The sequence below is a fragment of the Thalassophryne amazonica genome, chromosome 5 (genome assembly GCF_902500255.1).
Source record: "Thalassophryne amazonica chromosome 5, fThaAma1.1, whole genome shotgun sequence".
Taxonomy (NCBI): domain Eukaryota; kingdom Metazoa; phylum Chordata; class Actinopteri; order Batrachoidiformes; family Batrachoididae; genus Thalassophryne; species Thalassophryne amazonica.
Genome location: NC_047107.1, coordinates 34,331,630 through 34,619,987, shown reverse-complemented (window position 1 = coordinate 34,619,987; position 288,358 = coordinate 34,331,630). Strand labels below are relative to the sequence as shown.

The following is a 288,358-nucleotide window of genomic DNA, read 5'->3' as shown; positions in this document are numbered from 1 at the left end:
TTGGGAGGAGAACTGGTACACGCTGTCGTATACGCCGGTCCAGAGCATCCCAAACATGCTCAATGGGTGACATGTCCGGTGAGTATGCCGGCCATGCAAGAACTGGGACATTTTCAGCTTCCAAGAATTGTGTACAGATCCTTGCAACATGGGGCCGTGCATTACCCTGCTGCAACATTAGGTGATGTTCTTGGATATATGGCACAACAATGGGCCTCAGGATCTCGTCACGGTATCTCTGTGCATTCAAAATGCCATCAATAAAATGCACCTCTGTTCTTCATCCATAACAGATGCCTGCCCATACCATAACCCCTCCGCCACCATGGGCCACTCGATCCACAACACTGACATCAAAAACCGCTCACCACACGATGCACACACACGCTTGTCTACCATCTGCCCTGGACAGTGTGAACCGGGATTCAATCTATGAAGAGAACACCTCTCAACGTGTCACACACCAGCAATGTGAGCATTTGCCCACTCAAGTCGGTTACGACGACGAACTGGAGTCAGGTCGAGACCCCGATGAGGATGTCGAGCATGCAGATGAGCTTCCCTGAGACGTTTTTCTGACAGTTTGTGCAGAAATTCTTTGTTATGCAACCGATTTTTCAGCAGCTGTCCGAGTGGCGGGTCTCAGACGATCTGGAGGTGAACATGCTGGATGTGGAGGTCCTGGGCTGGTGTGGTTACACGTGGTCTGCGGTTGTGAGGCTGGTTGGATGTACTGCCAAATTCTCTGGAACGCCTTTGGAGATGGCTTATGGTAGAGAAATGAACATTCAATACACGAGCAACAGCTCTGGTTGACATTCCTGCTGCCAATTACACGCTCCCTCAAATCTTGCGACATCTGGGCATTGTGCTGTGTGATAAAACTGCACCTTTCAGAGTGGCCTTTTATTGTGGGCAGTCTAAGGCACACCTGTGCACTAATCAGGGTGTCTAATCAGCATCTTGATATGGCACACCTGTGAGGTGGGATGGATTATCTCAGCAAAGGAGAAGTGCTCACTATCACAGATTTAGACTGGTTTGTGAACAATATTTGAGGGAAATGGTGATTGTGTATGTGGAAAAAGTTTTAGATCTTTGAGTTCATCTCATACAAAATGGGAGCAAAACCAAAAGTGTTGCGTTTCTATTTTTGTTGAGTGTATATATCACCACCACCCACCATCATCATTACCTGTGATCCTCAGGCCTCTTTGGAACATTTCATAGACCGTTCCGATCTCCTCGTCTTTAAAACTCTGTCGCAAGTTATCTTTTACAACAGCAGACTGCCTGCAGCTGGGATCTCCCTGTGACCAAAACCACACACAGCTTCAACACAGCGTGCACATGTGGCAAATGTGTGACGACACTCTCAATAGACTCACATCCACAGTAAGAGATTGCTCCAGGAGATCACACGGTGGACGCATGGGTTGAGGACGGGTCATCAGCCAGTATGTTGTGAAGGAGGCCAAAGCTCCAAAACCCAGGGAGGGAGAAGGAGGAGAGCCGGAAGGACGGTAGGAGACTCCAGACGTCCTCTACTTCAGGTGCTTGGAGTTGTAAGCTGGAGCCAAGTGAGCGTAGCCACTCATGAAAATGCATCACTGACAGGGGAAAAAGTGAAATAATTTAGAACAAAGACAAAGTGCAGAAGTCCCAGAAAACAAAGAAACCAGATAGACAGGAGACGGAGACAAGAAGAAGAGGAGTGTCTCTCCCTTATTTAGCAGGAGTAGGGGAAAAACTACAGAGGATCTTCAGACAGCACAAAATCCCAGTTACTTTAAACCGGTTAACACCTTGAGACAGAATTAGTTCACCCTAAGGACAGGATCCCTAGTTACAAACAGAACAATGCAGTGTATTCTATCAGATGTCAGGAAAAACTGTAATGAACACTACATAGGTGAAGTAAGCAACCTTTACACAAAAGGCTATACCAGCACTGCAGAGAGGGCGCCAGTGGACCTCAGTCTGCAGTTCATCTCCACCTTAAAGACACTAACCACACGTTTGAGGACAAGGAAGTTAAAATCTTAGCCAGAGAGAAGAAATCGTTTGAGAGAGGGGTCAAGGAGGCATTCTATGTGAAACAGCTGAAACCAGCCTAGGGGTGTCTGAGACACGCTTTGTCCCCCTGTTTACAATGGGGTACTCAGGTCAAAGCAGTTTCAGTCTTTTGTTCATGGTAATGAGTCATTCACATCATCAGGAGAGATGTCAAGGGAGCCATCAGGAGAGGCTTCCGTCCCATCATTAGGAGGGACAGCTGCCCTGTCATTAGGAGGGTGCTAACAGTGCACAATACGTGCTAATTAGAGCTATTGTTTAGTCACTAGCCTATAGCAGTCGGCCTCTCGGTAGGAGGGGTCTGGTTAGGTTTAAAAAACTCCAGCTTTTGTTGGCTTCTGTTTATTCTTCTCTACAAGAGTCAAGACAGAAGTCAGACAACCAGAGCAAGAATTTTAGCTGAGGAAGCTTCTGCGATTTGAAGCGAAACGTCCTCGCGTCAAGCAACACAGTCCAGTCGAAGATTCAAGCTTCTCTACTATGGAAACCACCTGGACAACTGAGAGCCTACACAGAATCATTTAGAACACAAACCTATGACTATGAATGAGTTTTAAATGAAACATCATGCAGGAATCGTCACGGTGAACATGAAATGGTGCCAATCACTCTGTAACACTGAGTGGGTGGTGCTCCAACACCCTGAGTGGCTATGACAGAACCCAGTATTATTAACAATGTACAACCCAATTCTATTGACGTTGGGACATTGTGTAAAATGTAAATAAAAACAGAATACAATGATTTGCAAATCCTCTTCAACCTATATTCAAATGAATACACCACAAAGACAAGATATTTAATATTCAAACTGATAAATTTTATTGTTTTTGTGCAAATATTTGCTCATTTTGAAATGGATGCCTGCAACACGTTTAAAAAAACTGGGACAGTGGTATATTTACCACTGTGTTACATCACCTTTCCTTCTAACAACACTCAATAAGCATTTGGGAACTGAAGACACTAATTGTTGAAGCTTTGTAGGTGGAATTCTTTCACATTCTTGCTTAATGTATGACTTCAGATGTTCAACAGTCCGGGGTCTCCGTTGTTGTATTTCACGCATCATAATGTGCCACACATTTTCAATGGACGACAGGTCTGGACTGCAGGCAGGCCAGTCTAGTACCCAGACCACAGCACACTTTTCCACTTTGCATCTGTCCATTTTAAATGAGCTTGGGTCCAGAGAAGGCGGCAGCGTTTCTGGATGTTGATGTATGGCTTTTGCTTTGCATGGTAGAGTTTTAACTTGCACTTGTAGATGTAGCGATGAAGTGTGTTAACTGACAATGGTTTTCTGAAGTGTTCCTGAGCCCATGCGGTAAGGTCATTTACACAATGTCAGTTTTTAATGCAGTGCCGCCTGAGGGATCGAAGGTCACGGGCATTCAATGTTGGTTTTTGGCCTTGCCGCTTACATGTAGAAAGTTCTCCAGATTCTCTGAGTCCTCTAATTATATTATGGACTGTAAATGATGGAATCCCTAAATTCCTTGCAACTGAATGTTGAGAAACATTGTTCTTAAACTGGTAGACTATTTTTTCATGCAGTTCTTCACAAAGTGGTGATCCTCGTCCCATCTTTGCATTCTGAGCGGCTGAGCTTTTTGGGGATGCTCCTTTTATACCCAATTATGACACTCACCCTGTTTCTAATTAGGTGTTCTTTGAGCATTCATCAACTTTCCCAGTCTTTTCTTGCCCCGTCCCAACTTTTTTGAAAACATGTTGCAGGCATCCATTTCAAAATTGAGCAAATATTTGCACAAAAACAACAAATTTTGTCAGTTTGAACAGTAAATCTTGTCTTTGTTGTGTATTCAATTGAATATAGGTTGAAGAGGATTTGCAAATCGTATTCTGTTTTTATTACAAGACACCCCAACTTCACTGAAATTGGGATTGGACTGCATCTATATTATAATAGCCAAGTGGCCTCTGTGTGCGTGCGGCTTCGATCACGGACAACTGGGGAGAGCTGACATTTGCTGTTTGGTATGTTTATGTATTTTGGGTCAAGAATGTATGCTGTGAAAACAGAAAGTTGATAGGACTAATATTTTTGGAGAAATTAGCGATATTAGCAGCAGCACGGTGGCTTAGCACTGTTGCCTCACAACGAGAAGGTTGTGGGTTTGATTCCCACCTGTGGCCTTTCTGTGTGGAGCTTGCGTGCTCTCCCATGTTTGGTGGGTTCTCTACGGGTGCTATAGCTTCCCCCCACACCCAAAGACACGCATGTTAGGTGAATTGGAAACTTTAAATTGTCTGTAGGTGTGCGTGTGGGTGTGCATGCATTTGTTTGTCTATATGTGGCCCTTCAACAGACTGGTGTCCTGTCCAGGGTGTACCCTGCCTTACGCTCTATGACTGCTCGGATAGGGTCCCCCCCCCCCGCAACCTTTACACAGAGTAGCAATATTAGCTAACAACAGTGAACAATGGATGTTGTGCTGCAATGTACTGTGGGAATTTGAGAATTTGGGGTTTAAAATGTTATTATGGTTCATTTTAGTTTAACAGTGTTTTTTGGTGGTTCAATTGGTTTAGTCAGTTTTTACTGTTTACTGTTACTGTTTTTACATGTCCTCCGTAGTCTGTCTCAATGTGCCGAAAAAAGTGCTAATGTCCACGTCTTCAGCAATTCCTGTGCTAGTCAGAGGACGTCCCGATAAAACACAGCGTCCAGTTTGGAAATGAACGGCACATTCCACTGTTACAGGAGTTTTGTCATGGAAAGAAGAGCGGAGGAATTCCGCGCGTCGCGGTGGAGCCGCATGGCGCAAAGCAACGTCGTGATGAAGCCTCACAGGACATGTTCTGGCATGTCCAGGCTCATCCACAATTTCTCGGTTAGTCACACGACTGAAAACCCACCGACAGCCGTCTGAAAGCCATCACGGAGGTGGTTTTGTCCCGTGCCATGAACGGCACAGTGGCAGATCGTCCGCTTTTCTTTCCATGAAAAAAACTCCTTTAACAGTGGAATGTGCCAAAAAAGTGCTGATGGCCACGCCTTTTTCCTTTTTTTGTGGAAGTCAGATGACGTCCCGGATCAACAAAGCCTTCACGTTGGAAATGATCTGGTTCAGCCTGTCGATCGGTGCTGGGAGCGCGGCTCAGCAGTTGTGGGCCGTCCTTAAAGCGGCAGTAACACTCCTTAATCTGTGTAATCCCCACAAAATCGTCCCTGAAAGCCATATTAATTTTCCGAACGGCGTCCACCTGGAGGTCTCTCACAGTTTCTGGAAAAAAAATTGATGCAGCAAAGCTCCAATTCGTTTAGACATTTATTCGCAATAAAAAAACGACGAGAGGGGTGGACCAGTGCTCACACAAAGCCTGCTCACAGACGAATGACGCAACCGACAGGCGTGAAAAAACTCATGCATGCGCACAAAGGTTCAAGCTTGGCTGATGCAATCACACGTGATTCAAATCCATATGGTTTTTGCAAAAAATAAAAAGGTCAGATACTTTTTGGACAGACCTCGTATGCATGGCAGCATTCCAAGAAAAACGCTTGCTACAAATTTGGAGGTGGTTCCATCATGCTGTGTGGCTGTGAGGCCAGTGCAGGTACTGGGAATCTTGTTCAAGTTGAGGGTCACATGGACTCCAGTCAATATCAGCAGATTCCTGAGAACAATGTTCATGAATCAGTGACAAAGTTGAAGTTGCACTGGGGCTGGATCTTTCAACAAGACAACAACACTGCTCAAAATGTACTAAGGCATTCATGCAGAGAAACAAGTACAACGTTCCAGAATGACCATCTCAGTCCCCAGACCTGAATATTATTGAAAATCTGTGGTGTAATTTTAAGCAGGCTGTCCATGCTCAGAAACCAACAAACCTGTGTTGTTTTGTCAATAAGAATGGGCCAAAATATCTTCAATCAGAATCTAGACTCTCATTGGAAGCTATAGGAAGTGTTTAGAGGCTGTTACGTCTGCAAAAGGAGGAACTGCTAAATACTGATGTATTTTTCTGTTGGGGTGCCCAAATTTATGCACATGCCTAATTTTTTTTAAAGAGTTATTGTATACTTTCTGTAAATCCTATAAACTTCATTTCACTTCTCAAATATCACTGTGGTTGTCTGCTATATGATATATTTAACTCAAATTGCTGATCCAAACAACCAATGATTTATAAAGGAAAATCATGGAAATCATCAGGGGTGCCCAAACTTTTACATACAACTGTAGACATTGTGCCTCTTGCGTCAGTGGCCTCTGATCACTCATTAAGTTTACAGTTTCGCTGTCGTGTTTAGTGGAACAAGAACCTTATTTATCGTTGCAGTGGCACATCAACTCTTCAACTACGATTGAACTCGGAGCTCGACTGCCTGGTATCTTAGCATCACTTTTGGAAAATGACCATTCTAGGCAGTCATGTGGACAGCTAAAATTCAGCGCTCAAAACTACACTCGGCATGATCGCTCAGCCTATATTAAAACCACCCCCCCCCCCCCAAAAAAAAACACAGTCACCTTGGTTCAATGATTACTTGCGTAGCCTCAAACATACTTGGCAAGAGGTCTAGATGGAAAATAGCATAGTTCAAACCAGACGTTTTCAACCTCATGTGGCATGATGCTCTCTTAGACTATAAGCATGCATTACTGGCTACAAAGCGGACCTATTGCTCTGATTTGATCAACAAAAAACAAGCATAATTCAGTTCTTGTTTGACAAGGTGGCAACACTTATTCATGGACAACCACTTGTCAGTCGCTGTCCTTTTACAGCCCAAGATTTTTTTGATTAGAAAATAGATGACATTAGGTTATATATCCCAGCATGCCTTAACCCAGCCACTACACCCTGCTATTGAGGTGGGTGCCATTACTGAGGTATTCATAAGGTTACAGAATTTGACAGCATCTCACTAGGCATGCTAATGAAACTTCTAACGTCTGCTAAAACCACAACCTGCTTATTCGACCCTACACAAACAAAACTGTTTAACGACCTGTGGCCCACTCTTGGGCCGACTGTGCTGTAAACTTTGGAACTTTGGGATCTGTTCCGAAATTTTTCAAATCTGCAGTGATTAAACCATCACTTAAGAAATCTATCTTGACCTGAGTGTACTGAAAAATGATAGGCCAATACCAAATGTATCATTTTGTTCAAAAATTCTGCAAAAAGTGGTTTCACGGCAGCTCGTGGACCACCTTACTGAGAATAATCTTTTTGAGCCACTGCAGTCTGCATTTAGGACGTGTTATTCCACAGAGACAGCACTCACTAAGGTGGTAAATGATCTTCTCCTTGTAATGGATTCTGGCACCACTATGGTTCTGGTACTATTAGACCTTAGTGCTGCGTTTGATGTGGTGGATCACCACATTCTACTGGATAGGTTGGTGAATCATTTTGGGGTTACTGGGAATGCCCTTGCATGGTTGACATCATACTTAACCAGTCGTTCTCTGTGTCTTGTACAACAACACTACCTCCAACTTCAGTGACATAAAATTTGTGGTCCACAGGGGTCCGTCTTAGGCCCCCTGCTTTTCTCCCTTTATATAGCACCCCTTGGGCCCATATTGCGGTGTTTTGGGATTACCTTTCATTGCTATGCTAATGATACTCAGTTATACATGCCAAAAACTACTAGTAATCTCATACAGATAAAATCCTTAAAGGATTGCCTTGCATCAGTGAAAAGCTGGATGTCTAGCAATTTCCTTCTTTTGAACCCAGACAATACTGCAATGATCAACATCAATTTGATCAGCTAACTCTTCGCTGAGACCCGTGTGTCATACATCACACTGACAAAGTGAGGAACCCTGGGGTAATTCTAATTCCTACATTGTCCTTTGACCTACACATTAAGGATATTGCAAGGACTGCTTTCTTCCACCTGCGAAATATAGCAGGTGCTATCCTGTCTATGGCTGATGCAGAGACCCTGATCCATGCATTTGTTTCTTCTAGACTGGACTACTGCAATGTTCTATTTTCTAGTTTACCGCAGTCCAGCATTAGGGGTCTCCAATTCATTCAAAACACTACTACCAGACTCTTGACAGGAAGAAGAAAAGTCTGGCCACATTACACACATTTTGGCATCACTTCACTGGCTTCTTGTCTGTTAGATACGATTTTAAGGTTCTGCTATTAACCTATAAAATTTTTCACAGACTAGCACCTCCCTATTCAGCTGATCTTGTCAAGCCCCACGCACCGACCCAAGCTCTGTGTTCTCAGGACACAGCTACTTTGTGTCCCTAGGCTGAATAAAAAGTCTGCAAGCCACAGAGTTTTCTCTTATGGTGCACTTGTTTTGTGGAATGATCCCTCTGCATCAATAAAACAGTCAGATTCTGTAGAGATTTTCAAGTCCAGACTTAAGAGGCACTTATTCTCTCTTTCGTATGGCTAGCATACTGGCATAATACGGTACTATGCTTCCGACCCTTTTAAATTAGTAAAGAGAGTGGGCTGCGGCCTTAACTTTATCTAAAGTCTGGGTCTTTTAGTGAAGCTATGGGCTAGTGGCCAGTGATGACCTTAGTATTTCTTCTGTTTTTCTTGTTGCTTAATGCTGACAAATTATACTGTATTTGTTGTCTTTCTGATGCCTGATTGTGTTTGTTCTCCGCTTGATGTGCAGCTACATCCAGAGATGGGAGTGGTGTCTACTTCTGCAACCCTCCCATGCTGTGCACCGGCGAAATTTCCTGTATATTCATTCGGAAGCAGCTCTCCACCAGCACTGTTTACGGTGCGGGTGGGGAGCTGTTGACCCTGACTGGGGATGTTGTCGGGCGGTGGAAGGAGTACTTCGAGGATCTCCTCAATCCCATCGTCACGTCTTCCGAAGAGGAAGCAGAGACTGGGGACTCGGAGGCGGACTCATCCATTACCCAGGCCAAAGTCACGAGGTGGTTAGAAAGCTCCTCGGTGGCAAGGCTCCTGGGGTGGATGAAATCCGTCCTGAGTACCTTATGTCTCTGGATGTTGTGGGGCTGTCTTGGCTGACACACCTCTGCAACATCGCGTGGCGATCGGGGACAGTGCCTCTGGATTGGCAGACCGGGGTGGTGGTCCCTCTGTTTAAGAAGGGGGACCAGAGGGTGTGTTCCAACTATAGGGGGATCACACTCCTCAGCCTCCCCGGAAAGGTCTATTCCAGAGTACTGGAGAGGAGAATTCGACCGATGGTCAAACCTCGGATTCAGGAGGAGCAGTGTGGCTTTCGTCCTGGTCGTGGCACACTGGACCAGCTCTACACGCTCCATTGGGTCCTCGAGGGTTCATGGGAGTTTGCCCAACCAGTCCACATGTGTTTTGTGGATCTGGAGAAGGCATTCGTCCGTGTCCCTCGGCGCACCTTGTGGGGAGTGCTCCGGGAGTACGGGGTCCGGGGTCCTTTGCTAAGGGCTATCCGGTCCCTGTACGACCGCAGCAGGAGCTTGGTTCACATTGCCGGTAGTAAGTCAAACCTGTTTCCAGTGCATGTTGGCCTCCGCCAGGGCTGCCCTTTGTCACCGGTTCTGTTCATTATTTTTATGGACAGAATTTCTAGGCGCAGCCAGGGTGTAGAGGGGGTCTGGTCTGGGAACCACAGAATCTCGTCTCTGCTGTTTGCGGACGATGTGGTTCTGTTGGCTTCGCCAAATCAGGACCTTCAGCGTGCACTGGGGCGGTTTGCAGCCGAGTGTGAAGCGTCCGGGATGAAAATCAGCACCTCCAAATCCGAGGCCATGGTTCTCGACCGGAAAAAGGTGCTTTGCCCTCTTCAGGTCGGTGGAGTGTCCTTGCCTCAAGTGGAGGAGTTTAAGTATCTCGGGGTCTTGTTCACGAGTGAGGGACGGATGGAGCGTGAGATCGATAGACGGATCGGTGCAGCATCTGCAGTGATGCGGTCGCTGTATCGGACTGTCGTGGTGAAGAGAGAGCTGAGTAGGGGGCAAAGCTCTTGATTTACCGATCGATCTACGTTCCGATCCTCACCTATGGTCATGAGATTTGGCTCATGACCGAAAGAACGAGATCGCGAGTACAAGCGGCCGAGATGAGTTTCCTCCGCAGGGTGGCTGGGCACTCCCTTAGAGATAGGGTGAGGAGCTCGGTCACTCGGGAGGAGCTCGGAGTCGAGCCGCTGCTCCTCCACGTCGAAAGGAGTCAGTTGAGGTGGCTCGGGCATCTTTTCCGGATGCCCCTTGGACGCCTCGCTGGAGAGGTGTTCCGGGCACGTCCCACTGGGAGGTAGGCCCCGGGGAAGACCCAGGAACTACATCTCTCGGCTGGCTTGGGAACGCCTTGGGGTTCCCCCGGAGGAGCTGGAGGAGGTGTGTGTGGATCGGGAGGTCTGGGCGGCTTTGCTTGAGCTGCTGCCCCCGCGACCCGACCCCGGATAAAGCGGAAGAAAATGGATGGATGGATTCATTTTGTAATTTTTTTTTGTCTATGTCAGTAGCATGGACCAAGCAGAGGGTTGCCCCTTTGAGTCTGGTCTGCTTGAGATTTCTTCCTCAAATCATCAGAGGGAGTTTTTCTTTACCACTGTCATCTGTGTACTTGCTCTGGGGGTTGGTAAGGTTAGACCTTACTTGTGTGAAGCGTCTTGAGGCAGCTTTGTTGTGATTTGGTGCTATATAAATCAAATAAATTGAATTGAAATTGAACGAATGGCACAAGAAAGTGAAAACACTTATTTCCAATGTAGCCCATTTAAAAATCAAATGACAAAATAGAATAAAATACTGATGATAATAATAATAATAATAATAATAATGTGTGTATATGATAACAAAAACCTAAATAATTTATAACTACGTTAAGACAGTAAATTAACATTAAAAAAAGGGTTGAGTTCTTCTCCTAAAAACTGTTGAGGTCTAAGGTTCTACAAACACTCTGGACCAACATGCCATTCCAACTCATTACAGAAACTTTGCATAATTTATTACCACCCTTGAAAAATGTCAGCGACTTATTTTATAAACACTACCCAATCAAGAGCCCGTGGATCCACACGAGCAACACGCTAGTATTTACTTAATTGCCAGAGATGAAACCTGCAGAATATATGTACGAGGTCTGTTAGAAAAGTAACGGACCTTTTTATTTTTTTGCAATAACCTTATGGATTTGAATCACATGTGATTGCATCAGCCAAGCTTGAACCTTCGTGCGCATGCGTGTTTTTTCATGCCTGTCGGTTACGTCATTCGCCTGTGAGCACGCCTTGTGGGAGGAGTGGTCCAGCCCCCTCGCACGTCGGGACGGAGGCGCAGGGCACAGAACAAAAACAACGCCGTGATGAAGCCTCACAGGACATGTTGTGGCATGTCCAGCTCGTCCATAATTTCTCGGATAGTCACACGACTGAAAAGCCACCGAAAGCCGTCTGAATTTTCTGAATGGTGCAAGAGCTGGGCATGTTAGGGCTTGTCCTGTGAGACCAACACGGAGGTGCTTTCGTCCCGCACCATGAGTGGCTCCCTGGCGAATTTCTCCGCTCCTCTTTCCATTACAAAAACTCCTGTAACAGTGGAATGTGCCGAAAAAGTGCTATGTCCAACTGTCTTGCCATTTCTCTGGTAGTCAGACGACGTCCCGGATCAACAAAGCGTTCACTTTGGAAATGATCTGGTCGTCTGAGCCTGTCGATCGCCGCTTGGTGCGCCATCTGCCGCTGTGGGCCGTCTTTAATCCAGTTGTAATTGTCCTTAACCTTTGTGATCCCCATAAGATCTTCACCGAAAGCCATCTGAATTTTCCAAATGGTTTCCACTTGGCTGTCTCTCACACTTTCTGAAAACATTTTGATGAAGCAAAGCGGCAGTCGATCAGCCAATTTCCTGACAACGAAAATCCGACGAGGGGGCTGGACCACTCCTCCCACAAGGCGTGCTCACAGGGGAATGACGCAACCGACAGGAGTGAAAAAAACTCACGCATGCGCACGAAGGTTCAAGCTTGGCTGATGCAATCACATGATTCAAATCCATATAGTTTTTGCAAAAAATAAAAAGGTCCGTTACTTTTCTAACAGACCTCGTATTGGTAATCCAAACATGCCCACCAAAATTTATTAAAGCTCTCATTTATGGCTCTATTGTCTCTCTATGTTTTATGTACTGAAACACATTGTTAATACTAATTGGGCTTTGTTATAGCTACTCAGGGTGTTGGAGCACCACACACTCAGTACTACCACAGTGGGCATGCACAGAAATGCCCTGTACCAGTCACCACTTCAAAAAAGAAATAATAATAAAAAAATCTTAGGCACTGGCTAGAGGTACAGGAGACAGAATCTCTCTGATTGGCTGATTGTCAAGATGTGACGACCTCCACACGATCCAATTAATTAGCCCTAAACTAAGGGATCTGAAACTCTTCCCATCACCTATACCAACATTTGATGTACAGTACTTCTGCACTTCTCATACTCTACCTGTAGAATTCATGCTTTCAAATATGGTGCCAATGTCAAGATGGGGAATTTTCTGTCACTTTATGATAAACTGTATAAGCACCAAAATTAAAAACAAAAACAAATGCTTTTTTTGCCCACAAACATATGTATTTTTGTGTGGATCCAGATAACAGTGTAAATCCAGTGACAAACCAGATTTTGACAGTCCATAGCACACAGTCTCAAGCACATAGCACAAAGGCATGTCAACAGCATATAATCTCTGCACAAAATATGGCACAGGGTTAACACTAAAGTGTCTAAAAGTGCACTGACACAAGAATGCCTGTGACTCACGCACTAGGATGAACTGTGTCGTGCTGGAGAGTAAACTCGTCTTCAACTGGTGCAGACAGGACACAAGAGGGGCGCCCGTGCGTTCTATTGCGCATAGAGAATTTTGAAACGTTAAAAAAAAAATCTTTCACGCACAAATGTCGTGCTACGTGGCGTGATCTAATCGCCAACACGACGTGCAGCTGATCAAGTGGAGTAAAGAAGTGAACAGAGTGAGTGGTGACGTCAGTGGATCGCATCAGAGTGCAGCTCATCTGAACGATTATAACAAGAAGTTAAATCTGTTATAAACATACTTTAACAGCTGCACACAAGAAGGAAAGAACACAACTGTTTTATCAAGCCATGACAATGTAAACATGACAAATAATTACCTTTTATACACCGCAAAATGCTTTCTGCGGGTAGTTAGGTGTGCGCGTGAACGGCTTCAGCTGCAGCCTCCTCTGTGATTCAGGATGCAATTCGAGCAGTTTTCAACGGCCAATTTACAGAAAAAAATGATTAATCTGCCACAAAATAATTATTTTATTTACAAAGCACACAGCGCAGAACACATGGCAGCCGTGAGTCACAGGCATGCTCGTGTCAGTGCACCTCAAGACTGCAAACAGATCATTTATGGGAACAGCTACCAAAGGTCCCTGAGGTTTTCATTTTTACATTAGTAATGTAGTAAGTTCTATGCAGTCCATGAGGCAATGCTCATCCCTTGATACTGCAGCATGAAGTGGATGAGAGTCTATGACTTCCTCAAACAGGACTCCAGTCCATTGCAGGTTACTTTCCCAGTGATGGCTGGTACCCATTTACAACTCACTGGACTGAGACAATGCAAATAAAGTGTGATATCAAGGGATATACAGTCACACACACACACACACACACACACACACACACACACACACACACACACACACACACACACACACACACACACACACACACAGTGTGACTACCAGGAATCAAACCCAGGTCCACATATTGGTAGTCCATCTCCTGTCTCATTGAGCTGGCTGCTCCACTCTTTCCATTGGAACTTACTTTTATTTTGTTGAATGATTTATTTCAGTTTAGTGTCATTGGGCCTCATGTATCAAAGTTGCGCACTTGTGGCGTAAATTTATGGTGTAAACTTGAAATATACCAAAGTTGCCGTGACATGTATCAAGCAGTGCGCACCTGCCCATTTCTGGCGTACGCCTGACGTGACCTTGATAAATGCGGCGGGTGGAAACGATCGTAATTATAATAAACACGCCCATAAATATTCAGACTCCGCTTCAGACACACCCTCATTTTACGACATGGAAGCCAGGAAGACGGCAAAGAAAAAGAACTCCACCAATCATGACGCGTGCCAATAGAGTGTCAAAAGTGGCCGTCGCATCAATTGTTTTGTAGTATGATCAATAAAGTGTTACAGTGTTCCCTCGTTTATCGCTGGAGTTACGCTCTAAAAAATAGCCCGTAATACGTGAAACCGCGACGTAGTCAGCCTCATTTTTTACAATTATTATAGACGTTTCAAAGCTGTAAAACCCCTGTAAACACACTTTATACACCTTCACAATCAGGCATGAACAATCTCTCACTTTTCTCTTGTGTGTAAACACTCTCAAAGTCCAAACAGTAGGAAAAACTGTTTCCAGGCCCAAACATTTGTTTGAGAAACAAAAATAGAACATATTCTTATAAATAATTATGATGGCATTTAGAACTAATGAATTTAATTTTAACGATCAACGAACGAGGTCGAACACATAAATTATTAATAGTGACTCGCAGGTATGTCACAGATTGGGCCTCTTCGTCGTGCAGCGCCGCCACGCCTTTTTCCACCACACCTCGCTGCAGCAGGTGTGTATTTCCGAGTGACAAACACAGTTATGAGTAGTTGTTGGTGCTCTTTTCTCTTCTGGGCGAGAAGATTTTTATAAACAGATACGCAGAACACAGAACACTGTAAAAAAAGGCATGCAAAATTGTACTACATACCCAGTGAGACTCCGAGGCCACGAAAAGTGAACGGCGTTATAGCGAGGGACAACTGTATTCTCTTTTCACATGTCAATAATTCTTGACATGTGGATATTTGCTTGCTCAATTAATAAGACACGCCTAATCTGTCAGATTTTTAAATGTACCTCTTTATTTATTGTATTGTGACAAACAAATGGAGGCGACAAAACCTGGTTGCAGCACGGGCAAATTAAGGGAATGACAAAACTACAGTTGTTTTTATCAATTTCATTGTCTAAAACGATCACACCACATGAAGTTAAGCTCAGCGCTGCTCTGGCTCCAGGCTCGAAGTCTGGAGAAAAAGGCGAGCAGCACTTTCTTTGCAGTCAGCGTTGTAGCCACGGATCTGTAGTCACGGTGGCGCATTCCTCCGCTCCTCTTTCCATGACAAAAACTCCTGTAACAGTGGAATGTGCCGAAAAAGTCTTGATGTCCACGTCTTCTGCCATTTCTGTGGTAGTCAGACGACGTCCCGGATGAACACAGCGTTCAGTTTGGAAATGATCTGGTCATTTGAGCCTGTCGATCGCCGCTCGTAACGCGGCGCGCTCTCAGCCGCTGTGGGCGGTCTTTAAACCGGCTGTAACACTCCTCAATCTGTGTAATCCCCATAAAATCGTCCCTGAAAGCCATCTGAATTTAGCGAATGGTGTCCACCTGGCTGTCTCTCACAGTTTCTGGAAAAATTTGATGCAGCAAAGCTCCAAATCATTCAGACATTTCCCTGACAATGAAAATCCGACGAGGGGGGTGGACCAGTGCTCACTCAAAGCCTGCTCACAGGCGAATGACGCAACCGACAGGCGTGAAAAAACTCACGTATGCGCACAAAGGTTCAAGCTTGGCTGATGCAATCACACGTGATTCAAATCCATATAGTTTTTGAAAAAAACTTTTTGGACAGACCTCGTATATCACCAACATGAACAAAATTGGCCTCCTCTGAAAAGAATATATAATTTTGGTACTGGCAGGTTAAAATAAAGCAACAGGACACCATGAGACAATTTCTGTTGCAAGATCATAATGACTAAACAGTTTCTGACCCTCGACCCGCATGCCAGGAAACTATTTTAGTCTGCTGTGTGTCTATATATATATATATATATATATATAGACACACAGACTAGTGCGTTGCCTGTGGGGATCCACGGGCTCTAAATTGGGTAGTGTTTATAAAATAGGTAGCTGACATTTTTCAAGGGTGGTAATAAATTAAGCAATACGTTGGACTGGCATGTCAAGAGCTGCTCTATCAACTGGAAGACCTGGGAAGAACAAGTGAGGGAAGGAGGCAGCTGGCAAGCAATGATACACATGAAATTGAAAGTCTTCCAAAAATGCAGATTAACAACACAGGAGAAGAGGAGGAAGAAGAACCTGATCCGCAGAAGCTTCCCACAGCAACCATGTTCAGCATCTGTCAGAAACAGTGTGCATCAAGACTGGGTCTGTTCAGTCATCTCCACGTCCACCATCTCATTCAGGAATCGATCACAAGACAATCTTCTTTGTCATAGAGGGATTGCCATGATGATGACAAAAGCTATCCAGTTGTTAAGTGTGATGTAATGCATCATGTGATTTTCAACTTCCGGCTCCAAACAAAAAAGGCGCGCTGTTATTAACACTGAGAACTGCACTGAGACGCTGTGATCAGGCTGCACTTAAACTGTTGCACACGGACAACAGCATTAACATCGCAAAATAAAACTCTTTGTATATTGTGCCTAAAACTTTCCTGGATATATTAACTGGGTTTTTAGACATTGCCAGAAGCTCAGGTCGTTTCTCCGTGATTTTCAATGGGAGCTGCTGTAAGCTGCAATCACTTCCTGTTCATGTCGTTCGGGGGGAAAGTGAAGTTTGCACTTTAACGTCGTTTATTGTCCTTTACAACACTGTTTGTCCTCTTTGTTCCAGAGTAATATATACGAGTATAAGATGTCTGAAATTCGGTTTGCGTTTATTAAATTCCACGCAGGTTAAACGTAGCAGACACAGATCATTGGTAATATTTGTTTTAGCAAGTTTTGAGGGTCTCATGGATGCAGTCTCTTATTAACGTGATGAAAAGCATAAAAAAAAAAAAAAATTACATTTTACAAGTACAGTGGAATCTTGATTTACGAGTTTAATTTTTTCCGTGACCAAGCTCGTAAGTAATATGCTCATATTTCAAACAAATTTCCCCCATTGAAAATAACTAAAATAATTTTAATCCATTCCAGCCTTGTAAAACATCCCCAAATCACTCTAAATTATGAAAAAAAATGTCATATTAATAAACAGACATGTATATTTTACCTGTGCATAATAAAATATATAAAGTAAAAGAAAAAAGTTTTATTAAGTGTTCTTACCTTAGAAACAGACGAATGCGGTTAGCAGAGGCGGAGTCTTAGAAGGGAGGGACGCAGGTTTGCGCACACTGTAAACATGAACTAAACTTAACCCTCTGGGGCCGACGCTGTCGTATATGACGGCTAAGACCAAGCTTTACTAAATTATAAATAACTTTTTAATGATATGAGATAGAAACTTACTTTTTTTTTTGCTGAAAAGTTAACTCCGTGGACTTTCGAACCACCCATCGGCCATCTTTGTACTCCTCATAGAAGATGTCAGGCCCAGCGCCAGAAAAAAAATATTAAGGGGGCGATGAGTTTATCACAGGTTGGCGGGGTCGCCCCCCCCAAAAAAAGTGCGCACCGGAGGGGACGTGCCTCTGAGTGTGCGTAATGAATTGGGTGCGCTCCTGGAACGCTCGTGTATTTAGGCTACACCATTGTAAGAGACTGACTGAGTAAGAGTAAAGAGTGATGACAGTATTTTTTTAATTATTAATTGAACGTATAGACCCTCGGTCAAGTGATCTCCTGCATACCACAAAACCAAACCAACAACTGATCTGAGAAACGACACGAGACAGTAGATTAACCCCACATACAGCGCTACATCACAAGCGCAAACACAGCGCAACTGGGCATGACAGTCACACAACAGGTTAAAGATAAACCTTCCATGTAGATATGTTTACAACAATACATAACTTTAATATCTGTCATTGCAGGCGACTGGCCGTGAACGGAGGGACTAAGAAAATGCATACCGCACGACAACAGCATGTTATTTGCATTATTATCACTTTTTACTGAGATACACAACATGTAACGCGTACATAAAAAGTTGGCTCACTTAACTTTTGTTGTGTCGGCTAGCTGGCGCGCGCTGCTCTCCAATTTAGCCAGTGCGTCCTCATCAACCTGGCTGCTTTAGCTGCTGTTCATTGTCGTACTATCCATGAGAAAATCATCCGGAATATCCATACTGGGACTAAAACACACTTCTCGCATTTTCATCTTTTCCTCTGCGGACAGTTCTTGGGCTGCACGCACTATGACGTGATTTGTTTATGTGTTATGTTACGCATAGCGGGCGGGTATAGCCAGGTACCGTCAACGTAAATCTACGATACCGGCCCAGCAATGCCCCGGTAAAGTGATAATAATATTGACTAACTAATATTTTGCTATATTTTCCAGTATTTCTTTTTCTTTCTTTTTTATTTTTCACATCTGAGGGGGTGGGGCTGATGACGTGAGGGGGCGTCGCCCCCAAACGCCCCCTCGTGGTGCCGGGTCCGAAAGATGTGTGATGACGTGCGCAATGTGAGTGTCCAATCGGAATTGGATCACCGTCACATGGTTTTCCAAAATCCAATCGTATGGCAGATTTACCTCATGTGAAAAGCCAAAGATCGTTTTCAGGAGTAATGTGTTACTAGATTGCTCGTGTGAATAGCCCCCTTGGTGCCCCAATGAGTACATACTATTGGTCTACATGCACCCTGCGCCATTACGCACAGCAATCAGTGAAGCGGACGGAGAGCCTCCGATGACAATCTCAAGTGCTCAAACAAAGAGTGTGTAACTATCAGGATTGCTCCACTAGTTTGCATGTGAATGTTACTGGATAATTCTGTTGCTTTCTCAGCATAAAGCACTGTTTACCATATCAATGGAGCAAGGGGGAGAGCCACTCCTCCGACTGTAAGGAGCCAAAGTGGGCCAAAGTGTGAATGAAAGTTGCTTTAGGAGCAGCACAAAACACTCCAAAACACAGTAGAAGTTTGTGATGTAACCTTTGTGTAATAGCAGACAGAAATTGCTTTGAGATAAAGACAACAAAACGCACAGACCATTTTGTATATATTGTTCAAAATGTGCATGTGTTTATTGTTTGAACCTTTTTTGTTGTACAGTCTTTCACACAAGACCTCAAATTACCTTTATAAAGTGTCAAAACAGTTGTTTATTATAGTTTGCTGTGTGTTTTGAAAAAATGTGTGAAAAATTATTTTTCGCTTTATTTTTTCTTTGCCTATTTTTGATTGTAAACCTTTATTACACTTATAAAACACAACAAATGCATATATATAATGAAAGCACAGGTTGTCCTGAAAAAATAGAGACATAAAACTTGATTGTGGGATGCAGGGAGAGCTGTTAACAGCAATAACAAAACATTTATGCCAAGCAAGTGAACTGTCCAAAAAAAATGCCCTCGGACCCCAGAGGGTTAAACTGTAGATCCTTAAAAGGATCATACAGACGTAACTTTAATTGTAAACTTGCAGGTCTTTGGTTCTGTAAACAGATTTATCACGTGATGTGTTACTTCACAGCTTAACAACCAGACAGAGGGATCATCTGCAAAGTTCTGCCCCAATTTGATTATTTTATTAACAAGCAAGATACCAAAGCGATAAATATTGGTTTTTGCCTACAGGTAGTAATTTCAGGTGTGAGCAAAAAATGCAGACGTACATGGACATGCATTTTAAATAATGTACTGAATGCCTCATGGAGAAGGGTTGTGCAGCCACGGACATTCATTGATGAATGAGTGTCGTCTATGGTGATGCCTTAGTGAATGTCAGTGCAGGCAGGAGGCGGGGAAGGAGTTTGAAGGCCAACAATTCAGCCACGATGAGTCTGCATGCCCAGGCCCATAGTGCGTAACCATGTAACAGCCACAGATGCACAGCATTAATTAAGGGTAGATGAACTCCAATACGGACACTTTGCAAAACCTGCAGTCACACTTGAAACAGCTTTGTCCGGGAAAAGGAGGAATTCTTCAGCATGACAATGCTTGTACAATGCATACATGCACGCACGCACAAGTCAACCAACCCAGGATGCACTTCAGTGGCTCAAATATTACCACATCATCCTATAATCTGGATCTCACCCTTTTCCTTTTTTCTCCAGGCTGAAACAATGCCTAGTAAGGGCCCTGTCACGCCATGAGGATTTAGCCAGGGTATGGAGAGGAATGAAAAGTGTGCCAAATAAGTTATGCAGCTGTCACACCTTGACAATTTAGCGAGTGTACAGTAGTGTTCAGAATAACAGTAGTGCTATGTGACTAAAACGATTAATCCAGGTTTTGAATATATTTCTTATTGTTACATGGGAAATAAGGTACCAGTAGATTCAGTACATTCTCATAAATCAAACAAGACCAAGCATAGAAAAGGGGTGTTCACAATAATAGTAGCATCTGCTGTTGACGGTACAAACTCGAAACTATTATGTTCAAACTGCTTTTTTAGCAATCCTGTGAATCACTAAACTAGCATTTAGTTGTATAACCACAGTTTTTCATGATTTCTTCACATCTGCGAGGCATTCATTTTGTTGGTTTGGAACCAAGATTGTGCTCGTTTACTAGTGTGCTTGGGGTAATTGTCTTTTTGAAACACCCATTTCCTACTGTTCTATGCTGCGATGTGACACTGAAATTTCCCCATTGAGGGATGAATAAAGGTTTTTCTTATCTTATCTTATTTCAAGGGCATGTTCTCTTCAGCTTAAGGCAACATGACCTCTTCAAGTATTTTGACATATCCAAACTGATCCATGATACCTGGTATGCGATATATAGGCCCAACACCATAGTAGGAGAAACATGCCCATATCATGATGCTTGCACCACCATGCTTCGCTGTCTTCACTGTGAACTGTGGCTTGAACTCAGAGTTTGGGGGTCGTCTCACAAACTGTCTGTGGCCCTTGGACCCAAAAAGAACAATTTTACTCTCATCAGTCCACAAAATATTCCTCCATTTCTCTTTAGGCCAGCTGATGTGTTCTTGGGCAAATTGTAACCTCTTCTTTTATTTAACAGAGGGACTTTGTGGGGGATTCTTGCAAATAAATTAGTTACACACAGGCATCTTCTGTCATAGAACTTACAGGTAACTCGAGACTGTCTTTCATCATCATGGAGCTGACCAATGGGTGAGCCTTTGCTATTCTGGTTATTCTTCTATCCATTTTGATGGTTGTTTACCGTTTTCTTCCACGCGTCTGTTTTTTCTGTCCATTTTAAAGCATTGGAGATCATTGTAGATGAACAGCCTATAATTTTTTGCACCTGCGTATACGTTTCCCCTCTCCAATCAACTTTTTAATCAAACTATGCTGTTCTTCTGAACAATGTCTTGAACGTCCCATTTTCCTCAGGCTTTCAAAGAGAAAAGCACGTTCAACAGGTGCTGGCTTCGTCCTTAAATAGGGGACACCTGATTCACACCTGTTTGTTCCACAAAACCGAACTCACTGACTGAATGCCACACTACTATTATTGTGAACACCCCCTTTTCTACTTTTTTTTTTTTTTTTTTTTTACTAATGGCCCAATTTCATAGCCTTAAGAGTGTGCATATCATGAACGCTTGGTCTTGTTGGATTTGTGAGAATCTACTGAATCTACTGGTACCTTGTTTCCCATGTAACAATAAGAAATATACTCAAAACCTGGATTAATCTTTTTAGTCACATAACACTACTATTATTCTGAACACTACTGTATGCTGACAGCCCTGTTTCCACCCACCGATTCGGGTTGGTACTGCCCGGTATACTACGGGTTGGAACATTTACGTCTGGCTTGGTTTGCATTTCCACCACCACCAGAACCCTTTTTTTTCTACCAAGCAGAACACGTAAATATTGGCAAGCATGACATTTAGCATGTGTACGCTGTCATGTGGCCTCTCTGCTCCCCACAAAGGCCAAAAAGAGTAATTTAACATTGTTTAAATTTTATTATTTCTGCCAAGGATGTAATAAAATCATCTGCATTTATTTGTCTCTGCCTGTCTGACTTTTAACAGGATTATGTCAAAACTACTGCACAGACAGATATGGGGCCATAGAAGACTCCACTGAATTTTGAAGGTAATCCGGATCAGGATAATGGATCAGGATTTCACTTTATTTAGGCTTTGAAGGATTATGTCACTCAACAAAAATATAAACGCAACACTTTTGGTTTTGCTCCCATTTTGTATGAGATGAACTCAAAGATCTAAAACTTTTTCCACATACACAATATCACCATTTCCCTCAAATATTGTTCACAAACCAGTCTAAATCTGTGATAGTGAGCACTTCTCCTTTGCTGAGATAATCCATCCCACCTCACAGGTGTGCCATACCAAGATGCTGATTAGACACCATGATTAGTGCACAGGTGTGCCTTAGACTGCCCACTATAAAAGGCCACTCTGAAAGGTGCAGTTTTATCACACAGCACAATGCCACAGATGTCGCAAGATTTGAGGGAGCGTGCAATTGGCATGCTGACAGCAGGAATGTCAACCAGAGCTGTTGCTCGTGTATTGAATGTTCATGTCTCTACCATAAGCCGTCTCCAAAGGCGTTTCAGAGAATTTGGCAGTACATCCAACCAGCCTCACAACCGCAGACCACGTGTAACCACACCAGCCCAGGACCTCCACATCCAGCATGTTCACCTCCAAGATCGTCTGAGACCAGCCACTTGGACAGCTGCTGGAACAATCGGTTTGCATAACCAAAGAATTTCTGCACAAACTGTCAGAAACCGTCTCAGGGAAGCTCATCTGCATGCTCGTCGTCCTCATCGGGGTCTCGACCTGACTCCAGTTCGTCGTCGTAACCGACTTGAGTGGGCAAATGCTCACATTCGCTGGCGTTTGGCACGTTGGAGAGGTGTTCTCTTCACGGATGATGCGAAGGAGATGTGTTGCACTGCATGAGGCAAATGGTGGTCACACCAGATACTGACTGGTATCCCGCCCACCAATAAAGCAAAACTGCACCTTTCAGAGTGGCCTTTTATTGTGGGCAGTCTAAGGCACACCTGTGCACTAATCATGGTGTCTAATCAGCATCTTGGTATGGCACACCTGTGAGGTGGGATGGATTATCTCAGCAAAGGAGAAGTGCTCACTATCACAGATTTAGACTGGTTTGTGAACAATATTTGAGGGAAATGGTGATACTGTGTATGTGGAAAAGGTTTTAGATCTTTGAGTTCATCTCATACAAAATGGGAGCAAAACCAGAAGTGTTGCGTTTATATTTTTGTTGAGTATACTTCACGGTTTCTCACAAAATTTGCACCACAGATAGACATTGGGACATGGAAGACTCTACTGAATTGTGGAGGTGTTCTGGATCTGGAATGGTGGATGTCAGAAAACTCAGATTGCTCTTTGTTTGTTTGTTTGTTTGTTTTTTTTGTCTTGGTAGATTGTGGGATTTATATGCAATGCGTGCAGAATGCTCAAGAATTGATTGTCTGTGGTAATTGCTGACTTGAATGAATCAGGCGCTGTGACTCTTTCAGCTTTTAAAATAAGTTAATTTTGTTGTTGTGGGACAAAGCACCGCGTCCTCTGGTTCAGGCTGAGAAACGAACAAAACACAGAGGTACTTCTTTTAAAATGGTACGTTTCTGATTGATTGATTGATTTTTATTCATATGAAATGTAAACGTGTAGAGTAATACAGTATAAAAATGTATTATATAAACATGGGTACATAAATATACTGGGTAACACAAAAAAGCATAAACGCTTGTTTCCATTGCGGCCCAATGATGTTCTCCGGCCATGACAAGAAATTTAAGTATTTTCAGATGTCGTTTTCCAAAATCAGGACACTCTATGTTGATAAGTTTTCATCAGGCTGTGATGATGAATCCAACTGAAACAAACAGGTAAGATTAAGACTTTATATTATATGCATGAATGGTTTTAATATCTGTAACAGTCTGAACTGTTCACATGAGGACTACACCTTTCAGTTTTTTAGACAATCAACAGACAGCATCAATGGACGTATTTCGACTTATGAATAACTTATCTACAACTTATGACCTGGCATACATCGAAAATACTGTGCATACCTAAAATTTTTCGATGTACTCTCCATATATCAGTATTAGACATGGGCCGATAACCGGTTTCACAGTATACCACGGTATGAAAAAGCCACTATCAAAACCACTAAAATTTTCTGTTATACCATCCATCCATCCATCCATCCATCCATTTTCTTCCGCTTTATCCGGAGTAGGGATCAAATTTATTAATTTATATAGTGCCAAATCATGGCAAGTCACCTCAAAGCGCTTCACAAACATAATTTAAAAGGCAGAATAAAATGAATTAAGATTAAAAACACAAAAATTTAAAACATAAATAAGTAAAAGAAATAAAAGAAATAAAGGGAATAAAAGAAGACACACAATAAAATACTAATGATAAAACAGGGGGGAAAAGTGTGTCTTCAATCTAATCTTAAAAGTCCACCCAGAATCCGACTGTCGGATCTGTGCAGGCAGATCATTCCACAGAGCTGGGGCGCAGTGAGAAATGGCTCTGTAACCTGCTGACTTTTTATTCACCCTAGGGACGCACAATAGACCTGCACCCTGTGAACGCAGTCCATGACCAATTTTATAGGCCAATAATAACACTTTAAAATCTGATCTCAAAGAGAACGGAAGCCAGTGAAGGGACGCCAGAACCGGCGTAATGTGGTCAAACCTTCATCTTCGTGTCAGAAGTCTGGCAGTATCATTTTGAACCAGTTGAAGACCCCTGATGCAGGACTGTGGTAAACAGAGCATTACAATAATCCAATCTGGAAGAAATAAAATCATGAATCAGAGTTTCAGCATCAGCCATAGACAGGATGGGACGAATCTTCGCTATATTTCTGAGATGAAAGAAAGCAGTCCTCGTGATGTCCCTATATGGAGGTCAAAGGACAAGATAGGATCAAAAATTACCCCAAGGTTCCTCACTTTGTCAGTATGATGTATAACACACGAACCTAGGCTAAGGGCTTGCTGGACCAAGAACCATCATTTCAGTCTTATCAGTACACAAAGGAAGGAGAGCTGTGGATTTAAGCCAGGTCACACATAATCCAAGCATATCCAGGCGATGATCCACAATTAAGTCATTAACCAGCAATGACTTCAGAGACACTGATCTGATGTTAATGAGACACAAGCTAAGGATCTCGGTGGGATCAGCAGGTTTTAGTGAAGTCATGCGGAGATTCAGCTCCTCAGCAGCCAGTGATGCAGCGTGTTTCAGCGGCCGAAGGAGCTCAGGTGAAACAGTGCGTCTGCAAGTCAGTAGCCGACAGCACTGGAGTAAAAACTCCACAGCCTGGCAAGAGGCAGCAACAGGAAGCTGCAGCAAGGACAGGCACAGATTTAGCGGAGCCAGTCCGATCATCAGAGAGGACGGTCCAGGAACAACAGGACAAATTCAGCAGCCTCTTGTGCGCAGCGCGCGCCCCCATGCCCATGAATATCGTCCATCCCAGAGGAGGTGAAGATCAGACCCTCTAGTGAAGGCTGCCAGTTAGGACTTAAATTTCACCAACGCACCACTCCGCTTTCCGCGCCTTCTGAAGTGTCTCCTCCAGAGAGGAGCACAAGAAAAACGGAGCAGGTGCAGTGGACCTCTGCGAACACAGGCGGCACAGCCCTCCCAGCCCAGACCCAGACGATAGTAACGGCTCATAAAGAGCATTAATCTCCAAGAGAGACCAAAGCAGAGATGTCCCAGCAAAACACACAAAGCAAAAAAAACAAAAAAACAGCTACAAACAACAAAAAAAAACTGATGAGCAGGATAGACAGGGCTCATGGCATGCCAAACACACAGGTGCCATCTTGCTCCTCCCCTCAAGCGTGCACAGTATGAGCGGGTTATGAGAATTCTTGACAGGCAGAGCGGAGGCAGCCACTGCCGCCCTTCCCCCTGATGCGCACCTCTGTCTCTGTTTACAAACAGGCAGCTAATGTTAGCTAGTTCTGCATCATGGCTGAAAGAGGCGAAGCCTGCACTGAACCTTTCCCTCCGTCTAAAAGGACCAAGTCAGCTGTATGGGATTACTTTGGCTACCATAAAAAGGCAGACTTCAACGAACTGAAGGAAGGAGGTCGCCCAACATGCAAACCACGCTGGCGGACAATGGCAGCACACCAAATTTGGTTGCGCATATATGAGAACATCACCCATTGTTATATGCTAAATGGACTGCATTTATATAGCGCTTTTCCATCTGCATCACACGCTCAAAGCACTTTACAAATAATCCCTCACATTCACCCCGATGTGAGGGTGCTGCCATACAAGGTACTCACTACACACCGGGAGCAATAGGGGATGAAAGACCTTGCCCAAGGGCCCTTAGTGATTTTCCAGTCAGGATGAGCTTTGAACCGAGGATCTTCTGGTCTCAAGCCCAACGCCTGAACCACTAAACCATCACCTCCCCAACTAATCAACTCGTATTTTACACTATGTTCTACTTGACAGCTACTCTCCTAACTTTGCTCCGTGTGATTCTGACAGAGGCAGGCAGCTACAGGTGCATGTAAAGTTTACACAACCCACACAGAGTTCACAAAAGACTGAACAGCTCTCATCTTCAGTCACTCAAATGATTAAACAGAATGTATTTCTCCATGACATTGTCAGAGCAATTACACGTGGTCATGGGCTGTCAATATTTTACAGTTTTTCTTTTAGCTCAGGCATTAACCCTTAACCAATTTTATTTAAAAAAAAACTTTAGGTAAATAACATTAAGTTGGCTTTTTATTAAAAATAGTTAATAAAAAGTCTACTTATTACACATTTAGTTTATCTAATTAGTACTCGACACTAGACATGGGCCAGTTTCATGGTATACCACAGTGTTGTGAAAGTGTAGGTACACGGACCCACAACAGGGGGCGCAATGAACGGACAATGGAGAAAGGTGAATAACAAGTTTTACTGTTGTGAAACAAGCACAACCGATACAACAATCAATAATTTGGGGTTTAAGCCGAAATCTGCTGGTGTCGTGTGGGCAGGCTCGAAGGTAGGAGACGTCCGTCCTAGTCGAACCGGAACCACCCAGATCTCCTCTGCCACCGAACCCCAGAAGTACTGGAACCGCCAAGTCCCGAATTCCCAGGTGGCCACTGCCTCCGCTCGTCGGATCCGGTACTGCTGGCGGGAGAGAGCAACAAACACACAGGTGTGGATGCGACAGCACCCAGTAAACGGAGAGGGGAGAAGCCGCCTCCACCTCTTGTCACAATAAAGCAGGAAGGTGAGTACTTATCCAAGTAATTAGCTTTCAGTAGTCAGCTGTCCTGAAAAGGTTTAACAAGTTTTATCAGATTATACAGAATATGCTTGCAGAGAAGGTTACCTCAATCTTAAGGCGATATCTCGGCACTGAGGTGGAGACGCCGTCCTGCTGATATACCTCCGTGCTGAGTGGAACAGCTGTGTCCAGTGATGGGTGACAGCTGTCACCCTGGCTGCTCCCGTAAGGCGGCAGCGCCCTCTGGTGCCTGGAGCCCGCACTCCAGGCAGGGCGCCCTCTGGTGGTGGTGGGCCAGCAGTACCTCCTCTTCAGCGGCCCACACAACACCACAGTATGAAAAAGCCACGGTATCAAAACCATTAAAATTTTCCATTATAACGTCCCTACGGTATGAGCGAGTTATGAGAATTCTTGACAGGCAGAGCAGAGGCGGCCGCTGCTGCCCTTCCCACTGGCGTGCACCTCTGCCTCCGTTTAAAACAGGCAGCTAATGTTAGCGAGCTCTGCATTATGGCTGAAGGACACGAAGCCTGCGCTGAACTTTTTCCTCCATCTAAAAGAACCAAGTCGGCTTTTTTGTTTTATTTTCTGCAGAATAGCCCTTCAAGCCAAAAATGGTGGCAATAAAGCACCGTAACTATGGCCTGCGTCAGACGCGGAGCGATTCAAGATACCCGCAAAGGATTACATAGAAGGAGTAAACTTTATCCCATCTTTGAAACCACTGGAGAAGTACAAGCGGTGGACTCGAGTCGTGCTTGTGGTCAACCAAATGTCTCCCACAAACATGTCAAGAAGGACAAATACATCTATTGCAAGCACTTTGTTGGTGAAGCTTGGCCAAGTATTGAGCATCCGGACTTCCGGACCTTATTCCAGCCACGTTTCTCCCTAAGCAAGTAAGTCATGTTTCCCACGGGGCAGATACTACATGTCTAAAAGAGAGACTATCATTTTGGTATTTTCTCGTAAGTTATCAGTGGTATCGTGTTCACAGCGGCAGACATCGCGTCAATCAGTGTGCCTGAATCATGCGCGCTTCATATGCAAATAGCTGTAATGTTGTTAAAGCACATTTTAAAGTGGATATGACACTTAAACACAGTCTTATTACATGTAACAAAGGTTATATAATTCGGTCAACCTAAATGTTTTAGGAAAGTGTACGCGGTTCTCCCGTTATATATAACATTTGAACGTCCCGCCACTGAAAAATATGCACACCCAGTGACCAGCTTCCCGCTGAGCACCAAGGCTAAAATACGTCACTGGCTGTAGACCGTATCGGCTTGTGCACCTGGCGGCCGTTGTTTACACTTTGTTTAGCAGCAGAAACTTTGATTAAATACAGCTCTCAGGGACTTGTTTGTCGATATTCCTGACCAGTGTGTCGCAGCATATTGCACAAACACAAGGGCGAAAGGTTTTAGCCTTTTCAAGTCCAGGCAGATTGATCGAAAGCCACAGTGTTGTGTGACGCACAAAATGTCAGGCTGTCGCTCGCTCCGCTCGCACACACGCATTTGCTCCCGACAGCAGACACTTTCCTCTACCGTCTCCATGTTCTCACCGCTCACAGGAACCCATAAAATGTCAACCCCAAATAATATGTTCACAATAATCTTGAAATGGTCAAGGAACTTATGTAGTAAACACAGCCCCGGCACGTAAACACATCACGTGACCGCTGAAGGAGCGCTGCAAGCGCGCTTTCCAATAAACACACTTTTGAGAAGCTGTACAAACTTTATTTTTCAGTGATAATGAATAAAAACACTTTCAACTTACTATACTATATGTATATTTTGCTATTTATACCACTTTTTCCCTAATTTTTGAAGTGTCATCTCCACTTTAAAGCTATACATAATACTATGAAACCGCGGTATTTTTGCCCATGGTTATCATACCGTCCAAATCTCACACCGGCCCATGCCTACTCAACACTAATTGTATGTGCACAATTCAATTTGAAGACAGTTCAATAGAAAAATCTAATTTTGTCACACATAGTATTGCTTTTTTATTTTAATGCTACACTTTATTTTTATGCTACAACAACTAAGATAAGCATGTATTACATATGTCTTGCAAATGTAGCTAAAATTCACATTTATGTTGTAATTTTTTTTTTAGGATGGATGCCCTGCTGCTGCCAGGGCTACTGCCATCCTAAAAAAAAACTCACAACTGACAAATCATTTGAGAAACAAATGGCCTATGCACCAACAAAGCTTGTTAAAAACCTGGACACTGCTGTGGCATACTACATCGCTAAAGACACGATGCCCTTTCAAGCTGTAGAGAAACCGGGATTTATAAAACTGATGAAGACAGCTGTGCCACAATATAAAGTGCCATCAAGGAAAACCTTCTCAAAGAAGGAAATCCCCAAGATGTACTCGGAGGTCAAGGCTCACGTGCAGAAACAAGTGGCTAAAGGGGTGTGGGTTTCTGCAACAACTGATTTGTGGACAAGCAATGGTGGTAGTGGAGAACCATACATAAGCTTCACTGTGCATTTCCTCTCTCCTGAGTGGGAACTAAAGTCCTTCTGTCTAGAAACTTTGTTTTTCCCAGAGGACCACACAGCTGAACACATCGTGGAGTTTTTTGAAAACATGTTGCAGGAGTGGAACATCACAACTGACAGACTGTCGACCATCACAACAGACAATGCAGCTAATATGAAAAGAGCATTTCATGACCAACCCAATGTGTGGCTTGGATGTTTTGGCCACAATCTAAATTTAGCTATAGTCAAAGTATTAAAAATTCCCAAAGTTGGCTCAGCTGTACAAGTGTGCAGGCATCTTGTACACGGTTTCTCTCGTAGCTAGGAAAAAAAAACAAGAACTGAAGAAGCAGCAAGCAATCCAGAAATTGCCCAAAAAAAAAATCACTTATCCATGATGTTGTGACAAGATGAGGGTCCACTTTCAAAATGGTCAAGAGATTTCTAGAACAGCAACAAGCATGCTGTGCAGTTCTTGCAGCAGACAGGACCTTATGGCATTTAATGCCAAAAGACAGTGATGAACTTTGGAGAGGGTCTGCCAACTCCTGGGGCCTCTCAATGACTTCATAGATTTACTTGGCTCTGAAACAAAGACCTCTCTCTCTCATCTTTAAAGCCTGTTATGGAACACATCACCAGCCTACTGAATGTGAATGATGAAGATGATGCCCAAACAAAACAAATGAAAATGGTAATGAAAGATGATCTGCAGCAACGTTACTCTTGTGAGAGAGTCGAGAAGGTAACTGACATTTCTTGCTCCGCTGATCCCCGTTTCAAGAACAACTTTCGTCAAAACAAGGATGATGTAATTTGGTCTGCTGAAGATGAGGCTATGAAACTGGCAGGTCCCACAACCGCTCTGGCTCAGGGAACCAGCTCTTCCACCACCTCTGCCGCCACAGGGATGAAAGACAGATCTCTATCTACCTTGCTGAAAGAAAAGTCACATCAGCAAAGCATCCAAGTGTCAACAGCAACGCCAATGATGTGTCTCCACGAGAAAGCGTGAAAATGGAGATTAAGCCGTATTTATCATACACTCCAATACCCTCTGATGTGGACCCGCTGGTATGGTGGAAGACACATATGGAAGACCTGCCCCTCGTGAGCAATGTAGCAAGAAAATATCTCTCCATCCCAGCCACCAGATTGCCCTCAGAGGGGGTGTTCAGTTCCAGTGGACACATCCTCTCACCTCACCGCTCAAAGCTTGATCCTGGGAAAGTGAACATGCTCACATTCCTGCATCATAACTTGTGCTTGAGAGAAAATAAATAGTTAGCTAAATGAGAAAGTCTCTAAAAATGTTGAAAATGTATTTTAAGCCCCTGCCTGCATTTAGCTTAATTTTAATTTGTGAGTTACCGAGTAGCAGGGTCAGGCAGCTCAAGTTAAAGAACTGGTTTTAGTTTGTTTGTTGTTATGATGAATGGCTGAGTTGTAGCTTTACCCTCAGTTGAGGGGACATATGACAGATTAAACTACCCATTTCATAAATTTCAATTTCTTTTCAATTTCTTTTCATTTATATAGCACCAAATCACAACAGAGTTACCTCAAGGTGCTTCACACAAGTAAGGTCTAACCTTACTAACCCCCAGAGCAACAGTGGTAATTAAAAACTCCCTCTGAGGAAGAAACCTCAAGCAGACCAGACTCAAAGGGGTGACCCTCTGCTTGGGTCATGCTACAAACATAAATTACAGAACAAATACATAGTTAATACAAGTACACTCAATATTCAGACTCTGAACAACTTTTACTTTATAGGCACTATACCTTTTTCTGTGTCCTCAAAGTGGAATAAAATGAGTTTTTTCTATCATCAGTATATTTTAAAATCTGACATTTCACATTTGTGATAAAAAGTTGTTTAAAATGTTTTTATCAATTGCAAAATAGCAGTTCTTGTTTATTATATTATTGTGACAGTGTTGCTCTCAGAGTTGTGGAACAAGTTTTAATCTCATCTCTCTGAATGATTTGGATGTTAGAAATGTCTCAGGGGTGTTAGCAATGAATTAAAGTTAAGCAAATAATTAGAGTTTTAAAAAAAATCACTTCCAGATTGTACTTGGAGGAGCGTGTGTGACAAAGAATGCAGTTGTTTGATCATTTATTTTAAATATATGTTCTATATATTGTTTAAAAATAAAGACATTTCAATTAAAAAAGTTTTTTCTTTTGCCTTTTAATCGCTTATCAATAACATTCATTTTGGTGAAGTTGCATGTCAAAAAGAAATGTTGAAAAAAATGTAAAAAATTAGGTCATTCTGTACAGGAGCGTGACAGTGGAGGGCGTCATTCTTTGTCTTTGAATTCATCTGTAAATACTATAAACATATATACTGGAAAAGGTAGAAAACCTGTAGTTATTTTACTTAGACTTTTTAGCAATTTGGACTTGGGCGGGACCTGGTTAAATTGGGAAATCCCTAGATGGGTTGTGTTTACAATGCAACAAGATCAAACAGTTAAAACATTTTTTTTATAGACTTGTTGCACCAACCGGGCTGCTGTGGAAGAATTCTGCTATTGCAGTGTTTGGCCACACAAGGAGAGAGGCAGCAGTGTGCCACAAGAGGCACCTAGCCTTCTGAAAACCTTCAGAAGAAGAATCAGTGCATGCGCTCTGCTCATCTTTAGTTAGTTTTGGACACTACTGTGACTGGATTTAATAGAAAAAGTTACCAGCTTTTTCGTTTTATTTTCCACGGAATAGGCCTTCAAACCAAAAACGGTGGCAACAAAGCACCGTAGCTATGGTCTGTGTCGGACTCTGAGCGATTCAAGATACCCGCAAAGGATTACATGGAAGGAGTAAACTTTAAAATCTTTGAAACCACTGAGAAGTACAAGCGGTGGACTCGAGTCGTGCTTGTGGTCGACCAAATTTCTCCCACAAACATGTCAAGAAGGACAAATACATCTATTCCAAGCGCTCTGTTGGTGAAGCTTGGCCAAGTATTGAGCATCCGGACTTCCGGACGTTTTTCCAGCCACGTTTCTCCCTAAGCAAGTAAGTCATGTTTCCCACGGGGCAGATGCTACATGTCTAAAAGAGAGACTATCGTTTTGGTATTCTCTCTAAAAGTTATCAGTGGTATCATACTTGTAGCGGTAGACATTGTGTCAATTACTGCGCCTGAATCCATAATGTTGTTAAAGCACATTTTAAAGCTATACATAATACCGTAAAACCGCTGTATCTTTGGCCACGGTTATCATACCATCCAAATCTCATACCAGCCCATGCCTAATCAGTATGCTCTTAATGTATACAAAATTTACCCATAACGTATTAGCCGTACACCAGCCAGAGACGTGCAGTCAGGGTAGACAGGTGAGGCACAAAAAAAAAAAAAAGTAAAGTGAAAAAAATTAATTAAATGGTTATATTTATCCAGTGATTTATACAATAAAGTTATTTTCCTTTTAACTTCGCCAGTTTTAGATTTTTTTTATTCAAAATCACTGAATTTTCACATTTGCCGTTCAAATACTGAGACGTGCGGTGAGGCAGCAGCCTGCTGTGCCTCACCTTGGGTTACGTAATCACTGCGACTGCTGGCATGCTGTGCAGAGAGACTGTAGTCCCATGTGACTAAAAAGATTAATCCAGGTTTTGAGTATATTTCTTATTGTTACATGGGAAACAAGGTACCAGTAGATTCAGTAGATTCTCATAAATCCAACAAGACCAAGCATTCATGATATGCACACTCTTAAGGCTATGACATTGGGCTATTAGTAAAAAAAGCAGAAAAGGGGGTGTTCACAATAATAGTAGTGTGGCATTCGGTCAGTGAGTTTGTCAATTTTGTGAAACAAACAGGTGTGAATCAGGTGTCCCCTATTAAGGATGAAGCCAGCACCTGTTGAACATGCTTTTCTCTTTGAAAGCCTGAGGAAAACGGGACGTTCAAGACATTGTTCAGAAGAACAACGTAGCTTGATTAAAAAGTTGATTGGAGAGGGGAAAACTTATACGCAGGTGCAAAAAATTATAGGCTGTTCAGCTACAATGATCTCCAATGCTTTAAAATGGACAAAAAAAAACAGAGACGCGTGGAAGAAAATGGAAAACCACCATCAAAATGGATAGAAGAATAACCAGAATGGCAAAGTTTCTGTGTAGGCTCTCAGTTGTCCAGGTGGTTTCCATAGTAGAGGAGCTTGAATCTTCAACTGGACTGGGTTGCTTGATGCGAGGACATTTCGCTTCAAATCGCAGAAGCTTCCTCAGCTAAAATTCTTGCTCTGGTAGTCTGACATCTGTCTTGACTCTTGTAGAGAAGAATAAACAGAAGCCACAAAAGCCGGAGTTTTAAACCTAACCAGACCCCTCCTACCGAGAGGCAGACTGGTATAGGCTAGTGACTAAACAATAGCTCTAATTAGCACCTATTGTGCTCTAGTTATTACCCTCCTAATGACAGGACAGCTGTCCCTCCTAATGATGGGACGTACCCTCTCCTGGTGGCTCCCTTGATGACTCTCCTGATGACGTGAATGACTCATTACCATGAACAAAAGAATGAAACTGCTTTGACCTGAGTACCCCATTGTAAACAGGGGACAAAACGTGTCTCAGACCCCGTCCTCGGTTAAGGCTGGGTTTCAACTGTTTCACATAGAATGCCTCCTTGACCCCTCTCTCAAACCATTTCTTCTCTCTGGCTAAGATTTTAACTTCCTTGTCCTCAAACGTGTGGTTAGTGTCTTTAAGGTGGAGATGAACTGCAGACTGAAGTCCACTGGCGCCCTCTCTGCGGTGCTGGTATAGCCTTTTGTGTAAAGGTTGCTTACTCTCACCTATGTAGTGTTCGTTACAGTTTTCCTGACATCTGATAGAATACACTACATTGCTCTGTTTGTAACTAGGGATCCTGTCCTTAGGGTGAACTAATTTCTGTCTCAAGGTGTTAACCAGTTTAAAGTAAACTGGGATTTTGTGCTGTCTGAAGATCCTCTGTAGTTTTTCCCCTACTCCTGCTAAATAAGGGAGAGACACTCTTCTTCTTGTCTCCGTCTCGTGTCTATCTGGTCTATTTGTTCTCTGGGACTTCTGCACTTTGTCCAGGGTCCATCGTGGGTACCCACATACTGTGAGGGCTTTCCGGACAAGTTGTTGAGCTTGTGTTCAAGGGGGTGGTTTGAGCCAAAGAGCAGATGTTGGTCAGTGTGAGTGGGTTTTCTGTAAACCCCTGTTTGGAGCTGCCTGTTCTCTCCAATCGTAACATCACAGTCCAAGAAGGCTAAATGGTTGTTTCTGGCATCCTCACGTGTGAACTTGATATTGGAGTCCACCGAGTTGATGTGTTCTGTAAAGTCCTCAACTTCCTGTTGCTTGATTTTAACCCATGTGTCATCGACATATCTGAACCAGTGACTGGGAGGGATGCCCGTGAAAGACGTCAAGGCTGTCTTCACCACCCGCTCCATGTACAGATTGTTCACAATGGGGGATACCGGAGACCCCCCATGGTTGTGCGATGGGGTCTCCATTGTAACAAACTGGAAGGGATGGACTATCTGCATGTCAGAGGGTATACGTAGGATTTTCCAAATTCGAGGAATAAGTGAATCCACTTGTAAACCTACACAAAGCCACAGGATTGGCACAGCAACAAAACTGAAGAAAAGGCACAAGCTGTGCAGAAAGGTGTGTGTGTGTGTGTGTGTGTGTGTGTGTGTGTGTGTGTGTGTGTGTGTGTGTGTGTGTGTGTGTGTGTGTGTGTGTGTGTGTGTGTGTGTGTGTGTGTGTGTGTGTTTGGGGGGGGGGGGGGGGGGGTTAGAGAGAGACACCAGGAAGTAATAATGATTTAATTAAAAGAAATGGACAGCGAGGTTACTCTCAGTCACACTGAGTCTCAATGTTTTCGTCCAGTGGGAACAGTGGCGAGTGGGTAGGGAAGGGGTGCAGGAGGAAGAGTGAGGCTGAGGAGGAGAGAGGCCGGACATCCCTCCCCCATGAGGCCAAGCCAAGGAATCCACTTTGCTCAATAAATCTTTCACTCGACTCCCTGAATGCCCCTCAACCTCTCACCCACATTCTCTCCCCTGTATCCAATAGGAGGGTTACATCACCCTCCTCGCCCCTCTGTGCACGACACCGGGCAAAGTGGTGCCACATTTCTTCACAGAAAATAAATTGTTCAGGTTCTGCTGTACACCTGCTGGTGATGACCCTCAGATGCAAAACATAAGGTCTTTATGAAAACTATAATCCAGAGACTTCCTGTCCTCTTTTGTTCCCTACCCCTCTCACTGCCATTCATAACAGACAGGGACTGCTGTACTGTCCATCTTTTATTCCACACCACACGAGACAAAAAGATTACAAAACACCATCGAGGCTAATACATAAAGAATAAAAACCCTTTACACTGTAACTGGGTCAAGTAGGTCACAGATAAGAAACAGAAGCACTTCTAACGTCAAACTCAAATCTTCATTTTTGTCAACGCAATTCAATTTGTTATTTACACAGCGCCAAATCACAACAAAGCTGCCTCAAGGCACTTCACACTAGAAAGGTTTAACCTTACCAAGCCATACAGCAAGCACATAGGCAACAGTGGTAAGATAAAACTCCCTCTGATGATGTTCAGGAAGTAACCTCAAGCAGACCAGACTCAGAGGGGTGACCCACTGCTTAGGTCTTTTGAAAAGGTTTTCACAAAGTTTTTACAAAAATGAAGAAAGAGGAAACAAAACTAGAATAGCATCAAAGTAAAGTGCATTATTGAGATGACCACGCAGTCATTGGCAGAGGGTCGTCCACCACCCTGGGATGCGGAACCAACATCCATCCATCATGTCACATTCCAAAAACAGACTGCAGTGTGCTGCATCAGCTTCAGTCAAGGCATCTCGTGGTCAATCCAGCACCCTGTGGTGCACACCCGTCAGACTTGCACAATGTCATCAGTGCCTCGGACAGAGACCAAAAAAAAAAAAAAAAAAAAAAAAAAAAAAAAAAAGAGCAGAATCGGTCGACCAAAAATAACTATACTTAAGGTACAAGTTCACTAGTGGTAAATTGACGAGGAAACAGAGAGAATACTAAGATGAATTAGATACAGTGAGGCTGAGACCTGTTCCATTGCTCATAATAAGAGTTAAAGGGATAGGAAGCATAATTCCATACTATGGTAGTATGCTAGCCATACGTAAGGGAGAACATAAGTGTCTTCAGTCTGGACTTGAATGTCTCTACCGAATCTGATTTTATCTCCGCAGTGAGATCATTCCAGAAAACAAGGGCACAATAAGAAAAGGCTCTGTGGTTTGCAGACTTTTTATTAACCCTAGGGACACAAAGTAGTCCTGTGCCCTAAGAATGCAGAGCCCGGGCCGGTACGTAAGGTGTAATTAGGTCAGCTAAATGACCTTGAACACCCCTGAAAATTAAAGACAGTTTAAAATATGTTCAGAAATCAGGCCAACAGAGCCGCCACCTGGCCAGAAAAATAGACAAATATCCATTAATTCAGGGCTGGCCCTCCCCCTTTTTTAATGAAAACTGATTAAACTCCCACCCTAAAATAAGTCAATTTTATCATCCCAACAAATAGTAACAAGAGTCATCAGTCCTCACAAATCAGTAGCACAAAGTGTAGGGGAATTACCCAAGTACACCCTTATGCTAATTATGAATGAAATTTGTTAACTGAGTCTTGAGATATCGCATTAACAAGGGTGGCAATGACAATATTTTGAATATCCCCGTGACCTTGAAAGTGACCCCAACGCCACCGTAATCAGCTAGTGTCAAGGATCACCCAAGTATGCCCTTACATACAGAGCCGGCCCAAGGCATACGCCAACTATGCGGTCGCATAGGGCCTCCACGCCACCAGGGGGCCCTGAGAGCACCGAGACGTTGTGATAAAAAAGTAAATATATACATGAAATTAAAATAATATTGAATAATTTAAACAAAATTGTATTACACCCAAAAAAAATAAATTCATTTTGACAAAATACCAATACTAGGTTAATTGATGCCTCCTGTTGGCTGCTGCCACCGTTGGGCAAATTTAGATGCACCGCTTGGGTCAGGTGGTCAATGGACTAATCGTTAGGAAAGAAGTGAGTGTAAGTCATGTCTCAGAAAAGAAATTATCCCTCTGGAGCGGAGAAAAGAAAAAAGAAGTTGGAAGACGAGAAAAAACAACAAGACAAAGGTAGGTTTGCATGTCCAATATTACAATGTTTGTTGTCATTATTTGGGAAATGCGCCGTTCGTTTAGTGTAAAGTGCTTTAGGTGTCTTAAAGTCAGAGGCGATTGCTCTAAGACTGCATGGGAAGCTCAGCTTCCCCTAAAACGTCAAAAAATAAGTGATCAAATATATACTGTTGTGTGTACATGTCACTGACTAAATATGCGCTAAACGCGCTCAACTTTTGTTCAGAATCAGCTTCTTATCACTGGTAACGACGCGGCTTTCCTCTCACTCAAACCCGCAGCTTCACAGTGCTTTAAACAGTGTAGCGACACACAGCATGCAGCGAAACGAGACGAGTCATTGGATAAATGCTGGGCTTTGTCCCGCCCATCGGACACTCAGCGTGTCTGGGGGTCTATGGGGCAGTGGGCTGACCTCGGCTGGCCCGGACGCTCAGCTTCTGCATGATGATTGGATGATCTGTCTGAGGCTGAATCCCTTTTTGATTGACAGCGAAATGAACAAATCAGCGATCTTTTGGTGTAAACATCCGTGGGAGCATTTTCATTCTGTTCTGAGTTGAACCGGAGACTTTGCTAATCCTCGTAGTGGCATTTTCTTTGTTAAAAATGACTACCGACAAATCGAGCTTCTATTTCTGGTGTTTTTTTTTTGTTTGTTTTTTGTAGCTGCTTGTGTTTGGAGACTGACTTCTATCACTCTTTCTGACTTCTATCTCAGTTTCTGTCCCTACCGAGCAGCGGGTGCTGCTGAGCTGCTGAGGACCTGCATGTCTTTAAATGTGGGAGGAAACTGGTGCACCTGTTGGAAACCCATGCGAACATGCAAACTCCACACAGAACGGCCACAGGTGGGAACTGATCCCATAACATTGCTGTGAGGCAACAGTGCTAACCACTAAGCCTGCATTATAATCACATAGGCACGCACGCAGTCATGTTTTTAATATAAAGATGAAACCATCCCCTGCTTGAATGGTGTGCGAGTCCAGAATGTAATTGGCAACATCCATAGTGTTGTTAGCCAATATTCATAGTTTCTCCAAAAATGTTAGTTCTATCAACATTCCGCTTTGGAGGTGTTCATCCTTAACCCAAAATACATAAGCAAATACCAAACTGCAAATGTCTGCTCTTCCCAGTTTGCCCGTTAGCGAAGTTGTGTGAACAGTGTTTTTTTGTTGTTTTTTTTTAAACACAGACAAAGAGATGGTGGCACTACAGTTTTCACTCATGACAACGACCAGATGACACTTAACTAAGCTGACTACACCAACTGAACAAAAAACAATAAACCAACAACACTAGCAACACTATTAAAATAACATGAACCCCAATAACAACATTTACAACCCCAAAACCCCGAACTCCCATGGTACATTGTAGCACAATGTCCATTGTTCACTGCTGTTGGCTACTATTGCAAATTTTTCCAAAAATATTAGTCCTATCAACTTTCCAGCGTGCATACTTGAAACAAAATACATAAGCATAGAAATGGCAAATGTCAGCTCCCCCCAGCTTCTGCGTGATTGAAGCCATACAAACGGATGCACATGCGCAAACAGAAGCCACTTGGTTATTATAATATAGATTGGGCAACTGGTTTTTGGAATATCGCACTAATAAGGCTGGTAACGGCAATATCTTGAATATGCTGCTGTGGCCCTAAAATTGAGTCCAAGGTCACTGTAATCGAGGAGTGAGGGGGATCATCCAAGTACACCCTTATGCCAACTATAAATGAAATTGATCAACTGGTTATTAAGATATCGCACTAACGTGAAAATGACCGGACGTACGGACGGATGGACATGTTGACCACTATATCACTCCGTATTTCATATTGGGGGATTAAAAGCAAAATTTATTTATTTTCACAACATTTTTTGTGTAAATTCCCCATTTTACCTGAGATGATATCATCAGTGTGCACTCGCAGGAATCGCATGACAATGACATCAATTTCAATTCGCAGGAAAGAGTTGTACAGAAGGCGGAACAGATCTGGCACCATCGAGCACTAAATGGGTGAGCTATTTCTGAGAGAAAAAAAACACGCAAAAACTAGTTTCCTGAAGTATTATATAATAAGTGATTGAAATGCCTCACAGGATAGGTTTAATTCACAAAACCCTTTAGGTTTTAACATAACCTTTACACAAATCCCTTCAGCTGCTCCCTTGTTTGCATTCCGGGTCGCCACAGCAAATTCGAGACTGAGCTGCATGTTGAATTTCCACAAGTTTTACACCAGATGTGCTTCCAGGCCCATGGATAAATGTGGCAGGGGCGGGGTTTGAATCGGGCTGCTTCCGCAATGAAACCAAGTGCACTAACCTTTTGGCCACCACCCCTATACAGCAGCATTAATCTTCACTCACTCGCTGCTGTGGCGACTGTGTCTGTTGTGTTGGAATACGAGGTCTGTCCAAAAAGTAACGGACCTTTTTATTTTTTTCAAAAACCATACGGATTTGAATCATGTGTGATTGCATCAGCCAAGCTTGAACCTTCATGCGCATGCGTGAGTTTTTTCACGCCTGTCGGTTGCGTCATTTGCCTGTGAGCAGGCTTTGCGTGAGCACTGGTCCACCCCCCTCGTCGGATTTTTATTGCGAATAAATGTCGGAACGATTTGGAGCTTTGCTGCATCAATTTTTTTCCAGAAACTGTGAGAGACCTCCAGATGGACACCATTCGGAAAATTAATATGGCTTTCAGGGACGATTTTATGGGGATTACACAGATTAAGGAGTGCTCCAGACGGTTTAAAGACCGCCACGGCTGCTGAGAGTGCGCCGCGCTCCGAGCGCCGATCAACAGGCTCAAACCCCGCTGAAACAACCAGATCATTTCCAGCGTGAAGGCTTTGTTGATCCGGGAAGTCGTCTGACTTTCACAAAAAGGCAGGAGACGTGGACATCAGCACTTTTTCGGCACATTCTACTGTTACAGGAGTTTTTTTTCATGGAAAAAGAAGCGGAGGATTGGGCCACCGTGCCGCTCATGGCGCGGGACAAAACCACCTCCGTGTTGGTCTCACAGGACGGCTTTCAGGTGGCTTTCAGATGGCTTCTGGTTGCTTTTCAGTCGTGTGAATATCCAAGAAATTGAGCATGAGCTGGACATGCCCCAACATGTCCTGTGAGGCTTCATCACGGCGTTGCTTTGCGCCATGCGGCTCCGCCGCGACGCGCAGAATTCCTCTGCTCCTCTTTCCATGACAAAAACTCCTGTAACAGTGGAATGTGCCGTTCATTTCTAAACTGGACGCTGTCTTGATCCGGTATGTCGTCTGACTAGCACAGGAATTGCGGAAGACGTGGACATCAGCACTTTTTCGGCACACTGACACAGACGTGGGGAGGAATTCCGTGCGTCAGGACGGACCCGCATGGCGCAAAGCAACGCCGTGATGAAGCCTCACAGGACATGTTGGGGTATGTCCAGCTCATGCTCAATTTCTCGGATATTCACACGACTGAAAAGCAACTGGAAGCTGTCTGAAAGCCGTCCTGTGAGACCAACACGGAGGTGGTTTTGTCCCGCGCCATGAGCGGCATGGTGGGGCAATCCTCCGCTTCTTTATCCGCGAAAAAAACTCCTGTAACAGTAGAATGTGCCGAAAAAGTGCTGATGTCCACGCCTTCTGCCTTTTTGTGAAAGTCAGACGACATCCCGGATCAACAAAGCCTTCACGTTGGAAATGATCTGGTTGTTTCAGCGGGGTTTGAGCTTGTCGATCTGCGCTCGGAGCGCGGCGTGCTCTCAGCAGCTGTGGGCGGTCTTTAAACCGGCTGGAGCACTCCTTAATCTGTGTAATCCCCATAAAATCGTCCGTGAAAGCCATATTAATTTTCCGAATGGTGTCCACCTAGAGGTCTCTCACAGTTTCTGGAAAAAAATTGATGCAGCAAAGCTCCAAATCGTTCAGACATTTATTTGCAATAAAAATCCGAAGGGGGGGTGGACCACTGCTCACCCAAAGCCTGCTCACAGGCAAATGATGCAACCGACAGGCGTGAAAAAACCCACGCATGCGCACGAAGGTTCAAGCTTGGCTGATGCAATCACACGTGATTCAAATCCATATGGTTTTTGCAAAAAATAAAAAGGTCCGATACTTTTCAGACAGACCTCGTTCGTATCTTATTAAAAAAAAAAACCCAGAACAATATAGCTTGCGCATTGAAACATCCTAGCGGATCACCTAAGATGTCTCTGCTGCAGCATTCAAGGTGAGTGAAATTCTCATCGCATTTAATGTTGAATGCTAACGGTGTTAGCACTTTTAGCAGCTGTCGGTAGCTTCATCCGTTAGGTCCACTTAATGTATTATTATCGGCCTTTCACACTGAATACTTCAGGCCAATCCGTCAATGCTTCCCAATCCATTGGATGCGTTCCAACGCGTCTGACGTCATGCGTCGGATGCGTCAGGGGGCGACGATTACTACGTCACACTCTGGCTGTTTCCACAACCTGAAAAAAGTTCAGCGATCGCCATCTTGAATCTGCATCACCTGAACCACAAAAAAGCTTTAAAAAAACAGCAGTAGTACGACTCTCCCGTCACCCTGCTGGGAAAAGGTTTTTTCAGCAACTTTTCGAAGTGACACCGACAGAGGGAGGACTGACGACTTGCTGAGATTTCGATCGATCCACGACAGCGGGCCGACCCGCACGGAGAAGCCGGCCTTCAGGCATCATTCCTGGGCAGACCGAGGCAGGCAGCCGGGGGGATGGAGCAAACCCACTCAGTCCGAAATCTCCCACTTTTAGGATATATGCGAAGTCCCAGTTTTCCCAAAGGAGGTTAGTTCTGCAGCTTTATCAAGGTGAGAATAAAATAAAACAGGACATTTCTGCACTGCTGTGAAGGATTATTGATTGGCTAACATTAGCTTAGCTTTTTAGCACAGTTGATCTGAGTGAACGCTTTAATTTGTAAATGGTTCAGTCTTTCTTATTTTTACCAAATAAAGCTATAGCTTTTTTTTGGCAACAACAAAGGCTCAACTTTAAATAACTTTTTTTACTGGCATTTTTTTTCCATCGTTTTTTTCTGTTTGTTTGTTTGTTTGTTTCTGTTTAGTGTTTCTTTATATTTAAAGAAGTATTTTAATTTGTCCCAATCAGGAACATTTGCTGCGCAGACAACCAAACTTCCATTGATGAGCTGAACACCAGGAAGTCCAGTTGAAAGAAAACATCTCTGCTCTTCAAAATAGGACAAAAGTGTCTTCAGCAACACCACCAGAGTTCAAAGCTGCAGAAGAGACCTTCATCTGGTCCAGAGAATCCAGCATAACATCACCTCCTTCTAAATAAAAGGCTCTTTCAAGAGCAACTATTTTATTATTTTTTTAAAAAGCTGTTTCATTTTATATTTTAACAAGAAATGAACGGATCATTAAAAATGTCCACGAATCAAAGTCAAAAGACATTTGCACAAGTTGAAGCTCTCCACTCAAATTCATATTTTAGAAATGAGACTGTCCTGATAACAGCATTAAAGGCAATTACATATTTTGGCGAAATTACAAGTTGAAATGACTATAAAAAAAATTCATCATGAGGTTTATACACAGAAATCCTACTTTACAATCACACTGCAGTCATTGTTAAATTATTTACTGTTGCATTTATAATAAACATTTGTATTTATTTACAGTGTCTGTTTTACTGGTTGAAGTGAGATATAAATAATCTACCAGATTTTTAAAAATGTACAAATTTCCATGTTATTTTGTCTAAAAATAAATGTCCGAGGTTCCTTATGTTAAACAAGAAATTATTGAATTTGAAATAACAGGTGGTTTTAATTTACAGATGAAAGGTTTCTAAAGAACCATTTATTGATTTATTTAGCTATTTTAATTAAAAGTGTTCTAAACTTTTTAACAGTAATCAGAAATTCTGAGGTAACAAACAAACAAAAAAAAACATTTCCAAGGATTTTTCTTCAGAAAATTGCTCCATAAACGAGCAGTCCTGTGACACGTATGTTTTGTATAGATCAGTGGTTTCTGCACCGATCTGTTTTGTACAGATCTGTGGTTTCTGCCACTAGTCTTACGTGTTTTGGCCCGATGCATCGTTCCTATTGGACAGCGCTAAGGTATGTCACAGCTCAAAGCGTCGAAAGTTGGATTGGATTGAACTTTGACCGCGTCAGCCTGTCGACAAGCGGCAATGCGCGCTCCCATCAGAAGCGTCGGTTTAGCTCGGCTTTTAACGCGACGCTTCTGACTAGGGATGGGTATCGAGAACCGGTTCCTTTCGGGTATCGTTAAGAAATGATTCGATCCACCGACATCAATAACCTCTTTACTTAACGATTCCCTTATCGGTCCTTCAGAGTGGCCGTTGTTTTTAGGGGTGTTTGTCAGGAAAATTATAATTTATCTACAGTGATTACAGACCCTGCAGTGAGTCTGTAATCAACTTTTCTGCAGCGCGGCTTTGCTTTGAACCTTGAACCAATCAAAGCAGTGATTCGCAGATCAAAGCAGTGCTTCGATCATTGCATCATTGATTAATTTTTTATTTCGCTTTCCCCCCGCTAAAACCCTAAAGAGCATATGTGAGTGAGTATTATTGTATTATTACTATTACTATTAGTATTATTACTGTGAGTATTATTTACCTTTACCTTTTTTATGTTAAACCGACCTGTTATGGTCTTCTGAAATAGTTGATAGATGTATTTTATAATTAAAAATGGGACCGATGCTAACACGTTAGCATGTCTATGGCATTTTCAATGTTAAACAGTTGCAGCTGTCAAGCGTTTGTTGTCGTAAAAGAGTCAAATGTATTACAAATTGTAATATTTTTTAAATTTATTTTTGTTTATATTAATAATAATAGCAAGCACAACAATAATAGTAATAATTAATCTAAGGATTATATACAATTTTAGAGAAAGAGACAAAAAGAACGTTAATAAAAACACAACAGAAATTATAAAACCAACTAACAATGAACATAAATAAATAAATAAATAATTGTTTCCTGTGAACACCTAGTGACTCTCACACCTCCATTTCATCCCTGTCTTAGTTTAATGACAGTTTGTTTCAGTCAAACCATATTTTCAGTGTGTTAATTTCTTCAGTGATTTCCTCCAGAACTATCTGCCAAGCTAGAAAACTGCTGCGTCCTAGGAAGAGCAGAATACTACTGGAATGAATTTGAATAAGGAAAGTTTTTTTTTTACTCACCTAAACGGATGCTGCACTCACTGCAGTTTATTGTCTGGAATAGTCCCAGATTGCATTTCAGAGCTTCTAGAATTTAAACATTTTCATGCACATGGTGTTGGGGGGTAATTTTGGGTTTCAGCTTTTTTTGTTTTTCACCACTTTCATCCCTGAATATGTCAATCGTGAGTCACTTTTGTGCGGATTAAAGTTACTAACTGGGACTCCTGTCTTGTTGCAAAAAAGAAACGAGAATCGTCCTCCATTCTGTTCACACAGCTCCAAACGCTGCGCGGCTCTCTGCCGAGTCAAGTTAGAATGATAGAATCCAGTTGGAATTAATAACTTCAAAGCGAAACACCGTTTTGTTTATTTTTATTTATGTCCAGAGATCAATGATACAGTGACCAATTTCATATTTATTTACTTTAAGACTCAATGAAATACACAGAAAACCTGTAAAGCCTACTTTTCGTACTAAATTCACAAGAGGTATCGATAAGGGAATCGATAAGAAATCGCATCAATAAGCAGAATGGATAATGGCATCGATATCAATAAAATCTTATCAATACCCATCCCTACTCCAGACGCATCTAAAAAGCAACACGTCTCATTGAAAATAATGCTTTTTAGACCAATTTTTGACGCATTTGACGCTTCCGACGTGTTCAGTGTGAAAGGCCCATTACTGAGAAAATAAGTAGCTCATAACTTTTAATATCCACACCAAAGTAAAGTATTACTGCACAGTCCCCCAAAATATATTTTAATAAAACACCCGAACCAAGGCTAGCCTGTTAGCTGGTGGTTCGGACTTGAAGAGCGGGGCACGTTGAGCTTTCTTTCGTCATTAATGAGGTCATCACAAATAAGTGCAGGAGGTGCTATCAACACGATGACACCCAGACAGGAACTGCTGATCGACGGTTTTGGGTCTCTATAGAAAACCTATGGGTGACATCATGCATTAGTATACAAATAATGAATGTTTATGAGTTCAATGGTATGAATATTTCATGAGGAGAAGATGGAATGTTCCATTCAACAAGGCACTAACAATTAAATATTCGTCCATTGAAAGAATGTAAAAACAGTCATTATTTGTTTTATATAACGGCTAAAACAGATCCTTGTCATTTGATATTTTAGTAATTTATAAACAACAGAAAAGGGACTTACATTTTGGTGTTCCACTGGTGCTTAACAGTCCAACACAAACTTTAAATTGGAGTGCAAAATAGCAATGATGTAGTCCATGATGCCATGCAGTGACTTTGTGTACTTCCCAAAAAAAAAAAAAAAAAAAAGACTGTGTACTTCCTCAGTCCAGCGAAAAATCACATCACAAATTTGTCCAGCTTTTCATCCTAACAGCTCTTCATGCCTCCAGATGGCTTACAGCATAGTGGATTTGTTTTGTGTGTGTGTGTGTGTGTGTGTGTGTGTGTGTGTGTGTGTGTGTGTGTGTGTGTGTGTGTGTGTGTGTGTGTGTGTTAGAAGAATTAGCAACATCAGTTAGCTACTTCAAATCGTCGTCCGCCAGCAAAACAAACTATGTTTAGATAAGCGCCACCCCGGTAGTATGAGTGCATGCGGTGGTCGAGGCATGCAATAGCACATTTCATAAAGCACCAAAATTGCACACTAAAAAAAGAACTATTGCTCGGTCAATGAAACACAACGGCAAATGGTATGACTAATCAATGTCACATGACATACAACCCACCAATCAAATGACAAGGATTCACTCAGCCTTTATATATGATCATGCATACAAATTTGATAAGGAATCCATAAGTTATAGTTTCCTCACTCTAAACTCCATCGCCACATTGCCATCAGTCTGCATGTGCACGTCCATCCTTTTGTTGGTTATGAATCAGAGTTCTACATGAATGTTCCAGTTTGGTGGAGGTTGCTTGGCCACAGGTTGTCTTGTTTCAAGACCAACATGCCCATGGGTGCACAATGGAGAGCAAGTGCACTTGTAACTGAAAGAGCTTAACCGGGTAGAAGATGAGGACCTGTGAAACTGGGCACAGTTCTGCTTTTGTCTGTTGTGCCACCAGTCAAAGCTTCCAGAAAGGGTGGGGTCAACTAACTGTGAAAATAGATCTAAACTCATTTACATGTCTAATTTGACCTGAATTACATATTACTTTAAGACTATAATTTACAACAGTACTTTGTGGTCATACATTCATCAGTGATCGTGGTTTTAGGATAAATAGATGATTTGACAAACATACATGGCATGGAAGAGATTATTAAAACCAAAACAAAAAAGAAGCTGCAGGGCTGCACACAGCAGGTTTACAACCGAACAGCAGAACTCTAAGAGAAAGCCTGAGGCAGCCTGTGCATGTTTGTACCTGTTTCCCCCACTGACAAGCAGAATCAGATAACAGAACAACAACCGGTGTCACTGTGGATTATGCAGAATAAACAAGCGATCTGACACACACAGCCTCGCCCTGCTGATCAGTTACACTCTTGGTCAAATTCTGCTTGTTTCGAGGTGCAAACATCCTTTCTGACCACCACATCAAGACGTAGCAATTGATCAGGATATTTGAAATATTAGCTGACATAAATCAGGGAATTTGCCCGAGTTACTGACCTTGACTTGGTGGGTGATCCTGTGATCTTTATGAAATCAATGAGTGAGCTGCGTAAAGTAAGATCTTTCGGCTGCTCCCTCATTTTTCACTCGGGGTCACCACAACAGATCCAAGGTAAATCTGCAAGTTGATCTGGCACAAGTTTTATGCTGGATGCCCTTCCTGACGCAACTCCACATTACATAGAGAAATGTGTAGGGCTGTGAAATGAAAATTGTGAAATCTGAGGAAAATTTGTGTGTGTGGGGGGGGGGGGGGGGTACAGCTCCCCAGGAGCTGGGGAATTAAATTTTATCTAATGATACTTTTTCAGCATCTCCTGGAAGAATAAATCTCAAAATTAGTGGATACTTAAATGATCCTATAGTCAACCTTTTATTTGACCTGTCAATGATGATGATGAAATAACAGAATATGACATGGAAGTAGGACCTGGATTGATTTTCCTTTTAATTGTAAACCAAATTATGCATTAACTCAGAACAATTAAACCACATGAAATTTATGAAGACTGAAAAGACTGTTACAACATTTCAAAAACCACAGCTAAAGCTTGTAGAATATTTGGAAAATGATGGTAAAATATCAATAACATACCTTATAGTAAAAAGTCACTTATATTCTTGTGTAAATTCATGCAGCCTAAATCCATTCAAAGCCACAATGTCATTTTTACAATGAAACAAAGTCTAGATTAGTGAAAAAAGTCACAATCTTGTCTAAAATCCTGTTTGAACAGCAGAATGTTTATTTTCCAGGGAGAGAAAAATTCTTACCGTGTTTCCTGAAAGGGCACAGTTCACGTTTCCCCTTTCTTTTATCTTTCAGGTGTGTTGATGAAGCCACCGACAATTCCACAGATTCTTGTCCTTATAAGACTTATTCAAACCGCCTTTCTCACCATCTTCTCTCTGTGCGACGTCGGTCCATGACACAGACATGCTGCACAAATCTTTTAAAAACTTGAAAGCTCTAAAATTTTGGGATGTCCATATGCTAAGTTTTAGCCACACAGCGTCACCGCAGCAACCAACCAGTCCTGCTTTATGACAACTGTCGTAACAGCTACGCTTTGAGTGGCATTTTTCCTCCGTGGATCCGAGGAAACTGATTTGTATCTGTAATACACAGATCAGTGTTCGCGGACTTATAAAACATACATGATGTCGGAAAAAAGAGAACGCTTTGCGATAAGCATTTTAAAAATTCAGTGATGATCACGATTAAAGAGTACATCACTAACACCCCACCCCCCCTCCCCATGATGAAATCCACGGAGTTTTCACAGCCCTGAATGTGGGAACCGGGAACCATCCGCACTGCAACCAAACACACTAACCACTTGGCCAGATGAGTCAAAATGTCCTGGTTGGTTAATTGATTAAGATCAAGATCTAAGCTTTAAGAGACTTAATGGAATCTGCTGTAATATATAATGGGTGAAAATGCTAAAACTTCAGAAATTCACTTATCTGAGGTTAACAGGCGTAGGAGATGAACTTATAGAGAGTCATGAATTAGCAGCACAGAGGTGTTTGGCAATACCAATATCTTTGCCAGAGAACGAGGGTCCACATCGTCAAGGTCCTACTACTTCCAGTCTTCAGACTGGAAATCTTTGGTACTAGGTCTCTTTAGAGTACACTTGGGTACCGCTGCGATGTTCGTCAAGTAAGTAGTTACTTAATGGTGACATGTACAACTTGCATTAGTGGTCGACCAATTAATTGGGCTGATAATCAGGCTGTAAAACTCAAACATGGCAGCAAAAGCTGTTTCCTTGTTTCTGTGACTGGATGCGCCAGTGAAGTGAGTGTGCACTAATTTACATGAATTTGCATAATTAAATAGGGACGTGGAAAGGGAGGAGCTTGGTGCGTGTGCACTCAATTCCATGTTGACTGGGATGTACAAACAGTGTGTGCTTGGATCCATGCGTATGCACACTTTGATACACCTGAATTTTTATGTGCTTACGCCAGATTCTGGGTTTTCTGGGTCATGTTTCAGTAGGAAATCCACGCAAGTCTTTCTACATGAGGCCCATGCAGAGCATAGAGAACTGGAGACCTATATCTCTGCTTTGTACAGACTGAACTGTTCTCCTAGGTGCTAGCCAACAGACTGAGGGAGGCTGATGGAACAGCTCATCGAACGAAGACCAGGCCTACTGTGTACCAAGCAGATTGATCACTGATAACATCAGCCTTATTCATGATTATTTGAATGTCTCATTCACTGGCAATGGGTACTGATCTCATTTTCATAGATCAGGAAAAGGCTTGTGACCAGGTTGTGCACCATTACGGCAAACTCTTGCTGCCTTTCGTTTCAGCCCTAGTTTAACAGACAAGGTCCAGGTTCCCTGGTTTGGTTTTGATAGCGGACTCAAGATCAATGGTGGCCTCAGTTTTCCTTTTAAAAACACAAATGGGAGTAAAGGCTGCACTTTATCTGACATGTTGCACTCCTTGGCCTTTGAACCATTTTCACACAAGATACGACGTGTTTTGTATCGATACCGTTTTTAGTTCAACACCAGAGTGATATTGATGTTTTTAACAGCACTGTAAAAGACTGATTTAATCTCCTCAGCAAACATTAACTGGGACAAAAGTGAATTAGTTTTAGGTGGGGGTTGGGGGGTTAAGCACTGAAGTAAAGTTACCTTCGTGCAAATATTGGAACTTTTTTGGGGCGGAAATGGGTCTTTGCGAATGTGCAAGAAAAACCTGTCAGCAAACTAAAGAAAGAGAGTCATCCTAACATGTTGTCTAGAGGAGAAACTGTAGCTTAAAAAAAATCATCTTGTTTCTTCCACATTGTGGCATCACCTGAGTTGTGCTGACCCCCCTCACCACCTCTTGGCAAATACTCAGGCAGTGTTGTTGGATTTTGGATCACCCAGAGCATCCTGTGCCTACCCAGAGAGGCAGGCGGTCAGACGCTGGTCCACCTGGGTAAAAGACGTGCTGCTTTCCGGCTTCAATTCCTTCAGAGATTCCTGACCGGACCAACAAATCTATCCTGGAGATCGCTGGCCAGTATGACTTTACAGAGGCTGGAGGTTCAGGACTGAGCTACTCTTTCTTTTCACTGGATTTGAAAGGTTTTAACCGCACTAGTCTGGCTGTTTCTTGCTGTGGAGCCTTTTAGCGAAAGAGACTCAAACCTGATAATTCCCTCTAATGGCTGTGCAGACAGCTTGCGGTTTTTAACCCTTATGTGGATGCGTGCACTGGTCAATTCATCACCAGGTGCCTTGTGAAGGATACAGTCACCACACCGGGTTGTTGGTGGAGCTGGTTTGGCCAGACTTTGAGGGTCAAATGGTCCTGGCATTGCTGCTTGGAATTAAATCAGGTCATGTGGCTGATCAGAAGACTGGCATATGGAAAAGGGTGCTGACCAAAAACCAGCGGATTCTCCTGCTGGCCTACTCTGAGGGTCTCTCCTTTTCTCACCCTCAACCAGTCAACTGACCTGACAGACTGCCCCAGGCTGCTCTTAACACTGAATATTTCCTCATTTATTGGATTAGTTTTGTTACTCCTATCTGGCAGTAAACTAAATATCTTTGAGTTGTGAACAAAACACCACATTTGTAGTATCAGCATCACCTTGGGCTCTGGAAAACTTCCAAATTTTTCTAAATTTTTTATGGACCTAACAACAAACAACCCATCAGCTGCTCCCTTGTTTTCACTCAGGGTCGCCACAGCAGATCCAAGGTGGATCTGCATGTTGATTTGGCACAAGTGTTACACCGGATGCCCTTCTTGACACAACTCCACATTGCATGGAGTGTGTGTGTATATACACAAGATCTATTAGAAAAGAAACCAACCTTTTTATTTTTTCAAAAACTATATGGATTTGAATCACATGCGATTACGTCAGACAAGCTAGAAACCCTCGTGCGCATGCGTGAGTTTTTTCACGCCTGTCGGTTGCGTCATTCGCCTGTGGGCAGGCTTTGAGTGAGCACTGGTCCACCCCTCCCGTCGGAATTCCTTTGACTGAGAACTTCCTGAGAGACTGGCGCTTTGCTTATCAAAGTTTTTTCAGAAACTGTAAGGCACATCCAAGTGGACACCATTCGAGAAATTCAGATGGTTTTCGGTGAAAATTTTAACGGCTGATGAGAGATTATGGAGTGTTACTATCGCTTTAAGGACAGCCCACAGCGCCGGATGGCGCACCACACCCCGAGCAGCCGTCGTCAGCCTGCTTCGAGCTGAAAACTTCCAAATTTAAGCCTCTGTTGACCCAGGACGTCGTGAGAGAGCAGAGAAGTTTCAGAAGAGGTCGGGATCAGCAGTTTATCCGGACATTCCACTGTTAAAGGAGATTTTGTAATGAAAGACGTGTGAACGGATTTGCGCGTCGGCACGCAACCGCTCATCGCACGGCGCCACAGAAAAACACCTCCGTGTTGATAACCATTCATAAGATTCAGGCAGTTTTCGATGGCTTTCAGTCGAGTGAGTATCCGAGAAATTGTTTAACAGCTGGGCATGTTCAAACTTGTCCTGTGAGACTTCCAACGGAAGTGGTTCCTGTTAAGAATTGGTAAGAAATAATTCAATCCACTGACATCAATAGACTTTTTGCTTCACGTTTCCCTTATCGGTCCTTCTGTTCACATTACGCTGAAGCAGCAGTTGTTTTTGAGGGTATTTATCAGGAAAATGATCATTTCTGTACGTCGATTGCAGATCTGATACTTCTGCAGTATGCTTCACTGAGTTACCCATTCTACACACAGGTAATAGAGAAGAATTGTAGCCACGTCATTGTATATTTCATGTCACTTCAGTTAAAGGTGTAGTAAGTTGCTTTGCATTGTGTGTATGTTTTCATTATGAATTTTCAGAGAGCAATTTGTGACATTCATGAGACTCAAGTGAATGATGATAAAAATGTGATATCATGTCACGCAGCTACATTTTAATTGATAAAATGCACACCTCAACTCACACGCAAGTGCATGCGCTGACCCATTTGGATTGTAATTAAAGTGCACTCTAGCCAGCCACTACTACATAGTAAGTAAAGTGTGATGCTTGCTGCCTGGCCTGAGTACCACATGGACTGTGAAAATAAGGGCTGCAGTGAGTGGGTCGTAATCTAATATATAAGGTTGACCGTGTGTGTGTGTGTGTGTGTGTGTGTGTGTGTTGGCGCACTTATGCTTTCATCCTAAGGACCTCAGTGACCTCCCCGTTGGTGCCCCAGTTACCATAGCAAGTTTGGTTTCAATTGCTTAATTACTGTGGCTGTGTATATAGCAAAATAAATTCCACAACACTACTTTATCTGGGTCAGGCTCAAAACATCTCAATCGGCCCTTGCACCCCTTTGTCCCCCCTGTTCTCAACATCAAAAGCAGATTCAGTGGCTGCAGAGCTTTTTCCAATCATGCTCAACTTCTCTTGAATAATCTGTCCTTTGATGCAAAAGTTTGATTCTGTTGAATTCTTTTATTTTATGATGATCTTTTTTCCTCCATCTTTATAAAGACCTTTGAGGTGTTTTTAAAAAGATTTTAAAAAAGGGGCACTTTATATTACTTTACAGTGCATCACTGGTGATAAAAGCAAAACACACAGGAGGTGACATAAGGAGGGGAAGGCTCAGGCAGAGAAATGGTACAGCCAGCATCAATGCTGCACACACGCCACAGGTCTGCTGAAGTGATTCAATGGCAGGGGTGGGAGCAGCAAGAGGGTATTAAAAAGAAAAGAAGAGCGCAAGTGTTCTTCAGCTGTGATTCCTAAATGGAGCATGAAAAACATAAACTCTCACTCACTTGGCCATAATGATATTTTTATTGCTTTAGGGATGCACAGGCCTGCTGTTGTGTTGCTGCTTCACAATCACACCAAGATTCATGGAGACAAAATTTGTGCAACACTGAAGGTGTCACATTGTCAAGAAATGGCATACAAATAATGAATGTTTTAACATTCTTTCAATGGTACAAATATTTCATGAGGTGAAAGCTGGAACATACCATTGAAAGTGAAAGTGCTGAAAAACAAAAAAAACTGTAACCCAAAATTACCCCCCAACACCACAGGCACAAAAATGTTTGAATTCTAGAAGCTCTGAAATGCAATCTGGGACTATTCCAGACAATAAACTGCAGTGAGTGCAGCATCTATTTTGGTGAGAAAAAACCCTGTAAATTTTCATCCCCCAAATTAACACCTGCATCAAATCAGATCTGCTCATTGACATTGACCCTATGCCATGACATTGACCCTATGTGTCTTTTTGCAAGGAATGTTTTTGCAGTTTTTGCTCTATGGCAAGATGCATTATCATCTTGAAAAATGATTTCATCATCCCCAAACATCCTTTCAATTGTCCAAAATATCAACATAAACTTGTGCATTTATTGATGATGGTGTGTTCACTCCTTTTTAGATGCAGACTAACGAGCAGATCTGATATGATGCAGGTGTTAGTTTTGGGGATGAAAATTTACAGGGTGAGTCCATAATTTTTTCCTCAGAATTGAGTGATTCCATATTTTTTTCCTCTGCTTGGTCTAAAAAAGTAACCGTTACTGACTGCCACAATCTTTTTTTCTTGATTTCTTATAGTGTTTCTTAAAGCCAGAAAGTTGCCATTTGAAATGACTTTAGTTTTGTGTCATGTCTGTGATCTGCTTTTTTTCTACAAAATTAAACAACTGAATGAACATCCTCCGAGGCCGGTGATTCCATAATTTTTGCCAGGGGTTGTATTCTGCCCTTACGAGGATGCAGCAGTTTGAGTTTGGCAGATAGTTCTGGAGGAAATCACTGAAGAAATTAACACATTGAAAATATGATTTGACCGAAACAAACTGTCAAACTTAAATAAAACAGGGATGAAGTGGAGGTGTAAGAGTCACTAGGTGTTCACAGGAAGCAGTTATTTATACTGAACAAAAATATAAACGCAACACTTTTGGTTTTGCTCCCATTTTGTATGAGATGAACTCAAAGATCTAAAACTTTTTCCACATACACAATATCACCATTTCCCTCAAATATTGTTCACAAACCAGTCTAAATCTGTGATAGTGAGCACTTCTCCTTTGCTGAGATAATCCATCCCACCTCACAGGTGTGCCGTATCAAGATGCTGATTAGACACCATGATTAGTGCACAGGTGTGCCTTAGACTGCCCACAATAAAAGGCCACTCTGAAAGGTGCAGTTTTGTTTGATTGGGGGGGGATACCAGTCAGTATCTGGTGTGACCACCATTTGCCTCATGCAGTGCAACACATCTCCTTCGCATCATCCGTGAAGAGAACACCTCTCCAACGTGCCAAACACCAGCGAATGTGAGCATTTGCCCACTCAAGTCGGTTACGACGACGAACTGGAGTCAGGTCGAGACCCTGATGAGGACGACGAGCATGCAGATGAGCTTCCCTGAGACGGTTTCTGACAGTTTGTGTAGAAATTCTTTGGTTATGCAAACCGATTGTTTCAGCAGCTGTCTGAGTGGCTGGTCTCAGACGATCTTGGAGGTGAACATGCTGGATGTGGAGGTCCTGGGCTGGTGTGGTTACACGTGGTCTGTGGTTGTGAGGCTGGTTGGATGTACTGCCAAATTCTCTGAAACGCCTTTGGAGACGGCTTATGGCAGAGAAATGAACATTCAATACACAAGCAACAGCTCTGGTTGACATTCCTGCTGTCAGCATGCCAATTGCACGCTCCCTCAAATCTTGCAACATCTGTGGCATTGTGCTGTGTGATAAAACTGCACCTTTCAGAGTGGCCTTTTATTGTGGGCAGTCTAAGGCACACCTGTGCACTAATCATGGTGTCTAATCAGCATCTTGATATGGCACACCTGTGAGGTGGGATGGATTATCTCAGCAAAGGAGAAGTGCTCACTATCACAGATTTAGACTGGTTTGTGAACAATATTTGAGGGAAATGGTGATATTGTGTATGTGGAAAAAGTTTTAGATCTTTGAGTTCATCTCATACAAAATGGGAGCAAAACCAAAAGTGTTGCGTTTATATTTTTGTTGAGTATATTTCTATATTCATTTATTTATTTTCATTGTTAGTTGGTTTTACCTTTTCTGTTGTGTTTTGTTTCATCAGGTTCTTTTTGTCTCTTTCTCTAAAATGGTATTGTAGCATTATTAGTTATTACGAGTTATTATTACTATTACTGTTGTTGTTGTTGTTGCTATTATTAATATATGGATAAAAATAAATTTTAAAAAATTACAATTTGACTCTTGACAGCAAATGCTGAGTCAATTATTACACAGAAAACAAATGCAAACAAACGTGCTGAGATGTGAGCAGCTTAATGCTAACTTTAACACTGAAAATGCTATGGACATGCTAACACATTAGTATTGGTCCCGTTTTTAAGTTATAAAATACATCTATCTGTTTCAGAAGACCATAACAGATTGGTTTAACATAAAAAAGGTAAATATTACTCACAGACATTTGCTCTTTAGGGTTTTAGCAGGGAAAAATTAATATAAAGCGAAATAAAACAATGAACCAACGAAGCAGCATATCGAAGTACTGCTTCGATCTGCGAATCACAGCTTCAATTGGTTCAAGGTTTAAAGCAAAGCTGCGCTGCAGAAACGTTGATTATACACCTGCTGCAGGGTCTGTAATCAATGTAGAGAAATTATCATTGACAAACTGTTGTGAAAGTGTAGGAACACGGACCCACAACAGGGGGCGCAAATGAACGGACAATGGAGGAGTCAAATAACACTGTTTTTACTGTTGTGAAATAGGCACAACAAACACAACCGATTACAATATTGAGATTGAGTCCAATTACAGCGGTGTCGTGTGGGCAGGCTCGACGATAGGAGACGTCTGTCCAAGTCGAACCGGAACCAACCCGATTTCCTCTGCCACCGAACCCCGGGAATACTGGAGCCGCCAAGTCCCGAACTCCCAGGTGGCCACTGCCTCCGCTCGTCGGATCCGGTACTGCTGGCGAGGAACAGAAACAGTCAGGTGGGGGTGCGGCTGCACCCAGCAACACGGAGGGTGGAGACACCACCTCCACCTCTCGTCAAAAAACAATATGGAAATGTAGGAAGGTGAGTACTTATCCAAATATGTCCAGTCCAGTAGTCAGCTGTCCTACAAACAAGCAACAAGTATTACGGCTTCAGTTAATAGCACGTTTGGCTGAGATCGTTACCTCTTTGATAGAGCGATATCTCGGCAATGAGGTGGAGATGCCGTCCAGCTGATATACCCCTCCGCTGATGGATGTCAGCTGTTTTGGTTAATGGGTGACAGCTGTCACCTTGGCTGCTCCTGTGAGGCGGCAGCGCCCTCTGGTGCCTGGAGCCCGCACTCCAGGCAGGGCGCCCTCTGGTGGTGGTGGGCCAGCAGTACCTCCTCTTCAGCGGCCCACACAACAGGACCCCCCCCTCAACGGGCGCCTCCTGGCGCCCGACCAGGCTTGTCCGGGTGGCGGCGGTAGAAATCGGCCAGGAGGGCCGGGTCCAGGATGAAGCTCCTCTTCACCCAGGAGCGTTCTTCAGGGCCGTACCCCTCCCAGTCCACCAGGTATTGAAAACCCCGGCCCATCCGTCGAACATCCAGAAGCCGGCGCACAGTCCAGGCCGGCTCGCCATCGATGATCCGGGCAGGAGGTGGTGCCGAGCCCGGAGTACATAGGGGTGAGGTGTGATGTGGTTTGATTCTTGAGACATGGAACACGGGATGGATCCGCAGTGAGGCCGGAAGCTGAAGCCTCACTGCGGCGGGATTGATGACTTTGAGGATTCTGTACGGTCCTATGTATCGGTCCTTTAGTTTCGGGGAGGGTACTTGCAGTGGGATGTCCTTGGTGGACAACCACACTTCCTGCCCGGGACGATACGTAGGAGCCGGGGTCCGCCGCCGGTCTGCATGGGTCTTCGCCCTCATCCGGGTCTTCAACAAAGCAGAACGGGCGGCACGCCACACCCGACGGCACTTCCGCAGGTGGGCCTGGACCGAGGGCACACCGACCTCTCCCTCAACCACCGGAAACAATGGGGGCTGATACCCCAAACACACCTCAAAAGGGGAGAGGCCGGTGGCTGATGACACTTGACTGTTGTGGACGTACTCGATCCAGGCCAGATGAGTACTCCAGGCCGCCGGGTGCGCGGCTGTCACACAACGTAGGGTCTGCTCCATCTCCTGATTGGCCCGTTCTGCTTGCCCGTTGGTTTGGGGGTGATACCCGGACAAGAGACTGACCGTGGCCCCCAGTTCCCGGCAGAAGCTCCTCCAGACGTGCGAGGAGAACTGGGGACCGCGATCGGAGACGATGTCTGATGGTATCCCATGCAGCCGGACGACGTGGTGGACCAGGAGGTCCGCTGTCTCCTGGGCCGTTGGGAGCTTCGGGAGGGCCACGAAGTGGGCCGCCTTGGAGAATCGGTCCACTATCGTGAGGATGACGGTGTTTCCCTGGGACGGCGGGAGGCCCATGACGAAATCCAGGCCGATGTGAGACCAGGGGCCATGAGGTACGGGCAGGGGCTGTAGCAATCCCGATGTTTTGCGGTGGTCGGCTTTGCCCCTGGCGCAGGTGGTACAGGCCTGGATATAATCCCGGACGTCGGTCTCCAGGGACGCCCACCAGAAGCGTTGCCGGATGACTGCCACGGTTCTTTTCACCCCAGGATGACAGGAGAATTTAGAACCGTGACAGAAGTCCAGGACTGCAGCCCTTGCCTCTGGTGGGACGTAGAGTTTATTCTTCGGCCCGGTTCCAGGGTCCGGGTCTCATGCCAGGGCCTCCCGGACGGTCTTCTCCACGTCCCAGGTGAGGGTGGCCACGATAGTGGACTCCGGGATGATGGGATCCGGGGGATCCGACGACTCCGTTCTGACTTCGTCTTCATGTACCCGGGACAAAGCATCCGATCTCTGATTTTTGGTCCCGGGACGGTAGGTTATCCGGAAGTCAAAACGGCCGAACAACAGTGACCAGCGGGCTTGCCTGGGATTCAGCCGCTTGGCGGTCCTGATATACTCCAGGTTCCGGTGGTCAGTGAAAACCGTGAATGGCACGGACGTTCCCTCCAACAGATGTCTCCACTCCTCAAGAGCCTCTTTCACCGCAAGTTGTTCTCGATTGCCGACGTCATAGTTCCGTTCGGCCGGGGTCAACCTGCGGGAAAAATAGGCACACGGGTGAAGGACCTTATCGGTCTTCCCGCTCTGGGACAGCACGGCTCCTATCCCTGAGTCCGAGGCGTCCACTTCAACCACTAACTGGCGACTAGGATCGGGCTGCACCAGAACGGGTGCAGACGAGAAGCGCCGTTTCAACTCCTTGAACGCGGCATCGCAACGATCCGACCAGGTGAAGGGAACTTTTGGCGAGGTCAGGGCTGTCAGGGGGCTAACTACCTGACTATAGCCCTTAATGAACCTCCTGTAGAAATTAGCAAAACCTAGGAACTGTTGCAACTTCCTACGGCTTGTGGGTTGGGGCCAGTCTCTCACCGCCGCAACCTTGGCCGGATCAGGAGCGACGGAGTTGGAGGAGATGATGAACCCCAGGAAGGACAAAGACGTGCGGTGGAACTCACACTTCTCGCCCTTCACAAACAGCCGGTTCTCCAACAACCGCTGCAGGACCTGACGTACATGCTTGACATGGGTCTCAGGATCCGGAGAAAAGATGAGTATATCGTCTAGGTATACAAAGACGAACCGGTGCAGGAAATCCCGTAAGACATCATTAACCAACGCTTGGAAAGTCGCGGGAGCGTTTGTGAGACCGAACGGCATGACCAGGTACTCAAAGTGACCTAAGGGGGTGTTGAATGCCGTCTTCCACTCGTCTCCCTTCCGGATCCGAACCAGGTGATACGCGTTTCTGAGATCGAGCTTGGTGAAAATTTGGGCTCCATGCAGGGGTGTGAACACCGAATCCAACAGGGGCAACGGGTATCGATTGCAAACCGTGATATCGTTCAGTCCCCTGTAATCGATGCATGGACGAAGTCCGCCGTCTTTTTTACCCACAAAAAAGAAACCTGCACCCATCGGGGAGGTGGAATTCCGGATCAACCCGGCGGCTAACGAGTCCCGGATGTAGGTCTCCATTGATTCGCGCTCAGGCCCTGAGAGGTTGTACAGCCTACTGGACGGGAACTCACTGCCCGGAACCAAATCAATGGCACAATCATACGGACGGTGGGGGGGAAGAGTGAGCGCCAGATCCTTGCTGAACACGTCGACAAGGTCGTGGTACACCACCGGCACCGTCCCCAGATTGGGCGGGACTCTGACCTCCTCCTTAGCCTGGGAGCCGGGAGGAACCGAGGAACCTAGACACACCCGATGGCAGGTTTCGCTCCACTGAACCACTACCCCGGACGGCCAATCAATCCGGGGACTGTGCTTCAACATCCAGGGAAATCCTAAAACCACACGGGAGGTGGCAGGAGTCACAAAAAACTCGATCTCCTCCCGGTGATTCCCTGACACCACCAGAGTTACAGGGGGTGTCTTGTGTGTGATTGGAGGGAGTAGGGAGCCATCTAGTGCTCGAACCTGCACAGGTGAGGTAAGCGCCACCAGAGGGAGCCCTATCTCCCTGGCCCATCTGCTGTCCAACAGATTCCCCTCAGAGCCCATGTCCACCAGTGCTGGGGCCTTCAGGGTTGATTCCTCATAAAGGATCGTAACTGGGAATCATGTAGCAATGTGGGTGTGTCCCACGTGAATGTCTCGGCCCACCCCTAGCCCAGTCTCTAGGGGCGGGCGTTGGTGTTTAACCGCTCGGGGCAGTCTCTCACATGATGCTCTATCGAGCCACAAACAAAACATACTCCGCGGGCCCGCCTCCTCTGTGCATCTGGTGCCCTAAATGTTGCCCTGCTCGTGTCCATAGCTTCGTCAGCAGGGGGAGCTGTAGCCACACGGAGCGCGGGGGCCGTGGAGCGTGGGGAAGGCGGAGCGCGGTCGGAACCAGAAGGGAGAGGGACGGCGCGTGCCCGGCCACGCCCTTCGTCTCGTTCCCGACGACGTTCTTCTAACCGGTTGTCTAGCCGTATGACAAGATCGATGAGCCCATCTAAATCCCGCGGTTCGTCCTTAGCCACCAGGTGCTCCTTAAGAACCAAAGACAGTCCGTTTACAAAGGCGGCGCGGAGAGCAGTGCTATTCCAGCCGGACCTCGCAGCCGCGATGCGGAAGTCGACTGCATAGGCAGCTGCGCTCCGACGCCCCTGTCTCATTGACAGTAGCACGGCTGAAGCGGTTTCTCCTCTATTAGGGTGATCGAACACGGTTCTGAACTCCCTCACAAACCCATCATATGTCAGAAGGAGCCGTGAATTCTGCTCCCAGAGCGCTGTAGCCCAAGCGCGTGCCTCGCTGCGAAGCAGGTTTATTACATAAGCTACTTTGCTAGCATCTGTCGCGTACATGACGGGACGCTGTGCGAAGACGAGCGAACACTGCATAAGAAAATCTGCGCACGTCTCCACACAGCCTCCGTACGGCTCTGGGGGGCTTATGTAAGCTTCAGGGGAAGGTGGGAGGGGTCGTTGAACGACCAGTGGAACGTCACTATTACGCACAGGGTCGACGGGAGGGAGAGCCGCAGCGGCGCCCGGAGGGCGCGCTTCCACCTGCGCGGCGAGAGCCTCCACCCTGCGGTTCAGGAGGACGTTCTGCTCGGTCATCAAATCCAACCGAGTCGTGAAAGCGGTGAGGATCCGCTGCAACTCACCGATCACCCCTCCTGAGGACGCCTGTGCGCCCTGTTCTTCCATTGGCCCTTCAACAGCCGGTTGACGCCCCTCGGGATCCATGACACTGGCCGAGATATCCTGTTGTGAAAGTGTAGGAACACGGACCCACAACAGGGGGCGCAAATGAACGGACAATGGAGGAGTCAAATAACACTGTTTTTACTGTTGTGAAATAGGCACAACAAACACAACCGATTACAATATTGAGATTGAGTCCAATTACAGCGGTGTCGTGTGGGCAGGCTCGACGATAGGAGACGTCTGTCCAAGTCGAACCGGAACCAACCCGATTTCCTCTGCCACCGAACCCCGGGAATACTGGAGCCGCCAAGTCCCGAACTCCCAGGTGGCCACTGCCTCCGCTCGTCGGATCCGGTACTGCTGGCGAGGAACAGAAACAGTCAGGTGTGGGTGCGGCTGCACCCAGCAACATGGAGGGTGGAGACACCACCTCCACCTCTCGTCAAAAAACAATATGGAAATGTAGGAAGGTGAGTACTTATCCAAATATGTCCAGTCCAGTAGTCAGCTGTCCTACAAACAAGCAACAAGTATTACGGCTTCAGTTAATAGCACGTTTGGCTGAGATCGTTACCTCTTTGATAGAGCGATATCTCGGCAATGAGGTGGAGATGCCGTCCAGCTGATATACCCCTCCGCTGATGGATGTCAGCTGTTTTGGTTAATGGGTGACAGCTGTCACCTTGGCTGCTCCTGTGAGGCGGCAGCGCCCTCTGGTGCCTGGAGCCCAGAGTGCAATGGTACCAAATGTATGGAGCCAAATTTGCACTCTAAATGGAACCAAATTGCACTCTAAATGCATTGCAACACAAATGGGACGAATAATCCAAGTCATGTGACATACAAAGCACCAATCAAATGGCAAGGATCCACTCAACTGTTACATAAACACAAACATCACAGTGCAATATATAATATAAGAGGCCATGGATGCCAAAATTTATTCTGACACACTCACGTACAGACTGCATGTCAGAGGATAATATAAAATAAATATGGACATGTACGTTTGAGAGAGAGAAAATATGTTATTAACTATATAGTAAGTTAGTTAGTTAAGTATATAAACAGCAGGGCTCTTTGCTTCTCAAAACTCGATACACTGGACATCCGTTACACGATAGAAATCATAATAGATACATTTATGTGCTTAATATTGCTTGTGTAAATTTTATTTAAATACCTTCAGAAATTATAGTGTGTGATGTTTGTGCGTAAACCACCTTTAATACATTAGTCATACTGCTTAATGTGTGTTGTATTATTATTTTCTTTTGCAAATGTTCATCTTTTCTTTCCCTTTACCCCAAATTAACATCACAACCGACATGTTTGTTTGGTAAGATTACTAAACCCAAGAGCCTTCATCATTTTCATACTTATGGCTTCCCTCACCACAATGACCCTTTTCCATTATACAGGTCTGAGCGTGACATCAGAAGGTGTCCGACACAAGAATCAAAGCAGCCATTTTTAAATACTCACAACAGCGATACAGCTACTGTGCTTTTGTTTCATGTGAGTTTTTTTACTCACACAAAACCACACCGTGATCTGTCGACAAGTTGCAGAAATTTCTGTGTTTGGTGGTGGAGGACAGAATCCACAGAGAGCTGGATGGAGCCACCCGAAATGAGAAAATATTTCAGGAGATCTCCCAGTTTTTAGCTGCTCACGGGTACCACTGGACATTCCAGCAATGCAGAGAAAAGCTGAAAAAGCATAAAAGTGATCAAGGATCACAACGGCTGGAGTGGGTAGGACAGTAAGGGTTGGAAATGGTTCAACCAGATGGACGCCTTTTACAGACATTGACTGGCAAGCAATGGGAGGCAGGGTGACCTTGACTGGGCCACGTTTGAGGTGATGATGGAGGGTAGTAAGTGCTTTTGTGACTTTATAGTCCGTAGTCTGCTTGAAAGCACTGTTTAACATTACTTATCCCATTGGTGGGAAACACACTTAAAAAAAAAACAACAAAAAAAAACATTTAGAGTCTAAACTTATGTTAAAGTAACACTGTCTCATGTATACACACACAGTGAGCTAGCTAGTCAGCGTTGCCAACTAGCAAGCTAGCCAACTCAGCTCTTAGCCAACTCAGAGCTCTGCTTGAAAGTATTCTTTTCTGACCAAAAAAGAAAAAAAAAAAAAAAAACACACCTAAAGTCAGCATGTCAACAGTGAATGTGTACTGTGTATCCAGAAAGCATTCACAGCACTTCACTTTTTCCACATTCTGTTATGTTACAGTCTTATTCCAAAATGGAATAAATTATTTTTTTTTAATCTCATGATTCTACTCACAACATAAAATGTTTTTTTTTTCTGAATTTATTAAAAAAAAAAAAAAATCACCTGTACGAAAGTATTCACACCCTTTGCTCAATACTTTGTTGATGCACCTTTGGCAGCAATTACAGCCTCAGGTCTTCTTGAATATGATGCCACAAGCTTGGTGCACCTATCTTTGGACAGTTTTGTCCATTCCTCTTTGCAGCACCTCTCAAGCTCCATCAGGTTGGATGTGGAGCGCCAGTGCATAAAGACATAACACTAATGGAAATGCTTAAAGTGTGATTCTACTGTGTGAACAAGTACATTTTGCACTGTCAGCTCATTTAAGCCTGAACAAATCAAAGCATGAAAACATGTACTACTGGTGTTGGATGTCACCACATCCACCGCACCATGGATCTTAGAAGGAGCAGATTTGAAAGATAAGTAGTCCATGTTAAACTCTTGCTCAAATAAGTTGATTACTAAAGGGGTTACATAGTGAAATAAAAAAAAAAGTGAAATAAGACTGAAAAATACTCCACCACAATTACAATCAAGTTGGGATGTTGTGTTAAATGTAAATAAAAACAAAATACAATGATTTGCAAGTCCTCTTCAACCTATATTCAATTGAATACACCACAAAGACAAGATATTTAATGTTCAAACTGATAGACTTTTTTGTTTTTATGCCTTTCCTTCTAACATGACTGCCGGGGGCTGGAGCCTATCCCGGCAGTCATAGGGCATGAGGCGGGGTACACCCTGGACAGGATGCCAGTCTGCCACAGGGCAAGCCTACATCAACGGAACACATAAGACTCACCCTGGTAACAGAAGGGGGGGTCACCTATTTTCCCGGAGTGACATTAGAAATATTAATGAATGTCTGAAATGGCACTCAATGTCTCAAAGGTTGCCGACCCCTGGTGTAGAGTATATCTTTATTCTAAAGTTAGAGGCTATATTGAACAAGTCACCAGGACCAAATGGGTGGATGGCAAAATGATACAAAGAATTCAAACAAGAGCTAACACCTTGTACTATACTTCTTACTCTTAACTGGGTTTTAAAAGAAGAAGAAAAGAAAACAAACAAACAAAGAAGAAGAAAACAAACACCCAAATGTCTGCCAACTGGAAGGAAGCAATAATCTCTGCTGCTCCAAAAGTAGGTAAGGATACAATGGAATGTGGATCAATTCAGCCAATGTGTGCCCTTTGTGGACTATAGATCGTTTACTTCCATCATGTATAGACGATTAGAAAAATTCAATAATTTTCTAAACCTGCTTATTTCAATTAAGGGTCATGAGGAGGCTGGTGTCTATCCTAGCAATCACTGGACAAAAATTTAAAAAATTCATACCTATAAGAAAAATTTTACATACAGATGTCTGAATGTTATTTTTTAAATTTGATGTCATTCAAACATTCCCTTTTAATAGATCAAGGTTCACATACTTTTTAAATTGCCACTATATCTCGCAAAATAATATTCCCACCAAGTTTGAAGGAAATCCGTCCAGCCGTTTTTGACTTATCTTGCCCACAGACATACACGCACCAGTAAAAGCACCCTGCTATCACTGCCTTGCTGATGCACAGGATAAAGACCACTTCACTTAACTTCAGCTTTAGTGTTTCTCAGTACCTCATGTTACACCATACACAAAAGCTATGCTAATCCCATAGATATGTTACAAAGACATCTGAGGAAGGGACAGGTTCTACAAAGTGAGGTAACCATTTCAAACATTCATTACAAACACACCTTTTAGGGCTGCAAGATATATCGTTTGAGCAATGCCACTGCAATGTGCATGTGTTCATTTTGCAGGACTAAGCAACAAGATGTCAAAGATGTTGAATTTACTCAAATAAAGGATCCTGGAAATATGAGTGCGTGTCATCCACCTTCTCCCTCGCTGTGCTGCATGTGTCAATCACGTTCTCAGCTGAAGAAACAAAAGAAAAAAGCAGGTGGCTCCCTCGCAACTTGTCTTGTTTTCAGTGGCCAAAAACGGTAATTTCAATTTTCAATTTTTTTAAATTTACCTCATTTATATAGTGCCAAATCAGAACAGAGTTGCCTCAAGGCGCTTCACATAAGTAAGGTCTAACCTACTAACCCCCAGAGCAGCAGTGGTAAGGAAATTATCCCTCTGAGGAAGAAACCTCAAGCAGACCAGACTCAAAGGGGTGACCCTCTGCTTGGGCCATGCTACAGACATAAATTACAGAACAATTCACAAAACAAATATACAGGAAATGCTGTTGGTGCACAGGATAGGAGGGTTTTCAGCACAAACGCCACACCCATCTCTGGATGGTGCTGCACCTTAGAGAGAAAAAACAGAATCAGGCATCAGAAAGACACAAAATACTGTATACTTAGCCAGTACTAAACAACAACAAAAAAAACAGGATACTAAGGTGATGGCTGGCCACTAGCCCTAAGCTTCACTAAAAGACCCAGAATTTAGGTAAAGTTGAGGCCACGGCATGCTCCGTTTCCAAATAAAATGAATTAAAAGACTAAAAAGCGCAGAACTATACTATGCCAGTATGCTAGCCATACAAAAAGGAAAATAAGTGCGTCTTAAGTCTGGATTTGAAAGCCTCCACAGAATCGGACTGTTATTGACGTGGGGAGATCATTTCACAAAACAGGGGCACGATAAGAGAAAGACCTGCAGACTTCTTATTCACCTTAGGGACACAAAGTAGTCCTGCACCCTGAGAACGCAAAGCCCGAGCCGGTACATAAGGTTTAATTTTGTCAGCTAGGTAGGGAGGTGCCAGTCTTTAGGCCAGTCTTTCATGGCCTAATATCTGTGGTGAAAATTTGGTGAGAATCCGTGAAGTAGTTTTGACGTAATCCTGTTAACAGTAATCCTTCAAAGTGTAACTTTCTCCAGAATTCGGATCTGGATCAACTCCAAAATTTAATAGGTTCTTCCATGGCCTAATATATATCTCTCATGAAAATTTCATCAAAATCCGCGCAGTAGTTTTGGCATAATCCCGCTAACAGACAGACAAATAAACGCAGGTGATCTTATTACGTCCAATAAGACAAAGACAATACGTTAAGTTATTTTTCTTCTTGTTGGTGGCTTTCTTCACCTCAGGCTGAGAAAGTCACCAAGAGCACCACACAGAGGGACTTCTTTAAAAATGCTGTTTAGTCACAAGCAATTTCCACAATAAGGAATTAATATTTCCAAACAGCATCTTCCAAAACAAGAGCGGCTTCTGTGAATAACAGTTTTCCACGGGCTTTGTTGATGAATCCGGCTGAAAGTACGAAACAGATCAGATTAAAAGACTTTATTTACTCCGTCTGCTACTCTGAAATGAAGAGGTGGGACAAAGTCAGTATCAAGTCACTCTCAAGTCATGAATTAGCAAGTCCCAAGTCAAGTCTCAAGTCATAATAACCACGAATTGTTTGCACACTAACTTAAGACTTGACTTGGGACTTGCAGATTGATGACTTGAGAATGACTTCATCCCACCTGTGTTGAAATGTACTTGTCTTCTGCTGCTACAATGATTAGCTCTTTACACCAGTTATGTGCATGCACCCATCTTCTCTGTCCTTTGAGAAAGCGTTATAGTGTCACATACAGACCTGGAATATGTACTACAGATTTTTCAGGCATTTTTAGTGGAATTGTATGGATGCAGATATTTCTGGAAACTAACATATATTGCAATACATACTGCTATGGGCAAAAAAAGAGGGAAAAAAAAATCACGTCAATTTTTTTTCCAATATTGTGCAGCCTTAGGGATGGGTACCAAATTCTGTACTTTTTTGGTACCAACCGAATTCCGTCAGTACTACTGAGTATCTGTTCACGTAAAATCAAACGGTACCATGTTTCGGTACTTAAACGCAACATTATGCTTGAGAAAGTGGAAAAGTGCACAATTTTACATGCTGAACATGAAAGCAGCACAGACAGTGTAATGACGTCAGAAGTGGCAGCCGCTAGTTCATAAACGCGCTCAAAAGTATGGCTCCCCTTTTCTAAATACAATGCAGATTATGCTCGCTGCAATATTTGTGACGCAAAATGCAAAGCCAGTCGCGGAAATACATCTGAGGAAGCACCTGGTTAAGCCCAAAATATGACAACAATATCATGACACATAAATTCATCACAGAACCTACTGTGGACAAACTGTATGTGCATGAATTACCGACCAATTCCCATTTAAGTCAAAATGGGAGCCTTGCTACTGTCAGGACATGAAGTTTGTAAATTGTGTAAAAACAAAAAATTATAATTTTCCCTGGGAGGAAACTAATTTGTGCATTTTAAAGAAAAACACTGCTTAGGTGTAGTTAAGAGTTTCCATGTTCAAAAAATTTGTGAAACAATTGCCTCGTTACAAGACAATTTCATGTTGTTTTGACATACTTGTTAAAGTTTATAGTTTCAGAAATAAATCTGTTAAACTGTAATATTTTGAGATTTTACTTCAAACACAACGCATAAAAGTACCAAAAATTGGTACAGTTGCATACTGGTATCGATTCCCAGGTACCGGGTATCGGTACTGTATTGGTTCAAATGTAAAAGGTACCCATCCCTATGCAGCCCTAAAATCTTTAGGAAATGCCACAGTTTGAGATAATTGGAACTTAAATGCTTAAACACAAACAAATGAAATACCGAGAGCACCATTTTTTGTGATCACCCTGCCACCTATTCATTGGCCGCATATTTTTTCATAGTGGAATACTAAAATTTGGACTGTTTAAGGCTATGATGTTTAAGACTTCCAAATCATCAATCTCCTTCAGGAGCTGTGATAGCAATGTGAGTGTCATCTATAGTGCCAATGGCTATTGGAAACCCTAAAATATACAGACAAAGACAAAATTATTAGCCCCCTATGAAATTTAATGTTTTCTTAAAATGTTTCTCTCACCTTTTTCAGATAATTCGCTGGCACAGGCTGAGTGATGCCTGCTCTGCCGGTCATCCAATATAGTCAAAAGAAATACTTTCTGGCAAATTCATAATGCTTATATCATCCAATCGTACTTCATACCAAATAAAATAACGGTTGCTTAAACTGGTAACACGTATGGAGTGGTTATCTGACTCGGCGGTCGTTATCTAGGACTCAGGGCATTTCCTTGATGTGATAAATGCAGCAACATGTGGCATTAATGTGTGCTCCTTAGGGATGGGTATTGATAAGATTTTAGCGATATCAATGCCATTATCCATTCTGCTTATCAATCCGATTCCTTATAGATTCCCTTATCAATACCTCTTGTGAATTTTGTGTGTAATAAAAGCAGGCTTTACAGGTTTTCTATGTCAACAACATTTTATTGAGTCTTAAAGTCAATAACTATGAAATTGGTCAATGGATCCTTAAACTCTGGACATAAATAAAATCTGTAGTTTTTGTCAAAAGCATTTCCTTTGAGATATTAATAGCACAAATTTAACTCCACAGCCTCTGAGCTGAGCTTAGCCGGTTGTGTAGCACATCAGGATGTAATTCATAAAACACGGACGACATCTCATTTTGGGAGATAAAAAAATGTTTTGGTTTGTTGTCTGTATTACAATGTTTGGAAAGAGGTGTCATTTGATTTAAAATGGCAATTCGCTTTGAAGTTATTAATTCTGACCGTACTATAGTAGAGAAGCTTGAATCTTCCACTGGACTGGGTTGCAAGTCAAACCACCAGAGCAAGAATTTTAGCTGAGGAAGCTTCTGCGATTTGAAGCGAAACGTCCTAGCGTCAAGCAACCCAGTCCAGTCGAAGATTCAAGCTTCTCTACTATGGAAACCACCTAGACAACTGAGAGCCTACACAGAAACACTTCTGACCGTACTCTATTTTTCTAACTTGACTCAGCAGAGAGCGGCACAGAGTTTGGTGCAGTCAAACAGAACAGAGGACGATTATCGTGTCTTGCCTGCAGAAAGACGAGAGTCCCAGTTAGTGACTTTAATCCACACAAAAGTGACTCACGATTGACATCTTTAAATGGCTTTGAGAGGAGTTAAGAAACGGACTTGCTGCTTCTGAAAAGCAGTGAAGCAGAGAACCAAGGAAGCAGTGCTCCGACCCGCAAGCTTCAAGCAGAGTCGCTGCAGAAGCGGTTTATTGCACACCGCGGGTCTGCAATCAATGTAGAGAAATGACAGTTTTCCAGATAAACACCCTCAAAATCAACAGCCGCTCTGAAGGACCGATAAGAGAATCGCTAAGCAAAAAGGTTATTGATGTCGGTGGATCGAATCTTTTCTTAACGATTCTTGATACCCAACCCTAGTGCTCCTACACCTGACCTGTCGTGACTGAAACCTGCAAATCTGTGGAATTCTTCTTTGAGGAGTCTCTTGGGTCTATGACTTGGGAACGGCACAAAAATACACACTAAATGTTACAATGCAGGAGTCACATTTCTGACAGCCTGACAGAAGGGTTGCCTTGGATAGAGTTGAGCTCAACAGTTTACATACCCTGACAGAATTTTAGTTTTTTTGGCCATTTTTCACTCACGGTTAATGGTTGGGTGGAGCCATTTATTGTCAAACAGGTTTACTCTTTTTAAATCATAATGACAACAGAAACTACCCAAATTACCCTGATCAAAAGGTTACATACCTCTGTTCTTAATAACATGTATTGCCCCTTTAACATCACTGACAGCTTGGAGTCTTTTGTGGTGGGTGTGGACGAGGCTCTCTGATGGTAAAGCTGCCACTGAATGTGTTTCGGACTTTATTTACATTAATTACAAAGAAATACAAACAGTATGGCACTTTATGGTAAATCTGCATGAAATAGACAGTTCTCAAAACTGAGTGACTGTGCAAGAAGGAGAAGAGTGAGGAAAGCCACCAAGACAATCCAGGAGAAGTTATAGACTTACATGGCTGTGACTGGAGAAATTGTGCACAGTGCAAGCTTTGCATTTTGCATCACTACTCTTAGCTTCATAGTGGAGTAGAGCAGAGAAGGATTTTCTTTCACCAAAACAGCTCAAATCCAGGCTTACATCTCAGATGTACCTTCTGGCAATTTGTAGCTAAACTTTCAGGTCTTTTTAAGAAAATCCTCCTCTATACCACTTCATCATGAGGATGGATAACTGGTGATACAAAATGCAAAGCTTGCACTGTGCATAATTTCTCCCATCACAGCCACGTAAGCCTATAACTTCTTCTGGGTTGTCTTGGTGGCTTTCCTCACTCTTCTACTTCTTGCACAGTCACTCAGTTTTTGAGAACTGTCTACTCCATGCAGATTTACCATAGAGTGCCATATTGTTAGTATTTCTTTGTAATTGATGTAAACAAAGTCTGAAACATATTCAGTGGCAGCTTTACCATTTGAGAGCCTTGTCCAAAACTACCACAAAAGAATCCAAGCTGTCACTGATGTTAAAGGGGGCAACACACAGTATTAAGAACAGGGGTATGTAAACTTTTGATCAGGGTTATTTGGGTAGTTTGTGTTGTCATTATGATTTAAAAAGAGTAAACCTGGTTGTATGACAATAAATGACTTCACCCAACCACTAACCATGAGTTAAAAAAAGTTTTTGTGTTATTGTTCATATTCTCTGAAAAATGTCCAAAAAAAACCTAAAAGGGTATGTAAACCTTTGAGCTCAACTGTATATACATATATACACATATATACACATATATACATATATATATACATATACATATACATATACACATATATATACATATACATATACATATATATATATACATATATATATACATATATATACATATATATACATATATATATACATATATATATACATATATATATATATACATATATACACACACACACACACACACACACACACACACACACACACACACACGAGGGCTGTCAATAAAGTATAGGTCCTTTTATTTTTTCAAAACTATATGGATTTCATTCATGTTTTTACGTCAGACATGCTTGAACCCTCGTGCGCATGCGTGAGTTTTTCCACGCCTGTCGGTGACGTCATTCGCCTGTGAGCACTGTGAGAGATTTTGAGGTGATACTGTCGCTTTAAGGACTTCCCACGGTGCGAGACGTCGAGCAGCACTCCCAGGTGCCGTCGTCAGCCTGTTTCAAGCTGAAAACCTCCACATTTCAGGCTCTATTGATCCAGGACGTCATGAGAGAACAGAGAAGTTTCAGAAGAAGTCGGTTTCAGCATTTTATCTGGATATTCCACTGTTAAAGGAGATTTTTTTTAATGAAAGGCGTGCGGACGGATTGAGCGTCGGCTCGCAGCCACCACAACGCTCCACCACAGGAAAAACATCTCTGTTGGAAGCCTTAAGGACAAGTTGGAACATGTCCAGCTGTTAAACAATTTCTCATATACTCACTCCACTGAAAGCCATCAAAAGCCGCCTGGATTTTACAAATGGTTATCAACACGGAGGTGTTTTTCGCGCCGGCTGCGTCCCGACGCGCGGACCCATCCGCACGTCTTTCATTAAAAAAAATCTCCTTTAACAATGGAATATCCGGATAAAATGCTGAAACCGACTTCTTCTGAAACTTCTCTGTTCTCTCACAACGTCCTGGATCAATAGAGCCTGAAATGTGGATGTTATCAGCTTGAAACAGGCTGACGACGGCGCCTGGGAGCGCTGCGCGACGTCCCGCACCGTGGGAAGTCCTTAAAGCGACAGTATCACCTCAAAATCTCTCATCAGCCGTTAAAATTTTCACTGAAAACCAGCTTAATTTTTCGAACCGTGTCCACTTCGATGTGTCTCACAGGTTTAGAAAAAATTTTGATCAAACAAAGCGCCAGTCTCTCAGCAACTTCTCAGACAAAGGAATTCCGACCAGGGGCTGGACGACTCCTATATATATATACACACACACACACACACACACACACACAACATCAGCGATGTTGTTTGGGAAAACTGCTGCTGGCAAAAAAAACAAGTGTACCACAGATATGAGGGCTGAACATATTATTAAGATAAATAAGGGACCGCTTAGAAAAATGGAAATGCTCTAACAGATATGACAACTCGTGGCCAAGCCTTCCCTGCTGGGAATAACTGAAGCACTCGTGTATAACTCAGTTATCATCCAGAAAAGGACGGACACACAGAGTGCAATGCTATGTGGCCTAAAGGTTCATAAGGTTGGAAAACCCAGTATAAGATTATACGTATAAGTTTGGAGTGGGTGGGGGTTGGACACAGATGTTATCGATATTATTCAACAATGATATAATGCACAGAGCCCACAATGTTTGACATGGCTCTGTTGTGAAAATCCTGACAGTCCAAAAGTTCATAAGGTGAAGAACCATGGTTTGTGATTATGCATATCAATTCTGGAATAAATTGGATAAAGCGTTTGGCAAAGGTACAGTGATGAAAACAAAATGTGATGGACAGACACACCCATGGAAAGCAGTTTGATATCATTTTCTGCTTGATCTTTGTGTTTCTACATCAACTGGCTCTTCAAGAAAAGGACATCTTTCAGTCAGCAGGTTACAGCTGAAACAGGAGGAGAAACTCAGTGTTTCTTAAAGAAAACCTGATACCAACCAGGTTGGCTTCACAGAGTATGTGACCATAGTAACCAACTCCGACATTCCAGGAAGCTGGATTTTGAAACCAGACACACAATGTTTCCTTCAACTCTGAGTCAACTAACAGAGTTTCGATTAAACCTGTTCTCTGAAACATGGTCCTGGTCTGCTTTAGGTTCATTCCTTTAAAATTTGGGAGTATTTTGTAACCACTGTTGCCAATATGCTTGCTCACAGAGTTGGAATGGTCCAGACCTAGGGGTTAAAGTGGGATTTAATAAGTAGAGCCCGACCGATATATCGGCCGGCCGATATAAGCCCTTTTCAAAGTACTCACTATTGGCCAAAAAATTTGCCGATAGAACGCCGATAATTTCTCAAACAGAACAGCTACTGAAATAATGTTTGTGTCTGCAATGTAAAATGTCCTTGCACCGTTTGTCCAGTACATGGAGCTCTGACTCCATTCAACTGAGAGCTGCTTACACCCCTGCTTAAATGTGTTCATCACCGCCCCCGTAGTTCGCCGTCACACTGCACTGATCGGCTGACAAAAGCATACAAGTAAGTTTATAAAGATGTTGTTTGTAATAACTTTGCGATTACATTCACCCCACATTTCTCCCGTTTCAGTTCAACTCAGTTTGATTAACTCAGTTTATGTAGTAATGTGTCAAATGTGCTTCATTGCGGCGGTCACGCTTTTTATTAAGCTTATTTCTAGCATGAAAAACTTTTGTTTACTGCTAAGAGGTTGAAACATTCAGATTCACTGGTCGTCCTGGAGGGTTCTGGGAATTACTGCTGTTCGCCATTAACCCTCTGGGGCAGATGCTGTCGTATACGATGGTTGGGACCAAGCTTTACTAAATTGTAAATAACTTTTTAATGATATGAGATTCAAAGAAGATGTGTGATGACATGCGCAATGTGAGTGTCCAATTGGAATTGGTTCTCCGTCACATGGTTTTCAAAATCCAATCGTAGGACAGATTTACCTCACGTGATATGGCAAAGATCGTTTTCAGGAGTGATGTCTTACTAGTTGGCCCATTTGAATAGCGCCTTAACTGCTCCAATTACATTTTTGTATTTTTTGAACTTGAAAATTCTTCTCTGTTATAAAGTTAATCAATATGAGGACAAAGCTTCAGCTTTTAGCTCATACCTTTTTAAGGGTCCAAAAAAGAACATTTTATTCTTTTAAAAAAAGGATAATGATATCGGCTGATTTATCAATTATCTGCATTTTTTTCATCCAAATATAGTTATCGGCAGCTGCCTCAAAAAATCCATATCAGTCGGGCTCTATTAATAAGTGGGACAACCCTAAAATCCAGTGCAACAGTGAAGTGGGGGGAAAATGACACACCTCAAAATAACTCCTGTATTGATTTATACTGCAAGCTCTGATGGATTTGTTTTATTTGTGTACAGGCTGTGAGATCAGCTGACCTACAACAGAACAAGAGAAGTCTACAGCAGTTAATTAAGTTCTAGCTGATCTGGGGTTATTCTATAAGGCCTACAATAGTACTTGCTGGAGAAGCCATAAGAAATCAATTTATTTGTTATAGCCACATATTCAAATTAAGGGGAGCTTGGAGCTGATCCCAGCAGTCATAGCATGAGATGCAGGGTACAACCTGGACAAGTTGCCAGATTAACGCAGGGACAAAATGAGTTTCAGTCATAATACTGTAGTATTATACAACAAATGATTTGACCCGTAGATATCAGGGAATGATGATGAGCTGCTGTGCCGACCCCTAAAGCCTGGTTCACACGGCAGGATCTTAAAATTATCTTAGGTTCCCAAAACCTGAGAGACCACACACGTGAAGATAAAAAATCATGGATCTAACAGGTTTGGTCGTACAGTGTGTGATGTGCAGCCACACCATAAGAACAACACCACCATACACAAACAGATGTCACACACGAACATTCACAGCTCAGACAGGAAATCTCGCAAAATCTCTCGAGATTAAACGTGACTTCAGAGTAAATAAATGGAGGTACTTTGTGGACTATTTAAAACAGAGGGGAAAAACGATAGAAAAAGGCGTTCTTTAAAGGAAAGGAGACAGCACGACCACTGGACTTTCTGGTAAATCAGAACAGCTGTTTTGATTTTATTTTCCCCTCCGTGCGTCCGTCACCTCGCTTTCTGATTGGTTGCACGTCACATTCAGCAGGCTGTGTGCTCGTTTGTGGTTGGAGGACACAACACACACTGCGATATCGGGCCAAAAAAATCCAACATGTTGAATATCTGCGATTTGCGATCGGAGCACTCCTGGCGCCCTTCCGAGCAGATCAGAGCGCTCTGAACACACCACACACGGCAGGAATATCTGATAAGATTATCTTTAGCATCATCACGATTGTCGGCTCTGATATCGGCCTAATTATCCTGCTGTGTGAACCAGGCCTAACAGAGCAGCTAGAAGAAGACATTATGCCACATTCATGACATATCATAAAGTTGGACATTATGAGCTCCAAATTGGTATGAACTGATATGAATGTGTGGTCAGGTTGGATTTTTTTTTTGGGGGGGGGGGGGGGCCTTTTATTGTGGGCAGTTTAAGGCACACCTGTGCACTAATCATGGTGTCTAATCAGCATCTTGATATGGCACACCTGTGAGGTGGGATGGATTATCTCAGCAAAGGAGAAGTGCTCACTATCACAGATTTCGACTGGTTTGTGAACAATATTTGAGGGAAATGGTGATATTGTGTATGTGGAAAAAGTTTTAGATCTTTGAGTTCATCTCATACAAAATGGGAGCAAAACCAAAAGTGTTGCATTTATATTTTTGTTGAGTGTAAAACTAGTTTTATGTTGCGATGTTAATGGTGTTGTCTTTGCGCAGCGGTTAAAGTGCAGCGTGATCAGAGCGTCTCACTGTAGTTCTCAATGTTACTGAGATCTCGCAGCGCGGCGAACTGTCCGAGGTTTTGCGGGATTTGAAACATCAATAGGGCGAATAACATCCAACTGCCACCATCACCTTACTAGTTAGCGTTAATAAAGCTCAATAAGCCAGCAAAAAAGACGCTGCAAACACGAATGGAACGCCACTTCCTCTCCAAGCCTTCATGGTCACACTCTTGCAAACTTGGATAAGCTTGCGTGGCTTTCTCGTAGACACATGTAAGTAAGTTCCATCAGCTCCTCCCTTGTTTTCACTACAGCAAATCTCATGTTGATTTGGCACAAGTTTTATGCCAGATGCCCTTCCTCACCCTGCATTACATAGAGAAATAGGCAGGGGTGGGGTTTGAACCAAGAACCTTTCCTGCCCAACCGAAACCAAGCGCATTAACAATTTGGCTACTACACCTGTCCTTGGAGACGCATGTAAAAAAATAAATAAAATAAAAATAAAATAAATAGTAAATAAAATGTGGAGGTCAAGCATTGTAAACAATGGGACCAAAAAGTTGTCTGACTGAGAAAAAAAAAACAATTGTCAACAAAGCAATGCATTCTGGGTTGATTTTTCCTGTATGCGATCAGGAGAATTCAATATGCACACTGTGCAAAATGAAGGTCAAGCATTTCATAAATACCACAACTACTCTGACGCATTTAGCACGTTATCACCCAGAGTCGAAAGGAGTCGAACAGCCACAAGCGGCAACACCAGGAGGTAACGAGCACACACTGCAACACTTTAACAAACAACACAGATCCATCACCTGTTCCATTTTAAAAGACCTGTGCCCCTACAATGTCGTTGAAAACGAAAACCTTTATTCAAAAGTGAGTCCGTTCAGCTGCTCCGTTGTTATCACTCGGGGTCGCCACAGCAAATCCGACGAGGATCTGCATGTTCAATTGGCAGAGGTTTTACACTGGATGCCCTTCCTGACTCAACTCCACAATACATGGAGAAATGTGGCAGCGGTGGGGTTTGGACCAGGAACCTTCTGCACTGAAATGAAGTGCACTAACCACTTGGCCCCCACCCCTACCCTGCCTTTTTCAAATATCAAACTACAGACACACTTTGCTTTCATGGCCTCATTTCTCAAACCCACTTTCTAAGGCAGTGGTGTCCAAAGACATTCCAGAAAGGGCCAAGAGGGTGCTGGCTTTCTTTGCAGTCACTGACAGGTGCAGGGTTCTTCCCAGACATTTTTAGTATAGCGATGCTGATGGTAATTATCATGGGAAGTAGGTCCTCCAGAGGAGGAAGCACTAGCATGTTGACCATTTCAAGTACAAATGGAGGCCATTTCCTGCAACGTCAGCCTTTAGTCTTCTCTAAATATACAGCTTAAGAGACATAAGAAAATCTCCAACACCAAGTTCTTCTTATGACATAATGTTATTTATTTCATAATACATATCAATCTGCACTCTAAATATACCAAATAGCTCTGGAAGTAACTTAATTAGACCGTGATATTTTTACCTTTTACATACATATTTCTAAAATATTGAATAACTGGGTACTTAAGCTCACAATAACACCCAAATCATGAGCTCACAACAACATTTATTGAAACTTAAACAGTTACATGTACATTAAATTCATAGATTTGATTAAAGAATGCTCAGGCAGTCACGTCAATTCCTCTTTTATTCATCTTGGCCCAGTTGTTGCAAGCTGAGTCAAAGCTGAATGTTTGTGCCTCATTTTCTTCAGTAGAAATCATAATGGACCACAATGGAAATAACTGTTTTCACTTACTTGTGTCATCCATGTATTTTTAATGTATTTATACTTACAACTAAATAAAATCAATCAAGCAAGCTCTGGGGGTCGGTAAGGTTAGACCTTACTTGTGTGAAGGGTCTCGAGGCAACTTTGCCGTCATTTGGCGCTATATAAATTAGTCAATCAATCAATCCATCAAGGAGGTTGTTAAAGATTTTGTATATATGTTATCACTGTTAAACGTTTGTACATTTGTCTTCTTTCTCATGAGAACGGTGTTGTGCTGTTTTGCACTTCACCCTGAGAATGTATATGTTATTCAACCTTGTTTAGCTTTGTCTTCTTTCTCATGAGAACGGTGTTGTGCTGTTTTGCACTTCACCCTGAGAACGTACGTGTTATTCAACCTTGTTTTAGCTTTGTCTTCTTTCTCATGAGAACGGAGATGTGCTGTTTTGCACCTGTCTTAATGCAATCCTGAGAATTCAATTTTGTTTTAGCACTCTGGGGTCAATCTGAACTGGGAATGAAGGACTGGATGTACTTATTGTTATAACATAACTTTGTTTTCGTAGCCGCTAACGACTGGGAGTAAAAGAACTGAAGGTTGAATTTTGACTGATTGTGATGCTTAGTGTTCCAGGCAGATGCAAAACAGCTGATAACTGCAACAGACGAACGAGATGTGCTGACCTGAAGTGTTCTTCCTTACAGCTGCACTTGACGTATGCGTTTATGTTATGGGAAGAAACTTGTCTTGCGTCATTACCCCCACCCTTAGGACAAGTTTCTTGTTTATGTGATGAGGGCGTCTCTTAATAAAAAGAGCGGAAAAGCAGGCCAGACTTTAGTGTAGCCTTGGTGTACAGCCTGGCCGCACTCCGCGCGTAATATTTGACTTTCTGTCTCACTGGTGTTTCTTGACTCTGTTTGTCTTGTTAAAGGTTTTAAAAATGTTTGGAGGAGAAAATACCCAACATTGACTGGGGGCTCGTCCGGGATCTCAACAATACCGGAGGTGTCCAGCGGAGGTCGTCAAGTCCAGACGTAAATCCTTGGCCAAGGTCCGATCGATTGATCGTGTCTGCAATTGTCGGCCACCGTTGGCATCGTCTGGTTGACGAGATTTTCCCGAAGAAGACAGACAGGAAGTCGAGTCAGTGAGTAAAATTTCTTTGTAAACAGTACTGAGTGAGTGGTGATCAGATCACATAAACAGTTAAATTCCGCAAGCGATGATACAGAATCGTCTGTTAATGAAACACAGTTAAACTCTGTAAGGAGGGCGGACTCCTCTACGGTTGCGAGGGACGCAAGTAGTTAAATTCCGGAAGGAGGATACGGACTCCTCTGTTTTAATACGTAAAGGAAATCCCGGGTAGAAATATGTGCACTGTAAAAAGTAGTTAAATTTGGCAGGGACGGCGGAGTCCCCTAATGCAGGACAGTAGTTAAATTTCACGGGAGGGCGAGCTCCCCTGACATAAGAATGCGCGTACGATTATTAGGAGTGTTTCTATGTGTAAATAGTGTTTTGCGCAAGTGTAAATAACTGTGTGAAAACTGTGTGTGTGTAATACTTTGGACAACGTTAGTGACAACCGTGCGTGTGGAAGCAGAGGCAAGTGATTCCGCTTCCTACGGGGAGGTGAAAGGAATCAACCACACGACGGCAAATTAATTGTCACGTCCAAAGAAAGTGTGAAAACTTCAGATTTAGAACACCCTAGGTGTGCCCCCGTCTGAAGTCCAAATTATAACAAGGGATAATAAAAATGGGGGGTAAGACGTCTAAAAATAAGGAAAATTTATCAACTGACGACTGGAAATTTATGGAGGCAAAAAATCCAAAAGCAACAAAGAAATTGGAGACCTGGATAAATAAACATGACTTTGACGGACGACTGAACCTGATCAGTATACAGAAGCTGAAGAAGGAGTTAGAACGGGAACATAAAGGTGATGAGAAAAAGATGCAGAAAGTAGGGGCAGATTTAGTGGCATTTTGGGAGGAAGAAGCAGAGAACAGACAGAAGGGAGCAGAGAAGCGACGATTAGAGAAAGCAAGAAAAAAGAAAGCTGTAGGTAAGGCAGAAGAAGATGTGATAATTCAGCACAGAGAACCAGAACAGCCTCAACAACCACCGCCGGCTGGACCGTCGGTGGCAAAGAGACCTTTATCTCCTCTACCAGAGGATGACGATGTATCGCCACCACAGTATGATTTGGCAGTAAAACCTAAGGTAAAAAGAGAAAAACCAGAAAAACCACAAACACGCAGTCAAGCAAAAGTGCCTACAGCCCCTCCCATGGTGGAACATAGTGATCAGGGAGGTGCCTATCCTATGATAGAAGTACCAAATCCTCGTGCAGAAACAGCAGGACAGCTACCAACCATGCTCGTTTATCGGACATGGAATGCTGATGATATCAAAGCAGCAGTCGACATGATACCATCGCCACGTGTCGACATTGAGGGATTTATGCAGGATATAGAAAACATTAGAACATCTTACCACCTTAATGGACCTGAAGTCCAACAGGTGTGGATGAAAGCATGTGGCCCTAAATGGAGTCAGGTACGTGGAGACTGGAATCCTGCAGATCAACAAGGCGTACCACTGACACATGATGATCTAGTCTTGAAAACAAGAGTGGAAGCTATGATTACACGTGCAAAAGGAGTGTTAGGACCAAAGATAAACTATACTGAAATTACCAGGACAACTCAGAAAGAAGGAGAGCCATGGACAGAGTTTAGGTGCAGATTTGAGAATGTGTTTAGGGTCCATAGTGGCATATTGCCAGAAACACCTGTGTATGAACAACAATTGAAAAACGCTCTGATCCAACATTCCAATAAGGATATAAAAGCTTGGATACAGAAACATTGGATTGGATTGCCTACAGGCACATTGGAAGACACACATACACACTGCTGTCATGCAGAAGAAGTCTTAAAGCAGAAAAAGACAAGAAACAGCGACAAAGGAGTGTATGTAGCACATGGAGATGATGAAATATATTACCAGCAGGGTAACTTAAGACAGCAGAAGCAGTGCAAACGCCCCAAAAAGCCATGGCAAAATAGACAAGGTGGACAGCCACAACGTCAAGGACCATGGCAACCACAACAGCAGCCCAGACAGGGAGGGCCACCACGTGGTCCCCTGATTTGTTGGAACTGTGGAAGAGAGGGACATATGTATAGAAATTGTCCGAATCCACCTACTGAGGGAGCAGCAGGAGGAATTCCACAACGGAATAATCCTCCGCAGCCACAGTATCCACAATGACTAGAATCCATAATCCATGATTCCACATCAGATAGGCAGTCTGATTGTGATATGGATCTGTGTGCCTTGCTGGGAAATCCGGTACCAAAACCAGAAGTGACTTTGTTGGTAAATGGACGACCAGTGACATTCCTTTGTGATACAGGAGCATGTAGAACCACATGTAATGCAACAAAATCTTTAGGGTTCGCTCTGCAAATGGACAACCATCAGACGTCCCTATCACCAAACCCATAACGTTGACAGATCCATTTGGCCTGACGTGTACTATGTCAGTGTTGAGCATACCACAATGTCCAGTTAACCTCCTAGGACGAGACGGATTGACTGCATTGGGCTTGTCCATAATTGTGAAACAAGGGAAATTAGTTGTTGAACGCACAGGAGGCGTTAACATGGTAAGAGAAGAAAGCGCTGACCCCACATTCCATTATTACTATACATTTGACATCTCAGAAGAAGATGCTGCAGGATGGGGTAAAGATGTCGTCTTGCAAGCGACAGCCCTACTAAAACATCCTGAACAACAGATGTCACCACCTGACCTGCATGTCACAATGTGGCATAAAGATCCTCCAGGTCCGGATGGTGACTATGAAACTAAATTGAAAAATGTTTCACCTGTGAAACTGACAATGACCGATTTGATTCATGATGGCAACTCAACAGCTGTCATAACAGTAACAGGCGCCTCTGAAGATGTATCAAAATTGAGATTCACAGGTATGCCATTACATATGTCACTTTGTAAGCCATATTTGACAGAATGGCAAGAATTGGGACTGACAGTCATAACAGCTTTGTCAGCCTCTGATTGGAGCAGAGTTGGACCACGAACGGAGTTCAGTCCATCAACTAAATTGTATAAAGTGCCAGTTAATGTCTCATTGGTGCTGACAGCTGGAACACACATTGATGTGTCCACTTCACAATCCTGAGTGTTTCAGTTGAGTCCTGAAGAAGATGATCTTCTCTCTTCTGTACCATCAGGATTGTGGACAACAGGTCCTTCAGACGTAGGACTGATAAAAAATGCACAACCTGTAGTTATAAGACCAAAAACAGAATACAGACCATGTGTAAGACAGTATCCATTGAAACCTGATGCAATTGAAGGAATCAGGCCAGTAATAGAGGATTTGTTAACAGCAGGAGTAATAGTGCCATGTCCAGATTCACCATGTAACACACCCATATTTCCTGTGAAAAAGGCTCCGCCCTCAGTGGGGTGGAGAATGATTCAAGATCTGCAGGCAGTAAATGCTGCTGTGATTAAAAGAGCACCATGTGTCCCAGATCCACATACCTTGTTAAATTCGCTGAGACCAAATTCTAATAGTTTCTCAGTAATTGACATAAGTAATGCATTTTTCTCTGTGCCAGTACACCCAGATAGTCAATTCTGGTTTGCTTTTACCTTTAAAGGACAACGATATACATTCACCAGATTACCGCAGGGTTACGCAGAGAGTCCAACTATTTATTCTCAAGTCATGTCAGCATGTTTAGCCAATTTCGTTCCACCGGCAGATAGCCAACTATTAGTGTATGTCGATGACATTCTGATTGCCTCTGACACACGGGACAACTGCATAACTGACACAGTAGCATTATTATGTTTCTTATTTGACAATGGCCACAGAGTGAGTAGAAACAAAGTTCAGTTGTGTAGGGATAAAGTAAAATATTTAGGACATGAGTTATCAGCCACAGGGCGCACGATCCTGTCTGATAGGAAGGAAGCAATTTTGCACGCTCCAAAACCACAAACCAAAAAGCAGATGATGTCATTTCTTGGATTGACAAATTACTGCAGGGCATGGATTCCTTGCTATGCAGAGTTGACTAGTCCACTTTCTGATTTGATGTACAAAGATGATATTTCAATGTCAACCGTGTTGGAATGGAACAAAGATGCTGAGGAAGCCTTTGTAAAAGTAAAACAAACATTAGTGTCATCCACAGTTTTGGCACTACCAGATTATAGTAAACCATTTACTCAAACAGTTGATTGTAAGAATAAGTTCATGACTAGTGTTTTGGTTCAAGTGTATGGCTCAAAATTGAGGCCAGTTGCCTACTACTCATCTAAATTGGATGCAGTAGCAAGTGCTTTACCACCATGCGTACAGGCTGTTGTTGCAGCCTCTATGGCTGTTCAAAGTAGCAGTAATGTTGTTCTATTCCATCAGCTGACATTGAAAGTTCCACATGCAGTCTCTGCACTTTTGTTGCAGACAAACATGAGCCTTTTGTCCCCAGCAAGACATCTTTCGTGCATGTCCTTGCTATTATCACAACCACACCTTACGATAGAGCGATGTACAACATTGAATCCCTCCACATTGATACCTTTACCTGAGGATGGTGAGCCGCACAATTGTCTTGATGTAGCAACAGTTTGTACAAAAGCACGCCCAGACCTCCGGGACACACCCATCCCAAACAGTACAATCGTGTATGTGGATGGTTCTTCCACCAAAAATGCTTATGGACAAACGCAATCTGGATATGCTGTCGTCACAAATTCAGAAGTATTAGATTCTGCTTCATTGCCATCGTCATTTTCAGCACAAGCAGCTGAATTAGTTGCTTTAACTGCAGCTTGCTATCTGTTTCAAGGTACGGCCGTATCAATTTATACAGACAGCCAGTACGCTTTCAGCACAGTGCATGTGTTTGCAAAACTGTGGGAGGAGCGTGGAATGGTGACATCATCTGGAAAGCCAGTGACTCATGCCACTCTCCTAACTGCCCTACTGCAAGCTGTGAAGTTGCCTCAACAAATTGCTATATGCAAATGTGCGGCTCACACTAAAGGCTCTGACAGTGTTTCAAAAGGAAATGATTTTGCTGACAGAGTAGCAAAAGAGGCAGCAGCAGCTTCTTCTATTTTTGTTATACAGGAAACAACTCCAGATTTGTATATAGGTCGTACACTGCTTGCTGACATGCAACAGCAGGCAACAGACAGAGAAAAACAAATGTGGATGGCTAAAGGCGCTACGTATGCAAATGACTTGTACGTATGACCACAAAAGAAACCCATATTGCCAAAAAATATGTTTAAATGGGCAGCTATTATGAGCCATGGCGTGACGCATGTCTCATCAGGGGGTATGATATCGCAATTGCAATCTATTTTTTGTCTTTATGGGTTCGATGCATATGCAAAACAGCATTGTAGAGCATGCATGATATGTGCAAAACACAACTCACAAGGCAATTTGAGACCCCAAAGAGGTAAATTTCCAACACCACAATATCCCTTTCAAGTGATTCATATGGATTATATACAGCTGAGTAAACATGAAGGGAAGGAATTTTGTTTAGTCATAATTGATGCCTTCTCAAAATGGGTAGAATTGTTCCCTACAAAACATGCAGATTCACTTACAGTGGCTAAAGCATTATGCAAAGACATCATCCCACGATTTGGAATACCAGAAACAGTCTATTCAGATAACGGAGCGCATTTTGTTAATGCAATAGTGCAATACGTAGGAGAAGCACTACAGGTTAATCTCAAAAATCATTGTGCTTATCATCCACAAAGCGCCGGATTAGTGGAAAGGATGAATGGAACAGTAAAAACAGACTTAGAAAGACAATGGAGGAAACAGGCAGACCATGGACACATTGTGTAGATTTGGTAAAAATGTATATAAACATAACTAGTACCATGGGGTTGACACCGTATGAAACATTGTTTGGCAGAAAATATCGATTGCCATATTATGGACAAATTTGGGATGTACCTGAGGAAGCCAATTTGGCGGATTACATGAGAAAAATGTTAGAAGGACAACGAGGGAGAGTTCCAAACACTGATGATCCCATTTCTCCACAGGAGGACCCTAAAGTGGTACCTGGAGACTGGGTGTTGATAAGAAGCATCAAGAGAAAACACTGGCATTCACCTAAATGGGAAGGGCCCTATCAAGTACTACTCACAACACCCACAGCTTTGAAAATTGGGGAAAGAAGTACATGGATTCATTTAACTCACTGTAAGAAAGTCATTTCTGCAGACACAGACAAACAGTAAGAACAGTAGGACAAGACTAGTAATAGTGTGTGAGCTTGGTGTTAAGATCCAGGTTAGACACGAAAGCTAGCAGAAGACATTAAGAAGCCACTGTTCTGAACATAGGTGTACTGTAGTGTGCAGAAATGGCGAAAGAAAAGATAAAAAGAAAGGGGGTTTCTGGACCCCACGGACAGTCCTTGTTATGCTACTTTTCTTTTTTGAATTGGGATTATTATTAAAAGCCATGAGCACGGGACATGATAATAAGGATCACATCCGTAGATTGCAGAGACCAAAAAGAAGTAACAAAGACCCCAGTCCGATAATCAATGCCACAGTACATAGCTGTGATGGGAATAATGCATACCGATTTGGTGTACAGGCCTGCATTCCTAGAAATACTTCTGTGATCATCTCTGTACCATATAGTGCTCTTACCCATGGAATGCCGGATGGTGACAGAGGGACTAATTACGGAAATAGTTTCTCATGGTATATGACCAACGATCAACAAGATAGGAGATGGGAAACGTTGGTAGCCGATGAATGGAGTAGATGGACACCAAGATGGGCACAAACCGAGTGGGCTAAGTACCAGAGTCAAAGTCTCAAAATGTATCAAACAGATGATAAGCTGTCTATAGTGGTGAATACCACAGAAAAAGGAACCATATTCCCACCTGATATAGAGGGAGACTGTTGGTTGTTCCTCCTTTGGGTATACAAACAAGGGAAAGATCCGTATTTCCATTTCTTCCTCTGTGAAACAGATAGAGTACAGCAACCAATATTGACCGACTTAAGTACGTCAAAGGGGGTGTCCATACAAGCAAAGGGGGTGTCCGTACAAGGCACAAAAGACATGAAGGCAGATGACTGGTTCCTAGTAACTACAGGAATTAGTGGACAAAATAACAATTGGCTTTTAATGGCAGAACAAGCAGGACTAGCAGCAAAGAAGGACTGTGTTGTGTGTATGGGACCCAGACCTATATTACAGGTAATACCGGCAGCATTACCCAAAGACTGTCTACTGACTGCTATGACACAGACATACATTGCGGCAAACAACAAATGTTTTAAGTGGGACAAGATCTATCCAGTGACCAAATTGACTAAGATCAAACCTTTATTCTCAACCAAAGTTGGGCATGCTAACCATACATGTGTACACTTGACAGGGACAAGTAAGACTTTGGGTAGCTTAAACCACACCGCCTGGTGTAAGAATGTGGTCCATAGTACTCCCACATTCAAACCTGTCGGGAGGAGTGACGTATGGTGGTGGTGTGGGGATAACAGAATCTTTGACAGACTGCCACGGAATGTGTCAGGTTATTGTGCCTTAATATCATTATTGTTACCAGTTGAAGCCATACCCATGACCCCTGAAGACGTTACGACATATGCAGCCTCTCTTATTCCTGAAGATTGGCAGAAAGGCATAGCCAGACATAGAGTGAAAAGAGATTGGAAAGGAGTGGGAAATCCAACATATATTGACGCAATAGGAGTCCCCAGGGGAGTGCCTGACGAGTATAAACTGGTTAATCAAATAGCAGCTGGATTCGAATCTTCCATCTGTTGGTGGTGCTCAATTAATAAAAACGTGGACAGAATAAACTACATCCACTACAATGTACAGAAATTAGGAAATTGGACTGAGGAAGGATTTAAGGCTGTCCATTCACAGTTAGAAGCCACGTCCCTTATGGCCTTCCAGAATCGTATTGCTCTGGATATGTTGTTGGCAGAGAAAGGAGGTGTTTGTGCCATGTTCGGAGAACAATGCTGCACATTCATTCCCAACAACACGGCTGCAGACGGCAGTCTCACTCAAGCCATTGACGGGCTGAGGACGTTGAACAGGAAGATGAAAGAGCACAGTGGAGTAAACACCGAAGGCTGGGATTGGTGGCTGGAAGGGATGGGAAAATGGAGGTCTTTGATTTCTTCACTATTAGTGTCTATAGCAGTATTTGCTGCAATTCTAACATTGTGTGGATGTTGTTGTATTCCATGTCTCCGAGGCCTTGTAAATAGAATGATAACCACAGCAATAAGTCCAGGACCAGGAGGGGGTCCAGCATCATATCCACTTCTGGGGACAGATGACGACAAGGAGGACGATGGCTCTCCTGACCTGTACCCAGACCAATGGAAGTATGATGACCCAGACACCGATGATGGTGACAATGATGACATCACCTCTGGGGTGTAAGCCTATAGAGAAAACATACCATGATGAACCTCTTAGTGAAAATCTCAAAAAGAAGTGCTAAGCTGAGTGATGCCTACTGTATGTTTAACAGGCGATAAACAGGAGGGGAATGTTAAAGATTTTGTATATATGTTATCACTGTTAAACGTTTGTACATTTGTCTTCTTTCTCATGAGAACGGTGTTGTGCTGTTTTGCACTTCACCCTGAGAATGTATGTGTTATTCAACCTTGTTTAGCTTTGTCTTCTTTCTCATGAGAACGGTGTTGTGCTGTTTTGCACTTCACCCTGAGAACGTACGTGTTATTCAACCTTGTTTTAGCTTTGTCTTCTTTCTCATGAGAACGGAGATGTGCTGTTTTGCACCTGTCTTAATGCAATCCTGAGAATTCAATTTTGTTTTAGCACTCTGGGGTCAATCTGAACTGGGAATGAAGGACTGGATGTACTTATTGTTATAACATAACTTTGTTTTCGTAGCCGCTAACGACTGGGAGTAAAAGAACTGAAGGTTGAATTTTGACTGATTGTGATGCTTAGTGTTCCAGGCAGATGCAAAACAGCTGATAACTGCAACAGACGAACGAGATGTGCTGACCTGAAGTGTTCTTCCTTACAGCTGCACTTGACGTATGCGTTTATGTTATGGGAAGAAACTTGTCTTGCGTCATTACCCCCACCCTTAGGACAAGTTTCTTGTTTATGTGATGAGGGCGTCTCTTAATAAAAAGAGCGGAAAAGCAGGCCAGACTTTAGTGTAGCCTTGGTGTACAGCCTGGCCGCACTCCGCGCGTAATATTTGACTTTCTGTCTCACTGGTGTTTCTTGACTCTGTTTGTCTTGTTAAAGGTTTTAAAAATGTTTGGAGGAGAAAATACCCAACAGAGGTTGTCCAGATTGTAATGTTATTGTTGTGTGATGGTCATGGCAACAGTGGCACCTTGTCAGGGTTAATGAATGTGTGCGTTTGACACACGCTTTCACATGGTCGGAGATTTAGCAAATTTCAACAGAAATAGAAAGTTTTCACTTGTAAAATGAGCTACCAGTACCAGGATGATTTTGTTGATTAAGAGTTCGCAAACGACGTGTCGTCATGATCACGTTACTGTTGTTTCCTCGTAGATAGAGAGTTTGTGTTTGTTAGTAATTTTCTGTGGCAACCAGGCTTCAAACAGTAGACATCCTGAAACAAGCGAGCAGCTGAACATTCACAACCAGGCCGGAAGAGCAGCTGGCTCGAGCAGACAGAGGGCATCTCACCAGTCGGACCTGCGGCCCAGAGGAGAGACACGCAGCTGGTAACAGATGTTAACAGACATGGCAGAGGCAAAAAACGACAGCATTTGGAGGTAAGCGCTTAATCAGTGAAATCCCACCAAAACAACGCACAAAGGATATTATTGTTGTTTTTCTTTTACACAAGGGAACGTAACTTCAGCTTGCCGGAGAGCTGCAGCCCGGAGGACAGACGCCACAGTCAGTAACAGCGGCAGCATTTGGAGGAACGATGTTTAATCAAAGTCCCACAACAACACACAGAAGATATACATACATGGGTGATTCTTAGACTACGGGGACTTATTATGTCCTTTGATCATATTATATGAAAAACAGAAAAAAGGGGAAATTTCACACTTTTATAGTTATCTTTACAATGAAAGTGTGTTAAGAAATTTGTTCTAGTAGTCTATGATGACTTTTTCACCTTTTTTCAGTATCATTATATGCAAATATTGCCGTTTTGCGCTTGTCCCACACCCAGACTTTTGATCTTCAATGATAAAAATGAATGGTAAAGAAACGTTTTTTCTAATGTATATCTCTGAAGAAAATATCAGTAAAATAATCAAAACATAATTGGGGTATTCAATGTCACACAACTGTTGTGATTTTTTTTAAACAAAATGTAGTTGTCCCACACTATTGCCGTAATTTCCATCACAACACTGTAATGTCCCTAAACAGTTTGTATGAAAGATTGTTTGGGTAGTTTCCATGGAGATAAACAGTGATATCAGAGCACATGTATATAGCGCCAAATCACAACAAACAGTTCCCCAAGGCGCTTTATATTATAAGGCAATGGTGTGGTGGAAATTACATTTATAAGGCCAATAGTGCCCGTAGTTAAAGAATCACCCACATGTTTGTTTTATTTTGTTTTTTCTTTACGTGAGGGACCGTAACTTCAGTTTATGGCCCTTTCTGGAATGTCTTTGGACAACACTGTTCTAAGCACACTGCAGCACTTGAATAGACCCTGAAATTAGCAGCTTTATGTGCTGAATTGATTTAGAATTGAGTATTGACTTATGAATCCAAAATTGAATCATATTGTGACCCCACGAATCAGAATCAATTATGGACAGAGGGTGGTGACCAAGTGGTTAGGGCAGCACAGTGGATTAGTGGTTAGTATTGTTGCCTCACAGCAAATAGGTCATGAGATCGATTCCCACCTGTGGCCCGTCGAGTTTGCATGTTGTCCCCGTGTTTGCGTGGGTTTCCTCCCACATTTGAAGACATGCAGGTGAAGTGAATTGGAAACTTTATACCTGTCCAGGTCCCTTGTGGAAGATTCGGTTCAAACCCCACCCCTGCCGCATTCTTCCATGTAATATGAAGTTGCATGTGGTGCAAAACCTGTAGCAAATCAACACGCAGAGATCTACCTTGGATCGATGAGGGAGCAGCCGCAACTTTTTGTGTGCACACAAAAAGTTATTCTTTGTGCATATCGCAAACGTGGAACTTTTGAAGCAATAATGTTTTCGTAAAGATGATTCAACTGTTCAGGCATGACCACACAGAGCAGGATGAAGTAGGAAAAGCAGCGAGCTGAAACACGGTCCAAGCCGCAGCACGGTGACACTTCTCAAGGACAAACATCAACAACTTAGATGGAAGCTGCATGAAAACTGCACAGTACTGCATTAAGCAGATTTAAAGAGCCCCAGACAGCAACACCTCGACAAAGTGAATCGGTGCAAACTTCAAGTTACTGCAACACGTTCGGGGTGTTTGAAAGTTTGCAACATCAGGTCCATTCCCACAGTGAGCACGTGAGTACAAAACGTTACTAAGAAAAGACTGCAGACTGCAAACGAGTCTGAACGCCTGAAAATAAACCAATGAGGAAACAAAAAGAGATTTACCTGAACACAGAGGCCTTCTAAAGCTTCTTCAGACTGCGCCCCTTCTTTCCTTCAGACCCATGAAGTTTCTGCACGTGTCAAGATCAACACAACACAACGCTCTGAGGAAACCTTCAAAATAAAACGCTGCCTGGTGGAAGCGTCGCATCCTTTTTGCGTCCTGTTTGACCATGAGAACACTGTGAATTAATTTGAGTGTTCATAATTTATAATAATAATTATTATTAATAAATTAAAGTATAACTATTGTTATAATGTATAAAGAGTTTCATTATATGTGTGTGTGTATATATATATATATATATATAGAGAGAGAGAGAGAGAGAGAGAGAGAGAGATCGATATACATTTTTATTGGTATAGATATAGCTATATCTTTCTATCGATCGATCGATCGATCGATAGATAGATAGATAGATGTGTGTGTGTGTGTGTGTGTGTGTGTGTGTGTGTGTGTGTGTGTGTGTGTGTGTGTGTGTGTGTGTGTGTGTGTGTGTGTGTGGAGAGAGAGAGAGAAAGGACCAAAGTGTCACATATGAAAATTCTTAAATACAAAACAAAAAACTTACAACAGAAAATATATGGCATTTTTCTTTATATATGACATCATTTTGATAAATTACATTATTTGATCAAAAACGATTTAACAATTTTCTGCCAAATCAGTCTCTCTTTTTACTTGTTCTTAAAGAATTTTATAATGTCTAAAACAGATGTAGAAAGTAACATTTTAAAATGACAAATATGAATATGGGTATTCAGAGTGTTTACATTTAAAGAAATGCTTAAAGATAGAAGAAAAACATGTCAAAAAAATTGTAATCACATTCCATTGTAATGTGATATTTAGGGTTCTAATATGGTTTTGTGGGTGTAAAATTCTGAATTCTTTGTTAAGGATTGGGGCTGTTTATAAGCTGCATTGTGGTGTTACATATATGTTAGAATCTGTTTGCCATTTAAAAAGGATTGATCAGTTCAGCTATCTTTGTTGTTAATTGAAAAATTCTAAAACACAAACAGATATATTTTTAATTCAGTGTGATATTTGTGGCTGGAGCTTCTTTTACTCCTACTGCATATCAGTGTTCTTTGTCATAAACCAGTGGTTACATTTCATAACATTTCTAATTGTTTGTTTGAAACCTGATACATGAGTCCAACTCATACAAGGCATTCACATATGTACTTTTTTGAAGCAACTGCTAACTTTTAAGTTTTCAGGCAATCTGTTAAATAACTAGTGTCAAATCACCTGAAATGCACATAATAATTTAATGTTCTTAGAGTTTGAAGGATGTGTATGAATAACCTGCTGCACCAACTGAGCCACAAACACAGACAACTGAGACAGACTCAGCTATAGACACTGGAATCACACACACACACACACACACACACACACACACACACACACACACACACACACACACACACACACACACACTAGTATGGGTTATCTACATTTGTGTGAGGAACACAGACTGTTTTGTGGTAATGATGCAGGCGGTAAAGCATGATGTCCTAAAATTAGGATGTTGGTCAATCCTCATATTCCTGCATGTCAGAGTGTCCTTGATGAAGACAATCATCCTTGACAAGCTCAAATCCAAATCCCATTATGGATCCTTGTCTGGCTGAAAGAACCTTGGTCAATATTGATCACATTTAACATTTTAATTTAGTTCAAGGACTATTATGAATTACTGGAAGAGACATGATAATTACCCGAGACCACAATATAGCCATTGGCTATTGCAAAGACTTTGTGTCCGTCCATTTATCCGCCCGTCCATCTGTCTGTGCTCAGCATAAGTCCGGTCCTATTACTGCCAGGCCCCTCAAATTTACAACGAACAGTCTTGGGACACAGACCTTGGACAAGTTCAAAGATGGCTAACCTTGACCTATTTTAAGAGGTCAAAAGTTCACATTCTGTTTCCTATTTTTATGCTTATACAGCTGAGGGTATTTTAACATTGTGCTTTTTTAAAATTCATTCAGTTCTGAGAGAGAGAGATTATTTACTTAAATTATGGAACTGTTGATGCTAGTTTTAAGTTAATTTTACTTAATGGGTTTGAAGAAATCAGTTACATCAAGATGTTTGAGTTGGACTAAATAATCAGGGTTGACAGTGTAGGTTGGTTGGTACTTAGGTAGGTGATTACCTCAGATATATTGTAATTATTTTTTATTCATGTCAAATAAAGTTGGAAATTTTTTGTTGAATAAATGTAATATTTTCAGGCATAATGCATCATTCATAAAAGTGCATCAACTAGTCCATCAACTCGTGTAAAATACAACCCCAATTCCAATGAAGTTGGGACGTTGAGTAAAATGTAAATAAAAACAGAATACAATGATTTGCAAATCCTCTTCAACCTATATTCAATTGAATACGCCACAAAGACAAGATATTTAAATGTTCAAACTGATAAACTTTGTTGTTTTGTGCAAATATTTGCTCATTTTTAAAAGGATGCCTGCAACACATTTCAAAAAAGTTGGGACAGGGCAACAAAAGCCTGGAAAGTTGATGAATGCTCAAAGAACACCTAATTGGAAACAGGTGAGTGTCGTGATTGGGTATAAAAGGAGCATCCCCAAAAGGCTCAGTCGTTCACAAGCAAAGATGGGGTGAGGATCACCACTTTGTGAACAATTACATAAAAAAAATAGTCCAACAGTTTAAGAACAATGTTTCTCAATGTTCAGTTGCAAGGAATTTATGGATTCCATCATCTACAGTCCATAATATAATCAGAAGATTCAGTGAATCTGGAGAACTTTCTACATGTAAGCAGCAAGGCCGAAATCCAACATTGTATGCCCGTGACCTTTGATCCCTCAGGAGACACTGCATTAAAAACCAACATCATTGTGTCAAGGATCTTACTGCGTGGGCTCAGAAACACTTCAGAAAACCATTGTCAGTTAACACAGTTCATCGCTATATCTACAAGTGCAAGTTAAAACTCTACCATGCAAAGCGAAAGCCATACATCAACAACATCCAGAAACGCTGCCGCCTTCTCTGGGCCCGAGCTCATTTGAAATGTACAGATGCAAAGTGGAAAAGTGTGCTGTGGTCTAATGAGTTCACATTTCAAATTGTTTTTGGAAATCATGGACGTTGTGTCTTCCGGACAAAAGAGGAAAAAGACCATCCAGATTCAGCACAATGTTCAAAAGCCAGCATCTGTGATGGTATGGGGTGTGTTAGTGCCCATGGCATGGACAACTTACACATCTGTGATGGCACCATCAATGCTGCAAGGTACATCCAGGTTTTGGAACAACACATGCTGCCATACAAGTAATATTGTTTTCAGGGACGTCCCTGCTTATTTCAGCAAGACAATGCCAAGCCACATTCTGCACGTGTTACAACAGTGTGGCTTCATAGTAAAAGAGTGTGGGTACTAGACTGGCCTGCCTGCAGTCCCGACCTGTCACCCATTGAAAATGTGTGGCGCATTATGAAGCGCAAAATTCCACGACAGAGACCCCAAACTGTTGAACAATTGAAGTCGTACATCAAGCAAGAATGGGAAAGAATTCCACCTACAAAGCTTCAACAATTAGTGTCCTCAGTTCCCAAACGCTTATTGAGTGTTGTTAGAAGGAAAGGTGATGTAACACAGTGGTAAACATACCACTGTCCCAGCTTTATAAAAACGTGTTGTAGGCATCTATTTCAAAATGAGCAAATATTTGCACAAAACAATAAAATTTATCAGTTTGAACATTAAATATCTTGTCTTTGTGGTGTATTCAATTGAATATAGGTTGAAGAGGATTTGCAAATCATTGTATTCTGTTTTTATTTACATTTTCACAACATCCCAATTTCATTGGAATTGGGGTTGTATTAACTTTGACCAGGTTTGGACATACAGCTAAAAATTAAATAAAAAGCCCTCAAACAACACATAGTGGAACAGATAACATCAGTTTTACTGCAAAAATATGGAAATGCTGATACAAGTACCATTTGTCATGATAATTCCTGAGTAACCAAATCTGGCCGATTGGCCACTCAGTTTTCCAAGATGGCTGCCAAAAAGACCTCCTGAAAATTACTTTTTGCATAGAAATGCTCTGCTCCAATCATAATGTATTTGTTATACAGCATCACTGAAATCCAAGATGGCGTCTAATTTCAAGATGGTTGCCAAATCAAACCCAAAATCATTTTCTCTCACAAAAATGTTACTACTTATTTGATTGTGTAATCTTGGTGTCAAATTATAGGTTTTCGGGCATGGCAGATTTAATTTTCACTTTCCGACAGCAATATATATTATATTCCAATTCTAAGGTGGAACTATGCCAGTATACAAAGGTATATCTAAATATCTAAAAAGGAAGAGTAAAATAGGAGAGTAGAAAAGAGTAGAGTAGAGCCACTTAGGTGCCTGGTCTTGAGAACCAGGGATGGTTCTCAAGACCAGGATGATGGATGATGATATGACACGCTTAGTGGCATAAATGGTCATTTGACCATTTTGACTGCAAATACTAAGAACAATTTCAAAACGTGTGCTGGGTGGAAACCATTAATATTAAATATAAACTTCATCAGGGGTGTCCAACCGCCAGCCCATGGACCGGTACCAGGCTGCACAGAAAGAATAAATCTTTTTAAAAGTTATTTTAATTTTCTTGACATTCTTCTGCAGGGTATTTTACTTTGGAAAATTTTTCAGTTCTGTCTGTGTTTCTATCCCGCATTTGGCACAGTCACAGTTTTTCTCAGTCAGTCAAGTTTTTCTGGTCAGAGCGCTTGCTTCCCATGCTGGAAATTGTGAGTTTGCAACCGAGTGGAGAAACAGAAGAATGGGACACATATGCAATGCAGAGGTTAAACTTACAATTACTTTATCCTCCATTTGAACACAAGATATTTCATGTTTTGTCTGGTCAACTTCATTTCCTGTTTTTAATATACATCCAACACATTCCATAACACGTTGGGACGCTAAAGCATTTATCACTTTGTCATGTTGCTATTCCTTCTCATAACACTAAAAAGGCATTTTGGCATTGAAGACACCAAGTGATTTAAAAGAAAATACTAAGAGGCCTACCTAAGTTACGGGTTCATCACAACAGGTGATTCACTTGGTCCAATCCTGCTCAACAACAAAGCCATGAAACCTTCAAAACTGCTTCACCACATAGAGAAGAAGTACCCTGTATTAAAAGACAAGCCTCTGGAGGTTTCTTTTTTTTTTTTTTAAACAAAGCAGGGTTTTCTGCAGTGAAGACAAACAAAACGAGATTACAGAGTAAACTGCACTTAAGAAACACAATTCTGGTGTCACTGTCTACCATCACACCTAGATAGGACTTTTTAGCTGTAGGGAAACAAGATCATTGCTCACACGTATTCTGCATTATTGTGAATTGTATTACATTATACACAGTATGTTACAATGTAATAATAAAAAGAAATAAAGTGCATAATATTTAAAACAAACATTTACAGAATAAAAAGTAAAAACATAATGGGGAAAATATCTTATTGTCCATGTAACTGTTTATCAGCACTGTTGCCTCACAGCAAGAAGGTTGTAGGATCACGTCCCACCTGGTCCTTTCTGTGTGGAGTTTGCATGTTCTCCCCTTGCTCATGCGGGTTCCCTCCGGGTGCTCCGTTTGCCTCCCACATCCAAAGGTGTGAATGTGGCGTCCAGTCCAGGGTGTACCCCACCTCACGCCCTGTGACTGCTGGGTACGCTCCGGAACCATTTGCTCACACTGATTTTTCACTTTGTGAATGTCGCTTAGCAGAGGCACTTTGCTTTGCTGGAGTCTAGACTTTGTCTCTTACCAGGTCTGATCTTTCTGGAGGTCGAGGAAAGCTTTTCGCTTTTGGTTGAGGAGTCGTTTGAGGACATGGTCATTCTCGTCAAATCAGTCTGGATGCTTTCTCTTCTGGTATCTGAGTGTTTCTTGCCAGGTTATTGTTCTGGCCTCACACTTATATGTTGTGGGGAGGTGATGGTCTAGTGGTTAAGTGTTGGGCTTGAGACCAGATGATCCTCAGTTCAAACCCCAGCCTGACTGGAATATCGCTAAGAACCCTTGGGCGAGGTCCTTAATCCCCAAGTTGCTCCTTGTGTGTAGTGAGCGCCTTGTATGGCAGCACGCTGACATCGGTGTTTGAATGTGTCTGTGTGAATGGGTGAATGTGAGGCATCATTGTAAAGCACGTTGAGCTTCTTTTTCAAATGGAAAAGTGGTACATAAACGCAGTCCATTTTACAATGACTGTCTTGAGCTCTTCCCAGTGTTTAGGAGCAGGGACGGAGTACTTCGTGGATAGTTCTTTCATTACGCGCTGTTGGTCCTCTGTTTTTGTTTCTGGGTCTTTAAGCTCGGCGCTGTTAAACTTTTTGATAGTCTTGCAGTGTCCAGGCCTACTCTAAGGGCAGATATTCAGGTGGATCCTGAAGCATATCAGACAATGATTTGTCCAACAGTCACCTGCACCAGCCGTTGCCTTGGTGGACAGGACATCTTTCTGGTCGCACTTTCTGAGGAGCTGAGGAGGTGTCAATGCTTTGAGCGAGAGTGTTGCCAGGACACTTTGAACTTTTCCTTTTGCCTGAAGATGGTGTTGGTGATGATGAGATCATGTTTGATGTATTTCGTAAGAAGCAGGGTACCGTTGACATTGCACTTGCACACTCCGTTTCTCCTGTTGGTTGTCTTCCAGAGCTGGTGGTCCTTTTTGACCTTGGCATTGAAATCACAGAGGAGGATGATCTTGTCAGATGCTGGAATCACCAACAGAATGGTGTCCAGCTTGGCAGAGGTTTCCTTCTCTTCATGGTCAGTGTCAAGTGTTGGGGCATAAGCACTGATTATGGTGGCACAGCGTTCACTCGCAAGTTGGGGAAAGAGTATCATCAGTCGTTCATTGACACTCACCGGGAGTTCAGTCTGCTGTAGAAGGGGAGAGAGTTTTTTAAATTTCAAAACCAACATTGTAGATTCATTGTTTGTCCTCAGGAAGCCCTTTACAGAAGAAAGTGCAGCCCCCTTGCTCCTCCCATAGCTGTCCTTCTCCTGCTCTTTTTTTCACTCAAGGCGACAATGTTGAGGTTGAGTTTCTGGAGTTTGCGAGAGATGAGAGCTGTTCACCTTTCTGGTTGGCCTGAGCTTTTGTTGTCCATCAGGTTTTGTATGTTCCATGTACCAAATTTCATTATTTGTGTTTTTGTTTTTCTACCACACAGCTGGTGACCCTATGGATGGGGTAATCTAGGCGGGTTAAGGTGAAGCAGACTATGTTTAGGTCACCTTTCCTAGCCCTCTCCCTGTTCAGGGTGAGGGCTCCCTGTTCAGATCCTAAATAGAGCTTCTCAGTTACAAATGCAGCTGCCAAAATAACCTTCCTGCTTCTTCCAAGGGTCTGATGACTGAATCACACATCTGCTGCTTCAGAGCAAAGAGCTTCCAGATTCTCAATCCTGCCCCGTCACTCTTCGCCAATCACCAAAAGACTTGTTGGTGTGCAGCACAGAGTAGAAAAATCTACATCCACGGTCCATGTAGAGATGCCTGTGCTTTAGTTTGTTTAACATGGGAGTGTCATTGCATGGCGACAAACACATGGTCCCTGACAGATCTTTATCCTGGTCTGACGGGTAGGAAATCCCAGATGATCGGAGTCTGAGTACCTGCTTGAGCCTTCATCCACCTTCACAGCAGTTGGGTTACAAGCCATCACCTCCTCCGCCTGATCTACCTCTGAGGACTTGTTTCACCAGAGCCCTGTGTTCAGGGTTCCTGTTGGGCCTTCATGGCTACCGTAGCGGCTAGGGGCACACATGTTCCCCACTGTATTTCAGCCCAACAGGCAATCCGCTAATTTATTCATTACCCAGGTGTCATAACACAGACGAGTGATTGGATTTTGACCTCCTTCACCAGTGTAACGTGTCCCTTCAGGTGTTCTTTCAGCTTTGGGAAAATGCAAAAAGTCAGATGGTGGGCGATGCGAGCTCAGCTGTACGGCACGTGTGGAAAGATTTGAGCCGCTGAAATGTGATCTGTGTTTGTTAACTTGTGTGTTGACAAGCATTGCCATGCTGAGGAATTGCATCTTTTCCCATATGAATCCGCTTCAAGCGTGCATGCAGCTTTTGTAAAGTATCCACATATCGGTTGGAAATCACAGTATGACCACTTTTCAAAAATTCTGTGAGTACTACGCCATGATGCTGTGCATCTGTGGCTGTTATGGGGTGCCTGCTATGGGCCTGGTTCACACAGACTCATCGTGGTTGGATTTTCACCCTTTAAACTCCTTGTCCACCTCCTGACTGTATGGATTCAAAAGCGTGTCCATGTATGTCACCATATTTTACTGACTACTGTGTGCATGTGTTACATCAAAGTTGATTCTGTGCATCCCTGAAATTGCAGGCAAAACCCATTTGGTGTATGGATAGTCAATAAGTAATTCACGTACCAGTTTCACATTTATATCTTACTTGTTACTGAAATAATTGCGTTGGGGCAGAACTTTGTTTTTTGGGGACCATGTTTTCCTTCACCTTGACCTTTGACCAAACTACTCCAAAATCTAATGATCAATCATCTGTTGAGATGAACAAAAAACTGTTTTTTGGACCATGTTTTTTTGGACTAAACTACTCAAAAATAAATCACCTCTAGATATGAGGATTGACGGAGAAGGTTTGAGCATGACCCAGAAAAAAATAGGGCGTGGTTCTCCATCCTGAGAAACCAGCATTTGTCAAGAATGTGTGAAATTTTGACTCACTGGGTGCTATGTTGAGAAAGGTTTCTCAGAATGCAAAAGATGGAGAATCAAGCCCTACTTTTTCCTGTGTCAGGGTCAAAACTTCAGTCACCCCTATCCAATCCTATCCATCTATCTATCCAAGTAATACTGCCACCAACTTTGAAGGAAATCTGTCCAGCCATTTGTGATTTATCTTGTCCACAGGGTAATCAAACAAACCAACCATCACATAGCCTACTTGTCTGAGGTAAAGGGATCATTTTAGGCCAACACATTCATATTTATATTCCTGAAGATATATTTCATTACTCTCAGATGGAGCAGGACAGAGTGCAGGAGCACGTACAAATTATTCATGAAGCATAATCCTTTACAAGGGTTTTTTTTATTCAGAAATCATCCCAATTTGTGCACAGCATTACTGAGTTGTGCTCAGTATAATAGGCAGTCTCACTGTTGTCCAAAAGAGACTGTAGCTGAAAGACAGGGCAAAAACATAATCAGTCCATTAATGAGGCAAAGCAACATTTATTGTCTGCAATATAACAAAGCTGATCATTGCAACAACAATGATCACAGGACAAAAAAAAATATGACAAATGAAGCTTGGGTCTTACTTTGGGAATGCTCGGTGGCTTTAATGTGCTTTTACAGAGGCCGTCCCAGTTGAATCCTTCAAACCATCTGAAGAAAAACAAAGCATCAGCCTATAAAAGCATGTTTGCAGTGGACGTCTCTTCCAGCGGAATACACACACTTACTTGTGCTTCTGAATTTCCTTGGCTCCCTTTGTCTGACTGCCGAGCCTCTCAGAGGGATTGTTCCTGTATGATGAAGAGCATATAAAGAGATCACATCAACAAATAAGCTATGAATTCATAATCAGACTGTGGGATTCACGTGGCTGCGTGCATGCACACATCGTGCTCTAATCTATTAGCATTTGTCTGTACGCATCACCTGTGTTTTGTCACGCTCCAAAAAGCATTTGTCATTTTCAAAATAACCACATAGTTATCATGAAGTATCATTCACGCTTACTACACCTGCACAGTTTCTTGATGAGACTGGAGGCGCTTTTGCTGATGGATTTCGGCACGTCGATCTGATCGATGCCACGTATGGTTGCAGTGAGAATATTCATCTGGTCGTGACCGCTGAATGGGAGGCTGCAGAGACAAACGAGAACCAGCCTAATCATATCTGCTAATGCAGTGACTGCATACATAAGCAGGAGACAGACGTATTAAGACTGAGAAACTTACCCACCACTCAGGAGCTCAAAGACAAAAATGCCCAGTGACCAGAAATCTACTGCCGTACTGTGGCCTCTGTTCAGGATGATTTCGGGGGCCATGTAGCCTGGTGTGCCACAGAAGGTCCAGGTTTTATGACCCAATTCAACTTTTTTGACACATCTTGATATCATCTACAAAAGGCAGACATCGGGATATTTAACTTGGGTAAGCTTGGACACAAACCATTGGGTCCATAAGTATTTGGATAGTGATGGTTGTTGTAATTTCTCCTCTGTACACCACTATATTGGAGTTGAAATCAAATAATTAAAATGCGCTTTTAGTGTAGACTGTCAACTTTCATTCAAGCAGTTAAGCATTAACATCACACTAACCGTTTAGTAATGTCAGCAATGTTTACACACAGCCCTTCCGTTTTGAAAGCCCACACATAAATTGGATAAAGTAAATAAGAGAATTATTTTTAATACAAATGATTACTTTTACAGCCAGTTTAAAAAAGAAATCAGTGGATGGGTACATGAACATTTAGAAGTCAGTGAATAGTATGTCTTGAACCTCATTTATGTCAATCAAAACCTGAGTGACCATGCAAGCTAGAGGCTAATGAGGGAAGCCACCAAGACTTCCAGACAAAACTGAAAGAATTATAGGCTTCTGTGTATATGTGATGTGATTTTATCTGTTGCATCATCAGTTCTACCCAGCTTCACAACGGAGTGGAAAAGAGAAGGATGTTCTTAAAAAGAAAAGAGGAAATTTGAGCGACTGTTTCCCAGAAGGCACATACAGTGAGGAAAATAAGTATTTGAACACCCTGCTGTTTTGCAAGTTTTCCCACTTAGAAATCATGGAGGGGTCTGAAATTTTCATCTTAGGTGCATGTCCACTGTGAGAGACATAATCTAAAAAAATTCCAGAAATCACAATGTATGATTTTTTTTAAATAATTTATTTGTATGTTACTGCTGCAAATAAGTATTTGATCCCCTACCAACCAGCAAGAATTCTGGGTCACACAGACCTGTTAATTTTTCTTTAAGAAGCCCTCTTATTCTGCACTCTTTACCTGTATTAATTGCACCTGTTTGAACTTGTTACCTGTATAAAAGACACCTGTTCACACACTCAGTCAATTACACTCCAACCTGTCGACCATAGCCAAGACCAAAGAGCTGTCTAAGGACACCAGGGACAAAACTGTAGACCTGCACAAGGCTGGGATGGACTACAGGACAACAGGCAAGCAGCTTGGTAGAAGACAACAACTGTTATGATTATTTATTAGAAAGTGGAAGAAACACAAGATGACTGTCAATCTCCCTCGGTCTGGGATTCCATGCAAGATCTCACTTTGTGGGGTAAGGATGATTCTGAGAAAGATCAGAACTACACAGGAGGACCTGGTCAATGACCTGAAGAGAGCTGGGACCACAGTCACAAAGATTACATTAGTAACACATGATGCTGTCATGGTTTAAAATCCTGCAGGGCAGCAAGGTCCCCCTGCTCAAGCTAGCACATGTCCAGGCCTGTTTGAAGTTCACCAGTGACCATCTGGATGATCCAGAGGAGGCATGGGAGAAGGTCATGTGGTCAGATGAGACCAGAATAGAGCTTTTTGGAATCAACTCCACTTACCATGTTTAGAGGATGAGAACAACCCCAAGAAAACCATCCCAACCGTGAAGCATGGGGGTGGAAACATCATACTCTGGGGGTGCTCTTCTGCAAAGGGGACAGGATGACTGCACCGTATTGAAGGGAGGATGGATGGGGCCATGTATTGCGAGATTTTGCTAAACAACCTCCTTCGATCAGTAAGAGCATTGAAGATGGGTCATGGCTGGGTCTTCCAGCATGACAATGACCTCAAACACACAGCCAGGGCAACTAAGCAGGGGCTCCGTAAGAAGCATTTCAAGGTCCTGGAGTGGCCTGGCCAGTCTCCAGACCTGAACTCAATAGAAAATCTTCTAGAGAAGATCTGTATGGAGGAGTGGACCAAAATCCCTGCTGCAGTGTGTGAAAACTTGGTCAAGAACTACAGGAAACATAGGACCTCTAATTGCAAACAAAGGCTACTGTAGCAAATATTAACACTGATTTTCACAGGTGTTCAAATACTTATTTGCAGCAGTAAAAAAATCATACATTGTGATTTCCGTTTGTTTATTTATTTATTTATTTGGATTATGTCTCTCACAGTGGACATGCACCTAAGATGAAAATTTCAGACCCCTCCATGATTTCTAAGCGGGAGAACTTGCAAAATCGCAGGGTGTTCAAATACTTATTTTCCTCACTGTAGAAGACTCAAGCCTAGAGTTGATTGTTTTTCTTTTCTGTGCTACCCCATCATGAAGATGCAACTGGTGATGCAACAAACAAAGATTGCTCTGTGGACAGTTTTTCCAGTCTTGGTGGCTTCCCTCACTTGTACTCTTCTTGTACAGTCACTTTTACAGTTACTCACTTTTTCAGAACTGCTCCAGACAATACCACTCTGCTATTATTTCTTAACCACTGATATAAATGAGTTCCAAGACATATTCACTGATGTAGAAATATTCAATTATCCATTCCCTGACTTGTCAAAATAAAATGGATTAGATTAGACAGAACTTTATTGATCCCTTGGGAAGACTCCCTCAGGGAAATTAAGGTTCCAGCAGGATTGTATAGCAGCACACAGGGTAGGAAACACACAGAGTATCAAAAGTGAAAGTAAAAAACAATTTGCAAATATAAATATCAGAAATACTGCTCGCTACTGGTTTACTGACTACTACTGTTCCTCTCCTTCCCATCCTCTGTCTTCCTGTTACTCCTCCTCCCCCTGAGTGATGAGTTGTACAGTCTGATGGCAAAGACATTTTTCAGTCTGTTGTCCTGCACTTGGGAAGGAGCAGTCTGTGGCTGAAAAATTGATGATTTGTATTCAAAATATTCCTGTAATTACTTTGTCCAATGAATTATAGACATGAAACTTGAGACATTATTTATAAAAATGGCTACAATTCCAAAATAGTTAATGCGATATTAAACCTCTTGAATTAAAGCTAAAAGTCTGCGCTACAGGCACACCTTTATGGTTTTATTGTTTCATTTCAACTCCATTGTTTTGGTGTAAACAGGCAAAATTACAAGAATCATGACAATGTCTAAATACTTATGTACATTGTTACTGCATCTGACATTCTAATTTTAAGTTCAGTTACCAGTTTGGCATATCCACGATCATCCACAGCAACATTTTCTGGTTTCAAATCTCTATAGATGATGCCGTGACAGTGGAGGTAGGTTAAAGCCTGGACAGCACAAGCCGTGTAGAACCTGGTACTGCATTCATCCAAGGATCCTCTGAAACAAGGTTTTACCAAAAGCATCACAACGAAGGTGCAATGTGATGTGAGGCAGAGAAGCAGCACCTACTACACTCGTCTCAAAATTACATTCTGATGAAACCTTACCCCTACACTTTGAGCACGGTTATTAATATTTTATCTGGAAAACAGTTTTAACTTCCATGTTCTGAATAATACTTACTTATCTCTGAGAAGACGACAAAGATTCCCACCAAGACACGCCTCTGTCAACATGTACACACACTCGGCACCTCGGTAGGTTCTGTACAGCCTGAGATCAATAAAGGCAGAGCAAAAAGACAAGAACATGTACAGATAATTAAAAAAAACATACTGCAATCAAAGTTCACTGTCTCACCTGACAACAAATGGGCAGTGAAGGTCTGTCAAGATGCGTCGCTCTCTCCGGATGTGCTCTTGTTGGCCATTGTTAAAAATCAGCGTGCTCTTAAGAACCTTCATGGCAAACACACACTTAACGTTGCTCTTTAGTTGTACCTGACAGGCAGAAATCAATACACTGTGTTATAGAAACACGGAATCTTAAAAGACAGCAGCTCAGAGAGACTCTGATCAGGACTCACCAGGTCTACGTGACCAAACTCCCCAACTCCCAGGGTGCCAAGAACTAGGAAGTCCCTCAGCGTGGCACATGAGAGAAGCATAGGATCCTCGTCTGAACTGCTGCCACAGGAAAGAGAGATGAGCTCATATTGCGAACGTCAAAGCATGGTTTTAAAAAAATGACGTGTTTGTAAGCCTGCATTGACTTCAGAAGTTTAAAAAAATGACGTGTTTGTAAGCCTGCATTGACTTCAGAAGGACAAGGCGTGATCACTCTCCACTGCACATCGACGGCTCTGCTGTGGAGATCATCAAGAACACCAAGTTTCTTGGAGTTCACCTGCCAGGATCTCACCTGGTCCCTCAACACCAGCACCATAACCAAGAAAGCCCAGCAGTGTCTCTACTTCCTGCGAAGGCTGAAGAAGGCACATCTCCCACCTCCCATCCTCACCACATTCTACAGCAGAACCATCAAGAGCATCCTGAGCAGCTGTATAACTGCCTGGTTTGGGATCGCAAGTCCCTGCAGCGAGTAGTGAGGATGGCTGAGAAGATCATCGGTGTCTCTCTTCCCACCATCACAGACATTTACACCACACGCTGCATTCGCAAAGCAACCAGTATTGTGGATGATCACACACACCCCTCACACTCACTCTTCACCCTCCTACCATCTGGAAAAAGGTACCAAAGCATCCGGGCCCTCACGTCCATACTGTGGAACAGCTTCTTGCCCCAAATAATCAGACTCCTCAACAATCAGAGTCTGGTCTGAACAGTCACACATATTTCAGTGACTGGACTGAACACACACACACACACAAAATCTAATTTTTTAAGAGTGCAATGTTTATGGTCAATAACTACTGCTATGCTTTTCATTTTATTAAAAAATGGTCACAACCGCACTTTACTGCTTACACCTGTACTTATTATTGTTTATTGTGATAAACTATAATGATATTCTTTGTAGCACCTTTGGTCCTGGAGGAACGTTGTTTCGTTTCACTGTGTATCTGGTTGAAATGACAATAAAACTACTTGAACTTGAATTCTACTTCAGGTAAGCATGTTGACTCACCTGCAAAATTTGTATTATAACTCATAATTTCCCAACACACATTTGACACAAAATTTAAGGTGCAAGTTAATCTTTTACAACTTTAATCATATTAAAATATTGCTAGCACCCAAGACTCTGAGAGCTCGACTTACCTATGATGAGTAATTTATGTGTGAGAAATCTGTTTTCACAAATTTTGTGAGGGTGGACTGAATGAAAATGAGCAAGACAGTCATCCAGAGAATTACAAAAATCTACCATGCCTTCAGAAAATTAAAAATACAATGAAACTTTTCAATTGTTGATACGTTTGTGGTGCAGTGATGTCTAATGAAATATGGCCGTCTCAGCAAATGAATGAATGAATGAATGAATGAATGAATGAATACATTTATTTTGGTACAAAGGAAAAAAGAGTAAGTTTTCAGTACAAAATAAAACAAAATAACCTAAGTAAAGGTTGTAGGTAGAATCAAGGGCTTATATAAACCTACTGTTGGGAAAGTGTAGTTACACGGACCCACAACAGGGTGCGTAAATGAACGGACAATGGATAAGCCAAAATATAACAATTTAATGTTGTGAATTGTGCACAACGGAATACAGACAAATGCAGTTTGATAATGACAGTCAATTATACGAAAAGTGACGTGTGGGCAGGCTCGAGGATAGAAGACGTCTGTCCAGAGAAGAGCCGGGTCCCCACACGGCTTCCACCGCCAACGGATCTGAAGAACACCGGAGCCGCCAAGTCCTGGGTCCCCAGGTGGCCACCGTCTCCAGCTGTCAGACCTGGTACTGCTGGCAGGAAGCAGAGACAGTTAATGGTGGGTGTGTGGATACACACCCAGTAAATCCTCAGACACTGATACAGTTCCTCCGGGAGGGAGCACCTCTACCTCTGAAGTAGGAACACACTAGCAGCTCCTGTTACCACTTATCTGGATGGAGTGAGAGGCGAAGACGTCGCTTCTCTCACTGACCGCCAACCCAGCTGAAAGTGCACCACAGGACAACGGCTGCGAACACATCAGATGTAAGTCACAGTTCAAATACGGCAGAAAATATTACCTAAGCGGTAGATGATATCTCGGTAGCGAGGTGGAGTTGCTGCCCGGCTTTTATGGTGCTGGTGATGATGAGTGACAGCTGGTGCTGTTGATGAGTGACAGCTGTCACTCCCGGTTGCTCCGGCGCCCTCTCGTGCCTGAAGCCCGCACTTCAGGCAGGGCGCCCTCTGGTGGTGGGCCAGCAGTACCTCCTCTTCAGCGGCCCACACAACACCTACCCCTTTTTGCCTCAGTAAATGTTACTCCTCACAACAAAAGCAAAACAAGCAGAACAAGCAAAACACAAACATTTAATAGCGCACATCTCATGATCCAAAAAATAATAGTACAACATCATCAAGAGCAATCAGAGATGTCCGCCAATCCGGATCCGGATCACCTACGAAATTTAATGGCGTCTTCCTTGCCTTAATGTCTATCTGTGGTGCAAATTTGGTGAGAATCTGAAGTAGTTTTGAAGAAATCCTTCAAAGCGTATATAAAGTGAAATCTTGATCCAGAATTTGGATCTGGATCCAGATTACCTCCAAAATTCAATGGAGTCTTCCATGTCCTAATATCTATCTGTGGTGCAAATTTGGTGAGAATCCATGAAGTAGTTTTGATGTAATCCTGCAAAGCGTATAAAAAGTGAAATCTTGATCCAGAATCCAGATTCGGATCCAGATCACCTCCAAAATTTAATGGAGTCTTCCATGGCCTAATATGTGTCCATGGTGAAAATGTGGTGAGAATCCATGAAGTAGTTTTGACGTAATCCTTCAAAGCCTATATAATGTAAGTCTTGATCCAGAATCCAGATCTGGATCTGGATCCGGATCACCTCCAATATTCAGTTTAGTCTTCCATCCCCTAATATGTATCTGTATTGAAATTTGATGAGAATCCATGAAGCAGATTTGACGTAATCCTTCAAAGCGTATATAAAGTGAAATCTTGATCCAGAATCCAGATTCGGATCCGGATCACCTCCAAAATTTAAGTCTTACATGGCCTAATATGTATCCATAGTAAAAATGTGGTGAGAATCCGTGAAGTAGTTTTGACATAATCCTTCAAAGACTGTATAGTGAAACTTCATCCAGAATCCGGATCTGGATCCAGATCACCTCCATCCTTGGTGGATGTAATAAACTTAATTGTCCAATGGTAATATATAAGGTTTGGTTGAAAAATTCTGCCTCCAATGGGAATATTTCAATAGCATGACAATGCTCATCCACACACAATGTAACAAACACAGTCTCTCTCTCTCTCTCACTCACACACACACACACACATTAGATTAAGATTTACTGAGCTTGGCTTTGTGGACTATGCTGTGATTTGCAGAATCAATGGGTACCCTGATTTTTGAGAAGTTGAATGAGGAGTCAAAGTGTTTGGGTTTGGACTATCATCCAGGCTTTCAACAACTTCCTGAATTCGTCCATCAGAAGAAGTGCATTTGTATGTGGCGAAGGTCTCAAACTAAATGAAAGATTCACTCACTGTACTTCAGAAGACATTTATATCTCTGGGAAGATAATGGAAGCCATTCCTTCCCATTTAATCCTGAATAGTTAATCGGAGCACACTTCTTGATCCATCTTTGTCAATCTTGAACAAACTTGGTATATGTAGCACTTATGGCCATCATTGGTACCAGATTTAAAATCAGGATCACATGTTGGAAAACATGTGATTTCTGATTCTCAAAACTATTGATAGCACGGGGAAACTTCTTGGAATTCATAATCTTAAGATCTCCAATCATGTTTGAACTTTTTTAAATAGGGTATTTCTAGTGACTACAGCTTGAAATTTGTTTGATCGTGCTTCATCAGCGTAAAAATCTGAGGCCGGAACAGCCCTGATGAACATTTGTTGCAGTTTCTGTTCAAAGTTGAATAATCATGTCTGTCTGAGGATGCAAGGGTAGAGTAGGCAAGGCTGCAGCTGATAGTGGGGGGAGGGAATTAAGTCATTTCATTCTGTTTTTGCACTTTGTTGCATTGTGGGTGTTTGTAGTAGAATGGTACCCAGTGGAAATAGCCCTGTTATGAAGTCATGAAGTCACTGGCAATAGTGATGTTTTTGCAGGAGAATGACGGTCCAAGTCGTTTGGGGTCCTGGTGCTTCCTGTCTCAGAATTGGTCACTAACCAGTGACCTAAGGCTAGATGTCTTTTGTGCTAGACTTCTTCAGAGGAGCCTTGGGTCCTGTTGGAATGACTTTGTATCAGAGGAGGAGTATCGCTACAATTGTGAGGATATGCCAGCTACAACATTTTGGCCATGTGGTGCATTTCTTTAGGCCTGATTCGGCACACATGTGACTCAGTGGTTAGAATCCCAGCAAATGGAAAAAGCTGACTGGTTGCCTGCCTGGGTGGTTGCATCCAGGACCCATAGTGTTTCCGTAGTGTCACAGATGGGGCATCCAGCACTTGCTCCCAGACCTGACCTGCATCTCTTCCTCTGTTGATCAGTACCTTCTGAAGGTGGATGTTGAATCTTCAGTATATATTTCACACTACAAATACCACCAGACAGTAAGTAAATTCTCCCTAAAACAAATTATTAATATCAAAAGCAATATGTTGTCAGTAATCATAAAATTCCAGAACGAAGCACTTTGCAATTAGAAGGATGGGAAAAATGGAGTCTGAGTTTGTTTAATACTCTGAGATGGCTAAGCCGTCTCATTCGTTTTTTCTTCCCAAACCAAATTTGTGGAAAATTGGATTTCTGTCATACGATGTAGTCATCAAAGGTGAGCAGTACTCACACGCATAATTGCCAACAATGTTTTAATACAATCAGAGTTGCAAAAACTGAATTTAACCATTAACTGTAAAATGTTCTTGCTTCTTCTCTACACATCACTGCTTTGTTGAATGTGAATGTATATATCAGCATGTATTTTAAAACACACTGAAATTTGCAGGAAAGCCACCTTTTACTGATTTGATTCATCCTCAAAAAGAAATTTTCATATCTCCTCAGAAAAACCTGTTTCTACTTCTTTCGCTTCACATGGAGAAGAAACTGCAGCTTGCCATGTCCCCTCTTCCTTCAAAGAGGAGCATTTTCTCAGTTTTTGTCCTTCAGACTGCATGGACACGTCACACAGAGAATTGCAAAAAGACACATTTCCACATTTTGCAAACAGCAGGCTACTTCTACATGCCGAGACATTCTGTGACTGTCAAAACTGTGAATAACTGTAGACATTTGTTTTGCTTTTTCAAATTTTTATTTTGAAACATTGAGAAAATTGCAAGACATACATTGATATTCCCTCTTGGTCACAGAACTAATATGTGACCCCTGGCCAATTACATTCCCAACATTTCATTTTTTTTTTTTAACAAAACAAAACTATAGGACATTGGATGCGTTGTGACAAAAGACAAAAATCACCAAAACACTTAATCTTCATGACTAAAATAAATAAACATAAATAAAATGAGACAATAAAGACAATAAATAAATAAATAAATAATTCTTACTTTTCCAAGTACCTTTTCTTTGTATTGACATGTATTGTGCATTCAAGGTTTCTGCATATTGCCTTTGGCTAGCCTGAACATAAAATGACCATTTTGACCATAGTTTTGAAAATGTATTCATTGGTAATCAGAGTGGAAAAACTCATTCTTTCCATCTGGAATAATTCATTCACAATTTCTATCCATTTTTCCAAGATTAGGTGGTTCAGGAAGGAGCCAGCGTCTGGTCACAGCTTTTGTTTTGTACAATAACACTACCTCTAACCTTACTGACATGAAATTTGGGGTTCCATAGGGGTCCGTCTTAGGCCCCCTGCTTTTCTCCCTTTATGTAGCACCCCTTGGGCACATATTGTGGCGTTTTGGGGTTACCTTTCACTGCTATGCTGATGATACTCAGTTATACATGCCGATAACTGCTGGTAATCTCATCCACGTAAAATCCTTAGAAGATTGCCTTGCATCAGTGAGAAGCTGGATGTCTAGCAACTTCCTACTTTTAAACTCTGATAAGACTGAAATGATAGTTCTTGATCCAGTGAGACATCGGCATCATGTGTCATACATCACACTGACAAAGTGAGGAACCTTGGGGTAATTTTTGATCCTACATTGTCCTTTGGCCTCCACATTAGAGATATTACGAGGACTGCTTTCTTCCACCTGCGAAATATAGCGAAGATTTGTCCCATCCTGTCTATGGCTGATGCTGAGACCCTGATTCATGTGTTTGTCTCTTCTAGATTGGACTACTGCAATATTCTATTTTCTGGTTTACCACAGTCCAGCATTAGTCCAGTTTGTCCAATTGGTTCAAAATGCTGCTGCCAGAGTTTTGACACGAAGCAGAAAGTTTGACACATTACACCCATTTTGCATCTCTTCACTGGCTTCATGTCTCAGTGAGATCAGATTTTAAGGTTCTGCTACTAGCCTATAAAATTCTTCACAGACTGGCACCTCCCTACCTTGCTGACCTAATTAAACCCTACGTACCAGCCCGGGCTTTGCGTTCTCAAGGTGCAGGACTACTTTGTGTCCCTAGGGTGAATAAGAAATCTGCAGGTCATAGAGCTTTCTCTTATCATGCCCCTGTTCTGTGGAACACTTACCATTTGTATTGTAACCCTGAATATAGATTCCATATTGTTGTGTATGTCCTTCCAGAATTGTTTTATTATTGGGCCGTTCCAAAATATGTGCCAATGATTGGCATCTTGGCTTCCACACTGTCTCCAGCACTTAAGCGCCTCCCCATTACAATGAGTTTTTTGCTTTGGAGAAATAAAAAAATTAATTAAACATTTCCAGTTGAATTTTCTCCAGGAATGTGGATTTGTGCATGTCAGGTTCCTGGTTTTATGGGTTGTTTTTGTGTTCCGTCTGTCTCTTGCTCTGTTTCTGTTCTATCTTTCTGCTTGGGTTTTCTGTGTCCTATTATTTCTTGCCTTTCTCTCCTGGTTCTTTGGTGGGTGTCTCCCTCTGTCTGGCCACACCCCGGTTCTGGGAGTTTCTCCACACACCTGTTCTGAGTTTGCAGTTAATCACCTGGGTGCTTTATAAGCCTCACAGTTTGTCTCTGTCCTTCGCCAGATCGATGTGCCTTGTGCCTTCCTTCCAGGTCAGTTCTTGGTTCAGTTCTTTCTCTCCACTGAGCTGTGTTCTGGAGTTTTGCATTGCATCCAGCCCGTCCTGCCTATCGAGCCTGATAGATCGATTTGGCCAACAATGGACGCAGCAGACGCAGATCCTTTCCAGTGGGCGGTATGCCCCCATAGCCAGCAATTAGAGCAACAAGAGGACCAGCTGGCTACTCTGAACTCCGAACTCAGAGAGCTGGCGAAGCGCCAAGACACGTTCATAGACTCTCTGAGCGCTCAGATGGAGCAACTTCTCATTGCCGTTAAACATCAGGCTAAGACCAACAGGACTCCTGCCACCACACCACTTCCGGGATCGTTAGCTGCCCCACCGGTTCCCGTATCTGTTCCAGAGGTCTGCAAGCAACTCTCGCAACCTGAACATTTTTCTGGTGAGTCTGGGGATGTCAAACCCTTAATAACCCAGTGTGAAGTACATTTTAAATTGATGGCGCCAATGTTCTCAACCGAGCGGTCGAAGATAGCATTCATCATCACTCACCTGACCGGCCGAGTGGCAGTGTGGGCCACGGCTGAATGGAGCCGAGATTCGCCATCTTGCTCCTTCCTGGCAGCTTGTACCAAATCTCTCCAGCAGGTATTCCAGTGCTCTTCTCCGGGGCATGAGGCGGCATGCGAGCTGATGAGGCTTAGGCAAGGTAATCGCCGTGCATCCGAGTACGCAATAGATTTCCGCATTCTGGCCGCGAATAGTGATTGGAATCCCGCAGCACTCCAGGACGTGTTCTTCCGGGGATTGAACGACAGCATCCGGAGCCAGCTGATCGCAATGGACCTGCCAGAAGACCTGGACTATCTCATAGCCCTGGCTATCCGCACTGACCGTCGCCTGTCTGACCATCCCCATCATGAATGCCATCATTTGTTTCTACCACTGACCGGCCACCTACTTCCGGTCATCTGGGCGTCTTCCCCTCCACTTCTGCCAAGGAGCCCATGCAAGTGGGGCGGGCCTGCCTCACCAACCAAGAGAAGGAGTGCTGCCGTGTGGAGGGACTCTGTTTCTATTGTGGACAGTCTGGTCATGTTCTTCTACATTGTCCGGTCAGGGGTGACCCGGTGCGGCCAAAAGCGGTAGTGCGGGTGAGTCAAAGCTCAATTATTCCTTCTTCTCAGAATGTGTTACATACTGAGCTAAAGTCTGATTCATCCACCCTGGTCTGCCCAGTGTTTATTGATTCTGGTGCTGATTCTAATTTAATGTTATCCTCTCTTGCCAGGTCCCTCCATCTTAAGTTGTATGGCTGCCACGCCCTCTGGTGATGCATGCAGTGGATGGTCGTCCATTAGGCCAAATCATGTTCCAAACACAATCAGTTTGTATGACCATTCCCAATAATCATTCTGAAAACATCACTTTCCACATTTTTGACAAGATGACTCACCCGGTAATCCTGGGGCACCCCTGGTTGCAATGCCACAAACCCCGTTTATACTGGTCTCAAGGGAAGATAGAGTCCTGGGGACCAGCTTGTAATAATGTCTGTCTAACTAAGCCTGTCAGCACCTCAGGTGTAGATAAATCAGATCTAGAGGGAGTTCCTGCATGTTACTATGATCTCGCAGAACATTAAAGTTAAAGCCAAGTCACTCCCACCTCATTGAGAGTACGATTGTGCCATTGATCTACTCCCAGGGGCCGCTCCTCTGAGGGGAAAGTTCTTCTCTCTATCTGCGCCAGAACGCAAGGCCATGAACACATACATACAAGAATCACTCAGGGCCAGTCTGATCCGCCCCTCCTCCTCGCCCACCGGGGCAGGGTTTTTCTTCGTAGAGAAGAAAGACAAGTCACTCCGCCCCTGTATAGATTACCAAGGCCTCAATAACATCACAATAAAGAACCGGTACCCTTTGCCACTTATTTCATCCGCTTTCGAACAGGTGGAGGGAGCAAAGATTTTTTTACCAAATTGGATTTACAGAACGCCTATCATCTGGTTCGCATTCGCACTGGTGATGAATGGAAAAGCGCTTTGAATACTCCCACCGGCCACTATAAATATCTGGTAATGTCATTTGGTCTCACTAATGCTCCAGCTGTTTTCCAAAATCTAGTAAATGACATGCGAATTCCTTAACAAGTGCGTTTTTGTTTACCTTGATGATATACTGATTTACTCCCCCGATTTAAAGACCCACATTCAACAGGTTCGTTCCGTTCTCCAAACTCTGTTACGTAATAATTTCTATGTCAAAGAGGAAAAATGCAAATTCCACAGCTCCACCGTATCTTTCTTAGGTTTTGTAATTTCTGAGGGACAAATTCAGATGGATCCGGCTAAGGTGGCCGCGGTCCGCGAGTGGGCGGTCCTAAATGGCGCAAGGACGTTCAACTGTTCTTAGGTTTCGCCAACTTTTATCGCATATTCATCCGCAACTTCAGTACGGTTGCAGCTCCGCTACATAATGTCACATCCTCACGCCGCTCGAGTAAGGATGTGACATGAGGATTGTGTGGACCCCTGAATGCGATGAAGTGTTCCAGAACCTAAAGAAATGTTTCACAATGGCCCCTGTGCTGCTCCTTCCTGACCCTGCCCAGCAGTTCATGGTCGAAGTTGATGTGTCCGACATTGGGATTGGGGCAGTGCTTTCCCAGCGATAACAAGTTGCGCCCCTGTGCTTTTTTATCTAAGAAACTCACTGCTGTGGAACGTAACTATGGCATTGGTGATTGCAAACTGCTGGCAGTCAAAGTGGCCTTGGAGGAGTGGCGTCACTGGTTGGAGGGGGCACAGTTGCCTTTTTTGGTCTGGACTAGGGATGGGTATCGTTTTTAATCGATATCAATACCATTATTGATTCCGCTTATTGATCCGATTCCTTATTGATTCCCTTATCGATACCTCTTGTGAATTTTTTGTGTACAAAAAGTAGGCTTTACAGGTTTGCTATGTCAGCGGGTCAAAGAGCTTTTTCTTATCGTACACCCACTCTGTGGGACAGTCTTCCTGCGACCATGAGGCAGTCGGAGTCCATGAAAATTTTTAAGTCAAGACTTAAAACGTATTTTTATTCTCTTTCTTATGAATAGTTTTTATTTTGTTATCTGTTTTATTCTTTTGCTTCTGTTTTTAATTATGTATTTGATTTTTTTAATTTTTATTTATTTATTTAAATTTTTTTTTATGTTGAACTGTTCTGTGTGAGGCACCTTGAAACAGCTTTTGTTGTGATTTGGCACTTTATAAGCTGATTAAACAGAAATTTAATTGAAATTGAACAACATTTTATTGAGTCTTAAAGTAAATAAATGTGAAATTGGTTACTGGATCCTTAAACTCTGGACATAATAAACTGTACATGATGGATCCTTGATCTCTGGACATAAACAGAAATAAAATCTGTAGTTTTTGTCAAAAGCATTTCCTTGCAGACATTACTGGCATGAATGTCTTTCCATACATCTGAGCTGAGCTCCTGCAGCTGGCTGTGCTGCACAAATGCAGGACGTCTCATTTTGGGAGAAAAAAACGTTTTAGTCGATTGTAGTTTATTGTCTGTATTGCAACGTTTGTAAAGAGGTGTAATTTTATTTAAAGCGGCAATTCGTTTTGAAGTTATTAATTCCGACCGGACTCTGTCTCAGCATAGAGCAGCGCAGCGTTTGGAGCTGTGCCAACGGAACGGAAGACAACTCTCATTTCTTGACTGCAACAAGACAAGAGTCCCAGTTAGTGACTTTAATCCACACAAAAGTGACTCATGATATTTTAATGGCTTTAAGAGGGGTTAAGAAGCGGACTTACCGCTTCTGACAAAGAGCGAATTAAAGAACCAACAAGTCAGTGGATTGAAGCATTGCTTCATTGATTCACGTGTCAAACTGGAGTCGCGCTGCAGAAACGGTTGATTACAGAGCCGCTGCAGGGTCTCTTTGCACCGCCAAGCAGCTTAACACCAGTCAGGCTCGGTGGGCTATCTTTTTCAGCCGTTTTAATTTTGTTTTGTCTTATCGTCCAGGGTCCAAGAATGGCAAGCCTGACACGCTCTCTCGTTTAAATGACTCTGCCGATTCCACTCCCACTCCTGAACCAATTTTGCCCAAACCCCAGATTGCCCGAACGGCAAGTTATTTGTTCCAACATCTCTCAGGGGGGAGGTCATTCAGTGGGGAGATGATAGTCACTTTTCTTGCCACCCGAGTGTCCGAAGAACAATGTATATTCACTCCCAAAGGTTTTAGTGGCCAAAAATGTCATCAGATGTCAAGGAATATGTGAATGCTTGTTCTGTCTGTGCAATGCATAAAACTTCTACGCGTCTACCCGCGGGTGCTCTTTTGCCTCTACCCATCCCTGTTTGGCTGTGGACTCATATCTCAGTGGATTTGTACCTGGTTTACCACCCTCTAGGGGCAACTCTGTAATCATGACAGTGGTATATCGATTATCCAAAATGGTTCATTTTGTGCCGCTACCAAAACTCCCATCTGCTAAAGAAACCGCTGAAGCGTTGTTGGTACATGTTTTTAAGCTACATGGTTTGCCTCAGGACATAGTCTCGGACCGGGGTCCCCAGTTCGTTTCACATTTCTGGAGGGAGTTCTGCCGGCTTCTGGGGGTCACATCTAGTCTTATCTTGGGGTACCACCCTCAAGCTAATGGTCAAACTGAATGCCTTAATCAAGAGTTGGTAAAAGGGCTGTGTATTTTGTCCTCCCAGTTCCCCACCTCCTGGTCCACTCATTTACCCTGGATCCAGTCTATTCAGTCTCTGTCCGTCTCCGTCTTCCTAGGTCTATGAAAGTCCACCCCACTTTTCACGTTAGCCATCTTAAACCGTTCTGTTTCAGCCCTTTGTGCCCACCGGCTGTTCCCCCACCACCTGCCCGGTTTGTGGGTGGGGGGGCCTGTCTTTACTGTGTGGCACCTCCCGGGTTCCCAGCGGCGGGGCCGCAGCCTCCAGTATCTGGTGGTCTGGGAGGGTTATGGTCCTGAGGAGCGGTCTTGGGTTCCCTCCCGGTTTATTTTGGAGCCCAGTCTTGTGCGTGACTTCCATGCTTCTCACCCCTCTGCTCCTGGGCCATCGGCCTTTTGGGGGGGGGCTACTGTCAGGTTCCTGGTTTTATGGGTTGTTTTGTGTTCCGTCTGTCTCCTGCTCTGTCTCTGTTCTATCTTTCTGCTTGGGTTTTCTCTGTCCTGTTGTTTCTTGCCTTTCTCTCCTTTTTCTTTGGTGGGTGTCTCCCTCTGTCTGGCCACACCCCGGTTCTGGGAGTTTCTCCACACATCTGTTCTGAGTTTGCAGTTAATCACCTGGGTGCTTTATAAGCCTCACAGTTTGTCTATGTCCTTCACCAGATCGATGTGCCTTCCTTCCAGCTCAGTTCTTGTTCTCTTGCCTTGCTTTGTTTGCCTCATCGCTTTTTGACTACCTGCCTGTGTACTCCGACCATGCCTTTTCACGTGATGTTTTTGATCCTGTTGCTCTGTTTGGACTGCCTTTCTGTGTACCAACCCCAGCCTGTTTACCCAGTAAATGTTTTATCTCCACTGAGCTGTGTTCCGGCATTTGCATGCAGCCTGTCCTGCCTATCGAGGACGATATAGTGCATTTCCACATGGATGTACAGTAACCCCGCCATTCTTCATCGATCATTATCATGGAGCCATCCTTTTCCCATTTCATTTTTACATATTGTGCTGAATATGACTTTTTACTCACAAGCCCTTTATATAACCTAGATATTAGACCTTTTTTTGATTTTGCACTATATGAATTTAGTATTTCCTTGAGCACCGGTTGCTGCACATCCAAAGGGAAACTTATTTCTTTATTAATATAGTGGCGCACTGGCGCACTTGCAAATATCAATAGAAATCTTGTTTTCGCAGATTATGACTTTTCGTGAGAGTTTGAAAATCCTTTATTATTCCTTTATCTGTTAAAGAGTAGTATGTTGTTATGCCTTTAAGTATCCAGCTGTGAAATCTGGTGTCTGTTTGGTTGGGCTTAAAATCAATGTTGCGTGCACACCATCTCACGATCTTCAAAATATTGTGTCATTTATATTCATCATTAATTTTTGACCAAGATTTTAATGATGACTCTGTTATGTGGGCCGCTGAAGAGGAGGTACTGCTGGCCCACCACCACCAGAGAGCGCCCTGCTTGGAGTGCAGGCTCGAAGCACGAGAGGGCGCCAGACCCAGAAGAAGTGACAGCTGTCACTCATCGCACCAGCTGTCACTCATCTACACCACTATATAAGCCGGACTGCAACTCCACCTCCCCGCCGAGAAATCGACTACCGAAGAGGTAATTTCTCTGCTGACTCAAACCGTTGAGTGATAATCTGAACTTCTTTTGCAGCCGTTATCCTGTGGTGTTCGTCCTTATCTGTGGGATTGGCGTTTGGTGTGACAGCGACGGCTTCGCCTCACACCCCAAACCAGATAAGTGGATTAAACAGGAGCTGCACGAGTGTGTGATTGGAGGTGGAGGTGCTCCCTCCTAACTGTGTGCAGACTGTGGATTACTGAGTGTGCGGACTCACACTCATTCATCTTGTCTTTGCTTTCTGCCAGCAGTACCAGGGTCGACAGCTGAAGACGGAGGCCACCTGGGGACTCGGGACTTGGCGGCTCCGGTGTTCTTCAGACCGTTGGTGGTGGAAGCCGTGTGGGACGCGGCTTCTCTCTCGTCGGGGGTCTTCTATCTTCGAGCCTGCACACACGTCACCTGGTGTTAATTGACTTTGCAAATTTTGTGCATTTAGTTGTGTGTTGTCACAACATTAAATTGTTACTTTTTGGCTTATTCATTGTCTGTTCATTTGCGCCCCTTGTTGTGGGTCCATGCTACGACACCTTCCCAACAGGATTTCTCGGCCATTCGTCATGGATTCCGAGGGGCGTCAACCCGAGCTTGAACGGCCAATGGAAGAGCCAGGAGTGCAGGCATCAGCGGGAGGCGTGTTGAGTGAGCTGCAGCAGATCTTAACCGCCTTCACGGCTCGGCTAGATTTAGTGACCGAGCAGAATGTTCTCCTTAACCGGAGGGTGGAGGCTCTCACCGCCAGGGTGGAAGCGCGCGATCAGGGCGCTGCTGCAGCCACTCCTCTTGCTGGTCCTGGGCCCGTAACAGACGTTCCACTGGTCATTCAACGACCCCCCCCCCACCGTCCTCTGAAGCATACATAAGCCCTCCGGAACCGTACGGGGGCTGTGTTGAGACGTGCGCAGACTTCCTCATGCAGTGTTCGCTCGTCTTTTCACAGCGTCCTGTCATGTACGAGTCAGACGCCGGGTGGCTTATGTTATTAATCTGCTTTGAGGAGAGGCACGCGCCTGGGCTACGGCGCTTTGGGAGCAGGATTCACGGCTCCTAACGTCTTATGCTGGGTTTATACGGGAGTTCAAACAAGTGTTTGACCATCCCAACAGAGGCGAGACCACTTCGAGCGTGCTGCTGTCAATGAGACAGGGGCGTTGCAGCGCAGCCGAGTATGCAGTCGACTTCCGCATCGCGGCAGCGAGGTCTGGCTGGAATAACGTTGCGCTCCACGCCGCCTTCGTAAATGGACTGTCTCCGGTCCTGAAGGAGCACCTGCTGGCTAAGGAGGAACCGCGGGATTTTGACGGGCTTGTCGATTTGGTTATACGCTTAGACAACCGTTTAAATGAGCATCGTCGGGAGCAGGCCGGGGGGCGTGACCGGGCACGAGCCGTCCCTCCCCCTTCCGGTTCCGAAAAGGTGACGTCGTCCTCACGCTTCACTGCCAGAGAGCTCCGTGTGGCTACAGCTCCCCCTGCTGAGGAGGCTATGGACACGAGCAGGGCCAAAGTAAAAACAAACGTCAGACAAAGGAGGCTGGCCCACGGGGAGTGTTTTGTCTGCGGCTCTTGTGAGCATATGCAGAAGGACTGCCCCAAAACAGTCAAACTACAACGCCCATCCTTAGAAACTGGGCTAAGGGTGGGCCATAACACGCACGCGTGGAAATCCCGCAAATCTGCACGAATCCCAGTGACGATCCTTTGTGGGGATTTAACCCTTCACGCCCCAGCACTGGTAGACACGGGGTCGGAAGGGAATCTGCTGGATAGCAGATGGGCAAAGGAAGTAGGGCTCCCCCTGGTGGCTCTGCCGGCACCATTGCAGGTGCGAGCACTAGATGGCACCCTGCTGATTTCCAGACACAGCCAGTGACCTTGGCTGTGTCTGGAAATCACAGGGAGGAGATAGTGTTCCATGTAACACCTTCTACCTCCCGAGTGATTTTGGGATTTCCATGGATGGTGAAGCACAATCCCCGGATAGATTGGCCGTCCGGGGTTGTGACGCAGTGGAGCGAAACCTGCCACCGGGAGTGTTTAGGATCCTCGGTTCCTCCCGGCACGACGGCTAATGAGGAGGTCAAAGTCCCCCCCCAATCTATCGGCGGTGCCAAAGGAGTACCATGATCTTGCTGACGTCTTCAGCAAAGATCTGGTGCTCACTCTTCCCCCGCACTGACCGTACGATTGTGCCATCGACTTGGTCCCGGGTGCTGAGTACCCGTCCAGTAGGTTGTACAACCTCTCACGTCCGGAACGCGAATCAATGGAGACCTACATCCGGGACTCTTTAGCTGCCGGGCTGATCCGGAACTCCACCTCCCCGATGGGTGCTGGTTTCTTTTTTGTGGGCAAAAAGGACAGCGGACTCAATCCATGCATTGATTACAGAGGGCTGAACGAGATCACGGTTCGCAAACGATACCTGTTACCTCTGTTGGATTCAGTGTTCACGCCCCTGCATGGAGCCCAAATTTTCACAAAATTGGATCTTAGAAACGCATACCACCTGGTTCGGATCCGAAAGGGAGACGATTGGAAGACGGCATTTAACACCCCGTTAGGTCACTTTGAGTACCTGGTCATGCCGTTCGGCCTCACTAACGCCCCCGCGACGTTCCAAGCTTTGGTAAATGACGTCTTGCGGGACTTCCTGCATCGGTTCGTCCTCGTATATCTGGATGATATACTCATCTTTTCCCCGGACCCTGAGACCCATGTCCAGCATGTACGTCAGGTCCTACAGCGGTTGTTGGAGAACCGGCTGTTTGTGAAGGGCGAGAAGTGCGAGTTCCACTGCACTTCTTTGTCCTTCTTGGGGTTCATCATCTCCTCCAACTCCGTCGCCCCTGATCCGGCCAAGGTTGCGGCGGTGAGAGATTGGCCCCAACCAACAAGCCGCAGGAAACTGCAGCAGTTCCTCGGCTTTGCAAATTTCTACAGGAGGTTCATTAAAGGCTACAGTCAGGTAGTTAGGGTGATACAGGTAATACAGGGTGGATCCGCAGTGAAGCTGGGAGTTGGAGCTTCACTGCGGATCCACCCTGTATTCCATGTGTCCCGCATCAAGCCACACCACACCTCGCCCCTCTGTGCACCTGGACCTACGCCGCCTCCTGCCCGGCTCATCAACGGGGAGCCTGCTTGGACAGTCCGCAGGCTCCTGGACGTCCGTCGTAAGGGCCGGGGGTTCCAATATCTGGTGGACTGGGAGGGGTATGGACCTGAAGAACGCTCCTGGGTGAAGAGGAGCTTCATCCTGGACCCGGCCCTCCTGGCCGATTTCTACAAAAGACACCCGGACAAGCCAGGTCGGGCGCCAGGAGGCGCCCGTTGAGGGGGGGGTCCTGTTATGTGGGGCGCTGAAGAGGAGGTACTGCTGGCCCACCACCACCAGAGGGCGCCCTGCTTGGAGTGCGGGCTCCAAGCACGAGAGGGCGCCAGACCCAGAAGAAGTGACAGCTGTCACTCATCGCACCAGCTGTCACTCATCTACACCACTATATAAGCCGGACTGCAACTCCACCTCCCCGCCGAGAAATCGACTACCGAAGAGGTCATTTCTCTGCTGACTCAAACCGTTGAGTGATAATCTGAACTTCTTTTGCAGCCGTTATCCTGTGGTGTTCGTCCTTATCTGTGGGATTGGCGTTTGGTGTGACAGCGACGGCTGCCAGCTTTCTGCCAGCAGTACCAGGGTCGACAGCCGAAGACGGAGGCCACCTGGGGACTCGGGACTTGACGGCTCCGGTGTTCTTCAGACCGTTGGTGGTGGAAGCCGTGTGGGACGCGGCTTCTCTCTCGTCGGGGGTCTTCTATCTTCGAGCCTGCCCACACGTCACCTGGTGTTAATTGACTTTAACATTAACATTAAATTGTTACTTTTTGGCTTATACATTGTCCGTTCATTTGCGCCCCCTGTTGTGGGTCCGTGCTACGACACCTTCCCAACAGACTCCAGCCATGGATTTTCAACCTCATTAAGGATTTTTCCTAAATCTTTGTTACCTAATATTGCCTGTAATGGGAGAGCCAACAGAATATAATACTCAATGTCCTTCCATCTAGCTTGATACTCAGGTTTACACAGATTTAATAAGGGTTTGATTTGCACTGAATAATAATAGTCTTTTAAATTAGGTACTGCCATTCCTCCATTCTTTTTAGTAAGTTGTAGCGTTTTGAATCGCACTCATGGTTTTTCCCCAGCCATATGAACCTAGAAATTATTTTTCCCATTCCAAAAACTGCTTTTTAGTAACCTCAACAGGGAGAGCTTGAAACAAAAAAGAAATCTTGGCAATATGTTCATTTTTACTGATTCAAATGTTTAGGTCGAGCTCATGAAGGGAACAGCAGACCATCTCTGAATATCTTGTTTAATTTTTGCAACAAATTCATTGTAATTATGTTTGGCTATAGTTGTAATTTCAGTGGGATTGCAACTCCTAAGTATTTTGTAGTTTTTAAGTCCCATTTTAGTTTTAATTCTTTGCATAAAGTTGTTGGAGGATCATAATTTAATGTGATTATCTGTGTTTTACTCACATTCAATTTATATCCAGCATAGATGCCAAATGTTTTTAGGCAATAAACAATATAGATAATGATTTAGTTGGTTCCTTTAGATATATAAGGACATCATCGGCATATAGTGCCACCTTGTGCATGTCTCCAGAGATGTCTATTCGCTTTATTTCATTTGCTTGTCTTATCATCTAAGCAAGAGGCTCTCTGTAAAGGGAGAACAAAAGAGGTGAGAGCCGACAGCCTTGCCTAGTCCCACGTTCCAGTTCAACTGAATTTGTTAAATCTCCATTTATTTTTATCCGAGCAGTTGGTTTTGTATATAATGCTGCAATTGTTTTTAAAAATTACTATGAAAGCCAAATCTCTCTAGTAGTACTTTATATAAAAAGCTCCAGCTCACAGAGTCAAAGGCCTTCTCTGCATCAAGGCTGACCAAAGCTGCCTGAATCTTCCTCTTTTTAATGTGGTTCATTATGTGCAGAGTGCGCCTTATATTATCATGTGTTTGTCTCTGTGAGATGAAGCCTGTTTGATCAGTATTAATAAGAGTCCGTAAGACTGCCTCTAATCTTTTTGCCAGGATTGATGTAAATAGTTTATAATCAATATTGAGAACACAAATAGGTCTAAATGAACGACAATTAAGTGGATCCTTTCCTTCTTTTGGAATTACTGAAATAGTTGCTTCTTTCTACGAAAGTGGCATTTTTCCATCTTTTTAGAGCCAAATTTAATATTTTTAATAGAAATGGTAATAACTAAGTTTGAAATTGTTTATACCATTCAGCAGGAAAATCTTCCGGACTGGGTGATTCGTTTGCTTCCAGATTTGATATCACACAGGACAGCTCTCTTTCAGTTATTTCAGCCATAAGCATTTTATTTTGATTTTCAGACAGAGTTGATACATTTAGCTGCTTCAAAAAACTTTATCTGTTGAACATTTTGTAAATTTGGTTGTGTGTATAACTGCTTATAATAATCCTGAAAAACACATTGGATTTCAGATTATTTATACACCCACATTTTCAAAATGGGATTTTTTATTTTATGTACTGTATTGTCTGCTTGTTGTTTTTGTAAATTACTTGCAAGTAATTAGGCAAATGTGGAACATGACTCATAATATTTTTGTTTCATGTAGATCATCTTCTTTTGTATTTCCTGTTGGTACATTGCATTTATTCTGTTTCTTAAAATTTTTAATTTGATGTTAAGCTCTGGATTCAGATCTCGCTTGTGTTTTGTCTGGAGCACTTTAAATTCTTTGTTTAACTCCTGCAATTTAGCTTTTTTTCCCTCTCTTTTTGTGTGAACAAAAAGATATAATTACATCTCATTAATGCTTTCAATTAATCCCAAACAATTTCTGGCATTACTTTTCCAAGGTTTTCCTTTAAAAAATTGTGATGTCCATTTTAGTTAATTCAGTGAATTGCACGTCACTTAACATATTTGTGTTCAAATGGGCTCATTATTAATTTCTAAGGTTAAAAATGGGGGCATGGGCTGACAAATCAATATTTCCTATGTCAGCCTTTTGTATCCAGTGGCAATCCCTTTTTAAAAATAAAAAATAATCAATCCTTGAGTACACCGTATGTGAATGACAGTAATATCTCACGGCATGTTGTGATTCAGCAGCACGAAATATACATTAATCTTCTGGTTTGTGATATTGTCACGAAAAGCGCCACATTTCCGTAACGGGAGCACAAATTTATTCTAATACATTCTGTGGTGGCTGCACAAAATTAAAAGTGAAGCTGGGGGGTTGGTGGTGGTGGTTATGGTTAGGGTTGGGTGAAGGAGTAGGGTTAGGTTATGGTTAAGGTTAGGGTTGGGGATGGGAGTAGGGTTAGTAATAGTGAGTAAAAAAAAAAAAACGGCACGAATAGTTGAATCATTTCGTGACGGGAGCACGAAAAAAAAAAACGTGAGACTGGGTTGGTATAATCACGATTTGTTGGAAAGAGATTCCTCCAAGTGTCTTTTATTGCCATGGTCTGACATTAGTATTTTAATTTTCTTTTGTAAAGCGTTTTGAATGACAAAGTTTGTCGAGTCAAGCCTTGAATTAAGTCTTATGTTCCAGTCTCCCCCCTGCAAATAGCAACACCATTTGCTTGTGTCATAAGCTTAAAAATCTTTCTGTAAAATATAAAGTCACTGCCGGGGGGAGCAAATACATTAAGCAGCGTTATAGTAACGCCATCTGTTTTTCTTGATATTAATGAATATCTCCCTTCTTTGTCCTTACTTTCAGAGATCAGTTCAAATTGAATTTTGTGAGATATTAGAGTCGCGACTCCCCTTCTGTAACCGGTTTTATAGGATGAGTAGTATACTTTAGAAAAACCCATTCTTCTCAATTTCTCATGCTCAGTAGAATTAAGGTGTGTTTCTTGAAGCATGGCAATTTCAACATTCTCCTTTTTTAGTTGGGATAATATCTTATTTCGTTTTTCAGGTTCAGAACCCCACTGACATTATATGAAGCAAATTTTAGACCATTAGTTATAGTGTTTTCATAAAAACAGTCTTTCAGTATAGTGTCCATCAGAGGTGGGACGAAGTCAGTGTGAAGTTGTGAATCGGCAAGTCTCAAGTCCCAAGTCACAAGTCTCAACTCAAGTCTAAAGTCAGCTTGCAAACAGTTGGTGGTCATTATGACTTGAGACTTGACTTGGGACTTGACTTGGGACTTGACTTGAGACTTGTGACTTGCCGATTCATGACTTGAGAGTGACTTGCTGGTGACTTCGTCCCACCTCTGGTGTCCATAAACATGTTGCATCCTCAAACTTTGAACAATAATACACACACGGAAGAAAAACTTATTAAAAACTTCAAACCAAGAACTGTGTGTGTGTGTGTGTGTGTGTGTGTGTGGGGTGGGGGGGGTGGGGTGGGGGGTGGGGTGGGGGTGCTTCCAGTGCAGAGGTTCTAAAAAATTGTACCTTTAGTGGGCTTGCAATGTTAGAGCTCCAGTCCGGGGAAAGCCTGCTCGCCACTAAGATCAGGGCCCACGCAGGTGGCTGTACTCATAACAGAGTACAGCCACCTGCGTCACCTGCATCACCATGCGTCACTACTCATAACAGATAGCGTCCATGTCCGACATACTATATTATAACATGAATAAGGAATAAAAGGGGAACACTTTTTTTCTCCCAAACAGATAGATAGCTTTTGCCTTGAGCTAAAAACCATCTGAATTACCATCACTGTTAATTACTCATCTGTAGAGGTCTGTCACCTGAATTCTTGTAGCTTCTCCACAACTCGCAGCCGGGTGGGTATCTTCACTTGTTTGGGAGGGTGCATTCTTCCGTGCTGCTGCATCCTTGTCCCTGGCCCTCTGCCACGATGAAAGCCATTGTAACTCACACTGAAATGGGTCAACGAGGGGCGAGATGATGGTGACCAGGAATCTGCGTGATGGCATGTCTGCTGTCACCTCTGCTGCGTTTTGTTACAACCAGGCCCCTTCTTCAAAAAACGCTTGCATTTTCACAGGATATGGAGATTGGAACTTGATTTCCCTCTCTTTGAGCACCGTCTTTACCTGGCTGTACTCGGCGTGTTTCTTAAGAATAGCCGGCGGGTAATCATGATCCACGTAGAATTGTTTGTTGTCATAGAAGACTTGCTTCTTTTGCCAGGCTCTCCTTATAACCTCCTCTTCTCCATCTCTGAAGCTAGCAAACTTAGCAATGATGGAGCGAGGCTTTAAGGGATCACGTGGAAAGTCCAAAGACTCTTGTAACATTTTTTTTCAAAAAGGAAACCATGTTGTTGCCCTCAGCATGCTCGGGAATACTGTAGATTCTGATGTTATCTCTCCAAGCCCGTGCCTCTTGTTCTGTTAGCTTAGCCTCCATATCGTCCTGCTGTTGTACCAACTGTCTCAATAAAGTAGATGCTGCCTGCATCGCTGTTTCCACCTCGTCAATACGCCCTTCTGCTTCATCCACTCGATCATTTGTTTTATGCAGATTCTGTTCGATGTCTGAAAGTTGTTTCTTATTGTCACGTCTAAAATCTTTCAGTTCCTTGAATATGCTATCTAAGCTAACTCCCTCAGGTTCGTCTTCCTCAAGGTCCTCATGGTCGGAGGAGCAGCTCCGACAACACTGTATTTCCTCATAATTTAGCTCTGTGTCCATAGCTTTTTTACATCCTTTACCTCCCCTAGTCTCCATCTTGATAAAACTGTCGAAGATATGCAATTCACTGGCTTTTCAGGGAGGTTTTTTGCAATACCATCAGAGAGCACCAAAATTATACGGCCATCTTCGGCGTGACCCAGAAGCACCTCCAACTGCAGACATTTACAGTTGTTATAAGTGCCATGATTTGCCCCGGATATGGGCTCATGTTCTATTTTGTCTTTTTTTTTTTTTTTAATCTGTTAGCCATTTGTCTTTGATTTTCTGTTTATCATGATTTTAGTCACTGGTTGTATTTATCTGGTCATCATATTTTAGTCACTTATTAAGTCTCATCTTGGTTTGGTTCTGATTATCTCTTTTCTGTGCATATTACTTTTGTTACTGGTTTTATTCTCTGTTTATCATTTATTTTCTGTGTAGTCAACAGTCATTAGTTGTATTATCTGTTATACTTTTGCCACTTGTTAAGTCCTGTTCTAGTTTGGTCTCTGTCTTTATTTTCTTGTTGATCACTTTCTGTTCTTTTCATGTCAGTATTTTAGTTATTTTGTCTTTGATATTTGCTTCTTCTTTGCGTTAGGCATTTCATTTTTTAATCACAGTTGGCTTGGGTTTGATTTTCAGTCACTTTGTTGAGTCTGCTTCTGTTAGTCACACCTACCTGTCACTACACTCCTGTCTCACCTCTGTCTCGTCTGACCATGCCCCCTTCCTGAACTTTCCCCGCACCTGTTTCACATTCACGCTTTGATTGCCCTACCTTGTATTTAAGCCTCACTGTCCCTCATGTCTTTGCCAGTTTGTTGTGATTTCTAGTGCACGTTCCAGCCATTTTGATCTTGCTCTATTTTGCCCTGCCGCGTTTTGACCATGTTCTGTTTTTGACCTTGTTCTCTCCTCAGCCCATGACTTTTGTCTCTCTGTGTATTGACCAGTTCTTGTTTTTTGACCTCAGCCTGACACCTGCCTGTAGTGCCACCCCTCTGACTGTCCACCTGTGTACTGAATCCTAGCCTATTTTTTGGAGATAAAGCCTATTTTACTCTCACGCCTGTGTCTGTGAGTTTTGCATTTGCATCCATCCACCTTCTATGCTGCGCCTCTTCGGATACTAACAATAAGCTATATGAGTCATTTCAGACGTCCGTGACATATCACATAATTCTACTGCTGTGTCCCAATTCCCACTCTTGCTCTCTTTCTCTCTCACACACACACACACACACATGCATACATGCACACACACAAAAGGACAATTTTGGGATCCATATGTACAATTGTTAATAATATTAATAATTAAAATATAAATAAATATTGTTCACTAAACTATAGGTTATGCAAACTATGTTAGCTTGTCATGTGCACCTGTTAAGGTTGCTAGGCGGCAATAGATAAGCTAATAACACAATTGTAAAATGCTTCGTGGACGAGATCTTCTCATTTCGCAATGGTTGGTTTGGCCTCTGTGGTCTCTGAAGGCCACATCTTTGTAGGATTCAGTCTTAGAACAATGTGGCCCCTGAAATGAGACAAAGTTTAAGTCTAGACTTGTAGTTCGTCTGCAGGACAGGCTCATAATGTCTGCAGAAGAGAGATGGGTTTTGGCCCTTACATCTCAAGCTTGTGCTCGCTTCAAGGAAGAGGCGTGGTAAAAAGTCAGCTCCTTTCTATTTAAAATAACAGAGGCCAAACAGTCTATTTCTAAGAGACCTGAAAATGCCGATGTACATTCTGGTGCATAAGTATTTGACAGTGAAACAACGTGGGTGATATTGCATCTATACGCCACCACAGTGCAGTTCAAATGAAACAGGAATGATGTTTTTATAGTGCAGACTTTCAGCTTTAATTCAAATGGTTGAACAAAACTATCACATTAACCATTCTGGAATTATGATCATTTGTATCCATAGTCCAAACAGTACCATACTGCACAGAAAATCTGTCTAGAGCAGGCAGTTCTCAAAAACTGAGTGATCATGCAAGAAGGAGACTAATAAGGGAAGCCACTAACACACCTATGACAACTCTGAAGTAGTTACAGGCTCCTCTGGCCATGACTGCAGAAACTGTACAAAGTGCAGCTTTTGTTTGTTGCACCACCAGTTATACAGCTTAATGGTGGAGTGGAGCAGAGAAAGATTTTCTTTAAAAGTAAGGAGGTGATCGTTTAGTGGTTAAGTGTTGGGGTTGAGACTAGAGGATCCCCGGTTTAAACCCCAGCATGACTAGAAAAATCACTAAGATCCCTTGTGCAACGTCCTCAATCCCCGAGTTGCTCCCGGTGTGTAGTGAGCGCCTTGCATGACAGCACCCTGACATCAGTGTGTGTTTGTGTGAAGGGGTGAATGTGAGGCATAATTGTAAAGCATTTTGAGCTTCTGATGCAGATGGAAAAACGCTATATAAATGCAGTCCATTTATCATTTAAAAGAAGGCATGAAATTTCAAATACAGTTTGCCAGAAAGAAAATGCAACTGCAGCTTTAGCTTGGATTTGATTTGTTGTGCAAAACTCCAAAAACTGATACAACAGTCAAGAGTTCCTTTAGTTATTCCTTCACTCAGTTTTTGCGAACTGCCTACTCCATACAGATTTGCTATATAGTATCATATTATTGATATTTCTAATGATTGATGTAAATGAAGTCGGCAATTTCAAAATGGCTCATTTTTGTTGAACCCTTAGAATTAAAGATAAAAGTCTACACACACACACACACACACACACACACACACACACACACACACACACACACACACACACACACACACACACACACACACACACACACACACACACACACACACACACACACACACACACACACACACACATCCTGTCATGCTTCTGTCCTATTTGGGTTCCTGTCTTCATTCCCTTTTCTTTTCCTTCAGTTTAGCCCATTCTTGGCTTTGTTTTTGTTTGCTTTGCCACTTGTTTATTGTCTTGTCTGTTTCTGATTATTCATGTTTATGTATTATTCTGTGTTCCTGGTCTTGGTTCTCATGTATTGCATTTTTGGTTTAGTCATTCATTGCTTTTCTTTGTCACTAGTTTCTTTCTTGGTCATCTTTTATTCTATTAGTCATGTATATTACTTTAGCTTTTCACATTCTTTACATCATGTTTAGTCACAGGTTTTGCTTATTTTTCATCTTCAGTGTTTAGTATTTGATTATGTTCTTTGTGATTGATTTATTATTAGTATTTTGTATTGTCACTGCATTTATTTCTATATTTTATTCAGTGTCAGCTGTGTTCCAGTTCTGTGTTTATTTTTATTGATCTCCTGGTTTTCCACTTTGCTTAGTCACATTATCTCCTGGTTTTTTCCCCATTTTGCTTTGCTCACATTTATTATTTTCTGCCTTAAGCATGTCTCATTTTTCTATGTTGATTTTCCAGTCACTTAGTTCTTTTGGTTTGCTTGCATTGCGTTTTCTTCACTCATTCTTTTGCACCTGTTCCTCATCTGCCAGCCACGCCCCCCTTTCCAGATCCTTTGTCCTCATGTGTACCTTGTTTTCCTGTCACCGCCTTCTTTATTTAAACTGCGTCTGTTCATTCCCTCACTGCTTGTTTGTCGAAGATGCTCATCACTTACCAACGCTTTGTCTCGTTCTGTTTTTGCTCTTGCCGTGTTTTGATTCTGCTCTGTTTATCTGACCCTGTTTTTGCCTCAGCTCTGAAAACCCAGTTTGATCGTGTACTGACCCTGCTAGTTTTTGACCACGTCCTGTCTTGTCCTTGTCTGGTACTTTTGCTCCGCGGACTGTCTTCCTGTTGCCGAACCCCTGCCTGTAATAAAGACCATCCTTTTTACTCATACGTCCTGTTTGAGAGCCTGCATTTGAGTCCAGCCTCTGTCTGTGCCTCGCCTCCGCTCAGCCTTGACATATCCAAATACTCATGGACATGACTGTCACGTTATTTGCTACAAGTGTTATTATATCTGTGTTTAAAACAACTAGTTGCCTGTATTAACTTGCTGAAGACACGTTGACCACAACCGGCTTAGTCTATGTTGTAGGGCATGATGAGGTCTTACCTTCCAAATATCTGCTACAGCATGTACATAAATAATGAAATCTCAGTGTGAGTCAGATGGGTGAACTAGCTTTGTGTCTCACCTGACACTGGATTCATCACTTTGTTGCACATTGTGACTTTCATCAAATGCCAATCCACTCATGACATCTTTGAAGGTCCTAGAAGATAAAAGCTTATTTTGTAATCTCTGTAATGAAAGTCCTTCAACTCTCTGTATTAAATCTGAACATGGCCAATTTAGAGAGCAGCAACAGAACACAATAAGCTGCATTTGATATCAGGCTGAAAATAATGACTATTTTCATTCGTAGTAAAAGTGAATTTGTAGAATGTGAGAAAATCACTGTTTGTCTGAGCTCAGTGTGACATCTTTAAATGTGTTGTTTAAACCAAAAGTTCAAAATCCAACTACTTGATAAGTGACTTTAGCAACTGTTTATTATCACAGTCACTGTTGTACTATCAACTACACATACCGTCACCTTTTGTGCTTTATTACATGCACAACTGTGCAATTTATCCTGTGCAATAATTTTACCATATCTGTACATACTTATACTCACTATATTCTATTTTTTACATAATCTGTTTACATCAGTATTTATACCCCCACCAGCAAACATGGCGATATACTTTAGTCACCTTTCTTTAATGTAAATATTTTCTTTTTCTTTACTACTGTAATGACAACAAGTGATTTTCCCCACTGTGACACTGTGGGATCAATAAAGTTTATCTTATCTTAATTAAATATCTCATTCTTATTGGCTAAATATTGTAGAAGTAATTTTAGCCCTATTAAGTTTTAAGAATTTATTCACTCACTCTCTGTCTATTACCAAGCATGTCACATCACTGGCAGCAATCACACTGGCAGTCCGCACATCATCTCTAGAGACAGGTGAATAAAATATCAAAACATGAAAATCATAATGCTTTCAATCAAAGTACACAAAGTAATGCTGCAGCAAGTTACACATGTTTCCATGCAGATGTTCTCCTAAATCTGCACATCATTTCTGTTCTGCTCCTCACTTTAATTTCTTTTACCACATCCTCTAAGTTCAGAACTCTTGCTACTCACCCCCACAGAGCTTTTTCTCCAAACCAGTGTCTTTCAGAGAGTTCTGAAAGGATGACCTGCTCTTCACATCCTGGAGTATGTTCTGTCACTTTCACCTGGAAAATTAGAAAGAGAAGCAGTGATGAAGCTGCAATTCCAAAGGGGAAAACAAAAATGTAAAAAAGTACTTAAAATGGACATATTCTGATTTTTTTTTTTCTCTCTCTCCATCTGGGTACCTTTTACTGTTATGCAGTATACATTTGGGGGTTTCATGTTATACAACTATAAATCCTATAACTATATGCAGGAAGAAAATACTAAACAAGGAAAATTTAGGGCTGCAACATTATTTTGTTTCATATATTTTTGGTGTATGTCACAAAAGACAGGGTGTTGCCAGAAGGTGCTTGCTTGCATTTATTGTGACAAGCATTATCATGGCAAAACACCTTTTGTGCAGATCTTTTCCATGACTGTGTATGTAGTGTGTTACAACAATTTTCCACAGAGGAATACAATTGTACTCTGGGGTGGAATGCTTCACTGAAAGTTCAACTTTGATAAACATTAACTGCACAAACATGCTGATGGCTGTTGAAGCAGCCAGTAAGTTTAGTTGGGTCGTGACTGAGCCAACAAGAGAGGACAGCCCAGCACTAATAACATCTATCCGAGTTTGCAGAATTACACAATAACACATGAGTTTTCTGTTGACATCAAAGTAATCAAGAGTAACGCAATGCCAGGCGTATGTCCCAACTCCTATGTTAAGTTGATGTATGGTTTCATAGTGGAGGTGATAATGAAGTCTGGAAATTATTTCTATAGTGAAAGACTGTCACTTTAAAGACGGTATATGGTCTATATGTATTGCGAAACATTGCTGCTTCACAACTGGTATTTGGTGCCTTGACCCGAATTTTTGAACAGAACCTTCCTCTAGCCTCCCCAATACACCACAACAAAATGGTGTCAATCAGATGAGCTGTTCTTTAGTTAGTGTGCGGAAACAATAGTTAAGACAGAACCCATTGTGACCATATTGGATGTCAGACGTAAGCCCCCTATTTTCAAAAGGAAACTGCCACGAGCCTCCCCCAATTCACCAACAAGAAACGGTTTCAATCAGACCAAGTGTTCTTTAGTCAAGATGGCGTCCATAGTGGCCATACTGGATAAGGGACAATGGCCATTTTTTTAAAGGAATCTTCCTGTAGTCTCACCCAATACACCACCAAGAAACGGTTTCAATCAGACCAAGTGTTCTTTAGTCAAGATGGCATCCATAGTGGCTATACTGGATAAGGGACAATGGCCATTTTTTTAAAGGAATCTTCCTGTAGTCTCACCCAATTCACCACCAAGAAACGGTTTCAATCAGACCAAGTGTTCTTTAGTCAAGATGGCGTCCATAGTGGCTATACTGGATAAGGGACAATGGCCATTTTTTTAAAGGAATCTTCCTGTAGTCTCACCCAATACACCACCAAGAAATGGTTTCAATCAGACCAAGTGTTCTTTAGTCAAGATGGCGTCCATAGTGGCTATACTGGTTAAGGGACAATGGCCATTTTTTTAAAGGAATCTTCCTGTAGTCTCACCCAATACACCACCAAGAAATGGTTTCAATCAGACCAAGTGTTCTTTAGTCAAGATGGCGTCCATAGTGGCTATACTGGATAAGGGACAATGGCCATTTTTTTTAAAAGGAATCTTCCTGTAGTCTCACCCAATACACCACCAAGAAACGGTTTCAATCAGACCAAGTGTTCTTTAGTCAAGATGGCGTCCATAGTGGCTATACTGGATAAGGGACAATGGCCATTTTTTTAAAGGAATCTTCCTGTAGTCTCACCCAATACACCACCAAGAAACGGTTTCAATCAGACCAAGTGTTCTTTAGTCAAGATGGCGTCCATAGTGGCTATACTGGATAAGGGACAATGGCCATTTTTTTAAAGGAATCTTCCTGTAGTCTCACCCAATACACCACCAAGAAACGGTTTCAATCAGACCAAGTTGTTGTGTGGGCCACCAGAAGAGGAGGTACTGCTGGCCCACCACCAAAGGGCGCCCTGCCTGAAGTGCGGGCTTCAGGCACGAGAGGGCGCTGCCGCCACGGACACAGCCGGGAGTGACAGCTGTCACTCATTAATTCCTGACAGCTGTCACTCATTCTTCATCATCGCACTCCATAAAACCCAGACGTCATCTCCACCTCATCGCCGAGATATCGTACTTCTTTGGAGGTAATATCCTCAGCCATTTGTTTTACAATATATCTGTATATTGTGAGTGTTTGCAGGAGTACCGGTCCTTCTTTCTGTGGAAGCTGAGTGAGTGCTGGATGGCACTCTTTTTCCCTGAGGAATCACTGCGGTACTCTGCTACATATTGAGTGAGAGGTGGAGGTGGCATTCCCACCGTTGTTGTTACTGGGTGTGCACACACCTACACTTGACTGTCTTTGTTCTCGCCAGCAGTACCAGATCCAACAGTCGGGGACGGTGATCACCTGGGAATTCGGGACTTGGCGGCTCCAGTATTCACCAGGTTCAGTGGCGGCGGAAATCGTGTGGTTCCGGCTCTTCTCAGGACAGACGTCTTCTATCCTCGAGCCTGCCCACACGTCACCTTTGTGATTTGACTGTAATTATATTCTGAGATTGTCTGTATTTCGTTGTGCACATTTCACAACATTAAATTGTTACTTTTTGGCTCATCTATTGACCGTTCATTTGCGCCCCCTGTTGCGGGTCCGTGTCACTACACTTTCACAACACAAGTGTTCCTTAGTCAAGATGGCATCCATAGTGGCTATACTGGAACGTGGAGAACCATCTGGCTGACAACAACCCTTTACAGCACCTTACCAACTACAAGGCCAACAAGACGGAGATCATCAGCGCGGATGCCTCACTGGTAGAGGAACTCAATCTATTCTACACCCGGTTCGAGACAAAAAGATCCTGCTCAGCTCCTCTGACCCGTCATGCTCCCAGTGCTAACCCACCCTCACTAGAGAAACATCAGGTGAGGAGAGCATTGAAGGCTGTAAACCCATGCAAAGCAGCAGAACCAGATGGAGTACTGGGAAAGGTGCTAAAGGCCTGTGCAGACCAGCTGTCAGGAATCCGCCTGATAAGGATCTTTAACACTTCCTTGGAACTGGCTACTGTTCCAGCCTACCTAAAAGCTGCCATCATCATTCCCATCCCCAAGAAGTCAGCCATAACCTGCTTTAACGATTTCAGGCTGGTGGCACTAACCTCTGAAGTCATAAAGTGTTTCGAGTGTCTGGTCCTCCACTACCTCAAGTCCTATCTCCTGCCTAACTTTGAACCACACCATTTAGCTTATTGGGCAAACAGGTCATCAGTTGGTGCCATCACCACTGTCCTGCACACCATCCTGAGCCACCTGGAGGAACCTGGGACCTACATCAGGATGCTTTTCTATATTCTATGGTTTAATACCATCCTGTCGGACCTGTTAGTCAAAAAGCTGACCGACCTGGACTTTCCACCTCCTTACTTGTGACTCAATAAAGGACTTCTTAACCGAGCATACACAAACAGTAAAGATGGGTCCCCTCAGTTCCTCCACCCTGACACTCAGCACCGCCAGACCCCCCCCCCCCCCCAGGGCTGTGTGCTAAGCCCCTTCCTGTATGCCCTATATACATATGACTGCATCCCATCCCACCACTCAAACATTGTTGTCAAATTTGCTGATGACACAACAGTGATGGGTCTGATCACAGGAGGACATGAAACAGGGGGAGGTCCAGATGCTCCAGGCATGGTGTTCCACAAACAACTGTATGCTGAACACCATCAAAACCAAGGAGATGGTCATAGACTTCAGGAGGGAGGGAGAAAACCACACCCCACTTCAGATCAATGGCTCCTGCATGGAGAGGGTCTCCACCTTCAGGTTCCTGGGGGTGCATCTTTCCAACGACCTATCATGGTCCACCAACATGTCCCCAATGGTCAAAAAAAGCCCAGCAGGGGCTGCACTTTTAAGACTGCTGAGGAAGTGCTATCTGGAGGACGGCCAGCTGAGGACCTTCTACCGAACCACAGTGGAAAGTATCTTGTCATACTGCATCACAGTGTGGTTTGCAAGCTCCACAGCTGGGGACAGGAGAGCACTGCAGCGAGTGATTAAAGCAGCCCAGAACATCATCAGCTGCCCCTGCCCTCCCTGGAAGACATTGTCACCTCCCGTGGCCTCAGCAGAGCACAGAAAATCTGCTTGGATCAGTCGCATCTGGGCCAGGGTCTCTTCTGCCTCCTACCCTCAAAAGATTCAGAAGCCACAGGCGCCAGACAAATCACCTCAAAGACAGTTTCTACCCATGGGCGATCAGACTCTTGAATGCACAGGTGTGACCCCATGGGTTCCAAATCCAAAGAACAATCCAACCAAGTGCAATAGTTATACCTTTTTATACCTATTCCACTGACATGGTTTATATATTTACATATTTCTTATTTTATTTTATTTTATTTATTCTATTCTGGAAGTGTGCTATTCTTGTACTGGAGGGGAGATACACTCAAATTTTATTGTATGCCCATTTGCACAATGACAATAAACAGCTATTCTATTCTATTCTGTTCTATTCTATTCTATTCTAATATAACCTGTTCCAGTGTCTGTATATTCATGATATTTATAAGGCGCAACACTCAGATGTGCCTTACAGAAGCAGGTTCCCAATACGCATATACTCTGCTTGTATTTGCACCAAAACTCAACTGAAAAAGTGTATGCATGGTTTTAGTGTGTACACATTGTTTATAAATGAGGCTCTGGTGGCTAAGCTAGCTTGCTACAAACTGTATATGACATCTTTAATGCAATGTATTTACCACAAAAACAAAATGAAAACGCTGTTGAGACATTTTTCTTCATTCATTTATTCATTAAATTTCTGCCGCTTATCCAGGTCAAGGTTGCAATGACAGTAGATCAAGCAGCTCATCCCACACTTTCCTATTCTCAGCCAAGTCCTATAACCCCTCCTGAGGGGTCGTGAGGCATTCCCAGACCAGCTGGGGAATATAATCTGTCCAGCATATCTTCCCCGAGGCCTACTCTCAGTTGGACGTGCCTGGAAGACCTCCCTAGGAAGACGACCAGGGAGCATCCTCACCAGATGACCAAACCACCTCCTCCAAATTTGTTTCTTTTGCATTTTAAATGTTTTTTGTCCCTGTGTAGGCCTTTGTTTTTTTGCAGAAGCCGTGGTGTGTTAAGTCTTACCTGGCCTTTGCTAATTATATAGAACGTATCACCAGTGGCACCTTGGCGAATAATGTAGTCACCTTTACCGTAGTGCATCTAAGAGACAAAAACAGCATTCAGGGCAGCAGAAATATTACTAACAGGAGGGTAAGAAGAGAATCTGACAAAGAAATTGCTCCCTGGAACAATGTTATTAATGGTAATGACTGTTTCTGCATGTTTGTAAAAGCACTTTTTTTATGAACCCAGTCAAATTTTTAAATTTGTGTTAATCCTCTGAGTGTTGTGCTGACCTTTGACTATGATTGCTTGAGTTATGAGAAATCTTTTATCTTTTTTTTTAATTATTGTATGAGGGTGAATAGGGTAGTTGACACAAAAAGTAAAAAACAATAATAAATTAAAAAGTACCTTGCCAACAGAATAAGTACAAAACAATGCCAGCAACATACTGCAGTCCTAGTGGTACAACAATACCTAACTCATGCTATGAGTCCTTTTTAAAAGGTGTATGGCCTTTGGGTTTTTAAAGACTTAAGTCATAAAAATAATTTTTGTTGGCACCACCATAATTTTATTCCTTAGCATATAAATAAGGAATTTATAATATGATATTGCCAATATAATCAAAATTCACACTATTTGTAAAACAATTTAGAATTTTGACCCCTGATGGGTAGAAATTCACTTAATCAAACATCATGACCTACATTTGATGGCGATGTCTTAGCTCATGTGGGGACTTCTCCAATCTATGCGAGGGGGAAGGACACTGTGACTGGCAATCAGAGTAACAAAAGACAGCGTGACCTCACCTCAGAGTGTATGCTCACTCAAACAAAATAAACCAAAATGGGGGAAAATGCTTCAAAACAGCTTATTTCTGTATGAATCCAATATGATTCTCATATATTTTGTAAAGCTTAGTGAGAAATAATCACTTCTGAATCTAAAAACGCTGTTTTTGAAACCACCTAGCATCTCTGAAGTGATTTGCAAGACATCTTACGGATGTCAGCGTGCATGCTCCCAGAAGGCGCATCACGCAAGTGGGTCAGGTCACAAGTAATCTCAAAACCTCATGCATGCACACATGCGCTTCCTCTTGTAGTTGATCTACACAATGGTGTTAGAAGGAAAAGACAGTATTCACCATAAATAAGTTCTCTTCAACTAAATGAGCTGGAATTTTGCAACATGTTGGTAGAAACTAAATTTGGTCAGTTTTGTGAAATTTGAAAAACCGTACAGCTTTAAAAAAATATGTATGAAACACATTTTGAAAATTGAGCACAGCAAATAACAGAATAAAACCCTAAAAGAGGCAAAAGATAACACAAGTACAACATAAAATACATTCTGAACCTTTCTGCTAAGCTTGTCATACAGAAGTGACACACTTACTATTAGTAAATGATGGGGGTGGCGGGTGGGGGAGTATTTCCTCCTTGTGCTGTAGTCCAGCAGTTAAGGGATAGAATCGTGCACTTTTTTACAAAAGCGCCAGACTTTGTCCAGGGACTGGACTCTTTTGGTTATATTAAGTCATGTCAAAGTGGGAGACATTTGATTTTAGCCCTGTATCCTGCTTTTTTTTAAAAGGGTGTTTGCATGGTTATAATACAGTGTATATTTTGCTATTCATATGACAATACGATCATATGGTTATTATGTAGGGGGCCAGTGATCAAGATTGGACCTTGTTAAGCTGTAGAGAATGGCTACTGCAACTAGTGCAAAGCTATACTGAGCTTATATGATCATGTATCGTCCGTCATGATGTCGTCGTACATCCTTATACATTAGCAGGGTGGTATGTTTCAAAATGGAAAGAGGTACAGGACTCATTTCAGGCCTGTAGGGATCTTTAACAGGCATCTACCTCTGAGACATAAAATTAGGTCACTGTGATCTTCCTAGCATGAAAGCCGTAGAGAGTAGTTCATTAAAAATATTCATGAAACATTTGTGCATATCTAGGAAGTTTGCCAACCAGGTATTTACAATGTTTTCAGTTAAAAAATATGGTGATAATCATCTTAATACCAATAACATAAAATAATAATGATAACAACAACAATAATAATAATAATGGTTATGGCCATAAAAACAAAACTGATTTCTTGTAATGAATAAAAAAGCATTTCTTTCCGTTCAAACACTGTTGTTATTTTAGAGTGTAAATATGTTAGTGCATGAGTAGCATCTATCCTTTGCCCTATGCTCGCAAACAGCTATATTGCATAGGTATATTGATATTCACAATGAGTTAGACAATATTTAGTCACTTTCCCTCGATTAACGCTTTTTCTAAGAGTGTAAGCACACTGAAGTACATTCGAAGCTCCCCTACTTAGCCTTAATACATTTTTCATAACCTTCAAATTCATATTATGAACTTAAAAAGACATTTGGATAAGAGTTTGTCATGAATTATATGCTGTAGAAGGCTGAAAATGGTTATTATCTTAAACCCAAGTTTTTAGAGTGTAGACATTTATGGATTCAATGTCTTCCAATCTTATATACTTCAGGACACTATAAAGTACCTCTGATAAAGTTTTGGCGCTTTTGTATAAAAGTGCATGATTCCCCTAAAATTTGTCCCTTAGCCGCCGGACTACTGTGGCCTTGGCCTCAGGTGGCACATTGTTGCTCGAGAATGTTGCCAGTTTTTTCTTGGATGTCAGGTGGAGCATTTGAGGTTTGGGGTTCTGTCAGGCCCCCAAACCTCAAATTTCCCTACCTCTTACCACAGCAGCCTCTGTCTGTGGTTGTGGGCTCGCTGTGGGGTCATCTGCACTTTGGGGGCGGACTGGAACCTATGCAAGTCCTCACATTCAGTCATTTTATCGCACATCTCATTACATCAATCACGGCCTGACACACACATTTGCACACGTACATTCATGCAACTCACATTTACTCAATCTGTCTTCCAACTCGTGACAAACTCTGCATACAGTCAAATGTAATCATTATGACGCCCTCCTTCTCTCATCATTTGATTGGTGGATTGTATGTCATGTGACACTGATTATTTATCCAACTGTGTAGAAAACTAGTCCATTGTACAAAGGACGACTGAGAAGTTTAGGACTGACCCAGAAAAAGCAGGGCATGGTCCTCCACCTTTTGCATTCTGAAAAACCAGCATTTGTCAACATTGCACGAGTCAGAACTTCACGCATTCGCAAGAAATGTTGGCTTCTTATAATGCAAAAGGTGGAGAACCATGCTGTACTTTTTCTGGGTCAGGCTCAAAACTTGTCAGTTGATTTTAGGCCAATCTCCAACCTTCCTTTTCTCTCAAAAATTCTTGAAAGGGTAGTTGTAAAACAGCTAACTGATCATCTGCAGAGGAATGGTCTATTTGAAGAGTTTCAGTCAGGTTTTAGAATTCATCATAGTACAGAAACAGCATTAGTGAAGGTTACAAATGATCTTCTTATGGCCTCGGACAGTGGACTCATCTCTGTGCTTGTTCTGTTAGACCTCAGTGCTGCTTTTGATACTGTTGACCATAAAATTTTATTACAGAGATTAGAGCATGCCATAGGTATTAAAGGCACTGCGCTGCGGTGGTTTGAATCATATTTGTCTAATAGATTACAATTTGTTCATGTAAATGGGGAATCTTCTTCACAGACTAAAGTTAATTATGGAGTTCCACAAGGTTCTGTGCTAGGACCAATTTTATTCACTTTATACATGCTTCCCTTAGGCAGTATTATTAGACGGTATTGCTTAAATTTTCATTGTTACACAGATGATACCCAGCTTTATCTATCCATGAAGCCAGAGGACACACACCAATTAGCTAAACTGCAGGATTGTCTTACAGACATAAAGACATGGATGACCTCTAATTTCCTGCTTTTAAACTCAGATAAAACTGAAGTTATTGTACTTGGCCCCACAAATCTTAGAAACATGGTGTCTAACCAGATCCTTACTCTGGATGGCATTACCCTGACCTCTAGTAATACTGTGAGAAATCTTGGAGTCATTTTTGATCAGGATATGTCATTCAAAGCGCATATTAAACAAATATGTAGGACTGCTTTTTTGCATTTACGCAATATCTCTAAAATCAGAAAGGTCTTGTCTCAGAGTGATGCTGAAAAACTAATTCATGCATTTATTTCCTCTAGGCTGGACTACTGTAATTCATTATTATCAGGTTGTCCTAAAAGTTCCCTAAAAAGCCTTCAGTTAATTCAAAATGCTGCAGCTAGAGTACTGACGGGGACTAGAAGGAGAGAGCATATCTCACCCATATTGGCCTCTCTTCATTGGCTTCCTGTTAATTCTAGAATAGAATTTAAAATTCTTCTTCTTACTTATAAGGTTTTGAATAATCAGGTCCCATCTTATCTTAGGGACCTCGTAGTACCATATCACCCCAATAGAGCGCTTCGCTCTCAGACTGCAGGCTTACTTGTAGTTCCTAGGGTTTGTAAGAGTAGAATGGGAGGCAGAGCCTTCAGCTTTCAGGCTCCTCTCCTGTGGAACCAGCTCCCAATTCAGATCAGGGAGACAGACACCCTCTCTACTTTTAAGATTAGGCTTAAAACTTTCCTTTTTGCTAAAGCTTATAGTTAGGGCTGGATCAGGTGACCCTGAACCATCCCTTAGTTATGCTGCTATAGACGTAGACTGCTGGGGGGTTCCCATGATGCACTGTTTCTTTCTCTTTTTGCTCTGTATGCACCACTCTGCATTTAATCATTAGTGATCGATCTCTGCTCCCCTCCACAGCATGTCTTTTTCCTGGTTCTCTCCCTCAGCCCCAACCAGTCCCAGCAGAAGATTGCCCCTCCCTGAGCCTGGTTCTGCTGGAGGTTTCTTCCTGTTAAAAGGGAGTTTTTCCTTCCCACTGTAGCCAAGTGCTTGCTCACAGGGGGTCGTTTTGACCGTTGGGGTTTTACATAATTATTGTATGGCCTTGCCTTACAATATAAAGCGCCTTGGGGCAACTGTTTGTTGTGATTTGGCGCTATATAAAAAAAAATTGATTGATTGATTGATTGATTTTAGTCATTTTTTGTGCAATTTGGGTTATTTACTGTTAATTTTGTTTCTATGCATTTTGCTTCACTATACAGTTCCACTACCAATGCATCCCTGATATGACAAGGCTATCTACAGCATGTGGACTTTGCCTTGACTGTAATCTACTTAGGTATAATATAAAACAAATAATGAATTTGACGAGAAAAAAAATAAGAATATTTTCATTCGTTGAGAGATGAAATGATTCATTCAATTTGATCCATTTTTCAACTCTTGCAAATATTCTCACCATTCCACTCATAAACACTCATTATTTGTATATTATACAACAGCTGGGTTGTAATTTGATTGGTGCTTAATTTGATTGGTGCTTTGTATGTCACCTGACATGGATTCATCCCATTTGTGTTGCATTGCATTTAGAGTGCAATTTAATTCCATACGTTTGGTATCATTGCACTCTGCACACACCCACACGCACGCATGCACCCACATGCACACACTTGCACACACAACGTGCGTGCGCACACACAAAACAAATCCACTGTGCTGTAAGCCATCTGGAGGCTGTTAGGAGGAAGTTAGAATAAAAAGCTGGACTAATTTCTGATGGGATGATGGTCTAGTCGTTAAGGCGTTGGGCTTGAGACCAGAAGATCCTCAGTTCAAATTCCAGCCTGACTGGAAAATCACGAAGGGCCCTTGGGCAAGGTCCTTAATCCCCTATTGCTCCTGGTGTGTAGTGAGCGCCTTGTATGGCAGTACCCTGACATTGGGGTGAATGTGAGGCATTATTTTTAAAGCACTTTGAGCATCTGATAGCATCTATATAAATGCAGTCTATTTACCATTTACCATGTGATTTTTTTCGCTGCACTGAGGAAGTACACAGTCTTTCTTTTGGAAGCACACAAAGTTGGTGCACGGCATCGCAGACGACATCGTCAGAATTATTTTTGGACTCGTATTTAAAGTTTGTGTTGGATTGTTGATGTCAGAGCAGCAGTGATACACCAAAGCTCGACAAATTTCTGACATGATTTTCACTGGCGTGAGGATCGTACACAAACTCTTTTCTTTTTTTTTCTGGAAATACACAAAGTCTTCACGTCGTGGTGCTTCAGACTCTGCGTCGTGCATTCAAACCGTATAATGCAGGACTTCTCGTTGTTTAATCCTTACATATAACATCAAATGACAATAATCTATTTTAGCCATTATATAAAACAAATAATGAATGTTTTTACATTCTTTCAATGGAATGAATATTTAATTTGGTGAAAGCTGGAACATACCATTCAACGATGCAAAGCCGAGTTGAATGGTATGTTCCAGCTTTCACCTCATGAAATATTCATACCATTGAACTCAGAAACATTCATTATTTGTATACTAGTAAGTACTCATCACTGTGTAAAATGATAAATTCGCAAAAAAACAAAACAGTTTTGGAACTTTTGACTTCTGAAAAGTGTGTTTTCATTTCATCAACTTGGAAAACAATATAGATGCCTGCAGTAACATATCTGCGCTTTGTTATTTTCTTTAGAGGGAACACAAAAGTTACACAGCTGCTTGCTGTGGGTGAAGAAGATGGAAGATGTCTCAGATGAGTGTATATTTATAATCTTGACTCAGTGACAATATCAGTTATGCAGACATCTTATTCAAAACTGTAACTCTGACAATTGCATTAATATATAAAACATAAACCAATGCTAAAAAAAAACCTCAGCTGTATGAGCATTACCTTCTTTATAATTTGCAGTTGTTTAATTATTATGATCCTATTGTCTTATGTACAATTATCACCCTCTGTGCATTTGCAAGTATTAATGACAAATTTAACTCCATAGGATGTTAGCTTTGAGTTAGCAGAAGTTAGCATGCACACTAATGTCTGCTAAATGTCTGGTAAATGACTGCAGTGGTGTTATTAGTTTCCAAAAACAGCATTTTCAGTTGTAGAAGTGTTTATTTCTCGCTAGTTTTACATAATACGAGGTCTATTAGAAAAGAAACCGACCTTTTTATTTTTTTCAAAAACTATATGGATTTGAATCACGTGCGATTACATCAGACAACCTTGAACCCTCGTGCACATGCGTGAGTTTTTTCACGCCTGTCGGTTGTGTCATTCACCTGTGGGCAGGCTTTGAGTGAGCACTGGTCCACCCCTCCCGTCGAAATTCCTTTGTCTGAGAACTTCCTGAGAGACTGGCGCTTTGCTTGATCAAATTTTTTTCAGAAACTGTAAGGCACATCCAAGTGGACACCATTCGAGAAATTCAGACGGTTTTCGGTGAAAATTTTAAAGGCTGATGAGAGATTAAGGAGTGTTACTATCGCTTTAAGGACAGCCCACGGCGCCGGACGGCGCGCCGCGCCCCGAGCCGCCATCGTCAGCCTGTTTCAAGCTGAAAACTTCCAAATTTAAGCCTCTGTTGACCCAGGATGTTGTGAGAGAGCAGGGAAGTTTCAGAAGAGGTCGGGATCAGCAGTTTATCCATACATTCCACTGTTAAAGGAGATTTTGTAATGAAAGACGTGCAGACGGATTCGCGCGTCGGCACACAGCCGCTCATCGCACGGCGCCACAGCAAAACACCTCTGTTGGAAGTCTCACAGGACAAGTTTGAACATGCCCAGCTGTTAAACAATTTCTCAGATACTCACTCGACTGAAAGCCATCGAAAACCGCCTGAATCTTACGAATGGTTATCAACACGGAGGTGTTTTTCTGCGGCGCCGTGCGATGAGCGGCTGCGTGCCGACGCACGAATCCGTCCGCACGTCTTTCATTACAAAATCTCCTTTAACAGTGGAATGTCCAGATAAACTGCTGATCCAGACCTCTTCTGAAACGTCTCTCTTCTCTCACGATGTCCTGGGTCAACAGAGGCTTAAATTTGGAAGTTTTCAGGTCGAAACAGGCTGATGACGGCGGCTCGGGGCGTGGCGCGCCGTCCGGCGCCGTGGGCTGTCCTTAAAGCGATAGTAACACTCCTTAATCTCTCATCAGCCTTTAAAATTTTCACCGAAAACCATCTGAATTTCTCGAATGTTGTCCACTTGGATGTGCCTTACAGTTTCTGAAAAAATTTTGATCAAGCAAAGCGCCAGTCTCTCAGGAAGTTCTCAGACAAAGGAATTCCGACGGGAGGGGTGGACCAGTGCTCACTCAAAGCCTGCCCACAGGCGAATGACGCAACCGACAGGCGTGAAAAAACTCACGCATGCGCATGAGCGTTCAAGCTTGTCTGATGTAATCACACGTGATTCAAATCCATATAGTTTTTGAAAAAATAAAAAGGTCGGTTTCTTTTCTAATAGACCTCGTATATGACACAGAGGTTATATTTACACAGAAACAAAATAGAGTTTTTCAGCTAGCTACCAGCCTGTGACGTCACCATGCTAATGTCCACAAAATGTCTTGTAAATGACTGCAGAGGTGTTATTATGTTCCAAAAACAGGGTTTTCAGTTTTAGAAGTGCTAGCTTTTAAATAAAATATGAGAAACATGCATATAAACACACAAAACAAAGTGGTTTTGGAGAGACCAGCCACTCACATCTCAGTGCAGCTCTACTCTGTTTGGCTCTCACTTCTTAAAATAGATCAAGGTTAGCCATCTTTGAACTTGCCCAAGGTCTGTGTCCCAAGAATGTTCCCTGTAAATTTGAAGCCTCTGGCAGTAATAGGACTGGACTTATGCTGAGCACAAATGGACGGACCGATAGACGGACCGATGAACAGACGCAAAGCCTTTGTAAAACCTGATGGCCATATTTGATGGCCTCAGGTAAAGATGTACATATATCACATACAAAAGTAAATCATTAGTTCAAACAAATTAAGCAGCATTTTTAATAATACTGTCTCAACAGTCCTGATGGAGGATGCCATAACTGTCCTTATGATGTAAAGTTGGAATAATCGGAGCACTGAATTTCAGTGTTTTGGTCAGAGTTTCTGGGCCAAAAATCCAACAGATCCATGCATTCATATTGTTTTGTTTGAGTTGGTGCTTGCAATTTCCAGTATTATAACCTGTCATGAACACGGTAGTGTTGTCAGGTTTGGTGACACCGTGTTTATTACTGATGTTGGGCATCGCAGTCTCGTTTGAGGGTGGGCGTTAAAGGGTTAAAATATGACACATATGATGTAATTTCGCTACTTCCGGGGACGGAAACACTGCATTTTCTCTGAGATTTTGGGCAAACAAAGTGAAAATACAAAAAAAAAAAAAAAAGTGACGATGCGGTGGAAAGTGGACATGTGTTGCAGTTTGTTTATGACCTGGCGCTCAAACGTGTCGAGGCGGTTGTGTAGGCAAGAGAACGTAGCTACTCTGGTTAGCTGTGTAGGCTAACACTTACCAACACAACGTCTCTCATTTGCCTCGTCTTTCCTTCTCCACTGGGTACCGAAAAAAAACCCTGCACTTTTCACGACTGCTTCAGTGATTGCAGCCAAAAATAAAAAGGTACACCAGAGCGGCTGTCCCCATAAGTGGTCAAATCCCGCAATATCACGCAGGGTTGAACAAGAGTTCGGTGCCCTATTATCGCTCTGTTTTGTGTTAAAACTTGGGGGGGGGGATATTTTGTTGCAGTGTGAACAATTGTGTGTCTTAATGGTATAAGTCAGCTGTAACACGTTTGGTTATTACTGAACACACAGTAGGATGACCTGGGGGGGCTGATATTTGCAGTAAGAATATCACCAGCAGGTAAATAGTCCCAAATAGTCTCAGTAGAATTTTACAATAATCTGCAACATATGTTGTGAATCATTAATAACTTTATTATGGAGTTTTAAAGACTGGAAAAATGTTGTTTGAGTTCATTTTGAGGCTTACTCCATGCCCGTGTATTTCTTTTACACCACGTTATGGGAAAATCAGTTTCTCTCATAAAATGCAACTGTCACAGCAGTGAGTAGAGCACTCAGAAACTAGACTGCTAACAATGCTTTAATAGGATTGTTTACAAAAGTGAGTTTGCCCTTTAACATGCAGCTCCTGTCTTACTGGTCTGATTCTTTTGATGACTGACTGACAGTACAGAATAATTTCCTTGTAATTGTACCTCCTCCATGAGATCAGACATTTTCATGATGACATCCCGTGGTAATGACTGCAAGAAGGAAACACTGCAGACACACAGATGCAAAAGTATCATTCAAAATGTCAAGTTTGATAAAGGTTTTGCTTTCATCGTCTTCAGTGTCTTGGCACGTTCAGAAACTTAGCATATAAATACTGACGTTATCCGTAAAAGGAAGCCACAATAAAAAATACTGAGATAAAAATTCAGCACTGAGGTGGCAAAAAATTGAGATATGGTATGTAAAGTGTTGCAGTACATGTCCTGGGATTGACATTAAACTGTGTCAAAGACTGTGGTTGGTCATCCTGCAGATAAGACCGTTTTTTAGGGGTTTGAAATCAAGATTGGCACTCCAGCTACAGTAAAACACCTTCAAAGTTTAACACCAGAAAAGAAAATCCTTTGCTTCTGCACTCTGTGGGAGTAACTCTTTTGCTGCCTATCATCAAAGAATGGCACGTGTTCCAAAGGGGAATGGAAAAAGTTATTTCATTCCTCATCAGTGGAAAAGAAGAAACCAATGCAGAACAGCAAAAGTCTTGTCTCTTGAGGTTGGCAACTGCTGCACAGCAGCACCCAGGTCCAAACTTGAGAAGAGTCACGCATCTTCAGCTGTGATGGAAGAAGCCTGGAACCTTCTACATTACAGTGGTAGTGTCGTCTGAGGTATACAGTTCTAGAAGCAGCCAGATCCCGTTGGGGGAAGACACCGAATTTTGGAATGGATGTTCTACTTTTCAAGGTACCAAAGGAGTTACATTTCCTTCCAATAATGTCAGATATTACACTGTCAAAAACCATATATTAGGTTAAGACTTAAGAATTCTTTGAGTGACTTTTCTGTTGGCTGTTAATGGAACTGATAGTAGTCAAGGAGACATTTATTAGAGGAAGCTGTAAGCAGGTGACAGATCATCTGTGGTCAAATGACCCTCACCCTGCTTATAGAGGAAACAAAGCACTATGATCCTCCAAACCTACACCTTGCCCCACAGCACTCATTAACAAATGATGGCACAGTCTTCACACATGACCCCACTGTACTGTACTGTAGGCCAAGCTACTTTGAGCAGTTACAGTGAGGAAAATAAGTATTTGAACACCCTGTGATTTTGCAGGTTCTCCCATTTAGAAATCATGGAGGGGTCTGAAATTTTCATCTTAGGTGCATGTCCACTGTGAGAGACATACTGTTATGTGCACACGCGAGTTGAGGAGCGGACCAGCGTCTGACTGAACCCAGCGCTAAATAACCAGAAAGCGGTTCCAAAAACAAAACAAATTTATTTCCCTTCTGTGCAATAATTTGTGTACAACATAAATGTGCGGTTGTCTGGCGAGGTGAAGGACGGCGCGCTCTCCAGCGCCCAAATGGATCGAAGCCCGACGCTTCTGGACCCAGACTCACCACCGAACACCCCCCAGGTGGATATGACAAACTGACTCTGTGAAGGATGGAAAAGGTGAGGTAAGTCAACAGCTACAACAAATATCCTTCAAAGGCACACACTATCAGCAACACATTCAGGTCTGAATTTAAGCTTTATGTAAATGAGCAGCTTCTCACAACAGGTGGAGGACCATCACCCCGTACGCCACGGCAGTGAGAAGCGAGCTGCACAATTCTCATCAATGTTCAAATATACTGCGTAACAAAATACCAAATTACTGTTAACACTTCTTCAGACAATCATCACCTCTGATGTGTGCTGACAGCATGTGTCCCTCACCCGTCCCCCTTCACAGGCACGATGTGTCAAACCCTGGCGCGGTCCTCAGCGTCTCACAAATGAACGTCACAAGGTCGAGTTCCCGGCAATTCTGGTCGAATCACTCATGGCTTAAATGCAGAACGCCATCTCATTATCTGCTTCAGCTGAAAGCCTTTAAGTTTGCACGTGAGCATCATCCACAGGTGCTGCAAGTCATTAGGCCTGCACGTGAACATCCTCCACAAGTGCAGCCAATAATGCTGATGAGGGTGAAGGACTCTTCTGCCAGCACCTTCTCCACAGACAAAAAAACAGTTTGCATACCACCTGGAGAGCAAAGAAAAGAAAACAACACCAAAATGTCCAGCCAATCCCCCCAACACACAAGACATAATCTAATAAAAAAATCCAGAAATCACAATGTATGATTTTTTAAATAAATTATTTGTATGTTACTGCTGCAAATAAGTATTTCAACACCTGGGAAATCAATGTTAATATTTGGTGCAGTAGCCTTTGTTTACAATTACAGAGGTCAAACGTTTCCTGCAGTTTTTCACCAGGTTTTCACACACTGCAACAGGGATTTTGGTCCACTCCTCCATACAGATCTTCTCCAAATCTTTCAGGTTTGGAGTTTCAGCTCCCTCCAAAGATTTTCTATTGAGTTCAGGTCTGGAGACTGGCCAGGCCACTCCAGGACCATGAAATGCTTCTTACGGAGCCCCTCCTTTGTTGCCCTGGCTGTGTGCTTGGGGTCACTGTCATGCTGGAAGACCCAGCCATGACCCATCTTCAATGCTCTTATTGAGAGAAAGAGGTTGTTTGCCAAAATCTCGCAATACATGACCCCAATATGGTGCAGTCGTCCTGTCCCCTTTGCAGAAGAGCACCTCCAGAGTATGATGTTTCCACCCCCATATTTCACGGTTGGGATGGTTTTCTTGGGATTGTTCTCATCCTCTAAACATGGTAAGTGGAGTTGATTCCAAAAAGCTCTATTCTGGTCTCAACTGACCACATGACCTTCTCCCATGCCTCCTCTGGATCATCCAGATGGTCACTGGTGAACTTCAAATGGGCCTGGACATGTGCTAGCTTGAGCAGGGGGACCTTGCTGCCCTGCAGGATTTTAAACCATGACAGCATCATGTGTTACTAATGTCATCTTTGTGACTGTGGTCCCAGCTCTCTTCAGGTCATTGACCAGGTCCTCCTGTGTAGTTCTGAGCTTTCTCAGAATCATCCTTACCCCACAAAGTGAGATCTTGCATGAAATCCCAGACCGAGGGAGATTGACAGTCATCTTGTGTTTCTTCCACTTTTTAATAAATAATCATAACTGTTGTTGTCTTCTACCAAGCTGCTTGCCTGTTGTCCTGTAGTCCATCCAAGCCTTGTGCAGATCTACAGTTTCGTCTCTGGTGTCCTTAGACAGCTCTTTGGTCTTGGCTATGGTGGACAGGTTGGAGTGTGATTGATTGAGTGTGTGAACAGGTGTCTTTTATACAGGTAACAAGTTCAAACAGGTGCAATTAATACAGGTAAAGAGTGCAGAATAAGAGGGCTTCTTAAAGAAAAATTATCAGGTCTGTGTGAGTCAGAATTCTTGCTGGTTGGTAGGGGGTCAAATACTTATTTGCAGCAGTAACATACAAATAAATTATTAAAAAAATCATACATTGCGATTTATGGATTTTTTTTTTATTTTTTAGATTATGTCTCTCACAGTGGACATGCACCTAAGATGAAAATTTCAGACCCCTCCATGATTTCTAAATGGGAGAACTTGCCAAATTGCAGGGTGTTCAAATACTTATTTTTCTCACTGTATACATGGCTGATTCTCCTGCCAGGATGTTGAACAATTTCCGGTGCCAGGATTCTGGCACCAGTAGCTGATCTGCAGTCAGCTAGGATCCACCAAATCTCACTGAGAATGCAAAGGTGGAGATGCTGTTCTGCTTTCCAAACAATCTTTGCTTCCATTTGGGAGACAGGTGTCATCCCAACTGACTGAAAAAAAAAAAAGACTTATTGTCCTGTTCTGGAAAAGAAAGGGTGGTAACCTGGACTGCCTCAACTACGGGGGTATTACACTGCTATGTGTGCTGAGGAAGGTACAGGCAAATGTCACTCTCAACAAGGTTCACTGCCAACTACCTGCTGCAACGTCTCTCCATAGAATTGTTGATTACTGCTGGAACAACTTTGTTTCAAATAAATGTTTACTTAGGGAAACTCAGTTAAAGGTGTAGTGCCACTGCGTTTTTTTTTAGATTTAAGTCATAAAAAGAATTTTCTTTGGCACCACTAGATAAGGGATTTGTAAGATGATATTGCCGATATGATCAAAATTTATGCTTGTTGGAAACAATTTAGAATTTCAACCCCTGAGGGGGAGAAATTCAAGTGATCAGATGCTATAACCAACATTTGGTAGATCTGGAAGTGATTTACAAGAAATCTTATAGATGTTAACGTAACATGGGTCACAGGTAATCTCAAAACATCACTTCCCTGATGGTGTGCCTGGGTGGTTGCCATCCCTGACACATGGTGGTTCTATATAATGTGTTAGATGCAGGAAAATGCAACACCAGTGCATCTACACTGAACTGAATAGACCTGACCTGACTGGAAATGGTGTCAATTCAATTGTCTGGGTGTGACATTCACCTGCTGAGAAGCTCCATGGCATGAGAAAGGCTGCTGAAGTTTCTCTGCATCAGTATATTTTGATAAGTTTTACGGTCAATAACCCAGAGCCTGCTGACTGTCTGTGCTGTAGAGCAAAGAACAGGAGAAAAGAAAGCTGTAAAGGTGCTGCCAGCCACTGAGCTGAGATATTAATCAGGAGGTAAGGTTTTCAGTGATGGCTTTTCTGAAGCATGATTGTACAATTCATGCTGTCCAGCCTGGACTGGGTGACAGCTAAATGTGCTGCAGTGCTTCACAGCAGAGGTGACAGAATGAGCGGATGGCAGGACTCCTTGGAGTGCGTACCTCCACTGTGTATCGTCAATCAGGGCAATTCACAATCCAACTAAACTGCATCTGTGGACAATTTGTAGTGTGTTCTCCAGTGCACATACTCAAACATACTCATAAAACATTTAGCCAACGAAGACGCTTAAAATTCCAAATATTTCTATCAACCACCACCTCCCCCCAAGCCGCAAAAATAAATAAATACATAAAAGAAAATCAAATATAGGTTTATTTAAACAACTCATTAAAGTAACTAATCAATAGTAAATTACCTGTAAATTTTATGGTTTAAATCTGTTATAATTTATAAAAATTCACATCTAAACCAGTTAATCTAACAGCTATTTAAAAATGTTACACGACCATTGTCATTCTGCTTTTAAACTAATTGTTTCTGTACAATTGAAATGCAGTTGTTGCTTATTGTACATTGAATCCCATTCAATGACATTTTGCTGTGCTGCTCCCATTATGCTCAGGGACACCACAGGAGGTTTGGCATGAGATCCACATTTTGGTCTGGCTTTTCTAATACAACTCCAGCTACATATACTATAAGGAGAACGTGTGTTGGGCAGCCTTGAACCTGGGTACATTTTGCTTGGGAGACATCATGCATATATAGTTTACACCACTGTGCTGTTACACAATAGGAATTACTCTGCATAATGAATTGTGTACCACATTGTCATATTAACATATTTTACTGGATTTGTACAAAGCATATTAATATGAGGAGCTCTGAAAAAAATCATGTCTGTTTAAAACTGAGTAGACTAAATATCAATAGAATAAAACAGATTCAGGAGTTCATTATATTTTCAGACTAACTCACACCATGTGGCAAAAAATGACAGTTGCTTGTTTCCCAAACAGAATGTTCACAGTTCAAGCCTTCCCATATCCCATTCTCCTCTTATTATTATTATTATTATTATTATTATTTTTTTTTTTGGGAAATTATAATGGTTTTACACTGTAAAATCTACAGTAATTTCTGTAAAGGTATTTACAAATACGTATTTTGACTGTATTTCTTACAAGACTGGCGTCTTGACCAGGGTGTACCCTGCCTCACACCCTATGATTGCTGGGATAGGTTCCAGCACCCCCGTGACAGTGACTTGGAGTAAGCAAGTATAAAAAAATGAGTGAATGAATGAATGAATGTGGTTTATTGATACAGTGGATTAAGTGTCAGTCACACACATTTTGTTCTTTCAAAGTAATACGTTCACATTTTCATATTGGAAATGCCCCCCCCCCCCCCCCCCCCCCCCAAAAAAAAACAAAAAAAAAAACAGGAGGTGAAACCAAATAATGAATCTATATACATAAAGGGCTATGTCTGTCTGTCTGTCTGTCTGTCCGGGATAAACTCTAATATATAGCCCTAAAAACTATATATATTCTTAACCCTCATGACATGGAGAACAAACTGGTACCATTTAAAAAAAAATGAACTGAAAATTACCCCCAAAATAGCCGGATGTGGGTATGACCAGGCAGATTCAAATTTCCAGCCCTGTATATGTGTTGGCCATCTCTGTTTATTTAATCCCTTTCTACAGCACACTCAGCACAACACAGCCACAGCACACTCAGCAAAACAACAACATGCTTAGGCTGAGGCTGTGTGTATGAACAGGCAGATTCAAATTTCCAGCCCTGTATATGTGTTGGCCATCTCTGTTTATTTAATCCCTTTCTGTCCCTTTATTCCCTGACTGTCCTGTACAACCCAGTTTGCCTTCCTGTCTGAATACATTCATTTTATGAGTATGTTTGTAAAATTGCAATGTAAAAACAGTGAAATACACCACTACCTCAATTTTGATTCATTGATATTTACATTTACTGTTACCTACCTTTTGTGTGTAATTTTGTTATAAATTTGATTGTAAAACAAAGTCTGCATGAAGGACTTCAAATGTGTTTGTCTTTTAACCAAGTATTTCCACTTAGTTTGGGGAGTCCACCTCTTACAGTTCTGCCCATTAACTATTACATTTATAAGACATCAGCATTACAAAAACAAATGTTGGGCAATTGTTTTGATTAAAATGATTGGCATTTGGCTTTTGTCTAAAACAGGTTAACCCGGGCAGTGCCAGGTACCCCAGCTAGTAAATAAATAATCAAGAAATCTAAAGTGAACCGATTAAGGCCAACAAAAACCAACTCTTTTTCAAAGGGAGTTTTTACACACAGATTTGTGGCACAGATTTAATATGGCCCCCTTTAAATGTTCTCGAGCTGTCCGGCTGACAGCCTCACAGACAAATAGCCAGAGAGAAAATACACCTGCTGGAGCAAAAGTAAGAAAAATATAAGTAGACTGATTTTCCTTTTAATTTAACTCTAAACTGATATCTATATCTATGATCACCAGTGCCATGGTAATGGATATGAAAAAGGATCTGGATATGAAAAAGGGTGTTGTAAATTAATAATGACCCGTACTGATTGATTCAATGCAGCTTCCTGTAAATGGAAGTAGATCACCAGTGGACATCTTAATTAGATCCACAGTCCCACTGTTTTACGCAGCCTTCATATCTCGCTTTCACCATTTCAGTCTTCAACATTCACCGTATGACAAAATAAACATTTCATTTCCAAGACTGTGTGGTTGCACCTGAAAACCCTGCAGAAGATTTTTAAAGTAAATTTTCATCTGAAAGGAGGAGAGTCTGAATAAGTCTTCTTTGATGCAATGAACGGCCGTGACCTGCTGACGAAATGCTGTTTATACTGTTATGCAGAAGATACGAGAGGAAGAGAGAGAGAGAGAGAGAGAGAGAGAGAGAGAGAGAGAGAGAGAGAGAGAGAGAGAGAGAGAGAGGAAAAAGACTCACCGATGCTGACAGATGGATTGAAAAAGTCATTTCAGATCAATAAAGAGATAAACACACTGGGCCTTGAACAGATCCAGGACAAAAGCGGACAGAAATGGAAGTGAAACAAAGGAACACATTTCTGGATGTATTTGTAGAACGGACAGTGGAAAGCCTCATTGCATGAAAGGCAAACACACAGCTTCTTCTTACACGAAAAGCATTATTGAAAGGAAATGAGATTTGAAGGTTCAGAACAAGGTTAAAGAAACTGGCTTTTCAATTTATACTGATCCGGACCCACTGATATTTCTGAAATCAGGTCAGGGGCATGTAGTGGCGGCTGAGTGATGCTCCCACAGGGCGCTGTGATCAGATGCTGCAGAGAAATGGTATCACACCACCTGCTTTCTGAGGGATATCACTGATCCTTATGCCTGCAATTTACCGCTGAGCACATTCCAACTGGCAAACAGCTCCTTGCATGCCAAATGATTTTGAGAATGATATTTGCAAACATTTTTCAAAATTCAATCTCCATTGCAGAGATGAAGAAATTATATGCCAGCAGCAGATGGGTTATGCACTGCAGCAGAAAATGCCTTCAATTCCCCACATCTCTCAGACAACAGTCTGAATTTACAAATTCCATTCAGTCCAAAAGCCCTGCCTCTGATATGCTTTGAAAGAATCATTCATATCGCTGCAAAACTAAAACTAGAGTGCTCTATAGCAGTAGTGGGAAAGTGGTTAGTGCAATTGGTTTCAGTGCAGAAGGTTCCCACTTCAAAACCCAACCCCTGCCACATTTCTCCATGTAATTTGGAGCTGCATCAGGAAGGGCATCCGGCATAAAACCTCTCCCAGTTCAACATGCAGATCCACCTCGGACCTGCTGTGGTGAAACAAGGGAACAGCCAAAAGGACTCACTTTTGCTCTGAGAGCAGAATATCCCCTGTTGGTAAATGCTGCTTTGGTACAAGTGCTTGCTACATTCTGATAACATTTCAAGGTAGGTGAAAGTTGATTTCAGAATGCAAAACCAACTCATGAATGTGGCAGTGTCTAGGGCTGTTAACCAAGCCATAACTCTGGTAAAATGGGCCCAACTCGAACAATATGATAATATGCGTATTGCCAACCTATAACAAGGATTTGTACCAAGTTTCACAAAATTCCTTAGAAAAGTGTGAGAGGAGTTGATTTCAGAACTCTTATACCCTTTTTGGGATGGACAGATGAATAAACGGAGAGACAGACAGATAGACAGACAGACGGATGGAAATCGCCATGACATAATCCCCCATTGGGCCTTCGGCCAGCGGGGCACAATTAATGACACTGCAGTGTGACAGATCTCCATTTATATGTACTTGTAAAATCATTAGGAGATAACAGTTTAATACCTGAGACAGAGTAGGTGTGGGTGCAGTTATATAGGAGCGCCAGTTCCCCAAACAGATTTTCTGGTTCCAGCACGAGCAGTTTGTGTCCGTCCTTTGTCACGTCCAACCTGCCCTCTGTGAAGAACACAAACTCATCTGAGAGGAGACAAACTGTGCCAGTCTGGATTTTTTTTTTTTTTTTTTTTTTTTTTTTTTTTTTTTGCGTGTTTAAGTGCAGAATTGTCAAGCATGAGGAAAAACCTCAAATATATATGATAGTTACAAACAGAAGTGGCCTAGATGTCCACCAGACCTATGCTTTGGAAAGGAAAGAAACTGGCAAATAACATCATTTCAAGTTGCATGTCTTCAACCACACTGTAATGGTTTTGACAGGGGACCCCAATGCAGAGAACCACAACGAAAGGTAGGTATAGATTTATTTTTCCCACTGGTGATTAAGGACAGAGTTTGAATCAGCAGGCAGGATTGGTTGTGAGGGAGAGAAGAGTGCATGCAGATGATCAGTCCAAGAGGCAACAGTCCTTCTGAGGGAAAAAGCAGGATTATCCAAAATTCAAACAGTAGGTCTGAATACTTACATTTGTGATTAGTCTAATAAACTACAGCCTTTGTGAGGGAAATGGCAGAACGATTGTCCGAAATACAAGCTGTAGGTCAGTGGACAGAAATTTATCATAACGTGAACAAATCCAAGACGGCAGGCAAAACTCAGAAGTTCAGAACAGCAGCAACAGGTCTGTTACAGAGAGGCAAAAACACTAGAAAAATCAGTGGGAATATGAACGTATGAAAGCAGGATAAAACTAAACCATCTGGCTATAAGGGGACATTCTAACAGTGGTTATAAAGATGAGCAAACTAGTGAACATACGTAGCACTACAAACACCAGTGAACCTGGAAGACCAGAAAAAGGAAGTTACTGTAAGCTATATGAAACGAACACAGAAGAAACATCAACATAAAGATGCCATGTCACGAACATGTACTGCAGGGTAGAATGAGCAAGATTACATGAAGAATAATACCAGAAACAAAAATAATGTGTGGCTTAGACTTAAACACTAGCAGAGGCTGCTAGCTGCTGTGGGCTCACCAGTGTTTGCCATTTCTGAGTATTTAATCTCAAATATTTGAGATAATTTAACCTAAATGTACAGACTCAGAAGTCTGTGCTGCAGTATTTATGTTGAGTGAAATGTTAGTATTGTTTAAGTTGTATATTAGCATTGTTAGCACTAATTAGCAAGTATTGATAGCAGCTATTGATAGCTTGGTGATGTTGGGAATGTTTTTATCAAAAATATGGGGTGCCTAAATTCTGCACAGCATTATGATCTTCCAAAGAAGGCCACTAGCTCTCCCAGTGGGAAAAAATCTAGAGCAGTCACTCTCATTACAGATATAGCCAAGATTCCTAAAAACAACCAAGTAATGAGGAACTCCGGAATCAGGGCAAAGCAGAACCTAGTTTTTTTTTAAAGTCTGTTTCCTAAATTATGATATTTCAGCACAGCATAAAGCAGTCAAGTCATACCGCGAGCTGTCAGTAAGAGATGTAAGTGATAAGCATTTGTTCAAAAAGACATCAGCAGACACAGTGACAATGTTTTACCTTCTAAAATATAGGCCTGGGCCCCACGTGTTCCCTCCTGAATGACACAGCAGCCTCGGTGGATGGTGATGGAAACCATACATGCCGTGACAGCTCTGATTTCTCCTTCATCTAGGTTCTTCAACAAGTCACTCTTCATGAATGCTGCTTGAATCATCATCTGAGACCTGCAGGGCATAAATGTAGGATTATTTGCTTGATCACATACAACAGGTTGGGGCTAAGAAGAACACCATGTGCTCTTACCGCTGGCTCTTCTCACAGCTTTTGTCAGGAAGCAAGCTTACAGTTACTAGGTCCGGACTAAGAGGTTCACAAATTGTCCTTCTGTGGTTCTCCACACCTTCAGCAGCTGTGAAAAACATAGCAAGACAACACATGACACAGGTTTCAGACTGGTGATAAAACATGACATATATAAGAGTGGTATGTTCTGTACCAGTGATTACAGATGGTCCTGGCAGGGACACGGTGGCCCTGCAGCGATCCAGTTCTTCCTGCAGCCTCCGAATGAGCTCATCCTTGGTGTCCAACTCCAGCTCTAATTCATCAATTAGCGTGTCCCTCTGACGAAGCTCCTCAATCTTCAGCTGCAGGGCAAACTGGAGGTCTCGAAGTGTCCCCATCACCTGGAAATAAACGCCAGGGCTGCAACTAATGAATAATTTTTATTGATTAATTTGTTGATGATTTAAGGATTAATGGACTAAGCCTATTAAGTGTCAAAAATGAGTCAAATCAAAATCCCAAAAACGATTTGTACTGCTGAAGGTGACATTGTCAAATTACAATCAGGTCCATTAGTACTTGTACAGCGATAATTTTTGTAATTTGCCTCTGTACACCACCATCACAACGAAGGTGAAATAAACCAGTGAAGATATGTGTCTCGTGTTGACTTTCAGCTTTAATTCATGGGGTTCAATAAAAAATACTGCATGAACCGTTGAGTAATAATTTTTATGTACAATCACTCCATTATGGAGACATAAATTTAGCATCACTTTAATAACAGTTTTCTTTAGACAAGTCATGTGATGGATACATGAACATTTCCACGTCATTGAGTATGTCATGGACTTCATTTACTTCAGTCATTAATAATTACAAACAGTATAGTATGGTATTGTAGGGTAAGGAGGCAGTTCTCAAAATCTGAGTGACCGTGCAAGAATGAGACTAGTGAGGGAAGCCATCAAGACACCCGGATAACTCTGAAGGAGTTACAGACTTGCAGAGATGTAATTGAAGAAACTGCAGATTATCCAAATTTTGTCTCTTGCGTCAGCAGTTATATAGCTTTATGGTGAACCTGAAAGGAAAATGTAAAATTTCAGTTTTCCAGAAGGCACATGGGACACTTGAGCCTAGATTTAATCTTTCTCAAATGAAAATCTTTCTTTGTTCCATAACAGCATGAAGCTGTAACTAATGATCTAACAGACAAATGAAAGAAGAAAAAAGAAGCCTAAAGAACTCCTTCAGAGTTGTCACAGGTGTCTTGGTGGCTCCTCTCACTCATCTCCTTCTTGCAAGGTCACTCAGTTTTGAAGAAATTCTGACTGCAGGGAGATACACCATACAGTACCACACACTGTACATATTTCTTAATAACTGATGCATGTAATTGAAGTCCGAGACACATTTCTTAACGTGGAAATGTTCATCTATCTGTCCTCTGGTTGTCTAAAGAAATGTTTAATGTAGTATTTTTGTTTAGCCCCTTGAATTAAAGATAACAGTTTATACTTCAAGCACATTTTGATTGTCTCATTCCAACTTCATTGTAGTGATGTTCAGAGGCAAAATTACACACACACACACACACACACGCTTGTCCAAAGAGTAATTAAATAAATAAGCATTTAAAACATTTAAAAATTTAAAAAAATCCATCAAAGAGATATAAAAGACAAAACCATATTAAAGAAAAGGATGCATTTATACCTTTTAAATGACAAAAATTACTCTATTATCAAAATGGTTTGTTTCAATGGCACAAAAGACTGTTGATTTCTGCCTGCACACATTATGTGTTGTGCGTTATTTGTAAAAAAAAATGTCCAAAGGCTTGTTTACAGTAGAATTAATATTTTAATTAATCTGCACCCCTTTCATCACTGAGGTGATGTTGGCAACAAAGTCTTGACAAAAGAAATTAAATAGCCTTGTTCTGTTCCTGTTACTTTAAATGGAAAAAGCTGCTGCTTGCCACACACTCCCTTATCTAAAGGCATGCCACATTTGTCCATGCAAATCTTCACCACCCCAGAACTTCTTTCATCTGCTTTGCACAAATTTTAAATATTCCAAGCATTAGCTATGTCACTGGCTTACCTATATTAGTTGGACTTATACGTGATTGAAAGTATTTTTGTGACGTGTTGCATTTGGGCAGCACGGTGGCTTAGTGGTTAGCACTGTTGCCTCACAGTGAGAAGGTCATGGGATTGATTCCAACCTGTGGCCTTTCTGTGTGGAATTTGCATGTTTTCCCCATGTTTGTGTAGATTCCCATGCAGGTTAGGTGAACTGGAAACTTTAAATTATCCGTAGGTGGGTGTGCAGGTGTGACTGTGTTTGTCTCTGTGTTATGTGGCCCTGCGACAGACTGGCGTCCTGTACAGGGTGTAACCTGCCTTATGCCCTATGACTGCTGGGATAGGCCCCAGCCCCCGCAACTGGAGTAAGCAGGTATAGAAAATGGATGGATGGAAGTTGTAGTTGAACACCAATATTTCTCCATTCAGGTTTGTGCTTTTTACAAGGGTCTGAAGGGGCAACTTCTGCAAATTCTGCAATTTCCTGCAAGTATGTAATAGTATTGCTCCCCACTCCATTGTGAGCACAGTCACTTCCCTATTCTACATGCATGAAGATCATGCGGTTAAAGTTGAGCAGCGTTAAATTTCTGTGGTATTATGCTCCCTGGTAAATCATGTCACTCTGCACAAGACTGTCGCTATGAACTAGACTGAAATATTCAGGATATGTCCAGAAAAATGTGTAGAATCATGCAATAAAAGTCCCCGAAATCCCCCTTGTGGGTTTTTCAAAATTTAACGTGTCCAAAATGGCTGCCATTTCTCTTATCTTTACATATCTCTATTTTTGGAAACATTAAAAAACTAATTTTAATGTTTAAATATATGTGTTAAGGCTTGTAGTGATTATCTCAAGATTTTAAGGATTGGAAATGTTGGAAACAAAGTTGGTGGCCATACTGGAATCCAAAGTGACTGCCATTATAGTTATATAGTATTTTTAATTGCATATAATTTCCCCTTCAGATTATTTCGTCCTTCAGTCAGATTTCGCATTTTCGGGACAGGTCCAGAAAAATATGTAGAATCACACACTAAAAGCCATCGAAAATCCACCTTGTGGCTTTTTCAAAATCTAAGCTGGTGTCCAAAATGGCCACCATTTCCCCTTTATATTATTTCTTCTTTCGGTCACATTTCACATTTTTGAAACACAAACAGAAACACTTAACACTATTGGTTGATAAGAAAGCTGATAAGGTTAATGGAACGCCCTTTTTTGGACTCTTTTTTAATATCCTGTCCATAAGCAAATGCTTTGGTTGGTGATAATGATTATGCATAAGGCGACATGAGTAAGAAAATTCACGGCACTGTCCATGGAATCTAGCTCTAAAATGTTAAAATCGGTATATTATCTTACGAGTTCACACCCTCTCAAATTTCTCATGTCCTAAAACATATATTTTGACAATTAAATCAGGTTACTAACCTTTCCAAAAGCAAAGAAATGTAAAAAAAAAAAAACTGAAATGGTGGCCATTTTGGAAGCCATCTTGAAGTTAGAAAGAACCACATGGGGGTTTTTCAGGGACTTTTAATATGTGATTCTATAAATCTTTCTGGACATATCTTGAAAATTTCCACTTGTTCTGCAAAATTTCTATTATTTGGCCATTTTTGAGCTCATGCTCTTGAACTACGGCTCATTCACCACCTCCTTACTGTCTTTAAATGTGGGTGGATGCCGACTCTTTTTGTAGGGTGGAGGGACTGAATAACTGAATAACGCACATAGTAATGGAGGAGATGAACTCAAATGCAGTCCATTTATAAATGTGTTTTTAACTGAGACATGTGAGAACACCTTCAGAAATGACCTGTTTTGTGGTACTGCTGCTGTTAGAGGAAAAGAGAGGGACCTTGAGTGATGTAATGGCTGAACAATGAGTCTCCTACAGGCGGAGTGGGCGTGTCTCACAGAGCTCACACTGCCTCGGTGGGCGTGACCCAATTAAATCTGAAATTCAAACATGGACATCTGCCACATAAGTCACAGAAGCCTCAAACAAACCTTTTTTTTCCTAAGGCTGAGATTTTGCTCATAGCACAGTAGTTTCTACATGAAGAGACAGAGAACTATGAGGACATTTAACGTGAAACCCCAAATATATCCGATCATAAACGGTAGAGGACAACAACAACAACGCCTTTAAGAGTTTAATGCGACAGCTTGTTCCCTTCATAACTGTGCAAACAGACAGACAGACATATAGATAGATAGATAGATAGATAGATAGATAGATAGATAGATAGATAGATAGATAGATAGATAGATAGATAGATAGATAGATAGATAGATAGATAGATAGATAGATAGATAGATAGATAGATAGATAGATAGATAGATAGATAGATAGATAGATAGATAGATAGATAGATAGATAGATAGATAGATAGATAGATAGATAGATAGATAGATAGATAGATAGATAGATAGATAGATAGATAGATAGATAGATAGATAGATAGATAGATAGATAGATAGATAGATAGATAGATAGATAGAATCCACATAGTGAAACAAGGTCAATAGTTGTCAAATTCAGAAAACAGATTGGTTTGTTTGTAAAGACTGTCCTACAGAGCCTTGAACATGATGTACAAAGATGACTTACCGCACAGCCTCTGATGATGTGGAAGTGTCCTCACTTGTTCAGAATATGTTTGTTCGTGTTCGACATGCACTCTGATCGACAGGTGCAGAGCTTTTCTGTGTGACGGATGCTTCGCTCCTTCACCAGGCTGCCCAGGGCTGGGCTCAGACAGCAAGCGATCACATGACCGAGGCAGTGGAGTGGAGGGTGTAATGAGAAAAGAACAGACTGGATCCCATATATAGGTCAGATCGGTCATTGGGGTGTCTGAGGGATACGCAGGGCTCTGAGTGTATCTGTGAATATTAATCGCAAAATACTGACGTGAGATTTGAAAGGCTGGCTGCATGCACACCTCAATAAACCACACATTTTTAGTTTAGCAGAAATCATAAATGTCTTTAAATATAATACAGTAGACACAACATCAGTTGTGGACAGACATTTACATACACCTTGGCTTAAAAACGCTCAAACTCAATTTTCTTCTATTGCACATATTCCAATTTATCAAATTGTCTTCTTCTGCAAGCCTCCCGTCCTGTGCTCAGGCATGGACACCCAAAATTTCCTGTATATTCGTTTTGTAAATTGTGTTGGTAACATGGCCCAAGCAGAGGGTCACCCCTTTGAGTCTGGTCTGCTTGAGGTTTCTTCCTCAAATCATTGGAGGGAGTTTTTTTCTTACCACTGTCGCCTGTGTGCGCACTCTGGGGGTTGGTAAGGTTAGACCTTACTTGTGTGAAGCACCTTGAGGCAACTTTGTTGTGATTTTGTGCTATATAAATGAAAATAAATTAAAATTGAAATTGTAAGGCATCTGGGTCGGACCATCACACAGTGGAAGCGTGTATTGTGGTCAGATGAATACAACCCCAATTCCAATGAAGTTGGGACGTTATGTGAAATGTAAATAAAAACAGAATACAATGATTTGCAAATCCTCTTCAACCTATACCAATTTAACACACCACAAAGACAAGATATTTAATGTTCAAACTGATAAACTTTATTGTTTTTGTGCAAATATCTGCTCATTTTGAAATGGATGCCTGCAACATGTTTCAAAAAAGTTGGGATGGCGCAACAAAAAACTGGGAAAGTTGATGAATGCTCAAAGAACACCTTATTGGAAATAGGTGAGTGTGTTGGGAAAGTGTCGGTACACGGACCCACAACAGGGGGCGCAAAGGAACGGACAATGGAGTAGGTCAAATAACAACACTTTACTGTTGTGAATGTGCACAACAAATACAACAGATTACAACAATAGATCAGAATCAATTCACAAAGGTGTCGTGTGGGCAGGCTCGAAGATAGGAGACACCTGTCCAAAGCAGAACCGGAACCACACGATTTCCTCCGCCACCAGACCCCGGGAATACTGGAGCCGCCAAGTCCCGAACTCCCAGGTGGCCACTGCCTCCGCGTGTCGGACCTGGTACTGCTGGCGAGGAACAAAAACACAATTAAAGGTGGGCGCGTTTGCACCCAGTAATCCGCACGGCAGGAAAGCTACCTCCACCTCTCGTTGGAAAAAAGGTCTGTTATCACTCACAAAAATCACAAAAGGTTACTGTCAAGCAGTCAGCTGAGAATATTACCTTCCAGGTAGAACGATATCTCGGCAAAGAGGTGGAGACCTGCTGATGTACCCCTGCTGATTGGTAACAGCTGTTGCAGGTGATGCGTGACAGCTGTCACCCTAGCTGCTCCTGTGAGGCGGCTGCGCCCTCTGGTGCCTGGAGCCCGCACTCCAGGCAGGGCGCCCTCTGGTGGTGGGCCAGCAGTACCTCCTCTTCTGGCGGCCCACACAACAGAGTGTCATGATTGGGTATAAAAGGAGCATCCCCAAAAGGCTCAGCCATTCACAAGCAAAGATGGGGCGAGGATCACCACTTTGTGAACAACTGCTTGAAAAAATAGTTCAACAGTTTAAGAACAATGTTTCTCAATGTTCAATTGCAAGGAATTTAGGGATTCATCTACAGTCCATAATATAATCGAAAGATTCAGAGAATCTGGAAAACTTTCTACACGTAAGCAGCAAGGCTGAAAACCAACATTGAATGCCCATGACCGTCGATCCCTCAGGCGGCACTGGATTAAAAACCGACATCATTGTGTAAAGGATCTTACCTCGTGGGCTCAAAAACACTTCAGAAAACCACTGTCAGTTAACACAGTTCGTCGCTACATCTACAAGTACAAGTTAAAACTCTACCATGCAAAGCGAAAGCCATACATCAACAACATCCAGAAACTCCACTGCCTTCTCTGGGCCTGAGCTCACTTGAAATGTACAGAGGCAAAGTGGAAAAGTGTGCTGTGGTCTGATGAGTCCACATTTGAAATTGTTTTTGGAAATCATGGACATCGTGTCCTACAGACAAAAGAGGAAAAAGACCATCCAGATAGTTACCAGCGCAAAGTTCAAAAGCCAGCATCTGTGATGATATGGGGGTGTGTTAGTGCCCATGGTGTGGGTAACTTAAACATCTGTGATGGCACCATCAATGCTGAAAGATACATCCATGTTTTGGAGCAACACATGCTGCCATCCAAGCAATGTCTTTTTCAGGGGCATCCATACTTATTTCAGCAAGACAATGCCAAGCCACATTCTGCACGTGTTACAACAGCGTGGCTTCGTAGTAAAAGAGTGCGGGTACTAGACTGGCCTGCCTGCAGTCCAGACCTGTCGCCCGTTGAAAATGTGTGGCGCATTATGAAGTGCAAAGTACAATGGAGACCCCAGACTGTTGAACACCTGAAGTCGTACATCAAGCAAGAATGAGAAATAATTCCACCTACAAAGCTTCAACAATTAGTGTCCTCAGTTACCAAATGCTTATTGAGTGTTGTTAGAAGGAAAGGTGATATAACACAGTGGTAAACATACCACTGTCCCAGCTTTTTTGAAATGTGCTGCAGGCATCTATTTCAAAATGAGCAAATATTTGCACAAAAACAGTAACGTTTATCAGTTTGAACATTAAATATCTTGTCTTTGTGGTGTATTCAGTTGAATATAGGTTGAAGAGGATTTGCAAATCATTGTATTCTGGTTTTATTTACATTTTACACAATGTCCCAACTCCACTGGAATTGGGGTTGTACAGAAAAGAATGTTGAGATTTTAGAATGATGTATGCTGCCTTCAATATGGCATATTTTCTAGGGATGTCCATGCATTCTTTTTTTTTTTTTAATCAAGGCAGTGAAAACCCTCATTACAAAGGCATGGCTGTGAGAGAAGATGGTAGGGACACTGGACTGGCCTGCCTGCAGTCCTGACCCATCCCCAAAACAACAATGTGTGGAGAATTTTGAAACCAAAAATGCAACAACGACGACCCCATACTGTTGCACACCTTAAGACGTGTTTGCAAGGAAGAATGAGACAAAATGACGTGAAATGGTTCATTGCTTCAACCTTTTTTTTAAGGAAAGTGTTGGAAGCCTGCAACTAAATCGACGTCAAAGTAAGGATCACTTTTTTCTTTTTCTTCTTCTTCTTTTTTTTTTTTTTTTTTTGCATTTTACACATTGTCACAACTATTTCAGATTTTTTTGAATGAATGAATGAATGAATGTATTCAACACACACACATAGTCCAAAACAACAACAAACAAAACTTACAACAAAAAAGGAGATGGATTGACACTGAAAAAGAATATGGATTGACAATGAAAAAGAAAATGGATTCACAATGCAGCCGTGTGCCTGAAAGGGTATAGGCAGAAGCAAATAGTTTATTTACAGTTCAGTTCAGTGGACTAAAGTTGGGCTACCAATCTGTAGACCTGAGTTTGAGTCCTGGTTACCCTACCCATGTGTGTACTGGGACAAGACAGTTCTTCTTCCTTGTGTCAGTCCACCAAGCTGTAAATGGACACCAGCCATCCAGGGGGAATCATAGACTCTCATTTGTTTCATGCTACAGAATCTGGGGATAAGCATCCTGTACCACTGTGTCTCGGGCTCTGTTTGGGACTTCATTCTTCTTCTCTTCCTGTTTATTCATTATGTCCAATTGTCAGTAGGTCAATTGTCAGAAGGTGTGTTAACACACACCATGACTGCCTTGTTAAATATCATGGAAAACTCCAGATGATTCCACAAATTGATGAAAATACCTGGAAAACCTTCTGAATGATTAATTATGGCTTAATTGAGAAACCTTTGGCTGTATTTTAAGGCCCTTGTTGTGTGGGCCGCTGAAGAGGAGGTACTGCTGGCCCACCACCACCAGAGGGCGCCCTGCTTGGAGTGCGGGCTCCAAGCACGAGAGGGCGCCAGACCTAGAAGAAGTGACAGCTATCATTCATCCCCTGCCCCAGCTGTCACTCGTTCATCATCATCACCACCATAAAAGCCGGACTGCAACTCCACCTCCTCGCCGAGAAATCGACTACCATTCCTGAGGTAATCCGTCTCTGCAGTATTTGGATTAATCCACGTTTTGATCTCTGTTTGCAGCCGTTTATTCCTGTGGGACAGTTTTGTTGGAGTGGCGTGTTGTGGGAACCGCGACGTCTTCGCCTCCCACTCCCTCCAGATAAGTGACTGACAGGAGCTGCTTGAGTGTATGATTGGAGGTGGAGGTGCTCCCTCCCATCAGTGTTGGACTGTGTATTACTGAGTGTGCGGACTCACACTCACACATCCTGTTTTTGCTCTCTGCCAGCAGTACCAGGGTCGACAGCCGGGAACAGAGGCCACCTGGGGACTCGGGACTTGGCGGCTCCGGTGTTCTTCAGACCGTTGGTGGTGGAAGCCGTGTGGAGTACGGCTTCTCTCTCGTCGGGGGGGTCTCCTATCTTCGAGCCTGCCACACGTCACCTGGTGCTAATTGACTGTGCATATTTTCTGTGTCTTTTCGTTGTGTAGTGTCACAACATTAAATTGTTACCTTTTGGTTTAGTCATTGTCCGTTCATTTGCGCCCCCTGTTGTGGGTCCGTGCTATGACACCTTCACAACAGGATTTCTCGGCCATCGTCATGGACTCCGAGGGGCGTCAACCCGAGCTTGAACGGCCAATGGAAGAACCAGGAGCGCAGGCGTCAGCAGGAGGCGTGTTGAGTGAGCTGCAGCAGATCTTAACCACCTTCACGGCTCGGTTAGACTTAGTGACCGAGCAGAATGTCCTCCTTAATCGGAGGGTGGAGGCTCTCACCGCCAGGGTGGAAGCGCACGAGCAGGGCGCTGCTGCAGCCGCTCCTCTGGCTGGTCCTGGGCCTGTATCAGACGTTCCACTGGTCATTCAACAAACCCCCCCACCGTCCCCTGAAGCATACATAAGCCCTCCGGAACCGTACGGGGGCTGTGTCGAGACGTGCGCGGACTTCCTCATGCAGTGTTCGCTCGTCTTTTCACAGCGCCCTGTCATGTACGCATCAGACGCTAGCCGGGTGGCTTATGTGATCAATTTGCTTCGAGGAGAGGCACGCGCATGGGCTACGGCGCTTTGGGAGCAGAATTCACGGCTCCTAACGTCTTATACTGGGTTTGTACGGGAGTTCAAACAAGTGTATGATCATCCCAACAGAGGCGAGACCGCTTCGAACGTGCTGCTGTCGATGAGACAGGGGCGCCGTAGCGCAGCCGAGTATGCAGTCGACTTCCGCATCGCGGCAGCGAGGTCCGGCTGGAATAACGTTGCGCTCCGCGCCGCCTTTGTAAATGGACTGTCACCGGTCCTTAAGGAGCACCTACTGGCTAAGGAGGAACCGCGGGATTTTGACGGGCTTATTGATTTAGTTATATGCTTAGACAACCGCTTAAACGAGCATCGTCGGGAGCAGGCCGGGGGGCGTGACCGGGCACGAGCCGTCCCTCCTCCTTCCGGTTCCGACAAAGTGACGTCGTCCCCACGCTTCACTGCCAGAGAGCTCCGTGTGGCTACAGCTCCCCCTGCTGAGGAGGCTATGGACACGAGCAGGGCCAAAGTAAAAACAAACATCAGACAAAGGAGACTGGCCCGCGGGGAGTGTTTTATCTGCGGCTCATGTGAGCACATGCAGAGGGACTGCCCTAAACGGTCAAACTACAACGCCCGTCCTTAGAAACTGGGCTAAGGGTGGGCCATAATACGCACGCGGGAAAACCCCGCAAATCTGCACGAATCCCAGTAACAATCCTGAGTGGGGATTTAACCCTTCATGCCCCAGCACTATTAGACACAGGGTCGGAAGGGAATCTGCTGGACAGCAGATGGGCAAAGGAAGTAGGGCTCCCCCTGGTGGCTCTGCTGGCACCATTGCAGGTGCGAGCACTAGACGGCACCCTGCTTCCATTAATCACACATCAGACTCAACCAATGACTTTGGTTGTGTCTGGGAATCACAGGGAGGAGACAGTGTTCCACGTCACACCATCTACTTCCCGAGTGATTTTTGGCTTGCCATGGATGGTGAAGCACAATCCCCGGATTGATTGGCCGTCTGGGGTTGTGACGCAGTGGAGCGAAACCTGCCACCGGGAGTGCCTAGGATCCTCGGTTCCTCCCGGCACTACGGCTAATGAGGAGGTCAAAGTCCCCCCCAATCTATCGGCGGTGCCAAAGGAGTACCATGATCTTGCTGACGTTTTCAGCAAAGATCTGGCGCTCACTCTTCCCCCGCACCGACCGTATGATTGTGCCATCGATTTGGTCCCGGGCGCTGAGTACCCGTCCAGCAGGCTGTACAACCTCTCACGTCCGGAACGCGAATCAATGGAGACCTACATCCGGGACTCCTTAGCTGCCGGGCTGATCTGAAACTCCACCTCCCCGATGGGTGCTGGTTTCTTTTTTGTGGGCAAGAAAGACGGCGGACTCCGTCCATGCATTGATTACAGAGGGCTGAACGAGATCACGGTTCGCAACCGATACCCGTTGCCCCTGTTGGATTCTGTGTTTACGCCCCTGCATGGAGCCCAGATTTTCACTAAATTGGATCTTAGAAACGCGTACCACCTGGTTTGGATCCGGGAGGGAGACGAATGGAAGACGGCGTTTAACACCCCGTTAGGTCACTTTGAGTACCTGGTCATGCCGTTCGGCCTCACCAACGCCCCCGCGACGTTCCAAGCTTTGGTAAACGACGTCTTGCGGGACTTCCTGCATCGGTTCGTCTTCGTATATCTGGACGATATACTCATCTTCTCCCCGGACCCTGAGACCCATGTCCAGCATGTACGTCAGGTCCTACAGCGGTTGTTGGAGAATCGGCTGTTTGTGAAGGGCGAGAAGTGCGAGTTCCACCGCACTTCTTTGTCCTTCTTGGGGTTCATAATCTCCTCCAACTCCGTCGCCCCTGATCCGGCCAAGGTTGCGGCGGTGAGAGATTGGCCCCAACCGATAAGCCGTAGGAAACTACAGCAGTTCCTCGGCTTTGCAAATTTCTATAGGAGGTTCATCAAAGGTTACAGTCAGGTAGTTAGCCCCCTGACTGCCCTGACCTCCACCAAAGTCCCCTTCACCTGGTCGGATCGGTGCGAAGCCGCGTTCCAGGAGTTGAAACGCCGGTTCTCGACTGCACCAGTTCTGGTGCAGCCTGATCCTGATCGCCAGTACGTAGTTGAAGTGGACGCCTCTGACTCAGGGATAGGAGCCGTGCTGTCCCAGAGCGTGGAGGCTGATAAGGTTCTCCATCCTTGTGCCTTTTATTCCCGCAGGTTGACCCCAGCTGAACGAAACTATGACATCGGCAATCGGGAACTCCTCGCGGTGAAGGAGGCTCTTGAAGAGTGGAGACACCTGCTGGAGGGGGCGTCGTTGCCCTTCACGGTTTTCACGGACCATCGGAACCTGGAGTGCATCCGTACCGCCAAGCGGCTGAACCCCAGGCAAGCCCGCTGGTCTCTGTTCTTCAGGCGCTTTGACTTCCAGATCACGTACCGCCCCGGGACCAAGAACCAAAAACCAGATGCATTGTCCCAGGTGCATGAAGAAGAAGCCAAAGCGGAGTTGTCGAACCCCACCGAGACCATCATCCCCGAGTCCACTGTCATGGCCACCCTCACCTGGGACGTGGAGAAGACCGTCCGGGAGGCCCTGACAAGAAGCCCGGACCCGGGGACTGGCCCCAAGAACAGACTATACGTCCCACCAGAGGCAAGAGCTGCCGTCTTGGACTTCTGTCACGGGTCCAAGCTGTCCTGTCATCCCGGAGTACGCAGGACCGTGGCAGTAGTCCAGCAGCGCTTCTGGTGGGCGTCCCTGGAAACCGATGTCCGGGACTACGTCCAGGCCTGTACCATCTGCGCCAGGGGTAAGGCGGACCACCGGAGGACGACGGGACTCCTCCATCCCCTGCCAGTGCCTCATCGCCCCTGGTCTAACATCGGTCTGGACTTCGTCACGGGCCTCCCGCCGTCCTAGGGCAACACCGTGATTCTCACGATAGTGGACCAGTTCTCCAAGGCGGCCCACTTCGTGGCCCTCCCGAAGCTCCCGACGGCCCAGGAGACAGCAGACCTCCTGGTCCACCACGTCATGCGGCTGCATGGGATACCGTCGGACGTTGTCTCGGATCGGGGCCCCCAGTTCTCTTCACAGGTGTGGAAGAGTTTCTGTAAGGAGCTGGGGGCCACCGTAAGTCTCTCATCCAGGTACCACCCCCAGACCAATGGCCAGGCAGAGCGGGCTAATCAGGAGTTAGAGCAAGCCCTCCGATGTGTCACCTCCGCGCATCCGGTGGCCTGGAGTCACCATCTGGCCTGGATCGAGTATGCCCACAACAACCAAGTTTCGTCTGCTACCGGCCTCTCCCCTTTTGAGGCATGTTTGGGGTACCAGCCCCCGTTGTTCCCGTTGGTGGAGGGAGAGGTCGGTGTGCCCTCGGTCCAGGCCCACCTCAGGAGGTGCTGCCGGGTGTGGCGGGCCGCCCGCTCTGCATTGGTAAAGGCCCGGACGAGGGCTAAGGCCCATGCGGACCGCCGGCGTTCCCCGGCCCCCACATACCAGCCTGGGCAGGAGGTGTGGCTTTCGACCAAGGACATCCCTCTGTATGTCGCCTCCCCTAAATTGAAAGACAGATTCATCGGACCATTTAAGATCCTCAAGATCATCAACCCGGCCGCAGTGAAGCTTCGACTCCCAGCTTCACTGCGGATTCACCCCGTCTTTCATGTTTCCTGTCTCAAGCCACACCACACCTCGCCCCTCTGTACTCCGGGACCACCGCCGCCTCCTGCCCGGCTCATCGACGGGGAGCCTGCTTGGACAGTCCGCAGGCTCCTGGACGTCCGTCGTAAGGGCCGGGGTTTCCAATATCTGGTGGACTGGGAGGGGTATGGACCTGAGGAACGCTCCTGGGTGAAGAGGAGCTTCATCCTGGACCCGGCCCTCCTGGCCGATTTCTACGCAAGACATCCGGACAAGCCTGGTCGGACGCCAGGAGGCGCCCGTTGAGGGGGGGGTCCTGTTGTGTGGGCTGCTGAAGAGGAGGTACTGCTGGCCCACCACCACCAGAGGGCGCCCTGCTTGGAGTGCGGGCTCCAAGCACGAGAGGGCGCCAGACCTAGAAGAATTGACAGCTGTCATTCATCCCCTGCCCCAGCTGTCACTCGTTCATCATCATCACCACCATAAAAGCCGGACTGCAACTCCACCTCCTCGCCGAGAAATCGATTACCATTCCTGAGGTAATCCGTCTCTGCAGTATTTGGATTAATCCACGTTTTGATCTCTGTTTGCAGCCGTTTATTCCTGTGGGACAGTTTTGTTGGAGTGGCGTGTTGTGGGAACCGCGACGTCTTCGCCTCCCACTCCCTCCAGATAAGTGACTGACAGGAGCTGCTTGAGTGTATGATTGGAGGTGGAGGTGCTCCCTCCCATCAGTGTTGGACTGTGTATTACTGAGTGTGCGGACTCACACTCACACATCCTGTTTTTGCTCTCTGCCAGCAGTACCAGGGTCGACAGCCGGGAACAGAGGCCACCTGGGGACTCGGGACTTGGCGGCTCCGGTGTTCTTCAGACCGTTGGTGGTGGAAGCCGTGTGGAGTACGGCTTCTCTCTCGTCGGGGGTGTCTCCTATCTTCGAGCCTGCCACACGTCACCTGGTGCTAATTGACTGTGCATATTTTCTGTGTTTTTTCGTTGTGTAGTGTCACAACATTAAATTGTTACCTTTTGGTTTAGTCATTGTCCGTTCATTTGCGCCCCCTGTTGTGGGTCCGTGCTACGACACCTTCACAACAGCCCTGTCTGATGAACCAGTGCTAAAGAATTAAGATACATTCCTCCTTTGTAGCCATCTCAAAAAGATTAATCTTCATCTCACAGTTTATTATGCAAGAAAATATAAGATGCTTGGGACTATAAAGACGTTACATAATTGAGGAAACAGATCCAAATTGCCATGCAGGAATTAATATATATTTTGTTCTAAAGGTCCAACAGAGCCTCGGGACCACAACTCAGGAACTGATGAAGGCGTTGGAAGCATCAGTTAGAAATGTGACATCACTCACTTCATCACCATCACCTGAAAGGCCGCTCTCCAAGGAGGAAGCAATTACTCTAAAATATATGGTACATTAAGAAAACTTGACTAAAGTTCACAGCTGATCATGAGGACAAAGGCCAAGCCTTCATTTTTTTAAATGCCAACTTCTGATTAATGGCTTTGTCCTTGCTCTCCATGCTTTTACTGGACTAAGTTGTTGATTGTGTCTCTTGTATGTGTAGGCAAACTGATAAGGATGTGCATGCATTAAAGGTCTTGTGCTTTAAATTTAGAATACAAAACAGTTGAAAATATGTGCTGTTGCCATTTACTGAAGTTTAGCTGCAGACGATGTGCCAGGTGGTGCTGTCTGTTTTTTCAGGCAGAAAGTGTTAGCTGGATGAAATTCAAAATGTCAGGTCTAAGCAGCCATGTGAATTTAACTGTGTATTTAACTGACGTACTAATTGATTTTTACTGAGGGCATCAAATATGCCCATTGGGTATTGCGATGACTTTGTGTCTGTTTGTCCGCCATAAGTCCAGTCCTACTACTGTCACAGTCTTCAAATTCACAGGAAACATTCTTAGGACACAGACCTTGGACAAGTTCAAAGATGGCTAACCTTGACATATTTTAAGAGGTATTATAGGAGGTTAAAAAGTCACATTCTGTTTCGATCTGTTCCATTTTGTTTTTGAGTGGCTGGCCTTTCTAAAACCGCTTTGTTTTGAGTGTTTATATACATGTCTCTCATATATTCTGTAAAAGCTAGCGAGAAATAAACACTTCTAAAACTGAAAACGCTGTTTTTTTTAACCTCTTAACACCTCTGAACTTATTTATAAGACATTTCGTGGACGTTAGCATGGTGACGTCGCAGGCTGGCAGCTAGCAGCAAAACTCCATTTCGTTTTTGTGTAAATATATCCTGTTTGTCATATATTATGTAAAAGCTAGTGAGAAATAAACACTTCCAAAACACATGTGGAGTCATTTACAAGACATTTTGCAGCATTAGCGTGCACGTGAACTTCCGCAAACTCAGCGCTAACTTCCTCTGGAGTTAAATTTGTCTCATCAATACCAGCAAAAACACAGAGGGTTATCTACAAATATTCCTTGATTCGCACAACTTCCACTCTTGTCAAACGCTCATTACACTCACACGCAAGGCCTCCTGCAGATGCCGTTAAAACATAAATATTGTTTTTGATTGATTGAAGGCCTTTATTGAAAATGTACAAATTGTACATAAGACAATAGGAGCTTAATTAATTAATTAAACAACTGCATGTTATAAAGGGCACAATGCCCATACAGCCGAGAGTATTTTAGCATTGTATTAATTTTGAAATATGTTTTTCCTGCCCTCATTTAAATGTTACAGCAATGATATTAGAAAGATTAATCAATTTTTGATGCTTACCGGTGTACGTGATATATATTCATACAGTTGATGGAGCTACCAGGGTGGCTTTCTTATGCCAAATTCAATTCAGTTTATTTATACAGCACCAAATCACAAGCTGCCCCAAGGAACTTCACAAGGATAAGGCCAAACTTTAAACCCCAGAGCAAGCACATAGGCAAGAGTAGCAAAAAACCTCATCTGGTGTTTTTTTGTTTTGTTTGTTTGTTCTTTTTTTGTTTGGTTTTTTTTTGGGACAGTTGGTGGGGGGGGGGGGGGGGGGATTGTAGGAAGAAACCTCAAGCAGACCGGACTCATGGGACTGACCAAATGTTTTGACCATATTAACAATAACGAAAAGTCAAGTAAAGAAAGCACAGCAACAAAAGAAAAAAATGGTGACCAACTTGTCCAAACAATTGCTACTCTCCCCAGCTCTTAGTGTAATGTAGTACAAACTCAAACAAAGTACAAACTCAAACTATTGGATTCTGAGGAACTTCTCTCACGCATGAGACCCACCCATTCAGAACCCCGAACAATGGACACAAACAGTTTTTATAATAGACAAGATGGGTGCAACAAAGGCAGACCTTATTTCACAAAATCCTTCCCTTATTGGTCCCTGTGGGCATTCAGGGGAGGTCACACCTCCTGCCACTGACCCGCGTGATAACGGGACATATGATTTATAATGTAACCTGAATTTCTTTGTTCTGAGTGGTAAAACTGGATAATCCAGTTTGGCGTGCACATTCCAACAAGTAACAGAGTAAAAGTATATGAAACTAAGAATACAATCCTTAAGTAAAATAATTACTTAATATCAAAACAAATAAAGGAAACAAAATAAGAACAACAACAAAAAAAAAATTGTTAAACTCACAAATATATCAAACACAATGAAATGGTAAAACCAATATGGGCCCATAAAGTCTTTATCATAGTCAAACGACAGTTCTGAAGATCCAAAAGTCCTCTACATTCCACATCAAGACATTAAGCTTCTTGATACTTTGACGAACCAAAGGCTTCAGAAAAATTCATTGCTGTTTTGAAACGGTCAAATCCAACTTAATGATAGATAGATAGATAGATAGATAGATAGATAGATAGATAGATAGATAGATAGATAGATAGATAGATAGATAGATAGATAGATAGATAGATAGATAGATAGATAGATAGATAGATAGATAGATAGATAGATAGATAGATAGATAGATAGATACGAGGTCTGTTAGAAAAGTATCGGACCTTTTTATTTTTTTCAAAAACCATATGGATTTGAATCACGTGTGATTGCATCAGCCAAGCTTGAACCTTTGTGTGCATGCATGAGTTTTTTCACGCCTGGCGGTTGCGTCATTCGCCTGTGAGCAGGCTTTAAGTGAGCAGTGGTCCACCCCTCTCGTCAGATTTTTATTGCGAATAAATGTCTGAACGATTTGAAGCTTTGCTGCATCAGTTTTTTTCCAGAAACTGTGAGAGACCTCCAGGTGGACACCGTTCGGAAAATTAATATGGCTTTCAGGGACGATTTTATGGGGATTATACATATTAAGGAGTGTTACTGCTGCTTTAAGGACGGCCCACAATTGCTGAGAGCGCGGCGCGCTCCCAGCGCCGATCGACATGCTCAGACCCCGCTGAAACAACCAGATCATTTCCAACGTGAAGGCTTTGTTGATCCGGGACCTCATCTGACTTTCACAAAAAGGCAGGAGACGTTGACATCAGCACTTTTTCGGCACATTCCACTGTTACAGGAGTTTTTTTCATGGAAAGAAAAGCGGAGGGACGCGCCACAGAGCCATTCATTACGCGGGACAAAACCACCTCGGTGTTGGTCTCACAGGACAGCTTTCAGGTGGATTTCAGATGACGCGGTGGAGCTGCTCCTCTTTCCATGACAAAAACTCCTGTAACAGTGGCATGTGCCGTTCATTTCTAAACTGGACGCCGTCTTGATCCGGTATGTCGTCTGACTAGCACAGGAATTGTGAAAAGACGTGGACATCAGCACTTTTTCAGCACATTAAGACAGACGTGCGGAGGAGTTCCGTGCGTTGCGGTGGAGCCGCATGGCGCAAAGCAACGCCGTGATGAAGCCTTCCAGGACATGTTGGGGCATGTCCAGCTCATGCACAATCACAATCGGATAATCACACGACTGAAAAGCAACCGGAATCCATCTGAAATCCACCTGAAAGCCGTCCTGTGAGACCAACACCGAGGTGGTTTTGTCCCGCGTAATGAACGGCTCCGTGGCGCATCCCACCGCTTTTCTTTCCATGAAAAAAACTGTAACAGTGGAATGTGCTGAAAAAGTGCTGATGTCCACGTCTCTTGTCTTTTTGTGAAAGTCAGATGAGGTCCCGGATCAACAAAGCCTTCACGTTGGAAATGATCTGGTTGTTTCAGCGGGGTCTGAGCATGTCGATCGGCGCTGGGAGCGCGCCACGCTCTCAGCAGTTGTGGGCCGTCCTTAAAGCGGCAGTAACACTCCTTAATCTGTATAATCCCCATAAAATCGTCCCTGAAAGCCATATTAATTTTCTGAACGGTGTCCACCTGGAGGTCTCTCACAGTTTCTGGAAAAAAATTGATGCAGCAAAGCTCCAAATCGTTCAGACATTTATTTGCAATAAAAATCTGACGAGAGGGTGGACCACTGCTCACACAAAGCCTGCTCACAGGCGAATGACGCAACCGACAGGCGTGAAAAAACTCACACATGCGCACGAAGGTTCAAGCTTGCTGATGCACTCACACGTGATTCAAATCCATATGGTTTTTGAAAAAAATAAAAAGGTCCGATACTTTTCTCACAGACCTCGTAGATAGATAGATAGGGGAGGTGTTAACAGGCTGCCATATTGTCACTCCCTCTGAGCCAGCTGTGCTGAAATATGGTTCAGGTAAGAAATGTAGTCCCACACAGTTCTTTATGGTCTCAGTTGTCATCCCTTAGTGTCCCTAAATGGCATATTTCATAACTGGGGCTCCTTTCTCTAGGGGTGGACAAACCTTGATGGGTCCGCGGCGTCCGCCACCAACATCAGTCATCCTCAGTGTGACATATGCATGGAACATAAGAGAGTTATTATTCCCCACCCAAAATTTCGGCGCATACAGATGCAGCGACCCCTCGCTCTCCCGACTTTGACTTTGAAAATACATAGGTCTGATGTCTGTCCATCTGTCTACATCCACCACACTGCAGAACTGCCTTCAGGCTTGGATAGCAACCATCCATGTCAACCAGTCCATCCCCACTTCCTTAGTTGTTATCTATCGATTGTAGGACGTTAGCTGTGGAAACTTTTTTTTTCTTTTTTTTTAAGTAGGAATATGAGAGGCAGCCAGTCTGCTCTGTGTAAGCCTCATCCCATCAGATCTCAGAAGCTAAGCAGTGCGGGACTTGGTTAGTACTTGGATGGGAGACCTCTTTGGAACACCAGCGGCTGTCTGTGTTTCTCCAGGTTACTCTGGAGTTGCATCAGGAAGGGCATCCAGCGTAAAACTTGTGCCAAATACCAATGCGAATCTGGCTTTAACCGCTGTGGTGAACTGTACAAAAAAACAACGGGAGCAGCTGAATGGACAACAACAACATGACAGACCTTACTACTCTTTATGAAATGTAGCAAACACATTTTTTGAAGATCAAAGTTAATTTGGTAAAAGACAGTTATGGACTCAATAATAAACACACTCTGGGAATGGTAAAATGGGTGGTCTCGTCAGAAACACAGAGTGGTGGTCAGAACTTTCACAAAGCCGGCGGCAGCTTCCAGCCAGTAGGTGGCGCTACGTTGTCCTGACCGGCAGAGGTACATACAAGCATCTAGCAGAAGAAGATGGACTCTTGACAAGTGAAGTCCCGTGGTTGTGCTAAGCTAGTCGTAAAGTAACCTTACCCGGCATAGTTTGCTGATTAATATCTAAACGTGTCGTATCTTTTACACGGTATAATCGAAAATGATACTTACGGTGAAACCGCTCCAAGGAAAAGAATGCAGCGTCCAGGTAAAAACTCTCGTGTTAGCTAACAGCTAGCCGTTATCTAGCTAGCTAGCCTTTGTAAGCCAGCTAACTGGAGCTAACGATGTCACACGCTAAACCAGATCTGAGTGGAAATATATCTCGTCTGAGTCCAGCTCAAACAGTTACCCTCCGAATGGTGTGACTTTAATTGGAAGATTGCGCACTGGCCTGTTAGCGCGCCCTTCTCTTGCTAAACTCAGTGTGTTCTCGAAAGAACAAAAACGGCGTTTTTTCTAAATTTGCTATAAGTCAGTGTTAACTTTCTGTGTCCTCTGAGACAACTGATTTATTTCGGGAATGGACTCGAAGAAAATGTTGCTGTTGTACATTCTAGGTTAGGACAACCAGACTTAACGTAGAAACGTCACATACTGCTTTTTACTTGATAAGCGTGATCATACATTCAGGTCCATAAGTACTAGCGTAGGACACGAAAGAGACATTTCCATGTCTCTGAAAATTTATGACTTAATTTTCATCAATTTTTTAAGAAATGTAGTTAGTTTAGGACTGTATGGTAAGTTTATCTGGGGTAGGCAGTTCTAAAAAACTACCATGCAAGGAGACAGTTGATGGATGTAACAAAGATAACCTTGACAACTCTGAATAAGTTATAGGCCGTGGCTACGGGTACGGACCCGTATCTACAGGGACCGTTCTCAGTCATTACATACCCGTAAACAAGTCAGCTGGTCTGAAGATCCTAAAAGTCCAACTGTAGAAAGTCTTCCTTTGCTGTAAACAGGTCAAGATGTCTATTTATTAGTGTTGTTCCAAGCACCCATGATACGCAGGCGGTCAGGGTTAGGAGAAATCTCTTGGCTGTAATTCTCCTCTGTCCGTACCTATAGCAGTCCCGCAGAAGATACGGATGTACATATCCTTAGCCACTTCTTAAGTTATAACCTTGTTCAGATGTGATTGGAGAATCTGTGCACGGTGTAACTTTTGCTTGTTGCATTACCAGTTACAGCATCTTAGTGAAATGGAGCAGAGAAGAGTTTTAATACAAGAAATAGTTCAAATCTAGGCTTGAATCTCCCATGTACCTACTTCCAAAATGAAGCTGAAGCTTGGTTTATTTTACTCTGTGTCTCTCTTTGGAAAGCTGTAGCTTTTGGTGCTACATTGATTGGCTCTTAGGCTTATGCGCATTCTCTAGTCTTCTTCTGTTTTTTTTTTTTTTTTTTTTTTTTGGGGGATGTTACAGCGCCACTCACAAGCCTGGCATATGTACTACAACGTTAAATGGAGCTTCGAGGCACAGAATTTTCCTCGAACATTTATGTAATTGAATTATTCGAGTTATTCAACTAATCGTTTGAGCCCTAATTATGCCACATTACGAGTCCTGGCGATGTAACTACAGTGATTAAAGTCTTCCAGCAAATTTCCAAGATTCAGATTTTTAGGAGAAAATGTGTCAATTTCCAGCAAAATCAAGCATCGATTAGAGCAAAATGTTGTCAGAGTTGTTCCTGTTGGCCAATCACAAAACTTGAGACAAAGCAGTGCACTATGCTGGCCTCTCTTTGGTTGGTTGTGTCGTGTGACTAGTGGCGAACATTTCCTGGTTGTTTTTGTTTCCCTGGCATGCATCGGATTTAGTCTGTGGTCTGATTTCATGATGTTCATATTTGTCAAATCATTTGGAAACATCTCTAAGACACCACAGTGGATATTAAGTTTCATGTTTTAACGCCCGGATCTGAGACTGAAGGATAAATGTTATGTACCGGTGCTCATCCACATAACTGAGTGGCGCCATTACAGATTTTACAGTGAACTCTGCAACTGTTACCAAAACGATGATCTGACTTAAAAAAAAAAAAAAAAAAGAAAAAAAAAATCATTGTATATACAGAAAAGCTAACACTCCCCTTAAGTCTTTGATTTTTAGATCATGTTTCAAAATTTGTCTTTGGGAAGAATTTACTTCAAATTGTCTTCATGGAAACTCTAGCCTGCTAAGTCTGAATTTTATGGTTCTTCTGTTACATGGGCGTGGAATAACCAACTGTCAGAACATATGATAAACATTTAACATCCTTTAAAAGTCAAATATTTATGCGAAAAATGTTTGTATGTTGTTTTGCATGACACATAAATTGTCAGTATCCCAGAAATGCTGACATCATCAGTGGACGAAAAAATCCATGTTTTTTTCATTTCCCATCTATATAAGTGAATGAAAACCAAATTTAAAATCAGTGGTCCTGAAAATTAAGTGATATTGTTAACTTAATGAACAGTAAGTGCAGCTTTAGTTGTATCAATTTTTATTTTTGTTCATATTAAGACACTATCAGTTGTAAAACAAAATTGCTGAAGTAAAATGTTTAGATAAATGTAGTGATAGAACAGTAACAGTCCAATGCAAATATGTGATTTATTATTTTTTTTTTTAATGGAATAGTAATAACACTATTTTAATCCATGTGACAGACTATGTATTATAGTATTATAGTTCTCTGTAAGTGTTCTGATCATGTTGTAGCATTGTATCAAGTGTTGATGATCCTTCAGGTGACTGAAGATGAAAAGGTCTCCACAGTGAAGGAACTTGTTTCTGAACGTCTCAACATACCAACAAACCAGCAGCGGTTGCTATATAAAGGGAAAGCTCTTGCAGGTGCGTTTGCTAGCAAAAGTGGTTCTGGTCCCTTTAAACAGTATCTGAGTGAGCCACCATACTATTTTATGAGTATAGTTTGATGGTTGTTTGGTGTATCACTTCCCACAGATGAGCATAAATTGAGTGATTACTCTATCGGGCCAGAGGCTAAATTGAATCTCGTAATACGTCCGCTGGGAGAGAGGACTGGAGCTTCAGGGCCAGCTGCCAGCTGTAGCAGTAGTACTTCACAGGGAGGAGTGTGGCACACCGTGTCCACTGTTCTTGCTAGACATTTCAGTCCTGCAGATGCCGCAAAAGTCCATGAACAACTTATCAAGGTATGTAATTTTTGGGTGTTTAAATGCAGAATTTCATTGTGTTGATACAGTGCTAGTACAAGCTTCATGCATGCTAGTGCACATATAGCCTAGAAGCTGCACTGGACCTTTCAGTATGAAATTCAGAATTTGACAGAGATGCAGATTACACTGTGTACATCACCTTTCCTTCTAACAACACTCAATAAGTGTTTGGGAACTGAGGACACTAATTCTTGAAGCTTTGTAGGTGGAATTCTTTCCCATTCTTGCTTGATGTACGACTTCAGTTGTTCAACAGTCCGGGGTCTCCGTTGTCATATTTTGCATTTCATAATGCGCCACACATTTTCAATAGGCGACAGGTCTGGACTGCAGGCAGGCCAGTCTAGTACCCGCACTCTTTTACTATGAAGCCACGCTGTTGTAACACGTGCAGAATGTGGCTTGGCATTGTCTTGCTGAAATAAGCAGGGACGTCCCTGAAAAAGACGTTGCTTGGATTGCAGCATATGTTGCTCCAAAACCTGGGTGTACCTTTCAGCATTGATGGTGCCATCACAGATATGTAAGTTACCCATGCCATGGGCACTAACACACCCCCATACCATCACAGATGCTGGCTTTTGAACTTTGCGCTGGTAACAATCTGGATGGTCTTTTTTTTCTTTTGTCCGGAAGACATGACATCCATGATTTCCAAAAACAATTTGAAATGTGGACTCATCAGACCACAGCACACTTTTCCACTTTGTGTCTGTCCATTTCAAATGAACTCGGGCCCAGAGAGGGCGGTGGCGTTTCTAGATGTTGATTTTTGAGCATGTTCACCAAGCTGGGCATCAAAATGTAACAGCAGTGTGAAAAAAAAATCTTCAAAACACGTGGAACATGTATTTGTTTTTAAGTATGGACCACTAGGGTCTTGAGAATGTAGTTTTTTTTTTTTTTTTTTTTTTTTTTTTTTTTTTAAACAATCTTTATTCTGTGAATAAAATCCTGGTCACTCTTTTGCTTGAAAAGGCCCAAAAACTGGAATATTTTGCCAAAACAATGATCCCTGCCCCACGAAAGTGTCTTTATTCACAGATGATCAAAAGACACATTTCCAAATGGGTATGGAACTATGATAACTTACTGCACAGTTTTATTGATGCCAGTTGTTGCACCATGCAGCAGTGTGGGAAACAATGTGTTAAGTTAGATTTTTTTTTTTTTTTAACAGGTCCATTATGTCACTTGCTGTAAAAACAAAACCAGAAGAAAAAATGGAAGCTTTTGAAAATTCAAGGTAAAAATTGGCCATTCTAGGGGTACCCAAAGGGGAAAGGCAAGATATGACAGCCCAAGTCCCTTCATCATGTCCAGAAGGCTGGGGAAGTTTGAGTGGGCAATCTCATTCTGGGTTAGCCAGTACATGGCCCTCAGTGAGGTAGTTGGAGTCCGTGGTCAAGACATAAAACCTACTTTTATTCTCTTTCTTATGAGTAGTTTTTATTTTATGTTTTATTCTTTTACTTCTGTTTTTAATTAGGTATTTGATTTTTTTATTTATTTATTAATTTTAATTTTTTTATGTTGTACTGTTCTGTGTGAGGCACCTTGAGACGGATTTTGTTGTAATTTGGCGCTTTATAAGCTGATTAAGTTGAAATTGAACAAAGTAAATAAATATGAAATTGGTTACTGGATCCTTAAACTCTGGACATAATAAACTCTACATGGTGGATCCTTGATCTCTGGACATAAACAGAAATAAAATCTGTTAGTTTTGTCAAAAGCATTTCCTTTCAGACATTATTATTGGCATGAATGTATTTCCATACCTATGAGCTGAGCTCTTGCAGATGTGCTGCAGGTCAGGTTTATAAAGAATGCAAGATGTCTCATTTTGGGAAGAAAAAACCTTTTAGTCGATTGTAGTTTATTGTCTGTATTGCAACATTTATAAGAAGTGTAATTTTATTTAAAGCGGCGATTTGTTTTGAAGTTATTAATTCCGAGCGGACTCTGTCTCAGCAGAGAGCCGCGCAGCATTTAAAGCTGTGACAACGGAATGGACAATTCTCGTTTCTCGACTGCAACAAGACAAGAGTCCCAGTTAGTGACTTTAATCCACACAAAAGTGACTCATGATATTTTAATGGATTTCAGAGGGGTTAAGAAGCGGATGTACCGCTTCTGAAGATCAGTGAATCAAAGAGCCACAAGCCATTGAATCGAAGCATTGCTTCGATTCACGCTTCAAACTGGATTCGCACTGCAGAAACAGTTGATTACAGACGCTGTATTTAAAATTGTAACGGTCCAAAATAAGCGTAACTAGGTATGGGCGATATGGCCAAAAATCCATATCACGATACACACTGCAATCTCTTGCGATAACTATTATCACGATACATAAATTATATAATCATTTCAGAACAGGTTACATAGACCCTGAGGACAGCCAAACGGCTAAATATATTGAAAGAAAGATAGAACATAGAATGTAGGCATACAACATTTATTATGCTCCCACTGTAATAATACAGAAAGCTGTAGACATATAAATAAAAACAAAAACAAAAGTGGTGTCTTTTTAAAGAACAGACACTGTACTGAAAATCCTTTCAGCAGTTAAATTTTGATACCTTAACTGGTACTGTGAAGTAGGTTAATACTTTCAGTATTAGGCATAGCCTTTTTAAATGTATCAGTGTAGTGCACATATACTTCAAATGAAACCATTAAAGTGCAAAATGAAAACACAATTGGAATATTTACAGTATAAGGCACATATGTAAACTAAACAGCATTTTTTCAAGTATAAAGGTTTCTTTGCAGTAGTGCCATGCCATAAACAGCAAAAAGTGCAAACAGTATAGAAGGCATAAAGTGGCAAAGAACAGAATTTGGTGTCTTCTCTTAAAAAAAAAAAAAAAAAAAAATACTGAAATCCTTAAGACCATATGCATAATATAAATTTCACACCACCTTTAAACCGTTTGATCTCAGCTGTTGTATAGTAAGATACAACATAACACGACATAAATGGTAAATTCCGGGAACTCACTGAGACTTGTTTACATCATTTGACATTTGTTACGCTCTAAAGATTATTCGCCAGAAATACAAGCTTGTCTACAGTCTCTGGCTTCAACAGAGATCGGTGGCATGTAACTATGTTGCCCCCTGTGCTAAATGCCCTTTCAGAAGGAGCACTTGTGGCTGGGATACAGAGATATTTCTGGGCCAGTCTTGCCACCCTGGGAAAATTAACTTGGTGCAGCCGCCACCAGCCCAGGGGGTCAGTCTCTCCATCAACCGGCATGGTCCTCAGGTAACTTTTTAGCTCCCCTTTGATGGCCTCTCTGTCAGCGAGAGCATCTGTGCCATCAGAGGCCTTTTTGAAAAAGCTTCCCAGGCTCCGTTTGACCTTCTTCGATTCTGTCTCAACAGCAACTTCAGCAGCTTCAACACCAGCAGCTGCAGCTACTATGCTTGTGTGTGGCTCTGTGACCATTACAGCTTGCACCGCCAACAGGGACTGAATTTCTGCTACTGCTCTGGTCTTGATGAACATCTTGCGGTCATCAGCTATATATGTATCTTTAAACCGTGGGTCAACCAGTGAGGTCATATCAAGCAGGTCAACAGTTTCTGGGTCTGAGTACTTCTCATTTAAGTACTCTAGGATGATCCTTTTCATGTCCTTGGTCAGCTCTACATCATCATCAGCTGCAGTAAGAACAGTGTTATTGGAAAGGTGGAGAACAGGTTTAATGTATGACACGCTGACATACTGTTCCCCAGACAGTGTATGTAGCGCGTCTGTGAACTCAAGCAGTGGGCCAAGGGTCTTGCTCATGCATTCCAGGACATCTGTATCTTGCCACGTGGGTACCAGGTGTCTGGTTTTCTTGTCTGCTTTCAGTACCTGTGATAGGGCCTTCTCTTGCTCAAGCACCCTCTGGATCATCATCTGTCGTGACCCCCACCTTGTGGGTGTTTCTGTGATGAGACGCTGTAAGGGAAGATTGTGCTCAACCTGGGCTTTCTTCAATGCTTTTCTTCTCTTCCAAGAGTGGGAAAAGGAACTTACAATCTTCTTGCATAAGGCAACAGCACAGTCGATTCGGGGGTCCTTCACACTTTTTTCTGTTGATAAATAAGATATTATTTGTTAATTAAATCTCACTCTCCATGCACACACAAGCACATGCGCGCACACACACCCGCATACATAGTGTGTATACACACACACACACACACACACACACACACTTCACTTAACACAAATGCCACAAATATAAAGCATTTGGTATATACTACATCTCTAAAGACAAATGCAACATTACTATGCCGTATTACATGCACATTTGACTCTTTTACGACAACAAACGCTTGACAGCTGCAACTGCTTATTGCTAACATTAACATTGAAAATGCCATAGACATGCTAATGTGTTAGCATCGGCCCCGTTTTTAAGTTATAAAATACATCTATTAACTGTTTCAGAAGACTATAACAGGTCGCTTTAACATAAAGTAAATAATACTCACAACCATATGCTCTTTAGGGTTTTAGCGGGGGAAAGCGAAAGAAAAAAATGTATCAACGAAGCAATCGTCGAAGCACTGGTTCGATCTGCTAATCACTGCTTCGATTGGTTCAAAGCAAAGCCACGCTGCAGAAAAGTTGATTACAGACCCGCTGCAGGGTCTGTAATCAATGTAGAGAAATTATAATTTTCCTAATAAACACCCCCAAAAACAATGGACACTCTGAAGGACCGATAAGGGAATCGTTAAGTAAAAAGGTTATTGATGTCAGTGGATCGAATAATTTCTTAAGGATACCCGAAAGGAACCGGTTCTCAATACCCATCCCTACTATAGCAGGATGTTAAAATATTATAACATTATGCACTAAATATTTAACCTACCAATGGCGAGGTGCAGCCTATGTCCAAAGCACTGCACCCTGGTCCAGTCATTCAGACACGCTGGTTTGACCACGTTCGCTCCATTATCAGTGGTGATGCACACTTGGCTTTCTTCCTTAAACCCCATGACTCGAGCGTGTCTTTGAGTCCTTGTGCTATCTCCTCGGCCGTATGTTCAGTAGGGAAGTACGACGTCTGCAAACACCAGCTGCCAAGATTCCAATCGTCCGTTATATAGTGAATGGTCAGACTGAGGAAAGGGTCCATGGTTCGGCTCGACCAAAGGTCCGCTGTAGTGGCAAAGTGCTTCAAACCACAAAGCTCTCTTTCAACCTTTTCACGAAGCTCGGAATATAATCTTGGCATCTCTGTTTCTGTAAAGTATTTGCAGCTTGGCAGCTCATATCATGGCTCAATAGCTCCGATCATGGTTTTAAAGCCGCGTCTCTCTACGGTTTGAAAGGGTACCATGTCCTTACACAAGTAAACAGTTATAGCCCTCATAATGTCGTTCCATCGCGGGCTTTTCCGATTGTAAAGAGTACCTTTTGAAAATGATTGTTCAATGGAGGACTGGTTCAGTCTCTGTTGTTTCTGTCCCATGTTCTTATGACTGTAGCGTGGGGCCGCCTGCATTCACTGGCACTCTTGGTATTCAATGGCGTGTTTTGCTTTGAGGTGGTAGAACAGATTAGTTGTATTGCCGGTCTTAGCTAAAACTGTTGCCCCACACATTCTGCAGAGTATTGTTTTCTGCTCTTTGTCGGACGGTTTAAATCCAAACCAATTCCAAATAATGGAAGTTGCACTGGTCTTTTTCACGAGTTCTTGTCGCTCCGTTTTGCCTTCCGCCATGTTGTTTGATGCATGCAGCAGCGGGTCGCGGGTAGTTGACGTCATCAACATGCGTTACCGCGATAGAGCATGTAATTAAAATCTCTATCATAGACCATTTTTATATCGTTTATATCGTATATCGCTTATATCGCGCATTACTAAGCGTAACTGTCCAAAATTAAAGCGTAATGGGCCGTAACTCAAGTTTGCGCTAGCTAGAACCCTGGCTATGACATGACAAGTGCTCTTAACACACTGTTGAATGTAAACACATGTATAGAGATATCAGTAAAACTCCTTACAAAATCTCAAAAATAGCCTAATGATTTGACTAATATTCATAAATAAGAGCAAGAAATACAATTGGCTACTTTCTGATGTTACATTATAATTTAAGATTTTCAGGTGTTTTACTGCAGTATCTATACATGTATGTACACTAGGCTGTGCAAAATCAGCACTTGTGACTTAATGCATGTAGCACATGGTCAGTTTTTAAGTCATAAAAATTAAGCTAATCTATTGCAAATTTTGTTTTTATTTAAGATGTCACTATTTCAATATATAATCTCTTATTTTAGGGGTTAACATTGATCAGTAAAGTGTCCCTTTAAGCACCCAAACATACCTTGAAATGAAAACAAATTGACAAGATATTAATGAGTTATTTAATGGAAACCAAAATCAAGATGGCTGCCATGGGGGCATCTTGATTATTGGAGCATGCCACAAATCTATATGAAACATCCTTACCACCCTAACATACTTTTCGTACCCTGAGAAAATGAAAACAAAGGGACTGAGCATTTTAAGATTTATAAGGCAGAAAATAAAATCAATATGGCCACCATGCATGTAGTAGCCATTTTGATTTATCAGAGTGGGATGTGAATTTAAAGGGAAATCATAGCAGGATGTGCATAAAAAGGAATCATCCTAAAACCAACCTCAGCACACCCTGGAATAATTGACACATGCATTTTTTACTTATCAAAAGTTAACAAACCGCTTTTGAAAGAATGTGAATTGACAGAAAATCAGGAAACTCATGGTGACTCACCATGAGGTGTGAGAGACAGAATCTAAAAAAAATCCAGAAAATCACAGTATGATTTTTAAATTATTAATTTGCATTTTATTGCATGATCCCCTAGAAAAACAGAGCTTAACAATTGGTACAGAAACATTTGTCTGCCATTACAGAGGTCAGATGTTTCCTGTAGTTCTTGACCAGGTTTTCACACACTGCAACAGGGATTTTGGTCCTCTCTTCCATACAGATCTTCTCCAAATCTTTCAGGTTTGGAGTTTTAGCTCCCTCCAAAGATTTTCTATTGAGTTCAGGTCTGAAGACTGGCCAGGCCACTCCAGAACCTTGAAATGCTTCTTACGGAGCCCCTCCTTAGTTGCCGTGGCTGCGTGTTTGGGGTCATTGTCATGCTGGAAGACCCAGCCGTGACACATCTTCAGTGCTCTTACTGAGGGACGGAGGTTGTCCCCTTTGCAGAAGAGCACCCCCAGAGTATGATGTTTCCACCCCCATGCTTCACGGTTGGGATGGTCTTGGGGTTGTTCTCATCCTCTAAACATGGTAAGTGGAGTTGATTCCAAAAAGCTCTATTCTGGTCTCATCTGACCACATGACCTTCTCCCATGCGTCCTCTGGATCATCCAGATGGTCACTGGTGAACTTCAAACGGACCTGGACATGTGCTGGCTTGAGCAGGGGGACCTTGCTGCCCTGCAGGATTTTAAACCATGACAGCATCATGTGTTACTGATGTAATCTTTGTCACTGTGGTCTCAGCTCTCTTCAGGTCATTGACTAGGTCCTCCTGTGTAGTTCTGAGCTTTCTCAGAATCATCCTTACACCACAAAGTGAGATCTTGCATGGAATCCCAGACTGAGGGAGATTGACAGTCATCTTGTGTTTCTTCCACTTTCTAATAACTAATCATAACAGTTGTCATCTTCTACCAGCTGCTTGCCTGTTGTCCTGTAGTCCATCCCAGCCTTGTGCAGGTCTACAGTTTTGTCCCTGGTGTCCTTAGACAGCTTTTTGGTCTTAACTATGGTGGACAGGTTGGAGTGTGATTGATTGTGTGAGCAGGTGTCTTTTATACAGGTAACAAGTTCAAACGGGTTCAATTAATACAGGTGAGTGCTTAAGAGGGCTTCTTAAAGAAAAATTAACAGGTCTGTGAGAGCCAGAATTCTTGCTGGTTGGTAGGGGGTCCAATACTTATTTCATGCAATAAAATGCAAATTAAATATTTAAAAATCATACAGTGTGATTTTCTGGATTTTTTTTTTTTTTTTTTTTTTTTTTTTAAGATTGTGTCTCTCACAGTTGAAGTGTACCTATGATAAAAATTACAGACCTCTCTATTCTTTGTAGGTGGGAAAACCTGCAAAACTGACAGGGGGTCAAATACTTATTTTCCCCACTGTACTATGCGCTTATTGAACTGCACTTGGTGCTTCTGCAATTGCATTGCTGCTTCATTCTAAAGTGATATATTGCAAGTAATTAATCTGAGGGGCCCTAAATTGAATGAAGCATAAATAATCAGTACTTGACAAATTTCATCTTTAAAAGACAGGTTACTTATAATATACAAATAATGAATGTTTGAGTTCAATGGTACGAATATTTAATTTGGTGAAAGCTGGAACACACCATTCAGAGGCGAAGTTGAATGGTATGTTCCAGCTTTCACTGAATTAAATATTCATTCCATTGAAAGAATGTAAAAACATTCATTATTTGTTTTATATAACGGCTAAAATAGATCCTTGTCATTTGATATTTTATTAATTTATAAACAACAGAAAAGGGGCTTATATTTTGGTATTCCACTGTAACATGTAGTCCAGTGATGCTGTGCACTGACTTTGGACTTCCATTAAAAAAATATATGTAAATTTTGGTATTTTTGCATTATGCTTCATTGAAGAAAAACAGGACAGACCAGCTGTAATTGCCCTGAAAGTACCACGTCATATATCAATGGAAACTAGAAACAATAAGGATGCTGTAAATATGATGTTTCTTAATTATTAATAGGCGTGTGTCTTATTTCTGTCCAGCTGAATTTACATTATATCAAAGATGTTACATTATGTTGTAAAAACCATCTTTTTTTTTTTTTGGTCAATTAGTGGTCACTGTTGGACTATTAAACACACCAGCCACCTGAATTTGTCTTGACAGATTCCTAGGAGCAGTGACAAAACAATAAGGCCAATAACTTCTTTGAAAAATGAGTTTTGTCTGTTTCTGAAACATGAAATAAAGGCATTTGGTTTTGATGCCCAGCATTGTGAACGCACTCATATGGCTTTTGCTTTCCATGGTAGAGTTTTAACTTGCACTTGTAGATGTAGCAACAAACTGTGTTAACTGACAATGGTTTTCTGAAGTGTTCCTGAGCCCACGCGGTAAGATCCTTTACACAATGATGTCGGTTTTTAATGCAGTGCCGCCTGAGGGATCGAAGGTCACAGGCATTCAATGTTGGTTTTTAGCCTTGCTGCTTACGTGCAGAAAGTTCTCCAGATTCTCTGAATCTTCTGATTATATCATGACTGTAGATGATAGAATCCCTAAATTCCTTGCAATTTAATATTGAGAAACATTGTTCTTAAACTGTTGGACTATTTTTTTTTTTTCTCCACTCAGTTGTTCACAAAGTGGTGATCCTCACCCCATCTTTGCTTGTGAACGGCTGAGACTTTTGGGGATGCTCCTTTTATACCCAATCATGACACTCACCTGTTTCCAATTAGGTGTTTTTTGAGCATTCATCGACTTTTCCAGTCTTTTGTTGCCCCGTCCCAACTTGTTTGAAACATGTTGCAGGCATCCATTTCAAAATGAGCAAATACTTGCACAAAATTAACAAAGTTTATCATTTTGAACATTAAATATCTTGTCTTTGTGGTGTATTCAATTGAATATAGGTTGAAGAGGATTTTCAAATCATTGTATTTTGTTTTTATTTACATTTTACACAACATCCCAACTTCATTGGAATTGGGGTTGTACTACACAGCCCAACAGGTGCCAGAATTCAGTAAGTGCACTACACAGCATGCCTTCTTTTCATGTGGTTTCCAGAACGACGTTTAAAACACAGGTGATTCAGAGGCTTTGGGACAGTGTTTCATGTTTACCATGAGTAATTTACACAAGGATTGGAACGATACACTTATTTCCCAAAGCGAAGATGTCGCCGACCAAATGGTCCCCCTAAAAATCTGTCCGCCCTGTCTTCACTGCGCATGTGTCATTAGCCGTGGTTGACGGATTATCATTTCATTTCTGCTTTAAACTGCACTCCAGTCATTATCTATCTCAATGACAGATATCTGAAGCTTTTGTTAAACAATCATTTCCACATAAATTAAGCATTATTTCATCATAAAAGACAGGAAGCAATCAGAGCACAATACAAGCGGCTAGCTGATGCATTCACCGCGCATCGGTCATTACATAGCATCACAGAATATCACCTCGATCCTGCTTAAAACGGCCTCATTTCTGTTTAAAACTAACTTTAGAATGATTTAAGAGGTTTTATCTTGCCGTCTGATGGTTAATAATCCCATTAATCCATTTGATTGCTTTGGGTGAAGAGACTCTGTCTCAGGCGAGCTGCTGAGCTCTGAAATGACACGTGCAGTGGAGGCAGGGCGGACCATTCAGTCTGTGACAATGCATATCACAATACTTGGCTGCTGATTTGAGAGGTATTACAATCAAGGCTTTGATCCATGGATCAAAAACTAAAACTGTAAACTTCTGCTATTTTGCTAGGAAAGAAACCATGAACTTTAATATTTTTAATGGTCTGGAACAGAACCGTTTATTTTAAAATAATATTAACCGGTTAATACTGTTACTGTTTTTCTTCTTGAAAAGATTTACGTTTACAGTGACCCGGTGAGGATGTCAGACTCTGCACTGTCGGTTTGCAGACCGCCAGTAATCTTGACAGAAGAAGAGACCGAATCATTACAGCTCAAATCTGAAAGTTGTGTGTGTGTGTGTGAGAGAGAGAAAAGCATCTTACTTGTCCTGATGCCACTCAGTGTTTTACAATTTCTGTTTATTAAATAAGGCTCTTTGTCATGTTTAAGAATGTTTGATGCTGTTATACATTGTTTAAACAAGCAGCTGCACCAGGCGCAGTGCTCACCCCTGAGAAGTTTGCATGTGCCCACAGAAGAATCAGTGTTATGGAAAGGTTTTTCCCCTTTGTCAGTAAATGTCTGCCACTGTATTCACAATAAAGGGTTTTTATAATTACTTATATCCAGGAAAACTTTATTTTTAGAGTAAAATACTATTTCACAAGCTGCTAAACTCAGAAAACCCTGGACATGTTTAGAGAACATGCATGTCTGTGCTGCACTCTGCTCTCAACATTTTATTAATGCCTCTGTGACTTGATTAATCTTATCACAATTCACATGGTTCCCGGTGATTTTTCACATTCATGGGTTGTTGCGATCACTATTAACTACAGCATTAACTGGTTTGGATTAATTATGTTGTTTTTAGTTCTGAAATAGATTCCCAAAGAAGGTAAATGATACTATTCAGAGATTTTTAGGCATTTTGACATTATCTGTTTTTCAGCTATTCTCACATAAGGTGATGTCTTTGTGTGCAGCAGTAACTGTGTTTACTCAATTACTATATTTAATTATAAAATTCTAAATGGGCTGAATTTATATCTCACTTTTCCATCTGAATCAGAAGCATCTATAATGGCCAGATTAAGGAAGTTCTTATTTTATTAATGAAACAGTTCTTCATTCTCCAATGCCAGTGACCAACAGTGATATTAATCAGCACTAACTGAAGAACTGTAAAATATATGTATGGGGCATAATGACCAACGATCTCCAAAAATTATTTCAGCGCTGCTACTTTCCAGACTTTTATGACTGCGAACAGTGTAAAATTAAATCAAATGTATATTAAGTTTCTGTGAGCAAGTGACTAGCGTTGCGTCACTTTTTTGCCCCCAGAAGGTGCATGGACGCGATGATAGATGGCTGATTTCATTTAGGTGTACTTGGTAATGAATTGTGATTTTTAAAGTTACTGACTCATTACTGACTTTAATTTGTACTGAAGTACAAGTAAAATTTAAAAAAGCAAAACAGACTTAAAAATATACTCATAAAGTACAAGTATCTGGAAAAACTATTTAATTACAGTAACTTAAGTACCTTTTCATTTAATTCCAATCCCTGTTCACAATCACCCAGTGACTCACTGACTTTCTATTATCTGCTACTACTTCTAGAAGTAAATATTGTACTTTTCACTCCACTCCATTTATCTGACTGCCTTCATTACTTAGTTGGTAAATATCAGGTAACAGTACAAAATATAATAAATACATAAATTATATTAATATATCAAAATACTTTATTGATCTGCATAGTGAAGTTTAAAAGATACCCAGCTTTAGGTAAAGTAAAATATACAAAATAAATTAACTTCACATTTTTTGACCTGAAACACTAACACAATGAATTAAAGCATTAGTGATTCAGTAATTAGAATCTTAGTATAGATCATTCTACAATGGGCTGGTCTCTTTTGCAGCTTCAAGTATATTTGAAGCAAATATTTTTGTATTTTGGGAACATTCAATGCTGGACTTACTTGTAATGGAATATTTCTACAGTGTGGTTATTTTTTTAGTTATTTTTACTGCATTAAATTAGAGCACCATGCTTACAGAGCGCAAACCTCCACCAACACTAGTTTCTAGTTCCACAAATTTTTACCTTGGAAAACAATTTCAAGGTCAAAGTTCTGTTCGAAGTGGCTTTTCATAAGCTAAAATATAATACAAAATATAGATCAAAAGGGCTTTTCAATGTTAAAATCAAATATCCACAATACAGCTCAGATGCGGCTCAAACTTCATTGAGCGTGCCAGTTTGCACCTCCATTATCACAAATGAAAGTGAGCGGGCCACTTTTGATTGAGATACAATGCAAAATGCACACCAAAGAGGCATTTCAATATTAAATTCAAATACCCACAGAATCCTCAATGCGGATCAAACTTTGTCAAGTGATAGTGTCATTCTACACCTCACTTTCAAATATGAGTGTGATTGGAGCATGTTTGATTAAGATATAATGTACATGAAATGGGATTTTAAATGTTAAATTTAAATGGCCACAAAATCTGTAATCCAGATCAGATGTTGTCAGTCAGTTAAGGATACCATCCTACATAATGCTGTCAAATATGAAAGAAATCCACCTCCCCCGCGCGCATATATAGTAATGGTAAATGCCAAACTGGCAGAACCATTTATGTACATTAATACACACATATAACGGTATTTAGTGCGCGAGTGAACGTGGTGTGCGTGTGAGACACCCCCCCCCCCCCTACTCCCCCAGCCTACAACATCCTGCTCAAAGCCAACCGACAACTTCTATCAGGAAGGGACGTCCCCCAAAACAACACAAAGACAAACAAGAACGAAAGACAAGTGGTGAAGGCAATAACTGTGATTACAAATGACACACCAAGGAGACGGGGCCCCAACCATACAACTTGCCAGGACAACCAACCACACATGAACAAGTAGTGACAGTAACAGTCTGTTGTCTGATTAGTGAGCATCCATACCCTAATCGAGGACACCAAAGTCTTGATTCCCTTAAGAGCACCCAAAACCGAATTGTGGTGACGGCCACAAACACACAACCATCCACGCACAGAGACCCAGATCACAGCTAAATAACTGATCACTACTGTGGATGGTGTGTTGGACCAAGACAAAAGTACAGAACCCTACCATATGACGTGAACCACTCTGGCACGTGAGAGCCATATGGCCGAATGCACCACAATGACCGAAATGGGCCCAGGATGCAGGGCCCCAGGAGAAACCAGGAGAAAAAGGGCAGCAGAAGGGCACAGGGGCCAGGAAGGGCAGCCACCAGAGCCACCGGGGCACCACGACAAACCACGAGGGGAATGGCCCGGCGTCGCCAGACCTCACCCCCCCCGAAGGGCACAGGAAGCAACCCCATACCCAAGGGAAGCACACAGGGTGCCAGCATGGGCCCACCAAAAGGGGGGGGCCTCGGAACCACACCACCCAGACCACGGCCCCCAAAGGGAGGAGTGGGCGGCAGCAGAGATGGATGGCAAAGGAGCCACAGCCACCAAACTCAAAGTGCGGGCAGGGACCACCGAGCCATACGAGGGCGGGGCCCAGCCCCCAGACAAGAGGTGAGACACAACCCCCCGGGCCAGGAAGCACACGAGCCCCCCCCCCCCCCCCCCCCCCCCCAAACACCCAAGACTCCCCCAGCGCATCCAGTTGGACCCCATCCCAGACACCAAGCCCAAGATCGGTAGACTGCCCAAGCGAGAGCAGGGCAACACCCCACGGAGACCACGGCCCCAACCCCCAGCAGCCGTCCACCCCCAGTGCCAACACCCGTGTCCCACCGCAATGAAAGAAAGTCAATCTTTTGACATTTATAAGTTTTTGAAAATTCTTTCAATGTTAAAGATATGGTTTTTACAGTTTTACAAGATTTTTTTTTTTTTACTTTGACCTATGACCTTGAAAATTGCATCAGTTATGATTCAGAATATGAATCCTCTAAAAAAAAAATTTCATAACGATATATGAAAAATTGTGAGTTAGTTGTTCACAGACAGATGGGTGAAAACATAACCTCCTCAGAGTAAAAAAAAATAAAATCTGAGGAATATTTCCATCACTGTCCGCCCCTGTGTCTGTATACAACGCCTTGCGATATGCCTCATGTTGAAATATGCAAGGTCACCCCCAAGTGGTGGCTGGGGGAAGGGCCACCACTTGGCTTTATGACCACCTCAGTGACTCCCCAATTAAAAGCGATAAATACATTGAATGTGAAATCTGATAGTGTTTTTGTAACTGCATGATATATTTGAGTCAGATGTTTTTGCTTCCTTAATTCATTATTGTATTTATGAAATATACCAAGAATTGTAGCCTGTTATTGTTTTTTGTTTGTTTTTTTGGCCAAGAATCTTTGAAATCCACTTTGTCTTTAAGACTATAGTTCAGAGAATGGAAGATGTAAAATACAATGTGCTGGACATAAATGAGCCCTTCCTGAGTAATATATAATACTAATAATTAATATTTATGTAGAAGCAACCCACAGCCTTGATTTATTAGCGGTGATGTATGAAAATTGGAATTTGACGGGCTATATAATAATTCTTGGCTGATCTTGTGATACTTCATCAAAGTATTAATGATATGCAATTTGTTACACGTTAATTGGTGTCTTTACCTTTGTATTCACTTGCATTTCCTGAAATTCCTCTGTGCTATACAGTAGGGGTTGCCAATCCTGATCCTGGAGATCCCCTGCCAAAATTTGCAATTCTTTGAGTGGTCCCACAGTTGCTCAGTAACTCTTGGGATTGTTTTGGTCACAAAGGATACACCTGTTGTATCCTTTTGTTTTTGAGTAAAATAAGGCTGCATCCATTGGCCACATTCCAAGGAGCCTTCAGAATGACGATGATGCTTGAATTGGGACACAGCCTTGGTCTACAATATGTTGCGTCCTCTACTGAAAGAAAGCAGTACAGTTTTGCCTCGTTTCTACCAGCAGCTGAATTACATCAATTCTGGACTTTAAAGATTAGTTCTCATATTGTAAAATTAAATGTTGCGATATTGTATCAAGAGGATACAATAGTGCCCCCACCCCTAGTATCAACCCAGAAATGGTGAAGGTAAAATTAAGTGAATGTAATGCAATTGTTTCCATTCTAACATCCCTCTCCATGTTTTGTTTTTGAAGGATTATGAGCGCTCCCTTCGACAGCTTAGTCTTGATGACATTGAGCGTTTGGCTGGAAGACTGCTTCATCCGGATGGCGAGAACATGGACACGTCATACATGGACTGAGAATGCATAATTACAGTTTGTCTTTGTGGCTGTCTTTGGCAAGGTGCCCAGAGATGCATAGTGTTTTCAGATTTTAAGGAATGGAAAATAGTCTGGGTTTTCTCCCAGAGAGCTGCTGGTGTGTACCCAATCGATGTCTGAGTGAGCAAGGGTAACAATGACTGTTGATTCTCTCAGCAATAGTGCTTTCTCATCCAGGACCGAAGAACTTGGGTAAGAAAATTTGGCCATATAAATTTTGGTCCTCGTCATATTGATGTTAAAATGTTGACAAAGACCTGATCACACTCAATGTTTGAATTCAAAGGAAATTCATTACTGCTTTTGTTTCATGTGGTCTCTGGCTGCTACATCCCAGGGAGCACTGGTATTTATTGTCTGAAGGCTGGTGGCTGGGTGTTTTCTCTACATTTGATCCTCTAACTAACTGATGGTCAGTGTATGATTTGTAAATATTATGTTTATATCTACCATATTAAAAACATGAAAATAATGATATGCGTGTCCTTTTTCTTTCTCAGAATGATATAAAAAAAGTTGTTTTTTTTAAAAAATCAAGTATGTAAATCAGAAAAGGTCCTCACAATTTAAGATAGAACAGTTTATTGTTGTTGAGGAAATGTAATGAGTACGTTTTTCTTAATTTTAATCCTTGTAAAATGACTGAAAGCTATGAGGTTATAAATTTAATTCTTAACATAAGGTTAGTTATTTGGTCTTTTGCTCTGCATATTTAAAGGAATTAATAGCATTTAGCAAGAAATCACATGACATAAATGGTAAGAATGACCACTCGCTCATGCATCTTCAACTGCTTATTCCAATTAAGGGTCACGGGGCGGCTGAAGCCTATCCCAGCAGTCACAGGACATGAGGCAGGGTACACCTTGGACACGACGCCACTCTGTTGCAGGGCCACGTACAGACACATACATTCACACCTGCATGAACACCTATGGACAATCTAAAGTCTCCAAACCACTTAACCTGCATGTCTTTGATTGTGGGAGGAAGCCGGACCACTCGGAGGGAACCCATGCAAACACTTGGACAACATGTAAACACACAGAAAGACCACAGATGGGAATCAATCCTGTGACCTAAGTGTGAGGCAACTATGCTAACCACTATTCCACCATGCTGCCCAGTACGACTAACCAGTGCAGTTAACTTTTTCCACTTAAGGTGAACCTGTAATTTACTTTTAATGCCGTTATCTCCAAAAGCTGTGAAAAGTATAGTTCCAAGTAATGGATTACTCTTAAGTCTATAGAGTCTCAAAAAGAACAACCTGGGGCATTTAGTTTCATAACATCTGTCGCAAAAAAGGGTTTGGTAAAATCTACGTTGGTGCAAGTCATTTGAAAAGACTGCTACAGGTTCATTTGTTCCTTTAGAATGCTGTTTATCAGAAAAGGGAACTTTGAGAGACCCACCCACCCCGTGTTGGCCAATCAGCAGAGGAGTATTGTAACGAGCCTAATATGTGGCCAATCACGTTGCTCAAGACACAAAGCGAGTACCGCCGAAGAGCGGATCTGACTTATCAAGCTGCATTGAAAATTGAATTTGCATACAATGTGTTTGACGCTTGTGTTTCTTTTAACCGTTATGACGGGTGGACACGCTGGATAGGGAAGAGTGCTTGCGTTGAACACCGGTAAGATCAGTCTGTGACTTTATTGAACCTTTAGCTTGTTCCCTCGGTAAGCTAACGTTAGCCTCAAGGTAGCGCATCTGATCGCTACCCCTCGCAGTTAGCTTTAGATGACATCACGGAGTTTGTTGGCTAACCTACGATTCTTTGCCATTATGTGCTAATTTAGTAGTGTTATTGATAGTTAATGAACCATTTCCAAGTTAAAATGCTGTGTTGTTTGTGCGCTGTATTGTGGATGTGGTTCGTGTTTGGTCCTTAACGCTCTCATCAGGACCACTTTCCTCAGCGCATCTCCATCACCGCCTGACTGTCGCTCTTACAAGTTTCTTCATTGATTGAGTTTAGGTAATGTACAAAATACGGAATGGCTCTTAAATTACCGTACTCTGATAATGCAAGTGTAAACACTTCCCGTTGTGGTCTGTAAAATCAGATGACAAAATAGGAGAAAACGGGCTAGAAATATGATCATAATGAAAAATATCAATTATAAGAACCAGAACTAATAACATGTGATAATACATGTACTTAGATATATGTTGCTCACGTCGGCAAAATACATTAAAATAAGTAAGTTAATATGAATGTAAGAATAAATCATGCACATATGAGATTATAATAGGTAAATAACACTATAGATATAGATTATAGATTGACTAGAAAACAACAGACTGGAAAAATTATCTTATATGATCAAAGGGTTGTGTGATTCATGGTAAAATTGATCAAATAATGTTCTCACTTTAGCTTTAAGTTGACTTGGTTATTCATTGAAGGTGGAGACTGCAGTGTATGTGAATATTTTTCAGAGGGGATAAGAAGGGATGTGGGGCTTGAAGATGACACCTGAAGATGTTAATTACCTGGGGGCATTCCCACAAAGGATATCATGTATGTAGTTTAGTGTCAGCTGTTTAACAGGGAGATCCACTGGCAACATCTTGATCTGCTTACAAAGCCTACATGGCCTGTAGGAGAAGTGCTTAATATGAAGTGGATAATTTTGTTGTGACTAGTCTGTAGACGATTCTTCTGTCTCTTGCCTGAATGGGGCAGTGAAGTCTCGTTTGAACCCCTGCGTGATATCGTGGGATTTGACTACCTCCAGGACCAGCCTGAACAAAAACAGCATCATTTCTAACGGAAAAATGGTGTACTGTTTTGTTTTCGGCTGCAATCATCGAAGAAATCACAAAAAGTGCAGTTTTTTTTTCAGTTCCCTTTGGAGAAGGGAAGACGAGGCAAATGGGAGAGGTCGTGTTGGTAAGTTTTAGCCTACACACCTTGTGGCTGCAGTCTCTCCTGCACAACCCCCTTCCACATGTTTGAGCTGTGGGTCATAAACAAACACACACATGTCCACTTTCTGCCACATCTTTACTTTTGCTTTGCATTTTCACTTTATTTGTGGTGTAATTTGCCCAAAAACTCATAAAGTGCCATCTTTCTGATGGGGACAGGTGGGGGCTGTCCCCAGATGTAGGATTATTGCGTCATATATGTCATATCTTAACCCTTTAGTGCCCACCCTCAAAAGAGACTATGGTGTCCAATACCAAGAGGTGCTGGCACAGTCAAAATAACATTGGATTAAATCTGACACATGAAATTTCTTTGTAATGCCTATGTATTTGGCCTGCCTATGAAGTAACTTAAGTCTGGTGTTGGATTTCTTTTAACGTTGCGACCGATCCGATCCAGTATCAGTATCGGCTTCCGATACTAACGTAATTCAAGTATTGGAAAATACCGATCCAACTTGCAGCATTTTCCAGTATTGGAGAGAAGCCATGTCTGTGAAACCTCTCAACTGCTGCTTGCTCTCTGCTCTGTTTACAGCTGAGCGTGAGGAGGTAAGGAGGGTGTTTCTGGGGCCAAGCTGTTTCTTCCGCAGTGTTCTAAACCACGGATAGCAGCAAATTTCCACCCGGCAGTCAGGTTCAAATTGTCTGTGCTGCTGAGCACAGACAATTACTATAATAAACTTTCTATAATAAAGCTCCACTGAAATTGAGAAGGGGAGAGATGACTTAATTTTAAATTCTTACTGTAACTCTTGCTTTGACAATGTAAACATTTGTTTCCCATGTCAGTAAAGCGCCATTGAAATTGAGAAGGAGAGAGACAGAGAGAGAGAGAGAGCTGTCTTTTCTCTTTTAAGTCTATAAAAGTCCATAAGTAAAAGTACTTAATTCTTTCACAAAACCATCAAATCGAGGCTTCCATCTTAGATGTACCTTCTGGCAAATTGTAGCTGAACTTTCAGGTCTTTTTTTTTTTTTTTAAGAAGATATTCCTCCAGGGGTCGAATTAGTACATGCATGTGCTAGTTTGTGCACATATTATTCGAGTGGTGCACAATTTTATACTGCACTAGCACTGGTGCAAGTAACTTTATCCAAGTTTTATCAACTATAAGCACCAGTAGAATGAACCAATAAAGGAATAAATAAGGAAAAAAACAATTTCCACTATGTTGTCTTCATCTTCCCTGCGTTTTATGACTCTCACACACGGAGTGAGTTTCTGTGCTCTATTTGTTGTGGAAAGCTGACAAACGTCGCCAGCGGCGCCGTCCCTGGGTTCACAACATCCTCATGAGACGTTCCCAATTCGGGGAGTTTCATTATTTGCTGCAGGAGCTGCAGCAAATAACTGGAGCTGCAGGAGCTCCAGTTTCAGGACCTCCTGTCCCATTCGCACGCACATGTAAACAAAGCAAAGAAAAAAACTGGCTGCCGCTGCAGTTCCTCACTCTCTCTCTCTCCGCAAACTCTGTCATCATTGTTTTATAAACCAGTCACCATTTGTTTTATTATACATCTGTGTACTTAATAAAATTATCTTCACGGACGATTAATTCGCACTTGCTTGTGAAAAAAAAAATCTGGCTGCCGCTGCAGTTCCTTGCTCTCTCTCCCCTCAAACTCTGTCATAATTGTGTTATAAACCAGTCACCATTTGTTTTATTATACATCTGTGTAGTTAATAAATAAAATAATCTTCACGGACAATTCGTTCGCGCGCACGTGAAAAAAAAACTGTCTGCCGCTGCTGCTGATGCTCTCCACTCAAACTCTCCCCAGAGAGGAAGCGTCTGACACATCAGAGGAGGAGTTTTAAGGTTGATATAAGACTAACTTTTGGTTGTGTAAATAACTTTTTTTTGGTGCAAGTAATTTTTTTGTTACTAGCACGAGTGCAAGTAGGTTAAAAAAAAATGTATTTCGACCCCTGTCCTCTAAACACTTCATCATGAAGCTGTATAACTGGGAATGCAAAATATACTCATAGAAAATCAACAATAATGATAATAATAATATTAAATCAAACAGAGCTCTGGTATTGGAATAGTATCGGTATCGGCAGATATCCAAATTCATGTATCGGAATCGGAAGAAAAAAATGTGGATCATGCATCCCTAATTTCTCTATGATATTGTTAGCTACGTACATGGCTTCCAGAAAGTGAGTGGTCATGTTCAATGCCTAGATATTTCACACAGGATTTACTGGATATGGATTGGACATCACTTGTGACGTTAAGAGACTCAGTCCCATCGAGTCTTTGTTTTGAGCTTAAAAAAAAAAGACTGACAACAAGATGAAGAGAGAACTTATTTTCTCCAAGCAACTCCTGGACTGAATATAAATCAGAAGACCATTGTTGCTGGATCTGGGCAACATCTTTGCCAGCTATGAGGAGAACAGAATTGCCTGCATACAGCAACAATTTACGTTTAACTGCTGTTGGCATATCAGTAACATAAACTAAAAATAATAAGGGACCTAATATGAATCCGTAAGTTTGTTTAACAAAATGCACTGCTCCACAGTATCAAAGGGCTTTTGAAGATAAAGTTTAACCATCCATCCATCCATCCATTTTCTTCCGCTTTATCCGGAGTCGGGTCGCGGGGGCAGCAGCTCAAGCAAAGCCGCCCAGACCTCCCGATCCACACACATCTCCCCCAGCTCCTCCGGGGAACCCCAAGGCGTTCCCAAGCCAGCCGAGAGATGTAGTCCCTCCAGCGTGTCCTGGGTCTTCCCCGGGGCCTCCTCCCAATGGGACGTGCCCGGAACACCTCTCCAGCGAGGCGTCCAGGAGGCATCCGGAAAAGATGCCCGAGCCACCTCAACTGACTCCTGTCGAAGTTTCTTTTATCTCACTCACATTTGATTAAGCCAAATAGGTATCTGTGGAATGAAAGGATCTGAACCTGACTGGTGCTCATACAGGTCTATGAGAAATGTATTCATTTGCGCATAAACAGCTTTTTCAAGGATTTTGCTAATTGTGAAAAGAACCAAAACAGTTCAGTAGTTACCAGTTTCATTTTTACTTTGCTTTTTTTATATATTGGTTTCATTGTAGCTGACTCAGTCAGTGGGTATTGCATATGTAGATGTGAGTGGAGTGATTATGAACTCTGTGTCTACTTTAAGAACATTTGCAGGATCTGGTTCAAACTGGTTCGAATTTAGATTTTTGAGAGTCTTCTGGACAAATTCTTCAGTTACTGGTTCAAAAGAAAAAGCTATGTTAGCTTTATGGTTTTAATCATAAAAACAATGAACATGGCTAGACCCATATTTACCTGTACCAGATGGTAAGGTAGCTTGTAGTGAAAAGGCTGTGGTTGAGGAAAAACTGATTGAATTTATTTGCTACCTCACGTTTATTGAAACAGATTTGATCACATTTTAATCCAATATTCTGAGGGATTGTTTTAGTCTGAGGTGTGTAAAGGGCTTGTTTGGGATTATGTTTATTTTCCTTCACCTTATTTACAAAATTTGATGTAGGCACCCATTTCCTGTTAACAGCATTTCTTACAGACTTGTCACACTGTACATTCAGCTTTGTTTTACGATATTGATACAGTACATGGTTTCACTCATGAATAAGGTGGAGAATTTTTCCTGTCATCCAGTGATCAGTGTTCTGTTTTATGCGCATTTCTTTTGGAGGTGCAATTTCATTTATTATTGATGAGAAGCCTGACTTGAAATTAGCCCATGCCTTTTTCACTTCATAGCTTTGCAGTACATCAAACCAGTTGACAGATTCAAGTTTACAATGGAATAATTCTTGAGTGAAGTACTTTTGTGATTAGAATTTAACATTCTTATGGCTGGTGGTGGTACATTGCGAGTGCAGACAGTAGAACCAGTGGTAGTTATTCTGGTTGGGTTGCGATGAACTCAGCAAGTTCAAACTTTGACATGTACTGCTTGAGATTTCCACTATTTGGATTATGATTACGTACAACCCCTGGCAAAAATTATGGAATCACCGGCCTCGGAGGATGTTCATTCAGTTGTTTAATTTTGTAGAAAAAAAGCAGATCACAGACATGACACAAAACTAAAGTCATTTCAAATGGCAACTTTCTGGCTTTAAGAAACACTATAAGAAATCAAGAAAAAAGATTGTGGCAGTCAGTAACGGTTACTTTTTTAGACCAAGCAGAGGAAAAAAATATGGACTCACTCAATTCTGAGGAATAAATTATGGAATCACCCTGTAAATTTTCATCCCCAAAACTAACACCTGTCCTCCCATTCAGTTTTCCAGTCACAGTTGGTCAATGTTGCACGGGAAAGGGAAGTCTGGGGTCCCCTGCTGGAGCTGTTGCCCCCGCGACCCGAACCCGGAAAAGCGGTTGAATATGAGTGAGTGATGAGTGACTCTCAGTTCATCCAGTTTGTGAAGTAGAGTTTTTGTATTCACTTGGATGAAGTGGAGCACCTTTTTCTTGAAGCAGTCAAATTCTGTGTTGTTGAGATTAGCATCCAATGAAGGGAGATCAACTTGGTTCTTCCCAAAGATGATATCAACAAGAGGATCAGACACACTCACCCATTGCGGACATATCCAGGGATTTCACTCGGACAACTTGCTGTAGGTTGGCAAGCTGATGTTGGCACATCATGCGTGTACCCATCGACCGCAGTCGTTGCACTGCAACCTTCTCTAGTTACCACAAACTGACTTGTGATATACAGTAGGGGAACCTGACGGAGCCAGGATTCAGATGAAAGTCACCAGACAGAAGCTGTAGGATAATTGCGAGATACAAGTTTGCGCTCACTGACCACTGTAAAGTTTGTTTACATCTGATACCTCTAACTTTGACCCTCGGCGGCATTCCGTGTTGTTTGTTGCCAGGCTCAACACGGTCAGTTCTATTGACCATGAAACAATCCCATCAAAGTCACAGTTATCCAACAACAACAACAAAAAAGGCTGTAGTTTGGATCAACAAATCTTGTGTTAGAAAATCATGTTGCTATACAGTAACAGAATCAAAATTGCGGTGTCACCCACAATTTTGTCCAGCATAAATGCTTGAGGCTAGCAGGTTGGGCCAAAGTGCCAGAGGCTAGAAAGCTGGGACAAAATCCCAGAGGCTAGCAGGCTGATCCAGAATGCTGAAGGCTATCAGACAGGGTTGGCATGCTGGAGGCCAGCAGAGTGGGTCAGCGAGAGTGAAGGCTAGCAGGCTGGGCCGGAACGCCGGAGACAACGTCTCGACACCAGAGACAGCGTTAACCTTTAAATATAGCTTAAATGTAATGCAAAATAAACAACTTAATTTTTTTGTTAAACATGCATATTCTGAACCGAAACTACACCCCAAGTTCAGTTTGAAAAAAAAAGGTCTGCACCACTGAGGTTCAACACAGGCTTCTGGGATGTCTTCTTCTTTTTTCTTTTCTTTTATTCTTTGATAAGGGCTTCTTGTGTTAATTCTGGTTTCAGTTGTTGAGTCATTTGGTATGTGCATTAGTGTTGTGTTTATCACATGTGTCCTTTCCAGTGCAAGGATGGAGATGTTGATTCCCACCATCAACAGGCTGCAGGAGGTTTTTCTCACAGTGGGCGCAGACATCATCCAGCTGCCACAGATAGTTGTGGTTGGGTGCCAGGTGGGCAAAGAAACATGATCAGTCTGAGATTTGTCACAGTCTTTAAACTCAGATATAAACGATTACCTTTACACTTCCCTGAATATCACAGTTTATCATCGTTCAAACTGCGTGACCTCACTATTAAATCAATGCCTTAGGACATCCTTGCCTTGCTGAAGGGCAGCATGAAGTTACAGTGCCTTGCAAAAGTATTCAGCCCCCTGGGATTTCACACATTTTAATTTGTTTATGCCATTTCAATTACAAAAACATCAAATCTAGGTTTGCATCTCAGGTGTACCTTGTGACAAATTGTAGCTGAACTTTCAGGTCTTCTTTTTAAGAAAATCCTCCTCTATACCACTTCCTCATGAAGCTGTATAACTGGTGATACAAAATGCAAAACATGCACTATGCACAATTTCTCCAATCACATCCACAGAAGCCTATAACGTCTTCTGGGTTGTCTAGGTGTCTTGGTGGGTTTCCTCACGCTTTTCCTTCTTGCACAATCAATCAGTTTTTGAGAACAGCTCTTCACAGATTTACCGTAGAGTGCCATACTGTTTGTATTTCTTCCTAACTGATAAAGTAAATAAAGTCCAAGACATATTCAGTAACTTGGAAATGTTCATGTATCCATCCCCTGACTTGTCTGAAGGTTACTGGCAATAAAACTGATTATTTACAGGTATTATACCAAAGGGGCCCAGAGTCCCAGTGTGGCTTTCAAGCTGGGAGGTCTACCGTGGACATGATCTTTTCAATACGCCAACTGCAGGAGAAGTGTCAAGAGCAGCAAATGCCACTCTCCATTGCCTTCATCGACCCGACCAAGGTTTTCGACTTGGTCAGTCGAAGCAGACCCTTCAGGCTCCTGCAGAAGATTGGCTGTCCCACAAAACTCCTCGCAGTGGTCTCTTTGTTCCATGAGAACATGCACAGTACAGTTTGCTTCTATGGCACAACATCATAGGCCTTCCCAGTTAGCAGTGGGGTGAGACAGGGCTGTGTCCTTGCGCCGAAGCTCTTTGGAATCTTCTTCTCCATGCTCCTTCAGTATGCCTTAAAGGATTGCAGTGAGGGAGTGTACATTCACACCAGGTCTGACGGCAAGCTCTTCAACATTGCTCAATTTCGTACCAAGACCAAAGTTGTAGAGGTACTCATCCGTGAGATGCTCTTTGCTGATGATGCAGCCTTGACATCACACTCCGAAGATGGTCTGCAGCAGCTTGTTAATCGCCTATCTCATGCCTGCAAGGAGTTTGGACTGACCATCAGCGTGAAGAAGACAAACATTATGGCACAGGGCACAGTTGCTCCCCCTAACATTGACATTGATGGGTACACCCTGGAAGTCGTGGAGTACTTCACATATCTTGGGTCAACCATCTCTAACTCACTCTCCATTGATGCAGAGGTGAACAGCAGGATTGCAAAGGCAGCAGCAGTTATGGCAAGACTAAGCCACAGAGTCTGGAACAACTCGACTCACTGAGAAGACAAAACTGCGTGTCTACCAGACCTGCATGCTCAGCACACTCCTCCACGGTAGCGAGGCTTGGGCCGTCTATGCCAGACATGAGAAAAAGCTCAACAGCTACCATCTGAGGTGCCTTAGACAAATTCTGCACATCGGATGGCAAGACAAGGTGCCCAACACAGAGGTCTTGAGCAGCATGTTCACTATTCTTGGTGAAAGGCGCCTTTGTTAGCTTGGTCGCGTCAGGAGAATGGATCTGGGCCGCATTCCTAAAGATCTACTGTACGGTGAGCTGGGCAATCGTTTGGCTGGTCGACCACGCCTGAGATTCAAGTATGTCTGCAAGAAGGATATGAAAATGTGCAGCATCAATGTCAACACGTGGGAGCAGTGTGCAGATGACCATGCAGCCTGGCGCCTTACTGTCAGAACAGGTGCACAGAGGGCTGAGTAGGAGAGGAACCAAGGCCTTGCTGAGCAACGAGCTAGGAGGAAAGAGCTACAGTGGCAGCCTCAGGAGGCATCACAGTACATGTGCAACAAATGCAGCAGAGATTGTCACTCGCGCATTGGACTGATAAGTCGTTTGTGCAGGTGCAGATAGAAACAAAAGACAAAAGTTGCCTGTATATTTGTATTGTCAACTGTGTTGGTAACATGGCCCAAGCAGAGGGTCACCCCTTTGAGTCTGGTCTGCTTGAGGTTTCTTCCTCAAATCATCAGAGGGAATTTTCCTTGCCATTATCACCTGTGTGCTTGCTGTAGGGGTTGGTAGGGTTAGACCTTACCTTGGCGCTATATAAATGAAATAAATTGAAATTGAATTGAAAACGTATATAAAAAAACAAACAACAACAAAAAAGCAAAAAACAAACAAACTGGACGCTACACCATCATCTACCGGAGACAGACGGATGCCAGGAGGAGGACCAAAGGGGCCCATTACTTACGCAACTTACGCTTTTATATGTTTAATTAATTTATATCAAGTTGCTTTGAGTTTGAGTTTAAGGAAGATAATTTTAGAATTTTTTATATTGAGAAGCCTAATTTACTTTTTGTATTTGAAATGGCATAAACAAGTTAAAGTGTGTGAAATACCAAGGGGCCAAATACTTCTGTGAGGCATAGTATTTTGAGCATTTTGGTGTGATTGTTTGCTCTTGTGATGACATGGTTTACCAGGTTATCTGGACTTAAACTTTGAAGAAAAAAGTGTGTGCACATGCCCTGTGAGATCAGTCAGTGATGAAGGGTTTCAGTCAATAAATGTGTTTTTGCCATGTGATATCACCAAAGGCTTTGAAGGATTACGTCAAAACTACTTCACAGATTCTCACCAGATTTTCACCATGGACACATATTAGGCCATGGAAGACTCCGCTGAATTTTGGAGGTGATCCAGATCTGGATCTGGATTCTGGATCAAGATTTCCCTTTATATAGACTTTGAAGGATTACGTCAAAACTACTTCATGGATTCTCACCAACTTTGCACCACAGATAGACATTAGGGCATAGAACACTCCACTGAATTTTGGAGGTGATCAAGATCTGGATTGGTGGACGTCAGAAATGTCTGATTGCTCTTGTTAAAATCTGTTTAAAAAATAATAATTTTGTCCTTCTGAGCATTTTTGGCCCTTTGTATCTCCACATTTAAAGGATATGTCGTATGTTCAACAATGTGCTGTTCAACAACGCAAGATCACAGTATACATAATTGTAAGTCTAACCATGCACATGCGGTCATGATTAGAGGTCGCTGATGTATTTTTTTTTTTTTTTTGATAATTAAAACTCTGGCTCAGCAAGTCAGCAGGTGCATTTCTGGAAAACGTTTCACTCGAGATTTTTTGGCGGGCGATGTCAGTCTGAGCAAACACAGAAACAACACAATAAGGAATAGACAGTGTGAAACAAATGCTGCAACATCATATCACAAATGTACTGACCACTCATACAACAGTGATGACTTCGTGTTCATTCACATCAATGAACCTGTGAGCAGACATTTATTTTCAGGACTTTCAGCTCATGATTGTGTGTGAGCGCTGCTAGCCACCCAGGTCAGTGCGCGCCGTATATTGAGGAGATGACACACTTGACCACAAAACGCTTAATTTTTTTGATAGTCTATCGGATTTCGGATCCTGATATGTGCTGAGTCTGTTGTCTGTCAGGCAGGACACTATTTTAAGCCATTATAACTGCCGCTGTGAAGGTGCGCTCTTTTTGAACCCGGCTGTGTGTATGTGTGTCTAAAATGCTGCCACAGTGCTGTTTTTACAGGCTGCCTGAATATGCAGTTGTATTTCTTACATTTGAAAAAGTCTGTAATACATTATTTTCAGGAGATAATGGACTTTCTATCTAATGTGTGAGAACTGTGAGAGGTTGACAGTGGATGAAACTACTTTGTGAGTGATTGGAGACCAAAATGAGAATCTGACATTCCTCACGGGACACATGCCCGAGCTGCCGTGGGAGCATGCCAAAATAGTGGAGATGATCGGAGGGAGCTGGCGCTCCTGGAAGTGGCCGAGGAAATCCAGCAGCCATGGCTCATGGTCAGTGGACTGGACACACCTGTCTGTGCCAGCTGGGGTCATCTTTTTTCCCCTTCTTCATCTAAATCAGGACAACAAAGGGGAAAACTCCTCATGCTGGCAACCATGAGTCACGTGTACACATGGTGATCTGGCACTTATAGAGGTGGGCTTCAGCTCTATAAGCATCTGTCCACAGGAGGACATGTGAGGGACTGGCACCATCCATGCGTGACGGTGCCAGCCAGGACGTCTTTGATGCCTGTGGGAAATCATTCTACAAGTGGGTGAGGGCCTTGTTCATAGTTTTTGTCCTTTTGTATTTTTTCTCCTCAGTGGAGATGGTAGGCTTTGTTATTTTTATTTTGTTGTATTTTGTTGAGAGCGTTTGTCCAACTTTGGATCCAGATGTGTGTGAAATCTGCTGTCTGTACCGGAGCAGAACAATGTTTTGATCCCATTATAATTAACACTGTGAACATGCACGTGGAACTTTCTGCTGTTTTTACAGGCTGCCTGATCACACAGATGTATTAGTTAGATTTTTCACAGTTACTGCATGGATAACAATACTTAGGATCATGTACAAAGCTGTGCCTCTAGCAGAGACGGATTTTAACAGGCTGTGTTCATGACTAATGGATGTGCATGTGCAGTACATCTTCTCACAGTGGAGAGCGGCTGCTGCTTTTACCGTGACTGCATCGAAATGAACAGTTATCACTTTAAAAACGAGCCTTCATAACACAACATCACACTTATGTAACCTTTGCAATTAATCCTCAGCTCTGTTCTTAATGTTAACAGCATTTTGTCTACATTTCATTCAACTGTGCACCGGGATGTTTGCTCAGAGTGACATAAATGCTGTTGGAAACACTCAGAAAAAGGAGTGTTCACGAGTACTTTGTTTTTGGCAGTCTCCGTATAGCTGTTGGTTTACAGACTGTTTACAGCAGCGCACAATTACTTATATTATCACTGACCTCTAATTGCCAAAATCTGAGTTGTTATGAATTCTGTCCAACATATCCTTTAAATATCTCAACAGTTGTGATATTTATTATTCATATTGTAGTGAACATTTGTTAACTGTTTGTCTTAATGAAATCAAACTTTGAGTTATATGTTAAAATAAAAAAATCTATATATATTTCACATGCATATTGCTCAAGTACGACAAGCTTTACCATAAAAAGCGCTATACCACTGGAAATAGCATGTCTTAGTTAGCAAATATACAAAATATGAAGGTGGCATCTTCAGCCAAACTATATTTATTAATGTGTCAAGTATGCTATGTTTTACTATAGGCAAAATTACTGTTTTTATAAATAGATACTCCCTTCTTTGTGCTCCTATATGGCAGCTAGGTAAAGTGACTGATGTCAAGAAAAACTAGATCTGCTCATCTGCTAAATACGTATATATGTATATTTGTTACTGAAAATTTTAGGTGGACATTACAGAAAGACAATGATCCCAAACATACAGCCAAGGAAACTCAATTGGTTTCAGAGAAAGAACATAAAGCTGCTAGAATAGCCCAGCCAATCACCTGACTTGAACTGAAAAGAAAATCTAAGATAAGATAAGATAAACTTTATTGATCTCACAGAGGAGAAATTCACATGTTATGTCAGCTCTTAAGAAAACACACAAGGTGGGTGCAAGTAGAGGAAAATGTTCATCGAACACCGTGTGCAAGGATAAGCAATAATAATAATACTTGTAACTGTACAAGACATAAGAAATGAGGTAGAAATAGAATATGTATGTGTATATATATATATATATATATATATATATATATATATATATATATATATATATATATATATATATATATATATATATATGGAAAGAACTAGAGATCAGAGTTCATGGAAGAGGTCCATGAACTCTGATCTCCAAGAATGGACCAAAATCACACCTGAGTAATACAAGTGACTAGTTTTTCCATACAGGAGGCATCTTGAAGTTGTCGCTACCAGTTTTTTTTTTTTTAATGAAGTATTAAATATTTCCGTAAGCATGTTCAATACTTTTTCCTTGTGACATTCTATTTCATTCCACATAACTTAATTTCTGTACTTATTTGTTTTGGTTTCTTTGTATGTCTGAAAGTTATGTCAATAGTACCTTTTGAAATATATTTAATGAGAAAAATGATGACGTGTTCAATACTTATTTTACCCTTTGTATATTATATGTGTAAAAAAAACCAGCAATTTCACCATTACATATTTGAAACCTTAATGAATGTAGTTCATTTCAAGAGGCATGCTATTTCCAGTAATATAATGCTTTTTATAGAAGACCTTTTCAGACAAGTGCAATATGCATTTGAAATATGGGAAATTGGGGAGGTGATGGTCTCATGGTCAAAGCATTGGGCTTGAGACCAGAGGACCCTCGGTTCAAATCCCAGCCTGACCGGAAAATCACTAAGAGTCCATGGGCAAGGTCCTTAATCCCCTAGTTCAGGGGTGGCCAAGTTCGGTCCTCGAGAGCCACCTTCCTGACACTCTTAGTTGTCTCCCTGCTCCAACACACCTGAATCCAATGAAAGACTCCTTAGCAGACTTTTAATGAGCCTTTCATTTTATTCAGGCGTGTTGGAGCAGGGAGACAACTAAGAGTGTCAGGAAGGTGGCTCTCGAGGACCGAACTTGGCCACCCCTGCCCTGGTTGTTCCCAGTGTGTAGTGAGTACCTTGTATGGCAGCACTCTGACATCGGGGTGAATGTGAGGCATTATTGTAAAGCACTTTGAGCATGTGATGTAGATGGAAAAGCGCTATATAAATGCTGTCTATTTACAAAGAAATTATTTTTTCATTTCTAACACATCGTAACAGAACGTTTAGGTTCTGAAGCACAAAAAAAATTGTTTTAATAGTTTTCTACAAGTTGTACATTGGTGAATATGCAGTTGTTGTTCATGGGTTGCAGCAGTTAAGAAAATCTGGTACACAAGACAGCTACTGAAAATTTCATGTTTCCATCTTAAAAAGTTCATAGGTGTATAGTATCTGAGCTACACCCCACCTATCCAAACCCCTATATCTCAAAAGCAAAAAAGATACAAGACTGAAATTATGTCTGCTGTTTACTGGGACTGATGTCATTAATTGCTGGACGTACTTGCAGACATACCTGGCTTCACCCGGGTGACTTGCCCATGCTCCACCTCTTTGCCCCTGTATAGTGTGGCCACAGCATGGCTGCCCATGGATTAAGCAGTATAGAAGAACAAATGTGGGAAAAAAACATGTTTTAAATATGCTCATAATGAGCCCAGTGACCCAAGCTATCAGCACATCAAATTATTATTATTATTGTAGATATAGACTATATTTCAGTGTCTCTCTCTCTCTCTCTCTCTTTCTCTCTCTCTCTCTCTCTCACTGTCACTCACACACACATATATATATATAGTGCATCCGAAACGTATTCACAGCGCTTTTTCCACGTTATGTTACAGCCTTATTCCAAAATTGGTGAAATTCACTTTTTTTTCCCTCAGACTTCTACACACAATACCCTATAATGATAATGTGATTTTTTTTTTGATTTTTGCAAAATTGATTAAAAAGAAAAACTAAGAAATCACATGTACATAAGTATTCACAGCCTTTGCCATGAAGCTCAAAATTGAGCTCAGGTGCACCCTGTTTCCACTGATCATCCTTGAGATGTTTCTACAGCTTAATTGGAGTCCACCTGGGGTAAATTCAGTTGATTGGACATGATTTGGTAAGACACACACTTGTCTACATATAAGGTCCCACAGTTGACAGTGCATGTCAGAGCACAAACCAAGCATGAAGTCAAAGGAATTGTCTGTAGACCGCCGAGACACGATTGTCTTAAGGCACAAATGTGGGGAAGGGTACAGAAACATTTCTGCTGCTTTGAAGGTCCCAATGAGCAGAGTGGCCTCCTTCATCTGTAAATGGAAGAAGTTTGGATCCACCAGGACTCTTCCTGGAGCTGATCGCCCTTCTAAACTGAGTGATCGGGGGAGAAGGACCTTAGTCATGGAGGTGACCAAGAACCAGATGGTCACTTTATCAGAGCTCCAGCATTCCTTCATGGAGAGGAGAACCTTTCAGAAGGACAACCATCTCTGCAGCAATCCACCAGTCAGACCTGTATGGTAGAGTAGGCAGATGGAAGCCACTCCTTAATAAAAGGTACATGTCCGCCCGCCTGGAGTTTGCTAAAAGGCGCATAAAGGACTCTCAGACCATGAGAAACAAAATTCTCTGGTCTGATGAGATGAAGATTGAACTCTTTGGCGTGATTGCCAGGTGTCATGTTTGGAGGAAACCAGGCACCATTCCTACAGTGAAGCATGGTGGTGGCAACATCATGCTGTGGGGAAGTTTTTCAGCGGCAGGAACTGGGAGACTAGTCAGGAGGAAAACCTGCTCCAGAGCACTCTTGACCTCAGACAGGGGCAACATTTCATCTTTCAGCAGGACAATGGGCCTCATTCACCAATATCTTCTTAAGAATCTATGCGGATTCCTTCTTAATATGTCCCTAAGAAGGTTCATAAGAAAAGTCCACATCAGATTCATCAACCTGTTCTTAAACTGCAGAATTGTTTGCAGCTATGTTCATAAATTGATGAATTCCATCTCCTCGTAAACTGAAAGCACGAGCCTGGTGAGCCTAATTAACATGATTAGCATAAGTAACAACCCATCAGTGCCCATAAAAGGCCATGATACTGCATGGCCATGAGAAGATGCAGATTTTATAAAGAGGAAACAAAATGCCAAAAGCAAAAAGAACATCTTTGGGCGTTTTGACTTCCGGATCACCTACCGCCCTGGGACCAAGAACCAAAGATCGGATGCCCTGTCCCGGGTTCACGAAGTTGAAGTCAAAACTGAGCTGTCGCATTCGCTGGACTCCATCCTACCTGAGTCCACTATCGTGGCCACCCTCACCTGGGACGTGGAGAAGACCGTCCGGGAGGCCCTGGCACGGAACCCGGACCCAGGTAACGGACCGAAGAACTGCCTCTACATCCCACCAGAGGCCAGAGCTGCCGTCCTGGACTTCTGTCACAGTTCCAAACTCTCCTGTCATCCAGGGGTGCGAAGGACTGTGGCAGTGGTCTGGCAGCGCTTCTGGTGGGCGTCCATAGAAGCTGATGTCCGGGACTATGTCCAGGCCTGTACCACCTGCGCCAGGGGTAAAGCTGACCATCAACGGGCACAGGGACTCCTCCAGCGGTTACCTGTGCCCCATCGCCCCTGGTCCCACATCGGCCTGGACTTCGTCACGGGCCTCCCGCCGTCCCGGGACATGACTACCATCCTCACGATAGTGGACCGGTTCTCCAAGGCAGCCCACTTCGTGGCCCTCCCGAAGCTCCCTACGGCCCAGGAGACAGCAGACCTCCTGGTCCACCACGTCGTGCGTCTGCATGGGATACCTGCGGACATCGTCTCAGATCGAGGTCCCCAGTTCTCCTCTCAAGTCTGGCGGAGTTTCTGCAGGGAACTGGGGGCCACCGTGAGCCTCTCGTCCGGGTATCACCCGCAGACCAACGGACAGGCAGAACGGGCCAACCAAGAACTGGAGCAAACCCTGCGCTGTGTGACGTCCGCGCACTCGACGGCTTGGAGTGAACATCTGGCCTGGATCGACTACGCGCATAACAGCCAGGTGTCCTCTGCCACCGGCCTCTCCCCGTTTGAGGTGTGTCTGGGGTACCAGCCCCCATTGTTTCCCTTGGTGGAGGGAGAGGTCGGTGTGCCCTCGGTCCAGGCCCACCTGCGGCGATGCCGTCGGGTGTGGCGCACCGCCCGTTCTGCCTTGTTGAAAGCTCGGATGAGGGCCAAAGCCCATGCAGATCGCCGGCGTTTTCCGGCCCCTGCATACCAGCCCAGGCAGGAGGTATGGCTTTCCACGAAAGACGTTCCTCTACAAGTGGACTCCCCGAAACTCAAAGACAGGTACATTGGACCGTTTAAGATCCTCAAAGTCATCAGTCCTGCCGCAGTGAAGCTCCAGCTCCCAGCTTCACTGCGGATCCACCCGGTTTTTCATGTCTCCAGAGTGAAACCATATCACACCTCACCCCTCTGTGCTCCCGGACCAGCGCCGCTTCCTGCCCGGATCATCGGCGGGGAGCCGGCTTGGACTGTGCGTCGGCTCCTGGACGTCCGCAGGAAGGGCCGGGGTTTCCAGTACTTGATGTACTGGGAGGGTTATGGACCTGAAGAATGCTCCTGGGTGAAGAGGAGCTTCATCCTGGACCCGGCCCTCCTGGCCGATTTCTACCACCACCATCCCGACAAGCCTGGTCGGGCGCCAGGAGGCGCCCTTTGAGGGGGGGCCCTGTTGTGTGGGCCGCTGAATAGGAGGTACTGCTGGCCCACTACCAAAGGGCGCCCTGCCTGAAGTGCGGGTTTCAGGCACGAGAGGGCACTGCCGCCTCACAGGAATAGCCGGGAGTGACAGCTGTCAGTCATCAACTACGACAGCTGTCACTAATCACCAGGTCATCACCCACACTACAAAAGCCGGACGACATCTCCACCTCGTCTCCGAGATATCGTCTACCTACGAGGTAAAACTCTCAGCCGTATTGTGCCGAACGCACGTAATCTGTGTTTGAAACTTTTGCAGACTTACCTGTTGATTACTCTCAGCCGGAGCTGGGGTTTGCGGATTGTAGAGGAGTCAACGCTCTTCACTCCTCACACCAAACCTGATAAGTACTTCTTCAGTCTCTGCACGTACTGTGTACTTGTTTCAAAGGTGGAGGTGTCTTTTCCACCTTAACAGAAACTATTGTTCTAAGCTGACTGTTTACTGGGTGTGTTTTCACACACTCATTATATCTGTTCCTCTGCTTCCTGCCAGCAGTACCAGATCCGACAGTCGGAGACGGTGACCACCTGGGGACCCAGGACTTGGCGGCTCCAGTATCCTTCGGGTTCGGTGGCGGTGGAAATCGTGTGGGATCCGGTTCTTCTCGGGACGGACGTCTCCTATCCTCGAGCCTGCCCACACGTCACCTTGTATATTTCGATTGTAATCCAAATTCTGTGTTTGTCTGCATTCTGGTTGTGCACGTTTCACAACAGTAAAGTGTTGTATTTTGGCTCATCTATTGTCCGTTCATTTACGCCCCCTGTTGTGGGTCCGTGTCATTACACTTTCCCAACAGTATTTAACTGAATACACCACAAAGACAAGATATTTAATGTTCAAACTGATAAACTTTATTATTTTTGTGCAAATATTTGCTAATTTTGAAATGACCCAATGACCCTAAGCACACAGCCAAGATATCAAAGGAGTGGCTTCAGGACAACTCTGTGAATGTCCAGCCAGAGCCCAGACCTGAATCTGATTGAACATCTCTGGAGAGATCTGGAAATGTCTGTGCACCGACACTCCCCATCCAACCTAATGGAGCTGGAAAGGTGCTGCAAAGAGGAATGGGCAAAACTGCCCAAAGATAGGAGCGCCAAGCTTATGTTATCAGATTCAAGAAGACTTGAGGCTGTAATTGCTGCCAAAGGTGCATCAACAAATTATTGAGAAAAGGGTGTGAATACTTAGGTACATGTGATTTCTTAGTTTTTTTATTTTTAATCAATTTGCAAAAATTTCAAAAAACATTTTCTCATGTTGTTATTATGCGGTGTTGTGAGTAGAATTTTGAGGGTAAAAAAATTATTTACTTAATTTTGGACTAAGGCCGTAACATAACAAAATGTGGAAAGAGATCAAGCGCTGTGAACTTTCTGGATGCATTGTATGTATGTAGATACACTAACATTCAACAAGTGGGTGGCAATGACTGTGCAGCATGCATTTTGTGTCTGTATTATTATTATTATTATTATTATTACTATATGAAAGCATTTTTGTTCAATACCTCGACCTTTTACAGTTTGGGTTATTTTACATGTACAGTTCTTCTAATGAGATTGACTCCAAAATCAAATAATGAGTACAGTAATTAATAATAAAAATTGTTCTTAGTTCCAGCAGTAGTCCTTAAATAAGTGTTTGGAGTAAGTAGGAAGCTGCTGTGTTAATGTATGCTGCAATATGTGTCCATAATGTGCTTGTGATAATGACAAACATTAGTGCTGCTAGGAATGCTGCTGAAGTGACTGATTATCTGCCACAACAGAGCAGTGGAAAGAGCTCCGTTCTGGAGAGCCTGGTTGGACAGGATTTCTTACCTCGGGGATCAGGAATAGTTACCAGACGACCACTGGTGTTGCAGCTGGTTAATGTGGCCCCTCTGAAGGAGAGACTGAAGACTGAGAATGGTACTTTAATGTTTTTCTCTGGTTATTTTTCAACGTAACACAGGAGGTGGTTTGCAGACATATTTTGAAGAGGCAGTGGTTATAATATTCAGCATCCACAGATGATCATAGGGCACCATGTTGGCATTTCTGTTGCGTAAGCATGTAGTGTGTGTGTGTTACTGACAAATGGTACTCACTGTACCAACTGAACTGCTAACTGGTCTCCATAATGCCTACTCTCTAGTTTCTAATGTGTAATCTTTCTTCCTCCTTGCTGCTTTTTTAGGAAGTGAAGTTAAGCAAACTTCCCAAAACAGCTACTCAGGTTTCTGTGTATTTGATCTGCATGGACATGTCTTTGTTTAGCATGGCCATTTCTTTTATGAGCGCCCTCAGACATCTTGGTCATTCTTCATCTTCTCCATGTGGCATGATCCAAGACCATTCTGAATTTTTACAGCTTGTTTGATTTCTACCTCAATATAATTTTTTTTATTGGCCTGCTGGTTTTTGGACCCATGTGTATGAAATGACTCTGACTCTGTTTGTGTTTGTTTAGCTGTCAGAGCTGAAGAATGGGGTACATTCCTGCACTGCAATAATCAGGTGGACTTATCTGAGGGATTCTATACAAGGGATGATTGACAAGTTTTGAGCCTGACCCAGACAAAGTAGGGCGTGGTTCTCCATCTTTTGCATTCGGAGAAAGCAACATTTCTTGAGAATGTGTGAAGTTTTAACTCAATGGGAGGCAGTGTTGAGACTTGTTGGTTTCTCAGAATGCAAAAGATGGAGAAGTACGCCCTACTTTACCTGGGTCAGTCTCAAAACTTCTCATTCGCCCCTTGTATAATGCAGATGCTGCTGAGCTTTTGTGTGTATTGCTTTTGTATGGTTCTTTTTATTTTACTTTTTTTCTGTTGAAAGATCTTTACAGATTTTCTGGAAATTCGTCAGGAAATTGAAGCCGAGACAGAGCGCACTTCAGGTGGAAACAAGGTAGCAGAAAATGTGGATACAGATTTGTGATTCCCAGAACATATTTTTTTTTCTTCTTCTTCTTCTTGTTCTTTTAATACTCTTTAGGGAATCAACCCTGAGCCCATAAATTTGAAGATTTTCTCCCCCAGAGTCCTTAATCTAACATTGGTTGACTTACCTGGAATTACCAAGGTGAGATCATGGTTGGTCACATTTGTTTTTTTTTTTTTATTTGTTATTGACAGATGAGGTGACACTGTAACATGTTTAAAGGCTCTGTGATGACTCACGGCTGCTGCACATCTCTGCTGTTCTTTGTGGGTTGCTTCAGGTTCCTGTCGGTGACCAGCCAGAGGACATTGAGGCTCAGGTGCAAGAGATGGTCCTGTCTTTCATCTCCAATCCAAACTCCCTCATTCTTGCGGTGTCTCCTGCCAACTCTGACTTGGCCACGTCTGATGCACTGAAATTGGCTCGTGAGGTTGATCCAGATGGTAAAACAGTTTGTACACAGGCTTACCATTTTATATTTATTTTGCTGTCATTTTCATCAGTGCTAATTGTACAACACGTCATGCATTACAATCTAGGTCTCTAAGTGTTGAATATTTTCACATTTCTACCACTTATTTTTACTCTTAATTTTGTCTGAAAAAAATGACGTTTTTAATTGCATAGTTATGGCTCACAGTCTTTGTGAAGGCTGAAGAAGGTTTCATTTCAGCCTGAAATCAGAATAGCTAGAATTTTTCAGAGAGGCGTATGGGACCATCTGCATGCAAGCCTGCAGGCTATCCCACTGCTCTGTTCTCCATACATATGTCCACTATGTTTCAAAAATCATATTTAATCAAAATATGCTTAACTGTGGCTGCAAAGCCTGGTGCAGTTTGTAGGTTTCATGTTTAGCTGTTTACATTTACTGCTAAAGTTGATCCTATTTCTTACAGCTGCAGTTTTTGTTTTTTTGGTGGGGGTGGCTTGGGGGGTTAAGCCATATTTTGGTACAAAGACATTTTTAAAGGCGACCAGCAGATCAGAAGCTTGTGCTCTATGATTTGAAAAGTTTCTGCAAATATTCTGAAGAAGCATATCTCTTCGTGCATCACTAAATATCATCTGTGCACTTCTCCAGTTTATAATAGTTTTGTGGATGGGGGGAAAAATTGCCTCAAGGGTTTTTATTACTCTAATTATTCAAGTTCCTCTTTCAGCCCTATTAGAAATTGTTATGCATGATGAACATTCTGCTCACATAAGTCATTTCAAGAAATTAAGTCAGGCAATTTTGCGTGTTACCCATACGGTTATTGTTGTCTAGACAATTAAAATCACCATCATGGTGCACGCAGAGAAATGGATTGATAATGAAAGCGAATCTGTTCTGCAATAATGAGCTGGGAAGGAGTGTGGCCAAAAATGTCTGAGATAGAGTACATTAGTGCATTATTTTTCACCTCTGTGGAAATTTCTCCGTAACATCAACATGAAGGCATTGTGTGTGAGCTAAGATATCTGAATATTTGTGTTTCTTTGCTGGCCTCAGTCCCATCCCACCACAGACTTCTTTTCATGTATATTTTTTTTACTTACACTGACCCCTGCACCACAGAACGGTGGCACAGGCTTGCATCACTGCAAGAATATCCTTGGATATATCCTTGCAGTCCCCAGTTCCTATGTGCATAATTTGCATGTTTTTACTGTGTCTGCGTCTGTTTCCTCCAGGCACTCCAGTTTCCTTCCACCATTAAAATCGTTCACATTATAATTCGGGAAAACACACACAGAATAGCTGTTGGCTGATTCTGCCACATTTACATACTGTATGTCCCTGATGAAATAAAGTTCAACTCTAAGTTTTCCTTCTGCCTGAGTACAAAAAAAAGCTAAATGGGGAAGACTGTTGAAGGTGTTTTTCAAATAACGTTAATGATGTGTGTCTGCTAGGTCGTCGAACGCTGCTGGTTGTCAGTAAATTGGACCTGATGGATGCAGGTACAGATGCTCTGGAGGTTCTTCTCGGCCGAGTCATCCCTGTCAGGCTCGGGATCATCGGAGTCGTAAACAGGTATGCACTCATGCAGACCTGGTCCTCAAGTACAAACTCATTCAGGTGTCTGTTAGTACTTGACTGACTGAGCACACCTAAATGAGCTAATGAGCTTGTGGCAAAGCAGGGAGAGATGGAAAATGTGTAGGTTAGGTGGTACTTGAGGTTGAGAACCACTGCAGTCATCGTCCTGCTTCTTTGCTTGGTTTGGTGATAATCAGCAGAGTGTCTTATCATTTAAGCCTGGTAATGGATTTAACTTCATAGTTCACTGCATTGTGCAGTATTAGGATGTTTACACATGATATGCGGTGGGCGGTGGGTGGTGCACTGAGTTGGATTTTCTATTATTGTGTTAAGGGACGCTGGGTGATGATGCCCAAATCAGCTGCATGTCACTGAAGGAATCGCTTTGGCTTGGACTTTCAGTTTTTCCCTCTATGTACTAACTTTTACCAAGCTCAGCATTGACCTATATATTTTTTAAGTTTGCAAAAAATGAGGGAACAGTTGTGTGTGATGTCATAAAAGCCACACGACAACATCTCATAACCTGTGTAGAGGAATCTCATGAATAACAGAAGGGAAAATCTGATTTTAGCAGCCACATAGTGATTCTAGATTTCAAACTGCCATGTGAGGTACGGTCCTATTGGAAATGTGCATTTTTTTTCTGGTGCTTGTTGTTATGGCAGCACTCATTCATTTGTTGACCAGGGCATAAGGCAGTGGGAGTCGAGGGAGTGTGGTAACTGGTAGTCAGATCACTCTCCGCAGTGCAAAAACCCGCTTATCATGTGTAAGCAGCCTTTTGTTGTTATGCTCATTATCAGGATGATTTTATAACACCGCCTGTGTGACGGGATCATCTTACATCACTTCTTTTTCCTCCACTGGTCGTTCTCGTAGGAGCCAGCATGACATCAACACTCAGAAGAGCCTGGAGGACTCAATGCGGGATGAGCAAGCTTTCCTGCAGCGCCACTACCCCTCCCTCGTGTCCCACTGTGGTTCACGTTATCTGGCCAAAACACTGAGCAGACTGCTCATGCACCACATACGGGACTGTCTGCCAGAACTGAAAACCCGAGTGACCGTGCTGAGCGCCCAGTACCAGGCTCGGCTCACCAGCTATGGTCAGCCTGTAGAGGACCACAGCGCCACCCTGCTGCAGATTGTAACCAAGTTTGCCAGCGATTACTGTAACACCATAGAAGGAACAGCTAGGCACATCCAAACCTCGGAGCTGTGAGTTTGTGCTCTTTATAAGAGGATGTTTACTGAGGAGTAAATATTTTTATGATGAGTCCTTGTCGCTGATATTTATTGTGTAATGAAGCTGGTTTTGTTGATGAACACTGTCATAAATTTACTGTATATGCCTTTGATTAATGTGTTTGTAAAGTAATTTCAGCCTCTTTTCTCTTGCACCTTTATTTCAAGAGCTCTCCTACTGCTACACTGTTAATTTATCTTTTTTTTAAAAAAGAGCAAATATTGACCTTTTTTGGTTGACTGTATTTAATTTTGATGATACACAGCAACTCAATGAGTAATGGTAGCAGTGTAACAGCTGAACCCCTCTCATATACAGCTGTGGGGGCGCTCGGATGTGTTACATATTCCATGAGACCTTTGGCCGTACTTTGCAGTCCATCGATCCCCTGGGGGGACTGACTGAGCTTGACATCCTTACAGCTATCCGCAATGCCACGGTAATCCTCTGCTGCATTCTGCTCCGGTAATATTTTTTAATGCAAATTCCAGTTGAGTTCTCCCTTTCGGAGAAGCGGCAGGTTAACATCAGGTCCGATAAGTGCATGTTTCTCCTTGCAGGGTCCGCGTCCGGCACTTTTTGTCCCCGAGGTGTCCTTTGAGTTGCTGGTGAAGCGACAAATTAAGCGGCTGGAAGAGCCGAGTCTGCGCTGCGTAGAGCTCGTTCACGAGGAGCTACAGCGGATCATCCAGCACTGCTCCTCCTACAGCACGCAGGTGGATGCTGAATCATTTTTCAATAACAGCTCTGCATTCATTATTAAGGCACCTAATTAGTTTTACCATGTTTTTTTTTTAACTTGCAAGGAGCTTCTGCGATTCCCCAAACTACATGATTCCATTGTGGAAGTAGTGACTGGGTTACTGAGAAAACGGCTGCCAATTACTAATGAAATGGTAAAAGATGATCTGTTGTTATGAGAGCCAACGTCTGAAAACCATTAATTGTGTAACAATAACTTTCCTTTTTTCCTTTTTCTGCGTGTGCCTGTGTGCTTGTTTCTTTTTTCAGGTACACAATCTAGTTGCGATAGAGCTTGCGTACATCAACACAAAGCATCCAGATTTCACGGATGCAGCTCAGGTCTCAGCATCTGTCAACAGTCAACAGGTAGTTATCGGTGAACAGTTCTTGCAAGCTCTCCAAAGATAAACAGAAGACTTTTGTGTTGAATCATTTTAGATTATATCCGAGCACTACTGAGCAATTCTACAGTAGCAGAATTGCAATGACAGCAAAATCTGGCTGTATTTTAGCTTACCGTTAAAAATTTGCTCTGATTCTAATTCCTTTCACATAGAATTATCCAACTGTATCTTCCTTTTATTTATTGTGTTGAGCAAGATTAAAGGATCAGCTAAAATTGTTATGACCGCTGGTGTTATTTTTTTTCCTCCTCATTGTCAGGCAGAAGCGCTTGATGGAGGGAAACGGTGGAAAAATGAGAAGGTTGCGGAAGAGAAAGCACCGTCTTCAGGCTTTGGCAGACCCATCAAAGCCCAGGCCATTAACCTCCTCGATACAGTGAGTAGGGGCATTAGCAGAAGGATGCAGCACTTATTTATGCAGCACTTATTTTTGCCAACAACAAACATTTTACTTTGCTCCTTTTTGCCAGGCGGTGCCCATATCACGAAAGCTTAGTGCACAGGAACAGAGAGACTGCGAGGTCATCCAACGCCTCATCAAGTGCTACTTTCTTATCGTCCGCAAAAGCATCCAAGACAGGTCTGAATGAAACCCGGGGTTAACCTCTGGCTATATTTTGGTTTGTGAGCTCAGCTAATGTTATTGATGCTGATTTTTCTTATTTTGTCCCGGGGATGTTTTATGTCCTTCTCAGTGTACCGAAGACAGTGATGCACTTCCTTGTGAACTTTGTAAAAGAGCACCTGCAGAGCGAGCTGGTGGGTCAGCTTTACAAACAACCGCTGCTGCAGGAGCTGCTTATTGAGTCACAGGACACAGCGCAGCAACGGACTGAGGTTGCCCAAATACTTGAGGTAAAATCTGCTGATTCTGTTGTTCCACATCAAGAACAGCAATACATTTCTCCCCCCCCCCCCCCCCCCCCCCGCTTTAACTGCAGTCTTATTTCCTTTTCTCTCTCTCACAGACTCTTAAAAAGGCCAATAACATCATCTCTGAGATCCGGGAGACCCATCTGTGGTAGCCAGAGGAAACAACCGGTTCCCTTATCTTGTGACAGCTTTGAGAGTTTGTGGATGTCTGTGAGTTTTCAGTTGAAAAATTGTCTGTGTTTGTGTGTGTGGGTGTTTGTGTCAGTGTCAGTGTCATCTCATGGGCCAGTAACCATCGCAAATTTAGTAGTTTTACTTTTTTCTGTCAGCTGTCGCCCTGAGCAGAGGTTCTTTTCACTGTGAGCGTTGTGTTGTGACAGACGAAACTAAACACTCAGGCTGAAAGCTTCCGGAAATGTGAAAATGAACAAACTCTGCAAGTATCTGATGTAATGTGTTCAAAATGATGAATAACGTGGATGTTTCACGTGTCGTGGCACAAAATGTGTTCATACGGTTTTCCCTTCTTCATAAGTCAGGCATCATCAAAGAACAAACAGCAGGTGCTACAGCTACGTTAGTGTAAATGTTTTCCGACCCAAATCCCTTGTGTTGGACCTGCGCTCACTCAGGCAGCTCTGACTGCAATGCAACACGGGCTGTTGTCATTATCAGGACACGCAGGATGAATGCAGTGTTTTTCCGTCTTTATAGTTCTAATCAATATCCAGTTTATTTTCAGGACCTGTGTTTCCACAGCATTATGTCTTTACTGTAACTCCTTCAGCTACTTTCCAGTGTGTGTGAAATCAAGGGAGATAACAAAGGATTAACGTCATGGACTTTCTTCAGTTTATGTTAACCTGCAGTTGGGCAGTTATAGCATGTAGCATCAGAATGCTGGAACCACATTATGGTACCCACCATTAATTTGTGACTACTACACATACTGGGAAGCTTGGACAACGTTTGGACAAAAACGGCGAAACAGTGCGAAACAGTTTGAAATTAGCGCATGAAACATCACGCCAACGGGCAGGTGTGCACGATCATGGTGAGAAAGTTCGTGCATGTGCCAGTGTCCGTTGAGCAGGAACAGTGCCAGGTACAGCACATGGCGCTGCTTATGTGGAAGAAATAAAAAACAGCTGGTACGTGTGGGACCACATTGCGCCGCTAATGTGGAATAAAAAAACCAACAACAAAAAAACACACCACCTGGGACGCGAATTCGCACCTTTCAAAACCTCTGATTCCCAGTCAGAGACTTTACCACTGAGCTACGGAGTTGTTCTTTGGAAGCTGCGGGAAGCAGCCTCATATCAGGAAGGACATGGAAGTATTACAAAAAAAATTTTTAAATCACACACCATATAAAAATACCGCATTTCTCAAGTGAACAATACAAATATGATCCATCTGTTCCTCTGGTGATGACCCATGGTCACAAACATACAGTCATGAAATGACATGAATGAGAAGCAGTGTGCTCTGATGTCCACATCTACTGATCAGGTGCGTCCAGTCGGCCGCACACGTTCTGCCCGACACGTGTCTTGTGTGAAAGCACAGACACTGTGTCATGTAGAACAGAGCTCACATGGGTGACGTGACGGTCAGATCCCTGCTGTGTGTTCTGATCTTAGACAGATTTCACAGCAGTACGACAGTGATTGTCTGCAGTCTGTTGTCGTGCCAAGAGTGCGACTGGCCACACATTTTCTAAGTGCCATGCGAGTGGTGTTAGATGTTCGTGCGTGTCACCTGGAATTTGTCCGGCACCTGCCGCGAGAGGGTGTGATGAGTTCGCACAGCGCACACTTTGTCTTTCAGGCGCTTGTATGCACATATAGTTGTAGCAACAGGTGTACGAGGAGTTGGCGGCAGGGATGACTTTACACGGTTTGCACACGATTCCTGCATTATACGTACTAAGTGTGCACTTTCGTACAAACTTCACACTATGTGTGAAGGGGCCCTTAGTGACGCTTTACTCTAATCTGACCACTTTTTTCAGTAACAAGTAATCTAATGCGTTAATCTTTCCAAATCAGTAATCTGAATAAAGTTACTTCTCCATGTCACTGTGTGTTATTATTATTTTTGTATTGTGGGTTGATCGCAGCAGCCCGTGTGCAGGCGGAGGTCGCGGTTTGACTGAGCTGCCCACCTCGCCCACAATGCGTTTGATGCTGCGAGATTTTCATGTTTTCTGCAATGCAGCTCTGAGTTGAAAGAACAGTTGTTCTTTTTCAAAGTGCGGTGACAGCAACACACCTGCGCTGAGCTTGACAAAGACATTTTTGCGCATATTTTTTTCTTTAAAACTCTGAGCCGTTCCAAGTGTGTCCTCGCAGAAACAGCTGATCTGCACGCATAAATGCTTGTTTTTTCCACCCAGATGCGCCTAAAGTCTGTTTCTGAGGATGAAGTAAAAAAAAAAAAAAAAACGCTGAAAAACGTAAAAATATTCCTACCTGTCAATTTGGTCATGGTTTTTCCATAAATACATGTTGTCAATTGTTCCTGCTCAAACAGCCGTCCAGGGGTGATTTCAGGTAGAAAGGGGGTGTGGAGGGGGAGCATGCCCCCCCCACACACACACACAACACCCCAAGATTAAAGGTCCACTTTTGAAGACAGTTTTTCGTACTACTACTATTAATGCTATAATAATTATAATTTTAACAATTAAAATGTTGAGAAAGAATTTAATAGTTACATTACAAACAATGTAGATTATAAATTGTAAGTTTTACCGTTACATTGTTGTCAACAGTTAAATATGAGGTCAAGAAAGATGGCTTTATTTTATTTTTTATAAAACAAGTATTTATGTTCATTGAAGTCAAGAAAGGGTGACTGTTGTGTGACTAAAGTGAGTATTATCATTTTCACGTTGCGGTGGCAGGGGGTGTTGTCGGCAGCTGTTGAAAGTAACTAATAAAGTATTAATCTAACTTAGTTACTTTTAAAATTGAGTAATGAGTAAAGTAACTGAATTACTTTTCAAGGAGTAATCAGTAATTGGATTACTTATTCAAAGTAACTGTGGCAACACTGGCCACCAATATGTGACATGAGGGTCAACTTTGAAATTTCCTAGCAAGGTGCTATAGACTGTAAGATATGAATATACAGACCGTGGGGAATACATAAAATCCACTATTGAGATTAGTCATATTGCACTTTTTTGGTGTGAGTGCTATCTTTGGCGCCTATATTAGGATTTGAGCGCGAAACAAACATAAAGAGAATAACTGATGGCTGTTACTTTATTTTTCTCCTAAATTCGATCTCCCCATGGGTTTAAGGCTTTCAAGAGTGGTGCTTTCAAACAACACAACTGGAGTTTTATTTTTTGTTTGAATCAACAGTTTAGGAACATGGGTTTTAAATGTAACAGACCGGGACACTGCAAGTTACATTCAACACCACATTTTTGGCATACCATCTACAGCCGTACCGAGTGATTAAGACACTCATCTGTGGGGGGAAATTAATTTTACCGTGTGCCCATGAAATCAGAAGTAAATTCAGATAAATTAGTTGAAGTTATTTGTGTTTATTTTTGCCAAAATAATACTTAGGTGGCGTGTGTCACAAATTTGGCGGGGTTTGGTGTCCCCATTTTCAGATAAAAGTCAAAAAAGAAAAATTTCAAGATAATTAAGTCCTGTATGTTATCACAGTTATTTAATCAATATAGAGAGAGAGAGACGATCATTTTATAGTTTTTTCCCTGCACGTAGGGCTGTTCTGTTTTTACTGACCAAAAATGTAGGGTTGTGTAATGGTTTCCCCCTTTTCATAACATGACCCAATTCTGACAAAGATGCTTTAACGTCTGCACATCGTAGACATTTGAATGTGGTGCTCATTTTACATTTTTTTAGATTTTAACGCTAACATTTCTGTTTGAAATATCTTAAAAATACATTCTTAGCATTTGTTTTGGAGAATTTTAGCTTTAGAAATATCTTGAATTGTCACTTGGTGCTCTATATTGTCACCAAATGCACGTCATCACAACCTCTGCTGATTGTGGCACCAACTGCCACCAGCTTGTTGTTTAATAGTGCGTATGAAGAGACTTGAGTGCATAGGCTTCTCAGTTATTTGTGGGATCAGATCAGCACCTTCAAGGCTTTTTCATTTAATTATCCTTAATCTTGTACATTTTTGCCGCCGTTGCTTTCCAAAGTGACCAGAAATGCATTAAAACCTGTCACGAGCAGTTTGACTCAGCAGTTTTAATCTACATATCCCAAAACTGTCTTTTTTTTATTAGTGCAATCTAAATGACAAATATCTACAGCGATCATTTAGGATTCATTGTATACCAAAGTTGGATATCTGTTTTGTCATTGTTGAAATCTTAAAAGGAATTTTTAACTTTTAAAATGTCTATGTAGAAACTCTGACTAGTCACATTTTAATTATAATATTCATAATGCATTTGTAAATATCTAAAAAAGTATTTATGATTAGCCTGGTGAAATCTTTTACCTTTTAAAATGGCATATTTCTTCAAGGTAATTGCCAGCTGAATTTCACCTGCACTGTTCATTTGTGGTGTAGAGCGATAAGCTGGTTCTCTCGCTTCAGTACATTCCCACAGAGAAGGCTAAATGCCTTCAGGCGGAGAGGATAGCGTTTGGTGGAGGCTCTTTGTCGCAGCCCCCAGTATGCTGTCGTAGATTTCAGTCCTTAAATGAACTGTAAACTTGTCATATCCTCGGTGCAGCAGAACCATTTGTTGCTGGTTCAGTAATAATTGAATTGTGTAATATTGCTTATGTGTGAAATGATCTTTTTTCCAACTGTTTCTAACTTAGGCTGGTGTTCAAGCAGATACCTCCCTCCGGGTCTTCTAGCTATTAATGAGTCACATTATTCAAAAGTGAAATGGGTTATTTTAGGGAAAAAATAGTCCCTTTTCATAAAGATCTGCTTTAATGGATTCATTCACCAGTGTTGCAGAGCACTACTTCATATGAAAGAAGCACTGTCTAGGTTTGTGTGTGTGTGTTTTGTTTACACTTATGGCTGTAGGAACAAAGGAGTTCTGTATATTTTGTAATATTTTTGTGTCTCCTGCTTCAGAAGCTCTTGTCTGCCAATGTTGGTGATACATGTTTACCGAAGGAGTCTGAGATCCACGGCTCTGAATAAACCCTGACAAAGAACACCTTACCATTTATTTGACTTTTGTCAAGAGTACGCAGCTGTAATAGTGTCAGTTTTCATAAGATGTGTTTGTTCCTCTGCCACAGTGCCACAACAATAGATGTGATTAGACTCACTGTGTTTGACTTTATTGCTCCCTAGTGAGCAGGAAAGCACTTTTGGTCAGAAGAGCCTGTGGCATCCGCCTCGGCATGATGAAGACAGAGTGTTCTGACGGGTGCCAGCACACACTCAAGTGGGAATGACAAACACACATTTTCATTTGACACACTGCACACTTTATTCTGCACATTACAGATTTGTATCAAAGGTACTTCTTAGGTATCAAATAAGTTGAGTAAATTAAAATTCGAACTAACTCGTGTGTTGCCCGTGGGGATCCACAGGCTCTAGTTTAGGTAGTGTTTATAAAATAGGTAGTGGACATTTTTCAAGTGTGGTAATAAATTTTGCAAAGTTTCTGTAATTGCTTGGAATGGCGTGTGAGAATGTTATTAGAACCTTAGACGTTAACAGTTTTTAGAAGAACTCAACCTTTTTATTTCATGTTTGTTATGTAGTTTTTTAATGTTAATTTACTGCCTTAATGTATTTATAAATTGTTCTTGTTTTATACACACTGTTGTTATTATCATTATTATGATCAGTATCATTATTATTTTATTTTATTATTTATTCTATTTTGTTATTTGATTTTTAAATGGACCACAATGGAAATAGGTGTTTTCACTTTCTTGTGTCATCCATGTATTTTTAACGTATTTACAATTATATTATGTACTTACATTGAACTTACTAAATTAAATTACGTATGCACACATGCAAACACGTTTTTAATATACAGATGAGTTACCGCCCCCTGCTGGAGTGGTGTGTGAATCCAGAATGTAATTATCAAAATCCATTGTTCAGTGTTAGCTAATATCCGTAGTTTCTCCAAAAATATTAGTCTTATCAACGTTACTTTTTGGTGGGGTTCATCCTTGACCCAATATACATAAGCATACCAATAGCAAAAGTCAGCTATCCACAGTTTCTCGGTGATTGAAGGTATACACAATGCACGCACCCCCGCATACAACTACACAGACACCACTTTTAATATTGTGGCGAGCTGTGCAGAAGAATGAAAACGAAGCCAGAGCTTTTTTCCTTTTCTGCATTCTGCCCCAAGTCAGTGCTTTTATTTTTACACACCCACAAACAGACGGTAGCGGAAGACATCAAATGCACTATACTTCTCACTCATCGTGGTAATGGCAGCATGGCACTTAACTAAACTAACTAAATCAGTCAAACTACAAAAACACAATAAATCAATAACACTAACAACACTGTTAAATTAATATAAACCACAATAACAACATTTAAAACCCCCAAACCCAGAACTCCCATGGTGCATTGCAGCACAGCGTCCATTCTTTACTGTTGTTAGTTAATATCCCTAATTTCTCCAACAATATTAGTCCTATCAACTTTCTGTTTTCACAGCTTTCATCCTTGACCCAAAAAATATTAGCATACCAAACAGCAAATGTCAGCTCTCTCCAGTTTCTCCATGATCGAAGCCATGCACGCGCACACACACACACACACACACACACACACACACACACACACACACACACACACACACACACACACACACACACACACACACACACACACACACACACACACAGAGGCCACTTGACTATTAATATATAGATTTTTTAAAACTACAGCTTCCCTTCAATGACAGTGGGAGGGATTAACATTTTGCAGTGAATGTTTGACTGACTAGATTTTCTTTGAAACCATTGGCCTCGGCAGGTGATTTTACTGATGACTTCCTGCTCTCAGCTTGAGCTGGTGCTAATCAGTGAAATCAGATGGTAGAATTTCAGCGTGCACTGGAAACCTGCAGCGTGTTGATCCTCCAGGAGAGATAGTTGCTCACTACCAGGCTTATTTGGAAGTGTCAGGTCAGTTGTGCAGAAATCCAGTGTTAATTTGTCAGTTTGATCTTCAGTGTCACGTAGCAGGCATAAACAGAGAAACATCAACAACAAACACTCCTTGAACAGCCAGTATCTATACACGCAAACATCAGTTGTTTTCATGGATTTGCAAATGTCAGGGTTTAAACCTTGATGAACCCGATATTCCGTCATTGTGTTGTGGCCTTGTTTTTTGCCATAGCAGAATTTTCAAAATGTTGAAAAATTATATATTTTTTTCCATTCAGTGTTTTGTCCTTACTCATCAGGCAAAATATTGCTGCACAGCGGTGTATGTTTGTGAAATTGTTGGAAGAGTTCTGGTTTGTGTTGCTATGTAGATTCACATTTTCAGAGTTAATACATCAGATCTTTCAATATGGATGTCCTACGATCACCAAATCTTAGTGGACTGTTGCCATGCCAAACTGCAACTGTCAGTAATTTTTGTTCACTGCATGTTTTGCTCAAATACTCGAGGAAACAACTCATAATTTGGAGTAAAGGGCATAACACCAAACTTCCAACTCTTCAACGATCTTGGACGCATGCAACATTGCGTAGTAATACCAGGGTTCTCGCCAGCGCACTTGAGCATATGGGGCCCCTATGCTGTGATTCGGATCCCCTACGCTGTGATTTGGGCCCCTATGCTGTGATTTAACCAGCATGGGGGGGGGCTTTTTTTTTTTTTTTAAAGGACATGTTGCACATTATTTAACATCCCAGTTAGCAACACAAAGTGCCTCTCAAAATGCAGGAAATAGTGTTTCAAAAGGTTATAAATTGCAATTTTTTTCTGGGAGCAGGGGTGGCTCCCGAACCCTCCTACAATACTCACGCCTGCAACGCTGGTCACACGGCTATGCCCCGCTAAGGTCCCCCCAATGCTATGAAAAAATCCTGGTGAGAACCCTGGATACGTTGCATTAGGGGAAATTACAAGACACAAGACATTCAACATTTGACATACTTTGTAATCCCTTGTACTCCAGTGGAGTCCATACTGTTGAACTTACTGTGACATCTGGGAGGTTTTCTGGAAACACCAAGGCTGTGTGAAAGTCATCAAACTGCGTTTTAGGTCAGGGTCATGGACAACTATGGTTTTCACACCTCTCTTTTCTCACACGTCCCGTGACCTTCCTGGATACATATCTCCCAATGTGAGATGTGTCTTAAGTCTTGGCAGTCTTTATGCCCCCCCGCCCCAAAAGAAAATTTCCCGTGACACTGTTGGCACAGATCTAATCACACCGCCACCCGCTATAAAATTTAACTTCTCACTTGCTCCTCTCATTTAGATGACAGATCATTATCTTTTGGCGTGAAGGGAATTCGGGTGGCGGTTGAGATGTGATGGATGAGTCGGGTGTGACCTCAGCAGAGGTCAGTCAGTCTCAAGAGGTGGTCATTAATGTTCGATGAGACTCGTCTAAATGTGCACAACCCAAGATACTGAGGAGCAGCAGGATGTTTTATTGGCACAACAAGGCCAACGTGACAATTCATGTCCATGATGAATTCACAAGACGCAGTTACGGCTTCGTTCACTGTGGTCACATTGTGTTTACAGCAGCGAGCCAAATGGAAGATGCTTCATTTCAGCGAGCACAGCTCCTTATCAGAAAATGAAACATCAGCTAATAAACTCCAATTTCAGGTGATTATTTTAAATTGGCTGCACTTTGTCTCGCACTGTACCCTGTTATTCTGAGCACCTTCCTAATGCACACCCCACCTCCCCACCAGCTGAGCCTCGTCCAGACTGTACCACCTTCGACAGAACTGATGGGGAAACTGCTGCAGTATCGCCACAGACTGCTTTGATTGCGCCACGTAACGCCAGCAGAGTGCCAGTGGAACCGGCGTGATTCACATTACGATCCGTCCTTAAAGCCTCTCTAGTCTTACTGGCCTCCCATCTGCGCTCACAGAAGGCTTTCAAGCTGCACTTCCCTCCTCATCCCTCTTCCATCAGTGAACCGGTCTGGAGAGCGAGTTGAACAAAGCCATGGGAGAGAGAGAGAGAGAGTGAGGAGCTTTTGGGAAGAAATGTCTCTCACTGACTCTGTCGCCTGGACAACCGGTTAAGAGAAGAGAGAAAGGGAGGCAACAACAGAAGCATTCGGAGCATAAAAGGAGAGGAAAACATCACATTATTAACGGCTGCTGTCAGAGCATTGCTGTGGTTTGGTTGGAAAGTGTTTTTTTTTTTCTGCATGACTCATTTTCTGAGGTTTCTCTTTATCTTTGTGTGTTATTGAGTTACTATGAAAAAAAAATCTAATAAAAATTTTTTTTTCCCATGTCAGAGCATGGAAGAGGTGAAATTCCAGAGCAGAAGTTCACATTAAAAGTGGACCCAAGAGGCCTGAACGCTCTACCTGTATCATCATCATCATCATCCTCAGGTAAGAGTCCCCCACTGTGCTGCCGACAAAACCTGCCTACCGTTCGCCAGTTTTTTTCTGCTATTGAAACTGCAGTGAAATCAAATGTGTAATTATCTCGTACAGGAAGTCAACACAAACTGGTTTACAAATGGTCAACGTCCCCGTTTGCATGCACCTTGGAGTACAAGCGTGTTTCCTCCAGAGTGACTCTCAAAGGCGCTGCCTTCAGCGTAGCGCCAGGTTTATTTAGTCCGTTTTATTCCCGTGAGGATTTCTGTGTTTGATTTCATCAGCTGAATAAATGGATTGCGAGAGTTTTAAGTGTTGAAACACGGACTTGAAATATAGGCACGTCCTCTACGAACAAACTGCTGAGCACTCGTGCATACACGATGTATTCATAAGGCAGTGGTGCCGAAATCAATGCCCCTTTAAACGAGCTGTTACGCTGGCTGGGTTTACCACCAGGCTGGATGTGTGTGGAAGCATGCCATATCCATATTGGATGAGATGGACGGAGGATAAAGTCAGGAGGTTGCAGGGTTATTTTTAGTTGCTGTCAGTGAGGAAGGCTACAAATCTCTCACCTTTGATAGACAGAGACGTATGAAGAAAATGGCAAGAGAGAGAAGAAGAGAGCTAGAAGGGCTTTGGCTCACACTTTAAATAGGTACAAAAAAATTCAAACATTAATCATAAAATATGTTGAAGTTTATAATTTGGTCTTATTCCTCCTCAAACTGCAGCAGCATTATCATCTCCAACAACCGGCCAGGTGCACCAGGATCATTTGTTAGAGGGGTAATAAGGAAAAACATTCCTAGAAATTCTCCAAGCTCCAATCAGATTAGATTATAGAAAACACAACCAAAAGACATCTTCTCTGCAGTAGCACAATTTTAGGTCTCAATTCCAGCAAATAGTTGCTGCTTTGATGATTAATTTCACCCTCGTCAGAACATTTGAGTCTTTATGCACCACATTAACGTGAAGAAACATGGTCCTCTCAGTGCAGATTAAGCCATACGAGTTGGCTTTTATTCCAATAAATGCAGCAAGCAAGATGCCAAATTATAGTCATTTTTAATCTGGACCTGCACAGAGTTTCAATAGGCTGTGTGTGCTTTTAATCTCGACAGAAAAATGGCAGCATTGAACAATTCTGGCAGCTTGTAAACACATTAGTTATACCTGGCACTGCGCTTTCCAGCTGTACACTGCTCATAATTATTGTATTCAAGGCGCGATGTTCTTGGATGGGAAGAAGCGCTAGAGTCATCAGGAGAGCAGAGAAAGTGTCCCTCAGGCTGTGCATCACATTCATTTCTCTCCACTTTACGTCCGTGCTGTCTGCGATGGATTCATAACGTGACGTTTTTGATTTGCAATAGCTGCACGGTGTGTGTCAGTGTTTGATTTCCTCTCAGCTCTCTCAGACATTGTTGCACCTGATCAGCCTACTTTCATGTTGAAGATGACACATGCAAATTGAGTTGTGGAGACATGCTGGTAGTTTCTCTTCATTTAGATTTTTTTCTTTGAATATTAAACAGCAGTAAGTGTGATTTATTTCAGAAAAATACAGTTTTATTTTTCCTGAAGGCGGCTGTTGTGTAATTCTGCTTTGTTGTACACCCCTCTGCCTTCATCTTCCCTGTGATCACAACAGAGTGGAGCGAGACCAAATGTTACAGAATGACAATATTCTTAATTGCTTACGTTAGCAGCTGTATAGGGTTTCATTAACTGTAAAAGTGCCATTGTGTTCCAGTGTGATTTTCAAAAACATGACTGTAATGTGTGAGAAGGAACTCTCCTCACAAAAATGTAATGGTCTTCATTTTGAAATCATAGCCCCTGATGATTGCTGATTACCCGATGTATATTATGGCCTATAATTTTGCAGCAGCTCTTTTGTTCCTTCTTAGTGTAGAAAGGCAGTGTGTAAGAAACCATAATCCAGAACTAATTTAAAATAACAACGCAATTTTGCTTCAACCAAGAAGTGAGGATTATTACTCTTCTGGCAGTAGATGGGATGTTAAATAGAATAATATCGTGTAATGCTCTCTATCGTTAAAAAAAAAGTTCCACAGACACACATTAGAAGAGCACTTGGAATTCATACCTTTAACACAAAAAAGCAAGAGTGGCTTTTATAACTGTTACCTCCGCCACCCAGCAGCGGTGAGAGGTATGAATCCCACCACTCAATCACAACGTGGGAACAGTGTGGACTCAGACAGCAAGTGGAGTCCAACGGAGAAGTGTCTGTGGTAATTTTATATCTGTGATACATCATAAAGCAGATCTTGAATGAAAAAGACAAACGCAAACATTTTAAACCCAAATCTGACTCACCCTGTAAAGTTTGTCCACTCTTCCATGACCCGAGATGTGACATCCTCTGATTTGTGCGACAGTCACAGTGGCAGGAATGAAATGATAAAAGAGTGATCGGGCCTTGTCTTGACAGTCTATAGCGCACAGTCAAAAGTGCTCATAGCACAAGTGCGTTTGGGATATTTCCAACTCCACTATGCACTTTGCTCTCCTTCGTGTTGAAAGGAACCAGCTGAGGTGGTTTGGGCATCTGGTAAAGATGCCTCCTTGTCACTTCCCTAGGGAGGTGTTGTCGGCATGTCCAGCTGAGAGGAGACCCCGGGGAATACCCAGGACTAGGTGGAGAGATTATATCTCCACACTGGCATGGGAACACCACAGTATCCACCAGTGAGAGGTGGTTAATGTGGCCTGGGAAAGGGAAGTTTGGGGTCCCTTGCTGGAGCTGTTGCCTCTGCGACCCAATTCCTGGATAATCGGTTGAAGTTGAAGTGAGTGAGAGTGTCATCTGTCGTTTACTTTAGAAGCCAGGGTGCAATAATAACTAGCATATGCTCTTCAGACAGTGGGCTCAAGTAAGTAAACGATTTTTCTGGAGGGGAACTGGATGTGCACAACAGCGACCAAAGTTCCCTGAGGTGAAGCAGTGAGGTGTAGTTTTGTATTTTCCCTTTCTGTTTACTTTTATTTTGTTTAATGATTGTTTTCAGTTCACTTTTGTTGTGTGTACTTGTAGACCATACATGCATCTAGAACCTGCCATTGTAAAGTGCATCTGAGTCTTGTGTCATTTAAATAGCAGAAAACATCTGTGCTTGATTTTTAAGCCAGGTGTATGGCGAGTTTAAGACACATTTGTACAGTAGTACAGTCGTCATGCTTTTTAATCAGCATCTGGATATGTTACACCAGCCAGGTGTCTGGATCATCAAATTTGTGAACAAAAAGTTGAGGACAATAAACCTTTTGTGTGCATAGAAGAAAAATAGGAGTGAAAACAAAAGTGTTACATTTGTATTTTTGTTGACTGTATGTAAATTGCACATATTGCAAAGTAGGAGTAGATTCTTTGTCAGCCAGGAAATCAATACATCATGTCTTTTTATGTCTTTGTTTTTTTTTTTACTGTCACATTGGAAATTTTGCACAAAAATATAAACAGAATTTTATGTAACATTTTATAGATTTCAGCTTTGTTCCTGAAAATGTATTCTGGGTTTTCGTGGACGAATGCACTCTAATATTGGCACTTATCAATTTAAGACTGAATCTTATGTCACGGTGTGGTGGTATCTTTGAAACGACCTCCCTGTGCTGTTCCCGCAGATGTTGTTCCGTAATCCCATTACAAGGTGCACCAGCATCCTGTCCGGCACACTGACATGGTAATTAATGAGTCAAGTGCCATCCAGATTAATATATGACCCAGTTTAGTCTTTTATCAGAGTGTAGAGGCTCAATTGAGCTCTAGGTTTTAAACTCAGTTGGTTTTGTTGTCACTTTAAAAATCCATCTTGAAGTGGCACAGTCCTGTGGCTATTTTGGTCTTGATTTGAGAACATAAAAAGTGAGAAACTACAGAGCAAAAAGTGTTAATGAGCTGCACCACAAAGACTGCAGCAGGCATGAAATAAAGATCAATCAGGGATGACTTCACAAACAAAAGTCCCATAAATCAGCTCCAGGTATCTCGAAAAGCATCTGGGTTCTTAATCTTTTTATTTTAGCTGAAGCTGGGCACGGCTGTATTTTCCACTTCATCAACATTCACTGTCGTACCGAGCTGACCTTAAAAGTTTTGGTTTAATGACAAATTACTGCAGTTATCCAGATTACTGTTCCTTGAATGCTGACTGCTGTGTGTGTGTGTGCATGCACACATAGAGGGATGAAAAATGATGGCACCTATGGCCACTGTTTGTCCAAGGCTGCCAGTCATAAGTGAGAATCCCGCTATCCTTCCAGAAGCGCCGTCTATCTCACTCACTTTTCTTGTCTGTAATTAGACAAGCGAGACGATTTAATTTGCTGCAGATCAGACGTTGCTGCGTTGACTGTTGATATGTGGAAAGCCACCAGAAGGCTGTCTCTGGGTGATGATGGTTTGCATGCACAGAGAAGAATTAAATCACAGCTTTTAGCCCATCGCACCTCCAGGCTCTTGTGCTCAGCATCTTAAAACTGGGCTCAGCTGACTAGTTTCTCATATAAACCCTTGACAAAAAGGTTCAATCCCTCAATTTTATCCTTGACTTCTGCGACCCACAAATGGAAGCCTTTTTGTTTTGTTTTGTTTTTTTTTGGTAGCTTGAGCAATAGACCTTCAGAAACTGTGTCCTTGGCTGTGTGCTGCAGCAGTGGAAGTTGTCCTTCATTTTTCTTTTGTCTGAGATGCCACCCGCAGGTTTTTCAAAAAATCTTGTTTTTAAGTTCGTGTTCACCTGTCTGAAGAGAGGACGGGGGGAAAAGAAGGTGTCAGTTTCGGTGACTCATAATCAAGTGCTGTTTTTGTCCCTGACAGGTGCCAGCATGGAGCTGGAGGATGAGCCGCCGCTGTTTCAGACAAGATGGAGAGAAGGAGGGGAGGAGGAGGAGGAGGAGGAGGGCCAGGAGGAAGAGGATGCAGTAACGCACAGAGCTGGACAGACCTGTTTCTCTGGGGAGACGAGGATGCAGTGGAGGGCACTGGCATGGGTGTACACTCAGCCCTGGGCCAGTGGGGGGGTTTTAGGGATAGCTGTCCTGCTACCGTGTGCCCTGTTTATCTACATGTTCCTCTACTGCCCCCCACTGGATATAGACCTCTCCTACAATGCCTTTGAAGTTCATAGTCATTTCTCTGCTGAGCGGTTTGATGCCCTCACCATCGCTGTCAAGACCCAGCTGGGGTCGTGGGACAGACGTAGGCGTGACTTGCACAGCAGTGAGTCAGCGGCCCTACGGGACCTCCTGGTGGAGAAGCTAAGTGGACAACGAGATGGAGCATTTAACAAGACAGTTAACGATGGGGGGACATCTGCCGGCCCTCAAAACAGCCCTTTACAAAGTCGAGATGATCAGAAGAGAGGACTTGAAGCAAGCAGAGATAAAAGGTCAGTGCCTGATGTGACTCGGAAGGAATTGGAGCAGCACAAAAACTCAGAGCACAGAGTAAAGAAACAGGAGGAGACGTCAGAGGAGGGAAAGGCCGCCTTATCCAGGAGGAAGCCCAGGTTAGTGCCAAATTACTACCTGCAGAGCCAGGCTCTGTGGAGGATTGAGCTGGTGTTTGTTGCTCAAGGGCAGGGCGATCGCAACATCTTCACTCCGGAGCGACTACAAACCATCCACCAGGTGGAGCGGCTGCTTATGCAGCACCCACAGTTTCACCAGTTCTGCTGGAAGCCCCTGGAGGTTTTGAGGGATCTGCCGCTGGGTCCATCCTACTGCTCCCCACCCAGCTCACTCCTGTCGTACCTCTTCCCCAGTGAACGGGGAGGAAAGATCTACTATGATGGCATGGGCCCAGACTTGGCTGACATTCACGGTGAGTCTGCGGTGAAATCAGTGGGAGAGCGTGCACGTCTTACGGGGTTTGTGTGGCTCATCCATCTTTGATGTCTTCACAGGTTCTCTGCATCTGGCCATCACCCACCCTCAGTTCTACTGGTATGTGGATGAGAGTCTGTCACCTGAGCATCTGTCCTCCTCTCTCCTACGCAGTGAGATCCACTTTGGTGCTCCTCTTCCATCGTACTGTTCCCTCCAGGACCGAGCTGAGGAGCAGAGAACCCGCTTCAAAAACTTTGTTGTTCAGTATGCTAATATCCTGGCCAAGCAGTCCACCAGGTGAGGATGGAATTATTCCATTATTAGTTCTTTTCTGTTGTGTTTGTTGCTACATTGTGCACACACTGTTTATGTGCTGGACACGTGGTTTCTTTTCAGACGGGTTGAATGACTGGATGTTGTTTCTTTCAGCCAGGTGAAGGTGCTGTACGGCGGAACAGAGCTGTTTGATGATGAAGTGAGACACACCTTCCACAATGACATGATGCTGGCTGTCATCAGTGGAGCCTGCATTTCTCTGCTGGTTTTTGTCCTCACCTCCTTTTCTGGTACAGACTAAGCTGCCACTTTTTGTGCTCTGTTTGCAATAGTGTCATGTGCACACTTTGCCTGTTTAATTTTTGGTCTCCCCTTGTAGTTTTTCTGACTTTCTTTGGATTGGCGAGCATCGGACTGAGCTGCTTGATGGCTCTGTTTTTGTACCACGTCGTCTTTGGTGTCAGATATTTGGGCATTCTCAATGGAGTGGCAGCCTTTGTTATTATCGGCATCGGTAAGAAAACATAAAAGTTCTTGTCAGAACAGGTGCAATGATAATTTCAATTCGTAACATATACACTTTGATGTAAAGTCGATTTGTATTTTACAGCTGAAAATCTCTTTTAAAAATATTATTTTTAAATGGTCCTAAAACATTTGTAACATTAGTGTCTGTATTATGTTAGTATTTCTGTCCACAATTGTTTTAATCATTTTCAGGTAGACGGGCTCTAAAATCTTTTTGTGTTTCAGAGGAGCAGGTATAACACTTTGTCTACATTTGTATTAGAATTTGTCTCTTTAAAGTCACACAGAAATGAATGACTAAAAATGTTAATGAGGGTGGCATGGTGGCTTACTTTTGCCTCACAGCAAGAAGGTCGTTGGGATCGATTCCCACCTGGTCCTTTCTGTGTGGAGTTTGCATGTTCTCTCCGTGTTTGCGTGGGTTCCCTCTGGATTGGATTGGAAACTTTAAATTGTCTGGAGGTGTGTGTGCGTGTGTGAATGCGTTTGATTGTCTATATGTGGCCCATCCATAGACTGGCGTCCTGTACCCCACCTCACGTTCTGTGATGCTGGAATAGGCTCCAGTCCTTCCGTGGGGCAAGACTGGAGCCCATCACTTTTACAATCCCTTTTCTTTCAACAAGTCAAGTGATGTATCCATGAACATTTCCACTGAATATGTTTTGGACTTCATTTACATCAGATGTAACTAACAGTATTGTACTGTAAGCTAATTCTCAAAAACTGAGGCACCATGAAAGAAAGAGACAATACACCCATAGTAACTCTGAAGGAGATTTTGGCTTCTGAGGCTGATTGGAGAAAGTCTACATTGTGAAAATTTGTCTGTGCATCTCCAGTTAAGTTTCACAGCGGAGTGAACTAAAGAATGGAATGGAAATATGGAAATATTCATGTATCCATTTCCTAACCTGTCTAAAGAAAACTGTGATTATTTATATGAATAATAATCCTTATATTTAGTTTGTCCAATTACTCATGGCCTCTGAAAATGGAGGGATTGTGTATAAAAATGGTCATAATTCCTAAAGGATTAAAGCCCTGGTCCCACCAAATAATGAACAGTGAATAATGAGCCACGCAGCTTTTTTTTGTACGAGAGGAGGTATTCAACAATCGTGGGAGAATAGTGGCTCTGAGAGGCTCTTAGAGGCAGAATATTCAGTTAACGAGGCTCGTCTCTGAGCGTGGCACTAATAATTTCAAGAAGTTCAAAAATTTGTGTACAAGGTACTGCGAGGACAAACAAGGATTTTAGAGAGGATTTTAGTTTGTTGTGAGGACGAGGCTGTTAAAAACCCATTATCCGAGCACCTGGCGGCTATGAGGACCACGGAGGCTATTTTGGACAGGCTCCACCCTGTTGCGGACTACAATTCCACCTGCTTTGTGTGCCGGATGCTGTGTATAAAATAATTACTTAGTAGCGGATTAATCATTTTCTGTCAGAGCTTGGCAGTTGAAAATACCTATAATCGCTTCTGGAATCACAGAGGATTGTTTCATTACGACCCTTTTTGTCCCTCTCTCTCCTGCTCCATGAAGTGGAGAATGTATTTTGTAACAGCTTAAAAGGTAACTTTTTTTATTGTAATAGCTTGGTAAAACAGTTGCATGTTCATTCCTTCTTTATCAGGTGCTGTAAAAGTATGTTCATGATAGATTTAGCATCTTGTTAATGGATCAGATGAGGTGCGCTCTGTGCGCACTGACGCAATGACTTGCACTCAAGATGAGCATTTATGCAAAACGCCAGCTCACAAAAGAGTGATTTTGCAGTCAATAACGGACGAACACAAAGTTAAAAGTTGGACGGCGGTGTCAAAATGACTGTGTGTTCAAAGCCACAGAAGAAATAAAGCCAGCGAGAAGGGGCGCAGAGGCGACTGACCAGGAATGCACGCACACAAAAGAGAGATTTTGCAGACATTAAGGGACGAACACAAAGATAAAAGTTGGATCACGGTGTCAAAATGCCACTGAAGAAATAAAGCCAGTGAGAGGAAGCACTGAGGCGACTGTTCAGGAACCCGTGGTTCGGTTCTAGCTGGTCTGGTGCATTTAATGACTCTGGAACACAGGTGAACAGCAGCCTGGCGCACGGCACACACCGGCAGGACTGTGCAGGGGCGTGCGTTTAAAAAATGTGACATCTTGAATGGATGCTGTAAATTGAAAACCCACACTTTAAAGGGACCAAGTGGCTCATTATTCATAGCTTATTATTCAGTAGGACTGAGGCTTAATGCAATACTTTTGATAAACCTCTTGAATTAAATCTAACAATCGGCACTACAAACAAAATAAATAAATAATATTTAGAAAATAAAAATAATTGTCAATGTCCATATACAGTAGTGTTCAGAATAATAGTAGTGCTATGTGAGTAAAAAGATTAATCCAGGTTTTGAGTATATTTCTTATTGTTACATGGGAAACAAGGTACCAATAGATTCAGTAGATTCTCACAAATCCAACAAGACGAAGCATTCATGATATGCACACTCTTAAGGCTGTGAAATTGGGCTATTAGTAAAAAAATGTAGAAAAGGGGGTGTTCGCAATAATAGTAGTGTGGCATTCAGTCAGTGAGTTCGTCAATTTTGTGGAACAAACAGGTGTGAATTAGGTGTCCCCTATTTAAAGATGAAGCCAGCACCTGTTGAACATGCTTTTCTCTTTGAAAGCCTGAGGAAAATGGGACCTTCAAGACATTGTTCAGAAGAACAGCGTAGTTTGATTAAAAAGTTGATTGGAGAGGGGAAAACGTATACGCAGGTGCAAAAAATTATAGGCTGTTCATCTACAATACTCTCCAATGCTTTAAAATGGCGCAAAAAAAAAAAACAAAAAAAAAAAAAAACAGAGACGCGTGGAAGAAAATGGAAAACAACCATCAAAATGGATAGAAGAATTACCAGAATGGCAAAGGCTCACCCATTGATCAGCTCCAGGATGATCAAAGACAGTCTGGAGTTACCTGTAAGTGCTGTGACAGAAGACGTGTGTGTGAAGCTAATTTATTTGCAAGAATCCCCCCTCTGTTAAAGTCCCTCTGTTAAATAAAAAACATGTGCAGAAGAGGTTACAATTTGCCAAAGAACACATCAACTGGCCTAAAGAGAAATGGAGGAATATTTTGTGGACTGATGAGAATAAAATTGTTCTTTTTGGGTCCAAGGGCCGCAGACAGTTTGTGAGACGACCCCCAAACTCTGAATTGAAGCCACAGTTCACAGTGAAGACAGTGAAGCATGGTGGTGCAAGCATCATGAAATGGGCATGTTTCTCCTACTATGGTGTTGGGCCTATATTTTGCATACCAGGTATCATGGATCAGTTTGGATATGTCAGAATACTTGAAGAGGTCATGTTGCCTTATGCTGAAGAGGACATGCCCTTGAAATGGGTATTTCAACAAGACAATGACCCCAAGCACACTTGTAAACAAGCAAAATCTTGGTTCCAAACCAACAAAATTAATGCCTCGCAGATGTGAAGAAATCATGAAAAACTGTGGTTATACAACTAAATACTAGTTTAGTGATTCACAGGATTGCTAAAAAAGCATTTTAAACATAATAGTTTTGAGTTTGTAGCGTCAACAGCAGATGCTACTATTATTGTGAATACCCCCTTTTCTACTTTTTTTACTAATAGCCCAATTTCATAGCCTTAAGAGTGTGCATATCATGAATGCTTGGTCTTGTTGGATTTGTGAGAATCTACTGAATCTACTGGTACCTTGTTTCCCATGTAACAATAAGAAATATACTCAAAACCTGGATTAATCTTTTTAGTCACGTAGCACTACTATTATTCTGAACACTACTGTACATATGGACTGGTCTGTGCATGATGTATGAACTACTGTCCACAGATTTTAGACACAGTTAGTGTACGAGGTCTGTTAGAAAAGTATCCGACCTTATTATTTTTTTCAAAAACCATATGGATTTGAATCACGTGTGATTACATCAGACATGCTTGAACCCTCGTGGGCATGCGAGAGTTTTTTCACGCCTGTCGGTTACGTCATTCGCCTGTGGGCAGTCTTTGAGTGAGGAGTGGCCCACCCTCTCGTCGATTTTTTCATTGTTTAGGAATGGCTCAGAGACTGCTGCTTTGTTTGATAAAATTTTTTTCAAAAACTGTAAGGCACAACTGAGTGGACACCATTCGATAAATTCAGCTGGTTTTCGGTAAAAATTTTAACGGCTGATGAGAGATTTTGGTCTGGTAGTGTCGCCGTAAGGATGGCCCACGGTGCCTGACGGCGATCTGCGCTTCGAGGCGGCAGCGTCTCGCCGTTTCAAGTTGAGAACGTCCACATTTCAGGCTCTGTTGACCCAGGAAGTCGTCAGAGAACAGAGAACTTTCAGAAGAAGTCGGCATGAGGAGTTTATTCGGACATTCCATTGTTAACGGACATTTTGTAATGAAAGAACGTGCGGGCAGAGTCGCATGTCGGGCCGGACCCGACCGCGGGGGGTCGCGACAGGAAAAACACCTCCGTTGGAAACCTTAACGGGCAAGTTGGAACATGCCCAAGCTGTTAAACAATTTCTCAGTTACTCACTTGTTGAAAGCCATCAAAAGCTGCCTGAATTTTACAAATGGTTTTCAACACGGAGGTGTTTTTCCTGTCGCGGCGCACACAGATTCGCCGAGTCGTTTCCGTGACGACTCGGCGAATCTGTGTGCGCACGTCTTTCATTACAAAATGTACTTAAACAGTGGAATGTCCGCATAAAGTCCTCATGCTGGCCTCTTCTGAATCTTCTCTGTTCTCTCACGACGTCCTGGGTGAATTAAGCCTTAAATTAGGATGTTTTCAGGTCGAAACAGCCAGACAACGTCGCCTGGAAGCGCTGCACGACATCCCGCTCCGTGGGAAGTCCTTACAGCGACAGAAACACCCCATAATCTCTCATCAGCCGTTAAACTTTTCACCGAAAACCAGCTAAATTTCTCAAATAGTGTCCACTCGGATATTCCTCATAGGTCCAGAAAAAATTTTGATAAAGCAACGCACGCCGTCTCGAGCAGCGTGTGAAACAAAGGAATTCAGCCGAGAGGGCTGAACCACATCTCACTCAAGGCCTGCCCACAGGGAAATGACGTCACCGACACGCGTGAAAAAACTCACGCATGCGCACAAGGGTTCAAGCATGATTGGTGTAATCGCACGTCATTCAAATCCATATAGTTAAAAAAAAAAAGTGTCGGTTTCTTATCTAATACACCTTGTATATTGCATTACATGGCTGAACTTATTTTGAAATTCAAATGAGGAATGAAGAAATAATCCTTCACACGTGGTGAATTGCTTTGGTATGCAGATCTTGCTCTCTGGTCCTGCAAGGTTGACATGGCCTGGTTTAAAACAAACAAACAAAACAATTTCTCAAAATGAAGCTTAATGCAAGGTCTGATTTTATGTGGAAACGTCACTTCACACAGATACTCCAGACCCTATTTCTTCTGTTTCTGTATGACTTCAAATATTGCACCTGACTTTTTACTTTGTACTCAGTATATTATACAGTCTGTCTTTTTTTTATTTCCTTCCGGTTGTCCAGGAGTGGATGATGTATTTGTCTTCATCAGCACCTTCAGACAAGCATCTCACCTGCTGGATCCTCACCAGCGTATGATCTACACCATTAAAACGGCGGGCCGGGCCACATTTCTCACCTCCTTCACTACTGCAGCCGCATATGCTGCCAACACTTTTTCTCAGGTATTCATAGCAGGAAAATGCAGCAGTTAATAGGTTCTGTTCATGGACTATAAATGACTCCCCTGCTATGGATGAATAGAAGTGCTTCTCTCAGCAGACAGCCATTTTCATGTGATAAGCACAAATTGAATGTTTTCAGGTCTCTCACACTGTGCTTCATTTAACTGACACTTAGATCCCAGCCGTGCATGACTTTGGCCTGTTCATGTCCCTCATTGTGAGCTGCTGCTGGCTTTGGGTTTCCATCTTGATGCCAGCGGCGTTGTGTATCTGGACCCGCTGTGTTGAGCCTCACGAGCACGCCTGGTTGAACTGGTGAGGCATGATTTTCTTTAGTGTGAGATAGATTGTCTGCACAGGCTCAGTGTAATCCTCTCAGCTGTCTGTCTCCCCCATAATGCCTCTTCCCCCTCTCAAGTTGGAAGTCATTTTCTGGCCTGTCAGCGAGCCACAGCCCTTTGTCAGATGAGGATGATGATGTGGCACTTCTGTCAGTGGAGATGGAGCCAGGTGAGATTATTATCTTCCCAGGACTGAATGGCTGACGGGGGAAGAATGGGGAACAGGATTGAGTCCAGGCTGTAAAATGTTGTTGTGCAGACACGTCTAAGCCTCTGTCTTTGTCCCTGCCAGACTCCTATGACACAGAAGGTGATGCAGCCATTCTGTCGCTGTCTGTGGAGACACATCTGCCCCCTCCAGGGCAGCAGCACGTGGGTGTGGTCAGCACCAATCTCCGCTGGGCCCTGAAGCATTTGGTGGCAAAGCCAGCCGTGGAGAGACGCAAAGCTGTCCTAGGTAAGATTGGACATACCGAGAGTTCGGTAGGATTTTTGATTCAGTTAAGCACGGCTTTACCAATGTTTGGTGGTGGCATATTTAGATCATTTGCATGATATAGTGCAGCAGATAAGAGAATATTTAGAGCGGAATCCTGCAACTGGTGATAAAAGCATCAAATTAGGCAGAAATAGTCCTCAAACAATCCTGTTTTGAAAAAAATGATTGGCCACTTGAATTTTCAGTTGGCGTTCAGGTAGAGGTCAACTGAAGAATTACACAGGAGTCAAAATTAAAAGATGCTCCAATCATATTGAAACCTATGCCACATTATTTGCCTGATCATAAAGATTCCAAAAAGGTATGATTTGGTTGGTCTGTAACTGAATTCTATGGAGTTATGGGATAAAAACAGCAAGAATGGTGACAAAGGTCAGTGTCAGTTTGTACAGGGGTCAAAAGTTAAAGTAGCTCATCTGCAGTGTGGCATACCTCAAGGCTCATTGCTGGGGCCACTCTTGTTTCTTTTATATATTCTTCCCGTTGGGCAGATAATTCAGCATTTCAGTGATGTGTCCTATCATCTGTATGCTGATGATATACAACTATACTGCTCTTTTAAAACTACGGAACTTGGGAAACTGAACTCTTTAATGAACTGTCTGTCACAGGTGAAGCAGTGGCTGAATGGAAATAGCCTTCAGTTGAACTCCAAGAAAACTGAGACACTTGTTGTTGCCCCTGATGATGCCATTCCCGGCATCAAGCAGCAGTTGGGTGACTTGGGCTCGTCAGTTAAGACACGTCTGCGGAATCTCGGAGTCATCTTTGATGAAGTAATGTCTCTTTCTGGGCATTGTAATAAATTAATTAGAAATTGTTTTTTTCACTTGCGGAATATCGCCAAGCTGCGACAGGTGGTATCTTGCCATGAGCTGGAGACAATCATCCACGCCTTTATCTCCTCACGATTAGACTACTGTAACAGCCTGTTTACCTGCCTTAGTAGAAAAGACCTTAACCGGCTACAATACGTCCAAAACTCTGCTGCGAGGCTGTTGACTCGTACAAATAGGAGAGCTCATATTACCCCTGTCCTAAAGTCTCTCCATTGGCTCCCAGTTGAGTCTAGACTCACTTTCAAAATCTTGGTCCTGACGTTCCAAGCCCTTCATGGTCAGGCTCCCGGATATATTGAAGATCTGATTCAGCCTTATACCTCTGCCCGTCATCTCAGATCTTCAGGTCAGAACCTGCTGATAGTTCCAAGAACCAGCTTTAAAACCCGAGGTGACAGATCTTTTAAAGCCACAGCGCCTCATCTCTGGAATGAACTGCCACTTTTCCTGTGTTCCCTGGAATGTGCTGAGACTTTTAAGAAGCATTTGAAGACTCTTCTCTTTAATAAGGCTTTTCAGAACTGACCAATTGTTAACCTTGTCCTTTGTTTTATGTATGTTTTATTATTTTTTATGGTATACCTGTGAAGCGCTTTGTGACCTATGTCTGTGAAAGGCGCTATATAAATAAAATTTACTTACTTACTTTACTTACTTTTGGTAAAAAAAAAGTGATGCAAATTACTAGTTGAGTTAACACGGTTTTAAAAAGGAATAGTTTGGACCATGTATCATCCTTACTTATCATGTTACGGGGTAACATATGTCACATATCATAGAATCCAATAGACGTAGACCTTGTTTGACTTTACTTTGGAGACCAAGCATTCAACACTGTCAAAACTATTCCATTTATTAATCCTATTAGCTCAACCAATAATTTGCATCACTTTTTACCAAAATTGGAGCAACTTTAACTTTTGACCCCTGTACAAAATGAAACTGACCTTTGTCACCATTCTTGCTGTTTTTATCCCGTAACTCCATAGAATTCAGTCACGGATAGTCCAAACTATACCTTTTTGGAATCTTTATGCTCAGGCAAATAATGTGGAATATTTTTCAAAATGATTGGAGCATCTTTTAATTTTGACCTCTGTGTAATTCTTCAATTGACCCCTACCTGACCATCAATTGAAAAGTCAAGTGGCCAATCAGTTTTTTCAAAAGAGGAGTGTCTAAGAGGTATTTCTGCCGAATTTGATGCTTATATCACCATTTGCATGATTGTTTCAGTTATCTGCTACACTAATAGAGCACACATATGAGGTTAAACACAAACAAGCCAAGAGGCAACCAAGGTCAAGTCAAGCCTGTGAGCATGCGCTTGTCACCACGTCCACTACACTACAGAACCTTCCTGGGTCCTAGATGACAACTAACCAGGCAGACAAGTGGTCCATCGCCAACTCTTAAACATAGTTGTCTCTCTGCCACAACCAGAAGAAAAGTGGGTGAGCCTTTGGTGTTCTCCAGCCACTGGAGTCCTCAACACTGAGGCATTGGCATGCTGGATCATGTCCAGAGAAATGTGCCACATGTCCAAAATGTCATAGCTAATGTTCCGTATGATGCAAGCTGTACTCCTCAACTGAGTCTCCATAAGTTACTGTTGATTTGACGCTTCATTCCCAAGGATCCTTTGAAGACACTAAGCAGCAAGTAACCACGTTTCCATAAAAATACTTAGACAAACAAAAACCTTATAGCTGATGTCCAACAGGCCATCATCTACAAACCTGGACTGTCAGAGCTGAAACACAAATGAACCTCATTTCCAGGCAACACTGCTAGTATGTATGTATGTATGATGTATATTCATTTTAGAGGTGTCACAATACATCGTTTTGTATTGAACTGGATAGTGCACACACACGACGGTTCGGTGCACAGAACTCTACGCAGAATACATGTTACAACTCTGCGCACACACGTGCATATTTGTCTCCATAAATCACTGACATTTCAGCGCGTTGCGCTGCTCATGTCCATAGACTGGGTCCCTCTTGTCTCCTGTTCTGTGCAGGAGGCGGGGTCAGCCTGCTGTCTGTGTCTGAGGCGATCAGAGAGAACACTGAACCAGCCAGTTGAAGCAAGCAAAGTCATTATGACACCCAGAAACTTTGGAAGCATAAAAGGAATTGGTTAATTTGCCTTTTTCTTCCAAGTCTGATCATTTGTGTTTAGACAGACAGCGCCACCAACTTATGAGTAAAGTTGAAATTTTATATGAATTAGTGTAAAATTTCACAGATAGCCAAATAGCGACACTGCGTTCATTGATTTCAAATTTGAAGGATTTTCAATAACCCAACTCATACTCAATTGTGATTATCATATATATATATATATATATATATATATATATATATATATATATATATATATATATATATATATATATATATATATATATGCACACACGATGCACCCGGAAAGTATTCACATTCACTTTTTCCACATTTTAGTATATTACAGCCTTATTCCAAAATGGATGAAATTAATTTTTTCTTTAAAATTCTACATGCAATAATAGCCCATAATAATAAAAATCTAAGAAATCACATGTATAAAGTATTCACAGCCTTTGCCATGAAGCTCAAAATTGAGCTCAAGTGCATCCTGTTTCCACTGATCATCCTTGAGATGTTTCTGCAGCTTAACTGGAGTCCACCTGGGATAAAGTCAGTTGAGTGGACATGATTTGGAAAGACACACACCTGTCTACATATAAGGTCCCACAGTTGACAGTGAATGTCAGAACACAAACCAAGCATGAAGTCAAAGGAATTGTCTGTAGACCTCCAAGACAGGATTGTCTCAATCACAAATCTGGGGAAGAATACAGAAACATTTCTGCTCCTTTGAAGGTCCCATTGAGCATACTGGATGAAAACCTGCTCCAGATTGCTCTTAAGCTCAGACTGGGGCTGGGACTGGGTTCATCTTTCAGCAGGACAATGACCCTAAGCACACAGCCAAGATATCAAAGGAGTGGCTTCAGGACAACTCTGTGAATGTCCTTGAGTGGCCCAGCCAGAGCCCAGACCTGAATCCGATCGAACATCTCCGGAGAGATCTGAAAAATGGCTGTGCACCGATGCTCCCCATCCAACCCACCTATCAACCTGAGCTTGAGAGGTGCTGCAAAGAGGAATGAGCAAAACTGCTCAAAGACAGATGCTCCAACCTTGTAACATCATATTCAAGAAGACTTGAGGCTGTAATTGCTGTCAAAGGTGCATCAACACAGTATTGAGCAAAGGGTGTGAATATTTATGAACATGTGATTACTTAGTTTTTTAAATTATTTTTAATACATTAAAAAAACAAAAAACTTTTTTCATGTCATTATGGAATAAGACTGTAACATAACAAAATGTGGAAAATGTGAAGCACTGTGAATACTTCCCAAATGCACCGTATACACCGTGTGTGCCTGTCTACACACACACACACACACACACACACACACATATATATATATATATATATATATATATATACAGTTCAGTGAAAAAGGAGAATGTGCACAGGATACACAGTTGCACTAGGAAATTAATTACACTGTGAATGTCCACTGTGAAAACCACAGTTTTGGCTTTGTTGTTCTCTCTCAGCAGTTTTGATTTAATTTTGATTGGCAAAAATTAATTTGTCAGATCCTATTTTCAAAAGATTTGCTGGAAACTGTGGGGTGAACCTGAAACTGAAACAAGTACATTTTGCTGTAGATTTTAACAGGAAAGAAAAAAAAAAAAAACAGAAAAAAGCAGTCAAACCAGGATATTTAAGACTTTTTTGTTGTTGTTTTGCATGATGGGTCATTTTTGGCGTTGTTGGAATTTTATACTGTTTGGTCTGTCACATTGCTTAACATGTGTTTGATTCATTTGTCAGTAACTGTCAAAGTGTACATGTCTTGATGAAAATGTGCGGCGCACATGACCGATTTCTTCACAAGGCCGTGGTCGGCTCTTTGTGGAGGGGTGTGCTCTGCTGTGTGCTGCTCTACGTTTTCTCGCATTTTGTCTCAGAGCTTTTAATTTGTTTATTTAGGGAAGAGGGCTACCACAAGAAACGCTGTAATCTCTGTTCATCCTGAGGGGATACAGTCTGTCAGTGGAAAAGCGAGCGTATCTCATTAAGTATTCATACGCCCTTTCCAAGAGCGACTGTAATTGATTTCTCCTTACTTGCTCCTTATTCGTCCCTCGGCTGCTCTTTCCATCAGATTCTCTTCCTCTCCAGTTAATTATTGCCTTCCTGCCGGCTCAGGTGTCTTTCTTCTGGTTCTGCTGTTGTCTGCTGGGTGTTGCTGTCTTCTGAGGCCGGCCACTCACGCACCCTTGCTTTTCCGTCCTGACACCAACCTACAGATGTTGCTGGCTCTGAGAAATAACCTGAGTGGCCAAGGAATCTCCTGCCCTATGTGCTCAGGTGGGTCAGTGTATCAGCACTGCTCACCTACTCACTGGTTAACTAACTGTGTCATGTCCTGCAGGTGTGTTTATGGAGAAGCCCTGCCCTTTGTACACACACACAACCTCATCAGCACAAAGGTTTTCTGCACGTCAGCAGAACCCGAGCATGTCGGCCTCCAGTGCTCGTCAGAGCTCAGTGAAACCAAATACAAGCACCAACCAAACGGGTAAAACGTTCCTCATCGACACCTGATAATATTTGTATCCTGAACACGTATAACCCCGAATCAGAAAAAAGATGGGATGTATGGATAATGCCCCCAACACCCCACTGAGATTCCGCCATTTACTTTGACTTCTGTTTCATTGAGCATCGTATGAACACAAGATATTTCATGTTTTGTGTGGTCAGATTCATTTAATTTGTTAATATTCATCCATTCCTGCATTTAAAGGAAGCAACATATTTCAAAATCTATACTACTTTGTGATTTGCCATTCCTTTTCACAACAGGACTCCAACCAATGAAACATTTCTTGTGTTACTTTGTCCCATTCTGCCTGCAAACACATCTGAAGGTGTGTAAGAGTACAGGGTTGTGTTTTAAAATTCTCCACACATTCTCTTCTGGGGTCAGGGCAGGACTGCAGGCAGGCCAGTCCAGTACCTGTACCCTCTTCTTCTGCAGCCGTGCCTTTGTAATGTGTAATTTCCATCCATTGTTGAAATACAGCAGTGGGTGTATATTAATAGTTGCTGAAATGATGCTGACCACGCAAAACATGAAATATCTTGGATTCATATGGTCTGCAATGAAATAAAAGTCAAAGTCAGTTGTTTTTTTTGTTTTTTTTAATTTGCATTTTTCATACTGTCCCAAATTTTTCTGATTTGGGGTTGTATTCTGTCAACTTAGATGTTGTGTTCTTCAGACGTTTTGCTTACAGTGTATGTCTCAAAGTTGGACCTCGGAGCCTCGACCACACTTTACCGCTTCTCCCTTAATGCCAGCGCTCAGTCCCCATGGAAACAGTGCAGTGCAGCGCATGAAGAGGTGTCATTGTTTCAGGTTAAGAGCACAACAATTCTTGTTTATATAATTATTCTGTCAAACGTCACTGCTGAAGCACAAAAGCAGTCTAATCATTTCATGACTAATCTTGTTCCATCTGAATAGGCTTATAATCAGCCGCACAGCAATTACACCACACGGATGACTGTGTGCGTTTCCAGCGTATACCACCCTTACCCCAGCTGGATGATCACCTCAGGGTCATGTGCCTCTCGGCTTGGCTGGATACCAGAGTTTACCTTTTACGTAGCTTCATCTGAGCAGCAGCACAGCAGGTGAAGGCATCACTGAAAACCCACAAACCAGAACACGAGTCGTTTATTTTAGGAGGAAAGCTGTCTTTGAAGTTTTACGTTCTTATTTTTAGGAGACTGTACTTTGCCCAGCAACGATTAAGACCACATCCAAGCCGAGTGTGCGCCAACCTACCAGGCTGTGGGATCAGTTCTGGACCTGATGGACCCACACAGGGAACCTTTTATGCTCCACTTCCCAGTGGTAAAAAAACCTCAACTTTTTTCAAGCACAACAAGAGCACTGATAAACTCATAAAATATATTTTAACACATCACTCAGTGATATACCAGTTTTATAATACACTAAAATGACAGATTTTCAAATGTAATATTTAATTTTAGAATCACAGCTTGAATCTGTGGTAGATTTTTGTGTCCCACCTCTGTGGACGTCATATGGGATTCTGTCATAGTCATGTCTGTGTGCGTGTCCACACACAGCATTTGTGAATACAATAACTCAAAATTTATACAATTTAGACACATGATGGTCCTTAATAGGTATATGCGTTGATTAGGCTTTGGGAGGGTTCTGTGCATAGAATTTGCATACTAATATGGCATACTTTTGGGGGCTGGGGATACTACAGCCAAGGTCAGAATTATTGGCACCCCTATATCTTAAGTGAAAACATACAATATATTCAGAAATAAATGCATATGCATCAATATTGTATAATCAGAATATTTTATAAAATTTCTGTTATTGAACAATGACAGAACTAATTATTTTCATATGTTGTAATAAAAAATACAGGTGATACTTCAGCACTACTGTTGTGAATTTGCTCCACTTTTCTTTTCATAGATTCCTCTTCAGCTTCTAAAATGCTACATTCATCCAAAACATTGGGCTTCGACCCATGTAGCGGCGGTGTGTGTGGCCAGCCAGCGGTACGTCCTTTGGTCGACACTGGAGCAATGGTTTTTGTAGTGTTTGGAATCCTGGGAGTAAACCGAACTGAACACAAGGACAACCATGTTATTGGAGATATGGTGAGTGTCTCCCGTGATGGCAATTCTTATCAACAGCTGACAGAGGTTTTACAAGTGCCATATTGTATTGAAATACTCATAGAATTGATATTATGTTTAATTCTCTCCAAAGGGCAGCATTATATTGGATCCAGAGTTTGACATTTTCCAAGAAATGGGGTATCTTTGCAAAATTTGCAAGGCTATTGGTGCAAACAGACAACTTGTGAAGCCTGGAGGAGCCCAGTGTCTGCCTTCAGGTAAAAACCACCAGCAATTACCCGCATACTCTATCCGAGTCCAGTTGCAAAAAACCCACAAACACAACCAGAAACCTGTTCTTCCAATTTAGTATCAAAAGTATCCCCACTCAGTATTATGCTGGGACTGGGTTTTGAATTGATTTATTTTTAGTCATTCTGAACCATTGTGAAAGGGTGCTTTATTCAACATTAACCACTTAATGTCCAATCATAAGCATCCAGTTTTCTTGAATTATACATTTCTCAGTGTTGCAGTCTAACAAGATCAGTTTGATCCCAGTCAACACCTATATTTTTTGTCAGTTTTTAAAAGACACTTTACCACTCAAAGAATCAGCCATTTTCAACATGTTGGCTTCTATGTTTACGGTGTTATCACATGTGGGGCGTACTGTTTTCTTGTGTTTGTGAGTGAACAACATAACTCAAAGACATTTGGACCAACCTTAGTGGAATGATTGAGGGTCAGCCAACGAAAAAGTGAAAATGTGCTAAAAGCGATGGTCACAGGCCAAGAACAATATATTGGCCCAATGCTTAGAATATTAGGGATACTCCAAACGGCTGCTTTGAGGAATTTCTTTAATAATAACAGCAATAATTTTATTTTCATAGTGCTTTTAAACAAATCTCAGTAATTTACAACAACCATAAAAATTAGCAACAAAATACAAAACAAAACAATTTAAAATACCTAAAATATCATGGTACTACTGGCTAATTACTCAACACAAGGGTGGGTTTGATTCACAGGCTGAAATGGAAATTTCATCTTCACCAACAAAGCTATCATCTCCCACCTATCCCGGATGCCAGTGAAAATTTAGAGCACGACTAAAGCTGCCTCAAGAAGAGACAGCTGCTACTACTACTACTACTACTGTTTGCAAAAATGAAGAGGTAAACTGTCCAAAGGAAAAAGAAGAGAATAGAAAAGGATGATACCAACCTTTTAGTACACTTGCCAATGATGCAGCACAAAAGTGTCTCTTTCCTTAAATACTACTACTACTACTACTAAAACTACTACTGCCAAAGTGCTCAATAACCAATGACATGGAGAGGAGAGGCATATATATATATATATATATATATATATATACACACACACACACACACACACACACACACAGTGAACAAAAATATAAATGCAACACTTTTGTTTTTGCTCCCAAAGATTAATCCAGGTTTTGAGTATATTTCTTATTGTTACATGGGAAACAAGGTACCAGTAGATTCAGTAGATTCTCACAAATCCAACAAGACCAAGCATTCATGATATGCACACTCTTAAGGCTATGAAATTGGGCTATTAGTAAAAAAAAAAAAAAAAGTAGAAAAGGGGGTGTTCACAATAATAGTAGCATCTGCTGTTGACGCTACAAACTCGAGGCATGGAGTCAACCAACTTGTGGCACCTTTCAGCTGTTATTCCACTCCAAGATTCTTTAACAACATTCCTCAATTAATTCACATTTCTTGGTTTTGCTTCAGAAACAGCTTTTTTGATGTCACCGCACAAGTTCTCAATTGGATTTAGGTCCGGGGATTGGGCAGGCCACTCCAGAACATTAATTTTGTTGGTTTGGAACCAAGATTTTGCTTGTTTACTCGTGTGCTTGGGGTCATTGTCTTGTTGAAACACCCATTTCAACGGCATGTCCTCTTCAGCATAAGGCAACATGACCTCTTCAAGTATTTTGACATATCCAAACTGATCCATGATACCTGGTATGCGATATATAGGCCCAACACCATATTAGGAGAAACATGTCCATATCATGATGCTTGCACCACCATGCTTCACTGGCCTCACTGTGAACTGTGGCTTGAATTCAGAGTTGGGGGTCATCTCACAAACTGACTGCGGCCCTTGGACCCAAAAAGAACAATTTTACTCTCATCAGTCCACAAAATATTCCTCCATTTCTCTTTAGGCCAGTTGATGTGTTCTTTGGCAAATTGTAACCTCTTCTGCACGTCTTTTATTTAACAGAGCGACTTTGCGGGGGATTCTTGCAAATAAATTAGCTTCACACAGGCGTCTTCTAACTGTCACAGCACTTACAGGTAACTCCAGACTGTCTTTGATCATCCTGGAGCTGATCAGTGGGTGAGCCTTTGCCATTCTGGTTATTCTTTTATCCATTTTGATGGTTGTTTTCCATTTTCTTCCACGCGTCTCTGTTTTTTTTTTTGTCCATTTTAAAGCATTGGAGATCATTGTAGATGAACAGCCTATAATTTTTTGCACCTGCGTATGTATAAGTCTTCCCCTCTCCAGTCAACTTTTTAATCAAACTACGCTGTTCTTCTGAACAATGTCTTGAATGTCCCATTTTCCTCAGGCTTTCAAAGAGAAAAGCATGTTCAACAGGTGCTGGCTTCATCCTTAAATAGGGGACACCTGATTCACACCTGTTTGTTCCACAAAATTGATGAACTCTGACTGAATGCCACACTACTGTTATTGTGAACACCCCCTTTTCTACTTTTTTTTTTTACTAATATCCCAATTTCATAGCCTTAAGAGTGTGCATATCATGAATGCTTGGTCTTGTTGGATTTGTGAGAATCTACTGAATCTATTGGTACCTTGTTTTCCATGTAACAATAAGAAATATACTAAAAACCTGGATTAATCTTTTTAGTCACATAGCACTACTATTATTCTGAACACTACTGTATATTTGAAGGTGGATATTGATATCTGACTTTTTTTTTTTTTTACTGGCTATACTAGTCAGCATCTGTGAAGTAGATGCCAGATTGTGACATCCTCCGTTGAAGGTGCTGCTAACTTTAATTGAAATGTAGAACAGGAGTGTCAAGCTTGTTGGCATTATTAACAAAATATATCTGGTCTGGCAGTGGATCTCCCGACATTACAGAGACCAGAGGCCAACTGTAATGTGCACCTGCTCTATTCAGTCAGCGGAGGTAATAATTTTGCACTGTATGTAATGGAAACTAGTGAAATAGGTTGCCCCCATGGGGTCACAGCTGCTAAACCGATGGGACATTTTTCAGTTTAATGTGACAATACTGCAAGGCACATGACCTTCCCAATGTATGTATTAGTAAAAAGAAAAAAAATCTCAAACCCATGTGCCAAGCTGTTAGAATAGATTGTAGAGTTATTAAAGATATGCCTATGATTACTATTGCACACCAATATGAAGTCATATAAAAGTCATTTTTTTCTGGTTTCTTCTCTTTTTGCACCACAGCAGATGTGATATGGAGCCGCATGTTGATTTGGAACAAGTTTTATGCCTGATGTCTTTCCTGGCGAAGGATTGAGGGAATGGTGGACTTTGAGCCACAGAACTTTCTTGCTGTTAGACAGGAGTGCTAAACCTGTATTCTTTAATGTATTAAAAAGGTTTTTTTTATAGTAACGAGAGAGAGCTCCAAATCCAAAGAATAATCTGGACTTGATGGACAGGAATTCGTTTTTCCTCAGGTATCATCATACCACACCGTGTAGAGTTCGAAATAAGATGTGTGAGACTTCACAATGAACCTCTTTACGATAAAACAAAGCAATTGTATATAGCTGTGTTTTGAAAACAGTACAGCTTTTTAAAAACATCACAGCTCCATGATCTGCTACATCTAAAGAAAAAGAAAAATCAGCCAAAAGCACTGTTTTTGATTAACAGAAGAGAAAAATCCACAAAGGCTAATGTTCTCTGAACTTCTTTTTTCATCTTTCAGGAAATAAGTTATCTTCCATTCTGCCTCTGCTGCATCCTGACTGTCATTCTCTGCCTGAACCAAACCTGCTCCCGGGTCAGCTGTCTCACGGAGCAGTGGGAATGCACGGAGGGAAGGTCCGCTGGCTATCGATGGCCTTTGAGTCTGTGAGTCACCTGATTGTTTTACTTCTCCCTGCATCACACAGCTACAAACCACAGAGCTGGCACTGTTTGTAACGCTCCCCTCCTCCTGTTCCCAAGACCACATACAAAGGGAAGTCCTCCTTTCAGACCTATTCAGATTTCCTGCAGTGGGAGAATTTCATCCAGCAGCAGCTCTCTGCCCTTCCACAGTCTTCTGCCCTGCAGCGAGGTTTCCAGACCTGCGAGCACTGGAAGCAGATCTTTATGGAAATCATAGGTGAGTCAGGTGTAGTATGCCTGTCCTCCCCCTGCAAACTGCCAGTGAATATATAAATCAGACTGTGGTTTTTGTGTGATCGCTCGGTAGGTGTGGAGAGCGCCTTCTGGAGTCTGCTGCTATCTCTGGCCATCTGTGTGGGAGCTGTGTCTGTGTTTACTGCACATGCACTGCTGCTTTTGCCAGTACTCATCACCATTCTCGGTAGGAGATTAGGGTTTTAATGTGTGCTTGCGGGGCCGTTGGAGTTCTCCCTCAGGCCTGCGCTGGGATCGTGCGACTGTAATTCTCAGTTCTTGATTTGCTGCAGGAGTCATCTGTCTCGTGGTGGCAGTCATGTATTGGCTCGGCTGGGAGATGGGAGCAGTAGAGGCAATTTCTCTCTCGATCCTCGTGGGTTCATCGGTGGATTACTGCCTGCACCTGGTGGAGGGATACCTGCTGGCCGGGGAGACTCCACCCTCCTCGCCTGGTCACAGCTCGGTATGGGACTGTTAAGCTCTGACGTAATGCATCACATCTTTTTCCAGATCCAAACAAAACACTTATGGTTATGTAAATTGATGAGATTCATTTCATAAATGGTCGGTACAGCTGCTATAGCGTCAGCAATCAAAACCAAAAGGCCAGGGTAGGGGGCCTACCTGGTCAGTTGTAGCCACTTCTGTTTCCATTTGTCATCGGCTGAAATCTATAAAACGACAGCTCCGGTGATGTTTTTGACCTATTGACTTAGTCGCACACCCGGGAACTCTGCCTGTGAGGTCTTAGCTTCGAAAGAAGCTCAGCTGATGCAGACGACCAACAACCACAAACAGCTGACAAAGCGTGCATTTTTTTTTTGTTTGGACCCAGAAGTTGAAATTCACATGATGCATTACGTCTATCAGAACTGTCAGACAGAGAAGGCTGGAGACAAATGCAGGACTCAACAATGTAGCTCTGGTTCAATGAGGGGTTTACTGAAGGGTTCAGCACGGTTCAGTACACAGAGAGGCAGTCCAAGAGAAGCAAACAAATCAAAAACATCAGGCAATGACGTGGTCAATATAACAGGCAGGTGGTCAAAACACAACGTGGAAGCAGGACTTAGAATAAACAAGGAACAGAGCTAGAAACGATGGCACAGGGCACAACGATCAGATGAAAAACCAGTGCAACCAGTGGTGTTTAAATACTCCCAGTGATAAGCTGTAGATAGGAAAGTGTGGAAAGATCCAGAACAGGGTGTGACCCAACCAGAGTGAAACGCCCCCCCAAGCTCGAAGAAAGGTAGACAAGAGAAATGGGGACAAGAAAACCTAAGCAAGACACACCCAGCCAGAAAAATAACATAATCCAAAAAACAAAGCCCAACAGCACAATATCAGAACATGACGACAGAACTAATTCAAGCACAGTAATAACACATAACACAATACATGACAACCTCACACTTAACAACCAAATAGCAGCACCAATATGTTTCACATTAATCAGGCTGCAAATGTGAAGAGAAAATAATTCACTCACATCCATGTGTCTGTTTGCCTACTACGTATTCTGGAATCAAAGAGAAATTGTAACGTGTAGCTGTGATGTCACCTATGGTGCAGCAGTCACTGGTTTCAGCGCACTCGTTTATGAAAAAAATCAGTCATTTTGCCTGCATCACTCAGACTCACATCACCGTATAAGTGCTAAAATGTGTCGCATGTAGAAAGGTTTAGATAGTCTGCTGACCCTCATTTTGAACAGTAGAGTGAGCCCACACTTGCTGCAGCTGTGCGCCCTTTCCATTTTGTTGCCAGATATAGTTGGTTTCCAGCCCAAAAGCTGTTAAAAAACAAAAAATGAAAAATAATAATGACACAATGCACACAAAACCACTCAAAATATTAGAAATGGACCCCAAAGCCATGCCACAAACCACAGTGCAGATGGTTCTATTTTAGGGCAGGCAGCTAGAAGGAGGAGGTGAAACAACAATGTAGACTGATTTTCTTTTTTTTTTTCATTTTATTTCATTTATATAGTGCCAAATCACAGCAAAGTTGCCTCAAGGCACTTCACACAAATAAGGTCTAATCTTACGAACCCCTAGAACAAGCACACAGGTGACAGTGGTAATGAAAAACTCCCTCTGATGATACTGAGGAAGAAACCTCAAGCAGACCAGACTCAAAGGGGTGACCCACTGCTTAGGTCATACCAATAAAAAACATTTTTTAATAATACAGAGGAATATCAAATTTTTGAGAGTTATTAAGTCCACGTAGACATCCAGGACAGCACCAGTTGGATGGGGGAATTGGGTCTTCAGATCCAGTCTTCGAGCATAGTCCATTTTGTAACTGCCGCAGTCGACCTTCATATGCGCTCATGGGTGTAGCTGCACAGGCATCAGCACCACAGGCAGGGGTTGTCCACACCGTCAGTGGGCCCCCTACATGAAGACCGCAGCATGCAGCACCTGCCTCAGGTCTTCCACTTCACAGTCCATCTGGGCCCTTCAGTTCGGATCCATCCGTTGTTCGTACGTCGGACAGAGAAAAAAGGGCAGAATCAATCGGCCGGAAAAAATGACACCTAAGGTGTAATTCATCAGCAGTAAATCAACAGGAAAACAGAGAAATTACTAAGGTGATCTGCAGACTTTTTATTCATCCTAGGGACACAAAGTAGTCCTGCACCCTGAGAATGCAGAGCCCTGGCGGGTACGTAGGGTTTGATTAGGTCAGCTAAGCAGGGAGGTGCTAGTCCGTGAATAATTTTATAAGTTAAGAGTAGAACCTTAAAATATGACCTCAAAAGGACAGGAAGCCAGTGAAGAGATGCCAAAATGGGTGTAATGTGGTTGAACTTTCTACTTCCTCTCAAGAGTCTGGCAGCCGCATTTTGAACCAGTTGGAGACCCCTGATGCTGCACTGTGGTAAACCAGAAAATAGAGCATTGCAGTAGTCCAATCTAGAGGAAACAAATGTATGGAGCAAGGTCTCTGCATCAGCCATAGAAAATATGGGACGAATCTTCGTTATATTTCGCAGGTGGAAGAAAGCAGTCCTCGTAATATGTCTAATGTGGAGGTCAAAGGTCAAAAATCACCCCAAACGTCCTCACTTTGTCAGTGCGAATGTATGACTGACCTCAGGTCAGTGCTCCAAAACCTCACCACCATTAAGCCTCACCAGGACCTCAATCAAGTTGAGCTTGCATTCCCAACCTCAACCTGATTGGAGAGATCCTGTACAAGGAGTAAATGGGAAGATTTGGTGAAGTCAACAGCAGTCACAGCATGGTGCATAGAGGGAAAGGAAAAAGGATGAGAGACCATGAAGAGCTGGTTAATAAGCAGCGGCAGCACCGGAAGCAGCGGAGGCCTAATGCTGCTTTGGGAGGAGATGAAGGAGAAGCTCACCAAGCCTGCTGAGGGCAGAGCATATTTGTAAGCACCGGAGATGCAAGGCGAAAGAAAAATATAATTTCTTCAAAAATCCCATGAAGCATGTGAGTCAGGTATTGGAGGAGTGGGAATCCAGAAATTAGAAGAGCGAGCACATCTTACAAGCACGTAGATGGATAAGCTGGTGAACTCTTTCATCAGGAAGTGGCGGGGCCACCAAGATGTGTGTCTGACACAGTCCTCTTTGGAAGGAATGCACTTCAGCTGCCCCAGCTTTTAGTCACCTTTTGATATAAACAGGAGAAGACTACTCATTCTGGCACTGAAGGAGTCCACTGACCATTTGGTGAGGGCTGCGAACATCTATGTCTGGGCTGGGAGCAAGTGGAAAGCACAAGAAGAGGTCAGCATGGCAGTCAATAGGCTTAAACTGTGTGAGGTTGTTAGCAGAGTTCAGGAGAAGCGGGCAAGATTTGGATGGGGTGAGGCACCCCCTTCAGGTCCAAGGCCACCAAGCAAGAAAGGAAAGCCACGGTGGTGGCGGTGGTGACAAGGTCCAAACAGGACCACTAATGGACTAATGCATTGCCCCATGGTCATGATGGAAGTTGGACCAGGTGCAAAAGAATGAATGTGAGGCAACTGAGATGGCATGACCTGTAGAAGGTGGCTTAAGCCAAGTTCAGCTTCTTGATCAGAGCCACCGATGACACCGTATCTTGTCCGCAAAACCACCATTAGTGGTTTGGCAGCAAGGAGTCTTGCAGTGTGTGTAACGCCAACCTCCAGCACATCCTTTCGGGATGCAACACGGCATTGTCCCAAGGATGCTACAGATGGAGGCACTAGCAGGCACTGAGGAAGCTGGCAGAGGTCCTAGAGGCACACAAGCAGGATGCCAACAGCATCCTACTGTTCTGGCTAAGTAGTCCATCCAGTTTGCTAGGTCCGGGGGAAACAGAACCAGGAACTTTTTATAATGCTGTAGTGTATCATAAAAAGCAATACATTCAAAGCTAAATTAATAAAAAATGCCCAATCTGGCAACACATACAACTGGTGCAAGCTTAGCACTCGTGGTTTTTGGTAAGCTGAGAGTTGAACCACTGTATATTCAGCGGTGAGCCGGTGTTGTGTCATATTTTGACAAATCTTATGAAAGTGGCAAGAAGTCGGCAACAACAGATGCTGCCAGTGTAGTGGCCACACTCATCACTAGAATGACACAAGCCTCCCATATGCTAACATGGAGATCATTTAAAAAATATCATTAGGTGTATGTGCCATGGGAGAGTACCAACTTACTATTCAGATGGCAAATGGACTGCATGTATATAATGCTTTTCCATCTACATCAGAAACTCAAGGCACTTTATAATGATGCCTCACATTCACCCATTCACACAGACAAAATTACACACCAATGTCAGGGTGCTGTCATGTAAGGAACTCACTACACACCGGGAGCAACTAGGGGATTAAGGACCTTGCCCAAGGGCTCTTTGCAATTTTCCAGTCTGGTTGGGTTTTGAAACGAGGATCCTCTGATCTGAAGCCCAATGCTTAACCACTAGATCATTACCTCCAAGTTCATTCAGAATTACCGTAAATGCTTCGCCGTGATAATGTCTCTTTAAGCTTATGCACAAGACAGCAGTCACATTTCTCAAAAAGATCATGAATACTATAATGAACAAAAGTGTAACATCTCTTAAAACACCCAATTAGAAAACACTGGACAGAAGTGAGATCTGATGGCTGGCCCCATAAACAGACAAACCATAAAGTACTTTTGATAATACAATGGAATTAAAAGATGGTCAACTTCAGCCTGGGTGTATTTTTCCTTATGTAAGCTTTTAATTACAAAAAGACACTTATTTGATTCGTAGATTTGTTTTCTGAACATGGTTACTAATTTTATAATTTTCCTGAAGAATTATACCTAATAATGATATGCTATCACATTTACTGCTTATACTGTACAAGGCAGGATATGCAATATTCTCACCTCTCTTACATGTAACTAGTGCTTTACATTTACTAGTGTTATAAGCCATTTCATTATCCTTCATCTAGTTCATAAATAATTCTAATACAGACATAGTGGTCAGCCAGTTCTTTGGACACAGTGATCACGAAACCACAATCAGTTGCATACTTTATAAGTGAACCATTATATCCATCCAATTCCAAGTTATTTCAAAATAAGTTAAATAAGGACCACGAACACTGCCCTGAGTCGTACCTTTGAATAATAGCCTTCATTCACAGGTAGTTCCATTAAACACTACCCTCTGTTTCCTATCTTGTATTAAAAAACTTAATACTTATGTGTTCTGTTTGCAGGAGATGCTGATCGTGAGGCAGAGGCGGACTCTCGAGGCAGTGAACCAAGTGGGTGTTGCCATCGTGTCTAGCGCTATCACCACGGTGATCTCCACAGTGCCGCTCTTCTTCTGTGTCATTGTGCCTTTTGCCAAGTTTGGCCAGATAGTGGCCATTAACACAGCCATCTCCATTTTGTTCACGCTAACCGTGACTGTGGCCATATTGGCAAGCGTGGCCCCTGCTGGCTTCAGCAGGCCCCCTTGTGCCGTGCTGAAGGCCAGCATGGCCGTGATGGCGGCTGCAGCATTGGGAGGCACCATGTACTGGGTTGGAGAACAACTGGGAGCATTAACGTGGCCCACAATGAGCGTGTAAGCACAGCTGTCGCACCATGATGTCAGGCCAAGCGCCACCTTCTTTATCCGATCAGTCGAATGATCTTTTACACTTTTAGCACAAAGATGTCAGCCTTTTATCGGCCGTTACAAACCGCAAACATTCATCACAAAATGCATTTTTATCTTGTATTATTCTGTAGACGACACTTTGAGGGGTAAAAAAAACACTCCTTGTCACTACCTCTTGTATAATATTGTGAAAATGGCTGTGACTCACAGTATCAGGCTGTTGAGATAACGATCAGTTGAGTTTATGTTTTCTTTGTGTGACGGCGCCTTCTACATAGAGCTGGAGATGAGTGTTGGTAAATGCTGGCTGAGTCAGACTTTTTGAGAATGTTTGACTGTTCGGTGAACTGTAGTGGTGCTAGTGGATGTTTATACAGGTTCACGTCACACATCACTGTTTACCCCCACCCACCTCTGTTAGTCCATGGGCCAAGCAGGTCTTCAGTACCACTTAAAGTGATGAAACGACACTTAGAATTCAGCCACTGTGTACCATGGCCTACACAACAAATGTATGACAGCCATCCCAGGGTGGCAGCTGTAGCCAGGTAGGGATCAATGAAAAATTAAAAATTTCAAAAATTTTAAATGCTGCAATTATATTGAAAAATATACCACATTATTTATCTGATCATAACAATTCCAAAAAGGTATAGTTGGACTATCTGTGACTGAATGTTCTGGAGTTATGGGGTAAAAACAGCAAAAATGGTGACAAAGATCAGTTTCAGTTTGTACAGGGATCAAAAGTTAAAGTTGCTGCAATTTTGGTAAGAAGTGATGCAAATTATTGTTTGGGTTAATAGGATTTTAAAAAGGAATAGTTTGTACTATCTGTCATGCTTAGTTATCATGCGGTAACATGTCACATGTCATAGAATCCAATGGACGTCGACCTTGTTTGACCTTCACTTTGGAGACCAAACATTCAACACAGTCAAAACTATTCTATTTATTAATCCTTTTATTTCAACCAGTAATTTGCATAATTTTTTACTGGAACTGGAGCAACTTTAATTTTTGACAACTGTATAAATGGAAACTGACCTGTAACTCCAGAACATTCAGTCATAGATAGTCCAAACTATACCTTTTTGGAATCATTATGATCAGACAAATAATGTGGTATAGTTTTCAACATGATTGGAGCATTTTTAATTTTGACCCCTGTGTAATTCTTCATTGACCCCTACCTGGCTACAGCTGCCACCCTGAGATGACTGTATTACATTTTTGTGTAGGCCATGATAAACTGAGGCTGGAATCTAAGTGTCGTTTCATCACCTTAAGTGGTACCAATTAGGTCAAAATTGATGAATGGCTCATGGACTATGTATCACAGGTGATGATGTCCTAATGTGGGTGGGGCTTCAAGCTGTAGAATTTGGATACTTTTTTGTGGTAAATGTAACATGTGGTGTAACTTGTCTTTCTGCTGCTCTGGACTGAACCCTCTATGCTGCCTGCAGACGCTCGTTCTAAGGCGCATCACCATCAGGTTGACTTTAAGACTTCTTTACACATTTCTATCTGAAACTGCTTCAACATATCTGTTTTTGCTGTGAGGAGCAGTGGGGAGCTGCCTCTCGTCAGCTACTCAGGTGGAGCAACTCGGCTACAGACTCGATAATCACTCAAGATGCTTCATCCAAGCGGCACAGCCCTGCACAAGAAGGGGCAGGGCTATTTGTCAAACCACATGACACAACGTTAGGCAGAGGGACCAACTCAGTCGATGGAAGAGCAGTGAAGTTTATCTGTGTGTTATTTGTTAATGTCAAATAAATGGGCAGAAAGGTGTGGGTGTGTTCTGGTGAAAGCTCTTGCACGCTTTATTTTTCTCGGCCATCTTCTATAAGAGCAGACCGAACTGTCACAGTTTGCCTGCGGTCGCACAAACACTTCGCTGTGGTTAATTATTCATGCGAAGGCTCTGGATGAATGAACTGTACTACATCAGTGTTTCATGTCAAAGAAACACACCGTTTATCTCAGCAACTACTCAAGTACACTGAAAAAAGAGAATGTTTGAACCAACTTAAAAAAAGTGTTACAATTTGTAAAAACCTGAATGAATTAAGTTGTTTGAACTTATGTTTGAAAGTTAAATCAACTCTAACTTACAAGCTTAAGTTCAAACAACTTAATTCATTCAGGGTTTTACAAATTGTAAAGCACACACAGTCCAAAACAACAACAAAAAACCTACAACGAAGAAAGAAAATGGATTACAATGCATCCGTGTGCCTGAAAAGGTACAGGCAGAAGAAACGCTAATTAACGCCTACTCCTTTAACCAAAAATAAAATTATCTAGTCCAAAAGGAGTGGGGGGGAGTAAAAAAAACAAAAAACAAACATCTATTCCCACTCCCATTTTCAACCACTTCAAACTCTTCTGCTTAATGGACACAGTCCAAATGCTACAAAACAAATTTACATTTACAAATTTACATTTACAATTGGCAACACACAAAACTCAACCTTCTTCAGCAGATACATATCTTGAAAACATCATGTGTTTATATTGATTTTTAAACGGATTGATATTTGGACATCGTTTGAGTTCATCCGTCAGGTTATTCCATAGTCTAGGGCCACACATGGAGACACAGAAACCGTTCCTGGTCGTCCGAGCGCCAGCAATTTTAAAATGATTTCCCTCTCTTTCAGTAAAAAAATCTTGAATTTTAAAGGGCACTTGTTTATTTTTCCACTTTGTACATTATTCAACAGTCTTGAACAAAATCATATCGTGAAGTTTTAATATTTGAGATTTAATGAACAATGGGTTGGTGTGATCTCAATAACCTGCATTATGAATTGTTCTTAATGCTCTTTTTTGAAGAATGAATAATGGTTGCAATGTAGTTTTATAATTGTTGCCCCAAACTTCGGCACAGTAAGTCAGGTAGGGTGAAATCAGTGAACAATACAAAGTATGTAGTGCTCTGCAATCAAGAACATGCTTTGCTTTATTTAATACTGCAATACTCTTTGATACCTTCTTTTGAGCATGCTGAGTATGAGCATTCCAGTTAATTTTTTCATCAATAATGACACCTAAAAACTTATTTTCTTTGACACACTCTGTTTACCCCTTGTATGTTTAACTGTATTTGTATGTCTTTTTTATAATTTCCAAATAACAATTTAGTTTTTGACAAATTTAATGATAATTTGTTATCAAACCATCTCTTTAACTTTATCATTTCAGTTCCTAAAATCAGATAACAATTGTTGCAGATTTTCTCCTGAGCAAAACAGGTTTGTATTGTCTGCAAAGAGAACTGCTTTAAACAGATCTGAAACTTTACCTAACTGATTGATGTATAAAATAAATAATTTTGGTCCCAACACAGAACCCTGTGGTAGCCCACAAATGATGGCCAGACATGAAGAACAGTATTCCCCGAGTTTAACAAACTGCTTCTGGTTTTGTAAGTAACTTTTAAACCAACTCAGAGTAACCCCTCTGATCCCATACAGTTCCATCTTTTGAAATAATATATTGTGATCAATTGTGTCAAAAGCCTTTCTTAGGTCAATAAATAAACCTAATACTGTTTCCCTTTGGTCCACATGTTTATTGATCTCTTCTATTGAATCGAGCAACGCCAGTGCAGTGGACCTTTTCGCTCTAAAACCATATTGACTTTCATCAAGCAAGTTGTGTCGTTCTATAAAATTATTCAGTCTAAAAATATATGATAATGGTTTTGCAATTTCAGTAATTATTTACTTTATTAAGGACATATGTACATCATTATGATCCGTTGACTTTTTACTTTTACATGTACTAACTACATTAATAATTTCCCTTTCATCTACTGGGCCAAGAAACATTGTGTGCGGATCCCTGGCGATTAATTGCTGATTTTCCCATGGGCTGTGTGGAATATCAGCTGCCAGATCTGGCCCAACATTAGCAAAAAATTTATTGAAACTATTCACTACTTGGCTCATGTTATATTCATCTTTGTTGTTATAAGTAAAGTATGTTGGGTAGTTATTTGACTTAGGTTTATTTGCTATAATACTATTCAGTATTTTCCATGTTTCCTTTATGGTGTTTTTATTAATGTTTTGTGTTTTTTCAAGTATGATTTTTTACAGTTCTGCATAAAGTTGTTAGTTTTTTTTTATACTCCTTATATTTAACCTCTGCCTCTCTTGATTTACTTTTATTGAATTCTCTGTATAGCATATTTTTCTTCTTACAAGCCTTTTGAAGACCTTATGTTATCCATGGCTTAACTTTATATTTCTTATTCTTATTATACTGTATAATTGGACAATTTTTGTTGTATATATTGAGAAATATGTTTTCAAATTCGGAATATCCTAAATTCGCATCTTGGGTCTCATAAATGGGATTCCAATCCTGTAAAAGTAAATCATTTTTTAATGTAATGATAGCTTCTTCAGATTGCAGGCGCTTGCAATATTGTATTTTCTCAGTACATTTTTTTTATTGAAATTTAGATCAGTTCCTATAAAAATTGGTAATGTCATTAATTAATTAAGCCACTTAATGTTTTGGTATGATACCATTTGTATGTATATTATCAATGAGCTGAATGTGGAGTGATTCTTGAAGGCCTAGTAATTTTTGGATATAAATTTACACTGTATATAGTATTAATGAAATCCTCTGTCACTTTATGCTGATACGGGTTTAAGAGATCAATGTTTATATCTCCACAGACAAATACTTGCTTATTACACATCTGTGAAAAAACTTCTCTGTCCAATTTTGAAACTCTTCAATTTTAGATCCCAGAGCTCTATATATGCAGCTAATAATTATATATATATATATATTTTTTTTTTTACCTTTTTCCATACATATTTCAATTGTGATAGATTCCATAAGATTTTCCACAGCCATTGTCATTTGATCTTTAATTTTTTAGTTAAGCCTTTTGTCAACATACAAAGCCACTCCTCCACCTATATTTTGTCTATTCAGATGATTGAATTCATAACCCTCCAACTCCAATTTGCAAAAACAAAGTTAATTGCAGATACTCCTAAAAATACTCCTCTTACATGTGTCAGATAAAATTTTCAAAAGGTTTTTCAAGAAATATTTGTAATTTAAAACAATGATTTCATTAGAATGGCCTGTTTTTACAAATGATCTCTACAAATATGTAAATGCTACTGCTTTCTCAGTACTGCATTACTGATTTACACTCAACAAAAATATAAACGCAACACTTTTGGTTTTGCTCCCATTTTGTATGAGATGAACTCAAAGATCTAAAACTTTTTCCACATACACAATATCACCATTTCCCTCAAATATTGTTCACAAACCAGTCTAAATCTGTGATAGTGAGCACTTCTCCTTTGCTGAGATAATCCATCCCACCTCACAGGTGTGCCATATCAAGATGCTGATTAGACACCATGATTAGTGCACAGGTGTGCCTTAGACTGCCCACAATAAAAGGCCACTCTGAAAGGTGCAGTTTTATCACACAGCACAATGCCACAGATGTCGCAAGATTTGAGGGAGCGTGCAATTGGCATGCTGACAGCAGGAATGTCAACCAGAGCTGTTGCTCGTGTATTGAATGTTCATTTCTCTACCATAAGCCGTCTCCAAAGGTTTTTCAGAGAATTTGGCAGTACATCCAACCAGCCTCACAACCGCAGACCACGTGTAACCACACCAGCCCAGGACCTCCACATCCAGCATGTTCACCTCCAAGATCGTCTGAGGCCAGCCACTCGGACAGCTGCTGAAACAATCGGTTTGCACAACCAAAGAATTTCTGCACAAACTGTCAGAAACCGTCTCAGGGAAGCTCATCTGCATGCTCGTCATCCTCATCGGGGCCTCGACCTGACTCCAGTTCGTCGTAACCGACTTGAGTGGGCAAATGCTCACATTTGCTGGCGTTTGGCACGTTGGAGAGGTGTTCTCTTCACGGATGAATCCTGGTTCACACTGTCCAGGGCAGATGGCAGACAGCGTGTGTGGCGTCGTGTGGGTGAGCTGTTTTCTGATGTCAATGTTGTGGATCGAATGGCCCATGGTGGCGGTGGGGTTATGGTATGGGCAGGCGTCTGTTATGGACGAAGAACACATGTGCATTTTATTGATGGCATTTTGAATGCACAGAGATACCGTGACGAGATCCTGAGGCCCATTGTTGTGCCATACATCCAAGAACATCACCTCATGTTGCAGCAGGATAATGCACGGCCCCATGTTGCAAGGATCTGTACACAATTCTTGGGAGCTGAAAATGTCGCAGTTCTTGCATGGCCGGCATACTCACCGGACATGTCACCCATTGAGCATGTTTGGGATGCTCTGGACCGGCGTATACGACAGCGTGTACCAGTTCCTGCCAATATCCAGCAACTTCGCACAGCCATTGAAGAGGAGTGGACCAACATTCCACAGGCCACAATTGACAACCTGATCAACTCTATGCAAAGGAGATGTGTTGCACTGCATGAGGCACATGGTGGTCACACCAGATACTGACTGGTATCCCCCCCACCAATAAAACAAAACTGCACCTTTCAGAGTGGCCTTTTATTGTGGGCAGTCTAAGGCACACCTGTGTACTGATCATGGTGTCTAATCAGCATCTTGATATGGCACACCTGTGAGGTGGGATGGATTATCTCAGCAAAGGAGAAGTGCTCACTATCACAGATTTAGACTGGTTTGTGAACAATATGTGAGGGAAATGGTGATATTGTGTATGTGGAAAAAGTTTTAGATCTTTGAATTCATCTCATACAAAATGGGAGCAAAACCAAAAGTGTTGCGTTTATATTTTTGTTGAGTGTATAATGTTGCAGTAGAAAAAGGCGCAGATCTCCCGTGGTCAGAGTGTTAAAGTAGGGCTGGGCAATATGGCAAAGTTCATTGTCACAATCATTTATTTCACATTCATATAGGTATTTAATATGCTATATAATTTAATAAAACTGGCTGTTTGAGGGGTATCCTGGTACTGAGTGAAACCTGGAGAACGGGTTCATATTAAGACTTTTGGTTTTATTGGGTTTTATTTTAGACAGCTTTTTTCATACGGTGCATCCAGAAAGTATTCATAGCACTTCACCTTTTCTACGTTTTATGTTACAGCCTTATTCCACAATGGAGTAAATCATTTTTTTCCTCAAAATTCTACTCACAACACCCCATAATGACATGAATTTTTTTTATTTATTTATTTATTTATTTATTTATTTTTGCAATTTTTGCAGGTTTATTAAATATAAAAAACTAAGAAATCACATGTACATAATTATTCACAGACCTTTGCTCAATACTGTATTAATGCACCTTTGGCAGCAATTACAGCCTCAAGTCTTCTTGAATATGATGCGACAAGCTTGGCGCACCTGTCTGTGTCCAGTTTTGCTCATTCCTCTTTGCAGCACCTCTCAAGTTCCATCAGGTTGGATGGGGAGCATCAGTGCACAGCCATATTCATATCTCTCCGAGATCCAGCTGTCATCCTGCTGTAAGTATCAATGCAGTTATAACCCTCCTCTGTTTTAGAAGCTGACATAAGTTCACTTTAACAGTTGCTTTTTGTGCCCTTAGCAGCGTCATCCCCCCCCCCCCACTCTCAATCAAAGAAAGAGATTGTGTTACACTCTCTTGAGTGCTGCTTCTTGTTTCTTGTTAATGTCACAGTACTGTAAGTAGTGCAGCAGATAACTAAAACAACCCTGCAAATGGTGATAGAAGCACCAAACTCAGTGTAGCAGCTGCACTCTGCGTTGTGCTGTTATGACTCCGCCCATTCGCTCCCCTCGGGACGCAAACTCACGAGCTCCGGCATGGGAGTCGGACTCTCTAACCAGAAGGCTAAAACCCAGGGCTCTGGCCTTGTGACCAGAGAATCCTTTTGAGCTGTTGGGAGTGAGATTTACTAACTACATCTGCACAGCGACACCTGCTGGCCTCCGTTACATCAGCACAAATACTCCTTCGACATTACTCTTTTGAAAAAAACAATTGGCCACTTGAATATTCAATAGGCAGCCAGGTAAGGGTCAATTGAAGAATTACACAGGGGTCAAAATGAAAAGATGTTCCAATCATATTGAAAACTATACCACATTATTTGTCTGATCATAAATATTCCAAAAAGGTGTAGTTTGGACAATCTGTAACTGAATGATATGGATAAAAACAGCAAATATGATCCATCCATCCATCCATCCATTTTCTTCTGCTTTATCCGGAGTCGGGTCGCGGGGGCAGCAGCTCAAGCAAAGCCGCCCAGACCTCCCGATCCACACACACCTCCCCCAGCTCCTCCGGGGGAACCCCAAGGCATTCCCAAGCCAGCTGAGAGATGTAGTCCCTCCAGCGTGTCCTGGGTCTTCCCCGGGGCCTCCTCCCAGTGGGACGTGCCCGGAACACCTCTCCAGCGAGGCGTCCAGGGGGCATCCGGAAAAGATGCCCGAGCCACCTCAACTGACTCCTTTCGACATGGAGGAGCAGTGGCTCGACTCCGAGCTCCTCACCCTATCTCTAAGGGAGCGCCCAGCCACCCTGCGGAGGAAACTCATCTCGGCCGCTTGTACTCGCGATCTTGTTCTTTCGGTCATGAGCCAAATCTCATGACCATAGGTGAGGATCGGAACGTAGATCGATCGGTAAATCGAGAGCTTTGCAGCAAATATGATGACAAAGATCAATTCCAGTTTGTACAGGGGTCAAAAGTTAATGCTACTGCAAATTTGTTAAAAAAAAAAGTGGTGCAACGTGAGTGCACGTGTCCAGTCCTGCTCTCAGAAAACACGTATGCTACATATTTTCCTTTTCTCCTTGTTCCAATCACAGACCGTCAGATTTGTTCAACCAATCAAAACATCAGGCTTAGCTAATCAGCTGTGAGCAGGATGAAATGGATCCCATGCAAAGTTGATGCCCACCAGGAGCAGATGTGTACAAGCAGCCCAGGGGTAGAAAATCCTGGCTTCAGGGAGTAAAAGTCCAATCATGTATTTGTTCCATCCACTCACTAAACCAGCTGATTCTAGTTCATCTCTTCAGGCAGCTAGATGACCTAATGGGGGAAATCACCTGTTTTCAGTGCATGGAGAAAAAAGCAATACATTGAAGCCAGAGTTTTCCACCTCTGCATAAGTGTCGACAGGATACAAACAGGCTTTTATTCTCGGGAGTTGAAATCATGTTTTCTGCAGCTGACCTATGAAGAGAAAACTCAAATGTGGAGGGATGACTGTTTAATATTCTGAAGTAGAATACCAACCTGGATCTGCTCTAACTGCAGAAAGGCCGGCCGTAGCCGTCAACCTGTGAGTGATGGTTTAGTACCTGCCTTTAAAGGTGGGAGTGGTTTATTGTGTTGCAGTGATGAGGAGGGACATGGATGCTGGTTTGTGATGTTTCCTTCTTTATTAAACACTTCAGTTTTCTTGTATGCTGAAAATCAGATCACCAATGCTAATAGGCTTTGACGATCTGCAGGTGACATCAGATTAGATTAGATTAGATAGAACTTTATTGATCCCTTGGGAAGCCTCCCTCAGGGAAATTGAGGCTCCAGCGGCATTGTATAGCAGCACACAGGGTAAGAAGCACACAGAGTATCAAAAGTGAGAGTAAAAACAGTTTGCTATAAATAAACAAATATAAATACCAGACATACTGATGATCAATACTGGTTAATATTGTTCCTCTCCTTCCCATCCTCTGTCTTCCTGTTACTTCTCCTCCCGAGTGAGGAGTTGTACAGTCTGATGGCCTGAGGGACAAAGGAGTTTTTCAGTCTGTTGGTCCTGCACTTGGGAAGGAGCAGTCTGTGTGCAGAGGGTGACTGGCATCACTGAAATTTTTTGAAGTTGTTTGCACGAAGATCAGTGATGTTTGATAACTGAGACATCCTGCAGAGATTCTTGGAGAGATTAAATCCATTCATGGTGGCATAATTCACATCAGCAATCTCACACAAAGTTTTGAGAACCTGATAGTATTTATTACTTCATGAAAACTGAGACAGCGTTGATGAAAAGATCCAAAAAGCCATAAAGAAAATTGGAGACCGATCTTTGGTTTATTTTATTTTTATACTTTTTACACCATTTGATTTGACAAATTATATAACGGCTGAGTGGATCCTTGTCATTTCATTGGTGCTTTATATGTCACGTGACATGGATTATTCGTATCATTTGTGTTGCATTTTGGCTCCATTTAGCGTGCAAATTTGGTTCCATACATTTGGTACCATTGCACTCTACACGCATACACACACGCGCGTGCACACGCACACACAAAACAAATCCACTGTGCTGTAAGCCATCTGGAGGCATGAAGAGCTGTTAGGAGGAAGTTAGAATGAAAAGCTGGGCTAATTTCTGATGTGAATTTGTTTGCTCTACTGAGGAAGTACACAGTCTTTTTCTTTTTGAAAATACACAAAGTTGGTGCACAGCATCGCAAACGATATCGTCAGAATTATTTTTGGACTCGTGTTTAAAGTTCTTGTGGGATTGTTGATGTCAGAGCAGCAGTGATGCACCAAAGTTGGACAAATTTCTGATGGGATTTTTCACTGGAGTGAGGATCGTACACAAACTCTTTTCCTTTTTTAATTTCTGGAAGTACACAAAGTCAGTGCAGTGACACACCAAAATGTAAGTCCCTTTTCTGTTGCTTATAAATTAATATAATATGAAATGACAAGGATCTATTTTAGCCGTTACATAAAACAAATCAAAAACTAGAAGCACTCGGAGAGTGCAAACCTCCGCCAAGGCCATGGGGTCACTGACGCATAACATCTACACGCCGTGGAATCATTGAACCTAAAAAAGTCTAACAATGATGTTTGCTCAGTAGTAAAAAAAAAGTTTCATCTGCTGTGACTGGATAGCATGTATCCTTAGCGCTTGGCATCACAGTTTATTGCAACTTGCACCTTTCCCAGAAGCTACTGTCATCTGACCACTGATATTGATATTGCATGTGCTTATAGACAAAAACAAATGAGACAAAATTCAATTTATTATTCAACTAAACTGCAAATATATGAATTATTTAACATTTACGAAACACTTCTCTAAACAAGGCCATAGGGTCACTGACCCTAAAGAGATTCCCTCCTTGGCACAGTGATCTATTTCTTTTTGTCTCTTTCTCTAAAATTGCATTTAATAATCATTAGATTATTAATATATAAACAAAAATAAATGTAACAAATATTACAATTTGAAAACAAATACACCCGAACGTGATGACAGCTGCAACTGCTTAATGCTAACTTTTAACATTGAAAATGCCATAGACATGCTAACACGTTAGCATCCGGATCGGGATCCGGATCACCACTAAAATTTAATCACTTGTTCCTCTTGTCATTTCCAACCACTCCACAAAATTTCATCAAAATCCGTTCAAAACTTTTTGAGTTATCCTGCTGACAAACAGACAAACAAACAAACTCGACGGAAAACATAACCTCCTTGGCAGAGGTAATTACCAGTCAGCAATGTAATGCAGTGAAACATACAAAGTAATACAACAGACAAACAAACAAACAAAAAAATAGCCACACAGTCAATTTACTTAATTACACAAACTATAACAAGTTAATATATTATTTTTATACAGTCTTTTAAAACAAGCCAATGTACTGGATACTTTAATATAATCCAAACAGTCATTCCCCCCTTAACACCCTTTACAGAAATGCATTGACTTTTAGCAGTCATTGCAGCGAATGCATCGACTGCATCGAATCTTTCTTCTATCAAACACCAAAGATCCACCCAAATCATAACTGGACTCTCTCATTTTAAACAGCTCCTGGACATGATGAGGCAAGAGTCCATTTTTAACTTTATACATTATCTGTATTGCAAAATAATCAACCAAGTCAGAAAATTTCAAAAACTGAAGACGAGCAAACAGTGAATTTGTTGGTTCACGATATGGTTTTTTACTTATCACTCTTATAGCTTTTTTTTGTAACAGAAATATTGGATTAGTATTTGTTTTATATGTATTTCCCCAAACTTCAATGCAGTAAGTCATATAAGGGACAAGTAATGAGTGATACAATGAAACCAACAGATGTTGGGGGAGAAAGTATTGTACTTTGTACAAGATAGCAATAACTTTTGATATTTTGGACTCAATATGTTTTATATGAGTTTTCCAACTAAGCTTGTCATCAACAAAAACTCCAAGAAATTTAGTTTGAGATACAATTTCAATTTCAATACCATTCAACAATAATTTACTGCTTAAATTTCTAGGCTTATTTCCAAATATAATGCACTTAGGTTTCCCGAAATTAAGTGATAATTTATTAGAGTCAAACCAGTATTTAAATTTTTGCAGTTCCCTCTCCACCAAGTCCAAGAGCTGTCTCAAATTATCTCCACTACCAATCACAGTTATATCATCAGCAAACAAAATACAACTCAAAGACTTAGAAACCAAACCTATATCATTAATATACAGCAAAAACAATAATGGCCTGAGAACTGACCCCTGGGGCACTCCACATGTAATCCTCAAAAATTCTGATTTTATCCCACCAAGGTGAACACACTGATATCTATTACGTAAATAACTAGCTATCCAGTTAAAGGCCAGTCCTCTAATACCATACATCTGTAATTTTTCCAATAATACGGTATGATCAATCGTATCAAATGCTTTCTGTAAATCAAAAAAACCCCAACAGTGTATTGCTTCTTCTCTATTGCATTTGTAACTTGTTCCACAAAATCTATTAAAGCCAAAGAAGTTGTTCGATTTTTTCTGAAACCATACTGTTGTTCATTAAGTATATGATGTTTTTGTATAAAATCGTTCAACCTCTTTACAAATATTTTTTCCAGAATTTTAGAAAACTGTGGTAACAAAGAGATTGGCCTATAATTTGAAAAAAAAATGTGTTTATCACCAGATTTAAACAATGGTATCACCCTAGCAATTTTCATTCTGGAGGGAAATTTTCCAGTTATAAGTGACAGGTTACAAATATATGTTAAGGGTTTGATAATACAGTCAATAATGTTCTTAATCAAAACCATATCAAAGCTATCAATGTCAGTGGATTTTTTCCCCTTAATTTTATGAACTATATTAATTTCTTTTTCATACGTTTCTCTAATAAACATTGAATCCTGAATTTTATTAATTAATTTACAGTTGTCCATAGAACACTTTGCCATAGTTACAATTGAATTTGATAAATTTTTACCAACAATAACAAAATAATCAATAAAATAATCAGCAATAATTTTATTTCCTTTTACAATTTTATCAGAGTCTATATAAAAGTAAGATGGATAATCTTTAACAACTTTTTTCTTTTTAATGATTTCGCCCAAGAGCTTCCAGGTTCCCCTAATGTTAGCTTTATTTTTCTCCAGCAAATCGCAGTAATACTGCTTCTTACACAATCGCATAATGTTTGTTAATTTTTTATTTTTATATGTCTTATATTTCCTATCAGCTTCATTAGTTCTAAATTTTAAAAACTGCTTATACAATAAATTTTTCTTTTTACATGCATCCAGGAGTCCCTTTGTTACCCAAGGTTTATCAGTCCTTTGCGTATCTCCGGTTTTATGCACCCACAGACAATGTTTATCATACAGATTAGATACAATAGAAATAAATGATTCATATGATTCATCAACATCATTACAATAAATTTCACACCAATTTTGGTGCAATAAATCCCTTCTGAGGTTCTCAATATTAACATTAGTTATCCACTGAAGATTGAAAGGCTACAAAAACTGGCAAGTGATCACTGACATCAGAAATAAGTATTCCACCTGTTATATTCCCTACAATGGCATTTGTTAATATGTTGTCAGTGAGTGTTGATGTGTTCCTAGTTATCCTGGTTGGATGTGTGATCACAGGATATAGACCCATACAAAACATAGAGTTTAGAAATTCAGTTATTTGTAATTGACCATAAGGGTTTAAAAAAAATCAATATTAAATTCTCCACAGACAAACAAAAGCTTGTTATTATTAATTGTGTTGTACATGTCAGTCGGTCTATCCACAAAAGTATTGATATGTGATCCTGGAGCTCTATAAACGCAGCTTATAATTATAGTTTTGATTTTTTACATTTAATTTCAGCTGTAACACATTCCATGATATTTTCCAAGCTAAATGACATACTGTGTATAATTTCACATTGGCGATTAGAACTTACATAAAGTGCCACACCACCACCTCGTTTATTCTTCCTGTTTATTGAAAAATATACTCAATATCCTGAACAAAACCTCTTGACAAAAAAAAGAGGCTTTCTTCAATAGGTGTTAAAGTCATCAGAATTTGATTGTGTATTGTTCACTGCCTAATTGTTTCAAAATTTGAATGAACAGTCAAGGTCAGGTCAGGTGTACGTTAAATGCTAGTTTACATCATCTTGGCACAAATTCTAGTAATGACATGTTATGTCCAAATGAAAGGGGACAGTGTCATATTTGCCAAAGAAGTTTTGTAAAATGCCCAGATTGGTACCCTCTACACTGAAGACCCCAACAGGTCTGCTTATACAAGCAACTGAGAAATGTGATTCGTTAAAAAGAGTCACCAAGACCCCCCAAAACATGGATCTTTTTTCTCCTGCAGCAAAATCACCATCATCAGTTACCTCTGTCCGGTGACCTCAAGACTCCATAAACTCTTCTCAGACCTCTCTCCATCATAAAGGCAAAAGGACCCAGAGACATGAATATCACTGCCAAGATCAGTTCAGCACTTTCACCACATACAGTTACAGATCTGATGGTGTAGTCCAGGAAGTCATAGAAAGCTTGGATTTTAGTATAGATCCTCATTCAGCTTTTTAAGCACTGTAATCAGGCTATCCATTTATTCCGCAAAGATCACAGCATCGTCCATGAAGCCAAGGTCAGTAAACCTCTCCTTACCAACAAAAGCACCTAAGATGCTGTCTTCTACAACGCTACCCAACACCCAGCCAATGCAAGCATTGAACATTGTGGAAGCTAGCCCACATCCCTGATGAGCACCAGTTTTAGGGTGAACACATAACAGCTGAGAAACAAAAAGTCCATTTCCACCTCAGGAACTTGTGTGGAATTTTAGTGGTCTATCACCTTTGCTCATCTCTCCACCGTAGGCACTGCTTAAGGTGATTTGGCAGGGGGCTATTTTGAGGGTGTGATAAGTCCTTGCTCCAGGGTATGTACTCCTGGGTGACCTTGAAAAACTGTCATGACAATGATTTCTTGGTAATTCATATGAGAGCAGACTTTCCTCACCAACAAAAGCATTTAGGACACTGATGATATCCAGCAACATCTTGGAGATGCCACAAATACTTAGGACATCCCAGTGAGTACCCCAGTCAACCAAATCATGTTGCAAAAATCAATAAAGGCTCCCAAAGAATAATAGATACTTGTATCCAACAGGTACTTGCAGAGGTAGGATGCTGTTGATTTTTCACTTCCTGGGTATGAAGCCAGACTGTTCCTATCACTGAGTAGGAAGTAGCTGTAGCTGAATCCTGAAAGGTAATCCTTGCAGATTTCCCAGCACAGACACCATTGCATTCAAAACAATCGCCCTTTTCAAAGTGGGACAACAAGTCCTTTCTTCCACTCTATAAGGATGGATGAACTAAACAAATGTCCAACAATTATCTCCCCTTGGACATGTCATACCAGAATTATTTCCCTTTATGCACAGCGTCATACAGTGTGCTTCCATTGTGTGAAGTTTCAGTGTACACCAACAGGTTTAGGAGGAGTTCTGCTTGCAAAACACATGATGGGACGAACAAACTGAGGCATATATATATATATATCCTATCCTGTCATCCATTTGTCCATCTGTGGGAGACAGTGGTGTACCGTCCAGTTTGTTTCATTTATATAGCGCCAAATCACAACAAAGTTGCCTCAAGGGTTTCACACAAGTAAGGTCTAACCTTACCAACCCTTAGAGCAAGCAGACAGGCGACAGTGGTAAGACAAAACTCCCTCTGGTCATTTGAGGAAGATGCCTCAAGCAGACCAGACTCAAAGGGGCGACCCTCTGCTTGGGCCATGCTACTGATACAATTAACAATACAAATATACAGGAAATTTTTGTCTTTTGTTTCTTTCTGCACCTGCGCGAGTGACAGTCTCTGCTGCATTTGTTGCATGTGTACTGTGATGCCTGCTGAGGCTGCCGCTGTCACTCCTTCCTTCTATGCTCAGCAAGGCCTTGGTTCCTCTCCTGCTCAGCCCTCTGTGCACTTATTCTCACAGTAAGGCTCCAGGTTGCATGGTCATCTGCACACTGCCCCCACGTGTTGACATTGATGCTGCACATTTTCATATCCTTCTTGCAGACATCCTTGAAGCCCAGGCGTGGTCGAACAGCCAAACAAGTGCCCTCTGCAAGCTCACTGTACAGTAGATCTTTAGGAATGCGGCCCAGATCCATTTTCCTAACATGGCCAGTCGAACGAAGGCGCCTTTCGACATCCATCCATCCATCCATCCATCCATCCATCCATCCATCCATCCATCCATCCATCCATCCATCCATTTTCTTCCGCTTTATCCGGAGTCGGGTCGCGGGGGCAGCAGCTCAAGCAAAGCTGCCCAGATCTCCCGATCCACACACACCCCCTCCAGCTCCTCCGGGGGAACCCCAAGGCGTTCCCAAGCCAGCCGAGAGATGTAGTCCCTCCAGCGTGTCCTGGGTCTTCCCCGGGGCCTCCTCCCAGTGGGACGTGCCCGGAACACCTCTCCAGCGAGGCGTCCAGGGGGCATGCGGAAAAGATGCCCGAGCCACCTCAACTTACTCCTTTCGACGTGGAGCAGCAGTGGCTCGACTCCGAGCTCCTCCCGATTGACCGAGCTCCTCACCCTATCTCTAAGGGAGCGCCCAGCCACCCTGCGGAGGAAACTCATCTCGGCCGCTTGTACTCGCAATCTCGTTCTTTCGGTCATGAGCCAAATCTCATGACCATAGGTGAGGATCGGAACGTAGATCGATCGGTAAATCGAGAGCTTTGCCCCCCTACTCAGCTCTCTCTTCACCACGACGGTCCGATACAGCGACCGCATCACTGCAGATGCTGCACCAATCCGTCTATCGATCTCACGCTCCATCCATCCTTCACTCGTGAACAAGACCCCGAGATACTTAAACTCCTCCACTTGAGGCAAGGACACTCCACCGACCTGAAGAGGGGAAAGCACCTTTTTCCGGTCGAGAACCATGGCCTCGGATTTGGAAGTGCTGATCTTCATCCCGGACGCTTCACACTCGGCTGCAAACCGCCCCAGTGCACGCTGAAGGTCCTGATTTGACGAAGCCAACAGAACCACATCGTCCGCAAACAGCAGAGACAAGATTCTGTGGTTCCCAAACCAAACCCCCTCTACACCCTGGCTGCGCCTAGAAATTCTGTCCATAAAAATAATGAACAGAACCGGTGACAAAGGGCAGCCCTGGCGGAGGCCAACGTGCACTGGAAACAGGTTTGACTTACTACCGGCAATGCGAACCAAGCTCCTGCTGTGGTTGTACAGGGACCGGATAGCCCTTAGCAAAGGACCCCGGACCCCGTACTCCCGGAGCACTCCCCACAGGGTGCGCCGAGGGACACGGTCGAATGCCTTCTCCAGATCCACAAAACACATGTGGACTGGTTGGGCAAACTCCCATGAACCCTCGAGCACCCGATGGAGCGTGTAGAGCTGGTCCAGTGTGCCGCGACCAGGACGAAAGCCACACTGCTCCTCCTGAATCCGAGGTTCGACCATCGGTCGAATTCTCCTCTCCAGTACTCTGGAATAGACCTTACCGGGGAGGCTGAGGAGTGTGATCCCCCTATAGTTGGAACACACCCTCCGGTCCCCCTTCTTAAACAGAGGGACCACCACCCCAGTCTGCCAATCCAGAGGCACTGTCCCCGATCGCCACGCGATGTTGCAGAGACGTGTCAGCCAAGACAGCCCCACAACATCCAGAGACTTAAGGTACTCAGGACAGATTTCATCCACCCCAGGAGCCTTGCCACCAAGGAGCTTTCTAACCACCTCGTGACTTCGGCCTGGGTAATGGATGAGTCCGCCTCCGAGTCCCCAGTCTCTGCTTCCTCTTCGGAAGACGTGACGATGGCATTGAGGAGATCCTCGAACCCCAGTCAGGTTCAACAGCTCCCCACCCGCACCGTAAACAGTGCTGGTGGAGAGCTGCTTCCTCCTCCTGAGGCGTCGGACGGTTTGCCAGAATCTCTTCGAGGCCGACCGATAGTCCTCCTCCATAGCCTCCCCGAACTCCTCCCAGACCCAAGTTTTTGCCTCTGCGACCGCACGGACTGCGGCACGCTTGGCCTGCCGGTACCTGTCAGCTGCCTCTGGGGTCCCACCTAGTAGGACTCCTTCTTCAGCTTGATGGCATCCCTTACTTCTGGTGTCCACCACCGGGTTCGGGGATTGCCGCCGCGACAGGCACCAGAGACCTTGCGACCACAGCTACGAACAGCCGCATCGACAATGGAGGTGGAGAACATGGTCCACTCGGACTCCATGTCTCCAACCTCCCCCGGGATCTGGGAGAAGCTCTCCCGGATGTGGGAGTTGAAGACCATGCTGACAGAGGGTTCCGCCAGTCGTTCCCAGCAGACCCCTCACGATACATTTGGGCCTGCCAGGTCTTACCGGCTTCCTACCCTCCCAGCAGATCCAACTCACCACCAGGTGGTGATCAGTCGACAGCTCTGCCCCTCTCTTCACTAGAGTGTCCGAGACACATGGCCGAAGGTCAGATGATACGACTACAAAGTCGATCATCGACCTCCGGCTCAGGGTGTCCTGGTGCCACGTGCACTTATGGACACCCTTGTGCTCGAACATGGTGTTCGTGATGGACAAACTGTGACTAGCACAGACGTCCAACAACTGAACACCACTCGGGTTCAGATCGGGGAGGACGTGCTTCCCGATCACCCCCCTCCAGGTCTCACTGTCGCCGCCCAGGTGGGCGTTGAAATCCCCCGGGAGAACAATGGAGTCCCCAGTCGGAGCGCTATCTACTACCCCTCCCAGGGACTCCAGGAAGGTCGGGTACTCTGCACTGCCGCTCGGCCCATAGGCCGAGACAACGGTGAGAGACCTGTCCCCAACCCGAAGGCGTAGGGACGCGACCCTCTCGTTCACCGGAATGAACTCCAACACTTGGCGACTGAGCTGGGGAGCAATAAGCAATGCGACCCCAGCTCTCCGCCTCTCCCCGTGGGCGACGCCACAAAAAAAGGAAGCGTCCAGCCCCTCTCCAGGAGTTGGGTACCAGAGCCCAAGCTGTGCGTGGAGGTGAGCCCGACTATCTCTAGTCGGTATCTCCTTGATCATTTACTGGTCATGGAGGTTCTGAACTGCCCTTAGTCTGACCCGTCACCTAGGACCTGTTTGCCTTGGGAGACCCTACAGGGAGCACAAAGCCCCCGACAACATAGCTCCTAGGATCATCCGGGTACGCAAACTCCCCCACCACGATAAGGTGGCAGCTAGAGGGGGAGGAAAGGCGACATATATACTGTGTATATATATATATATATATATATATATGTGTGTGTGTGTGTGTGTGTGTGTGCAGATTTCATTAGAATATTTTGTAATATTAGTTCAATAAAAGGGTTTATGACACAGAAATGTCAAACTTCTGAAAAGCATATTCATTTACACACTCAGCTATTACGTTGACCTATGGGGAGCTACGGGTTCTAGATGCAGTCATTTATACTATATACGGACGACAGCTGACTTTTGGGGAAAATCTGTTTACATTTATGCTACATTTTTTAAGTATTGACATAGAAAAAAATTTCTTGGCTTTTATGAAAATGGTTATTGAAGGTTGAATATGTTTTCAGTTGTGGTCAGTTTTCTAAAATGAATTTTTGTCATCAATAAGCTCTTCTGAAGCTGCTTAACCAGTACAATATTCCCTGTAAAGAAATTCTGAATAACTGAAGTTTAATATTTGCCCTGTGACAGTGTTCACATTGGGCCAAATTTCTTTTCCTTTTTTTTCTTCTTTTTTTTATTTTGGTATGTGTGAGACACTGTTCAGACACAATTCTGCTGTTTTGTCAGGAGTGTGAATATGTTAATTCTGGGTTTGGGGTCACATGCATACAGAAAATGTCCAGATTTGAATCTGTTGTCTGGGATGTTAGAGGATGGACAGACTGATGAATTCTGCAGCAACCTCACAGGCTTTGATTTTGAAATACAAGCTCTTATTGTGGAAGTGCGCATTGGTCCAATCACCTTGCCGTTTTCACGACTTGAATCCTCATGAAAAATACATAAGCATGCCAAAGGACAATAGTCAGCTCTTTCTGGATTTCAATTGATGCGCCGGAAACACAAACACACAGAGGTCACTTGCCTTTTTATTACATGGATACTTGGTCGGAGCTCCTTTTGCATGAATTACTGAATAAATGGGGTGTGTCATGGGGGCGAGTGTTACTTTCATCTGGATAAAAAGAACTTTGGACTACCAAGTAACAGTCCAGTTCTTTAACTTTTTCTTTGCCAGGATGAGATGCTTCTGACATAGTCTCTGATTCAGGACTGTCTTGACACTAGCAATGTGACATTTATAGTCCATTACCTGGACATGTTTGTGTGTGGTGGCTCTTGATGCTCTGACTTGAGCCTCAGTCCACTCCTTGTGAAGCTTCCTCAAGTTCTTGAATCAGCTTTGCTTGACAGTCTTCTGAAGGCTGCGGTCATCCCTGTTGCTTGTGCATCTTTTCTGACCACACTTTTCTCTTTTGGTCAAATGCCCATGAATATGCTTTGATACAGCACTCTGCAAACCACCGGTCCTTTCAGGAATGACTGCTGTGGACTGTACTCTGAACCCCATAGAAGTGGTAGGTGAGAGGAGGATGTTATCTAAGCTGACGTCATGTATGGACAACCCCTCTCACGCCATAAGCACACAGCCAAGATATCAGAAGAGTGGCTTCAGGACAACTCTGTGAATATCCTTGAGTGGCCCAGCCAGAGCCCAGACCTGAATCCAATTGAACATCTCTGGAGAGATCTGAAAATGGCTGTGCACCGACGCTCCCCATCCAACCTGATGGAGCTTGAGAGGTGCTGCAAAGAGAAATGGGCAAAACTGCCCAAAGATAGGTGCACCAAGCTTGTGGCATCATATTCAAGAAGACTTGAGGCTGTAATTGCTGCCAAAGGTGCATCAATAAAGTATTGAGCAAAGGGTGTGAATACTTATGTACATATGATTTCTTTTAAATAAATTTGCAAAAATTAAAAAAAAAACTTCATTCATGTTGTCATTATGGGGTGTTGTGAGTAGAATTTTGAGGCAAAAAATTTATTTATTCCATTGTGTAATAACGTTGTAACATAAAATGTGGAAAAAGTGAAGCGCTGCAAATAAATGGTAAATGGACTGCATTTATATAGTGCTTTTCCATCTGCATCAGATGCTCAAAGCGCTTTACAATTATGCATCACATTCACCCCGATGTCAGGGTGCTGCCATACAAGGTGCTCACTACACACCAGGAGCAATAGGGGATTAAAGACCTTGCCCAAGGGCCCTTTGTGATTTTCCAGTCAGGTGGGGATTTGAACCGAGGATCTTCTGGTCTCAAGCCCAACACCTTAACCACTAGACCATCACCTTCCTGTGCATCCCTCTACGGTGCATCTGGAAAATACTTTCCAGATGCACTGTAGTTCCTCCCGTTAGGATCAGATCACTACTCAACAGATCAGATCATCCCACGTGTCCTCTGCATCTTCCAATGTCATACCAATCACCTGCATGTCCTCCGTCAGCACATCCATAAACTTCCTCTTTGCCCTCTCTCTTCTCCTCCTGCATGGTGGCTCCATTATCCTTCTCTCCTCCCTGACTTTGTCTATAAACTGTCCAACCTGCGCTCTCCCTTTGATAGGTTTATTGCTAATTGTGTCCATCCTTGTAATTCCCAAAGAAAATTACAGCATCTTCAGCTCTGCCACCAGTTTTTTGCTAGTCCCACTGTCTCTAAGCTGGTCTTACTCTTGTCTTGTAAACTTTCTCTTTCCCTCTTGCAGACATAGTCAGAAATCACTCCTGCTACTTTGCTCCACCCACTGCACTCTGTCTGCACTCTCATCTTCACCTCTCTACCACACTCTCATTTCCCATAATCCCCCTTGGATAGTCAACCTCAAGTATTTAAATGCATTGAACTTCACTACTTCCGCTACTTCACCATGCTCCCTCTCATTTACACATATACAATCTGTCTTGCTCCAACTGACTTTCATTCCACTTCTTTCCAGAGTATAGCTGCATCTCTCCAGGCTAGTCTCAACCTGCTCTCACTACTGATAACAATGTCATCTGCAAACATCAAACTCCATGGCGTATGATGCAAACA

At 42.5% G+C, this 288,358-nt stretch overlaps 5 protein-coding genes and 3 long non-coding RNA genes across 19 annotated transcripts in view; 3 read left to right on the top strand and 5 right to left on the bottom strand.

Annotated features, from left to right (window-relative positions):
- Window positions 1–1,610, bottom strand: part of acsl2 (acyl-CoA synthetase long chain family member 2) — a 48,582-nt gene extending 46,972 nt beyond the window's left edge. The window contains 3 exon segments of the mRNA XM_034169969.1: window positions 1,196–1,310; window positions 1,389–1,494; window positions 1,496–1,610. Coding sequence (XP_034025860.1) covers window positions 1,196–1,310; window positions 1,389–1,494; window positions 1,496–1,608 — 334 coding nt within the window. The 5' untranslated portion in view covers window positions 1,609–1,610.
- A 98,462-nt stretch (window positions 1,611–100,072) lies between these two features.
- Window positions 100,073–163,356, bottom strand: prkg1l (protein kinase cGMP-dependent 1, like). 8 transcript variants are annotated; one of them, XM_034169974.1, is made up of 20 exons: window positions 163,174–163,356; window positions 158,671–158,860; window positions 158,478–158,583; window positions 158,232–158,398; window positions 156,616–156,750; window positions 152,060–152,165; window positions 147,648–147,711; window positions 137,553–137,630; window positions 132,297–132,391; window positions 132,038–132,103; window positions 131,293–131,370; window positions 104,903–105,002; window positions 104,677–104,774; window positions 104,500–104,589; window positions 104,172–104,313; window positions 100,957–101,120; window positions 100,738–100,860; window positions 100,453–100,515; window positions 100,309–100,375; window positions 100,073–100,167 (listed from the first exon to the last, which is right to left on the bottom strand). In XM_034169974.1, the coding sequence occupies exons 2-20, from the start codon at window positions 158,855–158,857 to the stop codon at window positions 100,081–100,083; spliced, it is 2,016 nt and encodes a 671-aa protein (XP_034025865.1). In that variant the 5' UTR covers window positions 158,858–158,860; window positions 163,174–163,356; the 3' UTR covers window positions 100,073–100,080. The 8 variants fall into 8 exon arrangements, with proteins under 8 accessions (XP_034025865.1, XP_034025867.1, XP_034025861.1 ...); XM_034169976.1 differs by having other exon boundaries at window positions 104,903–104,999; XM_034169970.1 differs by having other exon boundaries at window positions 104,677–104,816; window positions 163,174–163,355.
- Window positions 163,357–178,848: 15,492 nt separating this feature from the next.
- On the top strand, window positions 178,849–198,222 carry ubl4a (ubiquitin like 4A). Its single transcript, XM_034169988.1, has 4 exons — window positions 178,849–179,038; window positions 181,583–181,688; window positions 181,800–182,011; window positions 197,622–198,222. The coding sequence occupies exons 1-4, from the start codon at window positions 178,991–178,993 to the stop codon at window positions 197,727–197,729; spliced, it is 474 nt and encodes a 157-aa protein (XP_034025879.1). The 5' UTR covers window positions 178,849–178,990; the 3' UTR covers window positions 197,730–198,222.
- Window positions 196,340–197,561, bottom strand: LOC117510316. Its single transcript, XR_004560676.1, has 2 exons — window positions 197,249–197,561; window positions 196,340–197,179 (listed from the first exon to the last, which is right to left on the bottom strand). It is a non-coding gene; the product is annotated as an uncharacterized LOC117510316 (long non-coding RNA).
- Window positions 198,223–199,255: 1,033 nt separating the features above from the next.
- On the top strand, window positions 199,256–239,364 carry si:dkey-32e23.4 (dynamin-1-like protein). 4 transcript variants are annotated; one of them, XR_004560670.1, is made up of 19 exons: window positions 199,256–199,389; window positions 206,214–206,322; window positions 218,515–218,656; window positions 218,925–218,963; window positions 219,198–219,244; window positions 219,566–219,637; window positions 219,725–219,811; window positions 219,951–220,113; window positions 221,570–221,690; window positions 222,582–222,920; window positions 223,267–223,387; window positions 223,509–223,664; window positions 223,755–223,844; window positions 223,960–224,058; window positions 224,356–224,472; window positions 224,567–224,676; window positions 224,792–224,951; window positions 225,065–225,207; window positions 239,350–239,364. XR_004560670.1 is itself a non-coding variant. In XM_034169979.1 (18 exons), the coding sequence occupies exons 2-18, from the start codon at window positions 206,221–206,223 to the stop codon at window positions 225,119–225,121; spliced, it is 2,022 nt and encodes a 673-aa protein (XP_034025870.1). In that variant the 5' UTR covers window positions 199,256–199,389; window positions 206,214–206,220; the 3' UTR covers window positions 225,122–225,393. The 4 variants fall into 4 exon arrangements, 3 of the variants coding, with proteins under 3 accessions (XP_034025870.1, XP_034025871.1, XP_034025872.1); XM_034169979.1 differs by lacking the exon at window positions 239,350–239,364 and having other exon boundaries at window positions 225,065–225,393; XM_034169980.1 differs by lacking the exons at window positions 218,925–218,963; window positions 239,350–239,364 and having other exon boundaries at window positions 225,065–225,393.
- disp3 (dispatched RND transporter family member 3) lies at window positions 233,992–266,208 on the top strand. Of its 2 annotated transcripts, XM_034169968.1 has the most exons (23): window positions 233,992–234,342; window positions 234,454–234,547; window positions 235,411–235,416; window positions 239,397–240,403; window positions 240,486–240,705; window positions 240,838–240,974; window positions 241,064–241,198; window positions 246,798–246,958; window positions 247,134–247,273; window positions 247,377–247,468; window positions 247,592–247,756; window positions 252,916–253,077; window positions 253,142–253,288; window positions 253,995–254,131; window positions 254,240–254,409; window positions 254,502–254,632; window positions 255,239–255,426; window positions 255,539–255,665; window positions 259,389–259,534; window positions 259,631–259,790; window positions 259,881–259,994; window positions 260,101–260,273; window positions 265,523–266,208. In XM_034169968.1, exons 4-23 carry the CDS (start codon window positions 239,407–239,409, stop codon window positions 265,877–265,879), a joined length of 4,059 nt encoding a protein of 1,352 aa, XP_034025859.1. In that variant the 5' UTR covers window positions 233,992–234,342; window positions 234,454–234,547; window positions 235,411–235,416; window positions 239,397–239,406; the 3' UTR covers window positions 265,880–266,208. The 2 variants fall into 2 exon arrangements, with proteins under 2 accessions (XP_034025859.1, XP_034025858.1); XM_034169967.1 differs by lacking the exon at window positions 235,411–235,416 and having other exon boundaries at window positions 233,996–234,342; window positions 234,454–234,552; window positions 239,399–240,403.
- On the bottom strand, window positions 234,369–239,583 carry LOC117510313. The gene is made up of 2 exons (XR_004560673.1): window positions 239,397–239,583; window positions 234,369–234,547 (listed from the first exon to the last, which is right to left on the bottom strand). It is a non-coding gene; the product is annotated as an uncharacterized LOC117510313 (long non-coding RNA).
- On the bottom strand, window positions 252,669–252,971 carry LOC117510315. Its single transcript, XR_004560675.1, has 2 exons — window positions 252,834–252,971; window positions 252,669–252,753 (listed from the first exon to the last, which is right to left on the bottom strand). It is a non-coding gene; the product is annotated as an uncharacterized LOC117510315 (long non-coding RNA).
- Window positions 266,209–288,358: the final 22,150 nt, after the last annotated feature.

Excerpts from the sequence above, each read along its gene's own strand:
- si:dkey-32e23.4 (XM_034169979.1), top strand. The coding sequence starts at position 206,221 with ATGGAGATGTTGATTCCCACCATCAACAGGCTGCAGGAGGTTTTTCTC. Across the intron at positions 206,323-218,514 it reads TAGTTGTGGTTGGGTGCCAG|AGCAGTGGAAAGAGCTCCGT; the intron begins GTGGGCAAAGAA and ends CTGCCACAACAG. Across the intron at positions 224,473-224,566 it reads CCATTAACCTCCTCGATACA|GCGGTGCCCATATCACGAAA; the intron begins GTGAGTAGGGGC and ends CCTTTTTGCCAG.
- ubl4a (XM_034169988.1), top strand. The coding sequence starts at position 178,991 with ATGATACTTACGGTGAAACCGCTCCAAGGAAAAGAATGCAGCGTCCAG. Across the intron at positions 179,039-181,582 it reads GAAAAGAATGCAGCGTCCAG|GTGACTGAAGATGAAAAGGT; the intron begins GTAAAAACTCTC and ends ATGATCCTTCAG. Across the intron at positions 181,689-181,799 it reads TAAAGGGAAAGCTCTTGCAG|ATGAGCATAAATTGAGTGAT; the intron begins GTGCGTTTGCTA and ends CACTTCCCACAG.
- disp3 (XM_034169968.1), top strand. The coding sequence starts at position 239,407 with ATGGAGCTGGAGGATGAGCCGCCGCTGTTTCAGACAAGATGGAGAGAA. Across the intron at positions 240,404-240,485 it reads AGACTTGGCTGACATTCACG|GTTCTCTGCATCTGGCCATC; the intron begins GTGAGTCTGCGG and ends ATGTCTTCACAG. Across the intron at positions 254,132-254,239 it reads AAGAGGTGTCATTGTTTCAG|GCTTATAATCAGCCGCACAG; the intron begins GTTAAGAGCACA and ends CCATCTGAATAG.
- prkg1l (XM_034169970.1), bottom strand. The coding sequence starts at position 158,857 with ATGGGGACACTTCGAGACCTCCAGTTTGCCCTGCAGCTGAAGATTGAG. Across the intron at positions 137,631-147,647 it reads TGTCTGATCTCATGGAGGAG|ATGCACTACGGTAAAGGTGA; the intron begins GTACAATTACAA and ends TTTGTCTCTTAG. Across the intron at positions 104,314-104,499 it reads TGTCGTCTTCTCAGAGATAA|AGGATCCTTGGATGAATGCA; the intron begins GTAAGTATTATT and ends ACCTTGTTTCAG.